The sequence below is a fragment of the Melitaea cinxia genome, chromosome 9 (assembly GCF_905220565.1).
Source record: "Melitaea cinxia chromosome 9, ilMelCinx1.1, whole genome shotgun sequence".
Lineage (NCBI taxonomy): Eukaryota > Metazoa > Arthropoda > Insecta > Lepidoptera > Nymphalidae > Melitaea > Melitaea cinxia.
This window is the reverse complement of record NC_059402.1, coordinates 8977301-9197746: the sequence shown is the minus strand read 5'-3', so window position 1 is coordinate 9197746 and position 220446 is coordinate 8977301. Positions and strand designations below refer to the sequence as shown.

Genomic DNA, 220446 nt, shown 5'->3' with positions numbered 1-220446 from the left:
ATCTGTCAGCGGGGATACCCCAGTGAGTCGGAGTGATGCTGCCAATGCTCTAGTGAATCGGAGTGGTGTAGTGCTGCGTAGTGGCTGCTGCTGCGTCGACCAGGAGCAAAGCACGTCTCTGTTTGCTGACCGGCTGAAGTGCAGTGTACTATGCCAAGGTCGCTGAGAAGGCTGCGGGTGATGACCAGGAATGCGCTTCCGCTGCATGCTGGCCGTCAGGATACCCGTACTAGCCGTAGATGCTGGCTGGCTGTATGACTCGCTTCTCGAAAGCTTGAGGAAGTGATGAAGACGATGAAGGTTGCGCTGATGTTCATACTCGCAGTCACCAGTTTTTAGGTGTGAAGAATCACGTCGGGGTCACTAGTTTGGGGAGTTGCGAGGAACAGGGTGTGAAGTCACTAATCCTCCATTGAAAAGGGAGGATCCTCCAACCAGACGGATGTTGATGTCTGGTGGACTACTGCCCCGACGATTGTAGTCGGCTTCTTATATATATATATTCAATGGCTCTGATAACTTTGATATCACGATGTAAGTAAGATACGTCAACTTTCTCTAGTTTTTTTTAATGAAATATTAATTTCTTTATTTGAGACACAGTCCACTTGTTAGTCACATTTAAAATTTACAACTAAGTTAGTAAGAATATAATGTAGTTATAATAGTAATATGTAGTAGTATGTGTTATATATAATATAATAACTAAAATATATTATCAAAAGGAGTTCCATTAGGCAAGGTTCCAAAAATACTGGTAGCGTTCCCCCTTTGAATAGCTAGACTAATTCTTTGTCCGAGGTAGCTGCTAGCTCTTCGGTATCTTGTGATGTCGAATAAAGTTTTTGCTATTTCTTTAAAAAGCCTTATAGCGTTAGGACCCCACGGACCAAGGGTCTCGATACCGAATGGGACTAAAATCATATTCAGAGCCTAGAAGCTAGCCCTTGTATTAGCATGCTTCAGTTTTTTCAGCCGCTTCACAGCCGCACCAGCTCTGTTGTTGGTTCCATGTAGATGGGAAGGGGCCAGCGTGTCTAAAAAGGTTGTATCCCATACCAGCACCTGGCCCATCTTCCATGGAATCAAATTTATACCGTCAAGTCTCTTGTCATCGTCTCTTGCATTACCAGTCGGTTCAAGTAGACTTGGCACGTTGACGGTGGCAAGGGACCGGCATATGATATCGTTAAGTGCGGCATATCTCGATAAGCGACCTGCATTTTTTGGCATGACAATCCGTGATGTCCAAGCTTGTCAACATCACTGCCACAGGGACATTTATGAAGAGCGCAGACCGGAACCCCAAGTCGAATATAATATAATCTAGTTTGTATGTCGCGAGATAGATGTCGTTACACAAGTATCAAACCATAAAACGAGTATAATTCACAGAGCATAGTAATACTTACAGAAAGTATAATTGTACGTTTAATATTCACTCTTATCTGGAATTGAAGGGTTGTTAAAATATTTTAATAAGACGATATTTATGGCATCTTGCGACCTTGTTTCAAATAATTTATATTCAAATATTACAAATTTTGTAATTAGCAGAATTTTCTATTACGTTTACGTCAATTATCTAAGCTGTACGGTATAATACGTTTGCCATTTTTTCAAGGGAGACATGAAAAAAGCAGGTATCTGTCACAACAAAATACATATGATTTTGATTTTAAGTTTGTTATCTTAAGAGTTTCTCGTTATAATCAAGGTATTTTAATATGCAAAAGGTGAGGTAATTGTTATTTTATAAAAAAAATTGACTTGTCGATATCCTATTAAAACACTTTTTTTAAACAGGAAAAGAAGTGGTTTAAGCCTCTCTTTGATTTCAATGAGAGCTCATCTCCTAAAAAGAGTAAAAACAATGATATGAGGAACAAAAATCCAATCTTTAAGGTATTTAGCTCTTAATTGTATTATTATACTACGTAATTGCTATTCCTTATATTAATTTTATATATTTACCAATTGCTAGAAACCTTCGAAAGCACCTAATGAAAATCCGATATGCAATATTAATGATAAAAACTGGATGAAAAACTTTGATCCTGTAAATATTGAGCATGTGGCTGTTCATAACAAAAAAGTTCAAGAAGTTGAAGAGTGGATGAAAACAGCTTGTATTAACAGTAACAATGACATGCTGTTGATATCAGGTCCAGTAGGTAGTGGAAAAACTGCAACCGTGCGGGCATTAGCTTCTAAGTACAACATAAAGATCACAGAATGGATTACACCACTTGATATTGAATATCCTTCAGAGTTTGGTAATATATTTATTAGTAGATTATTACAGCTTAAATATACTTATTGAATCTACCAATAAACAGACTATCAATTAATAAGAAATATTCTTTTCAGGTGATTATGAAATTAAGGAATCCCAGTCCAAAAAATTTTTAGAATTTATAATAAATTCAGCAAATTTTACATCACTCTTAGACAATAATAGCTGTAAATTGGTACTTGTAGAGGATTTCCCTAATACTTTTATAAGATCACCGACAGAGTTTACAGATGTCTTGCAGTAAGTCCATATAAATAAATAATGTACATTAAATTATTATTTGTATGTTTTTTTCATCACAGTATCATCATCATCGCAGCAGCATTTCGCAGTCCACTACTGGACATAGGCCTCCACAAGTAGCTTCCACACTCATGTGTTTTGCCCATAATCACCACGCAGGCGGGTTGGTGACCACAGGGCTGGCTTTGTCGCACCGAAGACGACGCCCGTCTTCGGCCTGTGTATTTCAAAGCCAGTAGTTGGATGGTTATCCCGCCATCGGTCGACTTTTTAAGTTCCAAGGTAGTAGTGGAGCTGTGTTATCCCTTAGTCGCCTCTTACGACACCCATGGGAAGAGAGGGGGTGGCTATATTCTTTGATGCCGTAACCACACAGCATATATGGTTTTTTATTTAATTTTAATTTTTAAACCTTCAATTCTATTGCATCTTTGCTAAATAAATACTATTTTTAGGCAATATAAACATCGAGCTAAATCTCCCATAGTTTTTATTTGTTCCGAGACTCACACAGACAACAAAAATACAGCCTATCATTTGTTCACTGCAAGTTTAAAAGAGCAATTTAACATTCATCACATAATGTAAGTATGTATAAAAATTATAATGAACTTAATTATTCCATTGTTAACATTTTTATTAAGTGTGCATGAGGTTTTTAAGTAGTAATAATGTGTTATAATTCAATTTATTTAGTCTTTGTGTATATGTGGTTATAATTTATACATCATGTCGCGGGCGACATTTCTAGTTAATGGTGACAGGTCAATACCATTAAAGTATCTTGTTTTACTATATATATTGTTATGGTATAGCAAAACATCTGTATAGAATAAGACTTGTACTGCTGATTCAGTCTTTAGTATACTATAAAAAGCCAGACAAAACAATTTTGGCTAGGCCTTAGATTATAAACCATAATTTTGAAGTTAGATAGGGTTATTTTTTTTTTTTAACGAAATTATGTCGATAAACGGTCAAATTTTGAGCTTAGATAATTTGACGGTTCTTAATCTACTGTAATTTTCCTTATTTTATAACATAACTGCTGACTAACAGCTGACCCAGCAAACGTTGTTTTGCCATATATATTATGAAAATATAGGGATATATGTATTTTTTGATGCTAAATCATAATAAAATAAAATGAATTATTAAAATATATTTTAAAAAAAATTGTTGTGGACTACCCTTAACATTTAGGGGGATGAAAAATAGATGTTCGATTCTCAGACCTACCCAATATGCACACAAAATTTCATGAGAATCGGTCAAGCCGTTTCGGAGGAGTTTAACTACAAACACCGCGACACGAGAATTTTATATATTCGATTATATAGTATCAAAATATTTACGCAGATATGTGTAGAAAGGAAACTGCAATACTTGTACAATTTAAAATGCTCAACTTTTTCAGGTTCAATAGTGTATCAGTAACAGGGTTAAAAGCAGCTCTTAAAAGAGCAGTAGATATAATCAGTAAAAAGTATACTTCCACATACAACATTCCAACAGCAGATGTAATTGAGTCAGTTGTTAATTCATCTGGTGGTGATATAAGATCAGCTATCTTAAATCTTCATTTTGCATCTTTAAAAGGTTATTTTATATATTAATATATCAAGTACTAGCTCTGTGCCCGCGACTTCATCCGTGTGGAATTTAACAAAATAGTTATTGTTCAGTTTGCAGAGAAAAAAATCTATAATAAAAGTAGTTAAGTTACTCCTTATTACATCAGCTATCTGCATGTGAAAGTCTCGTCAAAATCGGTCCAGCCGTTTCAGAGATTAGTCGGAACAAACAGACAGACACAAAAATTGTAAAATATATTATTTTGGTATATGTACTGTGTAAAAATACATATGAATTTAGTAAAAAGCGGTAATGACACTCCAAATTTATTTATTTCTATACATAAACTCTGCATCAAACTTTCAACAGTTATTAAAAAGATTAGTATTTGTTAACTTTATATTACAGGTATTACAAAGTTTAAAATAGCCTTTGTTAAAGTAAAATTAATAATAATTTTACAGGTTCCCAATTTAGTTTAGAAACTAGTATAATTAATGAAAAAGAAGTAAAACAAAAAACAAGTAAGAAAAAGAAGTTAGTTTCTAATAAATTCATGTCCTTAGGAAAAGATCAAACAGTCAGCATTTTACATGGTGTTGGAAGAGTATTAAATCCTAAGGGTAAAGATATATTTATATTATAAAATTATAAAGTGTATTTTGTATATCGTCGCAGTCGTAGAACAAAGTCGGATTTGTCATTTTTACGAAATTACGTTTTTGACAAAGTACATACTTAATATTTTATATTTGAGATGTTTCGTTTTCCAGAAATAACAACACCTGATGGTCATAAAATCTTAAGCCATGCTCCGAAAGATATTATAGAGCAGTTCCTAAGTCATCCATCTTCATTTATCAACTTTCTAGAAGAAAATTATTTGCCACATTTTTCATGTATCAATGATGTTGATAAAGCACTTACGGCTCTCAGTGAAGGAGACTGCTTGTTAGCAGAATGGAGGGTAAGAACTTTAGTTTTGATGATAAATATTTACCCTTTTTGAGATTTACTCAGATTCTTGCTTTGGGAAGATATTCTCTCTCTATTTTCTTATCTCAGTGTATGCGCTTGTCGATCTTCCCACTGTTCCTTGTCAAGCATGAAGGGCTTTTGGGATCCGGTTGTTATCATAGACACCTGATAGCTGTGACTTGTTGTAGTGAAATTAACCCACAGTGGAGTAGCATGGTAGACTAAACTTCAACCCTTCTGTTATATGGATAAGAGGCCTATGCCCAGAAGGCTGAATAATATCATTTCACATAAATTTGTATTTTAATCTGAGTGGTCTATATGATAAATTGAAATTTTGAAGAAATAATAATATTGTTGTAGGAAAAAATATGTCAAGAATATGGTTTATACATGGCTATAGCAGGTTTAATGACAGCAAATAAATCACCAGTATCTGCATGGAATCCTGTAAGAGGACCAAAATCTATGAAAATACAATATCCGTAAGTTTTATTTTTTAAGTATTAATTATTTGTTTATCATCTATTAAGTGGGAGCTTATTTGTTTTTATTCATTTTTACAGATCACTCAATGAACTACCTATGTTGGAACCTAACTTTTTATACAAGGGTAAAGTGTTGGTTACTGATTATTTAACATACACTAAAATAATTAGAAGTTAAAAAATCAATAATTATAATATTTCTTATTAAGATGTTCTGTTTTTGTTCCTTTTTGTAATAAAACAATGTGTTAAACATAAATTTATTTTAATAACACAACGCATACTAAGAACACATAAACTTGTTTGAAGACATTACTTATATATAGAAAAAGCACTTTCACTTGACATGGGATACAGGATCTTTGGATCTGAGAACCAAATAAAAAAAAAAATAGGTAAATTTTTGATGTTTATTAACAAAATGGTAATTTTACAGAATAAGATACATAAAACACTGCACTTTTGTCAATTTATTACTAGTTTATTTGCACTGATCACTCACTCTAGTCAGTTTCCATTTTGCAAGCTTTTATAACAGAAATTGTTTATTATTTTTAAGTCAACAGTTCCTATATAGTAATTACATCATGAAATCATACTTACCTATTATCTAGGCCTTTACTATATTTCATATTAATGGGTATTGAATTTATACTCACCTATGTGAAGTCTCTGGAATGTTTCATGTTTAGTGTATTGTGTTTATTGCATTTTCATTGCAGTAGAATTATATTTTATTGGTAATAAAAATCCCGAAAATGCTCAGGGACATAATTTTGTGTTTGGAGATTGCTTGTTTTGTTTTCTGTTACTTTAAATGTATAAACTAAAATGCAGTATACCATACTTATAGGATGAAATGAAATCAATTGTAAGATTTGTTAAACACAATTATGTTATAAAATCGAAATGTTTATTTAGTGTGCTAGTGTTATAATAAAAATATAATTATATAGACATTTTATTTTAAGAAAGTATATCTAAATATATTTGTACTTGTTTATGAATTACTATCCTGAAAGTTCTTTAAGTATTTGTAATTAGAAGTATCATCCTATAAGTAAACTAGGTCACTGTAGTTTTGTTTTAGACAACATAGGAATGAATGAACAGGATGTTGTGCTAGTGTTAGGTGTGTGAGGTGGGTGAGGTCTACCGGGAGGACGAGGAGGAGGACCTGGAGCGGCGGCGGCGCGGGGCGGCGCGCGGGGAGCGCGAGCGCGAGCGGCGGCGGCGCGGCGGGGAGCGGCGCCGCGGGGGCGGGCTGCGGCGCCGGTACCTAAATAAACACACTTATTACAATCTTATAATCTTTGTTACAATTTATCACCCAGTCTTCCCAGTAAGTTGACACTCAAAGACACTTGTATTAACTCACATACTTCCCTTACGGATGACTAACACTATAGGTATACTTCAAATATAATGTGTGTTGGACCCGTTGGTGGTGGTGGCCAAGTGCACGAGAGTGATGCTGGGTGATAGGGTGCTCGGGATGGCTAAAACCATCATGAGTGACCCGGACGCCGAAGGCGCTTTCGGGGCTTGGAGGCTACCGCAACTGAGATGGACAAACGGGGTACCCGGATGCGGCAAGACAACTCACATAGTCGGGAACTTCGATGAGGACGGCGAAGTCGTAGTCACAACCACGATCGAGGCAGCGAAAGATCTTAAAGAGAAGTTGGCGCACCGCTATGGCAATAAGGCCAAAACGAAGGTGCGCACAATGGCGTCCATACTGGCAAATGGTTTTCGTGAGGGCGTTAAGATAAGCCGATTAACGGTAGACGAAGCCCTTATGAACCATTTTGGAGCCATAGTCATGGCTGCCCGGCTATCGGCAGCAGAAGAGGTGGTCCTCATCGGAGACGTAAACCAGCTGCCGTACATTGACAGGGAAAACCTGTTCGAGATGCGGTACAGCAGACCTTACCTGACAGTAGGTATCTCATGCGAGCTGTCCTGCACGCATCGAAACCCAAAAGACGTTGCTTTCGCCATCAGTGAGGTGTACGACGGGATCTACAGCTCGAGCCCGATCATCCACTCGTTGCGCATGGAAGGATTCACCGACTCACGAATACCAGCAGAACAGGACCGGACCCTGTACCTGACTTTCACGCAAGAGGAGAAGAAGGCGTTGATAGGTCGGGGATACGGAGCTGGGGAGGGGTCGAAAATCCTGACCATTCATGAGGCGCAGGGACAGACGAGTGAAAACGTCATTGTTATCCAGACGAGGGCGGAGAGGCTTCGAATCCATGATAGTGTCTCGCACGCGGTGGTCGCGGTGACTAGACACACTAACACCTGTGTCTATTACACCGACGACAAGGACGACGCAATTGGCTACTTCGTCAGAAGGGCGGTGGAGGCTAACCGTAGGCAAATTCTCGAGCACAGCCTCAAAATGGCGATCCATAATAGGGATGCGAATGTTATTGAGGATGTGCTCGCGAAACTGGCGGCGGGCGCTGGTTTAGAAAAATGAGAGTGGCCGTCGACAATGCGGTAAATTAACAATGTAAGTCACACAATGTTAATTATAAAGCATGTAGTGCATTATAAAATTAATGGAGCATGTAGAAAAAAAAAAAAAAAAAAAACAACCATAGTCGTAAGTGATTATTCTATTATTCTAGTTATTGTTATTTAATTTAATTCTAATAATTATTCTAATTATTATTATTATATAATTATATATATATCTCACGGTCGGTTTTGGACTCACTACGAACACTGTTGAAAATAATACGCCTCAATACTTGAAAATTAAAATTTAAGTAAAAAAAGGCATGGGCACTCAAGAGCCTATGGATATTAAAATTTAAATAAAAAAAAAAAAAAAATATAATGTGTGTGTGTGTGTTTGCGCGTGCGCGTGTGAGAGAGTGTGAGTGTGAGTTTGCAAATAAATAAAAATAATAAACCGAATAAATAAAAATAAATAAAAATAAATAAAAACTTAAAATACCGATATAATAACTTATAAATAATATGCATGCAACACAAAGTATTTTCAATGAGATTTAAAGCAAATGTTACCACAGATAAAGACGGTATTATTGATAAAAAATGAAGTAATGCCTCTCTCACAATCACTTTAAGTAAGACACTATTTAACTTTAGTGGCCGTTTAAACTTTTTATGATTTATAAAAAGTTCGAGCTAATATGCTGTAATTTTTTTTTAATATCATTGACCTTGACTTTTTATCGATATGAAAGAACGTCCCAGCCCTAAAAACAAAAGACAAGACAGAGTAATGATAAATGTCACTTGTAAGTTTGAGGTTACAGCGAATTCAGTTTTCTGCTAAAAATATTAGTTTGATGATGAAATAGACGTAAAATTACAAAAATAATGGTACTTCATGTGATTAACCAAATGCTACAATAATTATCTAGTAGCCATTGTGTGATTACACAGGGAATGCGTATTTTTCTTCCAGTAAGGGGTTTGTTTACATAAGACTTATTTTTGGATGGAGCATACACACAACAATGTGGAAATGGTATATTAATTACATGGTCAAGCTTTAAATATTTATTACTAAGAAGTTCAAAAACTTATGTGTTGAGTATATTGTCTGATTTATTTTGTTTCTATGTTAATATTTTTTATTAATCAAACATGCTAAGTCAAGGCGGAACAAAGAATCTACTATGTCCACATGAGGAACTACATGTCTCAGAAGACATTCTGAATTAAATATAGGTGTTGTTATTACACACCTCGGTGGTGAGTGACGTCGAGGCAGCGCGTGGCGGGGCGGAGGGCGTGGCGACGGTCGGCGCGGACGCGACGGTATCAGTACCGGCGCTGCGGTTATCTCCTGACCGTCGATTTGTCCTAAACCATTAAAATATGTTACAAGTTTCTAAATGGTAATACACCAATAATCTGTAAAAAAAAAAACTTGAGACCTAAGGGGTCAGCCATTAATCACGTGATGTTTTTCTTGGTAACTTTTAACCCCCTACCTCCTTGGCGATATGTGGGGAGTTTACAGATAACCCCCTCTCCCTCCCTACCCGAAAATTCCTCCCCCTTTCGAGTCTCACATAATTAATGGACGACTCTTAAGCTGATAGAAATCATCATTGTTGGCCCATTAACAAAATTTTTAGTAACCCTTCTTTCTGCTCCGTGGGTTTTGGGTACAATGCCCGCTTGAGTGTAATATTTGTAACTATTTTTTATATTATTTCTATGTATATTAAAAAAATAAACAAAAAAAAAAAAACTACAACAGTCAGCAGTTACCTATTATAACAAGCATTAAGTTGCTTACTGTATATTATAAGATATTTATTTGTTTTTTCAATATTTATACATTTTGTTTGATTTGATCTATATTTCTATCACCATCATCATCACAGCAGCCTTTCGCAGTCCACTACTGGACATAGGCCTCCACAAGTTCACGCCAAAAGTGGCTTGAACTTATGTGTTTTGCCCATAGTCATCACGCTGGGCAGGAGGGTTTGGTTATATATATATATTTTTACTAGCGACCCGCCCCGGCTTCACATGGGTGCAATGCTGATACTAAATATACTACAGAATGTCGTTATTTATAGTGTGAAGCTAGCTTATGACATGGTTATTATTAACATAATAACAACAACATTCAAATATGCGTCGTTAGATTATGCGTTGTTACAGAATGCGTTGAAGAAATAAAGGTTCACTGCTCGTTACCCGTAGGTGATAGCGAGATAATATGTAGCCTATATGTTTACCAGACTTCTTAATAATATTCGTGCCAAATTTGAAGTAAATCCATGCGGTACTTTTTGAGTTTATCCCGGACATACATACAGAAAAACAGACAAAAATTCTAAAAACCATATTTTTGGCTTCGGTATCGATTGTAGATCACACCCCAAGTATTCTTTAAAAAAAAAATATTCAATGTACAGTTTTGACTTTCCTACCATTTTATTATATTAATATATTTCTATGAGAAAGATTTTTTAAACAGATATTTTAAGGGTTAATCTCTAAATGAAATACATTACTTGATATGCAACATTTATATAAAATTAATCATTATTTTTTAATTACTAACCTCCATCCATGTGTTTCATGGCATTCTCAGCTTCATCCGCATTGCTAAATTCAACATAAGCATAGCCTCGACCATTGTGTGGATGTAGTCTATCCATTGGGAACTCAACTGCTTTTACAGTACCATATGTAGAGAAAATTTCATGTATATGGTCTCTCGACACATTTAAAGTTAGCCTGCCAATATGTATTCGAGTTGGGCGGGGTGGCGGTGAACGTTCACGTTTTTTACGCCCTGGTGATCTATAACAGGTTAGTATGTACGATTTAAGCTAAGATATTATAAGCATATTCAATTTTTCAATAGAATATCTAAATTTTAAATTAAGCTAACAAGTTCGATTCTGCGTGTAACACTTTATAATTTTACACTTTAATTTAGTAGCAATGATACAAATAACAACTATTCTTAAATGAATTAAAGTCAAGCAAATAAATAGCATATTTTTTAAATAAGTAGTATTTTTAAGAAATTTATCTTTGACATTGTTTTTAATTTAAAAAGTGTCATAACATAGGAAAAAATTAAAATAGTGTTCTTTTACCTTTCATGTTTATCTTTGCTTTTAGATTTGTCATTACTTGAAGGTGCTGTAATTTTTTTTTTATCTCCTAATGGTGATCTATCTCGAAGTCTCTCTGCATCTGGATCCCGACGATCTTTTAATGGACTTTTTAGTGGAGAAGTCCTAAAAAGTGAGATGAATCGATTGAAGCTACCACATCAGAAATAGTCGAAAAAGTTGTATTGGAAAATGCCCGGCTAAAGATAAAACAGCTTGCAACATTAGTTGGAATATCAGAAACAACCATTTTAAACATCCTACATGAACACCTTGGCATGATTTGAAAATGATTTGTCTTGGGCGTCAGTTTCGGCATATTTTGACGCCCAAGACAAATCATTTTTTCGATGGTAGTAATAAGTTATTTGACAGATCTAATAAATGTATTAGGGTTACGAGAGAATATATTGAAAAGGAAAAACAGTTTTGTTTCATTTCATTATCCTTCCTGTCACTGTGCAAACTTACACATAATTGAAACATGTTCATAAAATGATTAAAGGGCTAACTGATAGAAGGGCAATTGTTCAAACACTTATTAGTTGAAATTTTTAAATTGCAGTTAATATATTAAAAGAAAACTAAAAGACAATTTATACTTATAAACAACATACTTCTTCTTTGGTCTCGAGCGATCATTATTACTGCTGCTGCTGCTCGAGGAACTTGAGCTAGATGATGACCGGGACGAACTACCCGAACTGCTTGACGACGACCGAGATGAAGATCTTGAAGAACTGCTCTCCGATGAACTATAATTACGACATTAACTTATAGACAAGAGTTGATGTTGATTATTACTTTGATAATAGCTAAAAAATTATTGAAATTGTAAACGATTTAAATAAGAAAATGGGCTTTGATTGAATTAACAATATGATACACGTTTCATTAATTAATACCAAAGAAAGTGAAATTTTTACAATTAAGTTGATAAATCTAACAGCATAACCTCTTATTTTGGAAGATTACATTTTAGCGCCAAAGAAAGTTTTACGACAAATACCTTCCACTACTTTCACTGCTACTGGATCCGGAATCCCCTTTTTTCTTTTTTTCTTTTAGTTTCTTTTTATCTTTATCAGAAACAATCGACGGAGATTTGTTCCGAGCCCTGAAAAAAAATATACATGTAACATTTATTTATCATTATTCAGAATTATGCAGATCTATCAATGAATATTAATTATATTTATAAAATTCAAACTTGCATTATAAATTATTTAATAAAATATCCACAAATCCGGACAATTTGCTGTAATTTTGTCTCACACTTCAGTAAAACAAAGCTGTTAAATTACAGATCCACAGATATTAAAATATCGGCGCCATTTTGCGGCGTCAGGCTACTGGTGCTGCCATCTTTTGAGAAAAATAAAACAAATAGTTCATTTAATTTTTTTCTTGCGATCGACGAAAGTATTTAGACGATTCCTCAATTTAAGAGCCATTTCACAATTTTACGCTCTGCAAGTTTAGGTAAATTTGGTCGCATCGCGCGAGTCGTACGAGCCGCGCGATCTTTGTGCTAGTAAGTATAGTGTGACAACCAAAAGACCATCTTGATCATTTTCTAATGTATAATAAAAATTAATAACTATGGTATAAAATGTTTTTTAAATAATTAATTTGTTAAAAATTTCAAGTATGTTATATAACAACAGTCAATAATTTTAAAATAAAAATAAAAAATCAATTTTATGAAACAATTTTTTTTTAATTGATTTAGTTTTTTCAGTTTACGAATGAATCTAATACTTACGATATGAATAAAATAGCATTTTATGATATCGATACCGACAAACATATTAACAAATAACAAGACAAACAGATTGAAATGCCTATTTGTATTGATAATGTGAGAAAAGAAAATTAAATTATACATTTGTTTACAGAAATTATCATTATATTATTTTACAGTCATTTTCGTATTATGTTTATTTTATTTATATTTTATTATGAAAGTATCAAATGCGGTTTATCCGCTATAACAACAGGCGCTTTGCGCGTGTGAGCGAAAGAGACGGCTGCGCAGAATTTGGCATGGACCTTACCTCTAAGAGCGCTAGCGCTCGACTGATTTACTCATTACTGGGCTTGATGCGTGGTAATATATATATATATATATATATATATATATATATATATATATATATATATATATATCATCATCACTACAGCCTATACAGTCCACTGCTGGACATAGGCCTCCATAAGTTTACGCCAAAAATAACGTGAACTCATGTGTTTTGCCCATAGTCACCACGCTGGGCAGGCGGGTTGGTGACCGCAGTACTGGCTTTGTCGCACCGAAGACGCTGCTGCCCGTCTTCGGCCTGTGTATTTCAAAGCCAGCAGTTCGATGGTTATCCCGCCACCGGTCGGCTTTTTAAGTTCCAAGGTGGTAGCGGAACTGTGTTATCCCTTAGTCGCCTCTTACGACACCCACGGGAAGAGAGGGGGTGGCTAAATTCTTTAGTACCGTAGCCACACAGTACATATATATATATATATATAGAATATATATATATACTATCTTTTTATCTATAATATATATAAAAGCGAAAGGTCACTCACTCATCACGAAATCTCCGAAACTATAACACCTACAAACTTGAAATTTGACAGGTAGGCTCTTTATAGGACGTAAACATCCGCTAAGAACGGATTTTACGAAACTCGACCCCTAAGGGGGTAAAACAGGGGTTGCAAGTTTGTATGAAAGTCCTATATTTTTGAAGTAAGAGACTTGAAATTGAAAATGTATGCTCTATAGATGATGAGAAGGTGTCTAAATAATGTTTCTTTAGAAATCAACTCCCTTTTAGGGTTAAAACGGGGGATGGTAGGTTGACTCACGCATCACGAAATCTCCGAAACTGTAACACCTACAAACTTGAAATTTGGCAGGTAGGCTCCTTATAGGGCGTAGACATCCGCTAAGAACGGATTTTACGAAACTCGTCCCCTAAGGGGGTAAAACGGGGGGTGAAAGTTTGTATGAAACTCCTATGTTTTTGAAGTAAGAGACTTGAAATTTAAAATATATGCTCTATAGATGGTAAGGAGGTGACCAAATAATGTATCTTTAGAAAGCAACTCTTTTTTGGGGTTAAAACGGGGGATGGTAGATTGACTAACTCATCACGAAATCTCCGGAACTATAACACCTACAAACTTGAAATTTAGCATTTAGGTTTCGTATAAGGCGTAAAGATCCGGTAAGAACGGATTTTACGAAACTCGACCCCTAAGGGCGTAAAACGGGGGTTGCAAGTTTGTATGAAAGTCCTATGTTTTTGAAGTAAAAGACTTGAAATTTAAAATGTATGCTCTGTAGATGGTGAGGAGGTGACCAAATAATGTATCTTTAGAAATCAACTCCCTTTTGAGGTTAAAACGGGGGATGGTAGGTTGACTCCCTCATCACGAAATCTCCGAAACTATAACAGCTACAAACTTGAAATTTGGCAGGTAGGTTCCTTATAGGGTGTAAACATCCACTAAGAGATGATTTTACGAATCTCGACCCATAAGGGGATAAAACGGGGGTTGGAAATTTGTATGAAAGTCCTATGTTTTTGAAGTAACAGACTTGAAATATAAAATGTACGCTCTTTAGATGGTGAGAAGGTGTCCAAATAATGCATAGTTATCTATATATACCTATATATAAGAGAAAGGTAAATAACTCACACATCACGAGAAATCAAAAACCGCTGGATGGTCTATCCATCCAGGTTGGACAAAGATAAAATTTGGCAGGTAGGTAGATTATAGTTAGCAGATGTCCGCTAAGAACGAATTTTGCGATATGCCAGCGCTATAGGGGTTTAATTAGGGTTGATAGTTTGTATGAAACATATACAGCAGCTATAAGTTCGCCTGATAGGTTATTTATACTGCAGCCTGAAAATAAAACTAAAAATGTGGTGTATAGAGAGATTATATAAAAATAACTATTAAATTATACTAAATTGTGTCTTTGAAAAAGTTACTCAGAGTGATAAGCATTTCAAGTGACTGAAATAAAAAAATAATTTGCGTTAAGCAGCTTAATAGTAATGCATATCTTCATAACCACGCGGACGTAGTCGCGGGCAACAGTTAGTGTATTATAAAACAAAGTCCCCAAAAGCGTATGTGATCGATTCCCTCAAAATCTACTGAACGGATTTTCATGCGGTTTCACCAATGGAGAGAGGGCGTCAAGAGGAAGGTTTACGGAACGGCTACGCCGATTTTGATAAGAGTTTCACTGGAAGTTTGCCGGGAAAACTTTGTGACAAACTGATTTCAACGCGGGCGAAGCCGCGGGCACAGCTAGTTTAATATAAAATGTATTAAAAATGATTACATCTTTTAATTTTTTTTTTTGTATTCCTTAATGATTTAAGTTTACTTTGATGAAGATAGTTCGTTAAAAATTCTTAGTTTTCTAAGAAAAATATCGCTTTTAAAATTATACTTATTTGGAAAATATTCGTAACTTTAATTTTTTTTATCGATTAATAGAGATACAAATGGAATAAAACTCTGTTCTATTATTCAACAAAATTATATTCCACATATTACGTATTTTTTTAAAATGGTTTCAACCTAGAGGTTATTGAAAAGTAGGACTTCAAAGTATACATTGCGACCGTTTACCCAGGGAGGAGGCTGATGAAAAGGTTAGTAATTTTATACACATAATATAAATCAAAATTCTGATCTGACTATCGACTACAACAAAGGTTGCTCTATTATATTTTAAGAATATAAATTAGATTATTGCATCCAACACTGAGATTAACGACGTCAAAATATTACAATTTCGCGGATTGTTACCGATTTTTGTGAAATGGCTCTTAAGGTTTGATGAGAGACAACAAATAGTAAATTGAACAAACTTTTTAACGAAATTGTAAGTAAGAATATATTTTTTTCAGTGAATACATAACTAGATAAGTAACGGTTAAAAAATAAATCTTTATATATTTAATTCTTGTGTGCGTGTGTATGTCACTGAACTCCTCCTAGACGGCTGGACGGATTTTGATGAAATTTTTTGTGTGAGTTCAAGGGGATTCGAGGATGGTTTAGATTCACAATTTGGTCCACTGGAAAATGGTTATTTAACTAATTTTTCATTTATAAGTAGTTGTTAATTTTGGAATGTTTTACATTGGATCCGATAGACTGCGCTACCATCGCAGCATCAAATATTAAATATTATTCTATTTTAATTTCAGTTTTTCCCGACAGTTGGTGCTGCAATCAAATTGAGAAAAATATTTGAAATTTTGTGTTATGGCAAAACAACGTTTGCGGGGTCAGCTAGAAAATTATATTTTAATTATTTGGACCAAGTGCTACCGCCGTATTTAACTGTCACGGAATAGAAATTGGCCTAACTCAACATAAAAAACGAAAATTTAGTATTATTACTTAGCGCTGTCGTGCTGAAAATGAGAACGCAGTCCAGTGGAACCGAACTGGACAAATGCGGGATCCAATAGACTGTATTGCTTTTGGCTACCCTGCTGAAAATTCCAAATAAAAATAGCGCGAAGGACTTATATCCAGCTTTCAATAAATTAAAAAAAAATCGAAATAAAAACGATGATTTGTATGGGAAGTTATTGTAAACTATTGTGTTTATGATGAGAGACTTTTCAGCTGTGTGGTTACAGCAGTAAAGAATATAGCCACCCCCTATCTTCCCGTGGCTGTCGGAAAAGGCGACTAAGGAATAATACAGTTCCACTACCACCTTGGAACTTAAAAAGCCGACCGATGGCGGGGTAATCATCCAACTGCTGGCTTTGAAATACACAGGCCGAAGACGGACAGCAGCGTCTTCGGTGCGACAAAGCTAGCCCTGCGGTTACCAACCCGCCTGCCCAGCGTTGTGTTAGCAACACACATAAGTTCACGCCATTTTTGTCGCGAACTTGTGTAGGTCTATATCCAGGTGTAGACTACGATAGGCTGAGGTGATGATGATGATGATTGTGTGTTTGAAACAGGGATTCCAAAATTTTCATACAATTTTTATCTGGGCTATCTGGATTCCAAACTTCTCAGTTCTCGAGCTGTAGAAGATTGATAGCACAGTTCGAGACTTCCTAGCAGGGCCGGATTTAAGGCCTCGGGGCCTCCACAAACAAGGGCCCACAAATAGAGACTTAAGAAAAAAAATTCAAATTCAGACTAGTAAACACTAGTAAACAACTTTTCCATTCATATTTTTTTTTTCGCGTTTTACCTTTTAAAAAAATTATCCATTTTATTCGGAAAATAATTTGGGGCCAAGGGGTGTTTCATGTGATATTACATACATTCGCTTCAGGGTAAATTATAATATTACATACATGCGCTATAGAATATTTTTGAATATTTAAAAAATAGTTGTGTAGATTTTCATATAAAGATGGTAGATCATTTAGTATGATATTATAGTATTAAAATTTAGTATTTTTTATTTAAGTTTTAGACTCATTTTCTCCGTGCGCATGCAAAACGATTTGTTATTTTTCTGTGGGACGAAAAATAAATCATTAAGCCGCCGTCACCTGATAACTTCTGCCCTATGCCCCATCCTACTCATCTTGCTGGTAAATCAGCCACTGTTGTAAATATGTTTATATATTTCTGCTATTCTATGCAGAACATATTGATTTTAAATAAAATTCGTAGAACAAATCTAAAATTGTTATGTAAACCTATTAATATACCTACCATATTTTTTGACAAAATGGAGCACTGCCGATTGCAGGGACACATTATTTGAATAAAAATTGTAAAAAGTACTACAATTAAGTTTATTTTCAAATAATGTAACTTAATTTCTTTACTATTATAGCAGATTAATTAATTTTACTAATAGGTTAATAAAAGAATAATAACACAGGACAAAACATTGTAGAGTGGCTATAGAAACTGAATTCACGGTCACAGATTCGATGTAAACTTATGTTTGTATAAATCATATAAATTAATTTTTAAATCTAAGCGCGTTTGAGAGGTTAATTTCTGTACTTCAACATGGTTTCCATTGTAAGGTAGTTGAGTGTGGGACTAACATTATTGATACTTTATAATGATTTGATAAGTACTATTCAAATATAATAATCTACGACCGTAAAATATTTGTTATATACAGCCCAAAAATAAAAAATCATATCTGTGTACCTACCTTATTTATTTCATTATTTATAAGTGGCTTACTGTGTTTGGTATTGTACCGCCGATTTATTTAATAGATAACAAAAACGCAATAATTCATTGCATTGTAGCATATGGTATACAGTTGGGTAGTCGCTCTTTTAACACTAGTAATGGTTTAGCGTGAAAACCCATAAACCCCATGCCGCGAAACATGACCGACACATTATCGTGTCCTCAGCGTCGTGTTCGTCATCGCCTACGTTTTCTCGTGACCTCTTCAATATAATAGCTGTACACACAGATGAAATTTTGCAACTTATTGTGTAAAGTTAAAAAGTTATACCAAACAGATAGTAACAGTAATAAATACGTTTAAAATACATACACACAACGTCATCTATTCCTAAGGTAACTAACTAGCTTTACCCGCGGCTTCGCTCGCATTGAATTTTCTTTTCAGTAAAAAGTACCCTATATTACTTCTAATACCTCCAAGAATATGTGTACAAAGTTTCATGATGATTGGTTAAGTGGTTTTCGCGTGAAAGCGTAACAAACAGATTTACATTCATATTAATTATACTATAGGGATAGGGATGAATGAATGAATGAATGAATATGAATATGAATATGAATGAATGAATATGAATTATAAATATTATATTTTCCCATGTAGGAGAAGGATCAAAGTTTATTCCACCACGCTGCGCCAATGCGGGTTGCTGGATATACTCATAAGTAACGATCGCTATTTTGTATATGTATACATGATAACAACCGCGACTGACGGCTTAACGTGATCTCCGAGGCACGATGGGGAGACCCAAAAGGACTAACAACCAGACCGGAAATAAATATTTGTATAAACACGAATATCCACTCCGAGCGGAAATCGAACCCGCGACCGTCGGTGTTTAAGCGCCGCCGACACGGCACACGCACCATTACACCAGAGTGGTGGTAATTAAATTTTTTAGTTAAATAATAGGATCTACAATTTTTTAACTGAAAATTACCTAATATAATTATGATTACATTGCTATAGTAGCTTATATCACTTTTAATGAAAATTCCCTTAAATTTTATTTGTTGCTTATTAAAATAATATTATATCATCACTTACGCCTATCGCAGTCCACTGCTGGACAGAGGCCTTGACAAGTTCGCGCCAAAAATGGCGTAAACTCATCTGTTTTGCCCATAGTCACCACGCTGGGCAGGCGGGTTGGTGACCGAAGGGCTGGCTTTGTCGCACCGAAGACGCTGCTACCCATTTTCGGCCTGCGTATTTCAAAGCCAGCAGTTGGATGGTTATGCCGCCATCGGTCGGCTTTTTAAGTTCCAAGGTGGTAGTGGAACTGTGTTATCCCTTAGTCGCTTCTTACGACACCCACGAAAAGAGAGGGGGTGGCTATATTCTTTAAGTTTGTTACCTATTATAATTATATAATCTCATTATGAGACCGAAACTGTTTGTGTCTCGAGAGCTAGAATGTTTTATTATTTTTATGTGTTTTTCACGACATTATGACGTCTATCCTGCTTCTTTAAAACTTTTGTGTAGCAACGATTACTTGCAGTCTTATTTTTATAATAAGTATACAATCTTTATCCTTATCATAATATTTAATTAAAAACTAAACAAAAGAATGGCAACGGTTTAGTTTAACGTAAGTATTGTCCTTCTGCTTCACTGAGCTCATTTATCAAAATGGGTTTATGGCGAAACAAGAGAGTCACCGAAGGACACTCTTTACTTATTTATTCGAAGGCTGCAAGCCTGCAACCCTTCGGGAAAATAAATGGCCTTATAATCGTTATACTACGCGTAGCCCATACCTTATGGTGTGTTTTATTTCTTTGCTGACATTTCCAATAAGTGCGTCATATATTATGTACTTTCAGTGTAGTGTCATGAAGGTTTATTTTGTACAATTATTTTTAGATAAGAGCAATTAAATGGAAGAGTTAATTCTCGCCCATAGAATTAATTGGCTTACTTTTAATTCGGCTTATTTTTTTTTTAATTGAGTGGAGATATTTTTTAACCATTCATGTTGTACAAATTAAAGTTTCATCCATATTGTACAAATAGAAGCATAAAATTTGTAATAAATAAAATAACGAATTCTGAAATTTGTACTGGCTAAGCTTTGTATAAAAGTCACACATGAATTATGTTCAAATAAGCATAATATACTGTGACGTAATACAAATTTTGTACTTACGTGTATATAAACGTTTAGCCGATGGTGAAACAAAATTTTTTACTTCCTTAAATCTTTTGGTCGATATGTATAGGTCTGATACAAAACTGATCTCGGTTCACTCTCCGGTGAATCTCGATCTCATAAAATATCTTTAACCAAGAAACACTGATAACATTCACCATACCAATTTCGCATGAACGAATTGTTAATATAGGCACACCCAGACTCAACCGATAATAGATCGTAACCAAACCATGAGTGACATGACAAGGATTGGTTTTATAGCGTGTAGTTACTTTTAATTTTTATTGTTTCAAGTTACACCCCTTACAGCAGTGGGATACATTGATCACTTATCAGTAAAAAAATATAACAATTTATTTAATGCGTCATATGGAAGTAATAAGTTCCCACCATAAACGTCTATTATCGGACAGGATTAAGCGCTGAATTCTAATACAACATAATGACATTCGTGTGAAAAATAGTTTATTGTTTGCATGTGTTGTTTATTTCAGTTATACTAGCTGACTCGGCAAACATTGTCTTGCCGCTAAATGCTATATAGTGCTATATTTAAAAATAGGGGTTGGTGGTAGAAGGGAGAAAATTTGGGGCTGCATGTATTTTTCAACGCCAAATCATAATAAAATAATAATTAATAATTTATCTAAAAATTAAAAAGAAAAATTAGGTGTGGAGTACCCTTAACATTTAGGGGGATAAAAAATAGATGTTGTTCGATTCTCAGACCTACCCGATATGCACACAAAATTTCGTGAGAATCGGACAAGCGGTTTCGGAGGAGTTTAACTACAAACACCACGATACGAGAATTTTATATATTAGATAGTGGTCGCCAAGGGGTCGAAATTCGACCATAATTAATTTATATTATAAGTTTGAACATTATTAAGGTTCTTTTGTCAAAAACTAAGAATACTATAATGTATAATATATAATATATATATAATATATCCCACTGCTGGGCATAGGCCTTTTTCTCCATGTAGGAGAAGGATCGGAGCCGCTGCTCCACTGCAGATTGGCGCATATTATAATTTTTTGTGTTTCCTTATTAAACAAATTATATACCAGTGTCATTACTTAATTGGTTTGTTTTTAGATGTGTTATATTATTATTAATTTGACCTCTATTAAAAATCATGTTCATGTTCAAACAGAAAAATGTCTGTTTATGTTATTTTTAGTGGCGTTATAGGCTATTTTTCCCGAAAGCCTTTACTTCAAAAATAAATAGAACTGTGACATATTTGCATTATTCATTATTTTATTAGTTGTTCAGCAAATAATTTCGAATCGGCAATCCAACTACTGGTACTGGGATAGGCATATTAGGCACGGACCATCCGGCTCTCGCTCTGTATCATATGGTTATTCTATGAAATAGCCATATGTGGATCGGATAGTTAACCTGCAATCCTGGTGGGTCATCATTCAATCAATCATTGGCCTTAGTCCGTCTATTGCAGACGATTTAGACAGTGTCAGACAGATACTGTGTCACCTAGGACACTCTTCAGGAAAATGCCGAGTTGCCTAAGCTCTGCGCCACCCTCTCGACCTCACTGACTAGGCCCACAGGAATGACGAGTCAATACGTGTGGAGCCAGTTCGGCTGCAGGAGTCTTTCGCATTTTAGAGCTATGCCACGAATGCTTGACGGAGACCCCATTCCGGGTTTCAAATGAAGTTTTCCTTCTCCAGGACCCTGATGATTTTGAGTCAAGTTTATCCCTCGGTCGCCTTTTACTACCCCCACGGGAAGAAAAGGGGTGGTAATATTCTACTCTGCCGACACCAAACGGCATATGCCGTGTGGTGTATGCCTGGTGGGTAACTATATTTTAATTGAAATGTTATATTTGTACATATATAGAATGTTCGACGGAGTTAGGAGTCAGAGTCTAGAGATTGGAAGTAAGGTCGCAATGCGCTTGCCATGCTTCTGGTATTGCAGGCGTTTATAGGCTACGTATTCGCTACCATCAAGACTAAAGTCAGCAAACAAGCATACGAGCTGTACGAATTAGTGGTATAAAATAAATAGTATTTTTTTTTTTTTTTTTTTTGATCGGGGATACTTACTCTTTATTTGTTGGTTATTATTAATTAAACAGCTATTTGTAAAATGAAATTTATTATCATTGACATTATCATACAGTTATGAAATAGAAATGTTCTACATAGAAATCCGTAAATACTGGTAAATTTATTGCAGTAATCGTAACAATAAAATTTCTTAATATATTTTCTTTTCTAATAATCTTTTAAATTGCAAAAACCGTAACCGTTAATGGCTACTCAAATGACCATATGTGACATGGATTTTGTTATTAATTAATTCATATTCTATATATATATATTTTTATTGACATGATTTATTTCGTTTTTTGACAATTTATAAATTAAAATGAACTATTTATGTTACATTTAACTAATATTTGCACACCGAAAATGGTAGAATATGTTGGCTAACTATTAAATTTGACAACCTGTATACCATATTCTTCTGTATACCATATTCTAAGTTTAGAGTCGCTCAACGTGCAACGGAACGGGCTATGCTTGGGGTTTTTCTCAAAGATAGGATTAAAAATGAGACTATCCGCGAGAGAACGAAAGTAACCGACATAGTCCACAGAATTAGCAAGTCGAAGTGGCAGTGGGCTGGTCATCTGTGTCGCCGGACCGATGGCCGTTGGAGTAGACGGGTCCTGGAGTGGAGACCGCGTCTTGGCAAACGCAGTGTGGGACGTCCCCCGGCCCGTTGGACCGACGATCTACGTATGATTGCCGGTTTAGGCTGGATGAGGATTGCGGAAAACCGGGATGTCTGGCGCAAACTTGGGGAGGAATATGTCCAGCAGTGGACTGCAGTAGGCTGAGCTGACTGACTGATACTGACCATATTCTGGCAAAATAAATAAATTTCTATTATTATTATTATTATTATTATTAAGCGTTACCATAAAAAAAAAGAATAGAAATTATAGTAACTTGTAAATTAGTGTAACGGGAAAATAAAAGAGAAACCCAAAATTACCGTAACAACTAACTTTCAGTAACAAAATATTAAGTTAGATGTTAAGGGTATAAATGAAATACATAGGTATAATAATTGCTAATAGAATAAAATTTTATAATGTGTAGTATATATGTCTAGTAAAAATTTATATTCATATTTATAATTATTATACATTATTAGGTGAATATGTCCAAATAAGTGTTTATGCTTCCCTCCATAGAAAACTAAGGATTTAATGATGTAGGTAGGGGAGAGGATGACGTCAAGTGATGCAGATGCGGCAAGACGACACGATGAGAATGCAACGACGTATGGACGCGACGATAGAACGACACGAAGGTACGACGAACGGACAGGGAAGGAGGCAATAAAGAGAAATTTTGCTTTGTGTTTGCATAAATAATATTTGTTCTAACGAAGTGAATACAGGCTTGTATTAAGCCCGAGATTTTTTGAGAGCAACCGATCAATATGCGCATCAAGGACACTCAATGAAGAGCGTGTACGAACTAAGCACAAGAGACTAGTTTAGAACCAGAAGTGCATACTTAGCATTGTATCCTGCTAGTACCTTTCTTCATTGACAATTGATAGCCAAGAAGGTGTATTCATTTTCCCTTATAACTTTACTAGCGTGATGCTACTGAGGACAGCGCCTACTATGTATTTATCGAAAAAAGAAAATGTTGCTATATCAGCTGGCTGTTGTCTATAACACAATCATTAAGTCGCTTGCCGCAGGAGCAGACGACCTTGTGTGTATATTATAGATATTTGTAATTTTTTTTATATGTATGTATATCCATGCAGACATGGTCATATACATATTTTATTTAAAATTACTAACTTAAAATAAAGAATATCATCCATCAGCCCTTAACAGTCCATTGCTGGAAATAGGCCTCCTCTATAGTTCGTCACTCCATCCGGTCTTGCGCCCTCTGAATCCAGCGGCTTGGTGGTTTGGTGATAATAATTCATTTCATTCTTTGTATAAATATAATACTAAAGTTAATATACTTACAGCATCAGCGTCAGCGACATGGGTTATGTGTCTCTTACTTTTAATTTGATTTAAAAAAATCAATACAACGTAAACGAATAACTTTTACCCAATATGCGCCCACTTTTTTCCAGTTTGATAAAATATAAAAAGCAACAAAATTTCAAAGTATATTATATATTTTTACTATTTACTAACTGAAACGGAAAGAAATTTATTTATAAATATTTAATTAGAACCTTGGTGCGAACCTTGAACACTTAGAATATATCTAAAGAATCTAAAGACAAGATAAATAGAATTCTATATATAGTTTTTTAATTTTTTTACAGTTAATAAAATATTTATCTCTTTCTTTCAATGCAAATAAAAATGGGGTAAGAATTTCTAGAATATCCTAGAAGCTGTATGTACAAATTGAAAGTAATTAGAAAAAAATGTGCTGTGTGGTTACTGCAATGAAGAATATAGCCACCCCCTCTCTTCCCATGGTATCGTAAAAGGCGAATAACACAGTTCCACTACCACCTTGGAACTCAAAAAGCCGACCGATGGCGGGATAACCATCCAACTGCTGGCTTTGAAATACACAGACCGAAGACGGGCAGCTGCCTCTTCGGTGCGACAAAGCCAGCCCTGCGGTCACCAGCCCCCTGCCCAGCGTGGTGACTATGGGCAAAACACATGAGTTCGCGCAATTATTGGCGCGAACTTGTGGAGGCCTATGCCCAGCAGTGGACTGTAGGCTGTAATGATGAGTGAGTAAGGTGACCAGAGTACGTGAGTAGAGTCGGGCAAAAAGGGTCGGTAACATGCTTGCGATGCTTCTTGTGATGCAAGCGTCTATAGTCTACGGTATTCGCTTACCATTAGGTGAGTAGTATGCTTGTTTTTTGTTGTATAAAAAAGATACTTAAAAACGAGAACCAAGTTTCTTTGTACTCATAGCAGCCTGGATAATGAATTTGAGTATCGGATTTTTTTAACTTTAATTCAACCATTGTTATTTATTAAACCTATGCGGAGAAATGGTGGGTCACTAGTCTTTGGGTAAAAATCGTTGTTCGCGTTTAAAAAAAGTCTATTATATATTATAGTTAAAGAAATGACAGTCGGTGTCTTTCATTAGTTCAATCGGTCGTTTTACTAAAATAAAAATTTATAAATAAAAAATAAAGTAAGTTCTGAGTAGTTCTTTTTGTGTAGCATCGCATAAACTACCTATGGTAGGAGGTTGTCCTGCGTCAGCACCTAACTTTTCTAAACGAATATACAGGATCGTTGAAAATTTTTATGTTATTTTAGCATTTTTTTGTACAAGGATTTTGTAACTTTTTGCTTCATTAAATTGAATAATGTTATAAGTTTCAATAAAATAACTAATGTACACACTGAAGTAATCTTTTGTCGATCAAAATTATACAACGTGATAATATTGAGTGACGTTCTCTAACTTTTACGACCACTTGTTGCTATTATTGTAATGATACTTATTAAATTCATACCGTCAATAGCAGAAGTTAATATGTAGAGTAATTTTCTGTAAAAATTTTGTTCCACGCAAAACGGTAGTAAAAAATAATTTGTTTAAGAAAAAATAGGAAACGTTGTTTATCAGGGGTTGTAATGGATTTTTTGTAACACTAAATAATTTTTGATTTAGTAAATTAATAATGCTGTATGTAAAGTACATTATAAGAACTACAAATGAGAATGTAATTTAAGACAAAGTGAGCTTCTTGCCAGCCTTAGGAGAGACGTGATAAAAAAGAGACGGAATACTTATGTGTGCGTGTGTTATATTAAAAACAAAAAAGAACATGATATTAATTTTTATTTTTTATAATTAAAATCTATTCTAAGGCCGAAGAAAATGACACAAAAAATATAAAACTGACACTAAAAAGCGTTATCTGCGTTTATTGGATGTTATTTCAAGATTACAACTTTACAACTTAATGACCACTTATTGATAATACGAAACTATTAATTCGGTATCGTATACAAATATTAGTTCGGTAAAGTACGAGCCAGTGGGCATGTCCTTCCCGCCTTTATAAAGGCTAGGACGCCGAGCGCTTTCATAATAGCGACCAGACGTCTCTCCGCTAAACATCTCACTAGTTCGACTTTCTTAAACTTATACTTAAGACGTGGTTGGAAATAATTTTGGATATATTAACATAATTAAAAATATATTAGTGATTTACTGTGGAATCTGTGAGTATTATTGTATATGTGATTTCAATTAAGTAAGCAATAATAATTTTAAAAGTACTTAAAATAAAATTCATTAAAATTTATGAGTTTTGTCTTCAAGTTATTTTATAGCAATTGAAATTATTTGTAATATAAATGAGTTTTTATACACTTACTGTATTAAAAGCATTGCAATTTGTTACATATTACAAATATTTTCATGTTTAATCTGTCAATATAGATGAATATTTGCTGAAGTTTATGCTAAACTTTCTTAAATAAATTTGCTTTATTCACGAGGCAATTACTTCGAATTATTAAAACAAGTTAATTAAAATGAGCGAATAAACCTCAAATTAGTATTAATCATGTTTTCTACGTCTGAATAATAGGAAGGCTATCTTAAAATAAAATAAAAACGATATTTTTTGCTTTATATTATTAATATTTAATTTATTAATTATAACTACTTAATCAAACCTACATCGGATTCAAATTATGGAATATTTTTGTAAAAAGAGAAGTACAGATAGGCAAAAGATTGAATGAAACTAACAATTTTAAATCTTATTACCGAATTAGAATACGACAAATAAATACAAAAACACGTGCATTTAGTGATGGTACAGCAATAATAAACAGAAATGTAGACGCGCTACGCAATGCTACGAAGTGCTACGTTTGTCTCTACGACAAATAATTTGTGATTTCAGTTACTTTTAAAAGCAAGTACACAAATTGTAAAATCATATACATTTTATATTTTATAAGTTGTTTTTACGTTGAATATTACTTGAAACAAACATTACACTCAACAATTATTTCTATTTGCTTATTTGTTTTAAAATGAATTTTGTTTCTATTCGTTTTCGTTATTTAATAATTTATTAAATTATAATATAACAATTCACATTTTATATATCACATTCAGATTTATGTATAAATTTGATATATAAATTTATATATCTATAATATATATAAAAGCGAAAGGTCACTCACTCATCACGAAATCTCCGAAACTATAACACCTACAAACTTGAAATTTGGCAAGTAGGTTCCTTATAAGACGTAAGCATCCGCTAAGAACGGATTTTACAAAACTCGCCCCCTAAGGGGGTGAAACGGGGGGTAGAAGTTTGTATGAAAGTCCTATGTTTTTGAAGTTAGAGACTTGACATTTAAAATGTAAGCTCTATAGATGGTGAAAAGGTGTCCAAATAACATATCTTTAGAAATCAACCCCCTTTTGGGGTTAAAACGGGGGATGGTACGCTGACTCACTCATTACAAAATCTTCGAAACTATAACAGCTACAAACTTGAAATTTAGCAGGTAGGCTCCTTATAGGTTGTAGACATTCGATAAGAACGGATTTTACGAAACTCGACCCCTAAGGGGGTAAAACGGGGGTTGGAAGTTTGTGTGAAAGTCCCATGTTTTTTAAGTAAGAGACTTCAAATTTAAAATGTATGCCTTATAGATGATGAGAAGGTGTCCAAATAATGTGTCTTTAGAAATCAACTCCCTTTTGGGGTTAAAACGGGGGATGGTAGGTTTACTCGCTCATCACGAAATCTCCGAAACTATAACACCTACAAACTTGAAATTTGACAGATAGGCTCCTTTTAGGGCGTAAACATTCGCTAAGAATGAGTTTTACGAAATTCGACCCCTAACGGGGTAAAACGGGGGTTGGAAGTTTGTATTTAAGTCCTATGTTTTTGAAGTAAGAGACTTGAAATTTAAAATATACTTTCTTTAGATAGTGAGAAGGTGTTCAAATAATGTATCTTTAGAAATCAACTCCTTTTTGGGGTTAAAACGGGGAATGGTAGGTTGACTCCCTCATTACAAAATCTTCGAAACTATAAGAGCTACAAACTTGAAATTTGGCAAGTAGGTTCCTTATAGGGCGTAAATATTCGCTAAGAGTTGATTTTATGAAACTCGACCCTTAAAGGGCTAAAACGGGGGTTGGAAGTTTGTATGAAAGTCCTATGTTTTTGAAGTAAGAGACTTTAAATTTAAAATGTATGCTCTATAGATGGTAGAAAGGTGACCAAATAATGTATCTATAGAAATCAACTCTCTTTTGGAGTTAAAACGGTGGATGGTAGGTTGACTCACTCATCACGAAACCTCCGAAACTATAACAGCTACAAACTTGAAATTTGGCAGGTAGGTTCCTTATGGGGTGTAAACATCCGCTAAGAACTAATTTTACGAAAATCGACCCTTAAGGGGATAAAACGGGGGTCGGAAGTTTGAATGAAAGTCTTATGTTTTTGAAGTAAGAGACTTGAAATTTAAAATATATGCTCTATAGATGGTGAGGAGGTGTCCAAATAATGCATCGTAATCTATATATATATATAAGAGAAAGGTCAGTGACTCACTCATCACGAGAACTCAAAAACCGCTGGATGGTCTATCCATCCAGGTTGGACAAAGATAAAGTTTGGCAGGTATGTAGATTATAGTTAGCAGACGTCCGCTAAGAACGGATTTTACGATATTCCATCGCTAAGGGGGTTTAATTGGGGTTGATAGTTTGTATGAAACATATACAGCCTGAAAATAAAACCAAAAATGTGGTGTATGAGGTGAGATGTGGTGAGAGGTTTTATAAAAATAACTATTAAATAATACTAAACTGTGCCTTTTAAAAAGTTACTCAGTTTGATAAGCATTTCAAGTGACTGAAATAAAAAAATAATTTGCGTTAAACATCTTAATAGTAATACATATCTTCATAACCACGAGGACGTAATCGCGGGCAACAGTTAGTGTATTATTATAAGTCCCCAAAAGTGTACTGAACGGATTTTCATGCGGTTTCAACATTGTAGAGAGGACTTCACCATTGGCAAGAGGAAGGTTTACGGAACGGCTAAGCCGATTTTGATGAGAGTTTCACTGGAAGTTTGCCGGCAAAACTTTGTGACACACTAATTTCAACGCGGGCGAAGCCGCGGGCACAGCTAGTTATTTATAAATTTGACTTTTTTATCTTACTAAAATCAAATTTAAATATAGAATATGTGGTGTCATGGGACACCAGGTAGGAACGAAGTTCCTTCGGATAGTATAGAAGCAACACAATTTGAAAAAAAAAATGTTGAATTTACATATATTTTCTAGTTCTTGATTTTTTTTTTAATTTTGTTGATTGGTTTTTAATTATGTACATAAAAGTATTTAGGAAATTTAGTATTTTAGAAAATAACAAATACCGAAACATAAAATAAATGAAACAAAATAATAATAATAATAATAATTCAAACTATTTAGTAAAATAAAAAAACAAGTCTTTATTTATTTTTGTCGACAGTATAAAATTACATAAATAATTTAAAAAAAGTTTACTAGTAATATTTTAGTTTTACAAACGTCATATTATACAGTCGTGACTGATATTACGTCACTTCCGTTATATATTTTTCTTACGGTTTTAGTCTCTTATTTTTCTCAGTTCGGTCGCCCAGCCAAATGTCAAGCCTGCCGTAAAGAACTTCGTTCCAATAGTTTCATTATTTACTTATTGCTAACATTGATTATAGTTTATGAGACAAGACAATCTGTACAGCAAATTATTAAAAACATAATTCCTTAACTAAATGCGTTCATAACATTGCAACCTTGCGATGCGGAGCAAGAAGAGAGGCAATATGTACACCGGTTTGAATAATTGAGCGTTTCGTACGGGGATCATATTTAGAAGTTGTTATATAATTAACTTAAAGTATTTGAATCTAATATGACGATTACAATAAAATTACAACCAGGATACCGTGTCATAAGATTCTCTATATGAATATTTTTATTAGAGAGTCCAGTTAAATTGGTAAATGATTTTATTAAACTTGAATAAAGTTTAGCTTGACAAAAATTATATTGAAATTATGATAAATGATTCTTATCATTTTACAATTTCATAAATAATTTTTTAGGCCGTAATACAAAATAAAACTTCATTATTTACGAACAACTTTTTTATTTTAATAATAATCAATGCTATATCTAAATTTCTTCGAAACTTTCAATAAGTTAAAAATGCTATATTTTTTCGTAATGTTATGTCAAAATATGCAGAGAATATAAACATGCTAGCTTTTAGCCCATGATCGAAACGAACTTACACTAGACAGTAGCCTTGTGCTATTCCAAACTTATAACCTATATCTCCATCAAGATGAAATTTCATCCTGAGCCGCTTAACCATTCTAACGAAATTGAGTAACAAACACTAGATCATCAAAACTTTCGCATTAGTAGTACAAGTATATTTATTTTTAGTAAAACTATTTCGTCAAAAAATAATAGTAAAACTCAAATCGCAATAAATAATTTCTTGTCTCACTATATTTTTTCCACGACTTAAAATATAAATAAACTAGTCATTAAAAACATTTTAATATTAAAAAATACATTAGGAATACAAAGTTAAAAGAAATCACTAAAATATTATTATTGTCATAAGATTGAATAGGCAATAGCAGCGTGACAATGTGTTTTATAAATACAAAAAATAAATAGAATGCACAATATAAAAATATACAAATATCTTTCATATATTGTATTTGTCTAAATAATAAAAAATTTCTTCAGTTTATATGCAGGGATAATTGATTTTAGTCCATAATTTAGCTACCTTTATTTTTTTAAATGTAGCCAGTTTTTTTTTCACAATATATTGAATATGAAATGGAAGCATAGAACTTTTTAATAACTCTAACTACATATATTTTAAATTACAATCTACGAAGGACTAACGTTTTTATGAAATAAAAATATCATATATTTAGTCCGAAGTGTGACAAATATAACTGAAATAATAAACCAGTTGATCCTTTAAGAAATAAGTATTTTATTCGTTATCCTAGTGTCGACGGTTACATGACACGGAGCTTACGCATGGCCCTGAAACTTTCATACCTATTGAATGATACATCTTTATATGCTTATCTGTGACAAAGATGATTGCCTGATCTTATTTCTAACCGATAATGTAGAATTTTGGAATGGAATAAATTTCTTTAAAAAAAAAGGAATTTTGGAATTGAATTAATTTCTTTTTAAAGTTTGTATTAAAAATAAATCAATAGTTAATGCTTATTATTCGGTACAGGATTACATTGATGATAAACATGTGTAGACTTAGTGACGCTGTATTTCATGCAAGATATTATTAATTGTGTACTAACAAAAAAAACACAGTTTATATATTATTTTTAAAAGACTAATTGCGGGGTTTCTTGTCGATTTTTCGAAATTCACATTTCGAATCGATGGTAGATTCACATTTAAAAATAATTATCACTTTTAACATTTTATTTTGTGAAATGACAAATAAATGGAAGTGCTTTCGAATCATATTTGATTCAAGTTTTTTGATTTGATTCAATTTAGAAAAATAAGAATTTTGAATGAATGTATTTAGAATTAATGGCTTTCACTAGTGCCGAATAGCACAGATGATTTCGCCAATGTCACGTAAGATGGAGAAGACACGACGGAGATTGGTCGGTGAATTAGAAGTAACAAAATAATTTTGAAAACTAGATTAAAAATCCATGACAGTGAGTATCAAAATATTATAACTATTAAAAATATACTAACTTATGGTAACTAAACTTTTAATTTTTTTTAAAAAAAGATCATCATAGACCAATAAAGTTATTATGTTATCGTTAAAACTTAGGGTGTTGGTACCGTTCATATAATTACGGTACATACTTAGACTTTGAAAGTTTTTGCGTAAGCGGACAAAAAACATTCGTCCGTCTACTTTATTTTTATTTCACGTATTTATTTATTATAAAACAAACAGCGCAACATAAAACATAAGTAGGTATTTGGCAACAAAGTAGAGTTTACAGAACTAACAAAGTACTTTTAGATTTAAACATGGGATAAACTTGGTAACACTTTAACTGGATTTACGAAATAAAGTTATAACAAGTTAAATAAGTTATATATATATATATATACGTACGTACGTACGTATATATGTACGTATATATATATACGTACTGAATATTTTAACATTTTTTGCTTTTTTTACAATATTTATGGTTAATGTACAGCCATATATTTTGCCACCACGGCATATAAAATAAAAAATTCGATCAGTCCTCAGGGACTTCGCTTCAGCTTCAATGCTTACTTAATATAGACACAATTTAATTCGCTGTAAGGAAATAAACAATCGTACGTCTTTGTAGTTTAATTTAAACTTAATTTATTAGTGAGATTCTTTTCTCTACGATACAGTTTTTATAGCGAACGTAAAGAATTTACTCTTAGCGTAGGTGTGGGTGAGTCAATAATTTTTATCACATTTTAAATTAATAATTGAGAGAAATAACCCATCTGTGAAAATCTAACAAAACCAGAAAAAAAAACAAAGAGTTCCGCCAGGAAAATTCTGTTCATAATGGGTTTTTTAACGAGAACTTTCTTTTGTAAATCAATATAAAACAATTTTTGATTACTGATTCAAACTTATATTGTATTAACCAGCTGGAAATGAGGTTACGGTCAATGGATTACGTTGTTGAGAGATGTTAACAACTCAATTTTATCATTTACAGATAGTTGTGCCCAGAATGCTGGCAGCATTTCCCGGTTGAATCGCTATGTTAATAAAAAATAAATAAAATAATAATTAATAATAAAATAATAATTTAATCACTATCTTCTTAAGTTGTGAATTGTAAATATGTATAATTTTTAATAATAATTAACACAAACGAAAAAAAAACCGACTTCAATTACATCGACAAGTAATACAACGTAGATCGACGAAAAAATAGTCAAGCAACTACGCGTTATCAAAGATTACTCAAAAAGTAGTTATCAGATCTCGATAAAATTTATATGTGACCACATGATAAACACCAGCTTTCGATTAAATTAAAAATTATCAAAATCGGTACACCCAGTAAAAAGTTATTACGGATTTTCGAGAGTTTCCCTCGATTCCTCTGGGACCCCATCATCAGATCCTAGTTTCCTTATCACGGTACCAAACTAGAGATATCCCCTTTACAACAAAAAAAGAATTATCAAAATCGGTACATCCAGTAGAAAGTTATGCGGTATAATACAACATAGGTCGACGAAAAAAGCGTCAAGTAAAAACGCATTATTAGATATAACTCGAAAAGTAGTTGTTAGATCTCAAATAAATTTAAATGGGACCAATTGGCACACACCACCTTTCGATTAAAACAAAATTTGTCGAAATCGGTCTACCCGGTCAAAAGTTCTGATGTAACATTCATAAAAAAAAAAAAAAAAAAAAAAAGAAAAAAAAATACAGTCGAATTGAGAACCTCCTCCTTTTTTGGAAGTCGGTTAAAAAGTAAAATATTATTTATCATATTTTTAATGATATGAATATCAGTAACATGTAGTTCCAACACGATAGTACCCTAAGTTGCATGGTCACCGAAATAACAAATTTATTGCAAACCAAATGTCCCATTCGCACAATTTCACGAAATTCACTTTTTAAACGGTTTTTTAAACGGTTTTATTTAGCTCACCCCGTTTGTTTTATTTTTTATTTATTATTTATTCTTGGGTCAAATTTAGTAATTCAAATTTCACCCTCTTCCTGTCAACCGATTAATCTGAAATTTTGTATACACTTTGGATTTTGGTGACAATACAATTATGTTTATTCATTATCATTATAAATTCAAGATGGCCGCCGCTACAAAATGGCGGATAATTTATGTTTTATTAATCCCATCAATATGGGTATCAAATGAAAGGGCTCAACAAGCAGAATACAATATACTATAAAAAATTGAAATCCAAGATGGCGGCCGCTACAAAATGGCGGATAACGTAGGTTTTATCAATCCCATCAATATGGGTATCAAATGAAAGGGCTCAACAAGCAGAATACAATATACTATAAAAAATTGAAATCCAAGATGGCGGCCGCTACAAAATGGCGGATAACGTAGGTTTTATCAATCCCATCAATATGGGTATCAAATGAAAGGGCTCAACAAGCAGAATACAATATACTATAAAAAATTGAAATACAAGATGGCGGCCGCTACAAAATGGCGGATAACGTAGGTTTTATCGATCCCATCAATATGGGTATCAAATGAAAGTGCTCAACCAGTATAATCAATGTACTATATAAAATTAAAATCCAAGATGGCGGCCTCTACAAAATGGCGGATAACTTAGGTTTTATCAAACCCATCAACATGGGTATCAAATGAAAGGTCTCAACAAGTAGAATACAATTTACTATGCAAAATTGAAATCTAAGCTGGCCGCCGCTACCAAATGTCTGATAACAATTTTTTATCCATCCCACCAATATGGGTATCAAATAAAAGGGCTTGACAAGAAGAATACAGTGCACTATACAACCTCAATATTTAAGATGGGCCTTGCAATAATGAAGCACTAAATGAATTAAACAGAATGCGAAATAAAAACTAAAAACTAGAAAATAAAAATAGGTAAAAAAACTTTTTAAGTTAAACGGTTTTATGTTAAACATACATTGCAATGTTTAAGATAAATGTACTAAAAACCAAAAAATAATAAAATAGATACAGTCGTGGGAATTATAAACATATGCATAGACTAGACTAAAATAAAACCGTGGGGCACGTCAATTGTCTACAAATTATCGACTTAATGTGCGATAGAAGAATCGTTTAATTCGTCGTTAAAATAGGCAGTTGGCCCGCAGACGGTGAGGAAATTACTTACTATTTTATTGCTCATGGAAATTCCAATAGTTATACACTCCATGTAAATAAAAGAGATGTTTCAACTAGTTTATCGTTGGACATTCACACTGCTGGCTGGCGAGGAATCGTTTCACTGCTCGTAGTTTGTCTTTAATCGACAAAACATATGATAAAAGTACTACTCGCTCACCACTATGAAACCCTAAAACTCGCTTATAATCGAGCTTGCTAGCTTGTTTCCACATTCTAGCCCTACTTATCACACGTCCATCTTTGTCGGTTGAACAACTGCCTAATTATAGTGTAACATTACAAAACAAACATTTTAATCAACGATTGTAGACAATTGACGTGCCCCACGGTTTTATTTTAGTCTAGTCTATGCATATGTTTATAATTCCCACGACTGTATCTATTTTATTATTTTTTGGTTTTTAGTACATTTATCTTAAACATTGCAATGTATGTTTAACATAAAACCGTTTAACTTAAAAAGTTTTTTTACCTATTTTTATCATGTAATTTTACATCGCTGAATGATTTTTTACGGAACTGTGTTAAAGACACAGTATATACAGAGCCAATCGAATTGATTGTAGCCTTAATTTTTTGTAAAAATAAGAATTAGAATCGTTGTCATCTAAATTTATTGCTTTATTTTCACTAACCGACTTCAAAAAAGGAGGAGTTTACTCCGGACAGGAACCGATTTTGACAATCCTTTTTTTGTTGGAAAGGGATAGAGGTTGGATCTAAGTGTGGTACCATAATAAAAAAACCAGGATCTGATGATGGGATCCCAGAGAAAAAAAATCCGCATAACTTTTTACTGAGTGTACCGATTTTGATGATTTTTAATTTAATCGAAAGTCTATGTTTATCATTTCGTCACATTTAAATTTCATCGAGATCTGATTACAACTTTTGGAGTTATTTTTTATAATGGATATTTACTTGACTATTTTTCGTCTACCTACATTGTATAACTTGTCGATGTAATTGAAGAAAATCTGTTTTTTTTTTCGTTTGCCAGCAAACACTTTTATTTTTTATAAAACAAAGTTCTTGTTGAAAAACCCTGTACATAGGTTTAGACTTCTTTTTTCACTGTTATATGCTTAATATCTTATTAATCTTCTTTTCCTTATTGACGACGCGTTGGCACAGCGGTCATAGCACTGGCTATTGCGCTGGCGGTCGCGGGTTCAATTTCCGCTTACAACAGACATTTGTATCGGACATATAAATGTTTGTCGTGGTCTAGGCGTTGTACTTGTGTATTGTGTGTATTTCCAGACCCCCGACACAGGAGAAAATCCTACAGGGGGCCGTTGAGTGTGAAGCGTTTGTTTATTTATTTATTTATAATATTTAAAACAAGCTGTACGCTGTACAAGATTACGTATTTTTACTTTTATTTCGCTTCGCACGCAAACCGAAAACTTCGAAATGAAAAGTACTGAGTGTCTATGCTCGTAGTAGAGATTATGGTGATTCCTCCACCCCTATTATTTAAACCTTTTAAAGATTATTTTTGAAACAGCTCTTCAATAAACAACTAAAACAGAACAAGACTGTTCAACAACTTCATTACGTTTGTAATATTAGTACAGCATGATGTATTGTTATTATTGTTTGATACTTATTATATAGTTACATTATGTTCCATTTTCCTTAAGCAATAAAATAAAATAAATGATGTGTCAGTTTCAGGATCCAGTCCTATGAAATGATGGCATATGTACCACTACTGGTCATGGCGCTGTCCGTCGTCTTCGCCGCTCCGTCCATCGACACATCATCCGCATCTCTCTTAAACAATGACTTCAATATGGGATTTAATAGAAATGACCTCACAGACAATAGAAACGACCTAACAGAGGTAAATATAAAAATAAAACACTTTCATAGTTTAAAGCCTATGAATAACCTAGGCGTACATTTCCACTGTCGTGGAGCTGGGCGGAGAGAAGTGAAGAAAAGCAATGAAAGTTGGCAAGTGTTTCCATTGAAGTGACTACAGGTTGACGCAACGACTACAGCACTGGTTTGTGGCTGTTATGCTGGCGGTTGTGGATTCGATCCTCGCACATGACAAAAATTTGTATTGACCATACAGATGTTTGCCGTGGTGTGTGGGTGTTTGTGCAGTCCTCGTGGGCCTCGGTTCCGGCTGTTATCATGTACATCAATAATGAAGCCATATTTCAAAGTTTCTACTGTCCGCCTATACTTCTGTCTGCTCGTTTGTCATAGATTTGTATCATTAGAACCGTAAAAAATAGATATACTTAATTTTCACGAGATATGCCATGCAATGGTTAAAGAGGCAATTGAAATAGTTTTATGTATGTCAAACACTACACTACAGTTAAAAAGTATTATATCAAAAAATAACATAACCATACACCAAAATAAAAAAGTGTCACGATTTAATTAATTATAAATAAAATATGTATCGGTTCATTAATGTCTTCGTGCACTTTAGGATATGTTGTTGTCCCGTCTACACCTTGTAAACTACTAAAAATAGTCTTACGTGTTTTATTAGTTACGACAATGATATTGCACAACTACCGTTTGCTTTAATTTCATTGTTTTACCAAATACTTCAAAAGTTATCCTTAGGCTGAGTTATAATGCCGTAGGCGTACAACTATTTGAACATTCTATTCATTGCTTTTCGAGACAACGCCTGATTGGCGAAAATTTCTTCTTAACGGCCTCCTAAATGAAACAGAAATTAACGGGACACGTTGATGAGATAGATATCATTAAGTTTACGCTTACGCTTACGCTTTAGCCTGTTATATCCCACTGCTGGGCATAGACCTCATTCCACATGTAGGAGAAGGAAGAGCTCAATCCACCACGCTGCTCCAATGCGGGTTGGTGGATATATTCATTACTATGAGTATTGAGTAACGATCGCTATCAGATGTACATGATAACAAGCGGGACCGACGGCTTAACGTGTTCTCCGAGGCACGGTGGGGAGACCCACAAAGACTACACAAACACCCAGACTACGGCAAACATCTGTATGGCCCATATAAATGTTTGTCATTGTAACATTATATATGTTACATCATGTGCGGGGAATGAACCCGCAACTGCCAGCGCAACAGCCACAAATCAGTGCTGTGACTGTTGCGCAAAAGCGTCATCATTATGTTTAATATAAGATTATAAATAAAACTGAAAAAAAAAACTTTTAATATGATTTTAGTAGTTTTATCCCAAGAAAACGTCTAAGAATGATTTCTTTTTTTTAGGATAACAGCTTGAATCATAAACGATACAACCCGTTTATGGTTCAATTAATAAAGATAACTTTACGAAGATATGTACCTAATTGTTTGAAAACAATCTACACCTGAACTAACAATGTCCACAACTAAACTAATGTTAAACAACAATGTTGAGTCAATGTTAATAAAGATAAATTAATAAATTTCAAATGCCCTTGGAGATTATTCGCAAAGTTATAAATTAGAGAAGAGCACTGTCACTATTATTGCTAAACGCATTAAAAAAAAAAAGAAAAAAATCAAAACCAAAAAATAATGCATTTTGAGCTTTTTTTGGGACTTCGTTAACTATTAGTAAATAATTTTCATGCTGAAATAATTTTTGACTCCAAATTATGTTATCATTGTCCATAATATAAGTGAATATTTCCTTTCTAATAAATACGTTCTATTATTATTTAACAGTTTTATAATTTTAAAATGTCGACTAAATGTATAAAAGTCATAAAATAATCGACAATTGACATTCCATTCCCGGTCACCAACCCGCCTGCCCAGCGTGGTGACTATGGGCAAAACACATGAGTTCACGTTATTTTTGGCGTAAACTTGTGGAGGCCTATGACCAGCAGTGGACTGTATCGGCTGTAATGGTGATGAGATTACAACCACTAAATTCATAGTATATTTTAACAATTTATCTAATATTTATTAATTTCGTCTTACGTAATTTTTAAATTTCCATAGTTCATTTTGTAACAAGTATTTTAACATTTTAATGTTATGTACAAATAATCATATAATCGAAAATAAACATAACAAACTAGTCTTCAATAACATTTTAAATTGTAATTTCAGAAAATATTGATGCCACAAAAGAGAGCTGCTCTTGTTTTGGATCGATTGCTGATTGCTTTACAAAAAGCTCTTCATGAAGAGAGCCTCAATCAACGGTTGAACACCGATTCAGATGGTCCTAGGACTGCACCCTTGCGTTTGTCTAGCTACGACACTAACGATATGGTGAGTAAAAAGTGTTTTTCACTGAACAAAATGCAGAATATATATTATTCCTGATTTAGGAACGCTTATTATATATTATATTATGTATTCGTGCTGTGTGGCTACGGCACTAAAGAATTTAGCCACCCCCTCTCTTCCCGTGGGTGTCGTAAGAGGCGACTAAGGGATAACAAGGTTCCACAACCACTTTGGAACTTATGAAGCCAACCGATGGCGGGATAACCATCCAACTGCTGGCTTTGAAATACACAGGCCGAAGACGGGCAGCAGCGTCTTCGATGCGACAAAGCCAGTACTGCGGTCACCAACCCGCCTGCCCAGCGTGGTGACTATGGGCAAAACACACGAGTTCACGTTATTTTTGGCGTAAACTTGTGGAGGCCTATGTCCAGCAGTGGACTGTATAGGCTGTAATGATATTATATATTATGTACTTCACGCTCACGATAATAATCATCACTGTGAATTTTAGTCGTATATACGTCAAAAAAAGAAATGTCGTGAAAACAAAATGTGCCAATTAATATATAAAGTATGTTCTTGTTGATTTTAACTTATTTTTATTATATTTATTAGTCGTTAGTTACTGTACTTATATTTTAAATAATTTTATTCCGACTTTAAATATATGTCAGTCATTCACTTCAGTTCAGTTCAGCCTATAGCAGTCCATTGCTGGACATAGGAATCCCCAAGTTCTCGCCAAAATATATGTCATCTGTTTCAAAAACAACTTTAAAATATATATATTTTTTAATTCTTTTTGTTTTTTTAAGCGTGAAACCTCTTTTGGCGCACCGCAAACACATTTTTGTGGGTAGTAAGTTAGGCTGATCCGCTTTATTTTTTTTTTTTTTTTGAACCCCTTTGAGGTAAAATGCTCGACCGGGTGAACTCGGGACCGCCAAGTGTACCCGAGCGAGAAAATTACAGTCAGCTGCTCTTCGATATTGTGTCGCTGTGTTCAGCATATAATTGTCATTATTAATTTAATACTTATTATTGATACGTAATAATAAGTTTTCACTTCTGCCGTGCGGTCTTATTTTTTTTTTTTGTTCTGGTAGATTCTTTATTTTTGTTTCTATTTGAAGGTACTAGGACATTTAAATGATAATAAACAAATCTAAGCAAGGTTTTTCCTCAATTGCTATGTGTATTTACCTGATTTTACAAAATTGAAGGTATCCTAGTACGTAACCTAGTCTTGGCGAAAAAGGATCACTTAGGTTGTTTGCCAAAGTAAAAAAATCAAACATACATTTTTTATTTTTCAGACGGGGTTGCAACGTCGCGGACAAGGCTCCGGCAGAGGGCGTGTCCTACGATGCTACTTTAATGCCATCACGTGCTTTTAATGTATTTACTTTAAACAAGTAGCATTTATTCGTAATTCATTTAATATTATATAATAGACGGTTACTGTTATTATACCTACTAATAATAATTCTACTCGGCTGCAAAACAAACACTTTATTATGCATTACACTTTAAATTTATAATATAATTAAATTAACCGTTCTTAATCATATTCTTATTATTAAAAAGTACCTTAGTGAGTAGATTTTTATTTCAAATTTTTCTTTAGTCATTTTTTATATTATGAACTGTCTTATTGGGTCTTCCAAAATGTAAACCCTATTTAATTTGTATTAATATATAATGTAATAATTTATTCCTAATATAATATAATGTTTGCTTTAAATTAAAATCCCTTTTTCAATTTTAATGATAATTAGTATTTTTTCCACCAAACTGTTGATGAATTGTATTATTTAAAGAAATATAACCAGACGTCTAAATTTGTATCGTATAGCAAAAACCGAACGTTGCTCCTAAAACTATATATACAAGTCAGAGCAATATTTCTCTACCATCGTAATTATAATCTCATAAGATTTGAGTTGACAATTTGTATTCCCACTATTCGTATTTGTAAATGTTTGTTTACGCTCAGGCTGTATGTTGTTGTGGGTCTTGTCGTCGTGCCTCGGTGAGTACGTACAGCCGTCAGACCGTTGTTATCATAGACATCATATATAGGTTGTTTCTCATGGTAAGGAAATTAATCTGCAACTACCGTAGAGCAGCGTGATAGGTATATCTTCAACCATTCTCCTAAATTGGAGAAGAGACTTCAAAATGTTTATCAGTCGTTGTTTGTCATTAGTAAAATAAATATTATTGTTTAGTAATATACAGAAAAATCGTTTTTTTTTTCGCATGATAATATGAATAGAACTGTAGGAAAATTGCTTCCCTACCTTCTATTATACAGGGCAAATTATATCTACATAATATTCTTGTCCACGTTAATATGTCTTATGTGCTCTGGTAAATAACTACTATAAAATAATATTATAATTGTATATAAAATACATCTGTTACTATTGTCTACGAAATATTTAATAAATAATTAGTACTCAAATCAAGCGATAGTGCGAGTGCCTCTTTCCAAGGCAATCCACGTTTTGACTTGATTTTGATATTGACAAGGCTTGTAAGTTTATAATTACAACCCTTTTCATACGTCAAGGTAATTTTTCCTTAATGTTATTTTATTGTATGTTATATTACGGCTTTATTGCTATGACTGTCTTTATCTACGATATATCTATTAAATACAAAACAAAATAGAGCAACAATTACAACAATTTGATCAAACGATAAAAATTATAAAGGAGAAAATTTATATAAATCTAGTAAATGTTCTTAAAAATGTCTGACATAATACTCGTACAGCAAAGTCTTGCTTAAAATAGTTGATTAAGCCAATTTTAGTACGTAATTAAAATTAGGTAAGTGATAGCAAAATATGGTTCTTTTCGTTAGTAGTCTAGACGAGTGCTTAGGCGTGCGTCCTCACTATGATACCTGACTGATTTAGTCATGTCGCACCTAAGCTGGATATCTCTTATTGACTATATTACGACCAGCTCTATGACAGCTTACTATATTACGGTCATATGTTACTGAGGATGTATATATTACAGGTGTCACAAAGAATAACAACGAATGACCTCCTTGTCACTTATAAACTCATGTATGAATCATAATTTAAAACACTACGAGTAGTTACGGTGTCCATATAGGTACCATTTTAAAGTTTTAATTAAATTGGTTGCGTATTTTTAAAGATTTAAGCTTTCCTTATAATCTATAGTAACATAACATAGGCCTCTTTCTCCATGCACGAGAAGGATCAGAGCTTAATCCACCAGGCTGCTTCAATGCGGGTTGGCGGATAGACATGTATGAAGTAAATTCATGATAACTAAATAAATGAAACACATAGATCCTAACACTAAGATGCATTAATACGAAATAGAAAACTATAGATACGGAAGGCTAATACCGACGATTTTTCAAACATTCAATTAGTTACTATGGCACGGTCAAAACTTTGCCATAATAAACCTCTTTATAAAGCATTTTACAATTAGTAATAAATATATTTAGGGCTCGTAACAAGAAAGATTTTTTAGCTAAATCTTATAGTTCGTTATAAGATAAAATAAAACTTTAAATATACATGTATTCAAAAACAAAAGTGTTTGTGTAGTCTTTAATACACATTAATTACACGCAAAGGATTTACAAGTATTCAAAACATAAATATGGACTTATAATTTCACCATTTCTTCTCTAGTTAATACAATATTTTCTACAGTTTTGGAGTTTACTCCTTAAGAATTGATTTTGATAAGGCCAAGGTATTGAAAAATATGAGGAGTAAAATCTAATGAATGAATGACCTCGTTACATTTGTCGCAACGCCATCTGTCGCGTAAAGTCTAAAGACGTAACGACATGTTCTAATAACGTCATCTCGTCGTAACGTATCATCGATAGATGGCGTTATTTGACTCGTTTTTTTACCATTTGATATGGTTTATATTAATAATTATACATTTTCTTAGACTAGTTAACCTATTTTATGTCTATTTAGTATTTAGACAGTCGATCTTTTTTTTTAAAGTTGTCCCTTCAATTCTATAATTCATTGTTTAAAAGGCAAATCCGCAATATATATATTTTGACTGACCTCAGTCAGGATGCCAACCCGGGCCATGGCCCTTTTGCCCTATACGTCTTTCATATTAGCCCATTGCAAAAGTGATAATCTTACTAAAACCGGCCGAAGCGAGACTTTAGCTGTAAAATCATAAAAAAGATAATTAACTCTTTGTAGAAGAAGTGCAATTTACCCATGTATGTAATGTACACCATAGTATCTATTGTAAGACACCTGAAAATAACTGAAACATAAATCAAGCTGTGTCAACGCTGGTTAGTTAAAGAAGTTTCCTAACCGCAAGTGTTACGAAGGTGACCAATAAAGAATGACAAATGAGATTACTGTTAAAGTTTTGAGTCTAAATGTATTTCTTTCGAAACTGATGTTCATTAACCACTAGATTTTTGTTCTCATTAGAAAATAATATTGCAAAAAATACTTCATAAATCTTCATAAGTCTTGGATCTTTTGAAAAAAACTTAAAATTATAGGTAGCTATAAATTAAAATTCATCTATGGAAACAGGTTTACAACAGACGGCCCAAGAATGGCGGTTCAATACGTTTCAGCCTGTAATATCCCACTACTGGGTATAGGCCTCTTTCCCCATGTAGGAAAAGGATCAGAGCTTAATCCACCACGCTGCTCCAATGCGGGTTGGCGGATATATTTCCTACTGTGAGTAACGATCGATATCAAGTGTACATGATAACAACCGGGACCGACGGCTTAACGTGCTCTCCGAGGCACGGTGGATTCAATAAATAATTAAAATAAATGAGAAAAACAAATAATTTAATGTATTTTTTTTGTTTGAAGTAAAACTTCTTTACTTATGCTTGGGGAGTAAGCTGGTGAATGCGTGACAAGAACGTTATGAAAAGTGTGATCAGGATAGACGAACGGAAGTTGAGGGGGAGATATAAGTTAGATGGAGCTAAAAAAAGTTTCACTACAGTCATGTGACAATATCTCGACTAAACACTCCAGTTTTAAATATTATCACATAGATAATAAAATAAAATTATTGATTATAAAAAACATAATATATTCACACAATATAAAAAGTTAGGTATACGATATTTGTTGAATTGTTTTTGACATAGGAAATCGAAAATCGCTACTTTTTAAAATGTAATGAAACAGTTGTGTGCAATTTTCTAGATTTCACTGTTCCAGTGCTTATAATTTAACTTTTTGTAAACAAAAAGAGTATATTATAATTAATGGACACTTTTTTTATTACTAATGAATTATATCAATCAATTACTAAAAATTACTTAAATTTTAATTCAATTCAATACTTTTGAGTTTACCGTTAAGCGAATAAATGTTTTCGTACTATAACATAATATTGTGATTTATTCAACTAGTAATAATTTAAATTCCTAACTTTTATTTGTTTATGCAATGTTTATTTCAACAAAATTATAATAATAAAGCACTTGAGTATATTGCTATTGTGCTATTGAAAACATCAATTAAAATTTCTATTAATACGATTTATACAGTTTCGTTTGCACTTTTGTTGATTGTGGTTAGAGATTTGTTTATTTAGAAATGCTGAATAGTTAATACATTCATTTGTGATATTTTGATGATGATAATTGTCTGCATTCTAAACAATTTGTTTGCTGTTTATTAAATTAATTGGTATTTTAAACTCACTAAGGTAGTGTGTATATATTTATACATTAGATGGAAATATATGTAAATAGACTGGCCATAAATACTGCTACAATAAAAAATAAACAAAATATTGCATTTGAATTTGGAATCTGTCATTTTTATATGATTGTGCGTTGTGTGTTCTCTTTTTCACGCCAATACATTGTAAAATATTTTGTGATATTAAAATGGAGTGGGGTGATAAAGAGAACCGACGTGCTGTGATTGCATTACACAAAGTAGGTAAGGAGCCAAATACAATTTTTAAACCTCTTCATCCACATTCATGGTATTAGTTAAATGTTTGTGTACCAGGCTATAGGTATAATGAAACCTCCTCTATTTGTTACAGAAAAAGATCTGGCCATCCACGTAGTGTTCGTACGAATATGGCAATCAAAGAAGTAAGGGAAAGAATTCGAAGAAATCCTGTCCGAAAGCAAAATATTTTATCTTTGGAGATGGAGATCATCATGATGCACATAGAAACATGTCGCGTATTTTCAAAAATGACATAGGACTTGCAGCCTATAAAAGACCCACAGGTCATATCTTAACTGCTAATTTAAAAAAATATTAGGGTGATAAAATCAAAACAACTACTTAAGCGGTACAAAAAAGAAGGCCATATAAAATTTTTGTTTACGGATGATATTTTTTTTACAATTAAGCAATATTTTAACAAAAAAAAATGACCATATTTATGCTCAAACCTCTAAGGAAGTTTCCTAATTAGTCAACAAAGTCTAACGTGGGCATTATCCAACTTCAGTGATGGTTTGGTAGGGTGTTACCTATTATGGAGTGACTGAGCCATATTTTTGTGAAAAAGGTATCAAAACATCGGCACAAGTGTATCAAGATACCATTCTTGAGAAGGCAGCTAAGCCCCTTAACAACACCATATTCAATAACCACGAATGGTCCTTTCAGCAAGACTCTGCGCCGGGTCATAAAGCTCGATCCACCCAATCTTGGTTAGGAACCTACGTTTCGGACTTCGTCAGAGCTGAAGACTGGCCGTCATCTAGACCCGACCTTAATTCGCTGGATTATGATTTATGATCAGTTTTATATGATGAGAGTATGGCTTGCTCTAGATGCCATGATAATTTAAAGTCCATCATGTTATGATTGTTTAAGTTAATATCGTTAAATCTATACGTTATAAATCTATACGTTACAATAAGTTAAATCTATACGATTGGCAGTGAAGAGTTTTTCCATGAAAAGAGTGCATGCTTCTATTGATAACTGGTCTCAGCGTTTAAAGGACTGTATTGCAGCCAATAGAGACTACTTCAAATAAACTTTAAATATTTTTAATAGTTTTATATTATTGTATTAAACTAACATACTTTAATTGTAATAAATGTTACCTACAATAGAAAATTGTTTTTTCTTTTGTAACAATAGGGCAAGAATATGTCTGAGGATATTAAAATTTTATATTTTTTTGAATTGCGTGAGTTACCTTATACTTCCTATTCCTCTAGTATATACATGTGCAAAGAACTGAAAACTATAACTTTATCGTACATTATACCCGAGTAAGTTAAATCATATAAGAAAAAATTTTACTTATCTTTTTTTACTTTTATTTTAATTTATTTAGCACAATCCAATTTTCTATATACTGTATCTATTATTATATCCGCATAAGTTGCAATACGAGTATGTTTCGTTCAAATGATTTTTTTCTATGTTAAAAAGTAAATAAACCATCACGTGAGTTATGCGTTGAGCGCCCCATAAAATAAATCTTACTTAGGATATAATCTATTTAGCTTTGAGGCTGCATAATCTCTGCTACTATGCGCCCTGTGAATAATATTTCATTGTTATTATTATTATACTATATGTCCTTGATTATTAGTTTATCTACGATTATAGTATCACATGAAGAGCGTGATGACAAACGTGAATTGATTTAATTTATAGAACGTTATGTAATGGTGATAAATGTTAAACATGTCTAGATTTTAATATAATACTTAGAAATATTAACGCCGCGTTGGCGCAACGGTTACAGCCATGGATTGTACCTGTTGCGTCGGCGGTTGCGGGTTCGATCCCCGCACATGACAAACATTTGTATTAGCCATACAGGTGTTTGCCGTGGTCTGGGTGCTTGTGCAGTCCTTGTGGGTCTCCCCACCGTGCCTCGGAGAGCACGTTAAGCCTTCGGTCCCGGTTGTTATTATGTACACCTGATAGCGATCGTTACTCATAGTAGGGAATATATCCGCCAACCCGCATTGGAGCAGCGTGGTGGATTAAGCTCTGGTCCTTCTCCTACATGGGGAAAGAGGCCTATGCCCAACAGTGGGATATTACAGGCTGAAGCGTACTTAGAAATATTAGCATTACAAACTATGCTCACTATGACGGATGCCACTATTTGAACATACAATTTCTTAATTCTAAGGGAACCGTGCCAAATTTTTGTGATAAGAAGTACCAAATGTCTTACCCCAAAATATGAATCCTAATCGTACCGTTTTGTTTAAACTGTACAACTAAAGTTGTTTAATACCGTAAAACGAAAGGTTGTATGCTTCAGCATAAGAGGAATATCACAGTCTTGATAACATTTTGCACTAAAAATACATTCCTTAGGATGTAAATACACATAATTATGATATAATGAACCAATGTTTTATTGTAAGTTAAGTTAAATATGATATCGTTTACAATTATTAATTATTAACAACTAATTTTTCATTATAAAATGTAATATAAAGCTACTTGAAACTCTTTTCGAATAAGTAACACACGTCTCTACTTTTCAAATAAATTTTACCTTTAATATTTTAAGACCTGCAGTACATTATTGTAACTCACTATTCGTACGGCGAAACTGCTTTTATGGTGGAAAACACAAAAGTTTGACAGCTGATAATAAATCAAAATCAAAAATAGCTTTATTCAAATAGTCTCCAAGAGCACTTTCGAATCATCATTTTACAAATTAAAACTTTAAAAATAAATTATTATTTTTGTAAAAGTGAAGCTACCACCGATTCGGAATGTAGATTCTGCAGAGAAGAATTGGCAAGAAACTCCGCACTTACTCTTTTGAAAATAATATATAAACTGTGTTTCAGTACAAAATTAGAAACATGTTGCATGAAATACAGCGTCACTAAGTCCACACATCTATATAGATAACTACGGCAACATTATCGAGGTATTTTTTTTTTTATGTCACTAGGTCGGCAAACAAGCGTACGGCTCACCTGATGGTAAGCGATTACCGTAGCTTATAGACACCTGCAACACCAGAAGCATCGCAAGCGCGTTGCCGACCCAATCCCCAATCCCCCCAGGAGCTCTGGTCACCTTACTCACCAACAGGAACACAATACTGCTTGAAAACAGTATTATTTTGCTGTGATCTTCTGTAAGGTCGAGGTACTACCCCAGTCGGGCTGCTCCATATTTTGAGCAGGAAATTCCTGCTGTGCCCTACCTCAGTTATTTTACATGTATGTATGTATATTTAAAAAAAATCTCCAGAAATAAGGTATTCTTGCATGTGCGAAAACGCTAACACAGTTTAGTTTGATATGACAATCTATCGGTTAACATTCAATTATAAAGTCATTAAAATTTTCAACAATTTGTATAATTAATATCATAACAAAATTCTCCACTACCGCTTTTAGATTATACGATCGATCGGAAATTAAAGTAATTAATTAATAACCGGTAAAACTATTTATATTCGCATTCGATATATTTGGTGATAAATTTAATATTTATTAACAGAAATATCAATTAACTTACTCATTGACTATTCGATATGTGAAGCGTGTATCTGTTCGTGAGCAAATATGTATAATTACTTTTTGACCCTGCATGAATATTCATAAGACTGTATGTTCCTCGTTATTAATGCAAATGAAAATAAATATGAGGTTTTGATACCGTAACCATGTAAAAAGGTTCTAGAATTTCATATAGATATATTTTAAATAAGCCATAATTGATATTTATAAGATTATTAAACTTTTAATGTCTAATCTGTATATCCCAAAGGTAATTTACTGTTATATAGCTTCGATTACAAATATATTTATTACGCCTATATAAAAAAAAAATATTATTAATTGTCTAATTCAATTTTCACTTAAAAACAGAAGTCGTTTCAGATACCACTTAGATAGAGTAACATGTTACCACTATAGAGCTTCACGTCACGATGGCCTGTCGATGGACGGTCGCTTATTTCTTTATGCGGCTGAACAAAAGTATGCAGCGAATCATGGATGATGGCTACTGTAGCTGTCACGATACAATGAAAAGACTTCAGCTATCTCATCTATCTCAACCAACGCCGGTGAATAAAGTTTTTTAATGGTACAAAAGTAGAAAAATCTTTATAGAGTTAGTATTTCAGTTTTTATTAAATAATGTTCGTGTTATATGGCTTTTATTCTAGCAATATAAGAACTTGTGGGAGGCCTATGTCCAGCAGTAGGCTCTATTAGGCTGAAGTGATGATGATGATTAGGATGATGATGATGATTTTATATAAACATAAAAAATATTTCATAAATATAATATAATATGGGATATGAGCATACGAGGCAAGACATGGTTTCAAGGAACAGTTCTCTGCGTGCTTAAGTGTACGTAGCCAACCTGTTGCTTACGAATATTTCTTTAATAAACCTTTTTTTTTACATTTATTCTTGAAGCTTTCATTTGGATTCCTTCAATGGATTCTCAAAGTTTGAGCGTAAACATATGGGACTAAGGGAATATACCTATTCGAATGAGTTGTTGACCGAGCGAAATTTAGAAGTGAAGTCAAACGGCAAGAATTCGTAAACCTTCGCTATTTCTGCTAATTACATTTATGTGTAGCGATTATAAAAATATTTAATTCATCATACACTTTTATGTGACGTAAATAAAAAGTTTGCAATGTATAATATTTTCTTTATTTAATTATTTATTGTAATTAATTTGTTGTGTGACGAAATGTAGTCGTATTCACTTTACGTCATACTTAGAACCTCTAATGCCCGTTAAATGTTTTTTTAAATGTCTTTTAATATCTATAAATATTGTTAACAGTCTCATCTGTTTATTTTTAGACGATAAACATTGAACTTCTATTCATGTTTAATAATTCTTTCTACGTTAGACAGCCATTTTTTTTTTAATATAATAATAGGCATATCATATAAATCTGTAAAATCAATTCATTGAGTGCCACGTCCAAAAATTATTCATCGTGCTTTTTACTCAATCAGTCTTTAATTTTAACCGACTTCCAATAAAAGGAGGAAGCAATTCGATTGTATTTTTTAACCGACTTCCAAAAAAGGAGGAGGTTCTCAATTCGACTGTATTTTTTTTTTTTTTGTGTATGTTACATCAGAACTTTTGCCCGTGTGGACCGATTTCGACAAATTTTGTTTTAATCGAAAGGTGGTGTGTGCCAATTGGTCCCATTTAAATTTATTTGAAATCTAACAACTACTTTTCGAGTTATATCTAATAATGCGTTTTTACTTGACGCTTTTTTTGTCGACTTACGTTGTATTATACCGCATAACTTTCTACTGGATGTACCGATTTTGATAATTCTTTTTTTGTTGGAAAGGGGATATCCCTAGTTTGGTACCGTGATAAGGAAACCAGGATCTGATGATGGGATCCTAGAGAAATCGTGGGAAACTCTCGAAAATCCGCAATAACTTATTACTGGGTGTACCGATTTTGATAATTTTAATTTAATCGAAAGCTGATGTTTATTATTTGGTCACATATAAATTTTATCGAGATCTGATAACTACTTTTTGAGTAATCTTTGATAACGTGTAGTTGCTTGACTATTTTTCGTCGATCTACGTTGTATTACTTGTCGATGTAATTGAAGTCGGTTTTTTTTTTCGTTTGCGAGCAAACACAATTATTTTTAAATTATGTTACCTCAGAACTTTTGATGGATGGACCGATTTCGATGATTTTTATTTTAATCGAAAGGTGGTATGTGTCATGTGGTCCCATTTAAATTTAATAATAATAATAAATATATATCCTTTATTGTACACCAAAGAAAAATACAATATATTTAGATTAGTCTTAGCTTTGTACAACAGGCGGCCTTATCGCTAAAAAGTGATCTCTAGGCAACCGTGTTGCAGAGGATATTATGACTAGCGAATACAGACAGGCATAGATGTACTTATAACAAATAGTATAATATTGTTGTATAACTTTAATTACGATCATATAAATTTTATTACGACCTAACGAGTGAATTTTGAGTTATGTTTCATAATGCGTATTTACTTGACTATTTTTTCGTCAATACTTTGTCACGACGCCATCTATCAAACAAAATAAGTAGTTTTTAAGTTATCTTTGATGACGTGTATTTATGAGACGTTGCATACTCTGTTGCAACGCCATCTATCAGATATCCAGTAAAACTACTTCGGTGAATATCGATCAAATAATATTACATTGCCACATCTACTATAACGTAGTGGGCTGTATTATCCACTAGAGTCGCAGTTTATTATATATTTATTATTTATTATATATTAGTATATTATTGAGCCGTGTGGTGTCGGCCGAGTAGAATAGCACCATCCCCTTTCTTCCCGATGGGGTCGTAAAAGGCGACCGAGCGATAAACCTGGCTCAAAATAATCAGGGTCCTGGAGAAGTAAAACTTCATTTGAAACCCGGAATGGGGTCTCCGTCAAGCATTCGTGGCATAGCTCTAAAATGTGAAAGACTCCTGCAGCCGAACTGGCTCCACACGTATCGACTCGTCATTCCTGTGGGCCTAGTCAGTGAGGTCGAGAGGGTGGCGCAGAGCTTAGGCAACTCGGCGTTTTCCTGAAGAGTGTCCTAGGTAACACAGTTTCTTTCTGACACTGTCTAAATCGTCTGCAATAGACGGATTAAGGTCAATGATGATGAGCGGTTTATTCTTTATATATAATTTTGATGATTCTTATTTTAATCGAAACCTGATACTTGTCTTGCGGTCCCATTTAAATTTTACCGAGATCTCATGACTACCTACTTTTTGAGTGATCTTTGATAACGCGTATTTACTTGATTATTTTTCTTCTAACTACGTTGTGCTACTTGCCGATGTAATTGAAGTCGGTTTTTTTTTATTTTACAAGCAAACACAATTATTTAACCATATAATATAATTTTATCAATATTTGAAAAGTAGTAAATTAGCTTTTTTATTTAAAATTTTATTTACTACAAAATATATTTTGTACTAATATACTTGGTATGATTTTATTTTTGTGTTACTCACACATTAGGAAATTCTAAACGTTTTTTAATATCATATAAAAAATCGACCGTTTCAGCGGGGATCGAACCTGCATCTATACTAATATACTCGTACTATTAAATAACTTTACACTACATAATAATTATTTTAATATATTATATTTACATGACGGAACTGTACTGTCACTATAACTTACGTTGACATTCAAAGTTAATATCAAATTTTTCTAAAAAATTACACTGGAACGACAACATTAGCGTCTAATATTTTCGTAAAAGACTATGATAAAACTCACTTTATTAAAATCTCTAGATCTTTTTGTGATTTTATCAAACTATTTCTCTTACTTACTTATAAATATGATATAAATCTGTACAGAGTCCAGTTTCTCAACTCTTCTCTGCTTAGAGTTTGTTAATATTAACGCCAATCAGTGTCGGGAACCTTAGGGAGTTCAATGTGGTTAAACTTATTTGGAAATACGTCACTTAAATTTCTAATTGATGTGTGTTATTTGTGATGGATGATCTTCGTTTCTTAATTGCGTAACTCCCTGAGGCTATTACTAATATTCATTAAAAGAGCTAAAAAAATAAAAGGGATGCCAATTTAAAGAATCACGTTGAACATATAAATATCCAATCGATGGTGTTTATAAACCAAAATAAATCAAAAGATATATCCAAAAAAATGCTATCCAACATCACTATTCCATGCGAACGAAGTCCTGGGCACAGTGAGTAAACAATGAGTATCAAAATATTCCGTATACATTTTGTAACAAAAAAATAATAATAATGTCATCACATCATCATCACTTCAGCCTATCGCATTACACTGCTGTACATAGGCCTCCACAAGTTCGCGCCAAAAATGGCGTGAATGTGTGTTGCCCATAGTCACCTTAACTGAGGTATGGCCAGCAGGAAATTTCTTGCTCAAAATATCGAGCAACCCGACGGGGGTAGTACCTCAACCTTACAGAAGATCACGGCTAAATAATACTGCTTTAAAACAGTGCTGTGTTCCTGTTGGTGAATAAGGTGAGAGATCCGGAGATCCTGGGGGAATTGGGGATAGGGTCAGCAATGCGCTTGCGATGCTTCTGGTGTTGCATATGTCTATAAGCTATGGTAATCGCTCACCATCAAGTGAGCTGTACTCTTGTTTGCCGACTTAGTTATATATTTAAAAAAAAAGAAAACTACTTAACTGATCATTATAAAACTTTGTAAAAATTTCTTGGAGGTACTAGATGTAACACAACTTTTTATTTAAAAAAAAATCATGCGAGCGAAGCCGCGTGTAATGATGAGAGATGATGATAATTGAAAGGCATTAGATAAGATTAGCATTTTTATTTAAAAAATTTTAAAATTTTCTACAAGCTAATCTTCCATGTATGCTTTGTGTATCATACACGACAACGCAAGCATAGTCGCAAAAAATCATTTCATAACGCTCCTACAAACGGTTTCATGTACGCAATTACTAATTGATATATTTTACGACATTAGTGATTGTGCTTCGAAATTACCACACAAAAACATTGGCCACATGTCCGCAACGCCTTTATTATCGGAATAATTAACAGGCTACGACGTAGATGCAGAGAGGGCTTAATTAGAAGTTAGTGCTTTTAGCGCTTGAAATCCTATACTTCATTAATTTCATTTAAACTTTTAGTGAATAATGTTGATATAATCTTACCATTATGTTTACTTAACAGTCATTTTTGATTACATTAATAATTGTATTAAAAGTGGCAAAATAATATGTTAAAACGATGATAAATTAATGTATAAAAAGATAGCAATGATACGCAGTATAAAAAACGCATAGTTGGTACGAAAAGTGCTTTAACATTTATTACTTCCACTAGATTAGATACCACAATAAAATCTATTTTATTGCATTCTGTCAGAATCACTTAGCTACGAGTTAAAAAATAAAGGTTTAAAAGTAATGGGTACCTACTTCCAATTAAAATAAGTAAATATTTATTTAGTGTTTATATATGAGTTGGTATTAGTTTATACCTTGTTTTATTTATTTACATTTAATAATATTTATAGCAAATTCGAAAAGGAATAGTTTTTAAATCATTTTTGTTTTAAAACTATTTTTTTTATTATCAAGTTTAATTTCATATACCAAAATAATTTCATATACCTACCTAAATTTTATTTTCTAGGAATTTATATTAAGTAAATTTTGCTTATCTCGTGCTTACCATATAGGTTATGTAAGAAGCTTTTTAAATTCAAAGTAAGTTTATTCGTACTTGAAATAATTTTTAATAAGTGAAATATTATATAATCAGAACAAATACAGAAATAACATGAAAAAACGACAAACGTTGCGGTTAAATATGTACTAATATATTTTATTATAGAATATATGTTTAAATAAAGCTATATTTTCCCCATAACGTAACGACCGTATGCGCTTATTTTTTATTGCCCATAATTCAAGACCATCGTTTTAAACATGAGCTCTTCACTTAAGTAGAGTTATTCCCTTGTTGTCCAGAAATTAGAAAATTTAACCTCAATTTTTACCCTTGATTATTTTCTGAACATGAATTCCTAAATAAAGCAAGTAGGCGATATAACGACTAAAACATTTCATAGCAATGTTACAATAGATGTAGTATTCTACTAATATAAGTTAATAAATTCATTATTATAATAATGATTTTCTTTAAGTGTATACAGATAACTTTGTACATCATAATTATAGGTAGCGATTAGCAAACACGACTGTTTAAATTTTAAACCTTCTAATATAAGTAATATATGTTAGTTTACTGAATTAAAAAAAAGATTAATGTAGGTATTATATAATATGTAGGTATCGCGTTGAAAATATATCTTATTTACAAGAAATTTTACAAGGAATCTTGAAATAATTTTATCAAGTACAGGAAAATTAAAAAGTTTTCTAATTTAAACCAAGATTATAAATATTAAACAAATCCTCAAGGGTGTGAAGTGGAAGAAACCAGTTGATATCCCGCAGAAAATGAACGACGGTACGTGGAAATCGTTTTTACAAGCCGTAAACCATAAGAGCGACGTTAAGGACTCAATCAAACCTTTGAGATTAAGATTATTAGTGCGACAGAACAACTGTTTTAGATCATTTTATTTAATAATTATAAATTATATTCATAATATATAGATATGAGGAACCATAACTGTTTACCACTGCGCTGGAGGATGTCTTTAAGACCTTGGATTGCGGGGAACGAGGCATCAACGTCAACGGTGAATTTATCTCTCACCTTCGTTTCGCCGACGATATTATCATCTTTGCGGAGACGTTGGATGAGTTAGGCCAAATGCTGGCCGGCCTAAACGAGTCCTTCCGACGTGTCCGTGTCTGTATGAACTTGGACAAAACGAAAGTTATGTTTAACAACCAAGTCATACCGAGACCAGTATCGGTCGATGGTACCCTTCTCGAAGTTGTTCAGGATTATATTTACCTAGGCCATACTATCCAACTAGGCCGCAACAACTTCGAGGAGAAAGCCGATAGGAGGATTCGGATAGGCTGGGCGGCGTTTGGTAGGCTCCGTCGAGTCTTCTCTTCGAAGGTTCCGCAATGCTTGAAGACAAAAGTCTTCGAGCAAAGCGTCCTACCTGTGTTAACATACCGAGCCGAGACGTTGACACTGACGAAGGGACTGGTCCACAAGTTTAATGTCGCTCAACGTGCAATGGAACGGGCTATGCTTGGGGTTTCTCTCAAAGATAGGATTAGAAATGAGACTATCCGCGAGAGAACGAAAGTAACGGACATAGCCCACAGAATTAGCAAGTCGAAGTGGCAGTGGGCTGGTCATCTGTGTCGCAGGACCGATGGCCGTTGGAGCAGACGGGTCTTTGAGTGGAGACCTCGTCTTGGAAAACGCAGTGTGGGACGTCCTCCGGCCCGTTGGACCGACGATCTACGTAAGATTGTCGGTGTAGGTTGGATGAGGATTGCGGAAAACCGGGATGTCTGGAGCGAACTTAGAGAGGCCTATGTCTAGCAGTTTGTTTTTTTTTTTTGTTTTTATTGTTGTAATTTCTGTTGGTAATCCTGTTACACATAGCCAGTAGATCGCTGCATCAGCGTGCTTGCCTATTGCACACAGCACCTACGACCTACATAGGCTCCACGTTTTACAAGCGCAGCAACGACAAGCAGCATTGACGTCAATGATTGACGTCAATCGAAGATTTCCTTTCAAGCCTGAAATGTAGTAGCGACACTCTTGGTACAAGCATCGACCAATTGTCACTAATTCAATTTAGTCATAATTTCTTTTTGTAAAACAGTTAATAAATTAATTTTAAATTTAATTTGCATTTTTTTGGATCCTCCGACTGCACCCAACGTAATTGGCGCAGTCGGTAGGATAGTCCAGTAAATTCAGTGAATCGATCACCGAGAAGGGCTATTCTACGAACCTACGGGTGTGCGGCTAAGGAGGAGTATCCGAATATCGATACACAGAGAAATGCAGATTTGGTGAGTACCTAGATCTTACTAGAGTTGCTCTCCTTCCTATACTTTAATTATCCTTTATTTTAATTTTCCTTTGTGTATTTTTCTAGTCTTAATTTCCTCAGTGGTTTTATTAATTTTTTTTCTTTTTTTTTTTCAAAATTTTTCACCCACGTAAATCGCGGACCTCTGGGTCAAATAATATTAACAGAATCTCGCAAATCGATGCGAATAGGAATTTAGAGTATATTTTAGAAAATGGTGATAGTATAGAATCTAGTAGTTTAATTTCTGAGTGTAATTTAATTTCAAAAATGAGCGTTGATTTGGTAGATCAAGTCTATAAGGCCTTACGCCTTTTACCCGAGTTCGACGGGAACTCGAATGTACTCACGCGTTTTGTTCATTTATGCGACCAACTGGTTACGCAATTTATTCGGGCAGAGCCAGGTTTCGAGCTTAGTAACTTAGCCTTAATAAACGGTATTTTAAATAAAATTACCGGACATGCTGCTCGCACAATTAATTCGAACGGCATCCCTGAATCCTGGCAGGGTATAAGAAATGCTTTAATTAATAATTTCTCGGACCAACGAGATGAGACCGCTTTATACAACGACTTAGCTTTGCTTACTCTGAAACATTTAACACTGCAAGACTTCTATGAGAGCGAAGTCACATAGATTTAGAAAATATTACTCTCCAAATTCATTTAGTAATATCCTAGATGGCTGCATTACGACCCTTAGTTAATAATTAAACATTATCTCTCTTTGACCTTCACCTAGTACATCTCTATAGTAAAATCATCTTAATCAGTAATAAAATTTGTGTTTGAATCATCTCGTAGTAAAAGAGGTCTCATTAACGGTTTAAGCTCCGTAGTAAAATCAATTTCTGGTAATTAAGAATACACTGGCGCACTTAATTATGAAAATGCTATAAAAAAAACCTTGCGTAATAATGACCACGAACTAGAATTAGAGATCAATAATCGTGTTAGTTTAAATAGTGAATTCATTTGACAAAGCTCTCAGATAATTAGTAATATAATCTCGAATTAGGATAAGATGAACAATGCTTTGAATTTTATTTATCTTAGACAGTGCCGCTAGCAGAAATACAGGCTTAGTTAAGTACGCCCATATTGCACAAAATTTATTATAGGAGACAATATAGTAGATATTTATGAAGAGTTAATACCTTAACTTTTATTCGTGCATCGAGCACCCTGTACTTTTTATTAAGTTTAGATTAGCTTAAGGATATGTTAAGTAAATTAAGGATTTTATATTCTAACTAGCTGTGCCCGCGGCTTCGCCCGCGTTGAAATCAGTGTGTCACAAAGTTATCCCAGCAAACTTCCAGTGAAACTCTCATCAAAATCGGCTTAGCCGTTCCGTAAACCTTGTTTTTGAAGCCCTCTCTCTATTAGTGAAACCGCATGAAAATCCGTTCAGAAGATTTTGAGGGAATCGATCACATACACTTTTGGGGACTTTGTTTTATAAATACACTAACTGTTACCCGCGACTGCGTCCGCGTGGTTATGAAGATATGCGATTCTATTAAGATGTTTAACGCAATTTATTTTTTATTTCAGTCACTTGAAATGCTTATCATACTGAGTAACTTTTAAAAAGGCACAATTTAGTATAATTTAATAGTTGTTCTTATAAAACTTCCCTATACACCATATTTTTAGTTTTATTTTCCGGTTGCAGTATAAATAACCTATCAGCCAAACTTTTAGCTGTTGTATATGTTTCATACAAACTATCAACCCGAATAAAGCCACCTTACCGGTGGAATATCGCAAATCTACTCTTAGCGGATGTCTACTAACTATAATCTACCTCCCTGCCAAATTTCATTTTTGTCCATCCTGAATAGATGGATACTCCAGCGGTTTTTGAGTTCTCTTGATGAGTGAGTCGGCGACCTTTCTCTTTTATATATATAGATTACGATGCATTATTTGGAAACCTCCTCACCATCTATAGAGCATACATTTTAAATTTCAAGTCTCTTACTTAAAAAACATAGGACTTTCATTCAAACTTCCAACCCCCGTTTCATCCCTTTAGGGGTCGAGTTTCATAAAATCCGGTCTTAGTGGATATTTAAAACCTATAAGGAACCTACCTGCCAAATTTCAAGTTTGTAACTGTTATAGTTCGGAGATTTAGCGATGAGTGAGTCAACCTACCATCCCCCGTTTTAACCCAAAAAAGGAGTTGATTTTTAAAGATACATTATTTGGACACCTGCTCACCATTTATAGAGCATACATTTTAAATTTCAAGTCTCTTACTTCTAAAACATAGGACTTTCATACAAACTTCCAACCCCCGTTTTACCCCCTTAGGGGTCGAATTTCGTAAAATTCATTCTCAGCGGATGTTTACGCCCTATAAGGAGCCTACCTGCTAAATTTCAAGTTTTTGGGTGTTATAGTTTCGGAGGTTTCGTGTTCAGTGAGTCAACCTACGATCCCCCGCTTTAACCTCAAAAGGGAGTTGATTTTTAAACATACATTATTTGGACACCTTTTCATCATCTATAGAGCATACTTTTTAAATTTCAAGTCTCTTACTTCAAAAACTTTCAGACAAACTTCCAACCCCCATTTTATCCCCTCAGGGGTCGAAATTTCTACGCTCTATAAGAAACCTATCTGCCAAAATTCAAGTTTGTAGCTGTTATAGTTTCGGAGATTTCGTGATGAGTGAGTCAACCTACCATACTCCGTTTTAACCCCAAAAAGGAGATTTCTAAATATACGTTATTTGGACACCTCACCATCTAAAGATCGTACATTTTGAATTTCAACTCTCTTACTTCAAAAACATAGGACTTTCATACAAACTTCCAACCCCCGTTTTACCCCCTTAGGGGTCGAGTTTCGTCAAATCCATTCTTAACAATAGATTACGCCTTATAAGGATCCTACCTGCTAAATTTCAAGTTTGTAAGCATTATAGTTTCGGAGATTTCGTGATTAGTGAGTCAACGTAACATCCCCCGTTTTAACCCCAAAAGGGAGTTGATTTCTAAAGATACATTATTTTGACACCTTCTCACCATATATAGAGCATACATTTTAAATTTGAAGTCTCTTACTTCATAACTTCATAGACATAGGACTTTTATAGAAACTACCAACCCCCAATTTACCCTCTTAGGGGTCGAGTTTCGTAAAATCCATTCTTAACAGTAATTTACGCCTTATAAGGAGCCTACCTGCTAAATTTCAAGTTTGTAGGTGTTATAGTTTCGGAGATTTCGTGATCAGTGAGTCAACCTACGATCCCCCGTTTTAACCCCAAAAAGGAGTTGATTTCTAAAGATACATTATTTGGATACCTTTTTACTATCTATACATACATTTTAAATTTCAAATCTCTTACTTCAAAAACATAGGACTTTCATACAAAGTTCCAACCCCCGTTTTACCCCTTTAAGGGTCGAGTTACGTTAAATCAGTTCTTAGCATATGACTACGCTTTATATGGAACCTACCTGCCAAACGTCAAATTTATAGCTGTTATAGTTTCGGAGATTTCGTGATGAGTAGGTCAACGTAACATCCCCCGTTTTAACCCCAAAAGGGAGTTGATTTCTAAGAAACATTATTTGGGCACCTTGTTACCATCTATAGAGCATACATTTTAAATTTCAAGTCTCTTACTTCAAAAACATGGGACTTTCATACAAACTTCCAACCCCCGTTTTACCCCCTTAGGGGTCGAGTTTCGTCAAATCCATTCTTAGCAATAGATTACGCCTTATAAGGATCCTACCTGCTAAATTTCAAGTTTGTAAGCATTATAGTTTCGGAGATTTCGTGATTAGTGAGTCAACGTAACATCCCCCGTTTTAACCCCAAAAGGGAGTTGATTTCTAAAGATACATTATTTGAACACCTTTTCATCATCTATAGAGCATACTTTTTAAATTTCAAGTCTCGTACTTCAAAAACATAGGACTGTCGTAGAAACTTCCAACCCCCGTTAAGGGGGTAACCCCTTAGGGGTCGTTTCTCATAAAATCCGTTCTTAGCGGATGCCTACGTCTTATAAGGAGCCTACCTGCCAAATTTCAAGTTTTTAGGTGTTATAGTTTTGGAGATTTAATGATGAGTGAGTCAACCTACCATCCCCTGTTTTAACCCCAAAAGGGAGTTGATTTCTTAAGATACATTATTTGAACACCTTCTGACTATCTATAGAGCGTAAATTTTAAATTTCAAGTCTCTTACTTCATAAACATAGGACTTTCATACAAACTTGCAACCTCCGTTTTACCCCCTTAGGGGTCAAGTTTTGTAAAATCCGTTCTTAGCGGATGTCTACGTCCTATAAGGAGCCTACCTGCCAAATTTCAAGTTTGTAGGTGTTATGGTTTCGGAGATTTCGTGATGAATGAGTGACCTTTCGCTTTTATATATATTATAGATAGATTATAGATTTGTAACAACCGTAATTAACTTCGCTGCAACTGTCACGCCTAACGATCGTTACGAACAAAAAGATGTTACTTAAAAAAATATAAACCAATAAGTCATGAACTAAACGAAGTTCAGTCACATTAAATTAATATTATATAGATAAAATAATGACAATGTACGCTGAGTAAACATAGGTTACTTGTAAGTCCATAGGCGCTTCCAAGCGATTAACATTGTTTAGACGCCGAGTGATAATGAGATCCTTAATGCAGAAAGTAAGTACTTTTATGAAGTAATTAAATTAGGTTATTTCTACTTAGGCAAACAAATAGTATTAATTATAAAGGTTTCGATTATCGTTTCTTCGACATATGACTTCTATAAACTCTCCCTAGTTCCCAATAGAAACCACAAAATCCTTATACCACCCCCTCCTTTCGTAGCACTCTCTAGCACAGATTCTAGGTACAAATAGAGACAGAATGTCCGAAGATAAATTCTTTATATCTCTGTGAGTCGACACCCAGCCTTCATACTCAGAGCCAGGGAGATTGTATCCAGCATCTCATAGCCCACCAAGAACTTCAGCCCAATTGTAAACTGACACCCGTAGCTCTCACTACCGAAGCCCTGGAAGCCCTGGACGACAAGCACTACACCCTGAGCTTTCCCGTCCCAACCAAGGTGAAGATATCCTGCGGTCAAGAACAATACCAGACTCTACACGGCAGTTACTTGGCAGTTATCCCACTAAACTGCAACCTGAGAACACCCGCCTTCACTATCTCCAACTCCAACAACCAAATCAAAGGACATGTCATAAAGATCATCGAGATGCCCCTATACAACGAGTCAAGACATCCAAGTCATCCGAAGCACATCTTGAATTCCCCGAATCTACAAAAACTTCACGCCCTGAGCAACGAGATAGCGATGCAAACGCTTCTACATCTAGATGACGTCACCGACCCAGTCATATATCACACGACTATACCCATGTACCTCACACTCTCTGGTACATGCGCGCTCATCGCTACTCTACTCTACCGCCGGCTACGCACAAGAAAGGTATCTAGAGTCGTCACGGAAAACTACAGCAGCAACTCTGAAATCGTTTATGCAGTCTCAGCTCCACGCACTATCAACCCCAGCCAAATAAGGGTTGATCCTGGATGCCTAGCAGCGACCATCTCGAACAAGTCCATCGATACTCGCTGTTCTTCGGGGGGAGGTGTTAAACATAGCCAGTAGATCGCTGCATCAGCGTGCTTGCCTATTGCACACAGCACCTACGACCTACATAGGCTCCACGTTTTACAAGCGCAGCAACTACAAGCAGCATTGACGTCAATGATTGACGTCAATCGAAGATTTCCTTTCAAGCCTGAAATGTAGTAGCGACACTCTTGGTACAAGCATCGACCAATTGTCACTAATTCAATTTAGTCATAATTTCTTTTTGTAAAACAGTTAATAAATTAATTTTAAATTTAATTTGCATTTTTTTGGATCCTCCGGCTGCACCCAACGTAATTATCCTAATAAATAAATAAAGAAGCAGTGGACTGCAACAGGCTGAGCTGAGCTGAGCTGAGGAACTATATACATTTTTTACCATAGTCATTTTTAGGGTTACATAAGAAAATTGTACTGTGTGGCTACGGTGTATTGTGTGGCTACGGTACTAAAGAATACAGCCACCCCCTCTCTTCCCGTGGGTGTCGTAAGAGGCGACTAAGGGATAACACAGTTCCGCTACCACCTTGGAACTCAAAAAGCCGACCGGTGGCGGGATAACCATCCAACTGCTGGCTTTGAAACACACACTCCGAAGACGGGCAGCAGCGTCGTCGGTGCGACAAAGCCAGCCCTGCGGTCACCAACCCGCCCGCCCAGCGTGGTGACTATGGACAAAACACATGAGTTCACGTTACTTTTGGCGTAAACTTGTGGAGGCCTATGTCCAGCAGTGGACTGTATAGGCTGTAATGATGAAGAAAATTGTATGTATATAAACTTAATAGAACTACTTGTAAGTTTGTCTGTGCGTCCATCACAGCCAATTTGATAGCCAATCTACATGACCAATTTAGTTGAAAATTGGTATAGAATCCTATGATCAACATTCAAACATGCAGCTCGAAATAAAATAAAAGCATGTATTTTTTATACAACTTGGACAAAAAACGTACGGTTTTGCGTATGGCCTAAGATTTTACTGTCTATTCTCCAACCGTCACATAGCTTTTTTTTCACCGTCTTCAAAAAAGGAAGAGGTTACTCAATTCGTAAGCAAATACGTTACCGACCCTATCCCCAACTCCCCCCAGGAGCTGTAAGGTCGAGATACCACCCCAGTCGGGCTGCTTCATATTTTGAGCAGGAAATTTCCTGCTGTGCCCTACCTCAGTTGCCTTATTTGCATCATTGTCAACGACAGCATACTTAAAATGTTCACAAAGTATGTTTATATGTTTTAGTCAATAATACTACAAATAATAAAATTATAAAGATGTAAAATAAAATTAAATTTTTCCAAAATATACATATTTTTCGCCGTTATGTGAACGTTTTAAATATATAAAAAAAATTATGAATGAATCGTACTTATAATATTTAATTTAAAAAAAATTGAAAGAAAATCTTAACATTTCGTTATGAAATAAATTAATATAGTCATTTTTCTATGTTAGTTAACCAATAAATTTTCTTTTAGGTATAAATGAATACTTCCACGAATTACTCAAAAGTAAATTACTAAGAGAAATTGCTCGAATGCGTCATATTTTAGCCATAATAGTAGACAAGTTTCGCGCTTATCCAATTACGTGGGAAAAGAGAAATATTCATTATCAGGCGTGACTAAACACATTATAAGGTTACAAATTTAGTTAAATCGGGACCACGGCTACATTCCTTTATCGTTCGCTGTGACCTCAAGTATCGGAAAGTAAAATGAGCAAAACATTATCTTAAGTAATTTTCATAGTTAATTTATGGAGTTTCGTAAAGTTATTTTTAGTCTATTTTATTGAAGAATCCTTATAAATTTTAAGAAATGCACAAGATAAGTAAAAAAGTTTAATGCTTAGAATTTCTAGAAAAAAATTCGAATGACAAACGTAGAACCTCCTCCATTTTTTATATTTTGATTCGGTTAAAAATTTTTTGTAAGCAGAAATAAGTTATTGTGTTTTTTTCACTCTAAAATAAAGGACAAATTCACTGACGAAAAACAGCTATCTTAGCACTCTTCAGAACCGCGTAACTAAATTTAGCGGCACTCAGTTCGACATGGAATTTTGACAGCTGTTTTAATACACAAAAGATAGCCGAACATCAAAATCTAGCCTTATTTTTTTTCTCATTACAGCCTATATAGTCCACTGCTGGACATAGGCCTCCACAAGTTTACGCCAAAAATAACGTGAACTTATGTGTTTTGCCCATAGTCACCACGCTGGGCAGGCGGGTTGGTGACCGCAGTACTGGCTTTGTCGCACCGAAGACGCTACTGCCCGTCATCGGCCTGTGTATTTCAAAGCCAGCAGTTGAATGCTTATCCCGCCATCGGTCGCCTTCTTAAGTTCCAAAGTGGTTATGGAACCTTGTTATCCCTTAGTCGCCTCTTACGACACCCACGGGAAGAGAGGGGGTGGCTAAATTCTTTAGTGCCGTAGCCACACAGCACCTTTTTTTTCACGTGGGGAAAATCCATCATGGATACCCTCCAGCGCGGGGGCGCCAGAGGGTTATGTCAGACTCCTACTGACTAAAAACCACCACGTGTGAGCAGTCATCCGCCTGGGTGGGGCGAGATGGGGTCGCGCTAGCATTCGTCACCTCGATCAAAATCAAGCCTGACTGAACTTTATAGTATTCACATTTGTTTCAATTACTTTGTTTGTTTTATATTTGCAATATATAACATACGTATGATGTATTTTTTTTTTCATTTAGAGAGACAACATCTATGAGCTTTTTAGTTGCGCCTGACTTATTTGTACATATGCGATTTTTCTTATCCCCGTGCAATTTATAATAGCATTTTAGATCAGCAGTCCTAAGAGTGCCTCGAAAAGCTAGGACGTGGTCCGACTAGGAGAGACTAGGTCGGCAAACAAGCTTACGGCCCAGCTGATGGTAAGCGCTTACCGTAGCCTATAGGTGCTGCGGAATAAAATTCGATTCACAGATAATACTTTTACATTGCTCGAAGCTTCTATTAATTGATTTAATATAAATTAATATAAAATTTAATATAAAATGAATGTATATAACTAACTACATGTAAATAAGTTTTGAATATTTTGTTACTTCCATTTAGAGGTAACGGTATAGAAAGATTAATTGGATTGTTTATTAAGCTAAAATTAAACACGCGATGAAGCGACATTATTCAATTCTGGTTATTCTGGTTAAGTTAAAAATTCTTTATTCAAATTCGATTTTCTTGTAGGTTTATTTCAGAAATTTGGTACATTCCAATTAAAATAGAAAATAGTGCATTAATTTTATTCCACTGATTAATATTTAAAACAGTTATCGTTTTTTTTTTTTTTTTTCTGTTGCTTAAATCAATGTTGTCAAAGTAAATATTATTTCGACGAGCAGTACATTTGATTACAAACTATCAGTTAATTCATTAATATTATTAAATTATAACAGGCGAAATGTTGTTTATTTGTATATTGAATTATTATATAACATACAGAAGTACATGAATTAATTACATATCGGTTTAACTGAGCTAGGATACACACTAGGACATTGTTTCTAATGTAGCTAATAGCGTTTTGCATGTATAAAAAAATGTATTACTATTATTAATTTAACTGAAAAAAGTTTACTGTAATATTTATTATAATATTGAATATTTGATTGATCGATTGATTTAGCCAGCAACGCCTTACTTTTGTGCCTCTTTCTCCATAGGAGAGGGGTCGAAATTTATTCTGCCACACAGTTCGATTACAGTTTTAGCGAATAATATCACTGAGCAAATGATACCATGAGTAAACGATCGCTATAGTGTTTAATATACGAGTAACAACCGGTATCGAACGCTTTACTTGTATTTTAAGGTACCGTTTGACTAAGATCCGAAGTATAAAAACTCAAAATAAAAAATATTAAACCATCGAAAAAACTGAAAAGCAAAAAACCTTAAAAACTAAGTTTAAGCTAATTTAAGTATACCGAAGTAATTTCAAGTCAGTGCCATAACATGGGGCGGTTGAGAGTGCACCGTTCACTGGAACGGTGGCGTCAACTTTAACGTCCAAGAATACAAAGAAGCAGAAGAAAACAAAACAAACAGGGACAGCCTCTTCGGCTGTGAAGATACTGCCAAAATGAACAAGAAAGTGACAAGACGTGCAAACGTGATCGGGGTCAGTGGCAAAGCCGCGCCCGCAGTTCCGCTGGAGAAAGCCTCGTCAAAAAGGCCAAAAAGGTGAAAAAAGACTATCAATTCTCCTGTGAACTTAGCTAAGAATAAGCTGCGAGCATCCACATCGGTGGCGTTTGCGATAACGTTGCAGCCGGAGGATAGGAATAAGAGTGATTCGACCCAGGGTTCTAAGGAACACCCCAGGGGATTTAGACGGTGCGAGTCCGACATAACCCACGGCTCTTCGGGGCCGTGGTGGTCTGAAACGGGTTTTCCCTGAGTGAACAAAAAAAAATAGGTTCTGTAATGAAAAATTAAGTCTTTTTTTTTAAATTTTACCAATGAATGTAACAATTAATTTTTTACTAATCATAAGTACAAAGCCTATAAAATTTTAATGCGACTGTAAACATTCATCAGAAGGAAAGTTTTGAATTCTGATTTAGGTAGATCAGCCATCATCTTGTCTTGTACTATCAAAGGCGTTTCGTCGCTAATAAATCCTGTTGATTTTGAATAATGATCTAAACACCAACCACAGTTTTCTTGCTGGAGTTTTATACATGCAGACTCAGTTGCATTATGCTACGTGGAATTAACAAAAATTGTTCTCAAAATTATTTATTGCAGGGATATCCATCATAGTGGTATAGCATAAAAGTCAAAACAGGATTTTTTCCAATAACCAATTTTTTTATCATTTTAACATACTGAATTACATTTAAAATAATTTTCATTCATTAAACAAATAGGTGGAGGTCGATTTTACTTCAGATCCTCTACTCGGTGGGGAAATCCACAAGAATATACACACAAACCAGAAACGAATATTTGTACAAACATATATTTGTCCTGGGACTGCCTGAGTTGAGACTACACGTTCCACTACTGGAACCTCAAAACTTTAACCACGATATCTCCATAACCATAGGATTTCGAACGGTAGGAGTGGTACCAAAGGTGAAAACAACCCCACTACCCTCGCTCCACCTCGAACCCCAAAATCGTCTCCCGGTTGTCTATAACTTACCGCTAATATTTATATTTACAAAAATATTTTATTTTAAATGGATATTTATTCGTTTAGGTCTGCTTACCGTAGGTTAGAGGGTACCTAAAGCCCTGAGTCCCCATCGTTATCATTAACACCAAATAAGCATCCGCCATCTCGAAGTAAAGCAGCATGAGGGATCTCAAATCCTGCCACTATATAAAAGGAGGTTTTTGCCCGAAAGCTTTAAACCCAATTCACAGGTTACTCTAAAGCAAACATTAAATCGATTCGTTCTACATAAAATAAATAACAAATATGAGTTAGTAAAATAATATTTTAGTCAAATGTTCATTACTATTTCAGATATGGAATTATAATAGAAGCGATTGAAAATCAGAACGTTTATTTATCGGTCCTAATTAGAATGTGTACTCTTTGTCACGGAAGTGATTTGCTGTCGTTCGTTGAGGAATTCCGTTTTCCAACTCGAATGAATTCTATCGGAACTTAATTCTCGACATATGTGTGTGTACTATAATAAATAGGTAAAATGTACACATAAAAAATATAAAAATTGCTACTAACGTACAATAAAAGTACTGGATTTTAAATAAAAATGAAATATTTATGTTTAAATTATTTTTTATTCTAAAATACATTGGACCAGAGACCAGTCAGTTAGAAAATCTTTAGAAAAATTCGGCGAGTACTCCTGCGTAAGCTGGATCCAATCTTAGAAGATCAGGAACAGGCCAAATAATGTGCACGATGGTGCGGGAGGATCGTTATATGATGTCAACAATTTTGAGAAATGGCTTTCTTGCAGCTGTTGAAGTAAAGAATCATCATTTAAGAGCTGGAGGAATCTATGTAAGTACGGATATAGTAAGGTGCCGGCTGCCTGAATTAATTTTAAACCCAATAAGATCTGCAGAGTTTATGTTTTCAGACAAGTCTAGATTCTGTTTATACAAGCACGACGCGAGGAGAAGAGTGTACAGAAGACCGGAAGAGCGCTATAACTAAGTCTGCATAGGAGAAAAAGTACTATACGGCGGAGGCTCTGGTCAAGTGTCGGCTAGCATTTCTTACGAAAGCCGCAGTGAGCTAGTAGTGACAGAAAATGTAACTTGAACTGCTGAAAGATATGTCACTGTCCATTTTTAATGGATATAACCGAGAATGCCATTTGTTTGCCTATTTTCAAGAAGTCGGTCACACACATGGAGTGGCCAGCACCCAGCCTCGACTTAAATCTATTGAGCATGCATGGAACGAACTGGTTCGACGTGTACGTCGGCGGAGTCTGCCGCCAGTCACGCTACGGCTCCAATAGAGGAATAGCAGAATCTTTCGCAGCATTGCTTCACAAACTTGAAAGTATGCCGAATCACATAACAGCAGTATTGCGAGCTCACAGAGACAATACAAGTTATAATGCGCAAAAACGGCACATCTGTAACCAATCTACATGTACGAGAATACTGGAAAACTACGAATTTTTATTTATTTTTCATTTATTAAAAAATTAAAAGCTTAAATACATTTTTTTTTTCATTTAAGCTCATTAAAATATTCTTTACTTTAATATTTTTTTCATAAAGCTATGTCAGTTACTTTTGAAGATATTGAAGATTTTCTAACCGACCCTTTTTCTTTACGGTCCATTTTATTTCAATGATCAACACATAAGTATAAGTTTTTAATATTCATTCCAACATTTTATAAGTCGGATTAAACTTTATAGATATCCACTTTCCAGGTAATATTAACTGTTCCGAGCTAAGGATTAGTGGGATAATAATAACGCTTATGTGCTTTACTCTTATCACGATTGTTTACCGCGGTATAATCGTTGTTCGCCATTCACAACCATAATTGTTATTTAAGCTTACTTTGTCTTCTTATCATGAGTGATGGACTTCACTATATAAATTCGAGGACTTATTCATTTTGACGACGGTCTATTACTATTTCCTACACTGGGATTTTAATAAAGTTCTAATATTTCTGGCTAGATAACAATGCCTACATTTATCTTAAGAGACTTTATTAACTTTTGTCTTTTTAAACATGCAAGTCCTGGAGACGATAGTTCATAAATACTTTTTTTACCAGCTAGATTATTGTCTTAACGGTGGGCGTGTTTTATTCAAGACAATACTTGTTGTGTACAGTTAAGTAACAGTACAGCACAGTATTATTACATGATTTTTTAAAACAGATAATTCGTAACTGGGAAAGGGGACGGTCGCTTTTGTGGGACGCAACCTGCGTTGACACACTTGCTTCGTCTCATGTCAGGAAAACAGCCTTAAGAGCGGGAGCCGTAGCGGAAAAAGCTGAAACGACTAAACGGCACAAATATTCGTCACTAATTCCAAATTACATCTTTGTGCCGTTTGCAGTCGAAACACTTGGACGTTGGAGTAGCAGTGCTAAATTTTTTTTAAATCAGATAACTCCTCGCCTTATTGCCTCCACTGGTGAAAAGATGGCTGGTGCATTTTTTGCCCTGAGAATCGGCATAGCGATTCAACGGTGCAACGCTGCCAGCATTCTTGGCACAATTCCACGCGAAAATGATTTGTACCAAAACCATCGGTAAATATTTTTGAATATCATATCAAAAATTGACCGCTCCAGCGGGATTCGAACCCGCGTCTCCGACTGACCGTGTCGGCGCTCTAGCCAATTAAGCTATGGAACGATGTACCCGCTAGAGCGAAATTTTTGATATGATGATTTTTATTTTCGGTTTAAGCGAACCGTGGCGCCGTCTATAGTGAGTTTTTGTTGTTGAGTTGATATGATATTCAAAAATGTTTAGAATTCCTAATGTGGGGGTAACACAAAAATAAAAAAATCGTAGGTACCATCGGTAACTATTTAGTTCTTCAAGTTGTGGATTGTAAATATATATAATGATTCGTAGCTATTATGTACGTCTCGAATCCCGTGTAAACAAACAAACACTATGGTGAAATTAAATTATTTATATTATTCAATTATATTTTTAATTTTTATATTATTATTAATGTTAGCCGTTATTGAAAACAAAACTTTTATAATTGAGTCATAATTACCATTAATTTATAATTTATAAAAAACAAACTAGAGATGAATATAAACTTTGGAGCTTTGACCGGAAAACTGACTTTAATAACATTTTATTTTAAAGGGTAACTAACCCCGAAGGCCCATTTAAATGAAAGTGTACAAAACGACAAAAGTGACATTGAATTACAAACTTTCAACAACAAGGGTAAAAGTTATTAAAGTAATATTAATATTAAAATAAATATAGAATCAATTGATTTAAAAAAGGTTATTTATGATAAAGACAGTTAAAATATGAATAAAAAATTTGTTATTTAATTTTTAGTTAGTTAATTAATTTGTAAAATGTGTTTCGGCCTGTCCGGATAAGCTCTTGTGAGTTTTCGTGGCAGGCTTATGTATAAGTTTTAAATATGTGTTTTTTGTATTTTGAACAAATAAAAATAATAATAATAATATCGCTTATTCGCTTAATAAAAAATCCAATAGGTCACCAATGAAATTAACTTAATCTCTTTTGTTTTTTGATCCGTTCTAAGCACGCTAATTGTAAAAAATAAGAAATTATTTTCTCTTTCATCTCCTATATGTATATATTTTTTTTCTATATATAGAATACGGATTGCAATATGTGTTGCTTAGTCCAAACTTCGAAAAGGGCTAGACCAACTCAATGTTTTTTTTTTCAAATATTTGTTGAAGTTTATTATGGAGAAGTTTTATATGGCGAGAGAAGATCAAACAAAGGCTTTCTAAAATAACAGCTAATCTTGCGTATTATTGTTAAAACGACTACGTGACCAACTTGTATTCAAGATTAAGATAACAACTGGCTTTTATTTTTGAAACAGAGAAATTATTAGACTTTTGACATCTCTAATATTTAAAAACAAAAAGATTTCTCACTATAATGAAACATTAACAAATAAAAATATTACTATTGTAACTAATATGATAAACATAAGCACGGGATGCCTCTAACGCCACTGGTAGCCATGTCTTGTCTCAACTACGTCATAGGTAAGAAGCATTCTAGTTGGACCAGCCTGGAATTAGTCGATACCTAAAGAATCTCAAAAAGCCATTAAATTTTATTTAAAAAAGTTAAAAGTCATAAATTTGAAGTAAAATTAACAATTTTGAACCTTGTTCGCTCATTGCTTGTACGTTGTTGTTGTGTAAAGCGGTCGGTTCTGGTTATGATTTATAAGCAATAAGGATCACCATTCTTTCTCCTGTATAGAAGACAGCCTCCCCTTTTATATACATATTCTGGACATAAATACTACTACAATTAAAAATAAACAAAATATTACATTGGAATTTGGAATCTGTCTGTCTGATTATTGTGTTTTCTCATTTTCGCGCCAATACATTGTAACATATTTTCTGATATTAAAATGGAGTGGGGTGATAAAGAGAACCGAATTGCTGTGATTGCATTACACGAAGTAGGTTTGGAGCCAAATACAATTTTTAAAATTCTCCATACGCATGATATTAGTCAAATGTATACGTGCCGAGCTATTGATAGGTACAATAAAACCTACTCTGTTTGTGACAAAAAAAGATCTGGCCATCCACGTAATATTCGTATGAAAAAGGCGATTTTTCAACTGATAATTTAAAAAGTAAAATCAAAACCACTGCTTAAGAAGTACGCAAAGGGAGGTCACATAAAATTGTTGTTTACGGATGAGCAAATTTTTACAATTGAGCAATATTTTTTAGCAAAAAAATTATCGCATTTATACTCAAAGCTCTAAGGAAGCTTCTCAATGTTCAATAACCAAGAATGAACCTTTCAATAAGACTCGGCGCCGGGTCATAAAGCTCGATCCACCTAATCTTGGTTAGGAACCAACGTTCCGGACTTCATCAGAGCTGAAGACTGGCCGTCATCTACTCCCGATCTTAATCAGCTGGATTATGATTTATGATCAGTTTTAGAGAGTATGGCTTGCTCTTAATTTGATGATAATTTGGAGTCCCTAAAACAATCCATACGATTGGCAGCAAAGAATTTTCCAATTTAGAAATTGGAAAGAGTGCGCGCTTCTAGTGCTGACAGGCCTCAACGCTTAAAAGATTGAATTGCAGCCAATGAAGCCACTTCGAATAAGCTTTATGTATTTTTAATGGTTTTATATTAATGTATCAAAACTAACACTCTATAATAGTAATAAATGTTACGTGCAATAGAAAAAAATGATTTTTTTTTCTTTGTAACAATATTTATGGCAAGACTATATATATATGAGGGCACAGCAGAAATTTTCCTGCTCAATATATAGAGCCGACCGGGTACCGGTACCGGTACCTCGATCATACAGAAGATCATAGATAAATAATATGGCTTTCAAGAAGTGTTGTGTTCCTGTTGGTGAATAAAGTGGCCAGAGCTACTGAGAAGAATTGGGAATAGGGTCGGCAACGCGCCTTACGATGCTTCTGATGTTAAAGACATCTATACCCTACTGTATCACTTACCATCACCTAGATATAGACCTAGTTTATATACAAATCCCGAGCCGTCTAAACCCATTCTATAGTCGCATATTGTAGCTGCATATATTTTTTTCATTCGAGAACTTTTGTTGGAACGAAGTTCCTTACGACAGGCTTGACATTTGGATAGCTGACCGAACTGAAAAAAATGTGATACTAAAACCGTAAGAAAAATATATAACGGAAATGACGTAATATCAGTCACACGACTGTATAATATGACGTTTGTAAAACTAAAATATTACTAGTAAACTTTTTTAAAATTATTGTAATTTTATACTGTCGACCAAAGTAAATAAAGACATGTTTTTTATTTCACATAATAGTTTGAATTATTATTATTATTTTGTTTGATTTATTTTATTTTACGGTACTTGTTATTTTCTAAAATACTAAATTTCCTAAATACTTTTATATACCTAATTAAAAACAAATCAACAAAATTAAAAAAAAAATCAAGAACTAGAAAATATATATAAAATTCAACATTTTTTTTTCAAATTGTGTTGCTTCTATACTATTCGAAGGAACTTCGTTCCTATCTGGTGTTTTTTTTTACTCTCTGTCTCTTTTTTACTACCTCAGTTAAAAGTTTTAACATTTCTTCTAACAAGGCCGTTAGCCTTAAATTCTCACAATCTTTCATTTCTTCTAATACTTTTAGTTAATATAAATCAGTAACTATTAATATATATATTTTTTAATTTCCTAAGTAATAGTTTGGACATTTATGTTAATCGTTCCTATCGTTTTTACGTAAATTTAATCTCAAGATCTCTCTACGGATATGATTTTTAAACCATTATGACTTTTAAGGCACTATTAAACCCATTAAACAGTTTACTTTACATGCGTCTCGTAATGAGAAATATATTTTTTAATTAATTTCTAGTGATGACTAAACTAATTCCTCTGGCAATATGTGTTTATCGTAGAAAAATCATAAATTCAAAGACTTCCGAGTAAAATCTTTATTTGGATATAGTACTTGAAATATTAATTTAAATTAAATAAAAAGCGTAAAATAAATAATTCAAATTAAATATATGTAGAGGTATGATGATATTGTAATTATCTTAACTATAAAATAAAAATTAAATTAAATTATACATTTGCCAATTCGCTAAACAAAGTCTTCCTGCTTGATCAGAAATTTTTCATCTTGTTAACTGGTTAGTAAGGCTAGTTAGTTATATGTAATTACATGGACGAAAATTAAACAAATTAAAAATATCACCAAAAAGCGTAGGTTATTTTAGTTATTATACCTTGTCACTATTAACCACAAAATGAAGCAAATTAAAACACATCCAGTCAATGTACATTGACTTTTAAATTTACCGATTTACATAAGTCATCTGACGTATCAGTTTTACGTCATCTGTATATAAAATATAATATAAGTATTGAAATAACCTAGCATGAATTAATAAAAATTAAAATATTATCGATTAATAATATAAAAAATAAAACTAATAAAAAAGGACAAAATTGTAGAGAACTTGTAATTACCTAATCATAGGTACTGACTTACTTTTATCGGTACTGTTGCTATTAGGAGTGCGAAAAAGCTGTAAAAGTTATCAAGTTCTTACGAAATATATACGTAATTGGTCCTTAGTTATTTGGTTTATTAGACAAATACAAAATAAACTCGCCAACAGGTAAATTTATAATCTTCTATATATAAATATGTATGAATTGTTTATATTTATGTATACTCGTATATATGTATGTGTGTATATGTGAGAGTTTGTAAGTATGTATGCATATATATGTATTCATATATATGTATGTATATATATATGTATATTTTATATTCTATTGTAATTGACTCTAATTTCTATAACAATTATTTGTACACTTCCTAACCGCTTTTCTATGCCCTGTCCTATACCCAAAGGTTGTCTGGAAGAAATCGTTCTTTTAGCGATAAGACCGCCTTTGTAGATCTTCCTCTAATTATACTACTTTTGTTTGTATCTTTTAATGGTGTGCAATAAAGAATATTATTATTATTATTTCTTTTATTCAACATATTTCCTTATGATTACATTTTTAAATATATGTATTTATAAATTTGGTCTAACTTGGAATATATGGTAGTTTTTATCTCAATTGGACCCAGTAGGTAGGTGGCGCTGCTATCGGTATGTAACTCCGAAACTACTAAACCAATTTTTATCAAATTTTGTAAGCATCTGTAATTTGGTCCAACTTGGGAGATCATTTAGTTTTTATCTCTATTAAACCCGACAGGTGGCGCTAATATTGGTATGTAATTTCGAAACTACTGAACCAATTTTTTATCAAAATTTTTAAGCATCTGGAATTTGGTCCAACTTGGAGATAGGGTAGTTTTTATCTCAATTGGACCCGGTAGGTGGCGCTGCTATTGGTATGTAACTCCGAAACTACTGAACCAATTTTATCAAGTTTCTAAACATGTGTAATTTGTCTATACTAATATAATAAAGAGGTAAAGTTTCTAACTTCGTTTGTTTGTAGGAGGTAATCTTCGCAAATACTGGTCCGATAATGAAAATTCTTTCACTAACAGAAAGCTACACTATTCAGGAGTGATATAGGCTATATTTGTTTGTTATTGTACAAAAAATTTAGTGAAAAATAATAGTATATGTAAATCAAGTCGGAGAAATGCAAGCGAGATGAAAAATTTATATTTGCATCACAAAAATAATTAACTCCCAGCGAAGTGGGCACGGGTCGGCTAGAAAATAATATAGGTTGTGTAGTATAAAAATAATAAAAGTAATTTTACCAAGTAATGAAATACCATTAATAGAGGTATCAAATTTGCTATTTAATTTTTTAGTTTCAACTTTTCCTAGCCATAGTCAATTGATTTATCATCCAACCTACTCATGTCAACTACCTACATAGATATTTGACAAAATCGACAATTTATTTAATAATTTAACTAACATGATAATTAACTTGTTTCAATTTGATAAAACTGAAAATAATAAAAAGATTATTGAAGTCATAGTCATAATATGTACGTTAAAACATAATACTTACCTTCAGTATCAGTACTTAACCTTTGATACAAGTAGCTGGAGACTTTCATATAAAGACGATTATAAAATACATTATATAATGGTTTATTTTTGTCTTGTAAGCCAAACAAAAAAGTATTAAAACAAAAAAGTATTAAAGCCTCTGGTATTTTTTTTTGAAGCAGCTTTCAATGGTAATTTTATTTTACACTATCTTTATGAAAACTCGATTACCACTACTGGTTCACTCGATTTCTCTTGATTGAGTTTCAAGCACTTATTCATCGAACAATTATTTTTAATTTACAATATTACGCAAGGCATTTATAATATTTGTAGTGTGGTACCTTGGCTCCCATACAACTAATACATACGCTATAAAATAGAAAAGAAAACGAGCCAAAGATGTGTTACGAGCATAAAGGCTAGGCACTAAGGCTAATAGCTTATACAAGTGAACAAGCCTGTAAAATATAAGGAAAGGAAAGGAATTTAGAATAAAGTTTCCGGAACTTATTGTTCTCTAAAATTCACGAAAAGGAATGCTATATAAATACAACAAAACTACATATTTTATGTGATTTCCATCAGTTTATGTTTTTTTTTTTCAAATACTAAAATCGTACTTATTTAAAAAAGTCAAGTTATAATGACTTTCAGTTCTTCGGGAACGTTTTGATGTAAATATAAAAATGCTTATTCACATTTTAAAACACGAAATTCACGTTTTCATATTTTTCCGCAATTTAGCCTTTGAACCGACTTTAAGCTTCTATCAAACGTGTAGTCAACGTCAAAGCTGAACACGTGCTTTATAATCCGTTCTATCTAAACTAATACAAATATATTGAAGCTTATGAAGGCCTTAAATAAAATATTGTTTATGTTCCACCTACCGCACGCGTGCTGCTCAGAAAGAAGTATTAATAATGATTGTTACATATTTATTTTAATAAAAATTTAATGAAATTGGAATATATAGTTGCAAGTTTATGAACATTATTGCTATTCAAAAATATGTCGAGCTGATTTTAACTGTTTTAACCCTCTATAAGGAAAATAAGAGCAAAATAAGCGTGCCATTATTTTAATGATCGCTAAAAGAATATTCGCTTGCATAACTTCTACTGTAACAGATTAATTAACCCGCTAGATAGGGTTGTCGTGTATTATACGGCCCTCACCTACGCATTACGCGTCGAGGACAGCGCGTACCTTACGAGTATATAATCGCGAGATTCGCCCTCGAACACCCATTTGCTTTCAAACCATCGCCACGCCGAAGCCTGCAGCGACAACCTGAATACTATAAAGTTTGTTTTAACGACGTTTTCTATTTGTCTACAGCTTACGACGTTAAGACGGTGAGTGAATTAAACTTGTTAGCTTACCTTTAATATGTATATGTACATTAAATTTTTTCCCTAATTTAAAGTTAAACTAAAATGGTTCTATTCAAGTTATATTTTCAAAGTCCAGACATTTAAACATACAATATTATTCAATTCTTTATTAAAAATAAAATTATCCATATCTATACGTGATTGGTGTGGTAAATATTTATGAGTTTTACATAAAGTTATAATTTCCAAAATTGTAGATAGACTAGCTGATACCCGCGACTTCGTCTGCGCGAGATTAGTAAGTACTTCACGTAGCTTATTATTTTCTAAATATCTATCTTTATACCAAAATTCATCAAAATTGGTTCTGCGACATAAATTTTTTTTTTATTTACTACCAAATGTGCATTAGAAATATACTATCAATTTTTATTGTATTTATAGTTCACTGTTTTTGCGATAATGGCTTACTCATAAAAGATAGATATATGCTGTGACGGACTTTTTTGTAGAACTAATTAAGATAAACATTTCTCTTATACATAATATACGTGTAAACTCTACAGTTTTTGCAGCGTACGCCAGAATAGCTCGCAGATGGCAGATTTTTTTTCCGACTTACTTGACAATTGTCTTTATATTTTGAACAATTCACACACTATCTCTAAAAATTATAGCCTATATGTTATTCTAATGTATAAGCTGTATTATTGTAAACTGTTATTAAAATCCATTCAGTAGTTTTTGTGTGAAAGAGGAACAAACATCCATACATACAAACTTTCGCCTTTATAATATTAGAAGGATTTTCAAAAATCGCATAATTTTAAATTCTTTTGTTAAAATGCTTACTTACTTTTATCACTATATTTAAATTGATGTTTATGTATTTTTATTTCAATTTGTACGTTAAAAAAATGTTTTAATAAGGGCGCGGAGCTTGTAGTGGTTATGGATGGTTTAGTGATGGTTTTTTATATAAAACACACATACAACTTAAACAATGTGAGTCACAACACTAAAATGTTTAACTCTTTTTCATACATTTTTTTCATTCGAGATTAAAGCCAAAAATTACAATTCTTGTATGGTTACACTTTTAGAATTTTCTATATTTTAAACATTTAGCGTCATAAGTCATAACTATTTAGTTCATCATTACAGCCTATACAGTCCACTGCTGGACATAGGCCTCCACAAGTTTACGTCAAAAATAACGTGAACTCATGTGTTTTACCCATAGTCACCACGCTGGGCAGGCGGGTTGGTGACCGCAGTACTGGCTTTGTCGCACCGAAGACGCTGCTGCCCGTCTTCGGCCTGTGTATTTCAAAGCCAGCAGTTGGATGGTTATCCCGCCATCGGTCGGCTTCTTAAGTTCCAAGATGGTTGTGGAACCTTGTTATCCCTTAGTCGCCTCTTACGACACCCACGGGAAGAGAGGGGGTGGCTAAATTCTTTAGTGCCGTAGCCACACAGCACATTACAACTATTTAGTTATAGCTACAGATTTCTTGAAAATTCCACTGGTCTACCAACACAAATTAGTTTATTTTTTCCCAAGTTACTATGATGTAGCACAGGTATAATAATATTATAATGACAGTGAGCAAAAATTATGCATATTAAAAGGCCCAACAATAGCTATACAGCTTTTTGTATGAGTAAGAGAACTTTAAATTGAACGCAAAAGATTTAATTTCAATAAAGTATGTACATGTTATGTTATTTATGGAAATCTAGTGCCGCAAAATCAACACAGTAGAACCTTAATAATAACAAACGTAATAGTAGTAGCGTAAATAACAAACAACAATTACAAATACCTAATCGATACTTTACTAAGTTAACATTAGCTTTACAAAGTGTAATATAATAAAATATTATTCATTTATTCATGCAAAGTATAAGAAATATTCATGAACTTTGCCAAACTTCACCTTCATATTTCTTTACAAATTCTACGTGTGCATTTTAACAATAGGATGATGATCAACTTCTATTATTGAGATATAAAAATAACGTGAAACAATATATTACTAAATAATACACACAGAAAATATGTATTGAAGTAAAATATAACCAGTAATTAAACCGTGATAGCAGAGCACACGATTTTAAGGCAAGCTGTTGTTTTGCAAAAGCCATCTTTTGTAACCTAAAATTAATACAGTAAAAACAGAAACAGTGGCCATGCAATCGTTCAAAATAAATTATATTTATTGTTACGAAACATAATTTATATGATTAGATATTTTCTTGGATAGCAAAATTTAATAATTAGGTACTTTTAGAGCAAAATAGACCGTTAGTTCCCAAAAGAGATATATTGTATTTTATTGATGGTTTCAGTGTAAAGGTTTCTAAAGAATTTACACACTTTTGTATGGTACTTAAGGCAAATGTCTCTTTGACAGCTTGTTAAAAAGATCAACCCGAAGGTACGTTAAGTTATCGTCTTAGGTTTTCTACAAGAAAATAATAATTGAATTCGTAATTTTTTTATTAGGGCAGTTAAGCTAATCTAAAATTTATAAACAAAGATCCTGGTGGCAAAAGCTTACGGTTTTTGCCACATTTCATTTTGTTCGCACACATATCGATAAGACATCTACAATTACCTTAGTTTTAACAGTCTTGTATTACAGAACCATTACATAACAGACATTAAATTGAAAACTTAATAAAGCGCATATTAGTTTTTTTTCTAATGAAGACCCAAATTTTTTTTAACTTCAATTATGACTTCCATTAAATTTTCTCCCCTATTCTAATCTAGGGATAAATAATCCTAAGGTACGGATTCCCAAACATGCTAAAATGCCCGTTTTATTATATCTTACTTTAAACGAATCTTTTACTCCGTTAGGAGTGGAATTTTTAAAAATTGTTCGATGAAACAGTCAAATAGTCAGAACACAAAAAGCTGAATATTTTTTTGTTATTTAATTAGTTGAAACGATTTTTTTTAATGTCTGAAACAGAAATTAAATATATCATACATATAGATTAATAAAAATGAATACACGAATTTATCTTCAATCGGCACAAAAATAAATTGGAACAATGTTTTAAGTCCGACGGTAATCCAAACAGATTGTGCAAAGCACTCGCATGTTTTTTTCATGTTTCGGTACGAACTGTAATTTAAATTTTACAGACTATGTATTAGTATGTACTATGTATACTGTGATCTTATACGCCTAATACAGAAATGTAGTCTATCTTATAATATTCAACATTTTCTCAAATAAAGTTACGTTTTTATTGTAGTTCTACGGTTACTGTAGATTACACTTCAGCCTGTAATATCCCGCTGCTGTAAGGGAAAGATATCAGAGCTAAAATAAATGATTTTTCAATTATGTGCTTTATTACACAATAACTATACGTTTCAACCTGTAATATCCCACTACTGGGCATAGGCCTCTTTCCCCATGTAGGAGAAGAATCAGAGCTTAATCCACCACGCTGCTCCAATGCGGGTTGGCGGATATATTCCCTACTATGAGTAACGATCGCTATCAGGTGTATATGATAACAACCGGGACCGGCTGCTTAACGTGCTCTCCGAGGCACGGTAGTGAGACCTACAATGACTGCACATACACCCAGACCATGGCAAACATCTGTATGGCCAATACAAATGTTTGTTGTGTGCGGGGATCGAATCCGCAACCGCTGGTGTAACAGCCACAAACCACTGCTGTGACCGTTGCGCTAACGCATCGTCCTATAGATTAACTAATCGAATAACAATTTACAGAGTAACATGGTAATTAAGTAACAAATACATATTTATAAGAGTATTCATATACGCAGTTGTATAATATAATTTAATATTATATACAAATCTAAGTGTTTTGATATTTACAGTTTTAGTTATATAATAGCAGAAAGAATATTTTTAAGTATCGATTTTAATTTTTATTCTGAAAATTATTAGATACCAATTGTACGATATTTAATATTTTATATTAAAAACTAGCTGAGCCCGCGACTTAGTCTGCGTGGAATTTAACAAAAAGTTATTGCTCAGTTCGCAAAGTTATAAAATAAACAAATTTCTAAAATAAACTTTGCCTAAGTTACTCCTTACTACATCAGCTATCTGCCAGTGAAGTCCCGTCAAAATCGGTTCGCATTTTCAGAGAATAGCCGCAACAAACAAACAAGCAGACAGACTGACAGACAAAAATTGTAAAAATTATATGGTGTCGTGGGACACCAGGTAGGAACGAAGTTCCTTCGGATAGTATGGAAGAAACACAATTTAAAAAAAAATGTTGAATTTTATATATATTTTCTAGCTCTTGATTTTTGTTTAATTTTGTTGATTGGTTTTTAATTAAGTATTTAAAATTATTTAAGAAATTTAGTATTTTAGAAAATAACAAATACCGTAAAATAAAATAAATCAAACAAAATAATAATAATAATAATTCAACTATTAAGTGAAATAAAAAAATATGTCTATTTATTTTTGTTGACAGTATAAAATTACATAAATATTTAAAAAAAAGTTTACTAGTAATATTTTAGTTTTACAAACATCATATTATACAGTCGTGTGACTGATATTACGTCACTTTTGTTATATATTTTTCTTACGGTTTTAGTATCACATTTTTTTCAGTTCGGTCACCTAGCCAAATGTCAAGCCTTTTTTTTACGTGGGGAAAATCCTTCATGGATACCCTCCAGCGCGGGGGCCGCCAAAGGGTTATGTCAGACTCCTACTGACTAAAAAAACCACCACGTGTGAGCAGTCGTCCGCTTGGGTAGGGCGAGATGGGGTCGCGCTAGCATTCGCCACCTCGCCCCGGTGGTTGGCCCGGACAAAGCTTCCGTGCCCCGGCACAATGGTGGGGTGGCCTCGCTCACAACAAGGCCACCCCTCCGACGTGTGAGGTTGTCCGGCCCGCCGAAGTCCCCCGACTATTGGTCAGCGACCCCACTATTACGAGGGGGGGAGGAGTTGGGCAAACCGTCTCCTCCTTGTCCCCGTACGTCTGCGCCGGAGTGGGTCAGTGGAGACGTCATTCTCCCTGGCCCGCTCCGCGGCCTCCTTCTGCGTCATTACCTCTTCGCAGAAGGAGACCGCCGCCTGCCACGATCTCTCACTGTCGATCATGGCTTTTACGACGCTCGGCAGTGAGAGATCCCGCCCGAGAACCGCCGAAAGCGCGCGCCGTCGCGAGTCCCACGCGGCGCACACCTCCAGCGTGTGGCGCGCCGTATCCTCTGGCACCCCACACTCGTGGCAGACTCGAGTCGCCTCCCATCTCGCGATTTGGTGCAGGTACTTACCGAATACCCGTGTCCGGAAAATACCTGCACCAAACGGAAGGTCAGCGGCCCGAACCGCCGCCTCACCCACACACAGCCAAATGTCAAGCCTGCCGTAAGGAACTTCGTTCCAAAAATGTTATTTTGGTATATGTACCGCGTATACGTCTATGTGCATTTAGTAAAAAGCGGTTATTTTAATATTACAAACAGACACAATTTTATTTATTTGTATAGATAAACAGCTTAATAACTACGTAAACAAAAGTTAAAAATAACAGTGAAATGTGCTTCAAATACTGAACATAAATAATGTTAGACAAGAAGTTACCTAACAAACAACAAATAACACCAACAATTACCTAACAAATAACAAATTTAATTAATATTGAATTAAAATATTAAATTTATTTAAAAATTATAATATATGCCACTCTTTATATATCAACTATATTTAAAGAGTGTCAACTATATTGTAAGAGTTTTAGTAAGACCTTCTTATTTATAAAAAAAAAAATTAAGAATATTTCTTTACATAATCCCTAGAATTAAGTTGAAGAAATGAGTTTAAAACACAAACATGATTACATTATACATTGATAATACGGTGCCAGGAGATTAGTAACTTTATTAAAGAACTCCAATAACATTAAATTTTCTTTTTAAATGTGATCTGCGTTTAATATTTTTCATAATAATAATTTTAACAATTTTTTTTTTGGCCGCGTGGGCTTCAGCACTTATGGCTTTTCTAATTTTCTTGCATTGATGTGATGTGAATAATATTTAATTTAAATGTTTTTTTTTAATGCATCGAAATTATTTTAATTAAAAGTATTAGCGGGCACTTTTTCACTGGCATCCGGTCATCAATTTATTTGGCTATTCATAAAGGTTTGTAGAAATAATATTTTGATTATTTACGTGATGAACGTAATGATTTTGTAGCGGAATCTTAGGCATAAACTAGAAATAGTTTGGTATCCATGAATATTAAAGTGTGCTAAAGTAACTATATAAATATAAAGATACATATTTTCGTTTTTAAAAACGGTTGAAAAAAAAAAACAACCAAAACCCTTTTCAAGAAAATTATGTAAATGCGCTTAAGATCATATTATCCACAAAGTTGGCTAATGCATAGCTTCCGCATATAAAATGGAAATCGTTTAAATCTATCTTCAATCACGAAGGAGGTTTATTTAAAATTCAGATGCGATGCCATGATTGCGAATGAAATATCCCATAATCCCCAATCTATAGCAAATTGAAATGAATAAAAGAACCTTGTTAGAAACACAGTTTTTATGCATTTTATAAATAAAATGTAAATGTGATTTCTGTAAAACCACAAGTCGTATTATTTTTTAAGTCCCGCAACGTAAAAGCTCATCGATTGGAATTAATTGAATATACATTCAATTTAGTAATTATGTTATTATCACGATGCCGCGTTGGTGCAACGGGAGCCATGGGTTGTACCTGTTGCGCTGGCGGTTGTGGGTTCGGTTCCCCGCATATGACAAACATTAAACAACAAAAAAACAATTGCATTGGCCATACAGGTGTTTGCCGTGGTCTGGGTGTTTGTGCAGTCCTTGTGGGTCTCCCCACCGTGCCTCGGAGAGCACGTTAAGCCGTCGGTCCCGGTTGTTATCATGTACATCTGATAGCTATCGTTACTCATAGTAGGGAATATTTCTGCCAACCCGCATTGGAGCAGCGTGGTGGATTAAGCTCTGATCCTTCTCCTACACGGGGAAAGAGGCCTATGCCCATCACCAAGTCCTATGTCCTCTGGATGGGGCAGAGGGCGTCCACAGTGCGCTGCCATCTCGCTCGTTCTTGGGCCATCACCTTAATCTCGGGCCAGGAAAGCCCGACATTCTTCATCTCCGCGGTGACGGAGCGACGCCACGTTTGCTTGGGGCGGCAACGTTTCCTTTCCCTTGAGGAGTCCATTCTGGCCTATGCCCAGTAGTGGAATATTACAGGCTGAAGCGTATAGTTATTATGTAATAAAGCACTTAATTGAAAAATCATTTATTACATTAATTTTTTGTGTGCGCTGATGCGTGATCCTGCTTTCCGCTCTAAATACGTGGATTCTATTCCCATTTATGTAATATTTTTACACTAAATAAATTTAATATTTATCATAATACAAAATATTATATTGCTGCAAGGACAATTCGTAGTTGGACAGTTACTCTTATTCGTAGTTGGTATAGATTAAATATTTCTTAATAATACAAGTTATCTTAATATCTTATTGTTTTTATAATTTATTTATGTAATATATACTAAAAAAGGATAATAACAATAGAGTACAGATGACAACCTACATCCTTGGATGTTCAAAGGTTTATTGATAAATAGCATCTCGTCAATCCAATTATCTCTCAAGGCGACTCATAGTCCGCCGGGTCTACCATGTTTTGTGATATGATCTGATCCCCTTCGGGACATCCGATATGAAGGTGCTTTCCTTTTATAATATGCCAGATTTTTTTCAATACTACTTTTAGAGCAATATATTGAATTATTTGTATATTTGTATTTATGACTTTTGATAACTATGAAACGTTCTCCTTTCCTCTTTACAATAATGTGGTGTTCGTTTATACTTTTTATTATAATTGAATCAATATACGTGGGTAGTGGTGTACTATAATGTCATTTTCAAGTGAATGTAGTGAATTTATGTCCTTATCTTCATCTACTGAGGAAAACTCTAGTGACGACAGTTTTCAAAATATTCCTTGTTTAAGCGACAGTCTAAATTCTCATTTCTCTAGTTGCTTAAAGAATTTCAATGCAGTTTACATTAACGCGCAGAGTATTCCTGCACATTATCCTGATTTCTTGTCTACCTTTGGCAGTGTTAGCCATATCCATGCTATATTAGTTTCCGAATCTTGGCTTAGGCCTTGTTTACCTTCCACTTCTTTCTCTTTTCCGGGATTCCGCCTGATCCGCAATGATCGCGTTGGCCGGTCGGGTGGAGGGGTTGCTATTTATCTTCGTTCTCAAATTCCGTATAATATTATTGACACTTCGCAACCTCAGACCGGTGGTGGTGCCGAGCATCTTTTTATCGAAGTGATTTTTTCACATGCCAAACTACTTCTCGGTGTTTTTTATAGTCCATGTCTCACTGTTGACTATTTTGGTACTTTTGAAACATTACTTCATAATTTTACTTCCTTATATAATCACACGGTTATCATGGGCGATTTTAACACCTGCTTGCTTAAAAACAACCACCGGTCTACCCGTCTTAATACTATTGTTAACGCTGCTAATTTGCATATTTTACCCTTATCTGCTACTCACATTGCTCCTAACTGCTCTCCTTCACTTCTAGATTTAATTATTGTTTCCTCAATTGACCATGTTACTAACCATGGTCAATGTACTGCTAACGCTTTCTCCTATCATGACCTCTTATTTTTATCTTATAAACTTAGGCCTCCTAAAATAAAATCTAGAATTCTTCTGCAGCGAAATTTTGGTGGGATAAATCTGGAACGACTACGGGAGGACGCAACTAAAATTGACTGGTCAGAGGTTTACAATGCGAGTACAGTTGATGAGCAAGCAATATTTTTTAACGCATTATTAACTCAGCTATATGATGTTCATGCGCCTATTCGCCCTGTGAAAATAAAACATCTTCCGGCGCCATGGATTACATCTGAGATAAGAAAATTACAGAACAAAAGAATCGTGCTAAAGCGAAGTACAGGATGGATCCCAGTGAGGTTAATAGGGAAAAATATGTAAGGGCTCGAAATCGCTGCAATAGACTGTGTAGAGATGAAAAGCGACGCTATATCTATAAATCTGTCTCACTGGAAGATTCCGGTAAAGTCTGGAATTTTCTTAGATCACTTGGAGTTGGTAAATCCCGTCAAATTAGTTCTCAACATTTAGATCTCAATTCTTTGAAACTCCACTTTTCTTCTTCTGTTGTCATAGATAACACAACTAAGTTACGTACAAAAAATCAGCTTTCTACGACGATAACTCCTGATGTTCCTACTTTCTTGTTTAGCCAGTTTTCCGAATGTGATGTTAAGAGTAGCATTCTCGCAATTAAATCTAACTCGGTTGGATCGGACAGCATTAGTCGTAACATGATTATCCCTCTAATTGATATTCTATGTCCAGTTATCACATTTATTTTTAATTTCTCCATCTCCACTAACTCTTTTCCGTCAGTGTGGAAAGATGCTGACATTATTCCTCTACCTAAAAAAAGTAATCCGTGTTCTTTATCTGAATATCGTCCCATTTCCATCCTTCCATTTCTTTCCAAAGCTCTTGAGCGTCTTGTACATCGGCAGCTTAGCCGTTTCCTTCTAAATCATAATCTCCTTAATCCCTTCCAATCCGGCTTTCGTCCTGGACATAGCACGACTACTGCGTTAATTAAAATCACCGATGATATCAGGTCGAATATGGACAACCAAAGAGTCACGGTCTTGACGCTGTTAGATTTTACTAATGCATTTAATACCGTGGACTTTGACTTACTGTCCGATACTTTGTATACTCTTAACATATCTCCTGAGGTAACTGAGTGGTTTCAAAATTACTTGCGAGGTCGCCGGCAACGAGTCAGGGTTAACGACTCCTTTTCTAATTGGAGTGCGGTCAGAGCTGGCGTACCGCAAGGTGGCGTGCTTTCCCCTCTCTTATTTTCTATCTTCATCAATTCCATCAGCAAAGTTATATCTTCTCTCTACCATCTTTATGCTGACGATCTCCAAATCTACACACACTGTACTATTGAAGAATTGCCACAAACTGTCTCTATTATCAATGATGATTTATTACGAGTTGCTAATTGGAGTAAATCCTTTGGTTTAACAGTCAATCCAAGGAAAACGCAAGCAATTATAATAGGAAGCTCTAAATTTATTTCTCGTATTGATAGGTCACAACTGCCTCCTATAATTTTTGATGGCGTTGAAATTCCATACAGCGATAAAGTGACTAACTTGGGTATTATATTGGATCAAAATCTCTCTTGGTGTCCACAGATGTGTGAATTAAGTCGAAAAGTTTTTTCAGCTGTAGGATCACTCCGCAGGCTGCAGAATTTTCTTCCCACTTCCACCAAAATTACGCTTGCACATAGCATTCTCTGGCATTACCTTTGCTGGATTATGCTGATACTGCTTATCTTGATATTACTGAGGAGCAACTTAATAAGCTTGAGCGCATTCAAAATTTATGTATCCGTTTCATATTCGGCCTACGCAAATATGATCACATCTCTGATTTTCGCAAAAAACTCAAGTGGCTCCCAATTCGCCTTCGCAGGAATACTCACATACTTACTTTGCTATACTGCATACTATTTAATCCTGCTACTCCTTCTTACCTACGTGAACGTTTTAAGTATCTCAGCGAGTCTCATGAGCGAAGCCTTCGCTCCGATGATAGTTTACTTCTTAAAATTCCTCCCCACTCCACTAATTTCTACACTAAATCATTTACTGTCCAAGCTGCTCGGCTTTGGAACTCCCTTCCTTTGCCCATCAGACGCGTTGAATCCCTTCCAATTTTCAAGAAGTCGGTGAAACACTATTTCTCTCAATTTTAATCCTTCTATCTAGTCACATATTATCTCCTGTCCTCACTTTGAATTTTATCATAATAATTCATTAACTCTATATACGTCTATGTATGTCTATTACAACTTTCCATTTATATATGCCATGTACATACATATACTTTATTTTAATTTTTATTATTTTTTTTTTACATTGTTTATTTGTCTAAATATATTGTATATGTTTAGGTAAAACTGTACACCTAAACTGCCTACATATATACCATTTCCTTTACCCAAAGGTTGCCTGGAAGAGATCGCTCATTAGCGATAAGGCCGCCTTTTGTACTTAACTCCTGTTTTTATTTTTGTATTTTTGCTCACTTTTGGTGTACAATAAAGAGTTTTTATTATTATTATTATTATTATTATTACTATGTATTTGAAGTATGTACAGGGTATTTGAAGTAAATAATATAACCACCCTTCTCTTCCCGTGGGTGTCGTAGGATGTAACTAGCGTTCAAATACACAGGCCGAAGACGGGCAGTAGCGCCTTCGGTGCGACGATGCCAGCCCTGCGGTCACCAACTGCAACAGCGTCTGCCCAGCCTGGTGACTATGGGCAACACTCATGAGTTCGCGCCATTTTTTGCGCGAACTTGTGGAGGCCTATGTCTAGCGGTGGATTGTGACAGGCTGAAGTGATGATGAGCATCAAATTAGGAAAGAGATACGTTTGACGTTATTATTAAATAGAAAAATAATAAAAAAAAATTATAGTTATATTTAAATATATATATATAAAGAAGCTACCTTAAAAATAAATATTTATAATTTTCTAAACCACTCGATACTGACTCTACCCCAAATGCGACAACATCAGCATCGGCTGGAAGGAAAGTCCTACAATAGTCAAAAATAATTGGAACGAAATTCCTTACGGCAGGCTTGACATTTGGCTGAGCGACCGAACTGAAAAAAATGTGATACTAAAACCGTAAGAAAAATATATAACGGAGATGACGGATGATCAGTCACATGACTGTATGTATAATATGACTTTTGTAAAACTAAAATATTACTAGTAAACTTTTTTTTAATTATTTATGTAATTTTATACTATCAACAAAAATAAATAGACATATGTTGTTTATTTCACTTAATAGTTTGAATTATTATTATTGTTATTGTTATTATTTTGTTTGATTTATTTTATTTTACGGTATTTGTTATTTTCTAAAAGGCTAAATTTCCTAAATACTTTTGTGAACTTAATTAAAAACCAATCAACAAAATTTAAAAAAAAAATCAAGAACTAGAAAATATATATAAAATTCAACATTTTTTTTTTCAATTTGTGTCCCATGTCACACCACATAATTTTTTTTAATAAACAAAGACCTTATTTTAACATTGATATAGTAATAAATCCAAACTGACACACTTCTAATGTTTATTTTACCCCGTCTAAGTTTGTCTTTTTTGCAAAAACTTATACATTTTAGGACCCCCGGCACAGGAGAAAATCCTACTAGGGGCCGTTGAGTGTGAAACGTTTATTTATTATTATTATTTATTATTTTGTACTATGTATCAGAAGATCTTAACATAATTTCCTATGTCCAACAGTAGACTGCAATAGGCTGAAGTGTGTGTGTGCGTGTGTATGTGTGTGTTAGCATAATTTATTTAACCATCCCTTTATTTTGAATTGTTGCAATATTTAATTTTCGTAATGTCGACTTTCATTACACCCAAAATAATTTTCTAATGAACTTAAGAAAAACGTTTTCAAACATATAACATGGACTATTTTAATAATATTTTGTATATTTCAGTTACCGTTTATTATTTCACATTAAGCTAGTAATTAGCATTTCTTAGTCGTGATTTCGATAGTGCAAATTAACATTTCACTCGTTTAATTTTATCATCTCTGAAACAAAATTTAAACTATCCGTAACGTAGGGAACGTTCTTTTACCCTGGTCCGTTCTTCCTATAAAAAAAGAAACAAAATAATAACCGTTCTAATTTTTATTCAAATTTACTTAAAAGTTCAACCCAATTTTCCCCCCATTAGGGTTGCTACTAAGTAACTATAACTTTAACTTCATATTTAGCCATTGCTTCAACCTGTGTTGGTAGCATGCGCTGAGAGTTTTCAGCTTTTATAAAATGATGAAGGTCTGGCCCTAACGGGATATTGGGCTATATTATATTTAAACCAATTATCAAAAAAAGACCGAGTACTTAAAATAAATAAAAAGTTAAAACGTATAAAGGTCCAATTGTTTAGTGCACCTGTACTATACTTTTAACCAAATTAAATTTTTATTCGTATAAAGAAACAATTACTTTTTGACTTAATACAATTTTACTTCATATATTGAATTTTGAAGTTTTAAAATCATCATTGTTTCGATTTTAAAGAACCAATAAAATTAGATGAATAACCTAAAAACTTTAATGTTACTAGAAGAGTTATGGGTACAACATATTAGTAAAGCTGCAGCATATCATCAAGCATATTCAATGGTAAATATTAATTTCAGTTTTATTTCTTAAACTAAAATATTCTGTATCAATCATAACAAAATATTATAGTGGTTAAATATCAACGTATCGTAGTAATAACAGTGTACACAACAAATTCGCAAACCCAAATATTTCAGCAAATACTTGCTTACATTAGGAGTGTCAGAAACATTTCAAGCATTTGAATGAAAATATTTAGTATATGCTACTATAATGTAAAATTATATTAAATGGAAATAATATATAAGAATTGAAGATTTTACTGTAAGATGGTAAAAATGCAATTAAAAAAAATCTATCTCGGCGAAATGTTGAGATAAAGTTAATTATCGTAAATTCTTCTAAGTATCGAATTCTGGCAGTGTGGTTACGGCGTTAAAGAATATAGCCACCGCCTCTCTTCCCGTGGGTATCGTATGAGATGACTAAGGGATAAATACAGTTCCACTACCACCTTGGAACTTGCAAAGCTGACCCATGGCGTGATAACCATCCAACTGCTGGCTTTAAAATACAGAGGCCGAAGACGGGCAGCGGCATCTTCGGTGCGACGATGCCAGCCCTGCAGTCACCAACCCGACTGCCCAGCTTGGTGACTGTGGGCAACACTCATGAGTTCGCGTCATTTTTTGCGCGAACTTGTGGAGGCCTATATCTAATAGGCTGAAATGATGATGATGAAATGATCGTAAATTCCCATGTAGCGGCAAATTTCTTAAGGAACTATTACTATAGGAAAAAGGATCTCATATATGGCGAAACGGAATGAAAATAGCTTTATTTATTTTATTTTAAAAATAAACATTTTAAACAAATGGTAACAATTACAAAAGTTCACTTATGCATAAGGTTAAATACACAAAATTTTTGAGTTCAGACTGATCATCCTATATGGATTATAGATATAATCTGTGTTAAGGATGATCAGCCAACCTCCCCTATGCTACAATATAATTTTGGCAAAATAATTGAAAGTTGATTTTCACTTTTTATTAAGTCGTTCTCGGAAAGAGAGGCATTTTTCAAAAAAAATATAGGATGCAATACGCGCTTTTTCGGATTTATTATTCAATTTAGAAATAAACAGCAAAAGTTTATGTTAGTTCAAAAACATATCATTAGATTTCATTTTAATTTTAAACTAAAATAATAGTATCAAAAATGAATTTTATTTTATTTTTCGAAGAAGTAACGTTATATATATTTTTGTATAGTAGGTATGTTACTAAATTTTTGGATAATAGGCAGTAGTCTGAGTGGCAATTAAAACTTATTTTACATTGTATTTCTAACAGCTCACTGGACGACACAATGAAGTCGAGCACATACAGCACTCTGATGATCTTCCTTGGTGTCCTGGCCATATCGTTTATGACTGTTTACGCAGCTCCGATGGTAATATATGCATAAAATTTCTTTTTTTTTAGTAAATTTTGCAAAAATTTTGACATTTATTACACCATTATCACCATTTATCATCTTAATTAGTGTCTACATATCTTAAGCTCTGTTAAAATCATACTAACCTATTTCCCATCATTAATTTAACTTGAAACTATCCTAAATTTTATTATACTTTTTAGGTTGAATGTCACAGTATCATGGCTTTTTTAAATAATGTCATTTCGAAAAGACTTCAATACAATTTTTGTATTATTTAATCATAATACATAAATGAAACATCAGTTCTTGCCCCGCTGCATTCAATTTTACCAATATAGCTAAAAATACAAAATACGTAGTCACGTTGTAATTAACTAAATTACAACCTTACATGTCATTTTGCGATTTCAAATTCTAATTCCTTTAACCCTTTTTATAACAAGTATAGAAAAAAAACATTGATAAAGCAGCAAACAATGAAAATAAATTTCGTTATAGGAAACAGATGAAGAGCAATCTGACAACGTGCTAGTTGCCAGGCCGGAAGACGTAGCGGACATATCTGCACAATGGGATGCTTTGAATACTGCTGCTCTACGCAAACTACTTTTGCAGCTGGATGCAGAAGAAAGGTAAATATCGTTAATGTTTTAAATGAAATAAGAGCGTAGGAATATTAATAACACTATTATACTAATCGCCTCACATCGCATTAGTAAAGTCGCACTTATTTACACCTACTTTTCACATGAGAAATATACTTTTTTCTTAATTTAAATGTCATTATTACAATAATAATATAATTGATAGAAATATTATTGTTCACACAGCATTTATAACATTCATTTTATATTTTAACAAAAAAATACGCTGAAATTTATTTTCTTGCAACATTATAATTATAGAGCAGGGTTTTTCAGGACGCCAACGTAATATTTTTTTAAATAAAAATATTAATATTAATATGATATCCAATTAACACATTTACTATTTTTAAAGAGAAAGTGGTGTAGAAATAATATTTACAAAATTTAACAATTATGCCAATTGATTTATTTAAAATTTTAATATACCTAATAAATTTATTTTAATGAATATATTTTAATGAATATATTTTAAAAATAAATAAGATCTATCGAAGCTTACACGGGTAAAGATTGAAATTGAATTTTGCAGCGTATCACACAAAAAAAGTAGTCAAAGTCAAGTAAAATGTATGCGACTAAGACTGAAAGTTTAGTTCTGTAAAAGCAAAGTCATTTTATTTTATAATGGAACAGAAAAAGTTTGTAGCCTTATTCGTACCGCTACATATATATTAAAGCTAGAGCTTACAGCTTAGCGTAGCTAATCTTATTAGCAAGAATCATAATTATTTAAGTATATAATTTGTTAAATTAATATGATTCAAATAACGCGTAGAAGAATTTTCTGTGATTCATTAACTTTGTTAACCAACTTCCAAAAAAAGGAGGATGTTCTCAATTCGATTGTATTTTCTTATGTGTGTTACTTCAGACCTTACAGGGGACCCTTTTATGTTGTCACAAATTTAATCGAGATTTAACAAGTATTTTTTTTAGTAATCAGTAACAGCACTAAACTTATTATTATAGGTATGTTTTTAATAGTATTTTTTTAAGTGTCAAACTTATTTTATATAGATTGGGAATGGCTACCAGAGTCAGCCGCTCTTGGCCCCAGCCGGAGCAGCGTGGCTGGGGACTGCGGGCGATGGATGGCAGGATCGCTAGACAATGGCGCGCCGACAAGAGGCAGGTCCGCTTCCGACAATGCTACTTCAATCCCATCTCCTGCTTCCGCAAGTGAATCACCATTAATGTCAATGACCCCTTACTTCTTTTAGCCATATTTGACACACGTTTACATAATTGATACGATGTTGAAGAAAACTCTATTTTTGCTGTTTTATGCCTAAGTAATATATGTTTAAAATTAGTCTTTAAGTATTAGATAACTAGTCAAATATACCAAAATGTCAATCTTTGTACATTTTCTTTACTATCTACAATTTTAAATTCTTCTATTTTGTACTAGAATGTTAAATATCGAGTACATTAAACATGTTCATTTGTATAAAGGTCACACGTCCTTTTCCGTTTCCTTTTATAACATAGTAGTTTTTTAAAACACACTTTTTTTTTCCTTCTAATTTATTCATCATGTTATATTTAGATCAACGTTTCTATCGAAAAGAAAAAGTAACAATTTTTAGACTTTATGCATATTTTTCAAGATTAATTGTCAGAATTTAAAAGCTTTACATTTTATAATTTTTCTTAGTTTTCTTGGAAATTTGTAGTTAAGTAGTACTTTATTCAGGACGGCTATAGCCTGTATTAAAAATAATATAACATTTACTCAATATAGCATGATCTCTTTTTAAGTCAACGTAAATATATATAATAACTGCTAGATTAAGGTTTGTTTACTATACACATCTAGTCAATGAATAAACGTAATGTTTCTCCAAACTAATGATGTTTAATTTTAATATCTTTTATAAGTAAGTTAAATAAACATTTAGTACAAATACTTGTTACTATTATTCCCTTATCCAGTTGTTGTAGACGTAAATAAAATACGTAACATGGTGGAAGCTGAAAATAAATTATTTATTTCTCGCATTTTAAATAAGAAACTAAAGATAAAATAAAAATAAAAACATAAAACTAAGTAAAAAATATAAAAAGTGGGGTAAACAATGAACAAATTAATAAAAAATATAACTTTCTGTACACTACGTTCACATGTGTTACAGTGCTGGAAAATTAAAAAAATTTTAATTCGCTTTACTTTCGATATTCTAATAAAATTAGTTAATAAAGAAAATAAGGACAAAAGTGCGCATCTTTTTTTATGAACTCTAACTTGTCTTGCGAAGGCACGCATTCAGCCTGTAATATCCCACTGCTAGGCATAAGCCTCTTTCTCTATACATATAGGAGAAGGATTGGAGCTTAATCCACCACGCTGCTCCACTGCGGGTTGGCGATATGTTTCTTACTATTAGTGACGATCGTTGTCAGGTATTTATGATAACAAGCGGGACCGACGGCTTAACGTGCTCTCCGAGGCACGATGAGGAGACCCACAAAAGAAAGTACTGAGTAGTTAGTACTCAGTGAAACAAGTATGAACTTCGTGTTAAAAAAAACAAGTTAAACACACAGTTAATACTACAAACAATGTTGTGAAAGAGATTCTGAAAATAATTATAACTATAGCACAGTGTATGGACATTTAAAGATTGTAATTTTAGTCTGTCATCATTTTAGCGTGTCTTTCAACATAATATTCGGTTGATAGTACCGACAATATCTTGACAACTGAACTAGGCAAGACACTGAGAGACTGTTGCAGTGTTGCTTTAGCCATACGTCTCCGACTCCGTACTACTTTGAGGATACTTATTATTTATTAATGAACATTTAAAAATAAAATACTCCGTGTATTAGAGCAATTACAAATACAAGTCTACAGCAGATCCAACTCTGAACATTAAGTATACTGAAGGCAAAATGTAATTATAGTCCAGAACTACTACTACTTATACTTTATTTTAGTACAATACTAGTTTTTGCAAAAATTCATTCAGTAGCTATTTATAAGCGATTGTGTAACACACTTCCTAATAGAAAATTTAACAAAATATTCATGAATAAAAGATAATAAAACAAATATACTCACTATAAAATCTTGAAACGTGGACATTTTATTTCAGAGTTTTGTTGGATAAAACCTACAAGCATGAAACTGACTGATGTAACTAACCTACAAACGTAGGTACTAATCATTTTTAACAAAGAAAATTATATTACTCTAACATTGGGTTGTCTGGAAGAAATGGCTAAACAGCCATAAGTCCGCCCATTGTACTTCACAGTCTGTAATTTTTTTTTAAATGTGTTTATTGTTTAAAATGTAGTTGTGGTGTACAATAAAGTATAAATAAATAAACAAATAAATAACATTGTTTTTGGTATAAGATATTTAGAGATATTTGAGCTAATATTTCGAAACTAACGATATAAAAAAACTAAAGTAGTATCTTTTGAGTCGGTGCTCCCATTTATTTTTCGTTTCAAAGTTCTTATTCTTAAGAAGTAAATGTTGTTCATTATGACATTTCTCTATGTCTAAATGAATCGTTTTTTATTTGAAAAGCGATACATTTTGCTTTTATTATGTGTCTTGAATCCCTTTCAACTAAAATATAAAAGATATATGTTCTCAGAAAAAACGTTTGTCATTCGTTTATAAAATCAGTTACGTTTAATACGATAGGAACATCGTATGTATACGTTGCAAGAATCACCTGTGTACGTAATTTAATTGATAAAGTACCTTGAGCTAAATATCCCAGCGATATAAGCTAAGTTTATATTCTACTAGGTGTGCCCGCGGCGTCGCCCGCGTTGAAATCAGTGTGTCACAAAGTTTTCCCGGCAAATTTCCAGTGAAACTCTCATCAAACTCGGCTTAGCCGTTCCATAAACCTTCCTCTTGAAGCCCTCTCTCTATTGGCGAAACCGCATGGAAAATCCGTTCAGTAGATTTTGAAGGAATCGATCACACACTTTTGGGGACTTTGTTTTATAATACACTAACTGTTGCCCGCGATTACGTCCGCGTGGTTATGAAGATATGCGTTTCTATTAAGATGTTTAACGCAAATTATTTTTTTATTTCAGTCACTTTAAATGCTTATCATACTAAGTAACTTTTTAAAAGGCACAATTTAGTATAATTTAATAGTTGTATTTATAAAACCTCTCTAAACACCACATTTTTAGTTTTATTTTCTGACTGCAGTATAAATAACCTTTCAGGCGAACTTATAGTTGCTGTATATGTTTCATACAAACTATCAACCCCAACTAAACCACCTTAGCGGTGGAATATCGCCAAATTCGCTCTTAGCGGACATCTACTAACTATAATCAACCTCCCTGCCTTTCATCTTTGTCTATCCTGGATGGATGGACCATCCAGCAGTTTTTGAGTTCTCGTGATGAGTGTGTCAGTGACCTTTCTCTTATATATATATATATATATATATATATATATATATATATATATATATATATATATATGTGTATATATGTATATATATATGAATCTAACGATAAGCGATCGCTTCTCTTAGGGCTATCGCTTATCGTTAGATTAATTATTATTTATTTTACTTGTAAGCTTTTAGGAAATAAATATATATATATATATATATTGTTAAAATAGATTAACATATATAGATACATAAAAAATAATACCGTTTATCACCTAGAATAAGGTTTTTAAGGTAACTGAAACTCTACTTGATATAATTTAAGCTAAACATAACGTTGTAATAAAGTAATTAAAATAAAACAATTTATTTTCTCTAAATATATCAAAATAAACGTCGAGTAAAACTTATTAATTAAAAATTGAATTATAAATAATGAAATGTACTACGATATTACTCGAGAAATAAATATTACTCTGCTGTTTATTACCATCAATATAGACACAGCTTTGTCAGAGTACGCTAGAGGATGAGCCGTAGAAAAATATTTCAGCAAAAGTATTATATATTACTCTACAAAATGAAAAAAGTATATTTAGGTTAAGACACTGAAAAAAATACAATTTAAGCGAGCACATCGAGTTTAGGTTCAAATTTTAAATACGAATGAACTTCCATGTGGGCGCTGTTTTGATTACAGCCACATTTTTATGAGAGTTTTTTTCTAAAGTGGTAATCACAAAAAGCTATGTAAAGAACGAATAAATCCATCTTTCCTGCTTCTAGTGAAACGGTCCTTAGAATTGTCTTTTAAGCAATCAAAACAACAAACTTTACGTTATTAAAAGTTACAAACTGTCACATAAATCTTGTATAAAGTTGATAAAATAATAATTGTGTTTGCTCGCAAACGAAAAAAAAACCGACTTCAATTACATCGACAAGTAATTCAACGTAGATCGACGAAAAAATAGTCAAGTAAATACGCATTATCAAAGATTACTCAAAAAGTAGTTATCAGATCTCGATAAAATTTAAATGTGACCACATGATAAACATCAGCTTTTGATTAAATTAAAAATTATCAAAATCGGTATACCCAGTAAAAAGTTGTTGCGGATTTTCGAGAGTTTCCCTCGATTTCTCTGGGATCCCATCATCAGATCCTGGTTTCCTTATCATGGTACTAAACTTGGGATATCTCCTTTCTAACAAAAAAAGAATGACCAAAATCGGTATATCCAGTAGAAAGTTATGCGGTATAATACAACGTAGGTCGACGAAAAAAGCGTCAAGTAAAAACGCATTATTAGATATAGCTCGAAAAGTAGTTGTTAGATCTCAAATAAATTTAAATGGGACCAATTGGCACACACCACCTTTCGATTAAAAGAAAATTTGTCGAAATCGCTCCACCCAGTCAAAAGTTCTGATGTAACATACATAAAAAAAAAAAAAAAAAAAAAATACAGTCGAATTGAGAACCTCCTCCTTTTTTGGAAGTCGGTTAAAAATGCAGAGGTTGTTTGTTCACTTGTATTAGGATCTCTTTAAATTATTTTATTTTAAATTATTAAATATATACTTGTAAATAATATTCGGTTAAAAGAAAATAATTATTTATAAAATAGTCAGATAAAATGAGGAACATGTAATACAATACTGTCTAATTTCGTTTGTTAATGCTTGCAGCTTGATGTGTTAATGGTTAAATTGGAAATGGTCAAACAGAAAATGTTGTTAGTATAAAGGCGGTTTTAATCCTACTAATTACAGAGATTATTTGATCAGATAAATTCATTAATATTTTTATCAGATAATTTAAATTTTTATTTTTATTAAATAAAACTTTTATCCTTCTTTAACATAAGTTAACTGTTTGCTAGCAATATTGACTCCTTAGAAAACGTAAGTGACTAACAATTTTCTTTACACGTGGAGTTTGCTTGTATAAAGGTCTGAAAAGGTAACATTCACAATATTATTTAATTCAAGTATAATTTAGTTTCCTGTAAGCGGCCCGGCTCCACAGGGGATGGCGTCGCTCAGTTATTTTGATAAGATTACCTGTATATTATATGGCGTTATCCTTTTACTTATTTGAATACAAACCTAATTGGCTTATAAAAACATGTTTGTCATCGGATAAAATTAACCAAACTTACTATTTATTTTGACCTCATATTAATGTGATTGAACTAAAATATACCAAACAAAATATTCAAAGAAATTCCTACCCAAATACGTCAATTACCTTTATTACGAATCTATAAATATATTCTGTTCCGCTCTAGTGTAGTGGTGCGTGTGGGCGCTTAAATACCAGCGGTTAGCGAGTTCGATTCCCGCTCGGAATGTACCTATATTTGTATCTGTACAAATATTTTTTCCGGTTTGGATGTTTTTCATAGTGTTGGTTTCGTGAGGAACCATCGGGTCTCGGAGAGTACGTTAAACTGTCGGTACCGCTTGTAATCATATAGGTACACCTAATAACGATCGTTACTCATAGTAAAGAACATATCCGCCATACCGCAGCGGAGCTTCAGTTAATAATTAGTAAATAAAATATCACCCGAATTACGCTGATCACACAAAACAGAAAAATCGTGCCAAAAATAAATAAATAAATAAACCCCGACCAACAATCAATCCATGACTGTGACCGCTGCGCCAACGCGGCGTCAAAAAATTACATTACAACAAACAATTTAATAGATGAGAATTATTTTTAAAGTGTTAAGAAAATACTTCGATTTGCGACAATATTTTTAACACTAATGACGTACCTTGACTAGTTATTTGTTGTATTTTGACTTGAATTTACCACTAAGTCATTACTTAGAACATTGTTTGAGTAGGAGTCAGTAATCATAAAATCGATATTGGGTAGTGACTTGCAGTTTTACAATAATTACCTTCTGTTGTAATATTTTTGTAAAAGCTTAGTGTGCTTACTTGTTACACATTTTTGCAGTTTTATCCTAGCATCTAGATAATTTAAATTTTAATACATCACTATCATATAAGTAAAGAATACCCAAGCGCGATAACAGTAAAAGCTTCGATGTAAACATTTGTTAAATAAATTAAAATTAAGTAAGTATGTAATGATCTATTCTTATAATTGTTTGATTGCTATGTTAGGTATTCATTGCTATCTTACTGTTTTTTACTATTATATTTTGATAACAACTTAAAAAGACGCTAAGTAAATGTCTAACTTCCTAACCGTCTCACTTTTTAACCGACTTCCAAAAAAGGAGGAGGTTCTCAATTCGATTGTAAATATTATTTAGAGATTGCTTTTAAGCAATAAGAAGCCCTTTTTTCATTTTTTTTTTCTACTAATTATTATTAATGTTGCTTGTTTATTTTATTTCTTGTTTGGTGTACAATAAAGTGTAAATAAATAAATAAATATTTTTTTTGTCTGTTACCTCAGATCCTTTGACTGGGTGGACCGATTTCTCGATTTTTGTCTCATTTAATATTAATGGAGATTTAACAACTACCTACTTTTCGAGTAATATTTAATAATTCGTATATATACTTGACTACTTTTTCGTCGACCTACGTTGTATTATACCGCATATCTTTTGAATGCGTTTACTGATTTTCATGATTCTTGTTTTAATCAAAAGCTTTGACGATTTAACGACTACATTTTGAGTAATCTTTGATAACGCGTATTTACTTGACTATTTTTCATCTACTTATTGTATTACTTGTCGATTTACCTAATTGAAGTCATTTTTTTTTTCGTTATCGAGCAAAGATGATTAAATTATGTGCGACATATTAACGAAAATAAAATAAGCTTACATAATAAACTTATTTTTCATTTTCCAGAACTAGAAAGACAACGATAATGACAATCAGCCAGTCTCATATTTTCAGTTTTCTTGAACCAATAAAGATATTTTTTCAATCTGTGTTTTCAAAGGTAAACAAAAGTATCATTATAAGTTTCAAAGTCGTCAATTCAATTAAAATTTGTCGCCTTTAACTTTTAATTGTTGCTATCTCTGACACAGTCCCTCTTACTTATAACTTTTGTTAAAAGTAATATTTTACCTACAATTAATATATAGATTGTAATGTTAACAAATAATAATACAAAACAATGAAATGATTAAAAATACTTTTAAAATTATTTTAATATATTTTTTTAGTATTTACTTCGCTTCAGTTGCGAATATAATAAGTTGTCATTAGTTTCCTTAATTTCTACTTTGAATAAAATATTGAGACATAGTATAGACAATATATACAACTATTGTTATATATTGACTAGGTACTAAATTGCACATTTTAATAAATTACGCCTTTATGCATAAATAAATTATTCTTAGTAAAGTACAAACTATAATTTTTGTTTTTAGGTATCCACATCCTGTTTTTACTTTTAAAATCTTAAGTCGGTATTCTTTTATGTTCTTTACGAGCTTACACTAATTTACTGTTTAATCTAAGTGCACAACTCATCATCATCAAGTCCTATGTCCCTTGGGTGAGGCAGAGGGCGTTCACAGTGCGCTGCCATCTCGCTCGTTCTTGGGCTATCAGCTTAATTTCGGGCCAGGAAAGCCCGACATTCTTCATCTCCGCGGTGACAGAGCGACGCCACAAAAACCACATGCATATAATTAAACACAATTCCGTAGATAAACATTAGTTCAGTTATCCAAATAGCGACTAAGCAAATGCTACAAGACTTACAAAAGTATATTTCTAAAAAGCACAGCAACTAGCAAATGGTAAATCGAAAATAAGATTATAATCTTAGCTCCTAAAATTTTGAAATGTTGCGCCAATTTAATTAAATATAATAGCATAAGTAAGCTTCAGCCTGTAATATCCCAAAGCTGGGCATACGCCTCTTTCCCCATGTACGAAAAGGATCAGAGGTTAATCCACCACGCTGCTCCAATGCGGATTGGCGGATATATTCCCTACTATGAGTAACAGTCGCTATCAGGTGTACACGATAACAACCGGGACCGATGGCTTAACATGCTCTCCGAGGTACGGTGGGGAGATCCTACCGTGGTTCGGTGGACGAAATTTTATAGTTATTAAATTGCGAAATTCATCATAACCTGTTTCCTAGTTTTTAACAGGGAGTTTTTTTTTTTTTTTTTTATGTCACTAGATCGTCAAACAAGCGTACGGCTCACCTGATGGTAAGCGATTACCGTAGCTTATAGACGTCTGCAACACCAGAAGCATCGCAAGCGCGTTACGGAGCCATCCCCAATCCCCCCAGGAGCTCTGGTCACCTTACTCACCAACAGGAACACAATACTGCTTGAAAACAGTATTATTTTGCTGTGATCTTCTGTAAGGTCGAGGTACTACCCCAATTGGACGGGATCTCTCGCTGCCGAGTGTCGTAAAGACCATGCTTGACAGCGAGAGATCGTGGCAGGCGGTGGTCTCCTTCTGCGAAGAGGTAATGACGCAGAAGGAGACCGCGGAGCGGGCCAGAGAGGAAGACAACTCTGCTGGCCCACTCCGGCGCAGACGTACGGGGGCAAGGAGAAGGCGGTTTGCCCACCTCCTCCCCCCCTCGTAATAGTGGGGTCGGCGGCCGATAGTCGGGGGACTTCGGCTGGCCGGACGACACGACCCCATACGTTTGAGGGGTGGCCTTGTTGTGAGCGAGGCCGCCCCACCATCATGCCGGGGCCCGGAAGCTTTGTCCGGGCCTACCGCTGACGGCTGAGGCGAGGTGGCGAATGCTAGCGCGACCCCTCTCGCCCCACCCAGGCGGATGACTGCTAACACGTGGTGGTTTTTAGTCATTAGGAGTCTGACATAACCCTCTGGCGCCCCCGCGCTGGAGGGTATCCATGATGGATTTTCCCCACGTAAAAAAAAAAAAAAAAAAAACTACCCCAATCAAAGGAAATTCCTGCTGTGCCCTACCTGAGTTAAGGGAGTTCTGTGGTATAACTCATAATGTAGATAAATCACACAATTTAAATAATTGTGTTTGGTACTTTGGTCCCAAGCGAAAGCATATCAATGTAAGCAGACGAAAAAATAGTCAAGTAAATACGAATTTTTAGAGATAATTCAAATAGTAATTGTTAGATTTCTACCAAATTTAAATGAGACCACACTCCAAGCGTCAGCTATCGAGTAAAAAAAAATAGTCAAATTGAGAAACTTCTCGTTTTTTGAACTTGATTAAAATAGCATTTCATTTCAAAAAATCACGGCACCATAGGGAGGAATAGTTCTGGGTGCTACGAGAGATTGCGAAGGTCCTTAGAATAGGTTAAAAAAAAATTAAAATAGTTTGCAAAAAATGCAACAAGAATCTTTTTATGTAGTGTTTTAAAAAAAGGCACAAATGGAGATGTTTTTTTACTTCCTAATTAATAATTTTATTTCATTTTTAATAAACCTCTATTTGTATTTATCCCATTAGAGAAAAAAACTTTCTTTTGCACTTCAGGTCGCTACGGCCGGCTCCGCCGTTCTTGGTTTTTCTCATTTTTGTCCAGGAGCGAAGCTAATGAAAGAAATCCGGTTCAAAGTCATTGTAATAGTGCAAAAACACTTTTGTCCAGCATGTTTTTGTAGAGTTATAGCACTTTAATCTACCCTAGCATTTATGAGTCGACAAAAGTCCTGCCGAACACTGGCGGAAATGTCGTTGGAGGCACATTTTGACCCACCGCAGCCCCAGATCTAGCCGCAGTTATCTACAGTCTTAATTATAGATGTGGGAAGTAAAAATCAATGTATTTATTAATTATAATACTTAGAATACGTAATTACGCACTATTTTAGTTTTTTTAATATATTTTATACTGACAAACAACAAAGTGCACTGAAAAGGATTAAATTGATACTTGTTTAAAACATCACATTTTCAGTTGGCTTTATTCGCAGCACGTGGCTAAAGCGTCAGTACGCCAGTCATGTGACAGCCGATTCTGTTAATTAAAAGTTAGCTAAATCGCTAAATCCAAACTTTCTCGGGGCCGATAAATTCTATAACTAGTATTTTATTAATTACATAACTTTACTATACTTTTTGTTAAAGTTGAATAAACAAAGAGGGTCATCATTTCAGCCTATCGCAGTCCCAGTGGACTGGACATAGGCCTCCACAAGTTCGCGCCAAAAATGGCGTAAATTCATGTGTGTTGCCCATAGTCACCATGCTGGGCTGGCGGGTTGGTGACCGCAGGGCTGGTTTTGTCGCACCGAAGACGCTGCTGCCCGTCTTATCCCTAAGTCGCCTCTTACGACACCCACGGGTACATATAGGGAGTGGCTATATTCTTTACTGCCGTAACCACACAGCTAAGGAGTAAACAAAGAGGGTAAATTCCCTTATTTACAAGAGTACGCAAAGACGGTAAATTTCCTTATTTACAAATATGTCTAACTAGAGGCGGATCATCCCAAAGAGCGCTGGTGCGGTGGACTCCCAAGAAAACTACATAGATAATCTTAAATCTATAATTCTTTATAAAACCTACATACTCTTACATTCTTCCATCCTTACATTAGATTCTTTCTATTCTATTATACCAATAAAATAGTATATTATATCACCTATACCTATGCTTACATTTGACGTCAAGTTGTAACTAATGGAGCGCCAGCGATTGCTAGTATGAAATGAAGAATAGTACGATTCCGCACTGTATTAAATAAGTGCGAAAGAGAAACATCAGCCTAATCTGGGGCGTCGCTCACGCGTGACAATGCCAAACTGCGATTTCGGCCAATGAAGCCTATGCGCTGTTACCGTTCTAGTGTACCAAAACCTGTCAGGTTTCGTCATTTATTTCGCATTTTTATTTTAAATAAGTATTAAATAATTGTGTTTGCTCGCAAATGAAAAAAACCAACTTCAATTAGATCGACAAGTAATACAAGGTAGGTAGAAAAAAAAAATTAACAAACGCACTAGTCGTCACTACGATTTTCGAGGGTTTCCCTCAATTTCTGTGGTATCCCATATACATATATAAATTATATATATATATATATATATATATATATATATATAATGGTACCACGCTTGGGATATCTCCTTTCCAATGAAAAAATAATTATCAAAGTCGGTTCATAATCGACGAAGTTATCCCCGAACATACATAAAAAATATATACGGTCGAATTGAGTAACCTCCTCCTTTTTTGAAGTCGGTTAAAATAGTAACATATGATGTTTTTAAATCTGGACAATATTTCAAAACACCTGTGGCTACCTACCACATCGAACTATTATTACATAAGTAGTAATAGTAATTCAATGAGGCTTCAAGATAACTTACCTGATACCTTTACCATTTAACCATACCGATACCTTTACCATTTAACCTTACCGATACCTTTACCGTTCATAACCTCAACCATTACCTTACCAAGATACATTGACGTGTACGTGAAACAGGAAGTACATAGCTCTGAAAAGAGCTGTTTTAATGTTCGTGAAACAAGATTGTTAGCTCTGAAAAGAACTGTTTTAATGTTCGTGAAACAAGATTGTTAGCTCTGAAAAGAACTGTTGGAAAATAGCACAGCACACCATGCAAGCGGATGCACCAGCAATCACATGCACAGATCTTCACAGAAGTCTTCAAGCTAACTTGCACGTATTCTTCATGTACATCTTCACGAAGCACAATCACGCCGCCGCCGAGTGAAGTACACGTCAGAGATCCGTTCGCCGCGCCGATCGCCGCCGAAAAGGGCGAGACGCGGGAACGTATGTTCTATTTATAGATATCGCTCTGCGCTACCGTGCCTCCGACTCGCGACGAAGCGCATGAGTAATCGACAGCGGCACGCGCGGAAAAAGAGAGCCACGCGCGAGAAAGAGACGCAAGGCTTATCCGTGATTGGTCATATAAACTAATCAACTATTGTGATACTTACTTTTTATTGTAAATTATTTTATATAAATATTACCATTTTTTATGCAAATATATTCGATCGACACCTTCTGAGAAGACTTTCATTTCGACACAACAATAGTCCCTAAAGTGGTGACCCGACGAAGAACACGAAGAATCCCTGCTCGTAAAGAAGAAGAATCCCTGCTCGTGAAAAATGGATCAATCAAGAACCGTCGAATCCCTGCCCGCCGCCGTAGCCGCCACCATCGACCAGCCATCAGATATCGCCGTCAACATGAACCTATTAAATGAAATAAGAAAACTGTCCATAGAAATCGCTAAATTAAAATCAAGACAACCGCAACATAATTTCAAAAGAAACCTTTCTCGAAGCCGCTCATACAACCCTCAATATAAATTACGATCAAGAGACAACACACCATCATCAGGGTGCTATTACCACCTACGCTACGGGTCTCGGGCAAGAAACTGCAGGTCACCGTGTTCCTTCGCGTCTAAAGAAGCAAGCGGAAAACCAGAGAGAACGCTGGCAGAAGCGGAATCCGGCGCTCAAGAATACTCCTACCGCCTATTTGTCACAGACAAGAAAACAGGAATATCTTTCTTGGTAGACACGGGAGCTAACATATCCGTTCTACCTAGGAAAAAAACTCACTTTACTACACCGCTGCCATTCAAACTCTACGCCGCTAACAACACCACTATATCGACATACGGTGAAAAAACGCTCGAACTAGACCTCAGCCTTCGCCGTCCATACAAGTGGAAATTCATAGTCGCTGACGTGTCAAAGCCGATACTAGGAGCCGATTTTTTAAAACATCATCAACTCATCGTCGACCTAAAAAACAAGAAACTTATCGACAACGTTACTAACTTAACAGTCAAAGCACCCGTTCGAGCTACAACTATACCTACAGTACGAAGCATAGACAGCAATAATATTTACCACGATATCCTCTCAGAATTCCCCGGCATAACAAGACTGACTGCAATGAACATAAATGACAGCAAGATCAACGTCCAGCACTACATCGAAACCGAAGGACCACCAGTACATTGTCGTGCACGTCCTATACCACCGCATCGCTACGAACAAGTCAGGAAAGAATTTCAAAACATGATGGAACAAGGTCTATGTCGCCCCAGCAAGAGTCCATGGGCGTCACCCCTTCACGTCGTACCGAAGAAGAACGGAGACATACGCGTCTGTGGTGACTATCGCCGTCTAAACGCTATCACCAAGGCCGATCGATATCCCGTACCACGCGTCAAAGACTTCACATATCAACTCGCTGGGAAGACAATATTTTCAACAATAGATCTTAACAGAGCATACCAACAACTCTGCGTTCGCGAAGAGGATATTGAAAAGACTGCTATAATAACGCCAATGGGACTATTCGAATTCCCGAGAATGTGTCCAGGTTTAAAAAACGCAGGGCAGACATTCCAGCGATTCATACATCAAGTATTAAGCGGACTGCCTTACGTATTTCCTTTCATCGATGACGTACTTCTTGCATCCGAAAACGAAGATCTTCACCGAGAACACCTCAGAACCGTGCTACGAAGACTGGAAGAACACGGCATCACAATAAATCCATCGAAATGTCACTTCGGTCAAACAGAAGTTCAATTCTTAGGATACCACGTTTCAAAAGACGGTATCAAACCTCCAGCACAGAAGATCGACATCATCATGAAGTATCCGAAACCTACGAACATCGAAGAGTTACGTCGTTTCCTCGGTATGTTAAATTTTTATCGCGACCACATACCTAACGCCGCATCTATTCAAGCGCCACTCAATGCATACCTACACAACGTTAAGAAGCGAGACAAGACTGTCATACAATGGACCGAAGAGTCAACACAAGCATTCGAAGCATGCAAAAACAGCATTAACAACGCTGCTTTGCTTGCTCATCCGTCACATAAAGCTACGTATGCGTTATTCTGCGACGCATCCGACAAGTCAGCTGGCGCCGTCTTACAACAATACGTAAATAAATCATGGCAACCTCTCGGCTATTATTCAAAAAAATTCTCCGATGCGCAATCAAGATACTCAACATACGACAGAGAACTTCAAGCAATATACATGGCTGTGAAACACTTCCGCAAGATGTTCGAAGGACGACCACTCATCATATTCACCGATCACAAGCCACTCATATTCGCAATGCATAAGATTAACTCAACCACAGAAACACCAAGACGCACGAGACAGTTATTATTTATTAGCGAATTTACAACCGACATAAAACATGTAAGCGGCAAACAAAACATCGTTGCCGACGCTCTAAGTCGCATAGAAACAATTACATGTCCTTCTGCAATCAATTACAAAGAAATAGCAACCGCACAGCAACAAGATCCTACTATGAAACAATTATTACTTCAAGAAAATATTAATCTAAAGAAAATAACTATCTCGAACACCGATATCGAACTATACTGTGAAACTTCATCATCGCATATACGACCATACATACCCGAACAACATCGACAACATGTATTTAGAAGCGTACATAACATAAGCCACCCTGGAACGCGTACGACACGAAAGATGATATCACAAAAATATTTTTGGCCGTCAATGAATAGCGACATATCAATATGGACTAGAAGCTGCATCGATTGTCAAAAAAATAAGATTCAACGACATACACACAGTGCTACATCGAAATTCCCGCCTACAGAACGTTTTCAACATATTCACGTCGATATCGTAGGACCTTTACCTACTACAACGCAAGGTTACCGCTATCTCATAACAATGATCGACAGAGAAACCAAATGGCCCGAAGCGATACCTACCGACGATATAACAGCTGAGACCGTCGCCGAAGCTATCTACAAACACTGGATAGTAAGATTCGGATGTCCATCAACACTAACTAGCGATCAAGGCCGTCAATTCGAAAGTCAACTATTTAATAACCTAATGAAAATTATGGGAATAACGAAAAATCGTACAACTCCGTATCATCCGCATAGCAACGGTATAGTCGAACGCTGGCATCGCACATTAAAAGCCGCGCTACGCACGAAACTCTCAAGTACAAGGTCATGGATCGACGAGCTACCTACTGTACTACTAGGATTACGAGCCACCCTACGCACAGACGCCGAAGTTAGCCCAGCCGAACTTACATACGGCTATAACCTACGTCTACCGGGTGATTTTTTCACTACATCGATACCTACAACTACGGACGACTATACTTACGTAAACAAGATAAGAACGGCAATAGAACAAAATAGACCGCAAGCAGCGACGACGCATCATAATAGCAAGCAATCTATTTTTATACATAAAGACCTACGCAACTGCAGCCACGTATTCGTTAGAGTCGACGCAATTAACCCATTCGCTGCGGCGGACGCCTATCGGCGTTTTTTGATTTAACATTGAGGTGCGAAGGACGCCCATCGGCGTTTTTTTTCAATTCCTTCTATCTTAGCGAAAACAAGTCACAAAAAATTATACTTGCAATATAGGCACATTTTTTTAAAAATACAACAAGGTATTGCTCGCCGTTTCCGAATATTTGTTTGAAAAATAACTTTTTGAAAAATGCGTATTCCATCCTAGGTGCGAAAGACGCCTAACGGCGTCTTCCAGGAGTTAGCAACCTTTGATTCTAAATAAATACCTATTATGTTTTTTTTTGCAATATTTCCTAAATGTATTTAGTTAATATTATTTTTCCTATAATAGAGGTAGTTATTAGTACTGCTTCTCTTCCGCCGCTTACGCGCCCAAACGCGTACGGTTATTCAAATTGTGACATTCTTTAACGAAAGGAAAAGAGACCTGGCAAAAGAAGTAATAATGATAAAAATGATTTTAGACTCAGTTCGAAACTTCGAACGTTCATGAACACCGTGAGTCTTACTTTATTCGCGATTTTACTATAAGCCGAAATCCTTGGAAGTTTTATTTATTAACTTAACTAATTATGAACTTTATTAATTTAACTTACACATATTTAGATAAGTTAAAGCTTATTCTACAATATAAAGGATAAATAAGATCAATTATAGAATCATTCCTGTTTTAATGAGAATAAATTACTCAGTCTATTGTATCAATCACTTAATTACTTATCCTTTGACAACACTAGTCAACAAAATTTAACGTGTTTGGAAACAAATAAACATGTATGAATTCATCTACTCATTTTTATATAAATTATTAGATAAATATTTACGAAGTTAAAATTTTAACGAGTTGAAACTTGTCCGTTCTATATAATGTCGACGAATTGGATCAATTAGGTATTTCAACAAAAGTTCATTTTGATACTAATTTTCAGGTTAACGAAGATGTCTATAAAAAAAGGTCTGTAAATAAATAATAATAAAATTATAAAAGTAATCAAAAGGTTTGCAACCTCTGATATTAATTTATAATGATAATTTAGCCATTGTTATCAGTTGAAACTAAAATATATGAGACTGTAGTTTAAAAGTGAAGTATAATTATATAATTAAAATAATTTAATTACCATTTATCGCCATAGTCTCCAAAATTTCACAATCCAACTATTAAAGAACAAAAACTTCACAAAAAAAAATTTTAATGTTAATTTATTTTTTACACCAAACACGATCGTGAACGTACCACACCTTTGGTGTTTTTGTAGTTTTTTCTAAGATTTTAGCGCTAAAATGATCATTTTTATTGCACAATGCTGAAAACGCCGATCGGCGTCCCATATTATCCTAATGAGGTGCGGAGGACGCCCATCGGCGTTCGCGACGAAAACCTTCCCGCACCTGGCTAATAAGCGTAATTTTTATCGCCGCAGGGAATGGGTTAAAAAACCTTTACAACCACCCTACGAAGGACCGTATCGCGTAATAAGAAGAACAGAGAAAGTATATACGATACAACTACAAAATCGCGAAACTAACATCTCAATAGATCGTCTCAAGCCCGCTTACTTATTACAAGAAAACATACCTAACGATACGTCAGTACAAAATAGTATCTCGCCACAGAATACTTCAGACAAGCCGCACGGCAGCGTGACGTCACAACCGACTGCGAATAATAATAAAGTCACAACGCGAGCCGGCCGCTCCGTCAAGCTTCCAGTACGTTTCACTTGAGGGGGAGCACTGTGGCTACCTACCACATCGAACTATTATTACATAAGTAGTAATAGTAATTCAATGAGGCTTCAAGATAACTTACCTGATACCTTTACCATTTAACCATACCGATACCTTTACCATTTAACCTTACCGATACCTTTACCGTTCATAACCTCAACCATTACCTTACCAAGATACATTGACGTGTACGTGAAACAGGAAGTACATAGCTCTGAAAAGAGCTGTTTTAATGTTCGTGAAACAAGATTGTTAGCTCTGAAAAGAACTGTTTTAATGTTCGTGAAACAAGATTGTTAGCTCTGAAAAGAACTGTTGGAAAATAGCACAGCACACCATGCAAGCGGATGCACCAGCAATCACATGCACAGATCTTCACAGAAGTCTTCAAGCTAACTTGCACGTATTCTTCATGTACATCTTCACGAAGCACAATCACGCCGCCGCCGAGTGAAGTACACGTCAGAGATCCGTTCGCCGCGCCGATCGCCGCCGAAAAGGGCGAGACGCGGGAACGTATGTTCTATTTATAGATATCGCTCTGCGCTACCGTGCCTCCGACTCGCGACGAAGCGCATGAGTAATCGACAGCGGCACGCGCGGAAAAAGAGAGCCACGCGCGAGAAAGAGACGCAAGGCTTATCCGTGATTGGTCATATAAACTAATCAACTATTGTGATACTTACTTTTTATTGTAAATTATTTTATATAAATATTACCATTTTTTATGCAAATATATTCGATCGACACCTTCTGAGAAGACTTTCATTTCGACACAACAATAGTCCCTAAACACCTTTATAATGTAGATGTGAAAAAAGCAATAAACTATTTTCTCTAAATGCACGACCGCACACACTTATCCACTCCAAGCTGCATCCTGATAGAATTGCGAACCTCCGTAGTGATTTTCAGCAGTTCCTGCAGCCGTGCAGCGTTAGGTGCCAGCGATTTGAGTTTATCCATGTAGAGAAGGTTGGAGACTTTAGTACCTCCTCTCCGAAACTGAAAGCCTGTCTCCGAATGCTCCAGCAGGGTGCTTTGAGGGTTCAAGAACAAGCAGAACCATAGCGAGCTCAGGCAATCACCCTAGAAAATACCCCTCCGTATCCTGATTGGGTCATCCGCACTCGTCAGTCGCTCGCCCTGGAGACAAAGGATCGTACTCCATTGCCCCATATATACTCCGAGGAAGTCTCGAACTGTCTCGTCAATCTTGTACAGCCTCAGGAGCTATGAATGAGGCACCGAGTCGAAAGCCTTTTTGTAGTCAATCCAGGTGGCCGAGAAGTTCCAACGGTTTTGTCTGACAAGTTGGCCCGCCACAGAGTCAATGAGAAGGAGCTCCTTTGCACCGTGACCGCCTCCACGACATCCGTTCTGAGCTGCAGACAAGATATTAAACTCACCAATATTTCGTGAGATCTTACAGCTCAGAACGGACGTCAGGGTCTTGTAGATGGAGGTCAGACGCGTTATGGGGCGGTAGTTGGTAGGATCAGCGATGTTGGTGGACTTAATCCCGGTAGTGAAAACGTTCGGTAGTGTCTTCCGATCTATTGCCTCTTGGTATTGTCGAGCCAAGGTCGCATTGCAGACCCTTTCAGCCAATAGTGATGCAGACCGTTGGCCCCAGACTTTTCCAATTCGGAGCCCACTGAACCGCACCACTAACGTCCACCCTAGAGATGGCGATCGGGCTCATCGGTTCGATTTTATCACAAGATCCTGAACCGCCGCAGTCCATGGGCCCTCCTCATGCTTCATCTCCCTCGACCATATGTTGTGCCAGAAGGCGACGAGGTCAACCGTACTCGGGTTTAGAGAAGGCACGGTATCGGGTTCTCGAACTTTCTATAAAACCTTTTCTGATTACACACGAAGAGGCGATTTTGTTGGAAGCGCCCAATTCTCTCAGAGTACCTGCGAATGCACTTGCCCCATGCCACAATTCTCTGCTTCATGCCGTCGATGCACCCCGTTAGTCTATCGGCTATGTCTTGACTAGTCGAGGCTCACGCCTAGCCTATTGAAGACCATTCTAATGGAGCGCACAATCTTTGGCCTTATGTTGCCCGACCTGAAGGCTAGCAGCCTACGAATGAGAGCCCTGGCCAGGCTAATACAGCGTTCTATTTTCCTCTTCCAGGCTGGTACGTCATTACTCTTATGAGTACCACGTTCAGGCTCCTCGGTCTTGGCTCCAACAAGGCGATGAACTGCCAGAACGGCACCGAAGAGAATAGAACCCGGATTCTCCAAGCCGATGCTGCCTTTTTTTTTCTTTAGATATATAGACTAGCGCTTGACTGCGATCTCACCTGAAGGCAAGTGAAGATGCAGCCTAAGGTGGTGCGCGCTTGCCTAGAAGATGCCTATTCACTCTTGATTTAAAGATACCCAAGTTATAGTTCGTTGGAAAGACGGAAGCCGGAAGGGCATTCCAAATTTTTGCGGTGCGTATTAGGAACGAGGAAGCGAATCGTTTAGTGCGAGATCGTGGGATTTCAACCACATAGCGGTGCAGATTCATGCGATGCCTTGCGGTTCGGTGGTAGAAAGGTGATGGTGGAACCAAATTGTATAGTTCTAGAGCACACTCTCCGAAATATAATCTGTAAAATACCGACAAACAGGCAACCTTGCGCCGATGTTCGAGACTTTGAAGTCTAGAGCGAACTAGCGATTTGTCACCGATGAGTCTTCTGGCGCGTCGATCCACAGAATCCAAAGCAGCGAGCTGGTACTTGGCAGAGCCATCCCATAAGTGGCTGCAGTACTCCATACACGATCGAACTTGTGCTTGGTAGAGAGTAAGAAGCTGTTCCGATGTGAAGTACTGCCTGACTTTATTGAGGATACCAAGTTTCCTACCAGCAATTTTTGCCTTGGATTCTATGCATTGTCCGAAGTTCATAGTAGACGAAATATTTATGCCTAGAAGATCAATACTATCGGTGATCGGTACAGATACACCCCGGAAAGTCGGAGCTAATGGGAATGGACTCCGTTTAGCAGTGAAAAGACACGCTTGTGTTTTGGAAGCATTAAATTTGACTAGGTTGGCGTCACCCCAATCGGATACCTCTTTCAAAGCCAAATTCATGCATTCAACCAGGGCCTCTCTATGCTCATGAGTTTCAGCCCCACCAGCTCGGGGACCGGACACGTATCTCTCCGTTACAGTGCTGTCATCTGCGTATCCAAAGATACCGGGCCTGAGGAGGTCATTTATGTGAATTAAGAAGAGGGTTGCAGAGAGAACTGATCCCTGAGGGACACCGGCATTAACCGCCATCAAGTCAGACGAGGAACCATCTAAGACCACCCGAAATGATCGCCCACTCAGGAAATCTGATATCCAGTCACACAAGCTCGGGGGTATTCCGTAAGCTGAAAGCTTGCTCAATAGGCTCTCATGCCAGACCCGGTCAAATGCCTTCGATACATCGAGTGAGACAGCTAGTGCCTCTCCGTGCTTGTCCAAGGCTTCGCCCCAGATATGCGAGGCGTACACTAAAAGATCCCCCGTGGACCTGTTACGGCGGAATCCGTATTGCTGGTCCGACAGGAGGTCATTCAACTCGAGGTATGCTAGGTGCTTGTCATTCAGTATACGCTCCAAATTTTTACACAGTATGGAGGTGATCGCGATAGGTCTATAGTTAGCCGGGTCGACACGACTGCCTTTTTTAGGTACAGGTTGTACGTTGGCAATCTTCCACGCTTTAGGAACTTGAGCGGATTTTAGAGAGAGGCGGTACAAGCGCGTGAGAATAGGAGACAACTCAGGAGCACAGTGTTTAAGTACTCTAGCTGGTATCCCGTCAGGGCCTTACTCACATCCAAGTTACGGAGTACTCTCAAAACCTCAGTTCCTTCCAAATAGGGAAGTAATAGCCTGTTGGCTGCTTTAATGGCACTCCGCGTTGAGGCGGAGGCGGGAAAGTCACGTCTCAGTTCCAGAGGACCACCCCGAGTCTCGGAAATCCCCTCCGTAAGATCGCTCTCATCTGCCCTACTATTTGGGAAACTGCTCCTTCAGTGACTACCATAGGCGCGGCTACGAATGCCTTCTCGTTGCGTTGACACTGCGGTGCGAACAGTGGACACGGGTTCAACTTCGGGAGCTCGGCGGGAGGAAATCATTCGATCTCTGCGGCGTCGAATACGCCCTTCCGGTGGATGTACCGAGCTCGATCTGCCAGGTTCTGTTCTGTGACAATTAAATTTGGCTCAAGCAGCAGGAACTCGTGGTGCATTACCGCCTGGTAGCCAATCCACCCGGTTTCCCCTCCGACAGCGTTATAGTACGCACGCATGACATTTTCGTTCATTGAGGTCATCTCACGCGGCGTACTCCATCAGCGGCGGTCGCCGAATACTGAGTCCTTTGAGACTCAGTGTCAAGGCAACTGTTTGGGATGGTGGATTAGCTAACCGATCAGGTGGTAGTACCGGTCGGCGGGGCTGGCTGGCGGGCCGCATGCTGCCACGTCCAGCGTCAGCTCCAGACGCGCCCTGGCGTCCCCCAGGCAGCGGCCCTATACGCTTACTTCTTAAATTTTCCTCCATCTTTTAGTGATTTGAGTGCAAAGATACTTACTCGGAGACGCCACTCACGCTCTCCGAGGAGGCAGCGTGGGTGTTTGCAGCTTTGGTTGCCCTTAGCGATATAATTATATTACTATTATAATTTTGAAAATGTTTTATTATATTAAAAATTTGATATTAAGCACTTAATTTCAATAATTTGATTCGATTTTTCTTTTGTTATTATTATACTAACATTACGTTTATGCTCGTCAGTCGTCACACACTTTAGCCTCACAGATAACTCTAACCAATAAATAACAATATTATTTCTGAAGCATGTATCTTTTACTGACTAGAGTTAGTTCGATTGGATCAGTACTTTAAAACTTTGCCAATTTTTCTCTCATAATACACCAAAAACAGCTTTAATTTTAATTTTATGGTTTTTAATAATGTTTTGAAAGCAATTATTACAAACTTTTCGGGAATATTCAAAACCTATGCGGTAACACTGTTGTTATGTCATTGTTTTACCAGCGAGTCAAAGTATTACTATACTCTGTGCAGCGAGTCCAGCGACCGCTATAAATCAAAACTTTTTTTAGCTGAGTTTGTGAAATTGTGAATTTTGTTCTCCGAAAGTCCGTTACTCACGTATTTTTGACTATATACACATATTGCAAAATGGGAGATGATTTAATTCAAGATACAGAAAATACTCAAACACAAACGCAAAATTCACAAGTAGAATGGAGTCAAACGAACACTCCATCTTTCATACCAAATATTTGGGGAAGACTTTACTCTACTAAAGTGTCCTTGTCGGGAAAATATTGCTGGAAAAATAGTGCCTCGCACAACGCAGAATATTATGGTAAATAACAATTTTATTTTAAACTTCTAACAGAGTATCAATTTTAAAGCTACCTACCGCATTGCTTAACAACAAAAATGTTACGCGTCGTAATATCATTATTTTTTTTATCACTTTTTAGATCTTATACAGCCTGAATTTACTCTTGGAAGAGCTTTAACCTGTACCTTCCCAATGACCAAAGATATCATTAAAGAAAATATAATTAAAAATGTTAGCAAGCAACAATTTATAATAAAAAGGGACTTAAGGTTCGTAAACATGTGCAATTATTTTCTAAATCTATATCAACATATATATATATATATCAAATCAGATTAATCAAAATCAAAAACAGCTTTATTCAAATAAGCTCCAAGAGCACTTTCGAATCGTCATTTTACAAATTAAAACTTTAAAAATAATTATTATTTTTGTAAAAATACCACCGACTAGGAATGTAGATTCTACAGACAAGAATCGGCAAGAAACTCCACAGTTACTCTTTTGAAAAATAAATAATAATAATAAATAATATACAGTAATCAACTGATGTCTGTATGTGAGAGATTTTGAAGAGAAAAATAAATCTTACTATCTAGTCTGTGATGGCAATAGAAGTCAAAACAATAATTTTTAGAATTTTTGTTATGCTGTTTTTAGCATCACGCAAACAGTTCTGCACTACATCAGATGAAAATATCACTGTTGTCACCCTTCAGGTCCTGTAACTTTAAATCTAGTAGTAGTCAAAATATAGAGATCACAGCTAAATAATACTGTTTTAAGCAGTGTTGTGTTCCTGTTGGTGAGTAAGGTGACCAGAGCTCTTGGGAGGCATTGGGGATAGACTCAACAACGTGCTTGCAATGCTCTGGTGTTGCAGACGTCTATAAGCTACGGTAATTGCTTACCATCAGGTGAGCCGTACGCTTGTTTGCCGATCTATATCACTGCATAGTATAAAACAAAGTCGCTTTCTCTGTCCCTATGTATGCTTAAATCTTTAAAACTACGCAACATATTTTGACGCGGTTTTTTTTAATAGATAGAGTGATTAAAGAGGAAGGTTTATATGTATAATAACATCCACTAAATAGTGGAGAAATACTGTTATTTTTGAGGTTTCTAATGTGATGTCGTAAATAATTACATTTTTACGCTTACATTGCAAACGCAGCCTGAACCCTACGAGATTTATCAAAATAATGTACTAAGTATTGTACACATTGAAAAGGTCTACAGACAACTCCACTATGGTATATATCTATCTCTTATGGATATCCCACAATAACATTTTTTTGTCATTTACTTTTTATGACAAATAATGGCTAATTTTCAAAGCGATTTTAACCGATACAGCATTAATCCTTATCTAATTAAATACCTTAAATACATTGTTGATTTAATATAGATCTATATAGCCCTTTACAGCATATGATTTAAATGAATATTTTCGAAGATATTACAGATTTAAAAATTGCAGTACATCGCGTTTGCGGCGGTTCCGGCCGGCTTTTACTCTAAAGTTAACGCGTGCGGACCACGGGCAGTAATGAATAAATCAAAACTACTGGATCGATTTTAATCATTTTTTTCAGTGAATGACAGGCTATAATTATATTTTATATCCGTGCGAAGCCGGAGCGGGTCGCTAGTATATATATAAGCTGCTTTTTATACCTTTTTTTTTATGTACACCACTAGCTGCACATTGCAGTTGCTGCTTGTTTTTTATTTCCATGGGAATATTGGAATTAAAAGACGGGCTGCTTTTTAGGCATTATTATATTCTTCATTATTATAATGTATGCATTATTCTGAATCTCTAGCTTTTCGTGTACCAACTTTCATTAAAATCAATTCAGTAGTTTCTGTGTGAGTGTAACAATCGTTAAAAAAAATTGCATTTATAATATTAGTTGAATATCTTTACTTAATATCGAGAGCAAATCCAAAATAAGAAATAAAGTTTATCTGTTGACAGTCAGTGACGATGTGTGCTCATCACACACATGCTCTATGCACTAGTTTATTTCAACTTGTGTTTTTGGTTTATTTTTTTTTTTTTTTTTTGACAAAAGTATGTCAATTATATGGGTTTTGTATACTTCTGAGGTCTTCCTCTTACATAATTTTTTTTTCTTTCGATCAGCTGTTTTAATTTACAAGATATTCAAAATTTTTGATTCATACTCAAAAGATAATATAAAATTAATTTTTATCAACTCTTTCTTCACTTACTAATAAAGTATTGTTATTGCAACAAACATGTTATCAAATATATGTTTTTATGAAATTATTTCTTTATTTTTTTAGTGAATCTCTTAATCCTGCTATCATAACAGACTTGTCCCACAATGGTACATTCATAAATGGTGTAAGGATTGGAAAAGGGAACAGCAGAGTTCTAGATGATAATGATGTTATATCTGTAACACATCCTCTTGTTAAAAGTATGTTTTACAAAACTTTTGTTTTTTATTTAAATTTAGAACTTTTTTATCAGAAGTATTTGTTTTATTTTGTTTTCAGTTTTTTTATTTAAAGATCTTCTAAAAAATGAACAAGACAAAGTACCAAAAGAAATATCACAAAAGTATTATATTTCAAGGGTTTTAGGACAAGGAGCTTGTGGTATTGTTAAACTTGTTTATGACAAAGTTTGTATTTTTTTATGCATGCATGTGTATTAAAAAGTAAATGTGCTATGGAAGTAATGGCCTTTTTTTTATTTAGACAACATGCTCTAAATATGCAATGAAAGTCATTAAGAAGAGTAGATTGACAAATGGACAAATAAATCATTTAAATGATCCAGTGAAAATAATGAATGAAATTAACATAATGACAGCTCTAAGACACGTGAGTTTGCTTTTATAATATAATTTTTTTACCATTTCTCATTTAAGAAATAAATGCCACACACAATACACAAGTACAAATGCCCATACCATGGCAAATATCTGTATGGCCAATACAAATTTTGTTCATCAGCATGATCATGCATCAATCAGCATGTCAGCGCATCAAATCCTTTTTTATTGACACATTTATCATTTACTATGTATCATAAGTACAGATTCTGCAAATAGCAAATGTTGGTATTGGCCATACGGATATTAGTCAGTCTATGCATTTGTATTGTGTGTGTTTTTGAACCCCCCAATATTTCTCATCGTACTGAGTAGGTCATTGAGCATATGAAGCATAATTTATATAAAGAATTCTTTTAGTTATTACTCTTTATTGATTATATATTTTTTTATCAATTTTCTAATACAATGTGTACTGTGTGTGTTTATTCGTAAATTTCTAACAGTATATATTAATAAATTATTTATTATATTGGATAATCTTTTATTTTTAAGCTACTCATTGTAAAATATTATTTCAGCCATGTATAATATCTACAGAGGAGGTATTTGATTCTCTCGATGCAGTGTATATTGTATTAGAATTAATGCAAGGGGGAGAATTGTTTGACAGAATTTCAAAACTAGGAAGGCTGCCAGAGAGGCTCACCAAACTGTTGTTCAGACAAATGGTTCTAGCAGTCAAGTATCTTCACTCTCAAGGCATTACACACAGAGACCTTAAAGTAAGTATTCATCACTGTTCTTTGAATTTCAATTGCACATAATGTAAACATTAGGTTATATGCAAACAAAACATACATATATTTATTTAACATTTTGGTCTTAAGCAATGGATAACAATAGTTAGACTCAAATTTAGTAAGTTATGTATATTTTTCTAATTTTGTCTACAATAGCCTGAAAATGTACTACTGGAGAGTAAAGAAGATGAAACACTAGTGAAAATCACTGACTTTGGGCTGAGCAAGTTTGTTGGCGAAGATAGCTTTATGAAAACTATGTGCGGGACACCATTATATTTAGCACCGGAAGTACTTCGAGCCAACGGGTTGAAAAGCTACGGTCCAGAAGTTGATGTTTGGAGCTTGGGAGTTATTTTATTTATCTGGTAAAATAAACAAACTATATGATTGTATTTGCTAGCAAATGAAAAACAACCAACTTCATTAACTTCGACAAGTAGTACATCATAAGCAGACGAAAATATAGTAATCATACAAATCATGATCAGTTTAAATGTTGCCAACATGAAAAGCACCAGCTTTCAATTAAAAAAATACATCTATATTTAAATTGCGAACGTCCTCCTTTTTTGAAGTCTACTAAAAATAATGATTCGTCGTAAAATATTATCTATTTCCAGCCTTGTGGGATACTTACCGTTTTCATCAGATTACAAGGAACTCTCACTTAGAGACCAGATACTAAGTGGAAAGTATCGTTTCTCTCATTCTCACTGGAGAACTATCAGTTTCGATGCCAAGCTGCTCATGAAAAAAATGTTAACAGTCAGAGTTGACAGGAGAATCACACTTGATCAAATTCTTAATCATACCTGGATGCAGGTAGGTGACTGTATGAGAAATAGTATTATGGCCCCACACTCGTGAGTCGTAGTGTAACCTTTTTATGTATATTAAAAAGCAGATAGCTCCACCTAATATAAAATACCTAGTCAATGCAATGCATTGACATTTGCAAAATTAAGGAGGTGCTTTTTGCTGGCCTTGTTTCAAAAAAGTTAAAAAATCTTTACAATCTTTCTATAATAACACTAATTATTATACGTAAAAAAACATTAAGTATAGTTAAAATAAACAGTAATTATAAAGCCTCAATATATATTTATATAAAATTTTATTATTATAACCTGTGATCCATTTTGGAAAAAAAAATCTTTAGCTTCAGTGTAATTTCGTTTAGCACCCCTAAAGCAATTATAAAAATATATGTGATTATAATTTAAAATTTGCATGAGTTTTTCTAATAATCATAAAGGTACAATTTTTTATGTCTGAAACTTATTGTCTTTTGCAGGACACTAGTGTTATTTTGAGAACTGAACAGCTGCTTTCTCGAGTTTCGTCTGAAACAAAATATTATTTGACAGAGTCATCTCGCAATTCAGATGAGGAAAATAATAATATGGACAAAATTGCTGTTTTAAAAATAGTTGCAACTGGTAAACGGGCTCTAAGTGACACTTTTAACTCCTGTGAACCAATCCCAAAAAAATTGAGAGTTGAAAATGATCCTGATATTGATGACACTGCTTCCACTAATAGTTGCGGCTCACATGATTGAAATATCTCAATACTCAATGCTAGCTGGTGATACACTAGTTTCCAATATTTTTTCTTTATTTTGTACCTTCCAATAAATGACGGGTATTATTGTGTTTATATGAATAGTAATTATTTTTAATGGTAAATTTTTAAAATATGTGGTGCCATATTCTATGATTGATTTTAAATTTGTGATGATACTACAATGTATGTTGTTGATTATCTTTTTTGTTTTTGACATAGTAATTTAGTTTTTACCAGTGATTGATGTAACTTCACTTTTTATAATGAAAAGTATAGTAAAGTTCAATGATAATTTTTGCGAAGGAAAATTATTGATATATTTTTTTAAATTAGGTGTAGTACTTCCAAATTTAGAGAAAACATTGTGATAATGTGATATTAATTATAAATTTTAACATTAAGAAATATAATGATGTAAGATTAACTCTTACATTGCTCCAACCCACCAATTGTGCCATGTTTTTATCATGTTACTTTGTCCATATGATGTTTTTATGACAGAGGGTCATTGTTGTACAATAAAACAGTCATGAAAAATAAATTATGTATTTATTTTCAATTACATACTTTACACAATATTTACAAACAATTCTCTATTATTATTAGGAATTTTTAAACAAACAATTCAGTCTTTATTGATATTCTATACAGTTTAACTTGCAAATAAAATATAAATATTTAATTGACATAATGGAGACTATAAATCTGAAAATATTTTATAATACTCTTACTATGATGAACATTACATTATAATGTCTACTAATGTACTATAAGGCTAGCGTGTTAAACTGTATGAATATATCTTTACATCAGGTTACTCCAAATACAATACTTAAGTAGCTTTCCACTCATTATGATTTATAAATAATAATTATAAATTAATTACTTTAGAAATGAACAGAATAAATAAAAACTTTGTATCTATTTCTTGTGTAACAAGTGCTTGAGGTAATTAAATACTAACTCCCTTGCCATTTACATAATTATTACCATTTCACATTAAATTTCTTTAAATAAATACTATTATATTTATTGTAATGAAAATTCTGTTACATACATACAGGTCAGTAAGTTTATTTTGGTATAATAAATTAATGATAATAATTTTATAGGAATCGAAATAAAGTTGAAAAATAATTTTAGGCACATTGTCTTAATCCTAACCAGTAGGTAATGTGATGCCTAGTTTCCATAACCTTAACTATTATCTAAACTATCTCACTCCATTGTAATCCATCTTTTTGATCAAGTGCTGTGCATTTACGAATCAGTCTTTACAATATTTCGATCAAATAATTATAAGATATTTTATAGTATGAGGTATAGTGTACTTACATACGACTATTCGTATTTCATTGATGTAATCAAAGTAAATGTCGAAGTGAGTTAACAATTCTCACAGATCTATGTTGTAGGTAATGTGACTGACAAGCGATTAAGTTATATTTGTCCTACTCATCCTCATTTACTTCTTCTTGGGCGTTACTGTGAGACGGTTCAGCACTTTGAGCTTCTGCTGCTGTAAATAATAATTAAAAAATTATATTACAACTAGCCGACCTGGCAAACGTCGCGCCGCCTTTTTTTTCTTGAATAGAATAATTATATATATCTAAATAAAATATTGCCTATTTTTCGTATTGGATCAAACTGCACACTGCACACGTTTGCAAATTTGACTAAAATCGGTTAAGTAGTTTCGTCCATCGCGGACAAACAACGTGACGCGTAATTTATTATATTAATAGGTATATGCTTAAATTCCGAGTTCGGCACCTAACCTATAACTCACCATAGCTAAACAATTTTTGAAGCCACTGAAACAATGTGAAGTTACAGTTTTGTAATAAAAGCGAACTACAAAAAAATACAATATCTATAAAGCGATCGATTATATACTCAAAATCAAAAAGTAAGTTTTATTAGTAAAAGCGAAGCAATTCAAAAAATGTCTATATTTAGTGTTAGTAAAAAAATAAACCAAAACAAGCAAATATATTAGCTAAAAAAATAAGTACAGTATAAAAACGAACCTGCGATAGCATTATCGACTTTTTGTTTATCCCTGACAATGTAAATAGCAGTCACTAAGAAGAATATTCCACCGATAACCTCTACAAAACAGGTTACAAACAGAGCATATTGGAGCGCTTTAAATTGCACGTATTTAGTGGGTACTTCAGAAGGTAATGGTGACAAGGATCTCTTCAAATTTTCTGATATCTGAAACAAATGTGTTAAATTTATTATTTCCAATGAAGAAAGTTATTTATTGCCTATTCAATATAATTATCTTTATAACATGTTCATAATGTACTTACCACACCAACTAAATAAGGACTTCCGGCATCTCCGAACATGTGTGATATTAATATCTGGAACGCCTCTGCAGTCGATCTTCTAGGTGGGATAACCACATACTGTAATAAAAGAAAAAAAGTAGTAATACTAGGAAATAATACAATTATACATATTTTTTTAAAACGTTTAATTAATAATAACAAAAAGGCATTATAAGTAAAAATTAATATCATAAAAAAGTATATTTTATTAGTACTTTTTAATTTAGCGGCTGTACAGTTACGCCATCTATGCAAAAGTTACGGAAATAAGTAGTTTCAAAGTACAGTAATAAAACTACGCGGATTAGAGCTTTATGCAATAGTCAATAGATGTCGCTGTTTTGCAAAAAAAAAATTTGAAATCAGTCTTCACGACGACAACATTTACGGAAATTTCCAATGAGATACTCCACGCCCCTTTTATGTAACTTTAATCTCTTTAATTTATTGTTTATACTCATGACTGACTGATTTCAATGGCATCCCAAGCAAGAAGTATGAAAAAAACATGCTAGCATTGGAAATAACTTACTTGTGCTAAATTTTATAAATATATTTAAAAAGATATTAATAAAATTAGAACTCAATATTGTATAATTTTAAAAGTTACTTAGCAAAAGTAAATAATTACAGTTAAAACAAATGTTAGTTCATGCAATGAATAAAGCAACTTATAAAATATGGTTAATTGAATCAAATACTATTTCAAACTAAATTTAACCTATTTTTTAAACGAAACTGACTGAGAACTATCTTTAAAGGGCCATAAAATGTTCGGAAGACGAAAGAGGCTTTACTAAAATTGTTAGATACAACTTTATTATTACTATAATACTGATTTTATTTTTTATACCTTATTACAATTACCAAACTGAACATGAGATTGGACTCTGCTAAAAATGTGATTAACGGATCGTAAATATTTAAAGATAAATCTCAGTCACCGCGATCGCGATCTCCTTACCAGCGACATATCGGCTACGATAGCCCAGTTGAGATTCAAAGCGAGCTCGCCAACGAACATGAGCGCGAAGGGCGCGTAGAAGCAGTGGTCGGCGAGCAGCATGGCGGCGGCCATGGCGGGCGCGGACAGCAGCAGGCCGGCGCCGCACAGCAGCGCGTGCGCGCGCCCGCAGCGCCGCACCAGCGCCGCGCCCAGCCACGCGCCCAGCGGCACGCCCACCAGCCCCGACGCCATCGTCAGCGCGCCGAACACCAACGACACCCTTCGTGCGACACCACCCGTCAGCCGACCGTCGTCCCGCGACCGCGCATACGTTCTTTTTAGATTGCTCATTTTTTGATTTACGACGGGTCGGATATCGGAACGACGGTCGTCCGAGCCTCCGTCGACCGAGCGAACGTCGACGAGCGGCTCGAGTCACGACCTTAGTCTAAAATATATATGCATGTATATCTATGCGAGTTCAAGCGATGGCTCATAGTGGGTAGCGATCGATGGTCATGCTCTCGATATGTGGATAGCGATCGGTATTAGTACGATTCGAGTCGCAGCCAGACATGAGTAGGGACGTGCGTCTCATCGGAAGGTCTCCGCTCGTGATCGTCGCGAGGCGGCTCACCAGTACGACGTCGGCGACGATCGACCACGTGAGGTTGAGGGTGAGCATGCCGAGGAACACGAGCAGGTAGGAGAGCGATGCGGCCCGTTGGACGGCCACCAGGGCGAAGTAGACGAGCGGCGCGGAGGCGAGCAGGGCGAACCCACACACGAGGGGGTCGGCGTCGGCCAGGCGCGGCCGGAGGCGCTGAGCGACCGCCGAGCCCAGCGGCACGCCCAGCGCGCCCGCCGCCATGCCCACCAGCCCAAACTTGTACGACACGCTACACGTGCGCGTGCCGCACGGTCGCTCCATTAGTCACCATTTACAATTTTACGGCCGTACTGCTTAAGTGCTTAAGTTTACGAGTGAGGAGAGTTTCGCACTGTATGTTAATCATGGTGTGAATTTTGCATTATTGTTTATTCTTGTAGGCTTGACAAGATTTACGAAATTATTGGCACTTTTTAAATTTGCTTTGAATGGTTAATATTATTATTATTTATTTAATATTATTATCTATTAGATCTAAGATATCGAATAGTAAATGTACATAACTACAAAATTTTAGTAAAAATATTTCAAAGTAAATTAATAATAAGTTTAACGTTTATTATAAAAATACTGAACAAAACATTACAATTCCTGTTAATACATTTTGTAAATGAAAGTTATTTATTAAATGTTGCTGTTTAATTTTACATAGATATTACAAGTTTTATAATATGATACAGAAAAAGTGACCACATTTAGTTACTTACAATTTTAATGACAGATCATACTCGCTTTTTTTTAATGTTTAAAAACGTAAATGTAATATCTATCTATTATTAACTGAAACTGATATATTAAGGTTTCATAAGCAAAATATCATCAATTAAACATTTATACAAGTATAACTTCACCTAAAACCTGTGTTAACTTTACCACGTTGTGTAGTGTAAATTACTACTTATGCAATAAGTGACTTTTTAACTGATGTTAAAATATCGTTGAATTTCGCTCGCAAGTAGTAACAAAAATGCAATCAATTTTAAATCATTTATGCCTTTTATATATAAAAAAGCGAATAAAATTATTAAAAAAGAGAACACAATAGGAAATAATTTGTTTGCTAAATACTACACGGATAAAAAAGATCAAAATCATTTAGTTGTCTTCATTGTTATACAGGTGTCCGGTAATTAATGGATAACCCCGCAGGTGCTTATAGAGGAGCACAGAGCCAACCCAGAAAAAAATAAATCTATATGCAATGGTCTAGGATTTATTTAAAAAAAAAATTTAAGTACGAAATTCGATACTTTTGTTCAAATTTTTGGGCACTACAGCTGCAAATTCAACAGTAACGAATTGATTTTCTCTGGCAATAACCGTGGATAATCGGCCTTGCTAACGCGCATTACAAAATATTTCTAGCCACAACTGTTTCTTTTTTTTAAATACTTAAAAATGAAAAATAGTGTATTCGATTTTTTTATGATAAAGTTTGAGCACCTGTGGTATAAAAAAAACGTAGGGGGACCTAGGTGGCCAATAGTTTAAAAAAACATGCCTACTATATACAGGGTTATCCATTAACTACCGGACACCCTGTATATTTTACGACTTAGTGCCCCGTTCTGTATTCTTAAATGTAACGTAAGAGCCCTATTCGAATTTATATCCATTTCTGGCCCTTGAGGATAAAGATAAAATAACGACATAGTAATATAAGAACGAAATGATTTTCTCAATCGCAAAAACAACTAAAAATCGATTCGATATCTTCAAATCTAATAATAACAATTATTGATAGTTTTTACTGTTATAATGATTGTTTTTTTTTATGTATAATTATTATTGTGTACTCATTTTATTATCTCAATAAATGCATAACGATTTGTGACGTTATTAAAACTAAGATGAAAGTTTAACAAACAGTAAGCTTACAGTTTAACGGAACAACAGTACGGTCTATTATTATTCTTTAGTCTATTAAGTCTCATTTACATTCTTGTGGAAATAAAAACTGCTCGGATATTTAATCTTAATCATATTTTGCTATTCAGTCAAGGTGCGATATTAATCATAATAATAATTTATTTTTTATAAATGTTTAATACACGTGAAAAATTGTTCCTTTTTTATTCTTTTGTATTAATAATTTTTATGTTTGTCTGTGGCTAGTGCTTCAACATACGCGTAATACCGCCTACTTTGTTCATATAATTCTCGTAATTATTGTCTTTTCTGATTAAAAAGAGTAAAATTATTTCATATCAGAAAACTTGAATTTAATTTAAAAACAACAAAGCATGAAAATTGAAATAGACAAATTTTAGTCATGAGTCTGTAATGCAAATCATGTATCTCTTGTATAAGTGTGCATGTACGTGTATCGACAATACACACAGAGGATAGTGCGTGTGCGTGGTGGTATGTGTATTTTTCTGCGTGTCTCACCTCTCGATGGTGATGTCGACTCCGGGCTGCAGAGTGAGCCCGAGGTAGATGAACTGCGGCCCCCACCACGCGAGCGCGCCCGTCACAAACGCCACGCACGTGAACGCGAGCGTCGACAACATAAACGACGGACTGAAAAAGCGAACAATTGTATTATTATTACACATGTATTATAGGTCTAAAGGGTGTCTAAGCTTTAGTTACCAATAAATAGATATAAATATAATTTTTTTACCTACATGTCTATGTTTTAGGTAACATCTAATATAGTTTTTTTTTGTGAGTATTGTACCCATTAATATTTATACACATAAATAATTCCCTATTAATTTGACGAAATCAAATTGCATGATTTTTTTTAACAAAAATCAAGAATTGTTAAATCTAGACTGAATAAAAATTAATTACAATAGTTATATTAATATCATTAAAATTCATATACCAAACGAGTTCATACGAGGTCAACTAAAAACTAGGAACAAGCGCTTTTCAATTGCAGTGGCAGATGCGACAAGTGTGCTATAGTTTTGCGTAAGTTTCAGTAATAAAATTCTAAAGCCCTTTAAAATGTATATAAATAAAAACTTACTTCTTCACGAGCGATTTCAAATCATCCGTATAAGATGTGGGTTTCATTCGGCTCTCTTCAGCCTGACCACGTTCGGGGTTTTCCATAGCCCACAGGATGAGCGCTACGGCCACAACCCCTAGAAAAGGGGTTACACGCAACCCCCATCGCCAGTTCCCCGCTGCTGCGCCCGCCACCGACCCCACAATGTAGCCGAAACCGCTGAAAACATATTTAATAATTCATCATCATCATCATCATTTCAGCCTATCACAGTCCACTGCTGGACAGAGGCCTCCATAAGTTCACACCAAAAATGGCGTGAACTCGTGTGTTTTGCCCATAGTCACCACGCTGGGCAGGCGGGTTGGTGACCGCAGGGCTGGCTTTGTCGCACCGAATACGCTACTGCCCGTCTTCGGCCTGTGTATTTCAAAGCCAGCAGTTAGATGGTTATCCCGCCATCGGTCGGCTTTGTAAGTTCCAAGGTGGTAGTGGAATTGTGTTATCCCTTAGTCGCCTCTTACGACACCCACGGGAAGAGAGGGGATGGCTATATTCTTTACTACCGTAGCCACACAATAGACCGTAGCCACACAGTAGGTTAATAATTACACAAATGTTAACTAAATGTACAGAGTAGCAATATTACTTATATTATAAATTATTTAAATTTTTTCCCTTGTATTTCAACACTTTTTTTTATCTGGTGAGACTATTATTATATAATTATAATTTTATTATATATGCTGTTATACGAACTATATTGATTGGTTTGTGTGGATGTTCTTCGGGGTCACCTGTCCTTAACGAGGCACCTTCTAACAAAGAAAAATTACTTAAAAAACTTTGTATATTAGAACGCGTTGATATCTGTAATTCTTGGATTTTAATTTTTAGAAAAGAAATTGCTAGTCCTTAAAAGTTTAGAGAAGAAAATAGAAAGAAATAAGAGATTATGCTAAGTGTGGCACAATATAAAAAGATACAGAGATTTTTTAAATACCTCTTTTCTAGTTAATTATTTTATATTAAATTAAATTTTTGATACTAATTTGTGAGTTCTATGTTATCGCATTACGCACATGTTTGTCGGTGGTAAATACATGTTATTAATAAATAACGGGATAATAACTCGCAACGAAAATGATATTACGGAATTTCCAATAATTTTATATAAAATTTTTCCGGTAAACTACAGAAATACAGAACAGAAGGTAAAACGATTGCTTTTAAAAATTAGCCTAATAGACGAACAATTAGGAAGCTAGCTAGCTAGAAGGAAGACCAGATTTATTAATAAACATAATATACATGATGCCTGTACCTATATTTTTTTTACCAATCAATGTTGCTAGAGAACAACAAGGATCAGTAATAAAATTTTACTATTAAGGAGTTCTACTGAAGAATAATAATAATAAAAGGAGTAAACCGAACTATGTATTTTATAATAATACAATAGATTTTATTTTTGATAAATTAAAATAATTGTACTTAAATCTATTTAGCGTATAAATGAACACATGATATTATTTAAATAACGACATACACGAACATAACGTTTTCGTGCGACATTGCCTACATTGTCAGTAAACACGAGACCCAACGAATCGAATGCAATAAAATTTCACAGACGAATAGTTTTCGGTCATACATTTAACGGAGATTATATTTCAACGCGTTTATAACAAAAACTAAAGAGAGTAATTTACTCTAAAAAAAGAAATACTCCAATTGAACCTAATCCACTTAGTTTACGAACAAGAATTTTTTGGAAACCTTGTTTTTGCTCACTTTAAAAATGATGATTTTCGATTTACATCATGCATCGTAGGAGGCACAGATACATACAAGCGTATTATAAATAATTTTTCATCTTCATCATTTTTCAAAGTTAATGTGGAGATTTACGTTTCCGATTAAACTAAACTCTGTTGATAAGAATCGGTTAGGGGGCGTTCAACTATTAGTAATTTTTGTAGAACCCCCCCCCCCCCCCACCCCACCCCCGTAACACGCCGTAATTTTTTTCTGCTTAATTATTTTATATGCAATACAATTATTACAACTCACCAAGTCACCAGTCATTGCACAACATACGATTTTGATAAATAATTCAACTAATCTATTAATCCACATCGTAAATAAATAAATAAAACATGTGCAAATACAAAGATCGTGGAAAAATACCGACAAAAACATTTTAACTTTGCGATAAATATGTAAAGATAAATAAATATAAAGTCAGGTTAGGCAGCTCGTAGCCCAAACAGGCACCAACTTGATTTATCACTGCGTGAATCAATTTGTCGTAAATGTTACTAATTACACTGAAGTTAGATGAAATAAATCATATCACGTTCGTTTGCTATCATCGGCACGCTAATCTCAGACCGTGAAATTCCATTGAGAGCAGAGATGTATTTTTGCGTACGTCCGCTACGAGTTTAGGCTTGAACGCTTGATTAATTAGTAGTCAACAGTTGGTAAGCGCTCTTCATATCATTATAGGAATACAATAATATTACTTTAAAACCAGTTGTTTAATTACCATATAAAATTCAATTTACTGCAGACTTGATCGTGACTTTGTTGTTAGCTACTAGGTGTTAAAATGTTTAAATAAAGCAAAAATTTTGCATAATATAAAATGGTACCACTATTTTCACTTATCTTATTCAAATACTAGTTTTTGAAGTCGGTTTTGTAAACGTAGTTTTTTTAATAATCAATTATTTGTAATTAATCATCAATTTGTAACTAACTAAACACGAATTATCACTTATCATTCTTGCCTCAATTTATATCTATTTATATTCTTAACAAATTGAATTTATTAAAGCATAGCTATAGATCTAGAAAATGCTAAAACTCCGTTTGAAACTTTCCGCTACAATAACCATGGGTAACCTTGAATTATTGATATGCAAGAAAGTATTCGTATCAAGTAATTATTCCAGATAAATCTAAACCTTTGAACTTTCCAATTACTTACATGCAGAAGCAATTAGTCACCGATCTTCAAATTGACCTCACTTAACGGTATTCTATGACATGGTGGAGCGGATAATTGCTACCTACACTGCCTACACAAGTACACAAACAAAACTATAGTGTTCTTAAATGTTCAGACAACAAACATGTAAGCTTACATTCTAGTTTATATCTTACCTTCCGACGGGTATGGCGAAATAGAAGAACGCAAGCATTTTCGATCGAACGTTGCCGACGAAGAGGTCACTAATAATTGTGGGAGCAATGGTCGAATATGATGCCTCTCCGATGCCGACCAGCCCTCTAAAGAACGCGAACATGCTAAAATTCTGAAAACCAAAAATTAAAAATGAATTTTTATTACCTACCTATTTCAATTTACCAAATAAATATTTCATTACATCATCATGAATATATCCGAAAAACTAAAAATAGATCTAAAGTAATGCTTTGCGTATCGAAGTTGTATTTAAAAATATACTTACGGTTATAAATGATCCTACGAAAGTAGTTATACACCAGAGCGCCACACCAAAGGCCATTATAGACCGTCTCGAGTAGCGATCGCCCAGGTAGCCAAAAATGGGCGCAAATATCATGTAGGCGATGACAAACACTGTCTGCAGAAGTCCAGCTTTGTCATCGCCGATATCAAACTCCTTTTTGACATCTCCTAAGACTCCTGAAATGACAAAAAACATTCGGGTAAATATAATTTATTTGACATAATAGCTATATAATGAATGTATAACGATTATTTTAATAAGTTCTTAACTAATAATAATTTGTAATATAATTGTGTAGTTGTGTAAATTAAGAATCGTCATGAAATAAGTTTAATCTTTGAAATCATATGATTTAGTTCTATTGGTTCGGGACAATTTAATCATATTTCCTTACTAGCTGTGCCCGCGACTTCGTCCGCGTGGAATTTACAAAAAAAAATTACTTTTCAGTTCTCGACTTATAAAATAAATAAATTCCTAAAATAAAAGTAGCCTAAGTTACTCCTTATTACATCAGCTATCTGCCAGTGAAAGCCCAGTCAAAATGGGTCTAGCAAAACAGAAATTTAAAAAAAAAATATTTTTGTGTATTTACCGTGTATACATCCACATACATTTAGTAAAAAGCGGTTATTTTAATATTATAAACAGGCACTTCAATTTTATTTATTTGTATAGATTTTTTAAAAACTACGGATTTAAAATTCCGTTATTATAGTCATGAAAAATCAGTAACAACCTCTTATACTTTAATGCATTCAAGTGGATCTGTCGACAACGTTCGAAATTTCTTAAGTAAAGACACATAACGAACACATGTTCAATGTTTGAGTGCTACTTATAACGAAATTCTACGTTCTACTTGTGACTTTGAGAAAATAGCTGTCTTTATCATGTTTTTTTCTTATTGCATACATAGTAGTAAATTGTTCGAGGAAAGTTTAGGCCTTATGGAATATTCAATTTCAATATATAGACACATACATATATCTAGTATGTAATCGTATAGTTGGAACCTTACATCAGGAACTTTATTGATTACAATGTAACGTGCAACCTTAAAAGTGACCTTGTCAGGGTGAGTGGCCACTTATAAATACACGAGCTCAACCGGAACAAGCTTTTGCATATAGTCGATTTTTTTTCACTTTTTTTTTTCATTAGTTAAAACGTTTTATATTATTTCATCTTAACTACTCAGATACAGATTCTATACAGAAAAAGTTTTTAAAACTATTGTCGAGACAGTATTGTTAATAACATTCAACGCTCTGCTGAACCTAAATTAATATTACCTTTTTAATTAAAATGATAAGAGAACCAATCAATCAATATGATTAATAATGACTAAAATAATAATTATCTTGATACAGATTCTGATCTTGGGTTCGGTGTGTTTTGTAAATATAATTATTTACTTAAATAACTTTATTAAAAGACTATTTAAAATTGCAAAATATTTAAGCCTTAAAAACGTGCATATAACCTACGTAAGTTAACCGCTCCGACGGACACAAACCAGTTAACAATACTGGGAAATACGAAAATAAGAAATAGTAGCTGGAACTTGTATAAAATAAACGTAACACTTCACAGCCAATTTTAGTAATGATTATGATGCACATCAAAATCATATAAAAGATAAAAATCATTTATCCAATAAAGTAACAGGCTCGGCTGTATGTAGATAGCTACATAGCGTCGAAATCAATACACATCAACGACAAAAGATGACTCTATCTTAGCGTCGAAATCAATACACATCAACGACAAAAGATAACTCTCTCTAAATGCGTAATCCATTCCGTTTGGTTAAATAAAAATTAAAATATAATATACATATAAATACTTCGAGATTTATGTTGCTAATATTATTACAGTTGTTTGTACAAGGAACACATGGGAGCGGTTCGCAATTTGTACTGCAAATACCGACGACCGATAACGACAACTTGAATAAATATATAAATAACGATATCATTGTTACATAATACATACCCTACATTTATCAAATCGGTATACGACCTGCACGGTTACACTTACGTTCCTATAATTATACTCTGTTTCTATAAGTGTCCTAGCAATATTTTTACAGCGCCATAAACATGTATTTTTTTAATAATCATATCAGTTGTCTCCGAGATTAACGCATTAAAAAAACTGATCCGTTGTACATGTATTATAATAAATAATGTAATACTGATGTATGTATGACATGCATGTATGACATGCATGTATGACATGCATGTATGACATGCATGTATGACAATGTATTAACAGTTACAATGAGAATGAATATTAGGTTAAGGAAACCGGCGAAGTGTATATGAACTCGTACATTTTATAAATTGTATAATTAATGTAAAATTTAATAGTAATAACATTTAAACGTTTTTAAAACAATAAAATCGAATCATCATTGGTTTTATGTTGTGTATAGATTATAGACTAAACGAACATTCGTATATTCGTCGTACAAAGTAATATATAGCTATAGGGAAACCATGTTTCTATATTTAGAGTATGGAATCCAAAATAAATTGACAAGGAAATGTTTTATCTACGGCTAACACCCGTATTCCGTTCGATTAATGGATAAATATTGTATTAGTCGTGTACGTAACTCCTACCCGTCTGCTTTATTTGGACACGTCTATAAATCATGTCTTTCATTTGACGATCCCTAGAGTTTATCAATTATTGTTAAGGCCCCATATTTACACGTTCTATAATACAAACTACTTTTTTGTCACCCCTGTACTTTTTATGACAAAAAAAAAACTTGGAACGATAGAAATGATTGACTTTATTTATTTTTTGAAACCATTTTTTATTAAAACTTTACTAAAAATATGATTTGTAATCATGAATCATTTACTGGTATAGTTATTAGTAACTTAGCTACTGGCAAACTTTGATACTTTATCTAAGCTATATAGAAATCAGCTAAAGAGCCTGTAAACTAAAATTAGTGTCCGACCGAAACTGGTTTTTCAGCGGAAGCCGAAACGAAACCGAAATTTCAACCGTTGTCAGTAGTTTCGGTCGAAACCGAAACTGACATGATCGATGTACCTAGTGTATTTTTAACCGACATAAAAAAGGAACTCTTTAATTGGAGTACTGATTTTGATGGATACTTTTTAATCGAAAGCTGATAGGCACTTGTTGAATTTTATCTAGATTTTTGAGTTATCTACGACTAAGGTATACCTACGTTTTATTACTTGTTTTTTATTTTTATTTTGCGAGCTAACACAACGACAGTTTAATGTCGTTTAATAAAAAGAAGTGATAATTTAAATATGAGGTATATTAAATAATACAACTATTTACTTTTTATTTTCAACCTTCTAATAATTAAACTGGAACGCTTTGGAACTAAACATTTTTGAGCTTTGGAACTAATTTCAGAACCTTTTAAATAAATCTGAATAAGATGCCAGTGCAGAGATAATTTGGTAATTACCTAAGCATAGCTTTTAGCGTCTCTGGGTATACAATAATTGGTGCGGGTAAAGTCCCTGGTTACTAGATATACTAGCTGTGTATAACACACGTCTTTAAGTAAAGACTTATTCTTGCAAGTAATATTTTTAAAATGAACAACTTTCGAATAAACACTTAAACCGAGTTGCACGAAAAGAAATTAAAATTTAAGTAGTGATTAAACTAATTTAATCGCAAGAAATGTATGAAATTCTTTCTTCTCGGCGTTAGACATAAACTACATATTTTGAATTAAACGATTTAAGTAATGTGTTCCTAAGAATAGAAACGATAATTAAGTATTTCTTTTTAATATATATTTAGTTGCATAACCTATTTACTAAGCTCTCACTCAGATGCATCCTTTGATAATAACTGGGTTTCGGCCACTTTTTGGCCCAAACAGAAAACAAGATTGTTAGGCCGAAACTGACCAAAGCGAAACCGAAAAAATGGTCCATCCATGCTATTAATAGAGAACAAATAAATTGGAGCTTCCTTAACGCTGCACCATATCGATATAGCGAAAATTTTACCAACCATTAGTAACGAATAAACGATAGTTATTAGGAGCTTAAAATCTCTAACAACTGGGACCGCATTTAAGTACTTTCCAAGCCACAGTGAAAAAATTTACAAGGACTAACACTCAAACCTAAAACAAATATTTGTACAATTACAAATATCCGCTCTGAGCGGGAATCGAAACCTCATCCGACGCATCGTCACTACTACACCAAAAAGGTAGGCAATTGTTTACAATTTTAGTAACTATTTAATTTGCACTCTAGTAAACTACATGAAACCGTCCATTAGAGAACAAATTTTATATTAAAATAATTATATGTAATTTTGTAATTTAAGTTGTGGTAAACGACTTTACTTGTTAAGAAAAACGACCTGAATGGAAATGCCACATCACATGTATGGAGAAAGTGAAAAACTCCGAGTACTTGCATAGAGTTCGCCAGAAACAACTGCAGAAAGAAAGTTAACAAGCGATTAAACTGTCGATTAGACTTATGAACGCTTTTTAGCTTTCACTATTTATATTTTTTTTATTGTGTTACACATTGGCCCAAGTAATCATAGGCAAAAGATAATATCGTCGACGTTGATAGTTCTCTTCAATTTCGATTGATTGATTGATTGATTGATTGATTTTATGACTTTCAATTGTGCCACTCTTCAATTTAATTTCGAGGTAGTCATTTTGCAGTAACCAGTGTACCCGCAATTTGTTGCTTTTGTAATCCAACTTGTCTATGAAATTTTTTTATTCATATAACTTAAACCACAAAGTACAAATTGTACCATAACCTCGGTAATGAAATATCAATGAAAATTATTATATGTATAGCAGTCATTGATAATATCATATATCGGAGCTTACAATTATTCTTCTCAAATAAAAATACTAAATAAGTATGCATGACCTTCATCTCATTTTGAAATGTACGTCAGCACTCATGGCGTGACAATACGCGTCGTCTACGTCATCCATGCGAATGAAACGAGCTCATCAACGTAGCGGGGGCAGCACCTCCGCATCGTTGAATCAGATAGTACGCGACACACCCGTCACCCGCCCTCCTACCGACATCACGCCATCTAATCCGACCAATCCCGAACGCGAAACTTGTGGCGCGAAACGCGCAGTGATTTGTAACGACATTGGCGGCAATGTACGAATCTTCACCTCGGTCAACGTGACGAAATTTTTAGTTTATTTTTGTAACAGTTAGGTACATAAGTTGCTAGCAACATACTCTAATTACTGTCTAGAGTTCCAGACCATAGAGTTAGTTGCTAAAAGGTAAGTAAGGATTGTCTTCTTAAGACGTCTCAGTTTTCTATCAATAATTTTTTAATGACCTGTAATTACTATTTTCCTGTACAATTTTAAATCTTTATATATAGATATAACGCATCACATAGTTTGTCCACGATAGACTTCTAAACTACTTAACCGGTTTTAATCAAATTTGCACACCGTGTGCATTTTAATACAACTTGAAAGATAGGCTATATTATTTTGATATAATTATGTAATTATTATATTTAAGAAAAAAAAATAAGGCGGTATAATTATCTGTAGATATATAAGTAAAGAATATTAGAATACACACAAGACAGTAAAAGAGTATTCAGTTTTTGAGGGCTACATGTCATGCTTGTGAATGGGGTAATGACGGGTGATACCATGATAAGGAAACCCGAATCTGGTGATGGCATTCCAGAGAAATCGAAGGGATCCTTCGAAAATCGTAGTGGCGAGTACCTAGTGGGTGTGTTAACTTTTTTCGTCTACTTACGTTGTACTTATTACTTGTCGATGTAATTGAAGTCGGTTTTTTTCGATTGCTAGCAAACACAATTATAAATCCGTAAAATCATCAATCGCCAAATTTTTCAAAAAAGAGCTAAGGCGGGTTAAGCTTTTTTTGATCCGACAGTTGATCGCTTGTCTGCATAAAGCACAGATCATCCCCTAAAATTATATGAGCCGTTGACTTTTAAAAAGTTCAGGCTGAGATTCTTCGGTGACGATGGGTCCCGGTACATATTCTGCTTGTGCTGGAAATTGATTAAACATACCCATCATATATTAATAATATTAATAATTTATTAATATATGATCATAAGTAACGATATCTTAAGTTTTATTTTGTTATATCCTACCTTTTTTGATATTTAATTTTAATAATTTCGATCCTTTTTTTCTTATTTATTACTTATGAAGTAAACTAGGAGAAATTTATCAAATAACAGCATTCTAATAAAAAATAAAGTTTTGGAATGTAAAAAGTGGTTTTTACAAAAACCGCTGAAAATTGCCAATTTTCAACTCGCGTTTGAGACAGAACGGATAGTCTGAAAAAAACCTATTTAGTGATATTTCTAGAAAATTTTAAGTACTTTAATTTACTAAAATTTAATAGTTTTCGAGTTTCAGACAAAAAACCGAAAAAAAAACCAGATTTATTTCGTTCTTTGCGATTTTTTCAATATTGCGTCATGAAATTTTGTCCGCAAACCTCATTATCAGATTCAGAACAACAAATTACATTTAGAATGAAAGAAATCAGAACTACCAAACCTTTCACTCTAGCGTCCCTTTAGAGTACAAATTGACTGAATTGAATCTCTCAAAATATTAGGTTGTTCAAAACTTTTATATTTAAAATATTACTTATATTAACATATATATAAATCTATCACATGCATTGCGTGCTACATGCACATGTTAATTTGCATTTTATTTCCGGGACGGTCTTTCGCGTCTAGATAATTTTCTATCACGCAACATGCTAAAATAAAGATAACTCGTAATGTGATGAACCATAAAGCCCTAACTAATATGCTCTTTAGACAAATGTTCAAAAAAACACAGTCGGATTGATAACCTCCGTCTTTTTGGAAGTTGGTTGAAAATGGAATTTCCGATTACAATATAACATAAATTTACAATATTTACACTAGAAATATATCTATATATCTATAAATTGTAGTCTGTCTCAAAAATGTCTATCCAAATATAACTATATAGTTATTAATTATATATCACATTTGACAGGTACGAAATAAAGAAATAATGTTCTTAAATATAAAGGAATGATTACAATAGGTAAATTATCCATTAGTTAAACAGAATTGTTGTGAAATGCATCAGTTCAGGTCAAAGCGTAATTGAGCAAGACGGTTCAGGGTCAAGTTTAACATGCATTGTTTTAACTTGATCTTTAAGAATGTGTAATTGTGTTTTACTAACTGCAACTTACTTAGCAACATTCATTTTTATTTATATAGATTATTACTACACTTAACGTATACAATGCAGGTTTATCTTTTTATGATTTCAGTTTATAATCATTTCGATAATGTGGTCATTTATTATTGTTTAAAGTAGGTAGACAGACACAGCGAAAGTGTTTTAACGCCTATTTGGAGTTCACAATATCAGAAACATTTTCTATGAGTGGCAGTCCCTATAACTACACTACTACAGCTCATGGTTTCATATTAAAATAATTAAGAACTGTATCAAGTTCATCTTTATGAGATAATTCATTAATAAAATGAGGTAGAAGTTTTTGTGAATCTGGAAATGCATTTTCCCACTAAAGCCGCATCCATAATTATCATGTTACATATTATGTTAACGTTAAAAAAATAAGTTTTTGGTTAACGACCGCTTAAAACTTCTGGTTTTGCTTACTAGCGATAGGTTTTTGACACAATTTGTATAAAATTTACGTCAAAAGTCTAAGACTAGTACTCGCAAGTAAATTCAGAGTGGCCGTAAGTTATATTCATGTGTTTCCAACAGCAACTTATTGATTTGGTGCCAATAGTAAAGTAGCAATTTTAAGTTGTTAAATAGGAATTCAAGACATAATTCACGTAAATAACTAAAATAGTCAATGAACAAGCAAATTTAAAATGTATTTTAAATTGATTTTTTATGTTCATTGGTTTACTGCGTCAAATAAAAGAGCATCACTACTCGAAGAGAAAAGACCAAAATAGTTTATTTGAGAAGTAGATAGATGTGTCGGTATTTTTACTTTTACAGCCCACTAATTAAACTGCTTCCGCTGAAGAAGCTATAGATACCTACTTAAATGTTTTATTAGAAAACCTCTGAGGTTAATGCTTTTAATCGCTTCATCTTTATAAATTATGATAAATTACTTAACTAAAGATATATTAGCAATATCTTTTATACGCTTCAGTCTGTAATATCCCACTGCTGGTATAAGCCTCTTTCCCCATGTAGGAGAAGGATCAGAGTTTAATCCACCACGCTGCTCTACTGCGGGTTGGCGGATATATTCCCTACTTTGAGTAACGATCGCTATCAGGTGTACATGATAACAACCGGCACCGACAACTTAACATGCTCTCCGAATCCTAAGCAATATCTATATATATAAAAATGAAGGTTTGTCTGTGTGTCCTTTATAGAATCCTTAACCATGCATTTTATTATGTCATGATCTTCAGCAACGTGTTGTGCATGAGCCCACAAAGGTTTCCGACTTGGTACGACCAAAAAAAAAGGTAGCAATGCGCACAGGGTACTAGTCTAGTCTTTTATACATTTGCCTACGTGTAAAAGTCTTTTGCATCATGCTGTGAGAACGGCTCGATAACTTTAGCTGATATTTTTTGTTGTTGATCGTAGTGGTTCGTAAGAACATGATTTTTTTTTGTAATATTTCGAATGGAATAATACACTGGAAAAATTAAAAACTGTTAGAAACTTCAATTGTTAAATCAAATTAGAATCCTAGTTATTAATGTTATTAATATTATCGACAGTCCTGTTAAAAATTATTATACCAACATAAAAACATTTATGCGACACCTACTTGATATCGGTAATTAATGTTCTGCTGACTTTGTAATTCAAATTTAATAAGAGAGGTAAAGTATACCCTATAGTATGTACACGTAACCTTTGAATGTATCTAGTGACTCCTACAGGCGACGCTGTACTGATACGAATCTATTGATCAAAACAAAATTAAGTTTAAAGTCAAACTATACGTAGCATAGCGTAATCTATATACATGCATATATGTATTTATTACTGTTAGACATCACTATTCAGTGCGACTTTCCGTGGGATACGGAAATAGTCTAACTTGCTTTCTTATGTTAAATACTTAATGTAATGTGTCGGTTAATTGTATTCTGTGTCAATTTTCTATTGCTATACGAAACGTAATAAAATTAGTATATTGGATTATCTATTATTATTTACACGTTAGATACATAACAATTACCTACGTAACTCAGAAATGCACTTCTATGCTACTTAATAAATTGATATTTAAGAATATTAACATACGTAAGACCTTCTGATAAATAAATCACTTCATTTTATCTATTTAAAACAAGAACTAGAAAACATTATCTAGTTTTACTTATTTTATTTATTTACTAGAAATATTTTAAACCTTTGTATTCGATAAATATTTTCAATTCTACGAGTATATAGTATAATATTCTATATTATCTACAGTCATATTAAACATGTAAGTGGAAGATTAATTTTTATGTAAGCGATAAATTTTGAAACTGCGAAATTGATTTTAATATATGAAAATTTGAATAACTTTGACGCCATGACTGACGAAGAAGTAACATCAAAACTCAGTGCATGTAAAACTTCTAAATTGTCATAGCTTAAAAGAAATTAAAGTTTGCATAGTGGATTATTTTGTGAAATAAAACAAAAAAATACAACGTTTACAGCAAGATGTTATATTAAGGAAACAAACGCAAATTGTTTTGTGGCCCTTATTGTTAGATTTCAAACAGCAGAGTTCAAAACAGAGTTCTTATTTCAAAACAGTTTTTGTTACTACAAATTACATAATATAATAACATACTTCACATTTTCAAATAATAATTACAACTAACTAATAACAAAAGTCATTAAAAATCTGTGCTCACGTGCGTGTAGGTACAATTATCGATAGTTTTACGATCACTTAACTGATGCAAGCGCTATTACCATCGCTAACCACATATATATGTTTAAACATAAAAATGAAAGAAAGGTAACTTTCTGTAAAGTCGAAACCAAGGGCTTGTCTGCGATATCACTGATTAGATATTTACTATAAGTAGAACACAATATTACATACACATGTTGCATACATGTGATAACTATACCAAATCAAATTATAATATATTTTTAAGTAGTATTTAATAATGCATAAGATTTCCCATAAGACAAAACTATAAGCAAGTAATTATGTCTTGCATTTTTTATAATTGTATTAATAGCGCTCTTCACGTAGGTGGAAAATATAACTACATGTCGAAGAACAAATATATATCGACTACACCTTTATATCAACTGTCTTAAGAACACGATTCGCGTGTAGATATAAAATGTAGTGCACTGTAACATCTCCAGTGGAACTAATTGGGTGCAAGTGCAGTCTCGATGGGCTCTCGTATGCAACAGCGTTTCATGAATATAATGCGGGTTCAGAATGGCTGCAGCTGCATTACATCTTATCAAAGGCATTACTGTGACGATATTTCAATTCGATCAATCAAACGCTACCAGTTTAATTTTAAACTATGACTTGTTGTCTTGTTGTTCAACTCGATTATTTTATACTAACATAGCCCAAATAACTGAACTGATACAATTTATGTCTGAATTATAAAAAAAATATATATATATATATATATATATATATATATATAATTTTCGAACGGAATACACTTTGCTCGATTTGGTTATTACAAAATAATATTAAAATAGTTTTAGGCATAAATTTTAGTTTTATTAAGTTCAAAACAACTTAATATGCATTTGATTCGCTAAATCTATTGCTTTTCATTTATAATTTTTATAAGAACACTTGACAGTGGCATTATTACACGCCTGTTTATTCTCTAACATTATATTTGTTCCAATAAGAATTGATTGGGTCAATACCAAATCAATCACTTCTCTTACATGTTAATGGTTTTTATGGTTAGGTATATCTAAAGATTTTGTTTAAATAAAAATTTCAAATAATTTGTACAATAGTACTTTAATTTGTCTTTTGATGTTAGACAATAAAATTTCGGTTGTAGACGAATTAAACTTTAAGAAATTATAAAAAATTAACGGTTTGATTAAATCTTTTATACGTTTTATCTAGCCTTCTATTCTTACGTCGTCTTATTTTTAACAAATATTCCGGTTTGACTAGTGATAAAACTTAGAATTATTGTCACATTTCTTATTTATTTCTCAACCTTAAAACTAGGTGTGTGAATTATTCGCATTATTAAAATGAAAAAAATCTGTTGATTTGTTTGAAATTACTAATTATCATCGTATTCGTATCCATGAGGCTTATGTGAAAAATAAAAACTATTTATTATTATTATTAATTATTTTTGATCAACTTTAAATATCCCATTTATTAAAAAGTTTTCTACGGCATAAAATATTGTTTCAGCCAAAAATGTTAAGAAATCTGAATTACAAGCTTACAAATCCAAGAGTCGTTCACATTATAGAAGAAATTCTTTTTTTTTTTTGTTTTGTATTTATTTCGTCCATTACTAAATTTTGAAGAGTCTTAATATTCACATTACATTATCTGAACGTTAAAAATTAATACTTAATATTTTAATTTTAATGAAACAACGGTTTATTTTACTACAAATAAATTTTAAGACTCATTTTATTATTTTTAATTATGATAATATTAGAAAGCTAAAATACGATGGCCTTCTGTAATAATAAATTTACTCATATATTAATTTTTATTATAATAACCATATTGAATAGATTAAGTATAATTGGTAAATAATTTATGAAAAATTAGAAATGTTCATTAATTCGTAATTAAGGTAAATTTATTAACTGGGTATTATCATATCATGCAATTCATCGTTTATATGCACAACGTCTGAATGAAAAATATAAAAAGAAATTAGTGAACCGTGCTACTGAACTCAATAAATATAACTACAATGCAACAAATCACACGTAGGTATATAACAAGTAAATATTTGCAGTAATGGAAAGTTATGTAAATGAATGTGTCTGTGATTCTACGTGACTATGTTTTGTGCGATGACGGGTAAAGTATAGTTATAATTAAATAAGAGCTATAATTATATTATATCTCTTACAAAAACAGGTCCTACTCAAATAACTGATTCATAATCTCCAGATTTAATTTATTATTTTTAAACATATTTTTTATACCTTCATGTTTTACCACGGACATGGAACCACTATATTTATAGTTTATGATTATTAACTGTAATGTAATGTAATGTAAATAAGTTGGAGTCGGACGTAAAATTTAGGTTGAATGATTGTAGGTGTATACAATGGTAAAGAAAGAAGATAATGTAGTCAGTAACAAAATACTAAATAATAATTACTACTACATATTTATTTTATTTACTATGTTATATAGCAGTATGGAACTACTTTTTTTCAGTTTTATGGACTAACAGCCAAGAACTCGACCCGAAGACGGCCGGCCGGTGTTGTAACAAAGGTTACCAATCTGTTTTATGATTGTTACATATCTGTATTTTAAATAAAGTATTGAGCATAATAGTGTGCAACCGGCTATTTGTACCATAACCTATTTATGACGCTTATATTATAATTTGTAACAACCGTAATTAACTTCGCTGCAACTCTCAAGCCTAACGATCGTTACGAACAAAAAGATGTTACTTAAAAAAATATAAACCAATAAGTCATGAACTAAACGAAGTTCAGTCACATTAAATTAATATTATATAGATAAAATAATGACAATGTACGCTGAGTAAACATAGGTTACTTGTAAGTCCATAGGCGCTTCCAAGCGATTAACATTGTTTAGACGCCGAGTGACAGATAAAAACGAAACCGAACAAACGATACGATTTAAATATGTATCAATCTTTCTTCGGCAGTCGGTTAAAATACTATTACATAATGCACAAATATCCAATACAAGACAAAAACCGGTCGAACAGGTTGGACTAATATGACATCAAAAATCAAATAAAAAAAATGTAAGTAACACGGTCATAAAATGCAGCGTCTCGAGGTCAAAATCCGTTATCAAAATATCCATCTTTTTTATATTTCACGTGTTAGTTTTATAGTCAATCTTTTTTCAGTTTTATATTTTTACAATAGCACGTGTTAAATGCGCCGTTCAAAGGGACAATTAAGTCTGCTATCTTAACACGTTAGTACCTCTCACACCGCCTACATCGATATTAAAAGAATTGCTTGCTATAAGCTTTCGTAACTTTTACAATCTAAGCACAGGGTCCTCGATTTACTAAAATGGCTTTGAATCAATAGTTTTACAATTTTGTTTAAAATTAATCGTAACGCACTTTTACTTTTAAAACAAAAGTCTATTAAGAATACGATTTATTAATTTAAATTAATGAAAAGAATAGTAAAGCAACGTACGATGAAAAAAATATATTGAGATAGATTCTAAAAATAATACAATAACAAAGTAAAGAAATATTTCATTTGAATAACCGTGGCACATATTTTTAGTATTTTAATCAATATACCTCACACCGCATTTTTACCCCTCGATGGGCGGCCGACCTATGTAACTAAAGCTTTCACATATTTCATTTATTAAATGATGTGTACACACCCGCACCCTAAAATAACCAAACAAAATAGGAACAGCGTGAACTCTTTTATTACACAATATAGTAACAAATGAATCTTTTATTTTCTAAGCAATGATAATAAATTATGAGAGCAATATGTGTCATTTAAAAATTATATCTTTAATTTATATGGTTGGTAGATATTAAACGAACAAGAAATTTAATACTTTTAAACTTTTTTGTTTATTTGTCTCTGCCTATACCTGTAAGAACTCCAGTGATACTATAAGGTTTTCAAAGATGCTTATCTTTTGCGATTCCTATGAACTGTAGCAGGCTGACGGACGTTCAAAAGTCTAACTTCAAAACAAAAAAATAATATAGCTTACTTGTTGTCTCGAATAATAAAAAAAGGTTGCTGTTGATAATACATTTCGTGTATTTTAAGACCTTATCATACTCGAACTTCTAAGATTAGAAAGACATTACACATGTGGTTAGATAAAAGATAAAACAGTGAACAGTTAAAAATTATAAAACTTCACGTCATAAAAGAAATTGTGGGGCAGCAACGTCTTAACAATGAACTATTTTATTTAGAAAATAAAAAGTAACGTTCAAAGAAAGATGCGTGGCGTGATATAGCATTTTATTGCGGGTACTCGAATAAAAAAACTTGAAGTGATTTGTGCTTTTTCGAGGGAAAAGTATTTAACTCTGTAGTTTGGTGAGAAGAACTTAGTGATGGTCAAATGTTTTTATTTAACAAATCATTACAGATACAGTGATATTATTCTAATATCGATACTATTCATAATAAAAATAAACCTGCCTATTTGACTTTTATTATATTAGATATTATATTTATAACCTATCTTAGATTTAAAAAGTATCAGATGTTGATTATTTATATATAAAACTAGCTGACCCGGCGAACTTCGTATCGCCTAACAGTCGATTCTTTAATTTTATTAATTTTTTTTTTTTTAGAATTTTACTCTCCTTAAGAACCATCCTCGTACTTCAAGGAATATTTTTAAAAAAGAATTAGCGAAATCGGTCCAACCGTTCTCGAATTTTGCGCTTAGCAACACATTCAGCGACTCATTTTTATATTATAGATGTTGTTAAAATTGGAGAGAATAATTTAGCAAAGTAAAATTATTTTAATACTTTAAACAATTTTTTTAATAAAATATTATCTTTAAAAAAACGTTTATCTGTATAATCCATCTACTATAATTTTACTGATTATCTTTACAAGTAAATATTAAAATTATTGTAGGTACAATGTATAGTTCTGTCTTTAGGAAATGTCCTCGTCGTTATCAAATATTTGATACGAATTATTTGTATTATTTTAGATAAAAGAAGGTAACTAAGCTAAAGTACTGTACTCTCTTCCCGTGGGTGTCGTAAGAGGCCACTGAGGGATAACACGGTTCGCTACCACCTTGGAACTTAAAAAGCCGACCGGTGGCGGGATAACCATCCAACTGCTGGCTTTGAAATACACAGGCCGAAGACGGGCAGCAGCGTCTTCGGTACGACAAAGCCAGCCCTACGGTCACCAACCCGCCTGCTCAGCGTGGTTACTATGGGCAAAACCTTGGCAAAACACATGAGTTCACGTTATTTTTGGCGTAAACTTGTGGAGGCCTATGTCCAGCAGTGGACTGTATAGGCTGTAATGAGTCAAACATACAACTCATTCAAACATACAACTCATTCAAACATACAACTCATTCAAACATACAACTCATTATTAATTCAGTTAATTAATAAAACAGCATAAATATTTCGCGTGAAAATGTAAGTAAGACAATAACTAATGTGAAAGAATACTAGACACGAAATTGTCGTGTTAAAATACTAGGAAAAAATATCGAATGATTAAATCATCTTAACAACGATAAATTGAAATATTTTTCCCCGAGTAAATAACTAACAACGACGGGTCTAAAAACTGGTCAGTGATTAACAGTTAACAAGTGAGTTTTTTCTTAATTTAAAACCCTTTTATTTTTATATTGCAAACTTTTAGTGTTACAGTCTTACTTCAGGTATCAAACCACGACATCATATATTATACAAAAAAAAAACAATATATTTCTCTCTTTTTATATTTGTGCATATAGATCTTTATCTTCATATCGTAGTATATTTACCTAGTATCTCTACCTATATCTCATTACCTTGACTTCTTCAATTCAAGGTGTAAGAATTCTCTTATATGAAGTTAAAGATTGGCATTATAATTATTATTTTATTAACAGTATTATTAAAGTAACAATGAGCTAAGAAATTCGCAGATGTCAGTTTCATATACAAAACACAACGAAACCGTGACATGGATTTCTCTAAACGTTTTTAAGGAATCGTTTATCTCTTAAGTAATGGAAATTACGTCACTAGCAGCAAACTTTAATTATAATTGCATATCATAAATATCGTTTATGACGTAATCGTTCGAAAACATATAACGTATGAGATTCATGTTTCACACATTTTCGTTGTACAAAAAATGTTGTAGAACGATTTAAGACCCATTAGCCTTAAAAGGCCGAATTGTGTTTTACGTAAGATATTAACTTAATATTCGTATGAGCATTCGTAGTTTACACAGCTCCATTGTAACAAAATAAATTGTCGCGTCATATGTAAGGCACACTACGTACATATAATTGAAACGAAGTTCCTTACGGCAGGCTTGACATTTGGCTGGGCGACCGAACTGAAAAAAAATGTGATACTAAAACCGTATATACAACGTAAGTAAACGAAAAAATAGCCAAGCAAATACGCGTTATTAGAGACAACTCAAAAAGTACTCGTCAGATCTCGATTAAGTTTACCTTTCGATTAAAAAAAAATAATCATCGAAATTGGTTCACCAGTAAGGTCTGAGGCAACAAACATAAAAAAATACAATCGAATTTAGAACTTCCTCCTTTTTCGAGGTCGGTTTAAAATTTCCATCATACCGTCTAGCAAATACTTGTCTTGTATCTATAACGTGCAATGATTCATGATCCTTGACCTATGCGGCATATCATCTAGATAATGAGCAAAAGATAAACAATAATAGCATCATACGATGACGTGGAAGCCCTCGTACTATTTGAAGTTGTCATCGTGTAAATATTTTACTCAAGTGGATGTATTTTATATTGGTAGACCGCGCAGGTGGTATGTATCTTATTTCGTATACTTAAACAAAGGTATCTTATGTATAATTACAGTTTTAATTACATTAATAATGACGATTTCTAAATAGCGTACATCTTGCGCAAGTGTCACCTTTTGTTTCGCCATCGCACAGCTGCGTTTTAGTGTTTTACAATGAAGATTTTAATCTAGATAAGAATAATTTGAGTTTTCAACCGCAGATACGACCCATGAATAAATAGTGTTGATAGCCCCTCGGGGAAATCATCCGCCCTATGCAAATAGGGGCAAGAACCTCTGTGCAATCAAACAATCTCACTTCACATATTTACTTTGCACTTAACGCGCCTATCCCGATTCCATCCGTGATTACATACAGCAGTAGTAGTAAATGACATATTTGAAGTAAGAACTGTGAATAAATTAAGAAAGGGTAAATAAGAATATTATTAAGTTACTTATTTATTTTTAATAGACCTTTAAAATATTACTAAGTACATTTAATGTATACTTGAATTATAATTACGATATAAGCGCTTAACGAAAGAGTTGTACAAGAGTTATGTGATATGGCAACCGATGAAACACAAGTCCCATTTTTTTTTGTATCTCAAACATTGATCTATAGATGATCTTAAAAACAAAATTATCATCTTCATACAAATGAATTTTAAAAGCCAAGGTCTTTTTAACCGACTTCCAAAAAAGGAGGAGGTTCTCAATTCGACTGTATTTTTTTTTTTTTTTTTTTTTTTTTTTTTTTTTTTTTTTTTTTTTTTTTTTTTTTTTTTTTTTTTTATGTATGTTACATCAGAACTTTTGACCGGGTAGACCGATTTCGACCAATTTTGTTTTAATCGAAAGGTGGTGTGTGCCAATTGGTCCCATTTAAATTTATTTGAGATCTAACAACTAGTTTTCGAGTTATATTTAATAATGCGTTTTTACTTGACGCTTTTTTCGTCGACCTACGTTGTATTATACCGCATAACTTTCTACTGGATGTACCGATTTTGATAATTCTTTTTTTGTTGGAAAGGGGATATCTCTAGTTTGGTATCATGATAAGGAAACCAGGATCTGATGATGGGATCCCAGAGAAATCGAGGGAAACTCTCGAAAATCCGCAATAACTTTTTAATGGGTGTACCGATTTTGATAATTTTTAATTCAATCGAAAGCTGATGTTTATCATGTGGTCACATATAAATTTTATCGAGATCTGATAACTACTTTTTGAGTAATCTTTGATAACGCGTAGTTGCTTGACTATTTTTTCATCGATCTACGTTGTATTACTTGTCGGTGTAATTGAAGTCGGTTTTTTTTTCGTTTGCGAGCAAACACAATTATTATTTATAAATTAATTTTTAAGATTTTGAAAAACAACTCCAACTGGGTAATTTCAACCCCTTATGGATTGGATCGCTTTTCGTTTGAACGTCTTTGTTGTTTATTATCAATCACAATAACGTTTTTAGAATGAATTACGTATTTGTAATGTTATTAAAGTACATATATTTTTGAAGTAAAATTTCTGCGGAGTAAGCTGGTGAAGGCGTGACGAGTGTTACGAAAATAGTGCTCAGGCGAGGAGAACGGAAGTTGAGAGGGAGATATGTATTAGTTAGATAGAGCTAAAGAAATTTTACTTCAGTCGTGTGGTCTAAAGCAAACTCGTTTTTTATTTTTATTTTAGTAACATTACAAATACGTAGATTATTTTTTAGACCATTGAATACATATCTTTAGCATCATTCATACTAAAATAGGAATTTATATAGAACAAACTGTATTATAAAAATAACATAAAAGTAAAAATAGGATTAGACCGATTATATTTTGTTGTAAAGCGAACAGCTTTAAATAATTCAATAATTGTACAAGTGTCCCCTATTCCAGGTACAATCAATCGCTACTAAATACCTTTTACATATTTAAAGGGACACATTGTATTCAGTGAAAGAGAGAAGCGGGCCTACGCACGTGATTCGACACTAGAGATTATTTCCCAGGATACGTGACGTCGACCCTTCATGGGTGTTCGTACTGTTACAAATATATTTAAAAACTAGCTGTGCACGCGACTTCATCCACGTGTAATTTAACAAAAAAGTCATTGTACAGTCCGCGGAGTCATAAAATAAAAAAATTTCTTAAATAAAAGTGACCAAAGTTACTCCTTACTATATCAGCTATTTGCCAGTGAAAGTCCCGTTAAAATCGGTCTAGCCGTTTCAGAGATTAGCCGGAACAAACAGACAGATAGACAGACAAAAATTGTAAAAAATGTTATTTTGGTATATGTAGCGTGTAAACATCCATATGTTTAGTAAAAAGCGGTTAGTATAATATTACAAACAGACACTTCAATTTTGTTTATTTGTATAGATATTGGATATACTTTATAACTGATTTCTTATTTTCCAAATACGAGTTATGACGTTAAAATTTTAATTATTGTTATTCAAGGTTCCGCAATACTTTTTTGTGTATAATGTTATATTAAACATTTTTGGAACTAAAAACGCAACGAATAAATTAACAAATTGTGGTTTTTTTTTTCTTGGAAAGGAAATTTTCTGTTGGCAGTCAGTGAGGAGCTTTTTATAGCTTTTTGCCAGTTTTTGTTAATCATAGACAAATGGATGGCTGTATTTCCTAACAGCTTAATAGCTTATGAGCAAATTATCTTTTAGATAAAAAATATTCCTCTAGTGTATGAATCATATGTGCTCATAGTCATAAGTAGCTTAATGCGTTCACGAAACAGAAACCAAATATTTTGTAACGTACAATATCTTTCTTCACTAATCTCTTTATCATAGATTAAGTTATCTCTGGTAATCGCATTATAACATTGTTGAACTTAGTAAACATGACGTAACTTAAACATTACTTAACTTAGCTTCGAGTGACCTATTAAGTAACATACCCGAGACAGGTGTATATAATAAAAACAATAAATGTATATGAAATTATCTCCGTGCGGTGAAAACATTATTATATTATTTGAACTTAATTTAAAACGGTAATAAAAAAGCTGTACATAAAAACATGTGATTGTTTTACTCCAATGTTTAATTTTTGAATCCATAAAACGAATACCAATCCTTTACTTACAAAATTAACTGGAAAATAATCACATATGAACCTATTGTTAGGCCCCCAAACAAGTATAGGTTTTTTTTTTTTTACATGATTGTTTGTCCATGAAATCCTTCAAAACAAGTAAATGGATCGTATTCATTCATATGAATTGAAACATTATAAAAGTAATTTGGTTGTAACATAAAAACTAAATGTAAAGTAGTGCAAAAATAATTACTAAAAGAAATATAAATTAAGTTTTAGTAGCCGACTTCCAAAAAAAGGAGGAGGTTCTCAATACAATAATACCTATTATTTTATGTAGCTACATTTGACTGGGATTTTGATGATTTTTGTTTTAATCGAAAGGTGTTGCGTGTCATGTGGTCCTATTTATATTTAACAAGCTGACCTGGCGACCTTCGTTCCGCCGAATGTTTTTTTTCTTAAATATAATACTTACATATATCAAAATAAAATAAAGCCTATTTTTCAAGTTGGATCAAACTGCACACGGTGTGCAAATTTGATTAAAATCGGTTAGGTAGTTTAGGAGTCCATCGCGGACAAAGAACGTGACGCGTAATCACTACATAGTATAAAACAATGTCGCTTTCTCTGTCCCTGCACATGTATGTACGCTAAAATCTTTAAAACTACACAACGGATTTTGATGCGGTTCTTTTTAATAGATAGATTGATTCAAGAGGAAGGTTTATATGTATAATAACATCCATTAAATAGTGGAGAAATACTGTTATTTTTGAGGTTTCTAATGTTATGTCGTAAATAATTTTTTTTTTTTTTTTCGCTTAACTTGCAAAAGCAGGCTGAACCCTACGAGATTTATCAAAATAATGTACTAAGTATTGTACACATTGAAAAGGTCTACAGAAAACTCCGCGTTGGTATATACCTATCTCTTATGGATATCCCACAATAACATATTTTTGTCATTTACTTTTTACGACAAATAATGGCTAATTTTCGAAGCGATTTTAACCAATACACCATTAATCCTTATCCAATTTAATACCTTAAACATATTTTTTATTTAATATAGATCTATATGGCCCTTTACAGCATATGATTTAAATGAATATTTTCGAAGATATTACAGATTTAAAAATCGCGGTACGTAGCGTTTGCGGCGGTTCCGGCCGGCTTTTACTCTAAGTTAACGCGTGCGGGCCACGGGCAGTAATGAATAAATCAAAACTACTGGATCGATTTTAATAATTTTTTCAGTGAATGACATAGGCTATAATTATATTTTATACCCGTGCGAAGCCGGAGCGGGTCGCTAGTTTATATATATAATATTACTAGCCGTACACTGCTTTTTTTTGTCGTAACAACTCAGAAACCTTTGTGGGCTCATGCACAACACTTTGCTGAAGATCTTGACATGATCAAATGCATACTTTACGATTCTTAAAGAATGTACAAACAAACATTCATTTATATAGATTGAGATCTGACAAGTACATTTCGAATTATATCTAATAATGCGTATTTATTTGACTATTTTTTTGTCGACCTACGTTGTATTATACGTCATACTTTTATTTGCGGTACCGATTTTGATGCTTCTTGTTTTAACTTTAACCTAAAGCTGATGCTTGTCTTGTGGTTCCATTAAAATTTGATCGAGATCTGATGTCTATTTTTTGAATAATTTTTGATAAAGCATATTAACTTTTTCGATTAATTTTTTCGATGTAATTGTAGTCAATTGTTTACATTTGTGAGCCAACACAATTATGACGAAGGCTTTGAATCAACATGCGACAACCTTAAAAAATATTAAGGAATTTTTTTTATCAGTTTGATTTTTTTTTTTAAATTATTTTTAGTCATCTACTAATCAAGCATCTTTCAAAGTCCTAGTGAAATTAATATGACGTTTCTATAAAATAATATCACATCTAGATACATTACTTTAAATGTTCAAAAAGTACTGTTACATTTTAACTCTCACCAAACTCCATTATTTAAAAATCTTGGTCTAACCACTTAACTTATCTGATCTGCTTAGTCGCCTCTTATGACACCCATGGCGACGTAAGGATGGCTATTATCTTTACTGCCGTACCACACAGCTATATATATATGTAATATGTATATTTTTGTGTATATATATGTACGTACACCTTGTATGTATGCCATTTAATTCTTTGTTAAGTCCTTTTCATGATTGAATTAGTCTGGATATTTGTGTTAATACAAATATTTATTTACGGTGTAGTCGTCGGTCCTCGTGGGTCTCCCCATTGTACCTCGGTGAGCACGTTAAGCTGTCGGCCCTGGTTGTTATCATGTACACTGGTAGCAATCATTACTCGTAGTAGGGAATATATCCTCCAACCTGCAGTGAAGCAGCGTGGTTGATTAAGCTCGAATCGTTCTCCTACATGGGAGTCCTCCTGTAGTGGAATATTCCAGACTAAGTTGTATATAGATAAATTTACATAACCATAGAATGCTAAAACCTATAAGAGAATGTGCTAAATATATAAAAAAAAATCTAAAAATAAATTTCATATTTCCTTCTCTTTCATTTTGAGCTATCTGAGAGTCTATCAAACAGTGTACACATTTATTTGCACAATTTGTTTACTAGTACACTTTGTACATATGATACTAAGCAACAAAATTATCTTGGCTCTAATTAGAATTGATGTAAGTATAAGTTATTTTGTTTGTAAACAAAATTTAGATTTAATTTTAGCTGGCTCAACAAATTAAAAGTAATATAAGTCAACACGCGCAAGCGCACGCGCACGCGCACGCGCACGCGCACGCACACGCGCACGCGCACGCACACGCACACGCATACGCACACGCACACGCACACGCACACGCACACATATATAAAGTGAACAATAATAAGAAAACATTTATTTTATTACAATTTAAAATTAACTGAATTTGGAAAGGTGTAATTCTATGGATTTTTTTATTAGTATGTAACACAAGTAATATTTTACTCAACTAAAACCTAGGTTAAAATGAGTGAAGGGGATTATTTATAACGTTTCAAGTTACTATCCAATTAATTATAAAAATTATTTGCAATTCAAAAATATCAAATTAATTTAAATATTTAATATCTATCTATTTACGATTTACTTTAAAGCAACCATGGAAACAGGAAGACTCCCACGACCATGGTTGGTGTAAAATATCCGAAACGTCAGGCATCTAAAACCTTATTAAACCGCGATAAAACCCGAAAAAGTTGTTTCATTATAATGAGTGAAATTCTCGTGAATATTAGAAAACATAGATCTAGTTGAATATGCCTAGTTAGATATTCTTAAGCAAGAAAGTATTTTAAAATGAATCTGCGAATAACCAGTGTCCACATATTCAAAATTCTAAGTAATTAAATGATCAAATATAAGTTTTTCACTCACCAGCCAGGGTGAATCTGTCCATATAGTTGATGAGGTTGACAAAACATAGCACTCCAACTGTCATGTATTCGATGAATGTGACATCCCTCAGATTATCTCGTCTCCTCGTCTGCTTTTCGTGAAGCAGCGCTGTAGCAGATTCATTATCCCCATTTATCACCAGCTGCTGATTTGATGTATTAGGGGTAATACCACTCTGGTCCATGATGCTCGCTCCAATACTTAACTGAACGGTGCTGTAACTGTCTAAACCACTAAACCGTATCGAAAGTAAAAATTTATATAAAACTCAATAGTCACTATATCAAAATAAGTAATTAAAAGAAACTAGATAGCGGTGGGCGTTATTTAACGTAATCGGTTTCAGTAACTAGTTACGAAGCCAATAACCATATACGTAGTTTCGCCGATACGAATGTAACGATTATTTTACGTACGCAGTTTTTTTGCGTACGCAGTTTTATCAAAAACTTGACACAACGACCGGCGCATAAGCGTTTTGCCTAATAACGTAACAGGTTACTAATATTAATCATTTCAATACGCAGATACGCTTACGCGTAGGATAAAAAGAGATGGCTATAAGTACTATAGATGCATTTTTGTTTTCGAATATGCTCATGGGATTTTGTACGTAATTGACTATGAGCTTAAGTTTATTTTAATACGCACAGTTTTTTTAAAGAAATTTTAATTTCGGTCGTGTTTCTTTTTAAATATTTTCGAATTTACTATTTAGCATTAAGTTAAGACAGTTGACGAGTGATTAATTATTAACGATTAATGTTATTGTCTCGTGTTGAAGTATATACTAAAACAGTATGGGTCTTTTGTTGTATTTTTAATTATATTTATGTATGTATGTATTTCGAAAAATAATTAAAAACTGTACATAAAATCAAATGAACTTCTAAATACGCCTGCATCGATTATAATGTCTATACAAAAATCAAAAAGTAATTTAAATAACATGTTTTGCAGCCAGTCGTAAGCCTGGATAAAATATGAAGGGAAGTTAATTTAATTATACTATCCATCAATATTAACGTACGTAACGGCATTCGTTTAAGTTACAAGTTATAACATATAACTACTTCATAACCATAATACAAACAAAAGTAATATAACGTCGCCGTCCCGTACTGATACTGTATACAAAAATAACTAGTTACGAAAAATAAGCAGTTTCGAAACTAGTTACGCGTATCCACGAAACTACGTATAACCGATTACACATAAAAGACGTTACGACCCACGACTAAAACTAGATATCCAAATTCAACATATCAATATTTTGAAGGTCAAAAGATTACGAAACACGAGCGAAAAGATACCCGCCAATATGACAACTAAAATGATAGATTCAGAAAATGACTGAAACAGGTGACGTACGGTGACGTTTACTGTAAAGTTTACGAAACTTAGGGTGTCATTTATCCACAGATTAATATAAATAAATCGGCTGTTTATCAAAGACAACTAATAAACTTTTATTACGCAAGTGACGTAATTTTGTATTGATCTATAATATCGAATTTTCATTCGAATTATAAATCAATTTTATTTTAATTCGAATTTTAGGGTGTGAGTAGAGAGCCTCCTCGAACGACGATACATTACTGATCGTTCGGCGCACCCTGGGCAGTCAACTTTAAATCCATCATGTTGACTAGCTAATCTCTACAACACGGTACGATGAAGATGCGTCACGATGATCATCTGCTTACCTATAAAACGCAGTGAGGCATTGCATCGGCCCTCACGGTGTAGTGCGCTAGCTTAAGCGTCCTCCAGGTGACGGACGGAGGAAAAAGTCAGTAGTACAGCCCAGTTACGGTTCCAGCTAAGTCCGATGAACTCGCTGTCTTTTGATGGGTTTGGTCCTCTAGCAATATGGGAGTGTTGCAGCGGGTTAACGCCCCTCCCACGTAAAAGAGCTCACGTTACTAAACCGATACCAAGAAAGAAACGAACCGATCCCAAAAACGACGACCAATGGCACGAATTAAAGGACTTCCGAATTACTTCGAGGAATTTGCGTTCCTTGTATAGACCCGGGGCTATCTACCAAGTTAATATGGAGCGGTACCGATATAATATTGGAATTATCCGAGTGCTCCGCACCGCAGCTCTCCAAGAGGTAAGATGGCCGACAATAAATCAGTGTTCTTTTACAGTGGTGGGGAGGAGGCACAACATAGATACGGTACAGGCTTTATGGTCGCTAAAAAATGCTAAAAAATTCATAAGTAGGGTGCTTCGGTTTGTTGCAGTATCCGATAGAATATCAATACTACGAGTTGAAGGCAAATTCTCAAATATTTCAATATTGTATGCATACGCGATCACCGAAGTTGCTGAAGATGAAGTCAAAGACAGCTTTTATAAACATCTCGAATCGGTTTACGACCAGCCAATTATGATATTATGATAGTCCTTTGTAACTAACGCAAAAATTGGCCGGAAAGAAATTTTTGTGCCTACCCTCGAGCAACACAGCAAAAACGACCAGTCTAACGATAATGGTCTGAGACTAATCAGTTTTGCTGTAGCAAAATTGGTAAAAATAAAGTTGGCAACACTGAAGTAAATCAAAGAGTAAAATAACTTGCTTATTGTAAATTTACCTTAATTGAAATAGTATTTTATTTTGTTTCTTGATATAGTAAATCTGAATTGTAACACTAATTAAAAGGTTGAATAGATAAACTTTCGAAAAAAAAAAATGTATTTTAGACTAAAACATCATAATACGTTTAGAAATTAAATATATAGTACACAGGGTTTTGTGTCGGATAAATCCGACTCAGGCGGAATAAGCGCGAAATCGTTTGTCGTTTTTAGAGGTACGTATCAGTTAAAGGTCAAATACTACTTATTAGGATAAATGCATATAAGTTTAGTAGAAGAATAATAATCTATTATCTTTATTGCAGTTAAATATGGCGAAATTAATGTATTTAATTATTTTACTGTGCATTTCCAATTGCTTTTGTAAAAAGTATAAAGAAGAAGAAAAGCCGGCCTGGGCGAAAAAAGATATTCGTGATTTTAGCGACGCCGACTTGGAACGGTATAATGATTTAAAGCATATTTGCTTATTATATGCAAAAGGGTGAATATAAATTGTTACTAAACTGTTTTAGTCTTTACGATCAGTGGGAAGAAGATGACGAACCGTTACCAGAGGATGAGCAGCCTGAATACAAGCGCAAACCACCTTCTATAGACTTAAATAACTTAGATATGTCTAATCCAGAATCTGTCTTACAAGCAACGAAAAAAGGTCAAACTCTTATGATGTTTGTAACAGTTGCTAACAAACCTTCAAGAGCAAGAACTGAGGAACTAACAAAGATCTGGCAAAGTGGTCTATGGAGCAATCACATACAGGCTGAAAGGTTTCTTTGACTAAATATTATAACAGCATAGTTTTATTGGATTAATTTAAATATTTTATAATTTACCCAATTGTTACTTTCTACAAAAATTATATTATTGATTTGTGTTAATTTTAATGTTATTGATGAATTTTATTTATATTTTCTTGTGCTTATAACATGACTTTCTACTATTTAAAAATTATTATGTAGTTTTTGTGTATACTTCGTTTTCTTTTCTAAGCAAATAACATAACTAATATGTGGTTTTTCAGTAATACAATTACCAAATTAATTGTAATTATTTATTTACAGATATTTGATAGATGATGATAGAGCTATATTTATGTTTAAAGATGGATCTCAAGCATGGACTGCAAAGGAATATCTTTTGGAGCAAGATGAACTTAAAGATGTTCAATTAGAAAGTCAAACTTATTTAGGTAAAAAACCAGATGTAAAAAATACAGCTGTAAGAGATGAACTATAAATCTGAATATGAATGCACTGAGTACAGAAAATAATTACATTTGTATATTCTAAATCTATAAATAAGATAACACATTATATACTGTAAATAAAGAGATAACCTTTTTATTTTTGTGAATTAAAGATGTGAAACAATGTTGACAGACTTTTATTTTTTTTTTTTACAAAATTTTATTTCTTATAGTAACAAGTTGGATCGTGTATTGATTAGGAAGCATCAGTAACACGAAAATGTTCTTCATCAATTGTTGAATATATATGTCCTTCGTTCCACATCCATTGCAAGATTTTTCTAAAAGTAACAAAGTAACAAATTAGAAAATATAAAGCTAGCTTATTTTTGTAATGAAATTAGCTGTGCAGCGGTTGACCCGAGTTTCTCTAAGAAAAAAAATTTACAATATTATATAGCCTATAGCGTTTCGTGATAATTGGAATAACAAAAAAAATATTTTTCAATTTAAACCAGTAGTTTCTGAAATTAGTGAGTTCAAACTAACAAACGTAGGCTTTATAATATTAGTATAGATGATAATTATAACAATTTGATTGCTTTGGTGGAGTGGTGCTAGTAGTCGCCTAAAACACAGACTGTTTGCAGGTTTGATTCCCATTCTGATTTGTACAAATATTTCTTTCCGGTTTGGATATCTGTTCTTGTGGTTCTCCCCACCGTACTTTGGAGAGCATGTTAAGCCATCAGCCCCAGTTGTTATCATACCTTATAGAAATCATTACTCAGTAGAGAACATATCCACCAACCAGCAGTGGGGCAACATGGTGGATTAGGCTCCAATGTTCCTGCATGAAGAAAGAGGCCTATGCCTAGTAGTGGGATGTTACAGACTGAATGCGTTATACATACTCAAATTCAACATTGGACATCCGATCTTTTAAGCTAGCATAAATGTCCTGTTTGTTAATGCCTTGTTCGAGTGTAGAAGCTCTTATGTTATTGTAGACCATCATTTGTCTAGCATTTAATCCATTTATTGAAGCATTATCCATGTTAACCATAGAATTTGCTGGCAATGCACTTGTAAATGAAGAACTTCCATTGGTTTTCTCCTGCAAATTATACATGAATATAAGACTAATAGTAGAGTAGTAAATTTCACAATTTAACTGTTTTTTTGATGAATATAAGTCACCTTCATTATATAAAATACAAAACATTTAAATACAACATAAATATTTACATTTTGAAACAAGATGTTGTTTGGTGAAAAATATAAAATTATTTTGAACTTTGTTTATAAAGTTTTGTTTTTGTGCAAAAATGATTTTGCATGGACATGTTTGCTTTATTTATTATAACAATCATAGTCAGATAAATTACATATAAATACAAATTCATAAAAAACTACTAATCTAATCAAACATGATACAAGATACAGCATAAGATTTATAAATAGTATTATATGAGGTTTGAATACTATTATAGATATGAAAATATTTTAGATTGTCCAATAGCTTTGGTTGTGGAAAGAAACTTTTAAGTAAGTATCAAAGTATACGAAGAAGGAAATAAAAGACATTGCAAGGGATGATTACAGCTGTGTGGCAAAGATTATCATATAGAAAACAGTAAACATGACATTCAAAGTTTGTAAAAGTTTTACCCTCAAGGGTTTAAAATAACAATAGGGAATAGAAGATGAAAGTTGGTATCGAAATATTTAAGGTTTATGTGAATTTTTATAAGTTTGCAACAAGAGGCAAAATGTAAGAACTATTCTGATGTCCAAAATAAACCAAAAGATATATCCAAAAAAATGCTGTCCAAATTCAATATACCACACGGATGAAGTCGTGGGCACAGCTACTAAAACATAATTTAACAAAACATCACATCCGCCAACCCACATTGGAGCAGTGTGGTTGATTAAGCTCTGATCCCTCTCCTACATGGGGAAAGAGACTTAAGCCCAGCAGCGGAAATGTTACAGTCTGAAGCAGCAGCAGTACATCATAACAATAACAGAATGAACTTTTGATTACATACAAATTAATCCAAAAATGGAAAGAAGGGACTTTTGTAAAACTAAGTCAATATCATAATGTGACATCCATCTATACACATATATTATATATAAATGAATGTTTGTCTGTATGTCCTTTATAGAATTGTAAACTATGCATTTCATCATGTCATGATCTTCAGCAGTGTTGTGCATGAGCCCACAAAGATTTTGGAGTTGGTAAGCAACACGCGCAGGGTACCGCCAATCCTCTATATTTTTAAGTATAGCACATTTTAATGAGGAATTGCATAGTGGGTTTTCATGTATTTTTATTTTTATTTTTTCATAACGAGAAATGTAGGTAGACTAGTACCAACAAAGAGAGGTGAATGATTTAAAAAGCTTCTAGTTTTTGCCACATAATAACATACCTTCTTAGAATCTGCTTCCATCTTTAACTTATTGTTGATGCATTGCAAATAATGGAATGTAATAGCATTGACATCAGTTATAGGCATTATTTTGAAAGCCATAACAACTTTTTTTCCTTGATTAGTTTTTACATTTCCAAAAACTTGTATATAATCATTAACTTCAATTTTTGGTGAAGATTGATCCTGTAAAATAAATGAATTTTAGAAACACAATCCTACTTCTACATTGTATCAACAAAAAATAAATCTTATCAATTTGTGATAACTATTGTATAGAAATTATTAAGTTTAAAATCATAAAATAGAGAAATACATACAGAATCTTCATCCATGGACTCCTGGTCTAACCACAAAACAGCCCTCATCCTTCCTGTGATATCTTGTATTGTGTACGTTATTTTAGTGCTTTGGACCTTGATATTCCTCACGCGAGCAACTATAGACACAATCTGTATATCTGTTCCCCAAATCTTAACACCATCATCTCCACAATGTAAGGCTTGTTTTACTACAATTGGAGCAGTTCTTGAAGCTCTTCTACCCTGAAAAATATATTTTTATATATTATAGTTCTATTTACTTCACAATATAAGATTGAATTTTTAAAAATTAATACATACCGCTTTCTGATTTGGTGTAGTAACATTTCCAAATTGATTTGGTGAATTTAAAAATCCACCGCCAGCGATAGATTGATCTAAAAATTTATATGTTTATTAACAATCACATCACACATATAGTAACAAAAAGTAATGCAATAGCATACCATTCCACATTTTAATAAAAACGATGCTCAGTAAGCAATTTTAAAAAAATTTATATGTTTATAGTAACACAAAAGTAATCAATACGATTATCAGTTTACACTTGTAACTTGATTAAACTCGTTTCAAAGATAATTATAACGACTTGTTTTTGATGAAAAACTCGAGTGTCAAAATGTTTAAATTTGACGCAGAAAATAGTGGGAAAAAGCTCGACCCACAATTGCATAATTGCCATACTTAAAATTACATTAAAAATATATAACGTGCAATCTGGAAAAGAGCTACAGCAGTACAGCTTACAATCATACAATGATGCAATCTAGAAATAAATTCTCACGGTATCCCAAAAAAAGCGTGTGACGTGTGTGACACACACACGCACACACGGCAGAGGTGAAACTTCTGGAAAATAGCCGACGAGAGATTTTTTTAACCATTTTTTACATTTCGACTGTCCCTACGTACAGTATCGAAACTGAAAATTTTCTATTTTTTTATTGGATGAAAAAACTACTTTTTATATATATTTTCAAAGAAAAAAAGAGAAAATGCTATAAAATACACATAAAATCACATTTTTCATGAATTTATACTCATTATCGATAGGTACTTAAACCATTCAGCGTAAAAAATGTAAAGTGCCTTTTTTCAATTTCGATATTATACGTAGGGACAGTCGATTTATGTGTTTGTTTCTTTATCGTGACGCCTGCGCCTTTTCGTTTCATCGAATTTCAAATCACAACGATTCTAAAGACAATCAAAAATCTTCATTGTCAGTATACCCAATAAACCTAGGTAAGTGAAATGGTTTTCGCTTGCGCACAAAACTGCATTATTTAATAATTTTTTTCATCTCTTTCTCAACTCACTCTTATTGAAGAAATCGTAAAAAGTTAAATTTAAGAAAATATTACACAAGAGCTAAAATATAGCTTACATGCTTTTTTAACTTTCGTCTTTATGTATATAACTCATTATCAGGCATGAACTTGCAAGGTATAATCAGTCAATAAATGTCTCACTCTCATCGGCCCCCATTAGGATTTACTAGAGTTGCGCTGATGGTCGCGGGCACGGGTTCGATACTCATAGAAATCATTTGAGAAGGACATACAGGTGTCTGCTGTGGTTTTTTGCGCTTTTGTAGGTATGTTGTTTCCAGGTACAGGAGGCAAATCCTACTGTTGAGTGCGAGGCGTTTATTTATTATTATCGGTCCTAGTTTTTATCGTAGCAATATAGTTATCGTAACTTATAGAAAATATATCCTCCAAACCGCAATGCAGGAGTTTTAGCTTTGACCCTGCTCCTATATGGAGATCTTTCACTTACGCCAAGCTGTGGGATTTCACAGGCCAAATTAATTAATAAATCATAGCAATTACGCCTCCTGATCGTCGAAATACTTTAGTGTTTAAAATTCGATGACGCCATCTTCACGCGTGAGCGCTTTTTGTCAGAGGCGGCTCTATCCCTTGTGGCGCCCGTGTGCAACCAGTACCCTAGCGCCCTCTAGTAGGCGCGGGCTCAAAATGGAATACTTATAGTTATATTTTCAAATGGAAATTCGGGTGCAAAAAATGCAATTTTTAATGATGTCGGGAAGCAAAAAGTGTTTCTTAGGAAGAAGGGGGTTACGATAATAAAAAATCACAACCTTGTAGTTCTTTTAAAAATATTTAATTAAAAACATATTACATGACGCTGGCACACACAAATACACACACATGTATTTACAAAAAAGTTACTTTTCGTGCTTCTTTTTTTTTTATACAGTGATAGGCTTGCGTTTGACCACAATTTCACCTGATGGTGACAATGCGGTCTAAGATGGAGCACGCTTACCTAGAAGTAACCTTTTCACTAGCTTCTGCATTAGCAAAATCTTTAACAATGTCACTGACTTCAATTTTGATTTTATGTTTAATACTTATTAACGATAAGTTTGTCAATGTAATTTGTGACAATGTTGATCTAAGATAATTTTTATTTATTTTTAGTTTAGAAAGTGATCTTTCGCTGTGTGGTACAGTGACTGGAAGTGTTAGGTAAATCCTCGGTGCTGTGGACAGATTTGGGAATACTAAAATTAATTTATTCGTAAACAATTAATTTAAAATATCAAATGGCGTAGTGGAATCATCAATTAACATAAAAAAAGAGCTCGAAATTTTTTTCGCATCTGAAGAGCCAGCATGGCAAAGTTTATTTTCTAAATTAGAACAATGTGCTTTTTTTTATCCGAGTCCAAATCCTTCCAGTGTTTCAATTTTTGAAGAAATGAAAAAATTACATTATTTTGATTCAAAAAATCGAACCGTTCGTCGAACTTAGTAATTGCGGTGTCTAATAAATAGTAGTAAAAAATTACTTTAAAATGTATTTTCGCGTCTTTTATCGGTTCATCCTCCACCTCATAATTAGAAAACCTTTTACGAGCACAAGGGCGTGTAGGTGTGGGAAATTCTGTTATTGCCTCGACTTCTTCCGCTGTTAAGAAGCTCTTCAAAAGCGGACTCATTACGGAATTCAGACAAACTTATTTTTGCATTGTCAATCATTTTCACCGCTTCTGACAATACAACGTCTGACTTTTGAAGTGACTTGCTACATTTGTCTTGCTTAAAATTTCAAACCAAATAAGCAGAGAGCAAATGAATTTAAATGACTTAATTTTTGGCGGTAATGATTTTGCCACATTTCTTGGCTCCGAATCTTTGCTCATCTTGCTTTGCCATCAAGCATTTGAGAGTGGTTTTAGACTTAAAGTTGGCACTTCTTTAGCAAGTATTTGCCAACGTGCTGTTGACGCAGAAAAAAAAAACATAAATTTCTTGCACAATTGAAAAGAAATATACAATTTCTAATAAACTTTTAGCTGCGTCATTCACTACCAAACTTAGGCGGTGTGTCGCACAAGGTACATAAAATGCGCGCGGGTTTTAATCTAAAATTCGTTTTTGTATATTTTTCCCTTTCACGTTTGCACCATTATTTTAACCTTGACCACGCATATCTTTATATCAATTTCATTTGAATTTTAAAAAATCTAACAAAATAATTGTAATAATTGTATTATATTCATTCTGAATATTATGGCCAAGATAATGAGTTCGGCGTGACTCGGATTTTTGAATAAGGGCAATGTGTTCCGCAAGCAAATAATCAAAATTAGAGGTATATTCAACCAGCTTTAAAAAGTTAGTAGTAAAGTTTTTCAGATTTTCCCCGAAAAGCCAGACATTGCCTAGCTAAAAAATGAATTATGTTAATTATTCGTTCGACTACTGCAATCCAACGTTTTTTTTTTTCTCATTCAATTTCATTTTGGTGCAAGTCACATCCGCATGAAAAAAGTTTACAATAAAAACAATAAACAAAATCTTCAAATTCTTGAAACAGTTTCATTGTTTAACATCTTTTTAGAATATTAAGCATTTGAAAAAGGTCTTTTCGAACTATTCAAAGGATATGAACCCAATTTTATCTGTACTGGCCCACGCTCCATCAAAAATATCCTCTCTTTATCCGATAACACCTGTGGCCATAACGTGAGATTATTCATTATATCTTCTCGAAGTGTATTCTTCGGAGACGCTTCGGCACAAGGAGGTTCTTCGTCTTCTTCGACTATCAGACGAAGGCAGCAGCGGCAGTGGCGTTGACGAGATGAGTTCTGCTGTAGAATTATCTTGGTTTTCATATGTCTGTATCTCCAGGTGTTCGTCGGAAAATGGACCGGGTCGAACAATAAACCTTTCAATAGAACTTGTATTCTTTTTCAGAGATTCTCCCTTCTTCAGCTTTCTTTTTCGGCTTTGTGCACCAGAAAGTTTCTTTCTTCTATCGCCATCAGACATCTTAAATAAATAATAAACTAAGTATAGGCAACTAAAAGTACTATCGATGTAAATTAATATAGGTTCAGAGAAATAGTTGCAGCTTGAACTATTATTATATATATTAATACGCCAAAGGTTATTACTCCACATACATATATCATTTTATAGATAACTAGCTGTGCCTACGACTTTGTCCGCGTGGAATTTTACAAAAGTTATTGCTCATATAAAATAAATCAATTTCTAAAATAGAAGTAGCCTAAATTACTCCTCTTACTACATCAGCTATCTACCAGTGAAACTCCCATCAAATTTGGTCCAGCCGTTTCAGAGATTAGCCGGAACAAACAGACAGACCGATGGACAGGCAGAAAAAATTGTAAAAAATGTGATTTTAGTATATGTACCGTGTATACATCTATATCATCTATTTAGTAAAAAGCGGTTATTTTTATATTACAAACAGACACTCCAATTTTATTTATTTGTATAGTTTGCTTGCTCTACCGGTCTCCACAACTAAAATATTAACTAAAATAATTTTTGTAATTTTGTAAAGTGATAATTATTATACTTATATAGTGAGAATTATTCGCACTGGTATTGCTAATTATTTATTACTAGCTGACCTGGCGAACTTCGCACTGCCTTATTTTTTTATTCAGTATAATAATTGTGTATATCGAAATAAATTATCTATATATCCTCAATCTTTCAAGTTAGACAAAGTTACACATCTGTGCCAAATTTCATTGAAATCGGTTCAGTAGTTTCGGAGTTCATCGCGGCCAAACATCGTGACACTGGAATTATATATAATAGAGAAGAAAGATATGACACATATCAATCAACACAAATCTAACAAAAAATAAAATAAAAAAGTTTTAAGGCTGATTTAACGTTGAAACAAAAGCTATTGTGTAGAATAGGTAGACGCAACTTGTGGGTGCTCGCTTTGCATTGCTAACGCGCGCCCGGCATCGGCCGTAACACGGGCGCAGGGTCTTTGAGAACGCCCATACCGCGAGCGACGCATCTTTGGAGGTGTTTATTTTTTTTATAATACCTCCGACATGAGGTCGGAGTCTGTGCTTAAACTACTCATTCATACCAGTTCTCGCACTTTCATTCTGCATACTTATTACTTATCTTTTACTTACTTACTTTTACTTATCTTTCCGCTTGGTGAATGAAACCGGGCAACTGTCGTAATCGAAAGCGCGTTTAAGCTTCAGCGCAGCCTCCTTGGCCAGATGGTCGGCACGCTCATTCCCCTCTAGTCCTGCGTGGGCTTTGATCCAGTGCAACTGACACGTTTGCCTTGGAGCAAAGCCCTCTACAGATGTTCCCGCGCCTCAACGGCCAGGGGATGGAGGGCTTTTTAATTTTTTAAGGTGAGCAGTGCCGACGAGGAGTCGGAATATAATCCAACTGATCCGGCCAAGTCGTCGGCGGCCATTCGCGCCGCCCGGCATATCGCCAGGAGTTAGGCCTTGTAGACCGTGCAATAGGACGGCAATCCAAGCTTGAGGGTTGTGGCTTCGGCAGCGCCGTTCCATACGGATAACGCCGCCCCACCTTGCTCTCAATCTTGCTGCCGTCTGTAACGATGTTATAATTATTATCGCTATTGGCGTTGAACAGTTCCTGGTCTACCAGACACTTGAACCGGCGCCCCCTTAGACCCGGCGACAGTGTGCGCCGCACACCCTGCACTATAGGTAAAGACGCATCTGCCTTTTGTAAATCACTCCCGAAAGTTATCTGCCTATCTGAACACTTAATATTTCTTGTAGACATAAGACGGTCGATTTTTTTTTGTGATATTTATAGAACAAAAGTTTACATTATTAAAACATTATATTAATCTAGAACTTACTTAATGATACTAAAAAAAAAAAAAAACTTAATTAGATCAAGAAAAAATCAGTTAGAATATATTAATTACAATTTATTACATTAAAAATTAAATTACAATATTTATAATTTCTTTTAAGGGAAATATGCTGAGACTGGTGTAGCTCGATACGTAGTCGCCCTGGAAGACTTCTTTTCCCTGTAATCTACTTTTGGCAATTCCATGCATTTGTTTTCCTTTCCCTTTTTATTGAGAGAACTTGTTGACCCAGGCTTTGAAATATCTAAAAATATTGAAATTCTTAAATTATGAAATGTCTCATTTAATCTAGGTATAGACGCATTAGGCTAATTGTAAGTAGTATTTTATCAAATATATTCTATTAACATTAAACAAATACGTAAAAAAAAGAGTGTGTAAGTAAATTATAAATTATTTATATTGAAAGATAAAGTTTGTTTGCTAAAAACAAATTACCAGGATTTTTAACTGACTTCAAAAAAGGAGGAGGTTCTCAATTCGACTGTATTTTTTATGTGTTATATACCTCATAGCTTTTTACTATGTATACCGATTTCGATGATTCTCTTTTTAATCTAAAACTGGGGCTTGTCGTGTGGTCTCATTTAATTTTGATCGAGATCTGACAAGTAAGTACATTTTTAGTTACCTCTAATAATGCGTATTTACTTGACAATTTTTTTGTCTACCTACGTTGTATAACTTGTCGATGAAATTAAAGCTGTTTATTTTTCGTTTGCGAGCAACACAAATATTTCACATTTATTAAAAGAAGCTCAAACATACAAACAGTTTAATGTCGCGTAATAAAATAAAAGTGAAAATTAAAATATACCTCTGTAACTATTACTATTTACTTTTAAACAGACATTAGAAATTCCACTAGATGGGAGAATAATGGGGGCTTAAATTTTGTTTTTAAAATTTTTGACCATAAAATAATAGCTGCCTATATGAGCATTTTTAAATTTTCCTCTGCAGAGGTAAAAAGAAATAAGATATTATTGAAATTGATTTATGATAAAATATGAAATAAATAATTTGCAACAGCTATATTAAAAATTTACCTTTACATAGTACTTTGTTTTCATCTGTTGCAGGTTCTAAATATTTTGGATCTATGCCTTTTCTACTTTGAGGAGAAAGTGGAGAACTGTCATCAAAACTCGACCTGAAAAAAAAGATATTTAGGCTATTATTTGTGATTAAAAACACTAAAATTTCAGTTACATAACTATAAGTACTTTTTTTAAATATGGATTATTACATTCTATTTGAGTTGCTTTAAATTTTATGAACTACAAACAAACATATAATATATCGTCATTTCTAAAGGTTTACATAAAAATAATTAAAACATGATAGAAATTATAATTACAGTTTAGATGTTGCATAGAAATTGATGGACTCATCTGTATTTTGAGATAAATTTTTGTTATTTTTTGTTCGACAATAAGGCGTTGAGCTGCTACTTTGAAGAGGTGTTATCCCTTTATTTTGTATGTTATCTGTCGCCGTATTTTCTTCTATTTTTTTGTGAAGCCACTGGATCACTAAAATGTAGCAAGAATTAAAAAAAATTATATAAATATATATATATATATATATATATATATATATATATATATATATATATATATATATATATATATATATATATAATTCCAACTTTGATCAATTTCTGGCACAAGTTTAAAAAAATGTGTATGAAAATAAATATAAAATGTGTAAATATATATAGGAAAAGAGTAAACTAATAGTGGAAAATGAAAATTTAAATGTTGCAATTCATTTATGCTAAAAGTTAGGTATTACCCATATTATTATTCTTTATTGTTTCATCACGATCTTTAAGGGCTTTTTCATTGTTGTCACACTTTTCCTTAAGAGTCTCAAGTTCTTTTTGAAGTTTGTCAACATTTTCTTTTGTTAACTCCAGTTGAGATTTTAGATCTTGTATATCTTTTATATTGCTCTCAATGACTTTTTCTTGTTCTAGTGCTATAGCAGTTCTACATAAAAGCTAATAAAAAAATTATATTTATTAGTCAAAACTAAAAAGAAAACAGAAGCTTGAAGTTTATTTCGTAACTTATTTTTTTTATTTCTTTATTTAGGCACTTTTACACATATGCACATGACATATGTCCTATACTAATTAAAACCTTCAAATCAATTAAAAGCTTAATATATAATAAAAAAATAGACGTTTATCTTTTTAGGGGGAAATACTAGTTTTAAAACAATATTGAGTAATATATGGAACTGCTTTAAAAAAAAAAACAACAACAAACTATCATCGTTAATTTTGTTAAATAAGCAGAAACCAAAATTAGATAAATATTGAAATGAGCAATACTGCACTTTAAACTATTTAGAAATAAAGATTAAGCTTTTAAGGGGGTGATAGACGTGCGAGTAAGTTCGCAAACTTGTGGCTCGACGACCTTTTTCGCTAGTGTGTCACCCTAAGTAGGTACGCGTACTTTAAAACCGCCGAGTAAGTTCGTTTGCGATCCGACAAGTTTGAAATTTTGCTCGTAACCCGCCTCCGCTCGTGCGTGTGGCAGCACTGCGAGCCGCGAGCCGCCACTTTTAGCCGACTTCCAAAAAAGAGAGGAGGTTCTCAATTCCATTGTACTTTTTTTTTATGTATGTTATCTCAGAAGTTTTGACTGGGTGGACCGATTTCTATGGTTTTTATTTTAATCGAAAGGTGGTATGTGTCGTGTGGCTAATTTGATTGCGATCTAACAAATCATTTTTGAGCTATTTCTAATAATTACGTATTTACTTGACTGTTTTTTCGTCTACCTACGATGGGTTACTCGTCGATGTAATTGAAGTCGGCTTTTTTTTGTTTGCGAGCAAACACAATTATTTTTCGCCAGTCCGTGGATACGCAACGCTTGTAGTGTAGGTATTTGTAATTTTTACCACGCTTTTATATAAGCTTGGGTTGTATGTATATATGTAATAGAATTTTTGAGCATAATTTTAATCAACTTCCAGAAGTTTGATTAATTTGAACACACATATCAAGGACCGATGAAAATGCAATAATAGAATTCCAATTTCAACAGTTTCCAATTATCCTTATTAGGACCGCCAGGATAAATAAATTCTTTCGTGGAACCTCTGTAGGTAAGAGAGATAAAGCTAGCGCATGATTTGCGTATGCCTGGAGTTTCAGACTTACTCTTTCGCTCGGGCACTCGGTACAGCACAACGGAGGCAGATACTTTTTCAGACTAAAGTCTGTTCAATGAGAAGAGATACCAAATTTAAACAAAGCCCATCATTTTTTCGTAGCGACGATGGAACAAACAAAATATAGTCTATCTCTTTCTATCTTATTTGTTTGCTATCTGCTGCACGTCTCTCTGCAAGGTCGAACGATATTTTAAGTGGCCTTGAAAACAATCGGACCGCGGACGACCCTTTGATTTTGTATTATTTATTTTTATTTCATTTCGTGTCCTGAAGTGCTCGTGGTGATTTTTATATTTCGATAATTACTATTTAAGAAGTATCAAATCTTAAATACATAATTATATTTAATTAATTACATTTAATTCAGTAATTATCAAAATGAATTATTTCAGAATTTCGTGTTTTTTTGTAATTCCTAAATAACACAAAGCTTCTTCTGTCAACGACATCGACAATCGCAATACAGAATGAGTAAGTTTCACGTGTGTCACCGACGTCGAGCCGAGTAACTTCGCGATCTTACGAACCGCGTACATTAAGTTCGCACGTCTATCAGCCCCTTTAAGCTAACTTAGTTCATATAAAGTTACTTTTACTTAACATTACCTTATCTTTCATTTCAATAATATCATTGTTTTGCTTTGATATTATCTGATTGGCTTTTAATAATTGTTCAGTTGTGGACTGGGCTGCTTCATTATTTTTATTAGCCAGTGATTCACTAATAGTTAATCTTCTTTCCAAGCTGCTCTGAAATAACAAAAACAAATAAAGCTATATCAAATGTCATTCATATTTTTGTTTACTTTTAGTAAAAAAAAAATGCAGTATAATACAAACATTGAGAATTAAAAAAAAAAAATGGAAATAGTTTCGATTTTTACCTTTTCCATTTTTAGTGTTTGAATATTTTCATTCAATTCTTTTATAGCATCAGAATTGTCTTTGACTACCTGTGGACATAAAAGTACTTTTTAATGCAGACAATACAAAGAAAGGGCCTTTATTTATCACTTATTGCTTATCTTATACTATTAAACGAGCAATTCTTGTATATATATATATAATCTGAATCTCGGAAACGGCTCCAACGATTTCCATAAAATTTAGTATATAGGAGGTTTCGGGGGAGATAAATCCATCTAACTAGGATTCATTTTTAGAAAATGACGTTTTATCCCTGTTTTTAGGGAGTGAAAAAATAGCTACAATATCGTTAGAATACGAAGGTAAATTTCGCAACTGTCATTAAAGTTGTAATAGCTCGGTGGGAAATCGGCCGGTCGGGATCAACCGAGGAGATCATGGTTCAAATCCCAATGTCCCCTGATTAATTATTTTTTTCCTTTTTTTTAATTGCACTCGTTATTTAAAAAAAAATATTATTAATATTTTATAAATATGTAATTCGAATTTAAATATGAATTCCAAAAAACACGATTTACTAAAAATACCGAGCTAGGCTCGGTCACCCAGGTACTTTATCACTTATTGCTTGTATAGATACAGAAGGAATATGTGTGTGTCAAAAGTTCTAAACAAATACCTATTTATGTATGTATTAAATACATGTTCAGTGCATAAACAATGAATTTTTCTAAACTTAAATGATACAAAAAGGCTTTATTTTATTGGTTTTACTACGACATGTAGTCTACAACAAGTTAGAGTTGCCTTTTTATGAGTACAAAGTAGTACATACTCACATTAAGCTACACACCAAAATGATTTTAAAGTAGATAGATAGACATATAAAAACTTTATTGCAGTAATTACATTTACTGTAAATAATAATAATGTATCGATATAAAATTAAAATTGTGTGCATACAAAGTACACATACATGTCAGGAGTGAAACTTCTTTGGCCAACTAATTAAAAAAAAAAGCAAGAAGCCCGTTGGCTTTCCCGTCATACGGTGTTCCCAGGCGGTCACCCATCCAAGTACTGACCACGCTCGCCGTTGCTTAACTTCGGTGATCAGACGAGAGCCGATGTATTCAACGAGGTATGGGCGTTTAAAAATTCGTGACTCGTAAAAATTTTACCCCTCAGGCGCCTAAAGAAGTTTCACTTCAATAATATAAAAAAAATATATATATTTATACCTTTTCTAAATATGACGATTTTGATTGGAGCTGATTTATTTGTTTTTCTTTTTCTATAATCTCTCTTTCCAAACCTGAATTTCTTGCTTTAAGTGTTGCAACTTCAATATGAGTTTTTTGTACTTCATTTTCTAATAATGTTGATCTTTGAATTTTTTCACTGAAAACAAATTAAATTTTTTAATATTTACAGATATAAATTATAATTAGAAATAATCTTCTCAAACTATCTTTAAAAAAAAGTAGGTAACATATGATATTCATAATAAAAATAAACACCATTCTGCAAATTAATTTTCAAATTCAGTTGATAGGATTCCTAACGAAAATAATGCAAGAAAAGTCATAAAGATAGTATAAATTATTAATAATAATAATCATTTATTACACTCATAGATCGGTATACAAACAACTTAAAAACTAGACAAAAAATAAAAATCACAACTCCATTAAAACATTACTTAGATAGTATTATAAATAATTACTTTGGAAACAATTAAATAATATAAAACTAAAATAAAACACAATAAATTTAAAAATAATAATAATAGGTAACTACCCACATAAAAACAACAATAATAATTAAAAAAAAAAAAAAACAAAATGAATAAAAAAAATTGTTTACCTTATTTGATTTTCGAGTTGTTTAATCTTTTCGTGCAATTGGTTATTTAGATAGTTCAGTTCATCAATTTTTTTTTCTTTCTTGTTAATATTTTCTTGAGCTGTATTAAGCAGTTTGTTTGTATGACTTTCAGTATTTGTTTGCCACTGCTTTTTTTCCTGGAAAACAAGTTTATCACATAATCACTAAAAATTATTTTTATATTTGAAACAATAATGTTAAATATATTTTGATAGAGAAGTCATGATTAATTTTTAATGTACATTGCATTTAGCTTTAAAAAATATTTATTGCTCATTAAAAACATAGTCACTTACATGAGAAATTAATAAGAATATTATAGGTGAAATACAAAAAGTGTCCTGAAGTTTACAGATACATTGCAATTTGTTTTGTGTATCATATAAAATATTGTGCATACAAAGCGATTCTTATTACTAAACATTTTAAATACTAAATTAGACTATTCTTCAATGTCTATCTGTTATGCACTCTCCATTTTGCATTTAAAATAAGTGTTGCCAATGGGATCACACAGAGTGCTGGCAAAATACTGTCACAGCCATCGGTCTTACACCGGTTGGCCAGTAAGGTTACATCTGCATAGGGATGAAAATGAAAAATTGATTTTTATTGGAATATCCAAAATATGTTTTTTAAGTCTATTCTTTAATGATTTGTAGTGTTTGTGTTTAAATATATTTAATGACTTGTAGTTTTTTAATGCGTATAGTATTTTATTATATAATTATGTTTCTTCAAAAACCAAAGTCCTTTGCCCATATTTAGTTCTAATTTCTGAAATTAGAAAAGTTTTTTCAGGTTTTCAGGTTGGCAATTCATGCGTAGATTATATTTGATTTTTGAATAAATTTATTATGCAGAAATTTATAAACAAGTAATTGCGTATGAAAGTGGTATAACTGAATAATAATTAGAAGTGTTATATATTTATAAGAAAGTACTTGAACCTACACTGGAAGCAAAAAATGTACATTAAATATAATTTTTTTTCAATCTATTTGAGCTTACCTACGAAATATATAAATAAAAGTAACATAGTGCAAGGCTTTCCCATCATTCAGTTAACATAGTTATATTTTTACTGTAACATGATTTTGTTTACCTGAGCCATACGATCTTTTTCCTGTTTCATTGCTTCTTGAAACTCTTTTTCATGTCTTAATTTATCTTCTTCCATTTTAGCAACAGTAACAGTTAATTCACGAATACTTGCTTCCATCTTTAATTGTTGTTCATTCCATATTGTTTCATTAGTTGATGTTAAACTTTTTAAAGCTGATAACGAATTCTGTTATAAAAATATATACTCAATAAAAAACATACTTATATAAAAAATATATTGTAAATACTGGAAAAAATCTACAGAATAAAAATAGTTTCTTAATTACATATTAAAAATTATGATAATTTTAGATTTGTTTACATTCAATATTACCAACAGGTATAAAATTAAATTTATTTAACATTATTTTGATGATTATTCAGATTTATAAGGTTTAAGATATTTGTGAACCCATTATGTATTTATCATTTTATTCATTTAAGGATTTGCAAATAAAATAGAATCCTTATACAAAGCAAACTTCTCAAAATTACTAGTTATTATAATTTGACTCCTTGTGTGTGTATTTAAAAGAGTTCTAAGGCTAGTTTAAGTATCTTTTTATATGGAGTAAATTATTCTATATAGTGTAATAACAAGAAAGTTATGGTAAAAATAATTGTAACTGTATTGCAGATATACCTTTAATTCTTTTATAGTTTCTGCCATATGCTGTTTAACTTCATTGTCACTTGCTGGTCCTGTCTTAAGAGATAAATGAATTAATCTTCGAAATTCATTGTGCTCGACTACTTCAAAATTGTACTCAATTGGTGTTTTTTGTTGTATAATCAGAAACCTACACAAATAAATTATATCATCAAGTGATAATTCAAATGGTAATAAATAAAAATTTATATCAAGAATATATTTTGCTACTTACATATTATTTGTAGCACACTGCTGTAATAATCGAACAACTTGTGAAGGAAAGTTATCAAAATCAATAAGAAGTCCCTGTTGTTTCTTCAAATCTTCGTAGTCGCAACGTGTCACGTTAATTTTACATAAAAATGTGGGATCGTCTTCGTCACTTAAAGTTATACGCTGAAAATAAATAAAATAGTAATTAATAGACAGACCTACATATGGTACATTTTCATATAGACGATAGTAATGTTTGACTTACTAAACTGTCGTTTTGGAACACTTTATCCACAGTTATTGTTATATCTTTCTTACTTTCATCGAATCCTCTTTTAAACGATATAAAATATTTGCCTTTGTGAAAATTTTTAGATACCATTTCTACTAGGTACTATATTATATTTATGTCACTTAATGAATTATCTATAAATACAATTTTATAGTATCTAAAAGTTTCTCTTGTTTGTTTCGATATTAAGTGTGTATATGGTTTGTATCAAGTTTGTGTTTGGTTTGTATACGATTATAAATTTAAAACTTGACACGTCTTCTGTCAAGTGTTACATTACACTCAATCACGGTCTTATAAACAGGTCATGCAACTGAGCCCAATTTCAGTGATGATCATCACTGATGATCTCATGATTGTGAGTCCGTGAGAGATTAGTACGATAGTGTCGTAGCTTTTCGTTCGCGTTAACGTCGCTGTACGTCATTGCTATTGATGGGTTCGCTCACGCGGTGTGGTGCGTAGTGCACACTATGCACGCCGGTCGAGTGACGTGTCATTGTAATTGGTTATTTTTTTATTTATTTATCAAATAAACAATAATGTCCTTATTTATTATAAATAGCATTAAAAAACCAAGCAGGTTTATAACAATGCTATTTAGTAATAACCAATGATATAAAAAAAAATATAATAAACTATTAATGTTTAATAAACTATTGTTATTCCTTTTAATAAAAAATATAAAATAATCATACATTTACTCATACGTCTTCGGTCGACAAAGCCAGCCCTACGGTCACCAACCCGCCTGCCCAGCGTGGTAACTATGGGCAACACACATGAGTTCACGCCATTTTGGCGCGAACTTGTGGAGGCCGTGTTGGCACAACGGTTACACCCATGGATTGTACCTGTTGCGCTGGCGGTTACGGATTCGATCCCCGCACATGGCAAACATTTGTATTGGCCATACAGGTGTTTGCCGTGGTCTGGGTGTTTGTGCAGTCCTTGTGGGTCTCCCCACCGTGCCTCGGAGAGCACGCTAAGCCGTCGGTCCCGGTTGTTATCATGTACAGCTGATAACGATCGGTACTCATAGTATATATCCGTAAACCTGCATTGGAGCAGCGTGGTGGATTAAGCTCTGAACCTTCTCCTACATGGGGCCTATTCTCCTACATGGCCTATGGGAGCCATTAGTGGGATATAACAGACGGAAGCGTATTGTGGAGGCCTATGTCCAGCAGTTGACTGTAATAGGCTGTAGTGATGATGATGATGATGATGATGATGATACCTTTACACACCCTCCTATTACAGGTAAGCTGGGACTGAAAACTCAAATAAAAAGATGCACACAATCAAATATATCAAGTCACAATATTATCAAGAAAGTAATTTTTAAGTTTATTTTTAAAATTAATTGGTGTAATGCTTTCGATCAATTTAGACGGTAGGTCATTTATTAGTCTAGGCACTAAATAAGCTGTAGTTCGCTCACCATGCGTGTTGTGAATGCGCCTAATAGTTCATAACCAGTTTCTTGTGATGGCTCGGGTGTAACTAAGATGTTTAACATGTTGCCAGAATTTTTGATTTAAATATTTTTCCTTTAACATTATTTACTTAAACTAGCTGCCCCGGCAAACGTTTCCTGCCGCTAAACGCTATTTAAAAATAGGGGTTGATGGTAGAGGGTTGAAAATTTAGGGTTGTATGTATTTTTTAATGTTGTATCATAAAAAAATAGAAACTAAAAATTTTGTCAAAAAAAAAAAAAAAATTAGGGGTGGACTACCTCTAACATTTAGGGGGATGAAAAATAGATGTTGGCCGATTCTCATAGATACCGGATAAGCCCAAAAAATTTCATCAAAATCGGTCAAGCCGTTTCGGAGGAGTATGGCAACGAAAACTGTGACACGAGAATTTTATATATTAGATTGAATGTTAACTGGTAAGATCATTATTACAATGTTGAAAAAATTTTAGGTCATCATCACAGTGTTTATGTATATCTTAAAAATTTAAAATGACCTTTATTATTTTTATTTGAAGTTTTAAGATTATTACAGTGTACGTTTTATAAGTCCGTCCGTAGCTACTTAGATCGTATCTAATGTTAGATCCAGCAATTGCGTTGTACAATAAAATTTTGAGTTTAAGCGCTATCCTCTTTTTTTATATCAAAATATTAGCTAAAATTGGCGGAGTTTGATTGATTGATTGGTTTAATGGCTGGCGGAGTTTGTTGCAGACGTATTCAATGTGCCAATTCCAATTAAAGTTGTTGTCTATTGTCAATCAGGCAGTTGAGCTCGAATTATGTAGACAGATATGAGTGTGAGCGATGATATCATTCATTCATTTATTCTAATGGCTTCCAAAAGAGCGATGATATCTTTGTATTTGGTTATATTTTAAAACATAAATGCGATACGTGTGATAAAAAAGAGACAGAATGCTATTTTGTCTTCTTTGCACAGCACACCCATCTATCGTCATGCCTCTGTCGGCAGTAAATTAAAAAAAAAAAGCGCAACCATTTAGCCGGGTTTCCTGAATTTGGCCCCACATTTTTCAATTTTTGAATATATTTTTTTTACTTTTAATTGTTTGTTCGTCGTTTTGTTTTTATGAGCGAACAATCATCAACAGTGCTCTAATCTATCAAAATCCAATAGTGATCCGATTTATTGCGTAAAGACGTTTTCTAATAACCCCATCTTAGATAGATAGTTAGATAGTTTTTTAATTCGTTTATTTACCATTTGATTGACCAGTAAGTATTTTATGTGCCTATTTAGACAGACGGTCTGAAGAAGTAAACTCCAGTCATGTGTCGGGGCTGACACACATTTTTTTTGTTCTTATTTAAAATAAAACTTGCCAAATTTTTATTTATTGGGTAGTTTATTTCACCATACAAGTATGTTGTATTTCAGTCATTCCCGTTATTCTGTATTGAGGATGCGGTCTACGTTTTACGTTAATACCACGTTCTTATAGCCATGCCCAGCAATCACAGTGGTGGGGCCGTGGGGGTACCTACGTTGGTTTAATGGTTTACAATCGCTAGAGGCATGATGATCGATTGTCTTCCACGTCACGCATTTATGTTTCAAAATATAACCAATTACAATGAAACGTCACTCAATATAATCATAACAATGTAGCGTTACTCAACGGGTGGGCGCAGTGCGCACCGCACCACGTGACCGCACTATGACTACTGATATACAGGCAGTAGCGTACAGCGGCGTTAGCGAGAACGAAAAGTTATGACATTATCGTACTAATCTCTCACCATTGAAATAGGACTTAATTTCCTGACTTGTGTATAAGACCGTAGATAATACTATTTATAAATATTAATTTTTCAATTTTCATGGATGTTGATTGGTGTTGCCATTAGTCACTTGTCTATTTATTTATAATCTATATATTATAAAGCTTATTGTTTTTCATGGTTTATTGTTAATCTAATCCATAATCTATGTACACACAAAGTCACATAGTCACGGGGGTGACAGCTTTAGTTCCAACAGAACAGTTTTGGCGCTGCAGTCGCCACATTCTAAGCCTGTCAAGTGTTTTATATGTGTGTGTTTAAAGTGACATTTAACATGATTGGCTGATTGCTGACATTTGTAATTTGAGAATTGACATATTGTTAAAATCTTGAATTTATTCGTTGTTGTATTTAGAGACGATACATACTTGCAGTATTTAATATCAGGGCTTCCAAGTAAGAGTACGTAAAAATACTCTCCTCGAAAACCAGGTTTTAAAATACTTGAAAGTATTTATTAGTAACAACTACTCTGCTATCGCACGCAAGAATGGCGGCGTTCAAATACAAGTGTTGTGTTGGTGATTGTGATGCAACAAGCTCCAATTATAGACTTTTTTGCATGCCCTTAAATGTTAATTTAAGGAAACTATGGCTATCGCTATTGGTTCCGACCAACCCTAATTTACTCGGACTAACCGAGAACCAGCTGTTAAAAAAACGTGTCTGTGAAAGACATTTTGACGAGACTCAATTCGATAAATCTGGCGTTAGAACCCGCTATTCATATCCATGTCTTTTTACGGAAATGGAAATTGCTCATGGCATACCTCTTGCTAAGGGTAAGCATTTATTACTCCTAGCTTACAGTTAGTTATCACCTTTCAGATATTGTCTTGCAATAGCAGTCTTATTTTCTTACTACAAGAGGTACAAAAATTGTTCAGCTTACTTTACATCCAATCTTCTATTATACTTTACCAATTTATATCATCTGCCTTTATGCATTCACTGCTGAATTAACCTCTTTCAATGAACGCCAAGTCAGGCAATACTTTCACATAATAAATCATGAAATAAATTTATTTGTATGATTAAAGTGCTTTGTGAATAGAGACCTTGTAGCTTTTCTCCGTAGCTGATAAAGATGGTTGATCCCCTACTCATAGCATCAACTCAAATCAGCTACTACTCGGATCTCTGTGTTGGTTTGAGTTGAATGCTAGAAATCATCCAAAATGAATCTTCATGTTGTCTTGTACTTCATTATAGTAATATTAATGTATATATTAATTTTAGGTTGGAATTTTATGGATGACCATAGTTACTGTCAGGGCTATGAACAAGAATCTGATAATTCAATTGGTGAACCAATTACAATGACAGGTATGTAATATTAATAACCATAACTTTTTTTCTATATTTAGTATAAGGTAGTTAGGCTATTACTGCATCGCTGCTGAGGCTGCGACCTTGGAAGTACTCACTTAGCACTGTTGTGATCGCTATATTGTCACATTTTGTGAAGTTGGCACAACCGAAGAATGTTTCTGGTTTGTTTGTACCACATACATATGATATATATACATATTATACAGTTTATTTAACAACAGAAACATATTTGTGTGTATTTTCATATTGTTATTGTTCTAATAGCATTTATTTATAATTATGTTTTCACATATTTCTATCAATATTACTTGTGCTAAACAAAATCTAACATTTAATTTCAGGTAATATTTTCGACATGCATAGGTATTCACTCCCATCAACCAGCTATTCAAAAGAAGTTATAGCACAACATCAGGAAATAGGTAAGTGTTTTTTAAATGCTTTAATTTATTATAGGGTTTTTACAATTGGTGGTTAACTCCCAAAAATTAAGTGTCTGAATAATGTACTGAATGTATTTTATCTTAATGTCTCATATTAATTATTGTCCTATACAATGATTTTGTTCCCTGTTTGTAAATGATTAAGTAATAAGACTGTATTTTAGGAAAGTTAAATGTTTTTACCATTGTGTATATTATATCTTTGTTACTTTATGAAGAAAATAACTTTTATTAAGAGCATATTTTATTAAACGTACATACATATTTTTTAGTCTACCTTCCATCAAGCAGCTGCTTTGTGAGTTTACCTACATGTGTTCAGAAATTAACTTAATATAATAAGACCTATTAGGGTGTTTATTAAGGGATATTGTGAAAATAGCTGTTTGTAGTTAAAACAAACTAGTGGATCACATACAAGTTATAGAGATACATTCCTAGTGATTATGTCAGTATGATAAGTTCAAAAGTTTTATTTAATTGCCCTCCTCAGTTTGTATTATTTTTTATTATAGATGTATCCTCTGGTATGGTTTCTGTGACTGAGAAAAATGAACACAAAGTTTCCAAGCCTCAAATGAGCACAGGTATCATATTTCTTTCTTTTTTGGCAAACAAGGTGTCTTATCACCTTATATTAAGTGTCTACTAATTCCCACAGACATCCCTACAAACAAAGATTCATTCCCAATTTTTTAAAAAATCATTACCAACTATCTTGTCTAATGAAAATATATTCCTAAAATCGTTGAGAATAAAGAATCTTCATAAATATTTGCAAAGATTTCACAAAGTTTCCAATATATTATTAGCATTAAAAAAATATATTTATTTCAGGAAAGTCACTATGTTTTAATAAGGAAATTCGCAATTATGTTAAAAAATGTAAAAAAATTGCTGTAGATAATCAGAAGAAGACAAATAGTCAGATTCTACAAAGTGCACAAAAACAAACTGAAAATCATTTGTTTATGAAAAATTTTTATAAACTTAATAACAAAGCCCAAGCATTCTTGTTATTGCAATTAAAACTTGCAACGAAAAACAAAATGGCAAGAAGATTTAGTTTAGAAGACAAATTATTTGCCCTTGCTCTGATGAAGCAAAGTCCAAAAGGATATAAATTACTGGAAAAGATGTTTGCTTTGCCTAATAAGAGGACACTAGTTCGAATCTCAAATACTATTGATTTGGAATGTGGTATTAATGAAAATATTTTTGAATATATAAAGAAAACCACAAAAGACTGGACAATTAGTAAAAAGCTTTGCTCAATAGTTTTTGACGAGGTGGCACTGACACCACGTCTTACATATAATGAAAGCAAGGACAAAATTATTGGCTTTGTTGAAATAGCAGGAGAAAGAAAGCCAAAGTTAGCTGACCATGCTTTGGTTTTCATGATCAGAGGCATCTGCTCTTGATGGAGACAATGCATTGCATATTATTTTTGTGAAGGAACTGTTTCTGCTGCAGAATTGCAAAACATCTTGCATGAAATGATCCCCGTTATCGCCAATACAGGCTTAAAACCAGTGGCACTTGTGTGTGACCAAGGGTCAACATTTAGGTCATGCTTTAAAAGGCTTAAGGAAGCGACTGCTAGACTACGTAGTAATCAAGGAAGAGAAAATGGTAAGTTTCTATTTGTATCAACTGTTATTACTTATGTATAAATATAATTTTACAAGTATTGATGAGTTACAGTTATTGGTGAATGTCACCACCAGTTTGGTTTTTTTAGGGTTATAATAGTGAGTCTCTACACCAGTGCTCTACTACTGTACTCATTGAGTTAAAGGACAGACAGAATTTGCGTGATTGTCTGTTACCTATTTGTAATAAAATTAATTTGTAAAAGTATCTGTTGTTAAGTTGTTGATTGAGGGACATAATATAGGAAACACAAGAAACAGGGATTTTATAATGAGATTGATTTTAATTTTGTGCTAACTTTAGATATTATATATTTAAAAACACTATTTTTTTATCCATCGCAATCCCTTGTTCATCACTCTAATTTTCATTGAGGATTTTAGTGATTTCCAAATGGATCCTTCTAAACTTCTGAGCTTTGAAACATTCATGTACCTACTGATTTTTTTTTCATCCTATGAATAACCATTTCATTTCAACTGCTAGCTGACTCGGCACACGTTGTTTTGCCATATAAATTATTTCCCTCCCCCCCTTTATGACTTAGGGGGATGAAAAATAGATGTTGTTTGATTCTCAGACCTACCCGATATGCACACAAAATTTCATGAGAATCGGTCAAGCCGTTTCAGGGGAATTTAACTACAAACACCGCAACACGAGAATTTTATATATTAGATTATTATTGTATTAGTTAATTATTACCGAATTATATTAGTTAAACCCAGTTTTATATATATTTTATGCTATATGTTGTTTACAAGCTTTATTTCAGACCTAAAACACATTGGTTTTTTAAATGCACATTTGCCTTTTTTAACTAATAAAAAAAAATTGTTTCAGATTGTACAATTCACATAGCTGGACAAGATCTCTTTCTCTTCCATGATCCGCCACATTTATTAAAAGGTGTTAGGAATAATTTCCTAACAAAAGATATTATGTATGAGGGGAAAAAAGCGTCATGGTCAGATATATTGTATATATATGACTTGGACAGCAAAGGGGGGCATACCAAGGCAATGCCAAAATTGACTGCACAGCATGTGAACCCTAAATTAATAAATAAAATGAAAGTTAAAACAGCTGCACAAGTGCTAAGTGCCCGTACAGCTGCAATGCTTAATTATACTCATGCTCTTCGTAAGTATATATTTACTAGTTTTATGTTTGATAATTAAGAGGCTTTTGATCTACAGTGAATAGAATGAGTCGTCATGGGTTTCATCCTGAACCTATGCACCATTGAAAAAAACTTTCAAGAGAACATTCTGTAGTTTTTTTTTTATGTATGCAATGCCACAAGTGCAGTAGGAATAGATGTGGCTACCAGACTTAGGCAAAACTTTAATACCTTAAATTTAATCTTCAATATTGTAAAATAATAAATCATTACTGTACAAAATACTCATGGCATTAACAAGAAATATAGTAATATTCATACAAAGTAAAATGTTTCAGATAAGAGACTCAACACTCCAATGGAGACTATGAAAACAACTGCAGATTTGGTCGAGTTTTTGACAATCTGTTTGACAGTGTTAATGGATCTCCAGGTGGCACAAAAGGAAAATTAAGATGTGCTGTTAAACCTTCTTCACCACATCAGCAATTCTGGCGGAAATCTATTAAGATAATAAAAAATATTAGATATATTGACACCAACAGTAAATTAGCCAAACAGGCAGCCAAGCCTAGACATGTGCGCGTTCCATCCTTAGATGGATGGAATACTACTCTAGAAAGTTTTCTAGGGTTAGCTAAATTATTATTCGCGCAATATGAGATTGAATTTTTTTACCCAAGATTATTAAACCAAGATCCCCTAGAGAATTTCTTTGGACGTATAAGAGCGATAAACTACCGCAACACTAATCCCGACGCCAATACGTTTGTGTACGCCTTCAAATCACTAGTTTTAAGTAACATATTGAGCCCTCACTCAAAATTTTCAAATTGTGAAGAAGACGACGGTGCTACTCTGATAGATTTAAATTTTCTATTCCATTCATTAAAAAATGATAATTATGATGAAAATACATTTCCTTGTCGAGATTTAAACGCACCGCCCTCTTCAAAAAGCCCCTTGGACACAGAGGGAAATATACTTCAAAATGTTATAAACGAGAAAGTGAGGGCTCAAACATCAGCGTACACTGCAGGATACATCTGCAGAAAGCTAACAAAAAAATTTAACTGCAGTGTATGTGCTAAAACCTATACTACTAAAGAAATCCAGGGGATTCATAAATACATTCAATATAGGGAGTACAAAAGATTAAAAAATAATAATTTAGTATACCCTAATGAACGAATCCTTAGATTATACAGAGAGAATTCCCAAATTATTCACAATTTTTTAAATACATATAGCTACCAAAATAAAATAAAGAAAAATATTAAATATTTTATAGAAAAAAGCGACATGTCTTGGTTGGGATGTCAAAAACATTACAAAAATGTAAGAGAATATTATGCTCGATTAATAAATCGCCTGCAGTGCCATAATTGGTGCAATATTAATAATAAAATATTGTGTGGCAAAATAGAAGAAAAGTATGTTGTAAAAATGCATACAATGCAGCAATTAATGTTAAAAAAATATAAAACCCATATATTAAGGCAAAAAAAAAAAACTAATTAAAATATGAAATGAACTGATTTTTTATTATGATTGTAATTATATTATTAGATTAAGAGACATCAATGTATGTAGTCCCAATTCGTCATCCAAACTTGCCTACTGATTTCCTGATGAATGGACAAATGAATAAACAAAAATGCTAAATAACAAGTCAATTCATAATATAAAATACAGTGATGGCTTTTAATCTATGAATTTATTCCTTTTCATGTTACTGTCTTTGCTTTGAGCGTGAGACGGGTTTTATAATCAGAAATGGATGAGAAGTAGTAGCTGTAAAAACAGTCTTGGGATTCAAACAAAGATAATAACAAACTAAGATACTAAAACTAAAGTAACGTATTTTCTTATCCTACTCATCAAGAATAAACTGACTACTAAATTAAAGTAGCTAAAAAAAGTTTATTGCTTCTGAAGTGGAACCAAAAAATACGTTGAAGACAAATCTAGAACTAAAGGATTTTGTTTGTTAGGAGTTTTTTAAATTGGGCTTTTTATTTAATAGGATCAGAAAGTATATTAACGGCTCCAAATCTACCAGTATATTTGTTTTGTTTGAATCTTGTACCAATATTATCCAGAAATCGTACAAAATAGATAGTTGAACAAAGCGTTCTCAGGATTCAAACAAAGATAGAAATAAATGAACAAATATACTGAAAGATTAAAAGCCATTAACCGATTTCCTTACACCTAATTTAAAAAATCCATCTCATATCTGCATATCTCTCCATCTCGTCTCCAAGTTTTCAAAGCTAAAACAATAGAATTAACTTTAAAAATAATAAATCATGAATCTAGAAAAATCAGTTACTAGACACAACTCCATTGAAGAATAATTTTTTTTTTTTTTTTTTTTTTTATGGACTGCACGTTAGTGCATTGCCAATGACGAGCAGGAATTAAGAAAAATATTCAAAAATTGTGGATAACGGACAAGAGGAATTTATGAGAGGATTCAGAACAGGATAGGAAGAAACAAAATAATATATTTTATGATGAAAATGAAAAAATAAAAATAAATAAAAAACATATACAGTATATTAAATGTCTATATTATTAAGAAATATATAATCCAATACAATTTTATATATATCATACTTTCTAGAAGACAATAAACAATTTATAGAAGTAGGAAAAGGAATTTTATGTTCAATCAGTGACTCTAGGAAACGGGAGCGGTTGAAAAGTGGACAAGAGAATAAAAGATGGTTAATATCTCCCGTTTCATAACCACAAAAACAGGACGGACTGGAAATAATTTTAAATCTAGCCAGATGGTGTGGAGAACAAGTGTGACCAAGCCTTAGTCTCGATATTATGCTACAGCCTTTTCTATTAAAATCCATATTATAAAACCATGGTTTTACCAAAATTTCTGATTGTAGACTGTAATAATATGTTCCTTTTTGCCTACTACTATGATCATAGGACTCTTGCCACGACTTATCCATACAAAGTTTGGGCAAAGTTAATAAATCTGGGTAGGAAATTTTATATGGAAAAAGGTCACCACTTATTGTAGCTTCTCTAGCCAGAGTATCTGCTCTAACATTTCCCTCTATTCCACAATGGCTAGGGATCCAAGCAAACGTTATTAAAATGCCTTTCTCAGTGCACTCCGTTAATAATTGTCTAATGCCAAATATATAAGGATGCTGTTGTTTAATTTTAAAAGGATTCTTGACAAGAGCTTGAATAGAACATAATGAATCTGTGAAAACTATGGATTTTTTAAGTTTAGCTAACCTTATATATTCTAAAGCTTTTAAAATGCCTAAGCATTCCCCAGAGAATACTGTACATTCAGGAGGAAGTTTGATTTTTTGAACAATATTATATTGAAAGTGAAAAACTCCTACTCCGACATTACTATTGGCAAAATGTTTTGACGCATCTGTGAAAATATAATGATAATCGCTAAATCGTGTTTCAATTATTCTTTTAAATTTTTCATCAGCCCTACAAGAATTTGTTTTTTCTATGTCAAAGTTTACAACATTAGGAGTAGAAATAAGGGCATTGTATGAACAAGAGAAAATTGGTAAATTACAAGAGCTTTGAATTGGAGCGGAAAGAGATTTCAATTTAAAATAACTTGTAACTAAACACGGGTTTGGTTTATTTGTCCAATACGAACTATTAGAAACAAAGTAAGCAAGTTGTTGGAGCTTTGCAATAATTGGATGATCAGTGAGTTGAAGGCAGCGAAAAAGGTATTTGTCTGCCAAATATTGACGACGTAAATGCAAAGGAGGGTCACAGCATTCAGCCTGTAAAGAATTAATAGGGCTAGTTTTCATGGCTCCACAGATGATCCTAAGACATTTACTTTGAATCTTGTCCAATGCTTTAAATCCTGACCTAGACCCAGGTTCTAGCAAGAAGGTGCCATATTCTAATATGCTACGTATTAATGCGTTATATATCAATTTTAAGTAAAAAGGATGGGCACCCCACCATACACCTGCAAGACATCTCATAATATTTAAATTTCTCTCACATCTATTTATAATAAAATTAAAGTGAGGAGTTCCTGAAAGCTTTTCGTCTAAAATAATACCTAAAAATTTATGATGGTTTTTTTGCGGTATAATACTATTGTCATAAGTCACATGAAGTAATGGAGCTCTACGCATTCGATGAAAAAGAACGACGGAGCTTTTTGATGGTGATAAATCGAGACCATGATTATCTAACCACCGTTTAAGATAACACAGAGATTCCGTTAATTTCGCAGACGCATCATCAATATTATTTCCTTTTATGTATAAAAGTAAGTCATCCGCATATTGCAAAACATCAACATTCTTGTCAATTGCTAAATCTAAATCATGGGTATACAAATTGAACAACAAGGGGCTTAAAACTGACCCTTGAGGTAAACCTTTGGTGAGGATTCTTAAATATTTTTGGTTATTATTGTAAAAAATAATTGATCTATCAGTAAGCATATTTATTATAAATGAAATAATTTTGCTGGGGATTTTAAGACTGGATAATTTTTGTCTTAGTATTGATACAATGACATTATCATAGGCATTCGACAGATCTAGGAAGGCTGAGAGCACAAATTTATTTACAGAAAAAGCTAATCTTATATCCGAAGTATATATACCTATATTGTCGTACGTGCTTTTATTTCGCCGAAAACCAAACTGAGACGAAGAAAGAAGAGAGTTACTTTCTACGAACCACTCAAGGCGATTTTTAACTAAATGTTCAATTATTTTTAAAAGGACTGATGAAAGAGCTATGGGGCGATATGAGGATGGGAGGAGAGGATCCTTGTTTGTTTTTAATATAGGGATAATAAGTTGACATTTCCATTCTAATGGGATATTGCCAGACTGAAAAATAATGTTTATTATTTTTAGGTATATTGTCAAACTATTGTCATTAAGATGGGAAATAAATGAGTAATATATACCATCAGGTCCAGGGGCAGAGTCTGAGACATAAGATAATACATTTTTTAATTCCGTTTTGCTAAAGGAAGAATTTAATCCTGGAGATTCGTCATGTTCGTCTGCTATGCTATTTTTGTCTAATAGGTTAATATTTATGTTAACTGTTGGAGGAGCAAGTTTATCTAGAAAATCATTTGCTATACTGCTGGGGAGTGATACAGAATGGGTTGTATTATATGCTGACTTGAATCTTCTTATCTTTTTCCATACATCTGATGGAGGAGTATGAGGAGATAAGGAGGAGCAGAAATTTCTCCAACCATCACGTTTTTTTCTTTTGAAAAGTAATCTAGTACTGTTTACAATATTTTTTAATGACAGATAGTTTTCCAAACACATATTGTTATTATATTTTTTTTCAGCCTGCTTTCTTTTTTTTATAGCTTCCGTACAATCTTTATCCCACCAAGGTGGACTAGGAATATGAGAAGGTTCATTTTTCACTGGGAAGATTTCATTAGCACTTTCAATCAAGACATCCGTGAAAACAGGAGCATCAATAAGTGCACCATTAGACAATAATTGTAGCAATTTTGTATCTACTTTATTACTAAATTGCTCCCATGTTTCTGATGTAACATTATTAAGATTATATCTAGGGAGCAGTTTTATGTTCTGTTTTGGTACATTTACATTATTAAAAGCACAAGAAGTGATTACAGGAAAATGATCACTTCCATAGGTTGAACTTAATACAGAACATGTTAATTGTGGCACAAACTGTGGTGAACAAATAGTTAGGTCCACCACGCTATTACCTTCAAAAGGCAGAGTCCGCCTTGTAGGCTCTCCAGAATTAATAATACACAAATTATTTACATCAAGAATATCTAAAAGCTTATTGCCATAACTGTTACTAACTGAACTACCCCAGGACTGATGCTGGCAGTTAAAATCCCCTGTTATTATTAACGGCTTTGGAAGAGATGCTAAAATATTATTTATTTCATTTAAAATATTATTAGAAATATGAGAAATATATACAGACACAAAAGATATGTTATGTACACTTATAGCTAAAATAGAAAGTTCAGAACTATGTACAGGAATATTAATTAAATTAAAAGGAATGTTTTTCTCAATGAGAAAGGCTACTCCGCCATAACCATCTAGTCTATCTTCTCTGATGGTATTATAATTACGAAACCTAAGATTATTACTTGGCCTAAGCCAAGTTTCTGAGATAGAAAATAAAAAAGGTTTATAATTATTTAATAAATAAATTATGTCGTTTTTTTTATTAATTACACTTCTGGCGTTCCACTGTATTATTATCTGGGAACTGTCCATTTTGGATTATATTTACGATACACTGTATTAAAGGGGCAACGATGGACGGTAAACTTTTGTTGTTTTGTAAATAACTCTGTAAAAGTGAAAGCACATCTGAAATTTTGGCAAAATCATTTTTAGGGTTAATAATATCTATTGGAGTTGAATTTTTTTCAAATTCATTGAATGAAAATTCTTTTATTATATTTTTATGAGCAATTTTATCATAACCTATATTAGGCTTAATAGGATCCCGAGGTCTAGATATAAATGTTTTTTTGTATGATTTATTAGGATTTTGGCTAATATTTACTTGTTTACTAACTTCTGAATAAGATTTGTATGACGTTGGTATCTCTTTATTAGCCTCTGCATATGATACACACTTTTCAGCCATATGTAATTTAATAGATTTTTGCCTATTGAATTCAGGGCACGCTTTACTATTTGCCATATGGTTGCCAGAACATAAACAGCAAAAATAATTATCATCATTGGCATTGCATGATTCTGATGTGTGCTCCTGACCACACTTTAAACACCTAGGCTTAGACCTGCACTGCAATTTTGTGTGTCCATAACGACAACATTTGTAGCATTGGATTGTGGGAAAGATGTAAAGCTCGACTGGAAGAGAATTGTAACATATAAAAATTCTTTTTGGGAGGACCCTGCCATCAAAATAAATTACTACTGATTGTGTGGGCTTCCACACAGTAGCGCCTTCAACAACAGTTTTGTAATTCAAACGTCTAACCTTTACAACTTTACCACAACCAATAGGTGTAGAAATATTTTTTATAATTTCTTCTGGGGACCATTCTATTGGCACACCCCTAACGATACCGATTCTAATAATGTTAAAAGATGGTATAAAAGCATGATAACTATTTTCAAGAAGCAGGCTATTATTTAAAAAAGAATTCGCATCTTTAAAATTATTAAATGCTACGGAAATTCTGTTTCGTCCTATCTTTTTCAAGCTGCCGTTAATAATATTATATATTTTATTTTTCATAAGGAAATCTCCGAATGTGATTGGGTGTAAAATCGTTCCATCGTTATCACCTTTTGTAATTTTTTGTACATGAATTAAATATGGAGACACGTCATTTTCATTATAAATATTTCTGCCTATGGGATTTTTAGAGACAGTGTTATCAGATTGGAGCTGTGATTGTGGTACCGAAACGGGGACATTTTTATTATTTACATTTTTATTCGTCTCATCTGATTTCTCAGACTCCGAACAATGACAACCAACTTTTTGGTTTCCCGCGTTTTTTCTAACTTTTTTATTACATTGTTTGCAAATTTTATGAAGACGAGATCTCTTAAGAGGCTTTTTACTCATAGAGTGATCAGTTTCCATACTCGATTCATCGTAATCAATTGTAATAAAATTGCTAGGTTGCGGAATATATTGCGAATTAAAATCATTCCCGCCACCCGGGTCCGGAGGTTCGTTCATTCTATAAATATTTACATACACTTACCAAAAATAGAAGAAAAACAAACTAAATACAAAACTAAAACTAAATAACTAAATATATACACTTTACACCTGATCTGAACTATATTTAAAATAATTTTAGCAGTAGCAAGAAAAAACACAACCGCGCGCGTTTAAGTTTCCCGCTCGTTCCCAAAGAATAATTCTATTGTTTAAGTCGCTGACCTTTTGATTAAATAGAAGAAAAAATGATAATGTTGTAAAGTTTACAAATTAAACCGATAATTATAACAATGGAATTTAAAAAATACAAGTAAGAGTATAAATTGAAATAAAGTATTATAAATTGAACTTGTTTTATTTCTTATTATTTTAACTAATATTTACTTTTCCCTTTTATCGACATACTGTACATCACTAAAAATATCGATATCGACAATTGGATACCCTTGTCAAGCACTAAGTCTTTCCATGTGTGCGTAAGTCGTTTACGTATACAGAATTTATTGACAGACGACAGTAGCGCCAAAACTGTTCTAATGGAACTAAGCGAAATTTCACTGTCACATCTGTAGCTAGCTACATATATACTAATCTGTGCACATAGTTATCTGCAGTTATCTGTGGTTATCTGTTAAGTATCTATGTTCGGGAATCGGGAGGGGAAGAAAGATGAATCAGTTGTGAATTTATGTGATTCATTGTATAGTTTATTTGTTGATATTTAAAAATATTTAAAAATCTGATTTAAACAAAATACATGAAACAAAGTTAACGTGATATATAAAATTACCAACAATGACACGCTCCATAATTTTGAAGGATGCCTGATTGTGTTTTACGAATCATTACAATTTTTATCGTGTTCTAAAAGAGTTCATTCCATAATGCCATTTGATTTCCTGTGTTGTGTTAGACCTGGTGTCGAAGATATTGTGGAGTTAGATTATTCGCATCATTCACTAACGGATGTGCCGTCGGAAGTGTTCGTGTACGAAAGAACTCTAGAAACTCTGCTTTGCCAATGTAACCGTATTACTGAGCTGCCCCGACAGCTTTTCATGTGCCATGGCTTGAAATACTTAGATCTTAGTGACAATGAGCTTCAAGCAATCCCCACAGCCATATCGTCGTTGGTAAACTTGCAGCATCTGAATATCAGTAGGAATACTTTAGCATCCATACCAGACAACATGAAATCTTTAAAAAATTTGGTATTCTTAGATCTTAGTGTCAATCCCTTAGAAAAGCTGCCCGACACATTAACAAATCTTGTAGCTTTACAGGACTTGTTTTTAAATGATACCTATCTTGAATATCTTCCCGGAAACTTTGGTCGTCTAGCAAATTTACGTATTCTTGAACTAAGAGACAATTATCTAATGATACTACCAAAATCACTTTCTCGATCCACTGACCTTCTGAGACTGGATATTGGACAAAATGAATTTCAACAGTTCCCTGAAGTAATAGGAAGATTTTTGAAGCTGAAAGAATTGTGGATTGATAGCAACAGTTTTACAAGTATAACATCTGTAATAAAACCTTTAGAGAACCTAGTACATTTAGAAGCAAGTAACAACATGATAGAGGAACTGGCTCCAGAAATAGGGTACTGTACAAGTTTAGAAGACCTGACCCTGTCTATCAACAGTTTGACAGAACTTCCTGATAGTATTGGACAGCTGAATAATTTAACAGCTTTAAAATTGGATAACAACAGGCTTTACTCAATACCAGAAAGTGTAGGTCAATTAAAAAACCTAGAAGAACTGATGTTAATGTGCAATTACATAGAGGTGTTACCCTCTTCCATTGGTTTATTAAGGAAATTAAAATATCTTAATGTTGATGAAAATATGCTAAGGGCAGTGCCACCAGAAATTGGTAGTTGTACCAAATTGTCAGTATTATCACTTCGTGCAAATAAACTGACAAAAATTCCTCCAGAAATTGGCCATTTGACTTCTTTAAGAGTTTTAAATTTGGTGAGGAACTCATTAAGTTATCTTCCTCAATCCTTATTAAATTGTGATAATTTAGTAGCCCTATGGCTATCAGAAAATCAAAGCAAACCTTTAGTGCCTATGCATTCTGAAGTAGATCCTAATACTTATGAGCAAGTTCTTACTTGTTTTCTATTTCCTCAAGTGCCTTTAACTCCCATTGAGATTAAATCTGATAATACAAAAGCAGATAACACAGAGGCACAAAGTGCACCCCGCCATATTAGTTTTGTAGACATGAAACCTGTTGTTAAAGCTGCAGAGAAACCTGGACAATTACGTAGAGCTCCAACACCATATCCAAAGGAATTAAGGGCAATGGCAAAACATGCCAGAAATATACACAAAGACGGCGCACAGGATGTTTCACCACCTATGCACAATGCTCTGCACATTAAAGCAGCTAAGATCACACCAACCCTACAACAAAGATTTGCATCTGATAATAAACTCGAGGTTATAAATGCTGAAGAACATAATCAAGATAATGTACAAAAAGATGCTATGAAGACATCTACTTATGATAATTTACCACCAGAAAATTCATATGACAAACCATTAGATCTTGCATATGAACAAGAAAAAACGTATAAAAGTGTAGATCATGCTCTCTATGTTGATAATAATAGTGAATCTAATGATTATAAAGGTGATAATATAGAAACTTGTGGATTAGTACCAGCTCATTATAATTTAAAACAAAATGAAAGATATTCACCACACCAAGATCCAGTAAGATCATGTTCATCAATGCCAATTAACAATTTTAGAGGTCATCCAATAGAAAAAAAAAATTACATAATGCCTAATGATCATAGTTACCGCAATTGTTCTGATGACACTTGCAATCAGCTACGTAGACTAAGTGTTACTTCTCAAGAAAGACATTCAAATGATGAAACTATATTGTCACCTCAATTTAGTGAAAATTCCTATAGTATGAGGTGTAGAGCTGATAAATTACCACCCTTTGAGCCTGCATATTCTAGAAAGGAAATGGGATGTCATACAGAAGGAACTTATCATGGAAAAGCATACTGTGCAGAAACTTATGCATGTGGATCTGAAAAGATTTATGGACAGAGAAAATTTGATGTATTTAACTATCATCCCCATAGTGGTAGAGACTTGTCTAGTCCAAAAGTTCACACAGTTAGCCAAATAGTTAGTTCAACAACAATGCCTAATTTGTGTCATTATAATAATATGTATACTGCTCCTAATGTTGATACCAATCACTATCCATCTACAATTCACCAAACATCACCTAATTGTAATATGTATGACATATCTGCATCAAGCCCTACTTATGTTCCCTCACAGTCTCCAGAATTGTATTCTCCAACTGGTCACACTAATGCGACAAATCCTTATCGTATGACTAACACTCCTCTTATATCAGACGACGGTAGCTTTACTCACGTACAGTCACTTGCTAGTCAGAACATGTATGATTTATATGAGGCCATACCTGCTTCCTCCAATCCTCCAAGTGTTGTAAGTCACAGACATAGCCCAAGTGGAATGTCAGAGACAACATACATGAGGGCTCAACCTCCACCTTATCACATTGCAGCCCCTTATACTAAACATGCTCAATATTTTAATGGTACTGGAGGATAGTGGTTCATGTTAGATGACAACATAAGTTTTTTGTGAAAAATTTAATGTTATGAACTTTTCTATGAACATACAATCTGACTTTAATACATGTTATTTGTCATGTTGGTAACTGTTTTCTGGATGTGCAATTTAAATGTGATATAATGTTGAAGTTTAAGATAATTTTAAGGTGCTAAAAATGGATCATGTTGGGAAGTTATCCAATTGGATGTTTAAAGAGGTTTATGTTCAACTGAAAAAATAATAAAATAAAATGCAATAGCAAAATATGTAGGTACTGTTAAGTACGATGTGTAACAACTATGTTGTTTCATATAGATATTGTTATATAAATATTTAAATTAATTGTATGTTAATTAGAGTGTCCAGAGATATTTTTTAACTTCTAATAAAATAACTTTGTCAACAATTAAGAAAGTAATCTCGTGTGATCTGTAAGTGTATAATTAAAATATGCCTCAAATATATTTTGAATATTCTGGATGAAAATACTATTTAACATTATTTATTGTAAACTAAAAATACTATTTTATATGATTTTTCTTTAGTGTGACAATTATTGAGAATATCTAATTTTAGTCTGTAATTAACAAGTTTATACTTGTTTTATGTTATTTATTAAGTTCTGGCTAAGGAATTGCTCTCTTGTTTATTTTTCTTTTTGGTTACTGCTGTAATTTCTAGAATTTAAAGTATTTTAAGAGTAGAAAAGTCACTATATATTTATTTCTTCTTAACTCTCAGTTCCTACATGAAAAATTGTTTTTTTCTTACTGTATATTTTGTAATATTTTCACATATATTTTTTTACTTCGTTTTGCCTACTCAAGAGTCACTATTTTTATATTTACTATAATTTAGTATTACTTAGAGTATACTTTTATGTGACAAAACTATTCTTGATTCTACATATTAGAATTCTTATATTGAGTTTATATGCATTTAAAAAACGGCTAAATGAGGGTATAAATTCAGAGGTACTTATGTTAACAGTACATTAATTGTAAGATTATAAACGAGATCCTTATTTGGATCTTAGAATTTATTTAATTTTTTAAACATTTTGCTTTAATGATAAAATATTTGTAAATTTGGTAATTTATACTATTTATTAAACTTTGGTCTACATTACGTCTAAATATTATTACATTTATACACACTAATATATTATTTCATATGTGCGTATTTCACTGGACATGCTTTATAAAAATATGTTTTTAACCGACTTCTTAAAAAAGAGGAGGTTACTCAATTCGACCGTATATATATATATATATTATGTACGTTTGGAGATAACTCCGTCGTTTATGAACCGATTTTGATAATTCTTTTTTTGTTGGAAAGGAGATATCCCTAGTTTGGTGCCATGATAAGGAAACCAGGATCTGATGATGGGATCCCAGAGAAATCGAGAGAAACTCTCGAAAATCCGCATAACTTTTTACTGGGTGTATCGACTTTAATGATTTTTAATTTAATCGAAAGTCAGTGTTTATCATGTGGTCACATTTAAATTTTATCGAGATCTGATTACAATTTTTGGGGTAATCTTTGATAATGCGTATTTGACAATTTTTTCGTCTACCTACGTTATATTACTTGTCGATATAATTGAAGGCGGTTTTTCTTCGTTTGCCTGCAAACACAATTATAAATAAATGTGAAATAAGTATTAAAATTTAGTATAGTTTTGTATTTTAAACTTTAAAAAATACATTTTAAATTTAAGCTCCAAAAGTCACAAAAATCACAATGTCACTTGAAATTAGAAAAATTTCATAATTTCAATAAACACCATTTACTATTATAATTAACTAATTTATTTTGTATCTCTTTAGAGAGTTGGTATATTGAGATTTTAAAACCACATTCAAAAGACATTTCATTCATTTATAATACTTTATTTATGAGGGGACCATCAATATACAATATTGATTATAAACATACATTTTGAACTAGGAACATTATTTTGCCTAATAGGTAAATAAAAAAAAATCTAAATATTTAATGAATATTCGAATAAGGTACGACGGTACATTAATGTGCCCATTATTTTCTCACATTTCTGCGAGAGCAGACGGTACTGTTGTGACGTGAGTAGGTCCTGCGTTCTGTTTCTTTTATTTTTTCTGGATATTATGGGTGATTATGGATTATTTTGCTATTTTTGAATTTGTTTCTTTTTCACATCTTTTAAATACTTTAATTTCTATATTCTAATATCATCATAAGTATAATTTTATATACGATTGTATCCATTTGAAAATGTCACGTATAAATAAATCCTGGGTTTTTTAGCATTACTTAGTGTGAAAATTATAAACGCACAATATACGGTAAAATAAAATGATTAGTAAATATAAATAATGTTATGGCATTAAATATTTCACTATATGGCAGTATTTGCTACTTTGCACATTAGCTATGTTCAAAATAAATTAAATTTCTAAGTCTCTGCTTACAAGCAATATCTTAATTAAAATATAAGTACTTAAACTTTTTATTTTTGCTGCTAAGCGCATTAAAATTTTCTAAAGACTGACACCTAAAACATATCATTTAGCAGGAAACCGATAAAGTATTTTACCAAAACGCCGAGAGCAGTTACAGCTTTTTGCAATCTTTTCTAATTTTTTTTTTCTGTCACTATTAAGTAAATCTACTTACTATAAACCTTTTATAAATTTCGTCCAGTCTCAATCCGCCCGTTTCTCAAAAATTTAGTAACGTTTTGAAATTTCTTCTCTTTTATCACTGTAACATGTCAAGTAAAACGCGATGTTAACTAAAAAGGCAATATAAATTTACAGTCATTATTTTAGCCTGAATAGAACTTTATTTTTTATTTTATCCGTTGATAATCAAAGAATATTTTTAAATAATTATGTATAATAGTAAAAATGATGCTTTTAAAACTTACATTGTATATATGTATTATTATATATGTTATATGATATATGTACCTATGTACTTAGTACGAATGTTTGTAAATTACTACGTACTCAATTTTAAATGATTATTACAGTATAGAAATATTGCATAGTTAGTTATACATTTAGTTACACCGTTGGTAGCTGGTTCTTTTATATAAAGTAAATAGTTAAAACATGGTTAAAAACAACAATTACATGGTTACAAACAATAATTATGCATAATTTAATAATTATGCATAATTATTAAATAATATTATTGTAGAAGGAGTAATATAGTGCAAACTAGCATTAAGATGTCCTTTAATACTAGTTTACTACGAAGGTAAGTTACACAAAAGACATATCGGGTGAACTTTTTGAATGTATTTTATCAGTGCAAAACCATCACGATAAAACAATGTAGTGCAATTTAACATTTCAAAAAAAATATATGGATTCAGTCTGTATCATCCCACTGGTATAGGCGTCTTTATATAGGAGAAGGATTGGAGCTTATTCCACTACACTACTCCACTGCGGGTTAGCAGATATAGTCCTACTATGAGTAACGACCGTTATCAGGTTTTTATGATAACAACCAGGATTGACGGCTTAACGTGCTCTCCGAGGTACGGCGTGGTGACCCACAAGGACAGACATACAAACCGGAAAGGAATATTTGTACAAATACAAATATCCATCTCGAGCGCGAATCAAACCCGCAAACCATCGCGCGTTTGTGCGGGCCAATCTCCGAAATTGTTGAACCGATGTAACTTTTTCCAAGTAAAATGAAGTCTATATGTTTATTTAGATTAATGACCGCGATATTTTTATTGCAAAATTAAATAAATATGGCGGTACGAAGTTCGCTAGGTCTGCTTATATAAAATACTTATATAAAATTCTCGTGTCACAATGTTAATTACAATACTCCTCCGAAACGGCTGGACCGATTTTCATGAAATTTTGTGTGCATATCGGGTAGGTCTGAGAATAGGGCAGCATCTATTTTTCATACACCTGTTATAAGGGGGGGGGGGGATTTAAGGGGGATAATATATATCTATGGCAAAACAAATTTTACGGTGTCAGCTAGTTATTATATAAATATAAAAAATCGAAGGCATTCAAATTACACCCGTGCCAGATTGAACAGTTTTTCTACTTCTTTTATGAATACAAACTGTTTTAGTTTAATTAAACAGCTTCAAAAAATTCACCTGACATCTGATCTGATCATTAAAAAACCCGTTTTTGATAAACCCGAATTTTTATACTTCTATTTAATTTGTTTCATAAGAAAATATGAAATGGTTTTAATAAAAATAGATATTGATTTAAAATTAAAATCTGCATCTGATTTTTGTCAAAATAACTATTAATTAAGTCTGCATATTAAATATGTAAATTGTCATAATTATGTGTAAAACTTTAACCATTAAACTTCACCTACATACTGGACTTAATTTTATTTAAATAGTTACCAAATTGTTTATATTGGACATGCATAATAAAGGACAAAAAAGAAGTTCGTTACGTGTATATATTATATAGGTACCTACTTACTGCGGAAACGTAATTATATAGTTTTCATATGTGGAGAAATATCTTCCTTATATTGAGTTATTAAAATGTATAAAAAAAATTTAGTACATAGTAACCCAAAAGTAATAAATAGCTACAACATTATAGTAGAACTCACAAATACTATCATAATCATTATATAATTGTATTTATTTGTGTAATTTGTTTATGTTTACATATCAACAATAACGCCGACGACGTAGAATGTGGATTAAATTGTTTGAGGAAATTACCGCTTTTATTTTTTCTATGCCCATAACTTACCCTTGCCTACTTCGTTTTGAATATTTATTTGCGATAATTTTTTAACCGACTTCAAAAAAAGGAGGAGGTTACTCAATTCGCCCGTATATATATTTATATATTAATGTATGTTCGGAGATAACTCCGTTGTTTATAAACCGATTTTGATAATTCTTTATTTGTTGGAAAGGAGATATCCCTAATTTGGTACCATGATAAGGAAACCAGGATCTGATGATGGGATCCCTGAGAAATCGAGGGAAACTCTCAAAAATCCGCATAACTTTTCACTGGCGGGCTCTATCTAGATCATGTTGTCTGAGCATTAACTTCGTTTAAAATATCAAATCAAATTACTATCGAGCAAATTAATCTATACTTAAAAATGTTCAAAGCAAACGGACGAGCTTTGTGAGATGTAGGTAGTACAATCCCATTCCGACGAATTACCTACCAGATATTTCTAGCAAAGCGTCACGCGACAGGCACCAGCTTTAGAAGAAAGAATTATGTTAAAAAGTTATGATGTAACATCCTTTACTCCTTTTGAAGTCGATTAAAAAAGAGAAGTTTTGAAAAATTTTAAAACATTTCAATACGTGGATGGGCAACGCGTAGTCGTGCTAAGCAAAATTACTTTTGACTCTTATGGCAGAAAATGAAAATTGGATACTAGTAACTTTAGAAATTTTAATAACACCTTTATTGCTAATGTCCCTGTGGAAAAACTGCGATTTAAAATGTTAAGTTCCATAGGGGATCCTGATAGATATATCTGGATCGAAAAATGGCTAGATAAAAATTGTAAAAGTTGTAATTTAACGTATCAAATTTGAATAAAGTATTTGGAATCCCTGTTTCACACACACAATAGTTTACAATAAGTTCCCATCAATCATCGTTTTTTTTGGAACTTTCAGCAGGTGTATCATTACATAATCAACAATTCTACTTCATCATTAAAATAAACATACATGGTTTTCTGAGGATATAATAATTTAGAACATAGATAGCACTAAATTTTTTGGTTAAATCTAATGAAAAATATTATGTCACTTTTTACGAAAAAAAAACCTAGAATACAATCGGTTCTGTTAAGCAGCTATGACACTACAAATATATGCAGACACACTATAAACCTGTAGAATTCCTCTTTATCAATCAAGCGGCATTAAAAGAAGAGGCGTTTAGCCTTCTTGAGACTAAATAATTATGTTAAAACTAAAGTTCTCAAAACAATAAGTTAGTTTCTAGCAGGACTTTGTTTTTTTAGTAAGTTTTATATTATCATCTACACTTTTCACTCTATAGGTATTTACTAGATGACATACTTATTGATTAGTAAAATTTATTTAGTTTTATAATAAACTAGCTGACCCGGCGAACTTCGTATCGCCTAACACAAACTTTATCGTATGGTATTATAGTTCAAATTGACTTTTAAGTATTATCACAAATCTTTTGTATGGGAGTATAGAAAAGTGTTGTTTTTAGACTTTTTCAGGAAATATAAAAATTTTTTTTTGAATTTTTCTCTCCGTAAGAACCATCCTCGTACTTCAAGGAATATTTTAAAAAAAGAATTAGCGAAATCGGTCCAACCGTTCTCGAGTTTTGCGCTTAGCAACACATTCAGCGACTCATTTTTATATTACAGATTGTTTGTGTATATGTATTACAAGTGTATAAAGTTAAATTAAAATCAGGTTTTTTATAGAGATGATTGGCGTTTATTCTACAAGTTTACATTAAAAAAACAGTACCTTTTTTGTACTTGTTTTGTAAAATAATATAAGTACTTGCGGTTATTTGTCTAGTTATCATGGTTGTAATTAGTTCAGGTATTGAGTCCCTGAACTATTTTCAGTATGCATTAGATACTCCCCAACAATGTAAATAATATTTTGCTCATCCCCAAGAAATCGATTGAATGCGCGCGCAGGTTTTTTCTACAAGCCTATTATTGGAACATTGCAAACATTGTCAGCTGGCCAGACACAAAGTTATAACTGAACAACTGTGAATTGTAAAAAACAAGAGAAATCTATGTACGTAATTAATTGTTTTATATTAATATTGGCCTAGTACACTCCCTATAATACCATAAAAACTCTGTACTTTTTTGATTTTGGGTTATGTAAATGTAATTTTATTCGTAAAGAAAGGGTAATGGTTTAAAGTCTAGTCCTAGTAGTTTTATGTTTTTCTTTTCTTACAGTCTTCATCATGCCGGGAGCCAGGCATAAAATCCTGGGTCATGTACTCTCAGGATTTTGTCATAAAATGAACCGACGCAAACCTCTTTATGGAGACTCCTTGGATACTCCACTCAATCGTTGCCTTACCACTTTTGATATTACTTTGCTGGGTAAGCTATTGCATACTTTAAATTTTTTTGAACTTTACTGTAAAAGCCTCTTATTAAAAAAAATTTTTGACGTCCTCGTAGGCATATCCTATATCGTCGTAAGCATATTTCGTTCCCATTTATAATTTCTCTTAATATTTTCTTAATAACTACGATAAAATGTTACTGAAACACACTGGATGATTTTTTTTGTCCAAATGTACTTACTTGTCTTTAGGTAGAAAAAAAATTTCAGGTGTGGGTCATATGGTTGGAGCTGGTATCTATGTACTGACGGGAGCTGTGGCTCGAAACATGGCGGGACCGGCTACAGCGCTAAGTTTCCTCTTAGCCGGTATTACTTCTACGCTAGCTGCCCTGTGTTATGCGGAATTCGGGACTAGAATACCAAGGGCTGGAAGTGCATATGCTTATACTTATGTTAGCATTGGAGAGTTTTGGGCCTTTATTATAGGTTGGAATATTGTTCTCGAATACATGATAGGTAAGAGAAAAAACTCTATAATTTAAATGGAGCTAAATTTTATTTCATATTTTTATATAAAATATTTTTTCAGGCGCTGCTTCAGTAGCACGAGCTTGGTCAGGGTATTTAGATGCTATGCTCGATGGTGCAATCAGCAATGCAACTATAGCTGTGACGGGTGATCTTCACGAGACATTACTTAGTAGATACCCCGACGTATTAGCTTTTCTTATATGCATTGTAGCATCACTGATATTAGCAGTAGGTGTCAAAACTTCAGCCTATATCAACAATGGACTTACAATTTTAAACCTTATAGTAATTTCACTAGTAATATTTTTAGGATTTTACTATGCCGATATCAATAACTGGTCCGAGAAGAATGGTGGTTTCATGCCTTTCGGTTTTAGTGGCGTTCTCGCTGGTGCAGCAACTTGCTTCTATGCTTTTGTCGGTTTTGATAGCATATCTGCATCTAGTGAAGAAGCTAAGGATCCTTCGCGATCTATACCTATTGCAACCATACTTTCAATGGCAATGGTAGCCTTCGGTTATATTCTTGTTGCTATATCTTTAACTTTGATGGTTCCTTACACAAGTATTAATCCAGATGCCGCTTTGCCAGCAGCGTTAGGTGCTGTACATGCAGATTGGGCAAAATATGCAGTTGCAGTTGGAGCTGTTTGTGGAATGACTACTACTTTATTAGGATCTTTATTCTCCTTACCGCGTTGTTTATACGCCATGTCAGCCGATGGGCTTTTATTTGGATTCCTTAGCGATGTTAACAATAAATCTCAAATTCCTATTTCAAATCTTATTATATCAGGGTTATCATCAGCCTTTATCGCACTATTATTCGATTTAGAGAAACTTGTTGAGTTTATGTCAATCGGTACATTGTTAGCATATACGATTGTGAGTGCAGCTGTTATTATTCTAAGATATAGACCATCACCACCTTCGGAAGACAAGATCTTTGGATCACCACATTTGGATTCACCTATCGATAGAGAAGATAGCTCTGCGACTGGTACTCCAGGGACCGATGGAGGATCTTCTTCTTCTGAGGTAACTGAGATTTATACCGTTTGGAAGCAAAGTTAATATCGGCACTATAGAATAATAATATTGGCTCTAATTTTTTGTTCCAACAGATGTTTGAAGCTCTTACGGTCGGAAGGCTTCGAGTACAGTATGCTTGGCTAGAGCCTCTTGTAGGCGGACGCGCACCGGGTAGCGCGGTCACAAGTTGCGTCTATATCTTCACTGTAGCGGCTGCAGCATTATGCGCCCACAACCACTTTCTAGCAGAACCTGCTGGATTGTGGGCGTTATTGCCGGATTTTGTTCTGAGTTTCATAATTATTGCTTGTAAGTAGTTGTTTATAAGACTACGCATTACATATTTTACTTCTTTTGATTTTTTGTTAATTTTGAATATATTTTTTTATTCACAGGTTTGGTAATAATATGGGCTCATCAGCAGAGTCCTGTCCGTTTACCGTTCAGAGTGCCCTGGGTTCCCTTACTTCCGGCTGCTAGTGTCATGCTCAACGTTGAATTAATGATCAACCTCAATGCACTTACTTGGGCACGCTTTACTATTTGGATGACTTTTGGTAAGCAATCGAATTAAATAAACTTTATAATAATCGTTGAGTATGTATAAGTTAATATCATAAAGCACAATATTTTAACGATAAAATTGTTATCGCTTTTTAGTATATTATAGGGTTGGATCCATAAAAGTAATCTACTGTCTACGCATATAATAAAATTGTAGCCGTGTGATGTCTGAATTAAAACAAAAAACGAATCTAAAAATAACTGTATTATATTAAAAAATTTATCCGTACTACAAAAAAAGAGGAGGTTCTCAATTCGACTATCTTTTTTATTGTATCTGGATTTTTTCGGCATTACGACACGTCATGTTAAAATGTTAAAAGCTGTTCCATCATATTATTTTCTGTTTCCACGAAATTAAAGTTAAACTTTAAGTTTGAATATACTTATATAAATAGCATGCAATAATGATATATATTAGTGGACAAAACATTTTTAAATGAGGTATTAATCAAACTTAAAGTTTTACTTTTTACGTCCCTCAATCTCGCGAGTCCCTATAACATCAATCGTGCCGGTGGGCGTGCCGGTATCTGCAAATTCATTACTTTTTAATATATATATATTTTTTGATTTGGCTTATCACGCCTATTTAAAAATTCAATATAGTATTGCTATAATAAAATACTATTTGAATAATATTTCAGGTCTTCTCCTGTATTTCCTGTACGGCATCCACCACACCAAGCTGGGCGAGGGCGTCACAGGTTTGCTATCTCGCTCTAACAGTGGTACCGCCCACAGTTGGGGCTCAGTCGATAAAACTAGCTCGTTAGCGAGACGCGTCGGTAGATTAGGCAAAGGCAGTAAGAGTGATGATCGTAAGCCGATCATATGCGAGGATGAGCTCGCTAGGCGGGAACCGTGATTTTAAATACTGGATAATATATCGCGGTCTTAACTTTGCGTTGAACCCCAATTATGTTTTTATTCTATTTTAATGAGTTTTTGATTACAATTTTGAATCTTCAATACGAAATAGTAATCTCGCACTAACAGAGGAACAGCCCTCAGCTGGGTCTCAGTCGATAAGACTAGCTCACTAGCAAGACGCGTCGGATTACGGCGCGGTAGATTAAGCAAATAAGAAGTAAGAGTGACAATCGTAAGTCAATCATATGCAACGATGAGCTCACTAGGCGGGAACCATGATTTTAAATATCAGATAATGTGCCGTGGTCTTAATTTTGAGTAGAACCCGATTGATGTATTTATTCTATATCACTAAATTTTCAATTACAATATTAAATCTTCCATACGAACTAGCAATAAACACTGTAAATGTTTTAATTTCGATTCTTTATGCTTAGACATGTGCGCGCGCATTCATTGGCTAGCTAACTTTAGGTTGCATAAGGCATCGGTTTTTTGTTACGGTGTGCGTGCGCATTGTAATTATTAACTCTAATCATTTTTAACAGACTTCAAAAAATGTGTAATGTATGTTCGGGAATAACTCCATTGTTTATGAACCGATTTTGATAATTCTTGTTTCGTTGGAAAGGAGATATCCCTAGTTTGGTACCATGATAAGGAAACGAGGATCTGATGATGGGATCCCAGAGAAATCGAGGGAATCTCTCGAAAAGCCGCATAACTTTTTACTGGGTGTACCGATTTTGATGATTTTTAATTCACATTTAAATTTAATCGAGATCTGATTACAACTTTTGGAGTAATCTTTGATAATGCGCATTTACTCGACAATTTTTTCGTCTACCTACGTTGTATTAGTTGTCGATATAATTGAAGGCGGTTTTTCTTCGTTTGCCTGCAAACACAATTATTCCTTAACGCGCCAAAATAAATATAACTTTAAACACCTGTTTAGAAGTAAGTAGGTGTAATTATTATTCTTTTCATTCTAAGTAGGTATTTGTTTATCTGTGAACTAGGACTGCTTTTGTAAAACAAAAATTTAATTATATCACATTTTAATTCGACAATTGCAATTTTATATAAATTGGAAGCAAATCAAATTTGGTATGTATTTCAATTTTGAAATGAAGGAATGGTTTCAATTCAATGTACCTATTTACGCCGTGGCTGAATAAGAAAAAGGAGACCAAAAGATACTGATGAATTAATTTATCATTACGATGGATTTTAATCCAAAATGATAGATTAATGATAATCTCATGATACATTGTTTTTGCTATAAAAACACAGTGAATTTTCATAATCTGATTATCAATTATTCCAAAATAATAATTAATATGCATATATTATAATATTATATCTAAAATTATAGTGGTAAGTCGTTGATGTAAATAGTTTAATGGCTTAAGAAGTAACAATAGTTGTGTTGTTCTATTGATATTTTATAAACTGTTTTCTTAAATGTTTTTGAATGACTTGTGAATCGGAATCTGTTTTTAATTGTATTAGGTACTTGTATAATTTAATTGAAAGCACAAATACGGTGTACTCTACGATATTATTTTGACAATTTATCGCGCAAATTCAAAACAGGTTTATTTAAATATATAAGGCAGTCATTTGTTATTACATATTTTTGTATTACTATTATTAAATAGTCTACTCAAAAATTATATTGATGTTGCCAAATTTTTAGCACGTACAGACAGTTAGACAAATCTAAAAAAACAATAGGTATCCTATATTTACTCGACATAAGAGGTATAGTAAGTAATGAAAATAGGATTGTGTATTTATGGTATGTAGGAGGTAAGTTCCAGAAATATACAGAGAAATGAGAAGATCCGTTATTATTACCGGGTTTTTATTTAAACCAAAATGTAGTTTTACTTCATGGTCAAGACTAAAGTTAATAATTTTTTTTTATGTTCTTAATACTAAAATATAAAATAAATCAATTTTCAGTTAAATACTTTTATTATTATTCTTACTTATATAACATGTTATTGCTTGAGAGTTTTTTATATTAAATGTATGTGATTGGCTGCATAACATTTTTGAAAACTTTTTTTTTACACACTTCCAATTGACAATGTGTTATAATTATAGTGTAGTTTTAGTACACACGCTTAAAATGAGATATGTTAATAATAAATTATTGATTACTAAACATTCACACACAAATAATAATTATTTATAGTTGTATTTTAGTGATTATAATGATTTTGAACCATTCGCATAAAATTGTCGTCAAATTTACTGTTATTAAGTATGAATTGTAATATTTTAAGAAATGTTGATGTGTATATAAATAAATTATAGAAAACATTCGCTTTTGATTCCCTGTATTCATTCTAAAATATACAATTACAATAATACTATATCATCATTATAAAACTAACTGGACATATTTTACTATTAAAATAAAAACAAAATAAGAAACTATAAGAAATTAATTTTCTTAACTATCACAATAATATTCATCTAAGTTCTTAATCACATCCTTTTGGAGATGCTCTGTCCCTATAGAGACATAAAAAATACAAATCACTTGTATAGAACAATACTAAAAAATGGAATTAGTAAAAAAGTACCAATTTTATTGAGCTCACATGCTAGTATGCTACAACTTGAGGAAAATTATAACAAATTAAAAGAACCGTGTCCCGGATAGTATGCATTCTGGGCCATGACGAGTACCGAAGTACCTTATATATCATTAGATAGTACATAGCCCATTTCGATAGAATATATCCATTCTTAGGAATGTATTTAGTCGGCACACTTTGTAAGCAAAAAAGCCAACTACGTTATATTAGGATGGCAGAAGTTCATTGTGCAGTTTCACCCTTTCATTTGTGAAAATATCGCCTATAGGTGAATTAAATTAAATTATAATTTATCTGTTAAATTAAATTATAATTTATCTGTTAAATTTTACAGGGCACTGTATATCTTTTTGCGATCACAACACCTTCTCCTGGTGACGGTGGTAACGGTCATAATGTAAACTTTGACGGCCAAGTCTCTAGAAATATGTTATCATGGAAGGAAAAGACTCAATACAATATCATAGTAACTATTATTTGGCACTTAGGGCATGCATGGCATCTGACACATCCAATAAAATCTTCATCAACAGAAATGGGAGACATATTTATGCATTTTGACAGTTTTGATGAAGAATCTTCACAGATATAAACGTCTATTAAGTCTCCAATGTTGGGTTGCCTATAATCATACGCCCAATTCAATTACCGGCAATCATGTACAATATAGGTAGATTTTTTTATCGGAGGTTAAAATTTTTGTTATTTCTGACTACCTTGATTCCGGTGCTGCGGTAAGTGTACTCATGCTCCATAATGCGACTATCACGCGTTATTTTCGAACAAATTTACGTAAAAACGATCTTTACTGCAAGATCAAAATACGATACGAACTGACCTTTAACGACTGACAAATAGACACTTTTAAAAGGTGGTAGGTTAATTTCAACCTCAAAACTTCAACCACGATATCTCTGTAACAGCGGGGTTTACACGAAAATAGTTGTCCGGGGGGGTAAAAACCCGCACTCCCTCCCACCCCCACCCCCCTTTCCCCCCAACACCATTAATTTCTCGCCGGGATTGTACATAATTACCCAATTACCTAATAATGAAACTATTTTACTGTGAATGTACTCATAAACCCCTATTCATTAGTATTCGATTCATTAATGGACGCACCATGACCCAAATCGGGACACGGTTCTTTGTCACAGTTGTTGTAAAGATAATGTAAAAGTCCATCCACCTATGTATAATACAAACCAATATATTAAGTATAAATAAATAGAATTACTACTAACCTTGAAATGAGAAAATGTATTAGAACAATTGGTGATCCATGAAAAAGCTTTTAAATTATCATAATCAATTTATCATACATACTGTATAATCATTTAGAGCTAAGAGAATTGCTGCTTTTAGTTTGTGCCTATTTGTATCATATAATAGTAATAATATTGAATTCAGTCTTATCTGTTACGACCTATCTGCCAAGCTGTATTAGGTAATCTTTGAAGTCGGTTGATGGTTTTCTTGCCCCACTGTAGCCAAAGAAAACCGGCTACAAGACATATTACAACTTCTATGTAGAAACCGTCAATTCTCACGTCACACGTACCGCCACTATTTTTACATACCTAAAAATAATATTAAAAATTTGTTAGTAAATTATGTTACAGTTCGCGTCATGTAAAAAGAACGCTGGCCTTGAAGTTGCGCAGAAGCGATTTATCGGTCTATTTGGTGGTATGGGGTGTTTATCACTTGTCGCATGCTTGCCAGTGTCCTATTTGTTGGACAGTTCGACGCCGACTCAAAATACTATCGCACACAAAAGTTTTGAATTACGAAATAGTTTTACATAGAGAAGTGAGAAAAATTATTTATAATATTATATAATTCGCGTCATGTAAAAACAACGCTGGCTGTCAAAATGCGCAAAGGCGATTTACATTTTACATTACCATTATACGAAGCCGCGAGTGAAAGCCTAATTAAAAAATAAAACAGTAGTACTTTTGTGCGCGAGTATACCCATGCGCAAACGCACATACCCTCCAGTTTCTTTCAGCGTTCTTTTTACATGACGCGAACTATCATCAAATTAACACAATTCAAAAATTACCTCAGTTTCTAACTGTGTAGAGCAAGTGTTATCTGTAAGTTCTGATGCATTACATGTCTTGTAAGTCAAATGGTCTATAGCCCAAAGAGCTAACGTATTAGGCCAATTGGTGCCTAAGTTTGACACTGTGTTCAATAACGTCATATAAGTACCACCAACAGCTGGGTCCGACACTTTAGCGAAAAACGCCATTACCGCCACAAACATGCAGTATAGACAAGTCTGAAAATATAATTATTAAAAATAAGTAATTATATTAAAAATTTTATATTGAGAAATTTAACAAACAATAATTATAACATAATATGCTAAACAATACAGAATGCAACACATATACATTTGTGTTTAAACTTTAACTGTAACTAACACTATGATTTATATGTAAATCTGCCGGATCTGTGACTTGCTTGTGATTGCACTTACAATAAGCACCGAAATTTCACAGCCAGCACCAAATTGTTTATATATAACATTTTACACATAATTCAAATTAACAAATATCTTTAACATACCAAAGCAGTCATCTGTTGCCAAGGTAAGCAACTTAATGTTTGTGTTAGAGGTAACAGTTGACCTAATCGGTCAGTTACTTTTTGAATTGAACAAATAATTTTATTTAAGTTATATAAAATTAACTCACTTGATGAAAGACATACAGCATCATTAAAATACAAAGGTAGAAATATGAAGGTCCAGAGTCACCAAGTAAACTTGGTGTGAGAGCTACCAGTGCTGCTGCCAGTGGGCCCACTAACAGTCGTAGGGGAAAAGCACGCAACCAGAGCGATAGAGGCATTGGCCCTGTTGTGTATTTTGCAAGAATCTATAAAAGAATAGTTATAAATCTATAAAAATGTATCTATATGGAATAAGAAATTAAGTGAGATTATAATGTCATATTTATACTTAACGTATTTTTTTTTCATAAAAACCCAATCCCTAAAGTAATGTAAAACAAATATATCTTAACTTTTTATGAAATCACCTAATAATATTGTAAAACTGAAAAGTTTGTTTGTTTAAACGCACTAATCTCTGGTTCTAAAGAGGTTGCTAAATGCTGGTTCGAATTTAATTATTTTTTTGTTTTGGATAGCACATTTACTGAGAAAGGCCAGAGGTTATTTTATTCTAAAATTAACGCATGTAAACCTACAGGGCACATCTAGTTTGCTAATATATTAACGGACATTAAAATTTTAAATAGTCGTTTTTTTTTTGTTTCAGTTGAAGTAGTACTTTTTTTTAATTATACTACAGTAGTATTTCTTTAATGATGGTAATGTCTACATACCACAGGCATGATAATTTGAACTGGAACTAATGGTACAGCTAAAAGTGCCATATCTTCCCGTGGCACTCCTGCTTCGACTAGCTTCAAACCTGACACAGCATCACTAGCACAGAAGCCAATCTATAAAATAAATACAAAATTCAAGTTAATTTAAATTTGAAAATAAATTCATTTTCAAATTTAATTTTTTTTGATTAAACTTTCAAGATTTAGATATTTAATTTCTTTCAAACTAAGTCCAATATTTGCTGCGTGATTACGGCATTAAAGAATATTACCACCCCCTTTTTTCCCGTTGGTGTTGTAAGAGGCGACTAAGGGGTAACACAGTTCCACTACCACCTTAGAGCTTAAGATACTGACCGATGGCAGGATAACCATCCAACTACTGGCTTTAAAATACACAGGTCAAAGACAACAAAGCCTGGCTGCTTGTTGTCGTGATCACCATCCCGCCTGCCCGGTGTGGTGACACACATGAATTCACGCTACTTTTAGGATGAACTTGTGGATACTTAGGTCCAGCAGTGGACTGCGATAGGGTGAAGTGATGATGATGATGATGATGATGATGATGATGATGATGATGATGATGATGATGATGATGATGATGATGATGATGATGATGATGAAGTTCAATATAATGTTAAGTTTCTTAACATAATTTTAAATTTGTTCCTATTTAAAAATTATTCTATTACAAATTTTCTTTTAAACCTAATTAGAAATGGAATTGTGAAAAAATGGAGGTCACTAGATTTAAAAAATACCTCCTGAATAAGAATATTAGTAGTTAAAGTAATTGTTACTTAAGTTTACCTTTGCTGTAAAGAGTACGAGGGCTAAAGTTCTCACAGCTGGCAACTTTACAATTGTTAAAAGCTGTTTGTATGCATTTACAATGTCATTCATGCCCTTTGGTTCACTCTCCTTTAAATTTATTTGGTCATTGGCTTCATGCTTAAAAACTGCAACTATAGTTGTAGTTACAATAAAAACCCAACCCCAGAATAAAAGAAAACCAGATAGAGTTACAAGACCAGTCTCCTCAGATACAGTTCTAATATATTTATTGCAGAAATAAGGTGATTCTAATGCCAAAAATAAGACATATCCAAGAAAGAATCCTGCTGTTTGACCCACTGTATTGCACGTTGAGGCATGTCCCACATTACGTCTGAAAATATAATTATTATGAAGATTATTTTAAACTATTAATAAATAGGATATTGAAAGAAAATTTATATTTGTAATGAATGTTAAAATAATTACCGTTTCAGCATTGTCAAAGCCCAACCATCAACTGCAATGTCTTGAGTAGCTGCCAAGAAGTTAAGAAATAAAAATGATATTGTAAGCATTGTCATACGTGGTGCTTGTTCATGCTGTCCAAGCCAGTCAGTCATACTATATGACATAATGATCATAACAATGCCAATTAAATACTGAACGGGCACTAGCCATGTTTTTCTCCTTCCGAATTCGGGCCAAAAGATAGCATCCACTATTGGTGCCCATAACAGTTTTATACTAAAGGGCCAGTTCACAAAACTAAACTCAGCCTGTAATCATGAAAAGAAAAATTAATTTTTTTTCAAATAGTATAGCTATTAAAATTACATTTTTATAGCAGTTATTTTTTACTACACAGTTATATTGCCTAGTTTATGTTTGTGGATAAGTTGTTTAATAAAACATAATTATAATATTTAACCTGTTGTGTGTATGTAATTCCCTTATTTTGTAACAGCATAGGAACTGCTCCTGCAAGTCCTAAGGGAATCCCTTGAAGTGTATACAGAAATAGCAGCACAGCAATATTTATTTCATCGCCTTTGATGTTACTCTGTCCACTAATTGGAGCGGTATCGCCATTCTCCACTAATTGTTCATTTTCAATCGACCGTTTTCTTCTTGTCAGGGACATTATTATAGAGTATAGTGTCTAAAATTGAAAAAAAAAATCGCCACGTTCATAAAGATTAAAAACCCATTTTATTTTCATTAAATATTATGACTTAAATATTGAACATTTTTGTACCTTAATTTTTACTAATTTTAAAATTAACTTCAAAGATAAAGACTGAGTCTAGTATATCAGATATTGATTTAACCTGAGCTGTTTAAATATAATTTTATTTATTTCTCTAGTTTGTACTTAAAAATTCCATAAGCCACACGCGTACTACCACGTAAACTTCGAAATTTTTACAACAACTTGAACATTGAATGATGTTGTTGTTTTAAAATTTATCCCCAATAGGGAAAGGCAAAGGACTATAATCCATACAGCCTAGTCTGAATTTGTAAGTTTCGTTCTGATATATCAAAAGGCCGGAGCCAAGTCTGAAGTAACTTTATTGTTCTTCTGATTCGATGACTGGTAGAGTAAGGCCGAAACCAAGTCTGAAATTTCATATTTTCGTCTACTCTTCTTTGTCTATAAGTGATAGGCGAGGTCGAAACCAAGTCTGTAATAGGCCGAAGCCTGAAATATCAAAATAAAATTTCACATCCGATGAATGAAGGTCCTGATCCTGTTTCAAATATCATTGATAGTATTGCAAATAAATTCAAATATACTAGTATAGTTATCCAAATTAGTCAATAAATCTTGTGTATTGCGCGGGACATTTTTTGGTCCAGAAGTTGATAACAAGTTGGCTATAAATAAGAGGCGTTCCAGATTAAAAGCGGAGCATTCAAAAAATATGTGATCTAAAGACTGTGTAGAGTTGTTGGTGCAATGTGGGCAAGCGGGCGATGAGATGATACGCATACGATTCAAGTGTGCATTAAATCTGCAATGTCCAAATCTCAAGCGGCATAGTATTGTATAATATTTTCTGCTTCTATGTTGATGCGATTTAGTAAACCAAGGACTTTTTCCAATATCTTGATTTATCTGAGCATACCAAGATCCTTTTCTTAACAAGGTTTGTCGCCAAAGATCACGCCAATCAGATAGGATTTTTGATTTAATAGCAACTAATAGATCAGTGTATGGTACGGCAACATTCTCATCAACAGGGCTGCCGCTGTCACTGTCAACAATTGAACGTGCCAGAAAGTCCACATGTTCATTTCCCCTTACTCCTATATGTGAAGGTGTCCACAATAATTTGATGTTGTAGTTTCTTCTGGATAGTTGATAAAGGAGATGTCTTATTTCTAAAATGATGAAGTTTGTATTAGCACTGAATTGATAATTATCTAAAGCCTTTAGAACGCTCATACTGTCAGTAATGATCAGCCAATATTGATTAGTTTGTTTTTTAATGAATTCTAGGGCAGCAGTAATTGCTAGAGCTTCAGCTGTAAATATTGATATCTCCTTTTTCAATCTGACGCCTTGGCCAAACTTCAGATGAGGTACATAATAGGCCATGGAAACATTTATATCATTTTTTGATCCATCTGTGTAAACTTGTTTGAACTTATCAGAGTATTGTGCTATGAGGTTGTAAACTTCCTGGCGCTCTTTTAGCTTATGGTCAATAATAATATCGATTTGATTAATAAGACAGTCAAACTCCTTTTCGTAACACATCCAATTGCTAGAACTGTGTATTTTGTGTTGGTTATTTAGATTTAACATGAATGAATATTCGAAGAGAATAAATGGGTTATTAGAAGTTAATGGAGCATTTACAGGATATTTACTATGTAAGTAATTAAGCTTTTTAATTAGAGGATGATTACTAATGGAAAACAGTTTTAGCAAAAAACAGTATTTCAAATATTTAAATCTAAGGTGTAAAGGGGAAATGTTGCACTCGACCTGTAACGAATTAATTGGGGTTGTTTTCATGGCGCCAGTGATAAGTCTCAGGCTGTGATTTTGAATAATATTTAATTTGTTAACCAACTTGTCATTAGCAGAAAAACATAGAAATCCATATTCAAAATGACTGCGTACAAGAGATTTATATAGGGTAAGAAGGATTTTTGGATCAGAACCCCAATATGTTTTTGCAAGAGACTTTAAAATATTAAGAGCCTTAAGAGCTCTATCAACTATGTGGTCTACATATTTGTTCCATGATAAGTTATTCATGAATATAACACCTAAAAATTTAACTTCATTTGTGATAAGAAGAGATATATTATTATAGTTTATTTTAATTCTTTCAGACCCTACTTTATTAAAAACTATGACTTTAGACTTTTCAAAGCTAATGTCCAATGCAAGATAATTAAAATAAGAATTTAATTTAACTAAAGCTTCGTTTAACTTAAGATTTAGGGTAGTTATATTATTACTAGAACAATAGACTACCAAATCATCAGCAAACTGTAAATTGTATATATGAGAGCCTAGAATTAAGTTTAATCTATGTATATAAAGTGTGAAAATCAATGGACTCAAAATGCTACCTTGACATGTACCTTTATGAGAAAGCCTTGGACCAATAAGTCTATTATTATACTTAACAAATACCTTCCTACTGTGCAAAAAATTAAAAATCCATTGTATAACTTTTACAGGTAAACCAATCGCAGCTAATTCCGTGGATAGAATATGATGGTTAACATTATTAAAGGCTCCAACTACATCGAAGAAAACTCCAGCGAGAGCTTGCTTTGATTGTATAGCATTATAAATATCAAGATGTAAGTGAGCAATGCTCTCCCTTGAAGACCTGCCTTTTCTAAAACCAAACTGATTAGAAGGTAAAATATGATTAGACTCTATGAAATGTTCCAATCTTTGTTTTAAAAGTTGTTCAAATATTTTTCCCATGCAAGAAGTCAATGCTATAGGTCTATATGAATCAAAGTTAAACTTGTCCTTGTTGGGTTTTAAGATAGGTACTAAACAATCAACCTTCCAATCCATAGGAATAAGATTATGCTCCCAAAGAAGATTCAGGATATTTAATAAAATTAGTTTAGATTGAGAAGACAGGTGTTTAAGCATTTTATATGAAATGTAGTCAAGGCCAGGTGTAGAGTCTTTTCTGGATGAAATAGCAGAATTTAATTCGACAATGGTAAAAGATTTTATAATAAAATTTTGATTAGGAAGAATATGGCAGAAAGAATTAAGATTAAAGGCTGGCTCTACAGTATCTGGAGTATATTTTTTGAGAAAATCAAAGATCCAAGAATAGTCAGAGTTGTTATGGGAAGGTGGAAAATAGCTTTTGTTAAATTTTCGCATATACGTCCAAATGACTGATATAGGAGTCGATCTGTTAAATTGTTCACAAAGTTTTATCCAACTGTTTCTTCTCTCATTTCTGATAATATATTTTTTGGTGGCTTGTAGTCTTTTAAAATTAATGTAATTAGCCTCAGTGGGATCAGATTTAAAAGTCAAATAAGCGTTTTTGCTATTTAATACGGCTTTGGTGCAATTGAAATTCCACCAAGGAAGAAGTTTTTTTTTTTATTTAAGTTAGAAGGAGAGCATGAAGATAAAGCTGTATTAACCAAAGAGTGCTTAGAAATAGAAGATGATTTCCACAGTGCTGAGTGTAAAATATCTGTAAATTTTGTGTAGTTATGAAGGGGGTCTTGTGTATCAAGAGAAAATTCAGTGAGCAATAGTTGGACATTTAAATTATAAATGTTCCAATCAACGTTGTTCAGGTTAGGGAAGCAGGGTAGTGAGCTACTATTGGGAATAGGAGTGGCATTGTAATGATTGTTATTAAGTAAAATTTTTGTGATTACAGGAAAGTGGTAGCTGCCTAAGGGATCGTCATGTACTGACCAGTCACACTCTAGAGCCAATGAAGGTGATACTATGGTTAAGTCAAGAGCATTCTGTCTCCATATGTGCGAACCAACAGTGGTCATACTTCCGTCATTAAGTATAACCAAATTATTGTTATTGATAGACTCTAAAATGTCTTTGCCTCGACAATTAGAAGTAGAACAGCCCCAGGCTGAGTTTAGGCCATTAAAATCTCCTGCTAGGAAGATTGGTTCTGGTAAACTTTTAATTAACCTGTCTAGTTTAGATTTAGAAAAAGCAGGATTGCAATTAGTTGGACTGTAAAAGCTTATGATAGTAAGTTCTTTGTTGCTAGAGTATTTTATACGAACAACAACATTTTGAATGGAGTCATCATAAAAAGTATCAATTTTAGAATAAGAAATAGAGCTATGTATTAATATGGCTACGCCATTGTGGGTGTTTCCTGAATCAAGACGAATTACATTGTAATGACGTATCTTAAATTTTTGACAAGGCTTTAACCAAGTCTCACAAATTAACGCAATGTGAATATTTTTGTCCAAAAGGAAATAATTAAAAATATGTTGATTGTGTAGAATACTCTGAGCATTCCATTGCACAATATTTAAAGTATCCATAAAGTACAAATTATTTATTAGTAACCTTTTTTAATGTATCTTGCAGGACATTTTTAATATTTTGGGAAGAGATAGGTATTTCATTATTTTTGTTTAGTGTTATAAGTTTTACTAAAGCTTCTGTAATAGATTTGAGTATTATTTCGGAATTTAAAAGAGATAAGAACTGATCAGTTTTGTTTAATGATGGAAAGTGAGAGCTGTTTAAAACATCAACAAAGCTTTTTTTCTGAAATTTATCTCTGTTAAGCTGGATTTTTTCTTTTTTAACAGGGCATGCAGGGGATATGGCAATGTGATTGCCAGAGCAGTGACAGCAACTGGCTGCAGTATAAGGAGTCTGACAATCTTTAAAATTGTGACCTTCGCCACAAATGCTGCATCTTTGTGAATTTTTACAGAATTTTGCAATATGACCATATCTTAAACACTTTAGACACTGCTTTACTGGCGGGATGTACTGCCGTACTTCGAACCGCCAGCTGTTGAGGTCCACACTATCTGGTAAATTGGGACAGGAAAAGGTTATAGAAATTGTTTTTGTGGGGATTAATTTTATTTCTCCATTTTCTCTTACACGTCGCATAAATCTACGTATAGATATAATATTTTTCGTGCTAGTTAGAGCTGAATATATTTCTTTATTGGATAATTCTATAGGCACATGAGAAATTACCCCAGTGACCTCTGTAGCGGCAGCCGGAAGGGAAGCTTTAAGTTTGTACCCATCAAGATATTTTTTGTTGCCTAAGACCGCGTTAGCAAAAGCAGGTCTATCAAAGATAACTCCAACTTTACTTTTATTAATGCGTTTTAGTTGTTTCACGCCTTTATTATATTTTTTTATGCTATTAGCGAGTGTCATCATGTCTCTTGTTCCGATTGGCTTGTCAGCCTCTGTACTCTCCAGGAATACAATATAGTCAAAATTACCCCCGTTCTCAGGGTAGTGCCGCACGTAATCGGCTACCCGAAACGGGGCATACCTTTCGGCGTCTGTTAGCTCAACAGATTTTATGGACTCGGAGTCGGAGCTCAACGAGTCGTCCTCAGCGTTACCTTCCTCCTTCTTTTTCCTTTTCTTACTTCTCCCCATCTCTTGATTAATTTATAAGTATTTATTTATAAAAAACTCCAGTGAATGAATTATAAAATTAATAAAATATTTTTGAAAAAAAAGACCGCCTTTTCACTTCAAAGTTCCCGCGCTTTTTTCCTTGAACATTGAATGAATTGGTTATGACATTTGACAGCTGCCATTTGTATCACACATTTCGTTCAGTAATAATGTTTGGTGAATGTAGATTGTAGTGTCTCCACTCCCTCCTACGGGTAATGCTTGCCATTAGGTGTATTGATAACTAACAGGATCGACAGCTAAACGTTCTTTCCTAGACACGGTACAACGGAGATCCACAAAGATAAATATCTGGACCGGAAATAAATAGTAAATTTTTTAATTCCGAGTGGGAATCGAACCCATGACCGCCAGTTTTTGGACGCTTATACGCAATCTACACCAGAATGGTTAATGTATGTATTTTTATTGCTATTTCTATTAACATATATTATATAACAACCGTTCTGGTGTAATGAATTGTGTACCGGGTCGGTGACGCCTAAACACTGACGGTCGCGGGTTTGGTTCATGCTCCGTGTGGATATTTGTGTTTATACAAATATATATTTCCGGTCTGGTAACAACCAC

The 220446-nt window shown here is 33.4% G+C and overlaps 13 protein-coding genes, 1 long non-coding RNA gene and 1 pseudogene across 14 annotated transcripts; 10 read left to right on the top strand and 5 right to left on the bottom strand.

Moving 5' to 3' along the window:
• Window positions 1-1630: 1630 nt before the first annotated feature.
• Window positions 1631-5788, top strand: LOC123656323 (cell cycle checkpoint protein RAD17). Its single transcript, XM_045592023.1, has 10 exons — window positions 1631-1736; window positions 1807-1905; window positions 1985-2276; window positions 2371-2536; window positions 2995-3123; window positions 3957-4138; window positions 4579-4737; window positions 4888-5081; window positions 5456-5577; window positions 5659-5788. Exons 1-10 carry the CDS (start codon window positions 1728-1730, stop codon window positions 5756-5758), a joined length of 1452 nt encoding a protein of 483 aa, XP_045447979.1. The 5' UTR covers window positions 1631-1727; the 3' UTR covers window positions 5759-5788.
• Window positions 5789-6732: 944 nt separating this feature from the next.
• LOC123656324 (RNA-binding protein with serine-rich domain 1-A-like) lies at window positions 6733-12621 on the bottom strand. The gene is made up of 7 exons (XM_045592024.1): window positions 12434-12621; window positions 12229-12336; window positions 11837-11974; window positions 11202-11345; window positions 10658-10899; window positions 9318-9435; window positions 6733-6859 (listed from the first exon to the last, which is right to left on the bottom strand). Coding segments are annotated over exons 1-7 (879 nt in total). The 5' UTR covers window positions 12436-12621.
• Window positions 10627-11643, top strand: LOC123656325. Its single transcript, XR_006743519.1, has 2 exons — window positions 10627-10908; window positions 11227-11643. It is a non-coding gene; the product is annotated as an uncharacterized LOC123656325 (long non-coding RNA).
• Window positions 12622-37296: 24675 nt separating the features above from the next.
• LOC123656723 lies at window positions 37297-41355 on the top strand. The gene is made up of 3 exons (XM_045592382.1): window positions 37297-37371; window positions 39677-39841; window positions 41119-41355. The coding sequence occupies exons 1-3, from the start codon at window positions 37297-37299 to the stop codon at window positions 41197-41199; spliced, it is 321 nt and encodes a 106-aa protein (XP_045448338.1). The 3' UTR covers window positions 41200-41355.
• Window positions 41356-92776: 51421 nt separating this feature from the next.
• Window positions 92777-95404, top strand: LOC123656373 (allatostatin). The gene is made up of 3 exons (XM_045592062.1): window positions 92777-92860; window positions 93347-93480; window positions 94513-95404. Exons 1-3 carry the CDS (start codon window positions 92777-92779, stop codon window positions 94676-94678), a joined length of 384 nt encoding a protein of 127 aa, XP_045448018.1. The 3' UTR covers window positions 94679-95404.
• Window positions 95405-116960: 21556 nt separating this feature from the next.
• LOC123656406 (ovarian-specific serine/threonine-protein kinase Lok-like) lies at window positions 116961-123012 on the top strand. The gene is made up of 9 exons (XM_045592096.1): window positions 116961-117304; window positions 117426-117555; window positions 119603-119739; window positions 119819-119946; window positions 120023-120148; window positions 120681-120884; window positions 121059-121270; window positions 121526-121727; window positions 122200-123012. Exons 1-9 carry the CDS (start codon window positions 117115-117117, stop codon window positions 122464-122466), a joined length of 1596 nt encoding a protein of 531 aa, XP_045448052.1. The 5' UTR covers window positions 116961-117114; the 3' UTR covers window positions 122467-123012.
• Window positions 123013-123045: 33 nt separating this feature from the next.
• On the bottom strand, window positions 123046-156435 carry LOC123656397 (protein spinster). Its single transcript, XM_045592086.1, has 9 exons — window positions 156180-156435; window positions 132871-133067; window positions 132563-132714; window positions 129410-129610; window positions 128821-128952; window positions 125778-126039; window positions 124793-124891; window positions 124505-124694; window positions 123046-123990 (listed from the first exon to the last, which is right to left on the bottom strand). The coding sequence occupies exons 1-9, from the start codon at window positions 156382-156384 to the stop codon at window positions 123923-123925; spliced, it is 1506 nt and encodes a 501-aa protein (XP_045448042.1). The 5' UTR covers window positions 156385-156435; the 3' UTR covers window positions 123046-123922.
• A 2337-nt stretch (window positions 156436-158772) lies between these two features.
• On the top strand, window positions 158773-160184 carry LOC123656402 (LDLR chaperone boca). Its single transcript, XM_045592093.1, has 4 exons — window positions 158773-159025; window positions 159116-159252; window positions 159326-159580; window positions 159875-160184. Exons 2-4 carry the CDS (start codon window positions 159122-159124, stop codon window positions 160047-160049), a joined length of 561 nt encoding a protein of 186 aa, XP_045448049.1. The 5' UTR covers window positions 158773-159025; window positions 159116-159121; the 3' UTR covers window positions 160050-160184.
• Window positions 160181-177415, bottom strand: LOC123656639. Its single transcript, XM_045592305.1, has 20 exons — window positions 177139-177415; window positions 176893-177056; window positions 176652-176808; window positions 176010-176195; window positions 174884-175041; window positions 174259-174418; window positions 173035-173103; window positions 172757-172900; window positions 170753-170960; window positions 170316-170490; window positions 170005-170108; window positions 169072-169199; window positions 168637-168822; window positions 166856-167076; window positions 163213-163238; window positions 163067-163143; window positions 162764-162988; window positions 162444-162629; window positions 160914-161116; window positions 160181-160340 (listed from the first exon to the last, which is right to left on the bottom strand). The coding sequence occupies exons 1-20, from the start codon at window positions 177253-177255 to the stop codon at window positions 160256-160258; spliced, it is 2979 nt and encodes a 992-aa protein (XP_045448261.1). The 5' UTR covers window positions 177256-177415; the 3' UTR covers window positions 160181-160255.
• On the bottom strand, window positions 174054-174172 carry LOC123656787 (annotated as a pseudogene).
• Window positions 177416-180940: 3525 nt separating the features above from the next.
• On the top strand, window positions 180941-183659 carry LOC123656638. The gene is made up of 5 exons (XM_045592304.1): window positions 180941-181242; window positions 181700-181786; window positions 182134-182214; window positions 182751-182822; window positions 183073-183659. Exons 1-5 carry the CDS (start codon window positions 180951-180953, stop codon window positions 183657-183659), a joined length of 1119 nt encoding a protein of 372 aa, XP_045448260.1. The 5' UTR covers window positions 180941-180950.
• Window positions 183660-183678: 19 nt separating this feature from the next.
• Window positions 183679-186548, top strand: LOC123656403. Its single transcript, XM_045592094.1, has 3 exons — window positions 183679-183870; window positions 184735-185034; window positions 185353-186548. The coding sequence occupies exons 1-3, from the start codon at window positions 183735-183737 to the stop codon at window positions 185466-185468; spliced, it is 552 nt and encodes a 183-aa protein (XP_045448050.1). The 5' UTR covers window positions 183679-183734; the 3' UTR covers window positions 185469-186548.
• A 7069-nt stretch (window positions 186549-193617) lies between these two features.
• On the top strand, window positions 193618-196674 carry LOC123656391 (protein lap1). The gene has a single exon (XM_045592081.1). The coding sequence runs from the start codon at window positions 193618-193620 to the stop codon at window positions 196357-196359; it is 2742 nt and encodes a 913-aa protein (XP_045448037.1). The 3' UTR covers window positions 196360-196674.
• Window positions 196675-203327: 6653 nt separating this feature from the next.
• On the top strand, window positions 203328-206432 carry LOC123656393 (cationic amino acid transporter 4). Its single transcript, XM_045592083.1, has 6 exons — window positions 203328-203469; window positions 203705-203953; window positions 204027-205006; window positions 205093-205309; window positions 205396-205557; window positions 206212-206432. Exons 1-6 carry the CDS (start codon window positions 203328-203330, stop codon window positions 206430-206432), a joined length of 1971 nt encoding a protein of 656 aa, XP_045448039.1.
• Window positions 206433-210246: 3814 nt separating this feature from the next.
• Window positions 210247-214630, bottom strand: LOC123656396 (acetyl-coenzyme A transporter 1). Its single transcript, XM_045592085.1, has 8 exons — window positions 214456-214630; window positions 214129-214359; window positions 213687-213976; window positions 213234-213591; window positions 212415-212534; window positions 211761-211943; window positions 211121-211342; window positions 210247-210632 (listed from the first exon to the last, which is right to left on the bottom strand). The coding sequence occupies exons 2-8, from the start codon at window positions 214339-214341 to the stop codon at window positions 210465-210467; spliced, it is 1554 nt and encodes a 517-aa protein (XP_045448041.1). The 5' UTR covers window positions 214342-214359; window positions 214456-214630; the 3' UTR covers window positions 210247-210464.
• Between the last annotated feature and the right edge of the window lie 5816 nt (window positions 214631-220446).

Excerpts from the sequence above, each read along its gene's own strand:
- LOC123656323 (XM_045592023.1), top strand. Across the intron at positions 2,277-2,370 it reads TGAATATCCTTCAGAGTTTG|GTGATTATGAAATTAAGGAA; the intron begins GTAATATATTTA and ends TATTCTTTTCAG. Across the intron at positions 3,124-3,956 it reads TTTAACATTCATCACATAAT|GTTCAATAGTGTATCAGTAA; the intron begins GTAAGTATGTAT and ends CAACTTTTTCAG.
- LOC123656324 (XM_045592024.1), bottom strand. Across the intron at positions 11,975-12,228 it reads AGCAGTGAAAGTAGTGGAAG|TTCATCGGAGAGCAGTTCTT; the intron begins GTATTTGTCGTA and ends TCGTAATTATAG. Across the intron at positions 6,860-9,317 it reads CGACGTCACTCACCACCGAG|GTACCGGCGCCGCAGCCCGC; the intron begins GTGTGTAATAAC and ends GTGTTTATTTAG.
- LOC123656723 (XM_045592382.1), top strand. The coding sequence starts at position 37,297 with ATGATGGCATATGTACCACTACTGGTCATGGCGCTGTCCGTCGTCTTC. Across the intron at positions 37,372-39,676 it reads CGTCCATCGACACATCATCC|AAAATATTGATGCCACAAAA; the intron begins GCATCTCTCTTA and ends TTGTAATTTCAG. Across the intron at positions 39,842-41,118 it reads GCTACGACACTAACGATATG|ACGGGGTTGCAACGTCGCGG; the intron begins GTGAGTAAAAAG and ends TTTATTTTTCAG.
- LOC123656373 (XM_045592062.1), top strand. The coding sequence starts at position 92,777 with ATGAAGTCGAGCACATACAGCACTCTGATGATCTTCCTTGGTGTCCTG. Across the intron at positions 92,861-93,346 it reads CTGTTTACGCAGCTCCGATG|GAAACAGATGAAGAGCAATC; the intron begins GTAATATATGCA and ends ATTTCGTTATAG. Across the intron at positions 93,481-94,512 it reads CAGCTGGATGCAGAAGAAAG|ATTGGGAATGGCTACCAGAG; the intron begins GTAAATATCGTT and ends TATTTTATATAG.
- LOC123656406 (XM_045592096.1), top strand. The coding sequence starts at position 117,115 with ATGGGAGATGATTTAATTCAAGATACAGAAAATACTCAAACACAAACG. Across the intron at positions 117,305-117,425 it reads GCACAACGCAGAATATTATG|ATCTTATACAGCCTGAATTT; the intron begins GTAAATAACAAT and ends ATCACTTTTTAG. Across the intron at positions 120,149-120,680 it reads TAATGACAGCTCTAAGACAC|CCATGTATAATATCTACAGA; the intron begins GTGAGTTTGCTT and ends ATATTATTTCAG.
- LOC123656397 (XM_045592086.1), bottom strand. The coding sequence starts at position 156,384 with ATGGACCAGAGTGGTATTACCCCTAATACATCAAATCAGCAGCTGGTG. Across the intron at positions 128,953-129,409 it reads TTGAAATCGCTCGTGAAGAA|TCCGTCGTTTATGTTGTCGA; the intron begins GTAAGTTTTTAT and ends TCGCTTTTTCAG. Across the intron at positions 123,991-124,504 it reads AGTCGATAATGCTATCGCAG|CAGCAGAAGCTCAAAGTGCT; the intron begins GTTCGTTTTTAT and ends TATTATTTACAG.
- LOC123656402 (XM_045592093.1), top strand. The coding sequence starts at position 159,122 with ATGGCGAAATTAATGTATTTAATTATTTTACTGTGCATTTCCAATTGC. Across the intron at positions 159,253-159,325 it reads AGCGACGCCGACTTGGAACG|TCTTTACGATCAGTGGGAAG; the intron begins GTATAATGATTT and ends AAACTGTTTTAG. Across the intron at positions 159,581-159,874 it reads AATCACATACAGGCTGAAAG|ATATTTGATAGATGATGATA; the intron begins GTTTCTTTGACT and ends ATTTATTTACAG.
- LOC123656639 (XM_045592305.1), bottom strand. The coding sequence starts at position 177,255 with ATGGTATCTAAAAATTTTCACAAAGGCAAATATTTTATATCGTTTAAA. Across the intron at positions 175,042-176,009 it reads AAAAAGATCGTATGGCTCAG|GAAAAAAAGCAGTGGCAAAC; the intron begins GTAAACAAAATC and ends CTTGTTTTCCAG. Across the intron at positions 172,901-173,034 it reads AAACACTAAAAATGGAAAAG|AGCAGCTTGGAAAGAAGATT; the intron begins GTAAAAATCGAA and ends TTGTTATTTCAG.
- LOC123656638 (XM_045592304.1), top strand. The coding sequence starts at position 180,951 with ATGGCGGCGTTCAAATACAAGTGTTGTGTTGGTGATTGTGATGCAACA. Across the intron at positions 182,215-182,750 it reads AGCACAACATCAGGAAATAG|ATGTATCCTCTGGTATGGTT; the intron begins GTAAGTGTTTTT and ends TTTTTATTATAG. Across the intron at positions 182,823-183,072 it reads CAAGCCTCAAATGAGCACAG|GAAAGTCACTATGTTTTAAT; the intron begins GTATCATATTTC and ends TATTTATTTCAG.
- LOC123656403 (XM_045592094.1), top strand. The coding sequence starts at position 183,735 with ATGATCCCCGTTATCGCCAATACAGGCTTAAAACCAGTGGCACTTGTG. Across the intron at positions 183,871-184,734 it reads TAATCAAGGAAGAGAAAATG|ATTGTACAATTCACATAGCT; the intron begins GTAAGTTTCTAT and ends AAATTGTTTCAG. Across the intron at positions 185,035-185,352 it reads TAATTATACTCATGCTCTTC|ATAAGAGACTCAACACTCCA; the intron begins GTAAGTATATAT and ends AAAATGTTTCAG.
- LOC123656391 (XM_045592081.1), top strand. The coding sequence starts at position 193,618 with ATGCCATTTGATTTCCTGTGTTGTGTTAGACCTGGTGTCGAAGATATT.
- LOC123656393 (XM_045592083.1), top strand. The coding sequence starts at position 203,328 with ATGCCGGGAGCCAGGCATAAAATCCTGGGTCATGTACTCTCAGGATTT. Across the intron at positions 203,954-204,026 it reads TGTTCTCGAATACATGATAG|GCGCTGCTTCAGTAGCACGA; the intron begins GTAAGAGAAAAA and ends ATATTTTTTCAG. Across the intron at positions 205,007-205,092 it reads GAGGATCTTCTTCTTCTGAG|ATGTTTGAAGCTCTTACGGT; the intron begins GTAACTGAGATT and ends TTGTTCCAACAG.
- LOC123656396 (XM_045592085.1), bottom strand. The coding sequence starts at position 214,341 with ATGTCCCTGACAAGAAGAAAACGGTCGATTGAAAATGAACAATTAGTG. Across the intron at positions 211,343-211,760 it reads TGCTGTATGTCTTTCATCAA|ACTTGTCTATACTGCATGTT; the intron begins GTGAGTTAATTT and ends TTATATTTTCAG. Across the intron at positions 210,633-211,120 it reads CTACACAGTTAGAAACTGAG|GTATGTAAAAATAGTGGCGG; the intron begins GTAATTTTTGAA and ends TATTATTTTTAG.